Source organism: Hyla sarda, chromosome 2 (assembly GCF_029499605.1).
Source record: "Hyla sarda isolate aHylSar1 chromosome 2, aHylSar1.hap1, whole genome shotgun sequence".
NCBI classification, from domain to species: domain Eukaryota; kingdom Metazoa; phylum Chordata; class Amphibia; order Anura; family Hylidae; genus Hyla; species Hyla sarda.
Genome location: NC_079190.1, coordinates 84,865,382 through 85,153,739, shown reverse-complemented (window position 1 = coordinate 85,153,739; position 288,358 = coordinate 84,865,382). Strand labels below are relative to the sequence as shown.

The following is a 288,358-nucleotide window of genomic DNA, read 5'->3' as shown; positions in this document are numbered from 1 at the left end:
GCATAGTGGGAAAATGTCATGAAAATTTTGCATTTTTCTAACTTTGAAACTCTCTGCTTGTAAGGAAAATGGACATTCCAAATGTTATATTAATTCACATATACAATATGTCTACTTTATTGGCATCACAAAGTTGACATGTTTTTACTTTTGGAAGAAATTAGAGGGCTTCAATGTATAGCAGCAATTTTCTACATTTTCACAAAAATTTCAAAATTTGAATTTTTCAGGGACCAGTTAAGTTTGAAGTGGATTTGAGGGGCCTTTCTGTGAGAAATACCCCATAAATGACCGCATTATAGAAACTACACCCCTCAAAATATTCAAAATGACATTCAAAAAGTTTAACGCTTTAGGTGTTTCACAAGAATAGCGGCAAAGTGGAGAAGAAAAATCTAAATGGGCATTTTTTACACTAACCTGTTCTTGTAGCCCCATTTTTTTTTTCATTTTTAAAAGTGGTGTAAGGAGAAAAAGCTCCCCAAAATTTGTAGCCCAATTTCTCTCTAGTATGGAAATACCCCATATGTTGACATAAAGTGCTCTGCGAGCTCACAACATGACTCAAGAGGGAAAGAGAAACAGGGATTTTTGAAATTATTATTTTTTTTTGCTGTCATGGTTTTTGGGGGCCATGTTGCATTTAGGAAGCCCCCATGGTGCCAGAACAGCAAAATTACCCCCACGTGGCATACTATTTTGGAAGCTACACCCCTCAAGGAATGTAACAAGGGGTATAGTGAGCCTTAAAGGGGTATTCCAGGCAAAAACATCTTATCCCCTATCGAAAGGATAGGGGATAAGATGTCTGATTGCAGGGGGCCCGCCGCTGGGACCCCCCGCGATCTCCCTGCAGCAGCCCGCATTCTATGCGTAGCTGCTTCTGCAGTTTCGGAAACCGCCGGGCTTCCGAGATGGGAACGTGACGTGACGTCATGCCACGCCCCCTCCATTCATGTTTATTCATGTCTACAATGGACATCTGTCATCAGGAAACCATATATTGGCTGAATGACACAGCCTGGAGGTGGCTGAATCATGAGACCCTATAGTGGCTGAATAGCACAGCCTAGAGGTGGCTGAAGCATGAGGAGACCATATAGTGGCAGAATGGCACAGCCTGGAGGTGGCTGAAGCATAAGGAGACCATATAGTGGCAGAATGACAGCCTGGAGGTGGCTGAATAATGAGGAGACCATATAGTGGCTGAATGACACAGTGTGGAGGTGTTGGCAGCATGAGGAGACGATATAGTGGCTGAATGACACAGCCTTGAGGTGGCTGAACCATAAGGAGACCATATAGTGGCTGAATGACACAGTGTGGAAGTGTTGGCAACATGAGGAGACCATATAGTGGCTAAATGACACAGTGCAAAGGTGTTGGCAGTATGAGAAGACCATATAGTGAAATTCAAATTGAAGATTTATGGTAGCTAGTGCTACCATAAAAATGTTTAGGCCCATGCCCAGCAACATCAGTAAACCATATATTGGCTGAATGACACAGCCTGGAGGTGGCTGAATCATGAGGAGACCCTATAGTGGCTGAATGGTACAGCCTAGAGGTGGCTGAAGCACGAGGAGACCCTATAGTGGCTGAATTATGAGGAAACTCTATAGTGGCTGAAGGGCACAGCCTGGAGGTGGCTGAAGCATGAGTATGCTTCAGCCACCTCCAGGCTGTGTCATTCAGCCACATCCAAGCTGTGTCATTCCGCCACTATATGGTCTCCTCATGCTTCAGTCACCTCCAAGCTGTGTCATTCAGCCACTATATGGTCTCCTCATGCTGCCAACACCTCCACGCTGTGTCATTCAGCTACTATATGGTCTCCTCATGCTGCCAACACCTCCATGCTGTGTCATTCAGCCACTATATGGTCTCCTCATGCTGCCAAAACCTCCAGGCTTTGTCATTGCATGTCATACTGTAATCTGCATGTCATACTGAATAGCAGTATTATCTCACTACCCCAGCACAGTCCATATGCATGTTAGAACAAAGCAAAGTGTTCTACAACCCTATTGAGGCTCTCTGTAGGCCAGAAATAGCCATTTTTTATATAGATTTGCCGCAAATAAATTCGACCCAAACCAAATTTTATCTGAAAATTCGGCGAATCAGACGAATTGAATTTTTCAAAAGTTTGCTCATCTCTACTAATTTCATCTCATCCCAGGGATTACCTCAAATCTCTGTCCCAAGCATGTAAATGGAATTGAGAGACTACACCCTCTCCCTCCTGTAGCAACTAATGAGACGTGAAGGGGAGATTGTTTGGAAACAAATAGATTCAAATCATGTTAGGACTCTATAATAGGACAGGGCACCTAATTTAGGCACCGAGACAGCCTAAATGTGTTTGAGGTGATTGGACAAGTAATGTGGCATACCCAAAAGATGATGTACAGTACATCCACTGCTACAGGGAAACCAGATTATTAAATAAAGGTGTCCCAAAAACTGAACATTTGGTAAGTGACATACAGGAAATTGATTTTGGCCTGTATCATGGAGATATAGGTGAGGCTGTGGTGCACCCATTGCTTGGAATCTTATGATATATAAGGGTCTGTAATTTCCCCAGATATTGGGAAAGCCAATGGTCGAAGGAAAAGATCTGCCACTCATTGGCAAGATTGCTAATTTATATGAGGAATTTCTATTCTTTTCTCCCCATATTGATTCTTTGTCTCTCAATGCCCCAACAGAACTTTTTGACAGACAAGTTTCTACAATGTACAATTGGCTGCAATTGGTGCTTTAAGCAAAAGAACAAACCAAATGATGGCCGACAATCAGGTTCAGGAAATAAATATTAAATTACCAGCTACTATACATAGCCAGTGACTCTTGTAGACATTACACTTTGTTAGATCAGCCGCCTCAACATTTTCTTCTTCAACATCCATATTTTACCTATTTGTGATTCGATGAACTGTGCAAAGTTGCTTTATGGTTTGTGGCACATTTTCAGCTGACAATCACATGCTTGTTATATAAAGCACATCTACTGTGGATAATATTGCCCTAAGACACAGAAGCTGGTATTGCTGCAAACATTTCACACTACCACAATACACAAGCAAATATGCCATAGTGTCTTCATCTTGTGAATCACAGCAAAATATTGGCTGGCATGTTTCTGATGTTGGCATTTTTATTTTTGCCTAGTGAAATCTTGTGGGTTAATCACATTGCTACCAGAAGGATGTGGGCACTGTTTGAGGAAGACTGGTTATTTGTCATATATTTAGCAATTTTACAAAATGGGTAATTGTTGTGCCTTCTTAGGTTATTAAATATATACAGTGCTCAAAAAAATAAAGGGAAAACTAAGATAACACATCCTAGATCTGAATGAATTAACTAATCATATTTTTATTTATTTATATAGCGCCTACAGATTCCGCAGCGCTTACAATTATGGGGTACAAACAAAGACAAGTATCAGACATAAAATTACACAATAACTATTCAAATAAGAGGTGTGGGGATATATTGAGGATATGTTGGGGATATGTTGAGGCCAATTAGAGACTGTTATAGGCCTGTCTGAAGAGAAGTGTTTTTAGGCCACGTTTGAAACTATGGATGTTGTTGTTGAGTCTGAGGTATTGAGGGATAGCATTCCAGAGAACCGGTGCAGCACGAGTGAAGTCTTGGAGACGGGAGTGAGAAGTTCGGATTATAGAAGATGTTAGTGTGAGGTCATTAGCAGATCGGAGAGAACGTGTAGGATGGTAGACAGAGATGAGAGAGGAGATGTAGGGAGGTGCAGCATTGTGGAGAGCTTTGTGTGTGAGACTGAGGATTTTGTACTGTATTCTGGACTGAATTGGTAACCAGTGTAGTGACTGGCACAGTGAGGATGAAATACTTTCGTCTTTACACAGTTGAATGTCAATAGAGAGAAGGCAAGTGGCACCGATACCTTAGCTAGGCAGCTCCCAGAGATGAACAACACAAAGGCACTGCAGATAACCAGGTAACTCCAGCCGTGGTGGTGCTAGGACAATACGGTAATAGATATCAATACTGGTACAACTAAGATCTAGACAGGCATCCTACACTCACCGTATAGATACTGGTCACTCGGCTCCCATCTCGGGCTGCTCCTCCTGGTCGGCTGACAAAGTAATGTGCTGACAACAAAATCACACAAAAATTATCAATGAAGATTAAATTTATCAATCCAAGGAGGTCTGGATATGGAGTCACACACAAAATCAAAGTGGAAAACCACACTACAGGCTGATCCAACTTTGATGTAATGTCCTTAAAACAAGTTAAAATGAGGCTCAGTAGTGTGTGTGGCCTCCACGTGCCTGTATGACCTCCCTACAATGCCTGGGCATGCTCCTGATGAGGTGGTGGATGGTCTCCTGAGGGATGTCCCCCCAGACCTTGACTAAAGCAACTCCTGGACAGTCTGTGGTGCAACGTGGCGTTGGTGGATGGAGCGACACATGATGCCCCAGATGTGCTCAATCGGATTCAGGTCTGAGAAACGGGTGGGCCAGTCCATAGCATCAATACCTTCCTTTTGCAGGAACTGCTGACACACACCAGCCACATGAGGTCTAGCAATATCTTGCATTAGGAGGAACCCAGGGCCAACCACACCAGCATATGGTCTCACAAGGGGTCTGAGGATCTCATCTCGGTACCTAATGGCAGTCAGGCTACCTCTGGCATAGAGGGCTGTGCGGCCCCCCAAATAAATGCCACCCCATACCATTACTGACCCACTGCCAAACCGGTAATGCTGGGGGATGTTGCAGGCAGCAGAATGTTCTCCATGGCATCTCCAGACTCTGTCATGTCTGTCACGTGTGCTCAGTGTGAACCTGCTTTCATCTGTGAAGAGCACGGACGCCAGTTTTTGACCGTTTGAGTGGACACATGCACATTTGTAGCCTGCTGGAGGTCATTTTGCAAGGCTCTGGCAGTGCTCCTCCTGCTTCTCCTTGCACAAAGGCTGAGGTAGCGGTCCTGCTGCTGGGTTGTTGCCCTCCTACAGCTTCCTCCACGTCTCCTGATGTACTGGCCTCTCTCCTGGTAGCGCCTCCATGCATTGGACACTACACTGACAGACACAGCTAACCTTCTTGCCACAGGTTACAGTGATGTGCCATTCTGGATGAGCTGTACTACCTGAGCCACTTGTGTGGGTAGTAGACTCCGTCTCATGCTACCACTTGAGTGAAAGCACCGCCAGCATTCAAAAGTGATCAAAACATCAGCCAGGAAGCATAGGAACTGAGAAGTGGTCTGTGGTCACCACCTGCAGAACCACTCCTTTATTGGGGGTGTCTTGCTAATTGCCTATAATTTCCACCTGTTTTCTGTTCCATTTGCACAACAGCATGTGAAATTGATTGTCAATCAGTGTTGCTTCCTGAGTGGACAGTGTGATTTCACAGAAGTGTGATTTGCCTAGAGTTACATTGTGTTAAGTGTTCCCTTCATTTTTTTGAGCAGTGTACTTAAAAGGACACTCAAATATTTTTTGATGACTGGAATATTTTTATTTTCCATGTTTGCAAGGAGGCAAGAAGATTCTACTACCTTGTGTCTTAAACTGTAAATGTAAGAATGGATCAAAGGAACCAATGTTTGTATCATTTTTATGCACCTTGCAATATCTCACACAAAATGAGGACAGCTGTGGTGCTTGTCACAAAACTGATACAAGCAGGTGGTAGGGTTATCATTATTTGTCTACACTAGATCGAAAATAATGATAAAAAATCCCTCTTACACCACCCAAACAAAAGCGTACCTATCATAGTGAAGAAAACAAAAGTGATATGTTACGCAGTACCTAATCCTGATCATGTACATATCATTTTCATGTGTCTATAGCATTTATATGTCGCTCACTTGCTTTGTGTTCTTGCCTTCTGGAGGGGGCGTGTCAGTCTCTCTCCCTCACTGTGATGACTCATCTGCTCTGAGTCTGGGAGCAGCCTGGCAGTCTGCAAATCACTGCACAGTAGTTTTTATGCATACATTTTCTAACTGTTCCTTGTAAAGCTGGATGCTAATCAACATAGTTGTCACTATGTGTGTCATTCAGCTTTCACAGACTCTTGAATGTCTGATCAGTTCTTTGTCAATCAGGAGTCTGAGAAAGCTTTGGCTGTTCAAGCATGCTGGGAGTTGTAGTTTTGCATTGCAACAACTGGAGATGCAGTGTTTTTAAAGCACTGTGTTAGAGCACTGTTGCCTTTAGCTGTTGCAAAACTACAACTCTCATCATGGGAGTTGTAGTTTAGGAACAGCTGAAGGCTATAGTGGTGCAATGGTGATCTTCTATACTGAGTAGTCTGTCTGCATAAAGACATGACCCCCAGTGGTGGCTATTTTTATTTTGGATTTTTAAGTAAAATTTCATTTTTTTAAAATTTTTTATCAGTAGAACTAGGAAATATAATACGTTTTTCATAATGACAGTGCCTCTTTAAAGATATTTGCTGCCACAACCTGTCGATTTTAAGCTGACCATAAGATACCAATCCAATCTGGATAGGCTACAATTCCAAAATATAATCTACTATCCCCAGTAGTTTACTAAACAGGAAAAAGATTCATCCAAATCTATCATATAGCTGAACAGGTATGTAAATTTCTGACTATAACTCAGCTCTCTTTAAGGACAATATAAGTTAGTTTTACCAGACTAAGGCAGAACCTAATAAATGAATGATTTATTATGAAAGTAAAATATTCACTGTACATATAAAAAATGATTATATTTGTGAGTTTCACCACACAGAAAAAAAATTAATGGAATACTTAATTACAAAAGTTATATTCTATGAGGTCTGGTAGAAAATGGCGTCTGGCATCCAAAATGAGATCTTCTTCCCCATGCAAGCGCACCCTAGCCCCCCTAGAGACTGGAGTTTTGTACCTACTGTGAAGGTGACACCTCTAGATTAAGCCCCTGGGCTGGAATAGAACCTCCCCTTTCCTAGTCATACATTTATGCACAAGAAATAGATAAATACATCTATCTTCCATCATGGGCCAGGCACCAACATATTTTTCTGATATTTGGGTTCTCCATCAAATCCTCTTTCTAGGGGTTCCTGATATGACCCCCTCTTTGTGTAAGATTTACCCAGCGGGTACAGTTCGGGCAGGGATCCATACACAAGGGTCATGTGAGGACTCATTTTAAAGGTATTATGATGAAGAATCCAACCGTATAAGATATGGGCTGCAGACATACCACCCTGACCCCATATTTAATAATTGGAAGATATGGCATTTTTCAAGTGGGCCACTTCTATACACCTCTTTCATCTATTGACACCCAAGCCGGTGCCTTGTTGGCTGGAAATGGACATCTATGCACTAGTCGGTAGATGTGTGGTCTGCACAGTCTTCTTGATCAAAAGGGAATGAACTCTCTTGGGATGCTAAACTCACACAGATAAGGGTAACATAATTACAAGTTGTGCATGCAGATGAACATTTATATAGGACATTTATTTTATACTTCATGACATACAATCACAATGCAACATGGATGGATATTGGAGCCATTGTTTGTGACAGTGCTGTTTTTGGAAGAACCCTAATCCTCGAAAATTCATTTAAATGATAAAGAAGCCAAATACAAGATGTACTAGAAAAAAGTTAACAAGAACAAGATATACTTCAAGAATCAAGAATACAGCTGTCCAGGGGAAGCCCTATTGTTGGATACCCCCCCCCCCCCCCCAAAAAAAAAAAACAGGATTTGAGGGTAGCTTCAAATTATGAACATATGTAGCTTCAAGTTATGCATAACTGGGCACCACCTGTGCTTACATGTACTGGGCTTCAAGGGAAGCAATCAGCAGATTTTAGCATATATAACGCTTGGCAATGCGTTATGCAGTGGGGCAAAAAAGTATTTAGTCAGCCACCAATTGTGCAAGTTCTCCCACTTAAAAAGAAGAGAGGCCTGTAATTTTCATCATAGGTATACCTCAACTATGAGAGACTTAATGAGAAAAAAATTATCAATAAAATCACATTGTCTGATTTTTAAAGAACTGTTTTGCAAATTATAGTGGAAAATAAGTATTTCACCTAAGTAAAATAAGTAGGTAACCTACAAATAAGCAACATTTCTGGCTCTCACAGACCGGTAACTTCTTCTTTAAGAGTCTCCTCTGTCCTCCACTTGTTACCTGTATTAATGGCACCTGTTTGAACTTGTTATCAATATAAAAGCCACCTGTCCACAACCTCAAACAGTCACACTCCAAACTCCACTATGGCCAAGACCAAAGAGCTGTCAAAGGACACCAGAAACAAAATTGTAGACCTGCACCAGGCTGGGAAGACTGAATCTGCAATAGGCAAGCAGTTTGTTGTGAAGAAATCAACTGTGGGAGCAATAATTAGAGAATGGAAGACATACAAGACCACTGATAATCTCCCTCGATCTGGGGCTCCACCCAAGATCTCACCCCGTGGTGTCAAATGTCAAAATGATCACATGTATGGTGAGCAAAAATTCCAGAACCACACAGGGGGACCTAGTGAATGACCTGCAGAGGGGTATTGCAGGATTTTATGTTTTGACTATACTACAGTGGCTGTAAAGTTAGTGAAGTTCCTAATATAGTGTATGTACCTGTGTTTCATGGTGGTCTTGCAATTCTTTGATTTTTGCCCTTACATTTATTTTTAACAGCATACAAAATGATTGTCGTCTCAGGTTTTCCCAGGTTGCAGTGGAGCCAAGATATTACATCACTGATGAGGTGTTCAGAGGAAGCCTGTCTTTACTTCAATGAGTAGAGTAACTGCTGGGTGGGAGGGAGATCATTCTGAAAGAATTTGCAACAGCTGAAGGCACCCTGTTCAGAAAACACTGGCCTATTGCATTGAAGGCAGCCCAGGTGTGTTTCAGTGGGTGAGGTGACTGATGTGTGGGAGTAAGAAAAGTGACCTCACACTTACAAACAAGGAACTATAGGATTTGTAGTTTGAGAGAACAAACTCCAACAGGAAATAGCCAGTTCACAAAAAGCTAGCCACAGTGTTATGGTGATCTCACAACACACTATTTAGCCCCAAGACAAGCACGGATCGTTCCTAAGCATGTCCATTACTGTCTGGCAGGGATTTACTAAAATCACCTTATGGTGGATAACCCCTTTAAATCAAATAAGAAGTATTTATTTCAGTGGAGGTTTTCTTTACCTTTTTATTTTTCTAAGAAACCAATTTGTCTAATAATGCATTTACCGTTACCTTGTTTTTCCATTCATTTGTTTTTCCATTTTACAGTGTTGGAAATCATATAAACATAAAACAGTAGGGGACATTTCTAGTGCACAATATTTTATACATAGATAATATTTCATAGTTTTAACTTTTCAGTCTAATTGTATCTACTAAAATACTAAGGGCTAGATCTAGAGATATGTCCATTAGATAAGGCTGCGTCAGTGTGTATATAGTTTTGGGCATTGTCTGCATTCATGGATAAATTTGGCTTTATAGTGATGACACATTAGACAATACTTTAGACACTTGGGCTTGCCTCTTACCCTCAAATTACATGATTGTACTCTAATAACAATAAACCAATGAAAGGAACATTAAAAACTTGATCTTTTATAATTAAATAGACTAAGGGTAAAACATATGATGTCGGCAAAACATTTGTTAAGCCATAAACTATGGGGGAGATTTATCACACCCTGTCCAGAGGAAAAGTTGACCAGTTGCCAATCAACAGATCGCTTCTTTCATTTTTGAAAAGGCCTCTGAAAAATGAAAGAAGTGATCTGATTGGTTGCTATGGGCAACTCAGCAACTTTTCCTCTGCACAGATATTTATAAATCTCCCTCTATATCTTCTGTACTTCCCATATACAGGGTGGGCCATTTATATGGATACACCTTAATAAAATGGGAATGGTTGGTGATATTAACTTCCCGTTTGTGGCACATTAGTATATGTGAGGGGGGAAACTTTTCAAGACGGGTGGTGACCATGGTGGCCATTTTGAAGTCGGCCATTTTCCCATCATGCAAGGTATATTCTCCCATCATGCACAGCTCCTGGGACGTGACATCATCATTGAGCAGTTAGACAGAAAACTTCAGAAGCTAATAACTATTGGAAGGATTAAGATTTTTTAATAGAAGTAATTTACAAATCTGTTTAACTTTCAGGAGCCAGTTGATATATATAAAAAAGTTTTTGCCTGGAATACCCCTTTATTGTAACTTTATTCTTTCATGAGTTATTTACAAGTTTCTGACCACTTATAAAATGTGTTCAATGTGCTGCCCATTGTGTTGGATTGTCAATGCAACCCTCTTCTCCCACTCTTCACACACTGATAGCAACACCGCAGGAGAAATGCTAGCACAGGCTTCCAGTATCCGTAGTTTCAGGTGCTGCACATCTCGTATCTTCACAGCATAGACAATTGCCTTCAGATGACCCCAAAGATAAAAGTCTAAGGGGGTCAGATCGGGAGACCTTGGGGGCCATTCAACTGGTCCACGATGACCAATCCACTTTCCAGGAAACTGTTCATCTAGGAATGCTCGGACCTGACACCCATAATGTGGTGGTGCACCATCTTGCTGGAAAAACTCAGGGAACATGCCAGCTTCAGTGCATAAAGAGGGAAACACATCATCATGTAGCAATTTCGCATATCCAGTGCCCTTGAGGTTTCCATTGATGAAGAATGGCCCCACTATCTTTGTACCCCATATACCACACCATACCATCAATTTTTGTGTTCCAACAGTCTTGGAGGGATCTATCCAATGTGGGTTAGTGTCAGACCAATAGTGGTGGTTTTGTTTGTTAACTTCACCATTCACATAAAAGTTTGCCTCATCACTGAACAAAATCTTCTGTGTAAACTGAGGGTCCTGTTCCAATTTTTGTTTTGCCCATTCTGCATGACCTGAAACTACGGATACTGGAAGCCTGTGCTAGCATTTCTCCTGTGGTGTTGCTATCAGTGTGTGAAGAGTGGGAGAAGAGGGTTGCATTGACAATCCAACACAATGGGCAGCACATTGAACACATTTTATAAGTGGTCAGAAACTTGTAAATAACTCATGAAAGAATAAAGTTACTTTAAAACCAAGCACATCATTGTTTTTCTTGTGAAATTCCCAATAAGTTTGATGTGTCACATGACCCTCTTCCTATTGAAAAAACAAAAGTTGAATTTAAAATGGCTGACTTCAAAATGGCCGCCATGGTCACTACCCATCTTGAAAAGTTTCCCCCCTCACATATACTAATGTGCCACAAACGGGAAGTTAATATCACCAACCATTCCCATTTTATTAAGGTGTATCCATATAAATGGCCCACCCTGTACATGAATGCATAGCTTGGTAAAGGTGTGGGGGAAAATTGCTACCAAACTTTTGTCTTTTTTAATACTTAAAAATAATATAAAATCTGTGTTAATAGGAGACATCATGAAAACATACAAAAAATGGTTTAAGTCTAAATCTAGAACAATAAAAATTTGCCTCTTCAGAAGGGAAATGCTCATTATTCCTAATTAGAGACTTTTCTGATGAAACATGCCCTCTTTTCAATAACTACATTTTCTTCAATGTTTTGCACAGATGGGCCAGTTGAACCATACACTGCGAAACGGTACCGTAGCCCCGAACAACATCCCCCCGAGTCTATTGTCCACCCGTGTCCTGCACTGTTTGTATTCCTCGTGTGTTCTTGAATAAAGAAGTTTTGAAGAAGAAGCAGATGGTGAGTTGCCCTGATTACTTTCTACTCTGGTTGTAATTGCACATCGGACTATTTGCTATACAGAGAGCACCACCTGGCATAGGTCAGCTAGCAGAGGTACTGATTCGTTGACGCTATACAGAGGCAGCAGGGCCGAGTGTTTTGTAATCTCTATTGGAGGAAACATTATGTACTGTAGATTTACATGTCTTAGTCTCCTCTAAATTTCTATAAACTGGTTCCTTTTCTTTTGTATGGTATAAGAATATAACAGTAATTTCAGTAATATAGACCTTGGAGTCATTCCTTATGGAAGAGCTCTCTTCAGGAAGTCTAGACTATATGTCTCTTGAATGGCAAACTATTTCGAAAGGTTGTCTTCCCCAAAATTTTCAGTGATCTATTTTGTAAAGGTCACATAAAGGGTTTGAACTTTCTACTCCTTCTATGAAACCTACACATCTTAAATATTGCCGTCCATCTTAATGATCCTCCATCTCCTGTATTTGTATCCTTTACCGGTATTGTTGAAGGGGCCTTTCCCTCCTCCACTTATTATGGAATCGGAAACTATATGGTACATTTTAAAAACAGAGCTTGTAGGAGAAAATATTTTCCAATGGGGCATGCTGCTATTATTTTTTTATCTAGAATTCACAAAAAAATCTGCATACCATTCAATGGTAACAGAGAGGTAAGCATGGTCCCAATAAAATGTATTATAATCACTATCAGGATCCCAAATTTAATTTAATATTCTCCTCTGCCACACTAAGGATGCCATAGTAGGTTTATAAAAGTCTAAATGATCAACTTGTTACTGAATACCTTTGTATGTTATACCTGCCTAACAGAGGCCGAAAGGTCATTTGACATCTATTTAATAAATGTGGGCATATGATTACATCTGACATCAGGAGCGTGGAGGGCTCTAACACAGGAGGTCGGGATAGGATGACGGGATAGGAGGTCAGGATAGGGGGTCGGGATAGGAGGACGGGATAGGAGGTCAGGATAGGAGGTCAGGTTAGGAGGACGGGATAGGAGGACGGTATAGGAGGACGGGATGTGAGATCGAGATGTGAGGATGGCATATGAGGTCGAGATATGATGACGGGATGTGAAGTCAAAAGCTTACTCCTTTGTTTATTTTCCTCCCCAACAAGGATTAGAAAGGAAAAACCGGGCAACGCCGGGTACTCAGCTTGTTGTAGATAAAATATGGATTACATTACATTCATGCTTTAAATGTGTAAATTTACTTCTTGAAGCCAAACTTAATTTACGGAAAATTAAATAACCTTATGTGCTCTTTCCTAACAAGATAGGACATTCAGTGCAGGACATATATTTACATATCTCCTATCCTGCTATGGCCTATGTTATCTCCTGTATGTAGACACTTAGATCAGCAGGACAGAGATCCAGATGTTACGTAAAAAACAGCTCTCTTCCAGGAAGTTTATTCATGTTTGGTGCAGTGAGTAACCATAGAGAACTAATGACAAACACAGAGTACGTCAGGACATGAAGCAGATTCTGATGTCTAATCCTGTGAAACATCATCCCCATATATAAGGCACATTGCACAATACAATAGACTCATATTGTGGTCGGCTTACAAGCATATGTAAGAAATAAAATTCTGCATGTACTATGGGTTTTGATTTGCAAAATATAGCATACGCATCATGTAACAGGAATTAAACATTAGTGCAAACGTTATCCTAAGCACTGAAACTTGGTCAATCTACTGTTTCTCGGCCATCAGACCATGAAAGGAACAGAGAATCAACGCTCCAGTCTATGCATGTAGGAATGATCACAGCCATAACCATGTAAGGGTGGAATAAATTACAGATAAAAAGGCCAAGTATTTTTAACATCAAAATAGTAAAATACATCAAAGATGAAACAGCTGGCTATTACTCTGTAAGTTACCGTATTTTTCGCCCTATAGGACGCTCCGGCATATAAGACGCACCCAATTTTAAATGAGGAAAATCTAGAATACAATGTTAAGTATAGGTCACAGTGATCTTCAACCAGCGGACCTCCAGATGTTGCAAAACTACAACTCCCAGCATGCCCGGACAGCCATTGGCATGCCAGGAGTTGTAGTTTTGCAACATCTGGAGGTCTGCAGGTTGAAGACCACTGGTATAGGAAGTTGTACTCACCTGTCCCCACCACTCCGGACCCATCACCACTCGTCACCGCTCCCCTGGATGTCGCCCTCCACCGCTGTCGCCGCATCCCGGGGGTGTCCCCGTCGCTCCGGAACGTCTCTGCTGCCAGATATCCTCGCTCTCCATCGCTGCCATCACGTCGCTACGCACGCCGCTTCTATTGGATGACGGGGCAGCGTGCGCGATGACGTGATGATGACGAAGGAGAGCGCCGGCCATGCAGGGGATCCTGGCATGGAGCAGACACAGAGGAGGCAGGTAAGGTCCCTCCCGAAGCAGCCGGGTTAGGGTCACTTTCGCTTCAGACGCGGCACGTCTGAAGGGTTAATACAGGGCATCACCGCGATTGGTGATGTCCTGTATTAGCCGCGGGTCCCGGCCGTTGATGGCCGCAGGGACTGCGGTGATAGGTGTGTATTCGCCGTATAAGACGCACCAACTTTCCCCCCAGTTTTGGGGAAGAAAAAGTGCGTCTTACACGGCGAAAAATACGGTATATGGGAGACATTTGTACAATAGATTGTAACTTCCTTCAGCTGTTATTCAGCTAGACCGGCAGCGATCAGCTGATTATTGGGCCAGATTCAAGAAGAAAAATGCCTTTCTTCTGGACAGACAGTTTTGTGGTATAAAAGAAATATATATATTTTTTTTTACTTCATAGCAAATACACAACATATGACACAAAACATTTCATAACAAATACACAACACATGACACAAATCAATTTTTAAAAGCTGAACATTCTGGCTTTTTTAAATATCCCTTAATCAAATTGAATTATTTTAATTAATTACATATTTTTATCCAGATCAAGCAGTGGGAAAAATATCTGTGGAATCTGTCAGTATTAAGAAAAAAGAAATGAATCCAGACACAAGTCTAATATGAATCTGCAGTTAAAATGAAATGCTCATAGATTTTACTCTGCTGTTGACTTGGCTAATTGAAATAAAATGAACAACAAAAGAGCTGCCAATTAAAACAATGGAAAGGATATGGCAATGGTGTTATTTGTTTTCAGTAATCTGTATGCAAAATTTCATGTAATTGTTAACAAAATGGGAAAGTTGTAAAAAAAAAATTAAACATACTGGTAGACCAAGGAAGACATCAAGGCATATCCATTTAAATTAAAAATTGTGGTGATTAACCAATCTGCATTGGCCAAGGAGATGATGCTGAAACTTTTGTTTCAATGAAATATATATATATATAGATGACTGCCCTCCCATTACTGAGGACACTCAGCTCGCTGCTATAAATTTATTTGTGAAGTTTGGGCAGACCGATCCCTGCAATGAGCTTTTCGTATAATTGGGCGGCATTATCAGGCGACAGATACTACGCCAACTGTCAAAAAGTGCTAAAAGTTTGTCGTCTTTCATTCGGCCCATGGTTAAATAGAGCTAGAGGCCTCTGGGCAAAACATTTCATTTTTGGTAAACAATGTTGAAAAATTTTAAGTTTAATTGTATTGGCAAAAAACATACAGTGTTTTACACTGAAACACTGCTGTTATGTGGGATGTTGCTATGAAACAGCCCCCAGTAATTGTGTATTCATGTTGTTATAATAATAATAATTTTTAAAACAAATGTAATCCTTGGTTGGACTTTTGTTCCTCCAAAAGTTATCAGACAGTATTGTAATCTCTCTGTGTACTGGGCAGATGTTGATATTTGTCGTTCTCAGCCTCCCCCCCCCCCCCCCCCCCCCCCCCCATTTGCTACCATTTCGGGGACTTGCCTCCCAATACCAACTTTTGTTCTTTTTTCTTTACCGACTGTGACTTTCTTCTCTATTGTCTCTCTACTCTGTCTGCTTTTTCTTCTTGCTTTCTCCCCCTAGCCTATGCTCATTTTCTCAATCTTCTTCCCTTTTTTATTCAAATTTTTTCTTGTTTTTCTTGGTTCACGTACCGTATTTTTCGCCGTATAAGACGCACTTTTTCTTCCCCAAAACTGGGGGGGAAAAGTTGGTGCATCTTATACGGCGAATACTGACACCTATTGCGGCAGTCCCTGTGGCCATCAACGGCCGGTATTAACCCTTCAGACGCGGCGATCAAAGCTGACCGCCGCGTCTGAAGGGAAAGTGACACTAACCCAGCTGCTCAGTCGGTCTGTTCGGGACCGCCGCGGTGAAATCGCGGCGTCCCGAACAGCTTACAGGACACCGGAAGGGACCTTACTTGCCTCCTCGGTGTCTGCTCCGTACCGGGATCCCCATCATGGTCGGCGCTCTCCTTCGACGTCATCACGTCGTCGCGCACGCCGTCCCGTCATCCAATAGAAGTGGCGTTCGTAGCAACGTGATGATGGCGACGTGATGACGGCGACGGAGAGCGTGGATCCTGGGGAAGAAGACGTCCAAAGCGTCGGGGACACCACGGGGACGCGGCAACAGCGATGGAGCGACATCCAGGGCAGCGGTGACGGGTCCGGAGCGGCGGGGACACGTGAGTACTACCTCCTATACCAGTGGTCTTCAACCTGCAGACCTCCAGATGTTGCAAAACTACAACTCCCAGCATGCCCGGACAGCAAACGGCGAAGGAGCGACAAGGGGATTTTGGAGAGTACGTTTTTCTGAAATGGTTCTTGGGGGGCATGTTGCATTTAGGAAGCCCCTATGGTGCCAGAACAGCAAAACCCCCCACATGGCATACCATTTTGGAAACTCAGTGAGCCTTACTACCCCACAGGGGTTTCATGACTTTTGCATATGTAAAAAAAAAATTTTTGTTCACTAAAATGTGTGTTTCCCCCCAAATTTCATATTTTTGCAAGGGTTAATAGCAGAAAATACCCCCCAAAATTTGTAACCCCATCTCTTCTGAGTAGGGAGGTACCTCATAAGTTGACCTGAAGTGCACTACGGGCTAACTACAATGCTCAGAAGAGAAGGAGTCATATTTGGCTTTTTGAGAGCAAATTTTGCTCGGGGGCATGTCGCATTTAGGAAGCCCCTATGGTGCCAGAACAGCAAAAAAACACATGGCATACCATTTTGGAAACTGGACCCCTTGAGGAATGTAACAAGGAATAAAGTGAGCCTTAATACCCCACAGGGGTTTCACGACTTTTGCATATGTAAAAAATATATTTTTTTTCACAAAAATGTGTGTTTCCCCCCAAATTTCACATTTTTGCAAGGGTTAATAGCAGAAAATACCCCCCAAAATTTGTAACCCTCTCTTCTGAGTATGGCGGTACCCCATAAGTTGACCTGAAGTGCACTATGGGCAAACTACAATGCTCAGAAGAGAAGGAGTCATATTTGGCTTTTTGAGAGCAAATTTTGCTCGGGGGGCATGTCACATTTAGGAAGCCCCTATGGTGCCAGAACAGCAAAAAAAAAAACACATGGCATACCATTTTGGAAACTGGACCCCTTGAGGAATGTAACAAGGAATAAAGTGAGCCTTAATACCCCACAGGGGTTTCACGACTTTTGCATATGTAAAAAATATATTTTTTTTCACAAAAATGTGTGTTTCCCCCCAAATTTCACATTTTTGCAAGGGTTAATAGCAGAAAATACCCCCCAAAATTTGTAACCCCATCTCTTCTAAGTATGGAAGTACCCCATAAGTGGACGTCAAATGCACTACGGGAGCGCTACAATGCTCAGAAGAGAAGGAGTCACATTTGCAAATTTTGCTGAAATGGGGGGGACATGTCGCATTTAGGAAGCCCCTATGGTGCCAGGACAGCAAAAAAAAAAAAGCACTGAGTCCTAAAATAGGGGAACACTATGGGGGACAATGGGCCGTAACTGGGGTATACAGGTGGGATACAGAGGCCCGTAATATGGGGTACAGTGGGCCAGAAAATTATAAATTATAATAAAAAAGGATATATTCCCAGAATGATGACCCAGAGCATAGCCAAAACTAAAAAAAATATGCCCACCCCAAACCCTATCCTCTGAGTCATCATTCTGGGAATGTGATGTGTGTGGCCGTCCCTAACCTGTTGCCTCAAATGCCCACCCGCTCAGGTGGAGAGAGAGCGCTGCGCATTTGAGGCAACATAAAAAAGTCCCCGATGATAGTGACTCAGTGACCCCCAGAGGTCTTATCAGTTTTGTTTTAATTTTTTTCAGTTTTTTTGGGGCAATTTAGTGGTTTTAGGAGGTTAACAATTCGGAATGTACTCTGGACTTGGTACATTGGTCAAATTATGGAAAAATTAAGCTGAAAAGGGAAAATTTAGGCTCCATGGAAGTGTGATACTCCCTGAAGCAGCCTATGCAGAGGCCCTGATTATCTGGGCAAGTGTCGCACTGATACGTGGTGTCCTTCCGTATCCCCCTCCTGCTACATTCTCTGCATCTTTTCTGGGTTCGTCCCTTCTTTCCACTGTGGGGGATCACACCTGGAAAGTGTTGGCCTGGGACGATCCTGGCACCTATAACTCCAGACCCTTGGGAAGTCCGGCCTGATCTTTCCCGGTCGCCAAAGATCAGGAACCTTAGGACTTCTTCTTGGTACTGGAGGAATGTCCCTGTGTTGCCAGCGTACTGGGATAGTACAAAAACGTTGTACATGGCAACCTGTTCCATGTAGTCTGCAACTTTTTTGTACCATGCCGTGTTTTCTGCATGGCGTTATATGGCTTAAGGACTGAGAGATCAACTCCCCCCATATACTGATTGTAATCCAGAATACAATCGGGCTTGAGGACCGGTCCCACGGTACCTCGCACAGGGACAGGGGTGCTGCCGTGAATAGTGGTGAGTATAAGGACATCCCTCTTATCCTTATACCTGACCAACAACAGGTTATCATGGGTAAGGGCATGGGACTCACCCTTGGGGATAGGCGTCTGGACCAAATTTAGAGGGAGGCCTCTCTGGTTCTTCCGCACGGTCCCACAAGCGGACGTGGATCTGGCAGAAAGGGATTTGAACAGAGGGATGCTGGTATAAAAGTTATCCACGTATACGTGGAAACTCTTATCCAGCAATGGGTGCATAAGATCCCAAACGATTTTCCCGCTAACACCCAGAGTGGGGGGACATTCTGGGGGTTCAATACGGGAATCTCGTCCCTCATATACTCTAAACTTGCAAGTGTACCCGGAGGTACTCTTGCAAAGTTTATAGAGCTTCACGCCATATCGCAACTGCTTCAAGGGAATATGCTGGCGGAAGATGAGTCTCCCCTTAAAATTGATGAGAGACTCATCTACAGAGAGGTCCCTGAGCGGTACGTAGGCCTCCAAAAATTTGGCCCCAAAGTAATCGATGACCGGCCTCACTTTGTAAAGCCGGTCATGGGCGGCATCACCTTGGGGCGGACATGCCGCATTATCTGCATAATGCAGGCATTTCCGAATGGCCTCGAACCACCTCCGTGTCGTCGCCATACTGTAAAGCGGGGTCTGATAGAGGACGTCCCCGCTCCAGTAATGACGAGCACTTGTCCAGGCCCATATGCAGCGTGAGGCCCCAAAATGTCCTCATTTCCACTGCATCAATGGCGCGCCATTCATTGGACCTGGCCAAAAGCGAATCGGGGTGGTGGGCAATGAACTGCTGGGCATACAAGTTTGTTTGCTCCACCATGTGATTGACCAGGCTGTCACTGAAAAAAAACTAAAAAAAAGTCCAGATCAGTGAAGCCAGCCGTGTCAATCCGGATTCCTGAGTCGCCAACAAACTCAGGAATCCGTGGCTGATATCCCTCTGGGGGGCTCCACACAGGGTCACCGGAAGGGGGCTCCGGTGCACTTGTCTGGGGGGCCGGACTCCTATTACGAGCGGCATTGCCACTCGTACTAGTGTCGGCCACTGGGTCACTTTCATGGGGGGTGCGTGGCCTCGCCTGGCGGCGTCTCCGCCGCCGTACAGGGGACTCATCATCACTACTAGATGATGAGGAGGATGAGGAAGAACACAAAAATGTAGGATCTTCCTCGTCCTCACTGGCAGATTCGGAGTCTGAGGCTAAAAAAGCGTAAGCCTCCGCTGCCGAAAATTCCCGGCGGGCCATCTCCTTTTTTCTACGGTAGCGGGGGGGAGGGGGTGTGTGCGGGGGGGGGGGAGTATGTAGTGTGTGGTGCTTGGTGCTTGGTGCTTGTAAAAAGTGTACAACAGTAATAGAAAAAGCTGCGGCCCAAAAAAAAAAAAAAGGGGTGGCACGCGCAGCTCCCTGAACCCCTAATAGGACCCGGGGTAAGGGATCAGACCCTAATAGGACCCTGGGGGACCTATTAGGGGGTCAGGGGGGATTTTTTTTATTAAAAGAAAAAGAAACGGATGGCGCACGTAGCTCCCTGAACCCCTAATAGGACCCGGGGTCAGGGATCAGACCCTAATAGGACCCTTGTGGACCTATCAGGGGGTCGGCGGGGGGGGGGGAACTTTTTCTTACTTTTTTTTTTTACTTTATTAACTCCTACCTGTCTCTGCAATCCGCTGTCCCTATTCCCCTATTCTAAGGCTGGTGAGGGGGCTCCGGAGCTCCGGAGCTCCGAGGGGGGATCCACGGTCTTCTCCTTACTGCTGCACCCACTGACTGAACACAGAGAGCGGATGCAGCAGCGGGAAGGGACCGTTAACCCCTCCTCTGCCACGCTACTATTGGCCAGACGATCGCCAGCCAATAGTAGCGTTGCTGGGGAGGTGACAGTATTGTCACCTCTGCCCAGCAACGGCAGGTGATTGGCAGTGTATCGTACACCGCCGATCACCATCTAGTTCCAGGTCATCGGGTCACCACTGACCCGAATGACCGGAATCACCACAGATCGCCCACGCGATTTCGGGGGGGGGGGGGGGGGTTCCGGGACCCCCCTTGGCGTTTGCCTCGGACGCCTGCTGAACGATTTTAGCAGGCATCCGGTTTCGCAACCGGCCCGGCATGCATCGAGATGCAAAATTCCCACGAACGTACTCATACGTGCCTGGTCCTTAAGACCCAGGGCGCAGGGACGTACTCATACGTGCCTGGTCCCTAAGAGGTTAAAATTGGGTGCGTCTTATATGCCGGTGCATCCTATAGGGCGAAAAATAGGGTATATTGGTTACCTTCATCCACCATTTTCTTGCATGATAATTGCTTATTTGATCTTATGTAGCTTACAAGCGATTTATTGCCTGTTTACTAGATTATGGTGCACTTTATGGGCCAGCCAGGTCGTTGTGTACCTTTATTTGCCATCATTTCAATTGTTATTGAACAACTTCTGTCTATAGTTTCTTTAATAAAAACTTTTGAATTTGAAAAAAAAATCTATAATAATTATTATATAAGTTCTGTCCATTGTTTCTTTAATAAAAAAAAACTTTTGAATTTGAAGAAAAAATCTATAATTTATAAATATATATATATATATATATATATATATATATATATATTAATGAGATTATTTATTAAGTTATATGGCAAAGAAGGCAACACTATTAAGATTCTATTTTCTATGTTTAAGTGCATGTGAGGGAGTGAATTATAATACAGAAAAAGAAAATGAACTGAAACTTTTTTTTTTTTTTTTTTATTGGGCTGTGTAATACTAACATATGGTAAACATGCCACTTAAATGCTCTGGGGACTGGCATTGTATTTGGTTTCCAGTACAGGCAAAACAGTTGACTTCAATGGAAAGTGGATACATCTTGGTATGATTTCCTAAAGGTCCCTTTGTGTGGATCTGGCTTGGCTTGGAAACCTTTTGTTCACAATGAACTGTGCTAGCGTTGTACAAGTTCAGGACCTGAAACTTTGTTTCCAGCTTTAGAGAACTGGGCTTGTTACAAAATACCTTTATATATAACACTGTGTTCCAGGAATTGATGCTTTTTTTAGGCTGTGTTCAGACTTCTGTCACAGGCTCCATCCAAAGCATCTATCTATAGTTTCATCAGATTTGATAACTAGAACAGCACTTCATGGTGAATTATTTCCCCTGTGTAAATGATGGACACTACAACCCATTGAACCCAATTTAAATCCATGAAGTCTGTAAACCACCTCTAGTATCTGTGTTATCTATTATAACACAAGCTATGATGGTGGTGCAAACAGGGCCTTACAGCCGGATTCCTTGCAGTCCTTTGCATTCTTAGCACAGGCCATAAATATCAGATCTTGGGGTTGAATCACAAATTTGGCATGACCGTCTTGTGCAGCAATGATTACATCTAAACCTTTCTGGTAGTTGTTGATTAGTCCTGTACATCCGCATAGAGAACTTTTAGCTCATTCTTTTGTACAGCTTCAACTCTGTTATGTTGGTGCTCTCTTTACGTTCTTTTGCAACATTTCTATTGGATTAAAGGGGTACTCCGCCCCTAGACATCTTATCCCCTATACACAGGATAGGGGATAAGATGTCTCACTGCTGGGGATCCCCATGATCTCCCTGCAGCACCCAGCATTCGTTTAGAGTGTCAGCTGCGCCAGAAGCTTGTGACATCACGGTCACGCCTCGCTCATCACATCACCACCACGCCCCCTCAATGCAAGTCTATGGGATGGGGTGTGATGGCCGGGACGTCAAGAGCCTCCAGCCCGTATCGCCATTCATCTGGCACGGATGTCTGGGGTGCCACAGCCGAGATCGCAGGGGTCCTTTGGATAAGGGATGAGATGTCTAGGGGTGGAGTACCTCTTTAAGATCAGGACTTTGACTTGGCCATTCCATTTATTCTTCTTTAACCATTCTGTGGTTGAAAGACTTGTGTGCTTAGGGTCATTGTGCATAACGCACATTGCTGCATAACCCACATTTTCTTCAGATTCAGTTCACAGGCAGCCATCATAACATTTTCCGTCAGATTTGATTGAATAGAATTCATTGCTCCATCAATAAAGGCAAGCCGTCATGACCCAAATGCAGCAAAACAGACCCAGGCCATGATACTACCACCACCATTATTCACAGACGGTATAAGGGTTTTATGCTGGAATGTTATGTTTCCTTTTCCCCAAACATAACATTTGTCATTTAAACCAAAAAGGTCTATTTTGGTCTCATCTATTCTCAAAGTATTGTTACCATAGCCTTCTAGCCTGTCCAGGTAATCCTTAACAAACTGCAAACAGACATCAATGGTATTTTTGGAGAGCAGAGACTTTCTCTTTGCAAGCCTACTGAGCCCACCATTGTTGTTCAGTGTCTTTCTGATAGTGGAGTCATCGGGGGAGATTTATGAAGACATGTGTAGAGGAGAAGTTGACCAGTTGCCCATAGTAACCAATCAGATTGCTTGTTTTGTTTTTAAAGAGGCCCGTGAAAAATGAAAGAAGCGATCTGGTTGGTTGTTATGGGCAACTGGTCCACTTTTCTCTGCACAGGTTTTGATAAATCTCCCCCATGGACATTAGCATTAGCTAATGTGAGAAAGACATTTAGTTTCTTAGAGGATACTTGGATTCCTTTGCAACCTTGCAGACTATTATACCCCTTGTGTTTGGCGTGATAATTTTTGGTCGACCACTCCTAGGGAGGGTAATAATGTTCTTGACTTTCTTCCATTTGTATACAATCTGTCTGTCTGTGGATTGGTGGAGTTTAAACTCTTTAGAGATTGTTTTGTAACATTTTCCAGCCTCATAAGAATGAAGAACTGTTCTTCTGAGGTCCTCGGGAATCTCCTTTGTTCATACTATTATACACTTCCACAAAGTGTTGTGAGGATCAGACATGTATAGATTCCGGTTATTATGAATGTACCTGTTGTTAACAAAAATTGTTTAAATAATGTACATTATACCATTATATGTATATTTGTAATATACATTGGTTCAAAAATTTGTAGTAAATTTGAGTAGCCACATTAGTCCAGTGATGCAGATGCAAATCAAAAGCAGTTGTTCCAGTGGTGTTTGAAGGGCAGAGTGTATTTTCCTATTGATTGTCCTTGGTTTGTATCCTTTTTGTTTGAATTTCTCAGACAGTGTTTGTAGGTGCATGTCTCTGTCATCAGGGTTGGAGCAGATGCGATGATACCTGGTAGCTTGGCTGTATATGATGCCTTTCTTTGTGTGTGAAGGATGGAAACTGGATTTATGTAGATAGCTGGATCGGTCTGTGGGTTTTCTGTATACAGATGTTTGTAGTGTGTTCCTGTTTATTGTGGCAGTAGTGTCCAGGATGTTCACACTTTCTGTAGAGAAGTCCATTTTGAGTTTGATAGATGGATTGAATGTGTTAAAGGCATCATGAAACTTTCTGAGTTTTTCTTTTCCTTCTGTCCAAATGATGAAAATATTATCAATGTAACGGTAGTATCTGTAGGGTTTGTGAAGTTGTGTGTCTACAAATCGTTGTTCAAGGTCAGCCATGAATAGGTTGGCGTATTGTGGTGCCATCCTGGTCCTCATTGCAGTGCCCATCATTTGTAGATATATGTCACTGTTGAAGCTGAAGTAGTTGTGTGTTAGGATGAATTCTGTGAGTTTAGTGATGACTCCAGGGCTGTATTTCCGGTTGTGGGTTTGGGATGAGAGGAACAGGGAGCAGGCATCAATTCCATCTCTGTGTGGGATGTTGCTGTACAGGGATTCTACATCCATTTTTACTAATTTGGACCTGTCCGGCAAGTTTGTAATCTAACTGAGTTTGTTAAGAAAGTCAGTGGTGTCCTGTATGAAGCTGCTGGTGTTTTTGACAAAGGGCTTTAATAGGTTTTCTACTAAGCCAGTGATCTGTTCTGTTAATGTATCCATACCTGTTATTATTTGTCTGCCCGGGTTTCCAGTTTTGTGGATTTTTGGAAGCATGTCGAATTTCCCTGTTATGGGATTTGTGGGTATGAGTATCTCTTATCCTTTCTGTGACTCTTTTGGGAAGAGTCACATTATCAAAATTTAATTATCAAAATTTCTTATAACCTGTGCTATACTGGATTCTCTTTTGCATCTCACTTTGTCCTGCTTAATTATAGTCTCTCCCTTTCTCCCTTCTCCCTCCTCCCTCCTCTCCCTTTTTCCTCATCCTTATCTATTTAGTCTGTGTTCCTATAGCAGGAAAATTTATGGCCCATCTTAGTGTGAATTCTCCACATCTATTGTCTTAACCCCTGCATATTGTGAGATGTAACCTGTGTCTTCTACTTGTGAGCTTAGATTTGCTTTGGACTTGATAAAGGGAGGAATCCCGAAAGCTTGTCTCTACAAAATTCTGTTAGTCCAATAAAAAAAAGTATTGCAAGATGCTGCAACATTTTTTGATTTGCATCTTTAAAAAATTCTATATTTTTCTCCCTACAGCTGTTGTCTGTGTCTCTGTAAAGAGACCGAATACAGGGGTCTGTACACTGAGGACAAGCAGCTCTCTGTACACTGAGGACAAGCAGGGCTCTGTACACTGAGGACAAGCAGGGCTCTGTGCACTGAGGACAAGCAGGGCTCTGTGCACTGAGGACAAGCAGGGCTCTGTGTACTGAGGACAAGCAGGGCTCTGTGCACGGAGGACAAGTAGAGCTCTGTACACTGAGGACAAGCAGAGCTCTGTACACTGAGGACAAGCAGAGCTCTGTACACTGAGGACAAGCAGTGCTCTGTACACTGAGGACAAGCAGAGCTCTGTACACTGAGGACAAGCAGGGCTCTTTACACTGAGGACAAGCGGGGCTCTGTACACTGAGGACAAGCGGGGCTCTGTACACTGAGGACAAGCTGGGCTCTGTACACTGAGGACAAGCTGGGCTCTGTACACTGAGGACAAGCAGGGCTCTGTACACTGTGGACAAGCTGGGCTCTGTACACTGAGGACATGCAGGGCTCTGTACAGTGAGGACAAGGGGGGCTCTGTACATTGAGGACAAGCAGGGCTCTGTACATTGAGGGCAAGCGGGGCTCTGTACACTGAGGACAAGCAGGGCTCTGTGCACTGAGGCTCTGTGACATGCTCCTGGCTCACACAGCAGGATCACTGACAAGCCAGGAGCCTGCAGAGAGCCCTGCTTGTCCTGACCTCACTTCCTGTATTTGGTCTCCTCACAAAGATACACAGACAATAGCTGCAGGAACAGCATTTTTTTCGGCCAAAAATATACACAATTTTTAACCAATGTATATTACAAATATACATATAATGTTATTATCTACATTATATCAAAAGTTTTTGTTACCGACAGGTACACTTTAAAACAGGTTACCCACTCCCACCTTAATGCTGTCCCATTGATAGAAAACACCTGACTGATATCACCTTCAAATTATGCTAATATGTTTTGTGTATGTCATATGTATTTTAACCCCTTATCATATGTACAGCCCTCTGGAACCATGGGCACTATATAAAAAATGCATAATCATAATAATAGGATATTGGGTCATTTTTCACAATAAATACAGGACCAAGTCTAATATTTTTTGTTTTGCTATATCTACTCTAAGGATTTGTGGGAACATCTAATGTAGTTTTTGGACACAATAAAGCAGAATTATAGAACATTTTAAGGGTTTTCAAACTTTCAAACACTGTATATGTACTCCTTTTGTACAATCGCTCAGGACCAAGATCCAATACCCCCCCACCACCACCACCACCAGTATTTGTGAGCCATTAGCATTAGTTCAGTACATTACAGAAGTCTAATAAACAGCCCTCTTCTCTACTGGGCTCCTGTATGACTGCACAATGTACATATATAGTATGTCGCCTCTGTCAACATCGGTGTTGTAATATTAGTAAAAATTATTATTAGTTTTTCCACCAACTATGTTTTTCCCATTACTGTGACAAAAAAATGCAGGAAGTTCAGGAACTTGGTTCGTGTTAGTAATTTCTTATTAAGAAATTTAGTGCATCTGACTAAATGTGCTTCTCCATCACAGTAATACGGATGTCCATTAAAAGAAACCGGTCATCAGTTTTTACCCTATATAGCTGATAAAAGCCACAAAAATAGAGACAGAAAGACTCATTGCCAAAGAGAGTAAAACTAACCCCAAAATGTTTTTTAACTATATAAATAGCAAACAGGTCAAAAATGAAAGTATAGGCCCTTTAAAAAATTATGAAGAAGAAATTATAAACAGGGATCAGGAAAAAGCAAATATATTAAACAAATTCTTCTCCACTGTATTCACCGAGGAAAATGAAATGGCAGGTGAAATACAGCGAGATAAGGTAAACTCCCCAGTACAGGTCACCTGTCTAACCCAGGAAGAAGTACAGTGCCATCTACAAAAAATCAAAATAGAAAAATCGCCAGGTCCAGATGGCATACACCCCTGTGTTCTAAAGGAATTAAGTAATGTAATAGACAGACCTCTATTTTTAATATTAACCCCTTAAGGACTCAGCCCATTTTGGCCTCAAGGACTCAGACAATTTAATTTTTACGTTTTCATTTTTTCCTCCTCGCCTTCTAAAAATCATAACTCTTTTATATTTTCATCCACAGACTAGTATGAGGGCTTGTTTTTTGCGCGACCAGTTGTCCTTTGTAATGACATCACTCATTATATCATAAAATGTATGGCACAACAAAAAAACACTATTTTTGTGGGGAAATTAAAATGAAAAACGCAATTTTGCTAATTTTGGAAGGTTTCGTTTTCACGCCGTACAATTTATGGTAATAATGACATGTGTTCTTTATTCTGAGGGTCAATACGATTAAAATGATACCCATTATTACATACTTTTATATTATTGTTGCGCTTAAAAAAAATCACAAACTTTTTAACCAAATTAGTACGTTTATAATCCCTTTATTTTGATGACCTCTAACTTTTTAATTTTTCCGTATAAGCGGCGGTATGGGGGCTCATTTTTTGCGCCATGATCTGTACTTTTATTTGATACCACATTTGCATATAAAAACTTTTAATTAATTTTTTATAATTTTTTTTTAAATAAAATGTATTAAAAAAGTAGGAATTTTGGACTTTTTTTTTTTCGTTCACGCCGTTCACCGTACGGGATCATTAACATTTTATTTTAATAGTTCGGACATTTACGCACGCAGCGATACCAAATATGTTTATAAAAAAAAAAATTACGCTTTTTGGGGGTAAAATAGGAAAAAACTGACGTTTTACTTTTTTATTGGGGGAGGGGATTTTTCACTTTTTTTTACTTTTACATTTTTTTACTTTTTTTTTTTTACACTTGAATAGTCCTCATAGGGGACTATTCATAGCAATACCATGATTGCTAATACTGATCTGTTCTATGTATAGGACATAGAACAGATCAGTGTTATCGGTCATCTCCTGCTCTGGTCTGCTCGATCACAGACCAGAGCAGGAGACGCCGGGAGCCGGACGGAGGAAGGAGAGGGGACCTCCGTGCGGCGTTATGAATGATCGGATCCCCGCAGCAGCGCTGCGGGCGATCCGATCATTAATTCAAATCTCAAATCTCTGTCCATTTCTCTGTCCAAATCTCTGTCCATTTTAGCAACCGTGCATAGCAGATGTATGCTAAGGGCAGCATGGTGGCTCAGTGGTTAGCACTGCTGCCTTGCAGTGCTGGGGATTTGGGTTCAATTCCCACTAAGGACAACAATAAATAATGCGTTATTATTATTATAATAACGTCAGCAGAGAGAACTGTGCTCATGATGTCATCAGAGAGCATTCCAAAAAGAAAAGAATTCCCTCTGTAGTATTCAGCAGCTAATAAGTACAGGAAGAATTAAGATTTTTTAATAGAAGTAATTTACAAATATGTTTAACTTTCTGCCACCAGTTGATTTAAAAGAAAAAAGGTTTTCACCGGAGTACCCCTTTAATGGACTCTATAGTAACAGGGACTGTCCCCCAGGACTGGCGCATGGCAAATGTGGTGCCAATATTTTATAAGGTGACCGCGGAAATTATAGGCCTGTTAGTTTAACCTCTGTTGTATGTAAATTGTTTGAGGGTTTTCTAAGGGATGCTATTTTGGAGTATCTTGATACAAATAAATGAATGACTCCATATCAGCATGGGTTTATGAGGGATCGGTCCTGTCAAACTAACCTGATCAGCTTTTATGAGGAGGTGAGCTCAAGACTGGACCAAGGGCAATCGCTGGATGTCGTATATCTGGATTTTTCCAAAGCATTTGATATGGTGCCACATAAACAGTTGGTGCATAAAATGAGAAGGATTGGGCTGGGGAGAATGTGTGTAAGTGGGTAAGTAACTGGCTCAGTGATAGGAAACAGAGGGTGGTTATTACTGGTACTTATTCTGATTGGGTGACTGTTACTAGTGGGGTACCACAGGGGTCAGTATTGGGTCCTGTCCTATTTAATATATTCATTAATGACCTTGTAGAGGGGTTGAATAGTAAAGTAGCAATCTTTGCAGATGATACTAAACTCTGTAAAGTGGTAAACACAATAGAGGACAGGGCACTGTTACAAATGGATCTGGATAGGTTGGAGGCGTAGGCTGGGAAGTGGCAGATGAGGTTCAACACTGATAAATGTAAGGTAATGCACATGGGGAGGAAAAATCCGGGCTGGGATTATGTATTAAATGGGAGCACACTTGGGACGACTGACGTGGAAAAGGACTTGGGAGTTTTAGTTAACAGTAAATTTAGCTGTAGTGACCAGTGTCGAGTAACTGCTGCCAAGGCAGATAAAATCATGGGGTGCATCAATAGGGGCACAGATGCCCACGACAAGGAAATAATTATACCGCTGTACAAATCACTAGTCAGACCACACATAGAATACTGTGTACAGTACTGGGCACCAGTGTACAAGAAAGATATAGTGGAGCTGGAGAGGGTTCAAAGACGGGCAACCAGGGTAATACGGGGAATGGGAGGACTACAGTACCCAGAAAGATTATCAGAATTAGGGTTATTTAGTCTAGAAAAAAGAAGGCTTAGGGGAGACCTAATAACTATGTATAAATATATCAGGGGACAGTACAGAGATCTTTCCCATGATCTATTTATACCCAGGACTGTATCTATAACAAGCGGGCATCTTCTACGTTTAGAAGAAAGAAGGTTTCTACACCAGCACAGAAGGGGGTTCTTTACTGTAAGAGCAGTGAGACTGTGGAATTCTCTCCAGGAGGAGGTGGTCATGGTGAACTCTGTAAAAGAATTTAAAAGGGGTCTGGATGCATTTTTGGAGAGTAAGAACATTGCTGGTTATGTATATTATATTTTTAGGGACAGAACATGAATCCAGGGATTTATTCTGATGCCATATTTGGAGTCAGGAAGGAATTTTTACCTCTAGTATGAGGGTTTTTTGCCTTCCTCTGGATCAACTCAGTAGGGACTCATTAGGGATATAGGTTGAACTTGATGGACTCTGGTCTTTTTTCAACCTTATGAACTATGTTACTATGTTGGCAAGACATTATATAAGGTATAACCGGCACTCTTACCAAGTCCAGTTGACCTCCAGGCTGTCAATGATAATTGCTTATAAAATGGTCCTGTGCTGTATGGTATAAGCAGTCCCAGGGGCGTGTGGTATATTCATGTAGTCACCGGTGCTCAGTCTGTAACCATGCCTATTAGGTGTGTTTGGCAGCAAGGGCATGGCCTGCATCACCAATCTGTTTCTTGAGCAGAGAAGCATTGTTGGTAGTGCCCATGACCATTTGAAAAGTGATTATCTTGAGTATCTTTAATGGCCTGGGGGACAACGTACGCGGTAAGAATGCCTTATATATTTTACTTTATATATAACGTATTGCCACCAGTTATGTAAGGTAAAATTTGATCACCGGTCCATTTAAATGGACATCAATAATATTGTGATTGTGAGACAGTGTTGCCACAAGATGTAAATTACCTAAAATTATTAATACAAAGATTAATATTAATGATGCAACTGGACATCATTTTTCAAACTGTATTCGGTTTTTAACCGTATAAGGAATAAAATTTGTACACACATTTTAATACAGTTTAGTCAGGTTTTGAGGAATCCGTTTTTTTAAATCAAAAACCTGATACGGGAACTGTATTGCAAAAACCTGGTGTGACCCCAGCCTTGGAAAATCAGATTTACAATCCATGTGTTGTTATAGTGGGCCTTGGGCTTTAGAGTTGTTAGAGAAAACATGACTCCAGTTGAGGCAGAGTATGCTATAAAGAGTGCATATAGCGTTCCCTGCCACACAGAAGAACACACAGAGCAAAGCTTTAATTTACATTCTTGTTAGGTTTATCTTTCTCTATCTAAAGCTGTCATTTTGGTTTATACTTGGTCTTCAGTTTCATATCTTAAAAGAGATGGATTAAGATCAATGGAGGCCTCTGACAGTGAATATAGCTGCACCACCCACAAACATCCATAGCTGCAATATTGATATTATAGGCTTATGGCACTAAAGCCATTTTCTAGATGCAAATATTTTACAACACATCAGCGGCACAGGAAAAGGACAACAACAACATTTACGAACGCGGCAGTACCACATATTATTTATAATTATGGCAGATAATTTTACTGAAGAAAGCAAAGTGGAATATGCATATAATGTCCAAGGTGAGCTCAAGATTTATGTAGACATTCAAGTCATGCTGGGTCTCCTGTCTACCCAATTAAGTATTACATATGCCCGTATTATGTCTTCCAGGATCATCTCAGACTCCTTAAAGGGGTATTCCAGGCCAAAACTTTTTTTTATATATATATCAACTGGCTCCGGAAAGTTAAACAGATTTGTAAATTACTTCTATTAAAAAATCTTAATCCTTCCAATAGTTATTAGCTTCTGAAGTTGAGTTGTTTTTTTCTGTCTAACTGCTCTCTGATGACTCACGTCCCGGGAGCTGTGCAGTTCCTATGGGGATATTCTCCCATCATGCACAGCTCCCGGGACATGACATCATCATTGAGCAGTTAGACAGAAAACTTCAGAAGCTAATAACTATTGGAAGGGATAAGATTTTTTAATAGAAGTAATTTACAAATCTGTTTAACTTTCCGGAGCCAGTTGATATATATAAAAAAAGGTTTTGCCTGGAATACCCCTTTAAAGGAAACCTGTCATCACAAATGAATTGATAAAACTAGCCACACATAATGAGTAGTTAGCCAATAATTACTACCTTGGTCTTGTTACTGCCCATAATCCTTATATCTGTAGAAGGGTTAGGTGTAAGTTAGGTGCAACTAGTCATTGAGGTGGACACCCACCAAAAACTTTTCATCTTGTCATGCCGGTAATCACATCTATTGAGGCGTCATCGATCAGCTGGAATGCCTACATCATCCTTTCCTCTCCCAATGGCGGCATTTCCATTACGCCAAGCCTGTCAAGGCCCCTTCAAAGTCTTTTGCGCATGCGCAGTGTAATGGAGATGCCACCGCTGGGAGAAAGAAGGATGAATTGTCAATCATGCAACTATAGGCATCATTACAGCCATAGCTACATGACTAGTGGATGGCAGGGGCTTGGCCCGATTGCCACTTCCACTCTACTTTACAGTGCAGCTGATTAAAATTGAGTCCAGTTTTAGCATAATATTCATGTTGACAAGTTCTATTTAAAGCATAACTGTCAAATGGAAAAACTTTTGACGTTGTCCAGACGTCAAAAGTTTACAAGTTACACATCAGTGTATAGAGCGTAGGTATGGAAAAAAAGTCCGCACTCACCAGCATATGCAGAATAACAAGGGATTTATTAATCCAAGTAGCCTGCAGGATTAATAATTTGCGATCACAGTGGGTCTCAGGACTAAGTAGAAGTAAGTGGTCGGCACTATAGCGCATGGTGCGCGAGGATCAAAGGAATCCAGATGTAGGTGATAGAAATCCCGGCACTCAAAGTTTCTTCAGAAGCTGTAGGTTTATTCAGACATAAACTGCATACATTATAAACAGCACGCGTTTCAGCTCGTAATGGCCTTTGTCAACTGTTGACAAAGTTGACAAAGGCCATTAAGAGCCGGAACGCGTGATATTTACAATGTATGCAGTTTATGTCTGAATAAACCTACAGCTTCTGAAGAAACTTTGAGTGCCGGGATTTCTATTACCTACATCTGGTCTCAGGACTAAGACCCAATGCAGTCTAAACTTTTGACATGGTGGCTCTTGACATCTGCTGTGGTTTACCTGATGCTGATGCAGGAAAGCTAGTAAATATTGTTGGAAAATCTGCAAATATTGGGCCTCATATACGAAAACTGTGTAAAAAAATAAATGGCTCCTGATATCCAATCAGAGCTCAGCTTTCATTTCATAAACAGTTCTGGAAAAACAAAGCTGCATGGTGACCATCCTACCTCTTCCAAAAGCCAGAACTTTTTTTTTTTTTGCTGACATAACACTATGACAGCTTGTTTTATATGGGACAAGTTGTATTTTTTTAAACTTTTAAATTTGTCTAAGGCACAAGAAGAACGCCATTCAGTTCTCAAGGGAAGCTCAAGCAACATATTCGTTTTTTTTATCTTACTATTTCACGTATTTCTTTGCTATGGGCATTGCCCTTTTAATTTGGATAAACTTTAAAAGCAAAATAGTTTAAACTATCTGGGCCCTTCTCAAGCCAAGAATGTATTTAAATGATTTATAATGCATTGGCAAGCTGAACGCTATCAAATATGAGATTACATAAAGTTTGTTAATATTTTTATAGAAGTCATTGCCCTGTATTTAAATAGAACTCACCAAGTAATGATTGTGTTCTCGGAGGTTTGTCTAAATGTCATAGTTCACAATGACCTCATCAAAAATATGGGTTCTGTAACCAAAGCAATACTTGAAGATAAAGTAACCTAGAAAAAAAATTCAGGATTGGACAAACAAGTTTAAAAAAAACTAAAAAAAAACAACAAAAAAAAACCCTTGGTATACTGTTCCAACACGAACTGGGCCCCATTGGAAAACAAAATGGGGGAGCTTTATCAAAACCTGTCCAAAGAAAAAGTAGCTGAGTTGTCCATAGCAACCAATCAGATCGCTACTTTCATTTTTGAAAAGGCCTCTGGAAAATGAAAGAAGTGATCTGATTGGTTGCTATGGGCAACTCAGCAACTTTTCCTCAGGACAGGTTTTGATAAATCTCCCCCAATATCTATTTCACTAACAACAAAGGGTAAATTGATGACATAGTTTGTTTTGAAATCAAAATACATATTTCTAATGACCCCCTTGAAGTCATTTTGTTGCTTAATAGGTAATATGCTGGTGTATTTCCGAATATATCTTCATAGTGGATGTTAAAGGGGTTATCCAGGAAAAAACTTTTTTTTTTAATGTATCAACTGGCTCCAGAAAGTTAAACAGATTTTTAAATTACTTCTATTAAAAAATCTTAATCCTTTAAGTACTTATGAGCTTCTGAAGTTTAGGTTGTTCTTTTCTGTCTAAGTGCTCTCTGATGACACCTGTCTCGGGAAACGCCCAGTTTAGAAGAGGTTTGCTATGGGGATTTGCTTCTAAACTGGACGGTTCCCGAGACACGTGTCATCAGAGAGCACTTAGACAGAAAAGAACAACCTTAACTTCAGAAGCTCATAAGTACTGAAAGGATTAAGATTTTTTAATAGAAGTAATTTACAAATCTGTTTAACTTTCTGGAATCAGTTGATATTTAAAAAAAAAAAAGTTTTTTCCTGGATAACCCCTTTAAAGTCTATTTTTCTTTTAAACAGAGCACCAAACCCCTTGCACAGATCTATTGGCTGCTGACAGCTGCAGACGCCATTCCTAGAGCTGATGGTGGTTGCTAAACGTATCCAATTTAGGGTAGGGTCACATGTAGCATATACGCTGCGTATTCACGTGACTGTGACGTGCTGGGCCTGACCCCATACACCACTGCGCACCCAGGACTGCTGCCGGGTAGCCTTGTGTGTTTGCTCAAAGGAGAATAAGCAGTGCGAAATGCGCTGCGTATGCGCTATGTGTAACCCTACCCTTAGTGGGCATTGTCCATAGCATGTAGAGCAGTGGTCTCAAACTGTGGCCCTCCAGATGTTGCAAAACTTCAATTCCCAGCATGCCCGGACAGCCAACGGCTGTCCGGGCATGCTGGGAGTTGAAGTTTTGCTACATCTGAAGGGCCACCGGTTGAGACCACTGATGTAGAGAATGTATCCAGCAATCAATTAAGGATTAAAACCATTCAATTATCAAGGAGTGTCGGGGTGTGGCACAAAATGTGTTGCCCGCAGGCATGTCATGGCTCCATAAGCCCAGCTGTTTTTCAAAGTTTTAGATGTATTAAAGGGGTATTCCAGGAAAAAACTTTTATATATATATATATATATATATATATATATATATATATCAACTGGCTCCAGCTGCTGAAGTTGAGTTGTTGTTTTCTGTCTGGTAAAAGTGCTCTCTGCTGACATCTCTGTTTGTCTCGGGAACTGCACAGAGTAGAAGAGGTTTGCTATGGGGATTTGCTTCTAAACTGGGCGGTTCCCGAGACACGTGTCATCAGAGAGCACTTAGACAGAAAAGAACAACTCAACTTCAGCAGCTCATAAGTACTGAAAGGATTAATATTTTTTTTAATAGAAGTAATTTACAAATCTGTTTAACTTTCTGGAGCCAGTTGATATATATAAAAAAAGATTTTTTCCTGGATAACCCCTTTAAGATAGTTGGTTGATTCTATTGCTTTTAGGGTAGGGTCACATGTGCCATATTTTTCTGTGTATTTTCTGCAGCTTATTTTCCTACCAATTGAGGTCAATGGGAAGCAAAATACACAGTTGATTTTGCTTGCCATTGACTTCAATGAGTAGAAAAATATGCAGTAGCAAAAACACATCAAAATACGGCACATGTGACCCTACCCAGGGGTATTCTGGTGAAAAACAACTTTTATCATATCAACTGGTTCCAGAAAGTTAAACAGATTTGTAAATTACTTCTATTAAAAAATCTTATTCCTTCCAGTACTTATCAGCTGCTGAAGTTGAGCTGTTCTTTTCTGTCTTATAACAGTCTCAGGAACTGTCCAGAGTAGGAGCAAATCCCCATAGCAAACCTCTCCTGCTCTGGACAGTTTCTGAGACAGAGGTGTCTGGCAGCAGAGAGCACTGCTGTCAGACAGAAAAGAACAACTCAACTTCAGCAGCTGATAAGTACTGGTAGGATTTAGATTTTTTAATAGAAGTAATTTACAGATCTGTTTAACTTTCTGGAGCCAAGTGATATGAAAAAAAAATAGTTTTTCACCGCAATACCCCTTTAACCCCTATAAGCAGAATAAAGCAGACACAGACTGTATTGCAAGGCACTGCAATATATTAGGATTCACTCTGAAATTCTGCAGTGTTTCAGAGAAATAATAATTTTGAAACTGGCCAGGAAAGAAGTTGTCAGGACAGCCCCAGGCAGCTTCTCCCAGCCCTACCCAGTTTGACAGAGAGGTGGGGAAAGGCCTGCTGAGGCCAACCCAGGGACTCACATTCTTGTTCCAGGATGGGGTTAAAAGTATGATTGCTGAACACTAAATAAATCATAGCTTATTGGAATGAGTGAGCCTTTCCCTGGTTAATGCTTTCCCTGAATTGGGCAACAGGAAATTCTTAAAAGGTGCCCTGTCAATTAGCAAACTTTTTTTTCCCAAAAGGTCCTGCTTCAGTCCTAATGGCAATCTTAGCAGTTTTAGGATCTTTATGCTTCTGTTTTGCTTGCTCACAATCCGGGCCATCTTCTCAATAGGAAAGGGCATTCCCCTGGGCAATCGTTATCTTGCCCTAACACTGCACGCCTGCACTCGGTAGCACACAGCTCCCTCTACCAATGAACGCAGGCACACGCTATTGCCTACCCCTCTGTATACTAAGGCACATGCTAGTCCTGTCTGCACTTTCTGAAATTTGTCTCCACCGCAGGCCGAGACAATCAGCATAGTACAAGTCAGCATCGAACAGGAAAGGAGGACACCTAGTGGCCGTAATTATGAGATTACATTTCTTGTATAAAAGGATCAACCTTCTGTCCGTATAGATCTAATATCCATAACTTGTAATGTTATTCCTCTCCAGAAACACGCCCAGGCCTCTTTTGAACTCTTTTACTGAGTTCACCATGACCACCTCCTCAGGGAGAGAATTCCACAGTCTCACTGCTCTTACAGTAAAGAACCCCGTCTGTCGTACGTCTTCTAGACGTAGAGGATGCCGCCTTGTTATAGATACAGTCCTGGGTATGAATCTCTGTATGATCTCTGTACTGTCCCCTGATATATTTATACATAGTTATTAAGTCTCCCCTAAGTCATCTTTTTTTCGAAACTAAATAACCCTAATTCTGAAAATCTTTCTGGGTACTGTAGTCTTTCCATTGCCCGTATTAGGGTACGTTCACACTGCGGAATCTCTGCTTGCAGAATTCCGCAAGTGGAGATTCCGTCTGGTGGCCACCGCCGAAGCGGTACTGCGCTGTCACCTTTGGCGGCTATGCAGTGCTCACGGAATTCTGCACAAAGAATGAACATGTTCATTCTCTGTGCGGAACAATTTCAGCGGCAGAATTGTCCACCGCTAAAATTCCTCAGTGTGAATGGGTCTCGCGGAAGACCCATTCACACTGATGGTTATGTTCACTGTGCGGAATTCCACTCTTCCACATTACTTAATTCCTTTAGAACAGGGGGGTGAATGCCATCTGGACCTGGTGATTTGTCTATTTAGATTTTTTGTATGCGGCACTGTACTTCTTCCTGGGTTAGACAGGTGACCTGTACTGGGGAATTTACCTTATCTCGCTGTATTTTACCTGACATTTTATTTTCCTCTGTGAAGACAGTGGAGAAGAAAGTATTTAATATATTTGCTTTTTCCATATCCCCGTCTATAATTTCTTACTCATCATTTTTTAAAGGGTCAACGCTTTCATTTTTAACCTTTTTACTATTAATATAGCTAAATAACATTTGGGGGTTAGCTTTACTCTCTTTGGAGTCTTTCTGACTTCCATTTTGCTGCTTTTATCTGATTTTTACATATTTTATTTTTTTCTCCCTTTTTAGTGCTCCTTCACTGCCGTCCTGTTTTAGTGACGTAAATGCTTTTTTTTGTCATTTATTGCCCCCTATACATTTTTATTCATCCATATTGGTTTTTTGTTGTTCCTGACATTTTTATTCCCACATGGTATGTACCTTTCAAAATGAGAATTTAGAATATTTTTCTCCCCCAATTTAGTGTCTCCACTCTTGTTTTTGAGGATATTTTCCCAATTTACAGCTTTAAAGGACATATGCAGAAAAAGACAACTTATCCCCTATCCACAGGATAAGGGATAAGTGTCTGATTGTGGGGAGGTCCAACTGCTGGGATCCCCCATGATCTCCTGCATGGGCCCCCGCAGTGTCGCTCTATGTGAGTGGCTAATGCGCGTAGCGCCCCCTCCACGCCCCCTCCCCATACAGTTCTATGAGAGAGGCGGGAAGGCAAGAATGCTGCCTCTCCCCGCCTCTCCATAGAGATACATGAAGGAGACGTGTAGGCCAGGACGTCATGCTGTGGCTGGCAAGCCTCCTGCACGGGAGATTGCGCAGGGTGCCAGCGGTAAGACCCCCCCCCCCCCCCCCACGATCAAACACTTATCCCATATCCTGGGGATAGGGGATAAGATGTCTTTTGCTGCAGATTTTGCTGCAGAGGGCCTCCTTATTGTTTTTGCCCTAGCTGTACATCTGCCCATTTAAGAAACTTTAATTTTCAATTATACTTATATTTGTTATACGCATGCACTATATGGTTGGGTTTGCATAGGGCATTTTTATGTTCTGTTTTTCACTGCAACAAAAAACACATTTCTGAAACAAATATGGAAAAAAACATCCATCCATCCCAAATACCGTATTTTTCGCCGTATAAGACGCACTTTTTCTTCCCCAAAACTGGGGGGAAAAAGTCGGTGCGTCTTATACGGCGAATACACCCCTATCGCGGCGGTCCCTGCGGCCATCAACGGCCGGGACCCGCGGCTAATACAGGACATCACCGATCGCGGTGATGCCCTGTATTAACCCTTCAGACGTGGCGATCAAAGCTGACCGCCGCGTCTGAAGGGAAAGTGACACTAACCCGGCTGCTCAGTCGGGCTGTTCGGGACCGCCGCGATTTCACCACAGTGGTCCCGAACAGCCCGACTGAATAGCCGGGTTAGTGCTTACAGGACACCGGGGGGGACCTTACCTGCCTCCTCGGTGTCTTCTCCGTTCAGGGATCCCCTGTATGGCCAGCGCTCTCCTTCCTCGTCATCACATCGTCACGTATGTGCGTCGGCGTGCGTAACGACGTGATGGCGGCGACGGAGAGCGAGGATACCCGGCCGGCAGCAGAGACGTTCCAGAGCGACGGGGACACGGCGACAGCGATGGAGCGACATCCAGGGCAGCGGTGACGGGTCCGGAGCGGCGGGGACACGTGAGTATTACCTCCTATGCAGTGGTCTTCAATCTGCGGACCTCCAGATGTTGCAAAACTACAACTCCCAGCATGCCCGGACAGCCAACGGCTGTCCGGGCATGCTGGGAGTTGTAGTTTTGCAACATTTGGAGGTCTGCAGGTTGAAGACCACTATTGGGTTCAAAATCTTAATTTTTTTAGATTAAATTGGGTGCGTCTTATACGCCGGTGCGTCGTATAGGACGAAAACTACGGTACATGGTAATAATGATGAGTATGGGGGGTCATGCACATAATGCATATGCCTGCAAACCCAATCTGTATACTTTTTAAATTGAAGGCTTTAGTGTAATGACAATTATAGCTTTTTTTTACTGGCTTATTCTTTCCCAAATAATTTAAAAGGGGTTGTACACCACTATAAAAACTGTAAAGGGCTCAGACAGAGTTTAAATAATATAAGTGATAGCTACTCAGATTCCTAATACAATGCTGCTGTCATCCTAAAGGTGCCTGTCATTGCAAAGTGATACTTATATACACAGTAAGTACTGAGAAGCACGGATCAGGCACCCTTTAAGCCTGAGACGTTTAAAATTGTAATGTAAACACTATTAGTAATAACCCTACTAGCAAAAGCTATATGACTGCTGCTGAAATGAAAATTTTTCCCCAAATCAAATTTCTGCTTCAAATTAAGGAAATAAAGTTTCTTTGGAAAAGTCAGAGACATGGTAACCTTGAGGAGAATGCAGCGCTACAGTGTTTCCCATGCTAAATATCTGCTTTTCTCATGCTCCATTACCAAAACCGCAGAGTGTTGACCTACTACAACAGCACTTCTTGTAACAAGTAAGTGAGATAAGGAACTGGGTAAATAGAGTGGAAAGGACATCTGTTTACTAAATTATGATAAGTTTAGTATCAAAATGAATATAAAATGTGGATGTTTATCCTTAGACCTTGAAACTTATCCTTCAGCGGCAAATAGACAGTCCCTTATTATAACTTTCACACTACGCAATTCCCCCGGAATTACGCGGACGGAATTACGCACGGTGAACTTTTACATCAGTGTGAATGGGTTTCTGCGAGACCCATTCACACTGAGCAATTTCAGTGGTGGAAAATTCCGCCACTGAAATTGTTCCGCACCCAGAATGAACATGTTCATTCTTTGTGCGGAATTCCGTGAGCACTGCATAGCCGTCAATGGTGACGGCGCAGTTCCGCGGGGTCCTAACCCCGACTTCTGCCAGGCTGAATCTCGCTCGCTGAATTCCGTGAGGAAAGATTCAGCATTCATTCTAACAATATCAAACATTCCTTTCTTAGTGTTGATAGGTTTGCTACAACTTATAAAATGTTGATTATCTCTAGAGATGAGCGAACTTACAGTAAATTCAATTCGTCACGAACTTCTCGGCTCGGCAGTTGATAACTTTTCCTGCATAAATTAGTTCAGCCTTCAGGTGCTCCGGTGGGCTGGAAAAGGGGGATATAGTCCTAGGAGACTCTTTCCTAGGACTGTATCCACCTTTTCCAGCCCACCGGAGCACCTGAAGGCTGAACTAATTTACGCAGGATAAGTCATCAACTGCCGAGCCGAGAAGTTCGTGACGAATCGAATTTACTGTAAGTTCGCTCATCTCTAATATCTCCCCAGGCTCAAGTGGCAAGGAGGCAGTGCCAAGCTGCTTAAAAGTCACAGTAAAGTGAAGGATTTAAAGACAAGGCTCAGCACCCTGTATGTCAATTAACCAGGGCAGGGCCTCAGACTCAGAAGGCTAGTGATGTTGCAGCACCTAGGCAGCTTAGCCCTGCCTTCTTGACACTTAGTCTGTGGAGAAAATCATTTATAAGGTGTTGCAAACTCAACATTTTTAAAGGGGTACTCCACTGGAAAACATTTTTTTTTACATCAACTGGTGTTAGAAAGTTAAACAGATTTGTAAATTACTTCTATTAAAAATCTTAATCCTTCCAGTACTTATCAGCTGCTGTATGAAACACAGGAAGTTATTTTCTTTTTGAATCTCCTCTCTGACCCCAGTGCTCTCTGCTGACACCTCTGTCCATGTCAGCAACTGTCCAGAGCAGGATAGGTTTGCTGTGGGGATTTTCTTCTACTCTGGACAATTCCTGACATGGACAGAGGTGTCAACAGAGAGCACTATGGTCAGACAGAAAGGAAATTCAAAAAGAAAATAACTTTCTCTGTAGTATACAGCAGCAGATAAGTACTGGAAGGATTAAGATTTTTTTTTTTTTACTAGAAGTAATTTACAAATATGGTTAACTTTCTGGCACCAGTTGATAAAAAAAAAATGTTTTCCAGTGGAGTACCCCTTTAATATTGTCATCCTTTCACCTATTGGATAGTATCTACAGCTCATACATAAGCCGACAGATTCCCTTTTAGTGCCATGTGACATTGCATATGGGGATTTTAGGCTTGTAAGCAGATTAGTACATAATAATAAGAATGGGATCTTTCTGCATTACCCTTCACTGTCTGAAAGCCATAGTTATAAGAAGTAAGCATTCATTCAATATACTAGCAGGAAGATCTAAGCAAAAATGCCCAAGGTTTTAGAGAACTAGAAATGGAAATAAGCGTGAACATTCTAGACAGGTTTTTTTTCCCTAAAAATTTGCTATGGAAGGATTTTGAGATTAGAAAATGGCTAGAGTGTATTACTGTAGTGTATTGTGTTTAAGTGGTGTTATTTGGTCCATTCCAAAGTATCTAGGCATGAACTTGATTATAGTGCCATTACTCATGAAATAGGAAGTGACTGATGCTTAGATGCACCACAATCTCCTGTTTGGAAAAAGTCACACTACTACAATCTAAGTCATTAGCAAATCTGCATATACAGGTGGTGGAAAGATTTACTGAGTATAACATTTTATAGCAAAATGATTTACTTAACGAGAATATGTCAGATTCATATCATACCCAGAGCTTAAGTGTAAATGAGGCTCTGCTGAGCCTCTTCCTTCCCCAACCCCTCCCTGCCTTGTCTGATTGAGGTACAGGTCTCAGTGCTGAAAGCCAAGCCCTGTACATCCATCATTCAGGGCAGGGAGGGGGGGAGGAGGGAGGAAGAGTGCATGCTGCAGCTCAGCACAGCCTCCTTGTTGCTTTAGCGATGAACATGATATGAAACTGACAGATTCCTTTTAAAAAGTGTGAAGACAAAGGAAGTAAATGTAAGTACAATGGTAAAAGCCATTCTAGGCATAAGGGAGATGATCTATGTTGTTGTTTAATGTCATTTCTTATAGAAAGTTAGATCGAAATGATCATTATTTTATCCTACCTACCATATGGTTGCAACTTTTTCTTAATAAGGGTTAAAAAAAAAAAAAAAAAAAAAAACACCATCAGGTTGCATAACAGTTTGTACCTTGATTTATGTTTTTTTCCATGGAAATAATGAAAGAATTTTATTGCAGAACTCGCTATGCAAATGCAATGCAGCCGGATTGGTAGTTTTCATCCTAAGATTTAAAATCAGCTCAAATAAAGCTCAAGTCTAGAGATCTGGGCTAAAATTACAATCCAGATATGTGTCAAGAGTCTACAATAAAAAGCTAATGTTGAGAAGGATGACAAATACTACATATAGTTTCTGTATATACTGTTAGGATATTTTTCACTGGAGGTAAACTGGAATATCACTGTCAATTGAGCCTAAGAGTCTTAAATAAAATAATAGAAATCAAATTCAGTTGATAAAATTTTGCAGTCTGTCTCATTTTTCAAAGAAGTGAAAGAAATTGCAAATTAGCTGAAAAAAACATAGTACAACTACTGAATATATTGCTTTGCAATTTTTCCTGGGATTTTTGACAGAATTTGCAATGGAGACACCTAATGCAGATGGGAACCCAGCCTTAGTTCACTCAGGCGGTTTACCCGCAACTTTCCAGCAGTGGGTTTGAGCTGTGGCAGGTGTTCTGCGTCAGAATTTCCACAGTAGGATTTCCACAGCAGATTACATTGACCACAATGGGGTCTGCTGCAGATTTTCTTCTGCAGAAAACCCTCAGTAGGAAACTCACACATTACCCGTTCGTGTGAACATACCCTAAGAAGTGTACAGGGTAGATGAATGAGAACTGATACAATATTTTAATAGAGGCCTAGGAACATCAACCTCTGAATACAAAGTTGGAATGTTAAAGGGGTTATCCAGGAAAAAAACTTATATATATATATATATATATATATATATATATATATATATATATATCTCAACTGGCTCTAGAAAGTAAAACAGATTTGTATATTACTTCTATTAAAAAATCTTAATCCTTTCAGTACTTATGAGCTGATGAAGTTGAGTTGTTCTTTTCTGTCTAAGTGCTCTCTGATGACACGTGTCTCGGGAACCGCCCAGTTTAGAAGCAAATCCCCATAGCAAACCTCTTCTACTCTGTGCAGTTCCCGAGACAAGCAGAGATGTCAGCAGAGAGCACTGTTGCCAGACAGAAAACAACTCAACTTCAGCAGCTGATAATTATTGAAAGGATTAAGATTTTCTAATAGAAGTAATTTACAAATCTGTTTAACTTTCTGGAGCTAGTTGATATAAAATAAAAAGTTTTTTCCTGGAATACCCCTTTAAATGGAGTTATCCAGGATTTGAAAAAGCAGGTGATTTTTACAAAAACAGCACCACACCTGTCCTCAGGTTGTATGTGTTTTACAGCTCAGTTCCTTTAAAGAGAATGAAGCCAAGTTGTATCACACATAACACCTTTAAATTAGGAAGAGAAGGAGCATTGAGAACTTGACTTGTTATTGCTCCATCTTTTGGTATGGGACAATTACTGAAGTTTGGGATTAAATATTCTGACTTAGGGTACATTCACACGTACAGGAGCTGCTGAATATTTTTGCTGAATATTTTGTTCATCTGATATCATATGTTCATATAAATTTAATTGGTTATTAATCAACCAATAAGCAATAGTACCTTTAAAAGTTTATTGGCTACAAAGCCAGCTTTGATAGGGTTGTTTACTGCTAGACCTTTAGGGTCAGTGCCGGCAAAGTTGAATGTAACATGCAACCATAAGTCCAACATTGTTGTATTTTTTTACATTATCATATTGCAGTTACATCATGTTGCATGTAACATGGCGACCACATTGACAATCTTTAGATACAATGTCAAAATGCAACATTATGATCATGTCAAGTGAGCAGGGCTGTACACTGAGGACAAGCAGGGATCTTTGAACTGAGGACAAGCAGGGCTCTGTGCAGTGAGGACATGCAGAGCTCTGTGCAGTGAGGACAAGCAGGGCTTTGTGTACTGAGGGCAAGCAGGGCTCTGTATACTGAGGACAAGCAGGGCTCTGTGCACTGAGGACAAGCAGGGCTCTGTGCACTGAGAACAAGCAGGGCTCTGTGCACTGAGGACAAGCAGGGCTCTGTACACTGAGGGCAAGCAGGACTCTGTGCACTGAGGACAAGCAGGGCTCTGTACACTGAGGGCAAGCAAGGTTCTGTACACTAAGGACAAGCAGGGCTCCATGCACTGAGGAAAAGCAGGGCTCGGTACACTGAGGAGAAGCAGGGCTCTGTACACTGAGGCCAAGCAGGGCTCTGTGAACTGAGGACAAGCAGGGCTCTGTGCGCCGAGGACAAGCAATGTTTTGTACACAGAGGACAAGCAAGGTTTTGTACACAGAGGACATGCAGGGCTCTGTGCAGTGAGAACAAGCAGGGCTCTGTGTGCTGAGGACAAGCAGGGCTCTGTACACTGAGAACAAGCAGGGCTCTGTGCACTGATGACAAGCAGGGCTCTGTGCACTGAGAACAAGCAGGGCTCTGTGCACTGAGGACAAGCAGGGCTCTGTACACTGAGGACAAACAGGACTCTGTGCACTGAGGACAAGCAGGGCTTTGTACACTGAGGGCAAGCAAGGTTCTGTACACTGAGGACAAACAGGATTCTGTAAACTGAGGACAAGCAGGACTCTATGAACTGAGGGCAAACAGGGCTTTGTGAACTGAGGACAAGCAGGGCTCTGTGCAGTGAGGACCAGCAAGGTTTTGTATACAGAGGACAAGCAGGGCTCCATGCACTGAGGGAAAGCAGGGCTCTGTACACTGAGGAGAAGCAGGGCTCTGTGAACTGAGGGCAAGCAGGGCTCTGTGAACTGAGGGCAAGCAGGGCTCTGTACACTGAGGACAAGCAGGGCTCTTTGCTCTGAGGACAAGCAGGGCTCTGTATACTGAGGACAAGCAGGGATCTGTGCACTGAGGACAAGCAAGGTTTTGTACACAGTGGACAAGCAAGGTTTTGTACACAGAGGACATGCAGGGCTCTGTGCAGTGAGGACAAGCAGGGCTCTGTGCAGTGAGGACAAGCAGGGCTCTGTGCAGCGAGGACAAACAGGGCTCTGTACACTGAGGACAAGCAGGGCTCTATGTGCTGAGGACAAGCAGGGCTCTGTGCACTGATGACAAGCAGGGCTCTGTACACTGAGGACAAGCAGGGCTCTATGAACTGAGGGCAAGCAGGGCTCTGTACACTGAGGGCAAGCAGGATTCTGTAAACTGAGGACAAGCAGGGCTCTGTGTGCTGAGGACAAGCAGGGCTCTGTTCACTGAGGACAAGCAGGGCTCTGTACACTGAGGACAAGCAGGATTCCGTACACTGAGGGCAAGCAGGGCTCTATGAACTGAGGGCAAGCAGGGCTGTGTGAACTGAGGACAAGCAGGGCTCTGTGCAGTGAGGACATGCAGGGCTCTGTGCAGTGAGGACAAGCAGGGCTCTGTATACTGAGGGCAAGCAGGGCTCTGTGCACTGAGGACAAGCAGAGCTCTGTGCACTGATGATAAGCAGGGCTCTGTACACTGAGGACAAGCAGGGCTCTATGAACTGAGGGCAAGCAGGGCTCTATGAACTGAGGGCAAGCAGGGCTCTATGAACTGAGGGCAAGCAGGGCTCTGTACCCTGAGGGCAAGCAGGGCTCTGTAAACTGAGGACAAGCAGGGCTCTGTGTGCTGAGGACAAGCAGGGCTCTGTGCACTGAGGGCAAGCAAGGTTCTGTACACTGAGGACAAGCAGGATTCTGTAAACTTAGGACAAGCAGGGCTCTGTGTGCTGAGGACAAGCAGGGCTCCGTGCACTGAGGACAAGCAGGGCTCTGTACACTGAGGACAAGCAGGATTCCGTACACTGAGGGCAAGCAGTGCTCTGTACACTGAGGAAAAGCAGGGCTCTATGAACTGAGGGCAAGCAGGGCTCTGTGCAGTGAGGACAAGCAGGGCTCTGTATACTGAGGGAAAGCAGGGCTCTGTGCAGTGATGACATGCAGGGCTCTGTGCAGTGAGGACCAGAAAGGTTTTGTACACAGAGGACAATCAGGGCTCCATGCACTGAGGGAAAGCAGGGCTCTGTGAACTGAGGGCAAGCAGGGCTCTGTGAACTGAGGGCAAGCAGGGCTCTGTTTACTGAGGGCAAGCAGGGCTCTGTGCACTGAGGACAAGCAGGGCTCTGTGCAGGGAGGACAAGCAGGTCTCTGTATACTGAGGGCAAGCAGGCTCTGTACACTGAGGGCAAGCAGGGCTCTGTGCACTGAGGACGAGCAGGGCTCTGTGCACTGAGGGCAAGCAGGGCTCTATGAACAGAGGGCAAGCATGGCTCTGTGAACTGAGGGCAAGCAGGGCTCTGTGAACTGAGGGCAAGCAGGGCTCTGTGAACTGAGGACAAGCAAGGTTTTGTACACATAGGACATGCAGGGCTCTGTGCAGTGAGGACAAACAGGGCTCTGTGCAGTGAGGACATGCAGGGCTCTGTGCAGTGAGGACAAGCAGGGCTCTGTATACTGAGGGCAAGCAGGGATCTGTGCACTGAGGACAAGCAGGGCTCTGTGCGCCTAGGACAAGCAATGTTTTGTACACAGTGGACAAGCAAGGTTTTGTACACAGAGGATATGCAGGGCTCTGTGCAGTGAGGACAAGCAGGGCTCTGTGCAGTGAGGACAAGCAGGGCTCTGTGCAGCAAGGACAAACAGGGCTCTGTACACTGAGGACAAGCAAGGCTCTGTGCACTGAGGATAAGCAGGGCTCTGTACACTGAGGGCTAGCAAGGTTCTGTACACTGAGGACAAACAGGATTCTGTAAACTGAGGACAAGCAGGGCTCTATGTGCTGAGGACAAGCAGGGCTCTGTACACTGAGGGCAAGCAGGGCTCTATGAACTGAGGGCAAGCAGGGCTCTATGAACTGAGGGCAAGCAGGGCTCTGTACACTGAGGGCAAGCAGGATTCTGTAAACTGAGGACAAGCAGGGCTCTGTGTGCTGGGGACAAGCAGTGCTCTGTGCACTGAGGGCAAGCAAGGTTCTGTACACTGAGGACAAGCAGGATTCTGTAAACTTAGGACAAGCAGGGCTCTGTATGCTGAGGACAAGCAAGGCTCTGTGCACTGAGGACAAGCAGGGCTCTAAACACTGAGGACAAGCAGGGCTCTGTACACCGAGGACAAACAGGGCTCTGTACACTGAGGCTCAGTGACATTTTATTATCTACATTATATAAAAGGTTTTTGCAAATGAGTGGTACACAGAGGACATGCAGGGCTCTGTGCAGTGAGGACAAACAGGGCTCTGTACACTGAGGACAAGCAGGGCTCTGTACACTGAGGACAAGCAGGGCTCTCTACACTGAGAACAAGCAGGGCTTTGTGCACTGAGGACAAGCAGGGCTCTGTGCACTGAGGACAAGCAGGGCTCTGTGCACTGAGGACAAGCAGGGTTCTGTGCACTGAGGACAAGCAGGGCTCTGTGCACTGAGGACAAGCAGGGCTCTGTGCACTGAGGACAAGCAGGGATCTGTACACTGAGGACAAGCAGGGCTCTGTACACTGAGGACAAGCAGGGCTCTGTGCACTGAGGGCAAGCAGGGCTCTGTGAACTGAGGGCAAGCAGGGCTCTGTGAACTCAGGGCAAGCAGGGCTCTGTGAACTGAGGGCAAGCAGGGCTCTGTGCACTGAGGACAAGCAGGGCTCTGTACACTGAGGACAAGCAGGGCTTTGTGCACTGAGGACAAGCAGGGCTCTGTACACTGAGGACAAGCAGGGCTCTGTGCACTGAGGGCAAGCAGGGCTCTGTGAACTGAGGGCAAGCAGGGCTCTGTGAACTCAGGGCAAGCAGGGCTCTGTACACTGAGGACAAGCAGGGCTCTGTACACTGAGGACAAGCAGGGCTCTGTGCACTGAGGACAAGCAGGGCTGTGTGCACTGAGGACAAGCAGGGCTCTGTGCACTGAGGACAAGCAGGGCTCTGTACACTGAGGACAAGCAGGGCTCTGTGCACTGAGGGCAAGCAGGGCTCTGTGAACTGAGGGCAAGCAGGGCTCTATGAACTCAGGGCAAGCAGGGCTCTGTGAACTGAGGACAAGCAGGGCTCTGTGCAATGAGGACATGCAGGGCTCTGTGTGCTGAGGACAAGCAGGGCTCTGTATGCTGAGGACAAGCAGGGCTCTGTACACTGAGGACAAGCAGGGCTCTGTGCGCTGAGGACCAGCAAGGTTTTGTACACAGAGGACAATCAGGGCTCCGTGCACTGAGGGAAAGCAGGGCTCTGTACACTGAGGAGAAGCAGGGATCTGTAAACTGAGGGCAAGCAGGGCTCTGTGAACTGAGGGCAAGCAGGGCTCTGTGCACTGAGGACAAGCAGGGCTCTGTGCACTGAGGCAAGCAGGGCTCTGTATACTGAGGAAAAGCAGGGATTTGTGCACTGAGGACAAGCAGGGCTCTGTGCAGCGAGGACAAGCAGGGCTCTGTACACTGAGGACAAGCAAGGTTCTGTACTCTGAGGACAGACAGGATTCTGTAAACTGAGAACAAGCAGGACTCTATGTGCTGAGGACAAGCAGGGCTCTGTGCTGAGGACAAGCAGGGCTCTGTGCACTGAGGACAAGCAGGGCTCTGTGTACTGAGGACAAGCAGGGCTCTGTACACTGAGGACAAGCAGGACTCCGTGCACTGAGGGCAAGCAGTGCTCTGTACACTGAGGACAAGCAGGGCTCTATGAACTGAGGACAAGCAGGGCTCTGTACAAGCAGGATTCTGTAAACTGAGGACAAGCAGGACTCTGTGTACTGAGGAAAAGCAGGGCTCTGTGAACTGAGGACAAGCAGGGCTCTGTGCAGTGAGGACATGCAGGGCTCTGTGCAGTGAGGACAAGCAGGGCTCTGCACACTGAGGACAAGCAAGGTTCTGTACACTGAGGACAAATAGGATTCTGTAAACTGAGGACAAGCAGGACTCTATGCACTGAGGACAAGCAGGGCTCTGTACACTGAGGACAAGCAGGACTCCGTGCACTGTGCACTGAGGGTGAGCAGGGCTCTGTGCACTGAGGGCGAGCAGGGCTCTGTGCACTGAGGGCAAGCAGGGCTCTATGAACAGAGGGCAAGCAGGGCTCTATGAACAGAGGGCAAGCAGGGCTCTGTGAACTGAGGGCAAGCAGGGCTCTGTACACTGAGGACAAGCAGGGCTCTGTGCACTGAGGGCAAGCAGGGCTCTGTGCAATGAGGTTAAGCAGGGCTCTGTGCACTGAGGACAAGCAAGGTTTTGTACACAGAGGACATGCAGGGCTCTGTGCAGTGAGCACTAACAGGGCTCTGTACACTGAGAACAAGCAGGACTCTGTGCAGTGAGGACAAGCAGGGCTCTGTACACTGAGAACAAGCAGGGCTCTGTACACTGAGGACAAGCAGGGCTCTGTACACTGAGGACAAGCAGGGCTCTGTACACTGAGGACAAGCAGGGCTCTGTACACTGAGGGCAAGCAGGGCTCTGTGAACTGAGGGCAAGCAGGGCTCTGTGAACTCAGGGCAAGCAGGGCTCTGTGAACTGAGGGCAAGCAGGGCTCTGTACACTGAGGACAAGCAGGGCTTTGTGCACTGAGGACAAGCAGGGCTCTGTACACTGAGGACAAGCAGGGCTCTGTGCACTGAGGGCAAGCAGGGCTCTGTGAACTGAGGGCAAGCAGGGCTCTGTGAACTCAGGGCAAGCAGGGCTCTGTGAACTGAGGGCAAGCAGGGCTCTGTGCACTGAGGACAAGCAGGGCTCTGTACACTGAGGACAAGCAGGGCTCTGTACACTGAGGACAAGCAGGGCTCTGTGCACTGAGGACAAGCAGGGCTGTGTGCACTGAGGACAAGCAGGGCTCTGTGCACTGAGGACAAGCAGGGCTCTGTACACTGAGGACAAGCAGGGCTCTGTGCACTGAGGGCAAGCAGGGCTCTGTGAACTGAGGGCAAGCAGGGCTCTATGAACTCAGGGCAAGCAGGGCTCTGTGAACTGAGGACATGCAGGGCTCTGTGCAATGAGGACATGCAGGGCTCTGTGTGCTGAGGACAAGCAGGGCTCTGTATGCTGAGGACAAGCAGGGCTCTGTGCACTGAGGACAAGCAGGGCTCTGTGCGCTGAGGACCAGCAAGGTTTTGTACACAGAGGACAATCAGGGCTCCGTGCACTGAGGGAAAGCAGGGCTCTGTACACTGAGGAGAAGCAGGGATCTGTAAACTGAGGGCAAGCAGGGCTCTGTGAACTGAGGGCAAGCAGGGCTCTGTGCACTGAGGACAAGCAGGGCTCTGTGCACTGAGGCAAGCAGGGCTCTGTATACTGAGGAAAAGCAGGGATTTGTGCACTGAGGACAAGCAGGGCTCTGTGCGCCTAGGACAAGCAAGGTTTTGTACACAGAGGAGAAGCAAGGTTTTGTACACAGAGGACATGCAGGGCTCTGTGCAGTGAGGACAAGCAGGGCTCTGTGCAGTGAGGACAAGCAGGGCTCTGTGCAGCGAGGACAAGCAGGGCTCTGTGCAGCGAGGACAAGCAGGGCTCTGTACACTGAGGACAAGCAAGGTTCTGTACTCTGAGGACAGACAGGATTCTGTAAACTGAGAACAAGCAGGACTCTATGTGCTGAGGACAAGCAGGACTCTGTGCACTGAGGACAAGCAGGGCTCTGTGTACTGAGGACAAGCAGGGCTCTGTACACTGAGGACAAGCAGGACTCCGTGCACTGAGGGCAAGCAGTGCTCTGTACACTGAGGACAAGCAGGGCTCTATGAACTGAGGGCAAGCAGGGCTCTGTACAAGCAGGATTCTGTAAACTGAGGACAAGCAGGACTCTGTGTACTGAGGAAAAGCAGGGCTCTATGAACTGAGGACAAGCAGGGCTCTGTGCAGTGAGGACATGCAGGGCTCTGTGCAGTGAGGACAAGCAGGGCTCTGCACACTGAGGACAAGCAAGGTTCTGTACACTGAGGACAAATAGGATTCTGTAAACTGAGGACAAGCAGGACTCTATGCACTGAGGACAAGCAGGGCTCTGTACACTGAGGACAAGCAGGACTCCGTGCACTGTGCACTGAGGGTGAGCAGGGCTCTGTGCACTGAGGGCGAGCAGGGCTCTGTGCACTGAGGGCAAGCAGGGCTCTATGAACAGAGGGCAAGCAGGGCTCTATGAACAGAGGGCAAGCAGGGCTCTGTGAACTGAGGGCAAGCAGGGCTCTGTACACTGAGGACAAGCAGGGCTCTGTGCACTGAGGGCAAGCAGGGCTCTGTGCAATGAGGTTAAGCAGGGCTCTGTGCACTGAGGACAAGCAAGGTTTTGTACACAGAGGACATGCAGGGCTCTGTGCAGTGAGCACTAACAGGGCTCTGTACACTGAGAACAAGCAGGACTCTGTGCAGTGAGGACAAGCAGGGCTCTGTACACTGAGAACAAGCAGGGCTCTGTACACTGAGGACAAACAGGGCTCTGTACACTGAGGACAAGCAGGGCTCTGTACACTGAGGACAAGCAGGGCTCTGTACACTGAGGACAAGCAGGTCTCTGTACACTGAGGACAAGAAGGGCTCTGTACACTGAGGACAAGCAGGACTCTGTACACTGAGGCTCAGTGACATTTTATTATCTACATTATATAAAAGGTTTTTTGCAAATGACTGGTACACAGTTTTATATCTGTGTACTTGTAAAATTATGTAAGAACCTCAATCTTTGTAACAGTATAATTTAACCCCAAAAGTCCAAAATACAAACAGTCCAGAAGATAAGCTCTAGAATATGGTGCCATCTGTCATACCTGGATCAGAGATCCCCACAATACAAAAAAGAACAAATCACAGCACCTCAATATGGATATAAAGGTAAAAAGTGATTTATTCACAAGCGATGTGGCATCCTAGAATCACTGTGCATATTTATTTCATGAGTTTATGGATAATAGTTTACTAAACAGATGCGCATCTTGGGCAGTGACTCATTGGAAGTGTTTCGCTTATACCTGTCAACAAGTAATGTCCTGATAAATGAAGGCTTGGAAATGACTACAAACTGAGTTTTTTAGTGTCTTTTGCGTAAAAATTATTCATGCTGAGCCTGCGAGAGAGGGTTAATTCTGCATTCCATGGACATTTCTCAAGGAGGAAGATGCAAGTGGGAGGTTTGGGAGGAGGAAGGAGTAAAGAGTGTGTGTGAGTCATTCTGGCAGGACTCTTAAAGGCTTGCAGAGGGAACCAAGAGCAAAGGAGCAGAGACTAAGTCCCTAGGACTTCTACAAAGAGAACAACTTCAGGATGCTGCTGCTACCTTTGCTGGGGACTTTGGTGTCCTGTGCTTATGCCGCCACACTGATAGACCCCGCCGCTGAAGAAGAAGCCTTGGTAAGTCTACTGACATATCTTCCATTACTGCAAACAGAAGTTCAATTTGCTAAAATTCTGCAAACGCCTTTGATGTCACTGAATAGGGGAATAGTAATTTTGATCTATACATTAAACATACACTGGCATTTGTATTATGGAAATGTAGTACTATTTAATTGTGGCATATGCCACTTTATTGTATATACTAACTATGTGACTGGCATCTCAGAAGCTTGTAAAACGTAAAATATAGCGAATAATTCTCTCTGTCAGGAAATCACAATATAGGAGAGTTGGAATGATCCCAGTATTCCTGACTGGATTATTGTCTGCAGACATTTACAGGGATTTTCTATTGCTTTATCAGCAAGTCAGAGCGCAAAGTGGGTACAAGGAGCATCTCTCTCTCTGTAGTACCCAGAACATGAGTCCATTACACAGATAACCCAATGATTACAATAGACACCTGTAATACTTCATTTCTCCTGTGGTGGTGCTGCAGGTAACACTTGCTTCCGGGTTCTTGATCAGGTCACAGCTAATTGATGGTGGGACAAACTGTATCCAGCCTATTTTCAGAGGACCCTTTTAAAAAGCAGACTAGAAGATGTGAAATGACGCACTGCCATATGCAATCATTTCCTAAATGAATTCTAATTTGTTGAAAAGGAAAACATAAATGATTGCATTGAGATAAGTACTCAGACCCTCAGTACTTAATTGAAGTATCTTTCTTCAGATCTGTGCAGAGGTCTTTAAGCTGTACAGGCAGCTTTTTCCTCCTCATTGCTTGATATTTTCTCTGATATGCATTGTCAGCTGTGTATCCTTATATAGACAGAGCTGTGTCTTTCCAGATCCTGTCCAATCATCTGAATTTACCAATTGACTCCAATCAAGGTGCATGAGCATCTCAGATGTTATCAGGAGAAATGGGAGGAGCCTAAATTTCTAATGCCATAGCAAAGGGTCTGAATACTTATGTCCATGCTAAATGTGTTTACTTTTTAATTTATAGGGTATTGAGTGCAATAATATGGGGGGAACAGATGCACTGTATATACCTACAAATGGTTGCATAAATGTTATTAAATGCAATCTCCAACATCTACTGTAGGTCCACTTGTTTAAGAAGGTATCCCCTGAGAGTAGTCAGGATAGACTGTTCCATTTTATTGTCCTTTCTGTTTTCTATTACTCAGCACTGCTTTAAAATAGAGTCAAAAGTGCTGTCATTTTTTACCTGGGTTAGGTTACTGTGAGACAAACTGGTAAAAGAAATGTATTGTACTGTATATCTATTTCTTAAAGAGGTTGTCCATATTCAAAGGGGTACTCCCATGGAAAACTTTTTTTTTTAAATCAATTGGTGCCAGAAAGTTAAACAGATTTGTAAATCACTTCTATAAAAAAAATCTTAATCCTTCCAGTACTTTTTAGGGGCTGTATATTAAAGAGAAATCCAAAAAAGAAATGCATTTCCTCTGATGTCATGACCACAGTGCTCTCTGCTGACCTCTGCTGTCCATTTTAAGAACTGTCCCCATAGCAAACATATGCTGCTCTGGACAGTTCCTAAAATGGACAGCAGAGGTCAGCAGAGAGCACTGTGGTCATGACATCAGAGGAAATGTATTTATTTTTTGGATTTATCTTGAGTATACAGACCCCTAAAAAGTACGGGAAGGATTAAGATATTTTAATAGAAGTAATTTACAAATCTGTTTAACTTTCTGGCACCAGTTGATTTAAAAAAAAAAAAAGTTTTCAACGAGAGTACCCCTTTAAGAAAGAATCTTTTTTAGAAAGGACCTCAGGTTCTGCAAAAAATATAAAAATAAAACATACCCACTTGCCTCAATCACCCCCCTCACTGCCCTTCTTGTGTTCCAAGTCCGTGGTGCTTCTTTCTGCCTTTGATGACATGCCAACCGCTCAACCAGTCACTGGCAATGATTAGGAATAGGAAGGATGGACTTCAATGAAGATAACCGGCTCACACAGCGCTGACCGACCAGGACACAAAATGGAGGATAAAAGTGGACTTTAATAACCAAGATGCAACGCGTTTCGCTGCGCATGCGCAGCGAAACGCGTTTCATCTAGGTTATTAAAGTTCAATTTTATCCTCCATTTCGTGCCCTGGTCGGTCAGCGCCTTGTGAGCCGGTTATCTTCATTGAAGCCCATCCTTCCTATTCCTTGCCATTATTTCACCGGAGGGCAGCAGACAACCTACCATCTTACCATCCTACCTACCTTCATCATTGTCGCATGCACAGCGTAACGCGTTCCATCTTGGTTATTAAAGTTCGATTTTATCCTCCATTTCGTGTCCTGGTCGGTCAGCGCCGTGTGAGCCGGTCATCTTCATTGAAGCCCATCCTTCCTATTCCTTGCCATTATTTCACCGGAGGGCAGCAGAAGACCTACCATCTTACCATCCTACCTACCTTTATCATTGCTGTGTACTCCCGGGGTACTCCCGTGGAAAACTTTTTTTTTTAAATCAGCTGGTGCCAGAAAGTTAAACAGATTTGTAAATTACTTCTATAAAAAAAATCTTCATCCTTCCAATACGTTTTATGGGCTGTATACTACAGAGGAAATGCTTTTCTTTTTAGATTTCTCTGATGTCATGACCACAGTGCTCTCTGCTGACCTCTGCTGTCCATTTTAGGAACTGTACAGAGCAGCATGTTTGCTATGTGGATTTTCTCCTGCTCTGGACAGTTCCTAAAATAGACAGCAGAGGTCAGCAGAGAGCACTGTGGTCGTGACATCAGAGAAATCCAAAAAGAAAAGCATTTCTTCTGTAGAATATAGCCCCTAAAAAGTACTGGAAGGATTAAGATTTTTTAATAGAAATAATTCATAAATCTGTTTAACTTTCTGACACCAGTTGATTTAAAAAAAAAAGTTTTCCACGGGAGTACCCCTTTAAGGTCAGCAATTATGTCTGAGTGTTTTCTGTGACTCAGCGGAAGTTACATTTGCTTGAGGCTTTTTGAGATGAAACTCAAGTTTATGTGAAGTTTAGTGAAAGTAGCAGAGAAAAAAAAACTATTACAGGGTAATTTCACACCTAACTAAATACAGTAATAATTATATATAATATTTTTTTTTATGACATCTGTTCTAGCATCTTTTTTTTTTTTTTTTTACCAAAAAACTAAACACTGTGGCAAGCTGTTTGCTGAAATGTAGACCTAAAACACACAACAATTATGTTTTTGTTAATGATGTTCTCCTTTATGTTTGGTATATTGTCTTGGGTCCATGCCATTTTTTTCTTCAAATGCAGCATGTTTATTTCTTGTGCTGTTTCAGTCATTTACCCATAGGCTTCTCTACAGGACATAAAAAAAACTGTGTGAAGGAAACCTAAAAGAAGCAGCCTGGGATTATTTAATTTACTTATTTATTTTTTATTTTTTGCTTATAGCGGAACATAGGCTATTATTAGATAATAATGTAGAGGTTCTTGTGTATACCTTGTGCTTACCTGTTTTAGCTGATGTAGCAGGCACAAGATTGGCTCTATGTCGGTTTGCATTTTCACACTGAAGTGGTTCTGTATTGCTGCCTACATTTCCCATAAATCCTGTAGCTTTGAGTGTGGTGTTTGATCACTACACCTGGTCATTAATTAGGCTGCTGGTGCGGGAGTTTACCCAGGTAAACTCAATAGACTCATATGTGGGTTGGGTTCACATAGTATGCAATTTTGATGTGTTTTTTTATTTTTTATTTGAAATACATTTTCATCTAACAGAAACATTACTGTAAGATGAAAGTGATTTGATCTATAATCACAATTGAGGTGTTTTATGAAGATTTGAAGTCTTTTTTCACACGCTGAAAGTGAAAAAGTGCAATGTGTAATTGGGTCATCAAAACTTAGCAGGCTTGTATCTCACAAATAATACATTTTCATAAATGCTTGTACATTATAGGGGAGATTTATCAAAACCTGTGTAGAGGAAGAGTAGTGCAGTTGCCAATGACAAGCAATCAGATAACTTCTTTCATTTTTCACAGGTTTCTTTAAAAATTAAAAAAGCAAGCTGATTGGTTGCTATGGGCAACTGCACACTTCTTCCTCTGCACAGGTTTTGATAAATCTCCCCCTATATGTTTCATTTTGCACAACACATCCATTGCATTACACTGATTTAGCTTTATGAGACAACCCCTTTAAGCTAAGTGACTTTGGGTGAGTCAGGCGGGTGATCACATGACCAAGTTACAGTGCTAAAACACATAAATGCAGCTGCAAAAGAAGAAATTGTCTGGCACCAGAGGAGTCCAACAGAAAGCACTTTCTATATTAGAGAAATCCTTATAAAACAGCTAGCGTGGAATGGAGCACAGGAAACACTGACATGTTTTGCGCTATAGCATTTAACCTGCACCTAAACATGGTTGCAGCAGTGCTGGAATATAACAACAAAACACTGCTGCTTCAAAGTAGTTTTGTATGTTCTGGATAATCACTTTTTATTCCATATGTCACAGTGACAAATCTGAAAAGATTTGAGAAATCTCGTCCATTAATTTAATCAGAAATGTTCTGCTTTCTTTACAGGAATACCTAAAGCAGTTTGGATACCTGCAGAAGCCACTTGAGAGTGACAGTGAGGATTTCAGTCCTGAGGAAATTGAGGAAGCTATACGGTAAGATGCCTTATGTAATAGGAAAAACCTGGCTACCTTCTTTTAAAAATAGCCTTACTTTTTTCAAGCGCTGTGTTTAGTATTGTAGCTCAGCTTCTTCCGAGAGGTCTTCTATTTTCCAGGATCCACAATGAATGAAATGAATTAGTTTTGTCCACAATATTATGAGATACACTTTGTTTGAGGTATTCAGTGTAAACAGAGCCTTAGATGGTCACTATTTCTTCAAGAAATATTCCAAAAAGTAATAGTACAAACACATATAAGAAACTTTGTAATCCTTGTTCAGTTATTAGATTTTTTTCCTGCGACTTCGTGCTTCTAGAGATTCACCCTAGTGCTTTTTTAAAACTTTGCAGTACTGCTCTATAATGTCCTCCACACTTCTGCTGCTTCTGAGGGAGTACTGTAGGGGGGGGGGGCAGGATCTCCTCTTCTGCGTGTGCAGTGTATAAAGGACATCATAGAGGTTAGGCTCCTCCTACTACCTAAGCCTGTAAAGTAGAAGTCCAGTAAAAATTCCATATAAAAATGATATGCAAAAAATAGTGGTAGTCCTTATGTATACATGATGGCAAATACTAAAAAGCTTCCTAAAAGAACAAGTACGCTTTAAAGAGGCCAACCAAAACTTCAACTCAAATGCTATGCGTTATCTTGTTTCATTTTGTAAATAATTGTATAGAGTACATATACAGTACAGCATATTTCCTGCTGCCAATACAATGTCACAGGTAGAGAACTGTCATTGTCATATTTTTGGCCAGTCAGGTGTGTGTGTGGGGGGTTACCCTCTTGTTCTGTAACAACCTGTACATGACATATACAGTGGAATTCTTCAATGGCGGCAGAAAAGATTATGAAGCTCTTGTTGCTCTTCTTATCGTGTCCATAATTCACTTTCTCATACAGAATTTACCAGCTGGCTTCTCAGCTACCTGGAACAGGGGTCCTGGACAATGATACACTGGAGAAGATGAAGCAGCCACGGTGTGGATTAGAAGACCCATTTAACCAGAAGACTCTGCGATATCTTCTGTTAGGTACTCTCTTCAGGGGATGTTGGAAGGATGATACATCAGTGATTTACACAGTTTATATCTTATAACACATAACATGAATGAATGTAATGGTTAAAAAATATAGATAATCTATTTCTGATCTTAAGATATTTTAATTTCTTTGGGTGTTGTCTAAAGTTTGGGCTCTTCTGGTCCATAATATGGACTCTAAAATGTGTCCTTATTTCAATTGTGTGAAACCGGCAGTAGCCTATTTATTTAGGAATCAAGAATCAAAACTTGACTTAGCCTAGATCATTGGTTGACTGGTTAAGTTTGAGATTAATATAGGGGGCAATTGAGCCTTTACAATTAATTCCTTATATACACTATCCAAAATTTTTCTTCAAGGGTTGAGTGTCTCATATCCTGGACTATTTACATACACTATCATACGCTATATGGACAAAAGTATTGGGCCCCATTGGCATATAAAAAATCATTGAATTCGGGTGTTTAAAGGGGTACTCCGCTGGTCAGCGTTTGGAACAAAATGTTCCGAACGTTTAGAGCTGGCACCGGGAGCTCGTTATATGATAGCCCCACCCACTAATGATGTCACACCCCGCCCCCTCAATGCAAGTCTATGGGAGGGGGCGTGACAGCTGTCATGCCCCCTCCCATAGACTTGCATTGAGGGGGTGAGCGTGACATCATGAGGGGGCAGGGCTATGACATCATGAGCTCCCACTGCCGGCTCTGAGCATTAGTAGTACCTATTAGCATAGTACCCCTTTAAGTCACTCCCATTGTCACTGATGTATAAAATCCAGCCCCTACTAATGCAGTCTGCCTCACTAAATCCCATCAAAGTACTCTAATAAGACCACCACTGCAACAGGTCAGTTTGTGAAATGTTTTCCCTTCTAGATCTTACACCATTAATTGTGAATGATATTACCGAAAAGTAAAAGTGTTTAGGAACCACTGCAACTCAGCATGAAGTTCATGTAAACTTATAAAGCACAGTCTACAAGTGCTAAGGAGCATATTGCATAAAAGTCAATAACTGCAGAGTCCAAACCTAATCTGGCATTAAAATCAGCATAAAAACTGTGGGCCTAGAGCGTTATGGCATGGATGGCATTGCTGAGCAGCTGCATGAAGCCTTACATCAGCAAGCACAGTGCCAAGCATTGAGTGGCGAGACGAATCACACTTCTCTATCTGGCAGCCTGATGTATGGGTCTGGGTTTGGTGAATGCTAGGAGAACATCACCTGTCTGACTTCTCTTTGCCAGCTGTAAAGTTTGGTGGAACATGGATAATGCTATGGTGTTTTCATGGGGTTGGTCTTTAGTACTAGTAAAGGAAAATCCTAATGCTTCAGCATACCAATGTGGTGTCCCTGTACCGTATTGCATACCGTACCTTGTATGGTGGTCCCCAAAGTCAGAGTAACTACGCTCAGGTAGGGTCCCTCAGGTGGGACAGCCCCTAGTCGCCTCTCTTCTACTCTAATTTCATAATGTTTATATGTACATATATAATAATGTATATTTAATATAATGTATAGTACTTACCTTGGTGGCGTCGCAGGACCTTCGGTCATGTGACTATGTTAATTCCTCTATGGTTTGTTAGAGGACCTTTGGAGGTTCTTGGGTCACATGCTACCCATAATTCTGTGTAAAGGTGATTGACAGCAGTATTGGACCAATTAGCTCTAGTCCAGCCCCTGCCCATATAAGGGAGCTGTAGCCAATTTTCGCTCTCTTGGGTTGCTGCTCTCGTGGATGCCGGACTAGCAGGACGGATCTGCGCAACTTTCAAAGACACGCTAGGCCAGAAAACCTACCGGCCTCAGCCTAAACTAAACCGTGAGTTCTAAACTAATCCCTGCTAAAGCTAGCGTGACTACTGGACCGAAACTAAACCCCCTAAATCCAGTGGAACAGCGCATATCAGTCTAAGGACTCAAAATTGCTTAAGGTCCCAACCTTTGTCAATCTCCAAGAGAATTTGCATTTGTAGAGACTGTTCTTGTTATGAAGCTTGCATAAAATCTTCAGTAAAAGTTCCAACTGTTTTCAGCAAACTCTCCGGTTGTGGACATTCAATTATTCTATACCTCGCTATCACTCTTAGGAAGGGTGGCGGTAGGACAAGCATTACAGAGGAGTCCTCACCCTGGCGTCACAAATAGAAAGGGTTAACCAGACACCCTTTAGTCACCGCACAGCTGCACTCCCTACACCCAACTCCCCCAGCTATCACACCAAGACATATGGAAAAATTGTATGCTTTCAACATTGTAGGAACAGTTTGGGTTTAGCACTTTTCTGTAATGGCGTAGTTGTGCCCCTGTGCACGAAGTAAGGTCTATAAAGACATAGGGGGAGATTTATCAAAACCTGTCCAAAGGAAAAGTTGCTGAGTTGCTCATAGCAACCAATCAGATTGTTCCTTTTAATTTTGAAAGGCCTCTACAAAATGAAAGAAGCGATCTGATCTGGTTGCTATGGGCAACTCAGTAACTTTTCCTATTGAAAGGTTTTGGTAAATCTCCCCCATAATTGGGTAAGTTTGGTGTGAAATAAATTGGACTGGCCAACACAGAACCCTGACCTCAACCCTATTTATTACCTTTGGGATGAACTAGAACAGAGACTGTAAGCCGGACCCTCTCCTCCATCATCAAATGTACGTCATGATAAAGGGTCAAAGGGGGAGATTTATCAAAACCCGTGCAAAGTAAAAGTTTAGCAGAGGCCTTGCTAAAAATGAAAGAAGCGATCTGATTGGTTGCTATGGGCAACTTCTACTCTGAACAGGTTTTGATGCCTATAGATTTAGAATTTGATGTCCTAAAAGCTCCTGTAGGTGTAATGCGGAGTTGTCCCAATACTTTTGTTAATATGGTGTAATATCCTTTACTATGATAGTCTGTAAATAATTTTTTAAGGATTCAAAGTTCATGCAATCATTATTTAAATGGATAAAAAAAAAACATCAACTTGTTTTATATGTCTCTTGTCATTGACACTAAAATGCCTTTCACAACTAACAGGTCGATGGAGAAAAAGGAACTTGACATATCGCATATATAATTATACACCCGACATGGAAAAAAATGAGGTGAGGACTGCTATCAAATCTGCTTTTAAATACTGGAGTGATGTCACCCCCCTGAAATTCAAGGAGGCCTCATTTGGAAGAGCAGACATAAGAATTTCATTCCACAAGAAAGGAGAGAGCTGCTCGCGTCCATTCGATGGCCCTGGTATGCATTACTGTAAAAATCTGTACTCTCAGATTGGTACCTTTAAAGGGGTACTCTGGTGAAAACCTTTTTTCTTTTAAATCAACTGGTGGCAGAAAGTTAAACATATTTGTAAATTACTTCTATTAAAAAATCTTAATCCTTCCAGTACTTATTAGCTGCTGAATGCTACAGAGGAAATTCCTTTCTTTTTGGAACACTGATGACATCACGGACACAGTGCTCTCTGCTGACATCTCTGTCCATTTTAGCAACCATGCATAGCAGATGCATGCTAAGGGCAGCATGGTGGCTCAGTGGTTTGCACTGCTGCCTTGCAGTGCTGGGGCCTTGGGTTCAAATCCCACTAAGGACAACAATAAATAAAGCATTATTATTATTATTATTATTATAATAACGTCAGCAGAGAGAACTGTGGTCGTGATGTCATCAGAGAGCATTCCAAAAAGAAAAGAATTTCCTCTGTAGTATTCAGCAGCTAATGAGTACAGGAAGGATTAAGATTTTTTAATAGAAGTAATTTACAAATATGTTTAACTTTCTGCCACCAGTTGATTTAAAAGAAAAAAGGTTTTCACCAGAGTACCCCTTTAAGCAGTGTTATTGTCTTTAACAGTCAGGAATAAATCTTTTGTGTATATTCAGTGTACTATGGTGCTAGACATGATGTAGTTAGAAGTTGATATTCCTCTTTATAAAGTTAATGCCACCAGTACAGTGGTCCCTCAACATACGATGGTAATCTGTTCCAAACGGACCATCGTTTGTTGAAACCATCGAATGTTGAGGGATCCGTGCAATGTAAAGTATAGGACAGTGGTCTACTACCTGCGGACCTCCAGATGTTGCAAAACTACAACACCCAGCATCTGGAGGTCCACAGGTTGAAGACCACTGGTAGAGGAAGTTGTACTCACCTGTCCCTGCCGCTCCGGACCATCTCCACTCATCACCGCTGCCCTGGATGTCGCCTTCCATCAATGTCACCGCGTCCCCGACGCTCCGGCAAGGCCTCTGCTTCCCCGGCATCCTCGCTCTCCGTCGCCGCCATCACGTCGCTACGCACGCCGCTCCTATTGGATGACGGGATGGCGTGCGCAGCGATGTGATGATGACAATGGAGGGGGCGACGATGCAGGGGATCCCGCAGAGGACGCTCCGGAGCCCCGAGGACAGGTAAGTGATCGTCAGCGGACCACACGGGGCACCGTAAACGGCTATCCGGTGGCAGCTGAAGAAGTCTGCGCTGCCGGATAGCCGTTTATGCGATGGCCGCCATCGTAGGTCAGGGGGTCACTGTAGTATCTAGTATCTTTTACTTTGCAGCATGGAAAACAAGCAAATGAGGGGAAGGCAATTCTTCTTGTTCTGTATGGGTTACAAAATCTGCAGGATATATGCCAGCACTCTCACATGGAGACATACAAAGGTTTTCATATGAAAGTTGTTGCATGCTCCATCCAAGACTGTCTTCAATTATCATTGGACCCAGTGCAATCATCTTCAGGGCCCCCATAGTCCATCTCAACAATACCCCTGACCCCCCGGAGGGGAAAAAAGAAAACTTTAATAAAAATTATTTATAAAGAATTAGGAGAAAAAATGGAAGATAGATTAACATAAATCAGACATTATACATACAGAATTCATTTTGCAGTCAGTTATCTGCTGTAGAAATGAGCCTGGGTGCAGATGGTGGGCGGGGATTCCAAATGCTGCTGTCTGGACTCTGTCTCTGGTGGGCACCAGGTGGCCTGTGGCCAATGTGGCTGTCAGGGTGGAGGTCACACTGGTCTGCTCCTTGTGTCCCGAGCGGCGTGTGATGCATGAGGCAAAAGTTTACGGCAGCAAGTGGGCCACAAGCATATGCATATTATGTGGGCAGGCTGCCAGGGGAGGAGCAGTGAAGGCACAGAGATACAGTCAGCTCCTCCTTCTGACCCTTACCCTGCAGGGGCAGGGTATGCCAGGGAGAAGCAGGCATGTCATTTATGTTATTGTTAACAACTGAAGTTCTGGGTGGGAGAGACTGGGCCCAGGGCAGCTGCCCCTCTTGCCCTACTTTAAAGATGTCCCTGGCTCAATCAGATGGATTATTTGGAGTTATTGGTGGAGATTTATCATTGCTTTTAGAGCATTTTTTTTGTCTATGTTTAGGCGCAGTTCAGGCGCAAGCAGCATATTTTGCGACTTTTATGCGCCTTTTGATATAGACAGTTTTACTCTTTTTGCCTACCCGTAGAACTTTTTCTTTTTGACCATGCAGTGGTCACATATTTATCATTTGCTACTTTTGTCAAAAGTTGCTATTTTGTGTGCAAAGGTACTTTTTTAGGCGCAAAGCTACATCACCAACCAGTAGGCGTGAGAATAATTTCTACCTTCCACAATTCAACCTTTAACCTCTTGTGGACGACAGCGTCCCACTCCCCTTCTATGACACACGCTCAGGAGCTGAGCGCAGGTTATAACTGGGTGGTCCTGGCCTCTATCTGCCACCAGGACCCATCTCTAATACCAGACATCACTGATCACGGTGATGCCCGGCTTTAACCCCTTAGACACCGCAATCAAATTTGATTGTAGCATCTAAAATGCAAGTAAAAATGTCCCGGCAGCTCTGTGAAAGTAAGTAAAAAACCACCTAACCTGCCAAATTCAGGAACCGGGAAAGTGTCTACTTCCCTCCCTCACAAGTGTCTAGAAAAAGTGTATGTGGTAGAGCTTTTCCCACCACAGTAGAACTGCGCAAAATTCATCATCCTGCTGCGCCTTCTTGATAAATAAGATGCACGCTAGTCAAACCCAACACCAAAATAAATGTGGGAAAATAGCTCTACTGTAGACATTCTTTGATAAATCTGGGCCATTGTTATTGGAAAACATTGTAATACAGGAACACACAAAGCACCATAGAAAGCGAACCCACTGGAAAATGATGCGTAGTCTTTCCTTGTCTTCCTTTCTTTCTCTTCCTTTCTCAGACACTGTGTAATTGTAGAGTCATCTGCATAAGTATTGGAAGAATACAGTGTTCCTGTCACATACCATACTGTACTGTAGCCTTTAAAAGGACAAAATCTGTTCTGCTATTGATCAGAGACCCTGAAATCTGTCTGTACACAGCGCCTTGTCTGGGGGAGAGTGCAGAGCTAACTTGTTTATTCCTTGTATACTGGCAGTGTAATGAAATGGTATGAGTGCCAATCGGTGCTTTATATTACTGGAGGTAAACCAGTACATTCTGTATAAAGGCAGCAGATGAGGTAGTGCACAGGAAGGGGATATGTGTGGGCACATACTGTATACTCTGGTGAATATTGGAGGTCACTTTCCTGGTTTTGTTTATTATTAAAGGGGTACTCCTGTGGAAAACTTTTTTTTTAATCAACTGGTGCCAGAAAGTTAAACAGATTTGTAAATTACTTCTATTAAAAAAAATCTTAATCCTTCCAGTACTTATTAGGGTCTGTATACTACAGAGGAAATTGTTTTGTTTTTATGGAACACAGAGCTCTCTGCTGACATCATGAGCACAGTGCTCTCTGCTGACATCTCTGTCCATTTTAGGAACTGTCCAGAGCAGCATATGTTTGCTATGGGGATTTTCTCTTACTCTGGACAGTTCCTAAAATGGACAGAGATGTCAGCAGAGAGCACTGTGGTCATGATGTCAGCAGAGAGCTCTGTGATCCAAAAAGAAAACAATTTCCTCTGTAGTATTCAGCAGCTGGAAGTACTGGAAGGATTAAGATTTTTTAATAGAAGTAATTTACAAATCTGTTTACCTTTCTGGCACCAGTTGATTTAAAAAAAAAAAAGTTTTCATCGGGAGTACCCCTTTAAAGGGTTTACAATTATGCTGCATATTATCACAAATAAAAGAGATTACAACGGCTGTCCGGGCATGCTGGGAGTTGTAGTTTTGCAACATCTGGCGGTCCGCAAGTTGGAGACCCCTGTCTTATAAGATGGTGATCTCCAAACTGTGGACCTCCAGATGTTGGACCTCCCAGCATGTTCAACAGCTGTTGGTTGGAGGTCCACAGTGTGAAGACCACTGTTATAAGACACACTTGGCTATTATGGCGCTGACTAGAACTACTCCCCTTTTGACGCACCAATACATTTGAGCCATGTCATAATAAAGTATCAATAAGACTTAAAGGGGGACTCCCGTGGAAAACTTTTTTTTTTATTTTTTTAAATCAACTGGTGCCAGAAAGTTAAACAGATTTGTAAATCACTTCTATTAAAAAATCTTAATTCTTCCAGTACTTTTTAGGGGCTGTATACTTAAGAGAAATACAAAAAAGAAATGCATTTCCTGTGATGTCCTGACCACAGTGCTCTCAGCTGACCTCTGCTGTCCATTTTAGGAACTGTCCAGAGCAGCATATGTTTGCTATGGGGATTTTCTCCTGTTCTGGACAGTTCCTAAAATGGACAGCAGAGGTCAGCAGAGAGCACTGTGGTCAGGACATCACAGGAAATGCATTTCTTTTTGTATTTCTCTTTAGTATACAGCCCCTAAAAAGTACTGGAAGGATTAAGATTTTAATAGAAGTAATTTACAAATCTGTTTAACTTTCTGGCACCAGTTGATAAAAAAAAAAAAAAAAAAAAAAGGTTTCCACGGGAGTACCCCTTTAAGAGAGTTGTGTCTAGAAATGGCTAAACATCTCCTTTTTAATGCTATGACTATTGTATGTTTGACTTGTAGGGAAAGTTCTGGCACATGCTGATATCCCTGAGCTTGGCACAGTACATTTTGATGAAGATGAATATTGGACTGAAGGAAGCTACCTTGGAGTCAATCTGCGCATCATTGCAGCACATGAACTAGGCCACGCCTTGGGCCTTGGTCACTCTCGGTTTGGTAGTGCACTGATGGCTCCTGTCTATGCTGGATATAGAAAAAACTTCCGTCTCCATGATGATGATATAAAAGGGATTCAGGCTTTGTATGGTAAGTACAGTCAGTGATATAATACTGTACTGTAAAAGAAGGCAACATAGACAACATACACAACCACTAAAATAAAACCCCAACAAGATAAAAGAATTCCCATTTTGGTTAGGAAAAGGTTCAAAAAATTATCTAAAAACTTAATTGACACCAAGTATGATTACATATTATAGAAAGAGGTACTGACTCCCAGATGGCATCAATGCTATTATGCTTCCTCAGTTATACTTGAGACTATTGAGATTGCAATGATCAAAGCAGCAGGAGGCAAGTGTGATGACCTTGTGGAAGTGCCCTGTCCACTTATTTAAAGGGGTACTTTGGTGGGATTTTTTTTTTTTAATCAACTGGTGCTAGAAAATTAAAATGATTTGTAAATGACTTCTATATAAAAATCTTAATCCTTCCAGTACTTATTAGTTGTTGTTAACTACAGAGAAAGTTGGGTAGTTCTTTTCAGTCTGAACACAGTGCTCCCTGCTGATACCTCTGTTCATGTCAGGAACTGTCCAGAGCAGGAGAGGTTTGCTATGGGGCTTTGCTTCTACTCTGGACAAATCCTAACACAGACTAAAAAAGAATGACGCAACTTCCTATGGAGCATACAGGAGCTGATAAGTACTGGAAGGGTTAAGATTTATAAATAGAAGTCATTTACAAATCTGTTTAACTTTCTGGCACCAGTTGATTTGAAAATATTTGTTTTCCACCGGAGTGCCCCTTTAAGAATACTAGACAAGACACCAGACAGACACTATAAATGTAAGATGGGGATAAATGAAAACTAAAAGACACAGTAGAAGTATTGACCTCAAGCTGTATTAAGGCAGTGCCTGAAAGGCAACCCCCCTGGCACCAAAGTACTTTTTACAGATTTGCAGTCCAGTCACTAGTAATGCAACTGTAATGCTTTTGTAACCTAAACATATTTCACCTTTAGATGAATGCAAATTGAAGGGGTACTCCATTAGAAAACTTTTTTTTAAATGAACTGGTGCCAGAAAGTTAAACAGATTTGTAAATTACTTAGATAAAAAAAAATGTTAATCCTTCCAGTACTAATCAGCGGCTGTATGCTCCACAGGGATTTCTTTTCTGTCTGACCACAGTACTCTCTGCTGACACCTCTGTCCATGTCAGTAACTGTCCAGAGCATGATAGGTTCGCTATGGGGATTTGTTCCTGCTCTGGATAGTTCCTGACATGGACAGAGGTGTCAGCAGAGAGCACTGTGGTCAGGCTGAAAATAAATTAAAAAGGAAAAGAGCTTTCTCTGGAGCATACAGCAGCTGATGAGTACTGGAAGGATTAAGATTTTTAAATAGATGTAATTTACAAATCTGTAATACTTTCTGCCACTAGTTCATTTAAAAAAATGTTTTTCAACGGAGTACCCCTTTAAATGCAACTTTTTTTTTTTAAATGTAACTGATGGAGAATACCCCCATATATATGGAGTCTGAGGTAACAAGTGGTAATTTTTTTTATTCTCTTTGAAATACAATGTAAAAAGTGGATATGGAGAAACAGCAGGGGCCTCATGCACCTCTGTGGAATTCCTATTACTGCTCCATACAAATGAGTCATAATATAGCTGTGTCCATGGGCCATAATACATTGGGGGTCAAAAGTTTGGGCACCCCAGGTAAAAATTTGTATTAATGTGCATAAAGAAGCCAAGGAAAGATGGAAAAATCTCCAAAAGGCATCAAATTACAGATTAGACATTCTTATAATATGTCAACAAAAGTTAGATTTCCATCATTTACACTTTCAAAATAACAGAAAACTAAAAAATGGCGTCTGCAAAAGTTTGGCCACCCTGCAGAATTTATAGCATACACTGCCCCCTTTGCAAAGCTGAGACCTGCCAGTGTCATGGATTGTTCTCAATCATCATCTGGGAAGACCAGGTGAATTCAATCTCAAAGGTTTTAAATGCACAGACTCATCTGACCTTGCCCCAACAATCAGCACCATGGGTTCTTCTAAGCAGTTGTTCTTCTAAGTGTCTAGAAATCTGAAACTGAAAATAGTTGATGCTCACAAAGCTGGAGAAGGCTATAAGAAGATAGCAAAATGTTTTCAGATGTCAATACCCTCTGTTCAGAATGTATTTAAGACATGGCAGTCATCAGGAACAGTGGAAGTTAAAGCAAGATCTGGAAGACCAGGAAAAATATCAGACAGAACAGCTTGCAGGATTGTGAGAAAAACTATTCAAAACCCACGTTTGACTGCACAATCCCTCCAGAAAGATCTGGCAGACACTGGAGTTGTGGTACACTATTCCACTATAAAGAGATACTTGTTCAAATATGGTCTTCATGGAAGAGTCATCAGAAGAAAACCTCTTCTACGTCCTCATCACAAAAATCAGCATTTGAACTTTGCAAATGAACATATAGACAAGCCTAATGCATTTTGGAAACAAGTTCTGTGGACCGATGAGGTTAAAATTGAACTTTTTAGCCGGAATGAGTAAAGGTATGTTTGGAGAAGAAGGGGAACAGAATTTAATGAAAAGAACCTCTGTCCAATTGTTAAGCATGGGGGTGGATCAATCATGCTTTGGGGTTGTATTGCAGCCAGTGGCACAGGGAACATCTCAGGAGTAGAAGGAAAAATGGATTCAATAAAATTTCAGCAAATTTTGGATGCTAACTTGATGCCATCTGTGAAAAAGCTGAAGTTAAAGAGAGGATGGCTTCTACAAATGGATAATGATCCTAAACACACCTCGAAATCCACAGGGGATTACATCAAGAGGTGTAAACTGAAGGTTTTGCCATGGCCTTCACAATCTCCCGACCTCAACATAATTGAAAATCTATGGATAGACCTTAAAAGAGCAGTGCGTGACAGACAGCCCAAAAATCTCAAAGAACCGGAAGACGACTTGTAAGGAAGAATGGGCAAAGATACCTCAAACAAGAATTGAAAGACTCTTGGCTGGCTACAAAATGTGTTTACAAGCTGTGATACTTGCCAAAGGGGGCAGTACAACATATTACCGTATTTATCGGCGTATAACACGCACTTTTTAGGCTAAAATTTTTAGCCTAAAGTCTATGTGCGTGTTATACGCCGATACCGCCCCAGGAAAGGCAGAGGGAGAGAGGCCGTCGCTGCCCGCTTCTCTCCCCCTGCCTTTCCTGGGGTCTAGAGCCCTGCTGCCGGCCCTTCTCACCCCCTGGCTATCGGCGTCGCTGCCCGTTCTGTCCCCCTGACTATCGGTACCGGCGCCGGCACCGATAGTCAGGGGGACAGAACGGGCAGCGGTGCCGATAGCCAGGGGGAGAGAAGGGCCGCAGCAGGGCTCTAGACCCCAGGAAAGGCAGGGGGAGAGAAGCGGGCAGCGACGGCCTCTCTCCCCCTGCCTTTCCTGGGGATGTATCGGGGTATACACGTGCACACACGCACCCTCATTTTACCATGGATATTTGGGTAAAAAACTTTTTTTACCCAAATATCCTTGGTAAAATGAGGGTGCGTGTAATAGGCCGGTGCGTGGTATACCCCGATAAATACGGTAACTCTGCAGGGTGCCCAAACTTTTGCAGACGCAATTTTTTTGTTTTCTGTTATTTTGAAAGTGTAAATGATGGAAATAAAATCAAACTTTTGTTGAAATATTGTTTGTTGACATATTGTTGATGCCTTTTGGAGATTTTTCCATCTTTCCTTGGCTTCTTTATGCACATTAATACAAATTTTTCCTGGGGTACCCAAACTTTTGATCCCCACTGTATGTGTTGACCTATTTCATTTTAAAATGATAATTTAATGAACAAGAATGACATGATAAATAGGTCACCTACACAGCGCTAACATTGTCATTTTTCAGGGCCTTTTCCTTCACAAAGCCCCAAACTTCTAGAGTAAATCTTTCTAAGAACTAGCTGTATCCGGATGTTCATAATGAATCCCAGCCTTGTCTACATTCAGTCTGATCATGAAAGAAACTGCAGCTTTAGCATAGAGTTACAGCGAGGAAACACTTAACTCTACCGCTGCCTTAAAAATAGTAGCAACACAGTACATTTCCTGTATGTTTCCTGTTCCGAATCTTAAACAGACAATGAAAGGAAGAGATTACTCCCTAAATTGAAATGAAATAGGAACTACATTTGAAAAAATATTAAAATTATTAAATATAAAATAGACTTTTTATCTTGAACTGTAAATCAGAAAATTGTTTAATTGTAAAAAAATAAAAAAAAGTAAATATATAAATATATATATATGTGTATCCTAATGTAAGCATGTCTAAATGTATTCAAAAGGTAAAAACAGTAAAAATAAAGATGACAAAGAAGAACGTGTTACAACAACAGTTGCACCTACTGTCTCTCCGACTCCTACCAGTCCAATTCCTGACCCATGCCAGGACAACCTAGATGCCATGATTCTGGGTGAGTGCCCATCATACTCTATATTGTACTCTTGATTGCGCCCAATTTTTTCAGCATGAGCATACAGCAATAAAATTGGCTGTTCGGTTGCAGCAACAGACAATAATACTTCTTGCCTTCCTCGTAGGGCCTTTTAAAAAAACGTATGCCTTTAAAGGAGACTATGTATGGACAGTCACTGACTATGGCACCGGCCCTCTCATGAAAATCCAATCCCTATGGAAAGAGCTACCAGGAAACTTAGATGCTGCTGTACAATCGCAACGCACCAAGCGAACATATTTCTTCAAAGGTGAGATACCTCCATTTCCTGAACTTAGATAACAGTAATAATAGCAATAAGGCTGGGTTCACACCACGATTTTGCTCTACAGTTTCCAAATACGGTTTTATGTACAAAACCGGATTACCCAAAAACGGATCCAACCATATATAACCGGATGCTTCAAAAGTCAACCGTATACGTTTTCAAACCGTTTACGGTGGGAATTTTTTAATCTGGTTACATACGGTTTTCTTCAATAAAACTTTTTTTTTTAAATTTTAATAAAGTTACAGGTGTTCTGTTGAAATTCCAACAGAAGTAGGAGGGGTTTGTCATGTGGCTTTGCTTAATGACCCAATGACATGACTTCACTTGATGACTGCAGAAAAATGAGCTCTCTGGGCTTGAGGAAGAAGGGCGGGGTGTTTCATAGCATGTTCCAGAAGGTAGTTGCAGCTTTTGGCTCGATCTGCACATGTGCAAAAGTCAAAACTGGATTCAGAAAACCGTACTGAACCGTACACATGTACGGTTCTCATAGACTGCTATGTTTTAAAAAACTGTATCCGGTTAGAATACGGTTTTGGACCCGGATACAAAACCGTGGTTGACCACGGTTTTGAGCACGGTAAAAAATACGCAAAAAAACGGATGCATTTCAGAACGGATGTAACCGTATACATAATGCGGTATACCGTTTTTAATGTTAAGTCAATGGACACGGTTTTCGTTACGGTTGAATATGGTTTTGAAAACAAAACCGTATTCCGGAACTGTAGAGTAAAATCCTGGTGTGAACGCACCCTAACTATGTTTCTGTGGATTTAAACTGATACAATATGGCTAGGTTCACACTACGGAATTTCTGCCTGCAATTTTGCTTTGAAATGGCAGGCAGAAATTTCGCTTACTAAAATGTACTGTATAGTGAATGGGTTTCCGTTCACAAATTCACACTTCAGAATTTGTGAAGCGGAATTTGTGAATGGAAAATCTGCGTGAAAATTTCTGCCTGAAGAATGAGCAACGCGGAACACATTGCAGTCTATTGGAGACTGCAGTGTCTGCGCGGTCCTAGCGCCGACTGAATCAGTCGGCGCTAGGACCGCGCGGACACTGCAGTCTCCAATAGACTGCAATGTGTTCAGCGTAGCTCATTCTTCAGGCGAAATTTTCACGCAGATTTTCCATTCACAAATTCCGCTTCACAAATTCCGAAGTGTGAATCAGAATCTCCGGGTGGAAATTTTCTGCCCCGAGATTCCGCAGTGTGAACATAGCCTATCAGTACTACCTGCATTAGTAAGTTTTGGCCATGTTACAGTAAAGTATTTTACAGATGACATAAAAAACAAACATCAGCGTGCACTTGTATACATAACATATATGTATCTGTAGTTGTGTGGGATGTGCTGACCAACTATTGTTTTTTTATGTTACATATGTGGGAGCACTCTACCCATTCCCCTGGGGGGGGGGGGGGGGTTAGTCATGGAGTTACTGGATCTTACATGCCCAGAAATTGTAGGATCTGCCCAGAATTGTTTGCATTTATACTTTACAGGTGGATATAGGTGTAAGAAAAATATTTTTACATAATCCAGTATTAATAGTCATTAATAGTCTTTTTCCTTTGTAGGAGACAAATTGTGGAGGTACACTGATTTTAAATTGCACTATGGATACCCTAAAGTTATAACTAGGGTCCCCCCGAACATTGAAGCAGCCTTATACTGGGAAGGAAACCAGAAGATATTCCTGTTTAAGGTAAACTCCACCTAATAATACATTAAGATATTACACCAACAGCCATGTAATGCTGGCCATCACCAGACTCATACATTAAGGGCCCTATTATATAGGATGATTATCAGTCAAATAGGTCAATATTGCCTTGTGTTATACACCCAGTGATATGCTGTTGATGTAATGTCTCGAGCTGCACTGCAACCTGGGAAAACTTGAGATGACAGTAATTTGGCGTGCTTTTGTAACCCTATTTCTCTTGAGTAAAGAAATACCTCATATGTGGATGTGCTCTGTGGGTGCACTAGAGGGCTCAGAAGGGAAGGAGTGACAATGGGATTTTGGAGAGCGAATTTTGCTGAAATGGTTTTTGGGGGGCATGTCTCATTTAGGAAGCCCCATGGTGCCAGGAGAGCAAAAAAAAATTAAAACAAATTACTAAAAATAAAAAAAATGGCATACTATTTGGAAAACTACACCCCTCAGGGAACATAACAAGGGGTACAGTGAGCCTTAACACCCCCAATTAAATTTTTTTCACTAAAATGCTGGCGTTGCCCCAAATTTTAAAGGGGTAATAGGAGAAAAAGCCCCCCAAAATTTGTAACACCATATCTTCTGAGAATGGAATACCCCATATGTGGATGTAATGTACTCTGCTGGCGAACTACAATGCTCAGAAGAGAAGGAGTGCCATTGGGCTTTTGGAGAGAGAATTTGGCTGGAATCGAAGGCCTTGTGCGTTTACAAAGCCCCCAAGCTGCCAGAACAGTGGACCCCCCAACATGTGACCCCATTTTGGAAACTACACCCCTCATGGAATGTAATAAGGGGTGCAGTGAACATTTACACCCCAAAGATTGTTTGAATAGTGGTCCGTGAAAATGAAAAATTTAATTTTTCATTTGCACAGCCCACTCTTCCAAAGATCTGTCAAACGCCAGTGGGGTGTAAATGTTCACTGCACCCCTTATTAAATTCTGTGAGGGTTGTAGTTTGTGTAAATGCTCACTGCGGCTTTGTAAACACACGTGGCCTTCAATTCCAGCCAAATTCTCTTTCCAAAAGCCCAATGGCGCTCCTTCTCTTTTGAGTCCTGTAGTGCGCCCGCAGAGTACGTTACATCCACATATGGGGTATTTCCATACTCAGAAGACATGGGGTTACAAATATTGGGTGGCTTTTTCTCCTATTTCCTCGTGTGAAAATAAAAAATTTGGGGTAACACCAGCATTTAGTGAAAAAAATCAGATTTTTCATTTTGACGTCCAACTTTAACAAAAAATTGTCAAACACCTGTGGGGTGTTAAGGCTCACTGTACACCTTGTTACGTTCCGTGAGGGGTGTAGTTTCCAAAATGGGGTCACATGTGGGTGATTTTAGTTTTGCGTTTATGTCAGAACCGCTTTAACTATCAGCCACCCCTGTGCAAATCACCAGTTTAGGCGTCAAATGTACATAGTGCGCTCTCACTCCTGAGCCTTGTTGTGCATCCGCAGAGCATTTTACGTCCACATATGGGGTATTTCCGTACTCAGGAGAAACTATGTTACAAATTTTGGGGGGCTTTTTTTCCTTTTATCTCTTATAAAAATGAAAAGTATGGGGCAACACCAGCATGTTAATGTAAAAAATGTTTACACTAACATGCTGGTGTAGACCCCAACTTTACCTTTTCATAAAGGGTAAAATGAAATCTCTGAATACGGAAATACCCCATATGTGGCCCTAAACTGTTCCCTTGAAATATGACAGGGCTCTGAAGTAAGAGTGCACCATGCGCATTTGAGGCATAAATTAGGGATTTGCATAGAGGTGGACCCAGATGAAAGCATAGTGCTTGCCTCCGCCACCAAAATACCCTAAGGCAGTGTTCTCCAAACAGGGTACCTCCAGCTGTTGCAAAACTTCCAGCCTGCCTGGACAGTCAATGGCTGTCCGGCAATACTGGGAGTTATTTTGCAATAGCTGGAGGCTTCGTTTTGGAAACAGTGCCATATGAGACGTTTTAAATTTTTATTGGGGAAGTCGAGCGCTAACCTTCAACTGTTGCAAAACTACAACTCCCAGCATACACTGACAGACCGTGCATGCTGGGAGTTGTAGTTATGCAACAGCTGGAGGCACACTGGTTAGGAAACACTAAGTTAGGTAACAGACTACCGCAGTGTTTCCCAACCAGTGTGCCTCCAGCTGTTGCAAAACTACAACTCCCAGCATGCATGGTCTGTCAGTGCATGATGGGAGTTGTAGTTTTGCAACAGCTGGAGGCACACGGGTTGGGAAACACTGAGGTAGGAAACAGACAGTTTTTCCCAACCAGTGTGCCTCCAGCTGTTGCAAAACTACAACTCCCATCATGCCCGGACAGTTGAAGAGCATGCTGGGAGTTGTAGTTTTGCAACATCTGGAAGTGCACAGTTTGGAGACCGCTATACAGGGGTCTCCAAACTGTAGCCCTCCAGATGTTGCAAAACTACAACTCCCAGCATGCCCAGACAGCCATCGGCTGTCTGGGCATGCTGGGAGTTGTAGTTGCGAAACTACAAGGCAGCAGTGAAGATCAATTACCAGATCTTCACTGCTGCCTCTGTCTCCGTCGCTGGTCCTTGCCGCTGGTTCTCCCCGCCGCCTGCCGCCGGTCTCCCTTCTTCAACGGCCCGCAGCCTTCGCTATCTTCCCCCACTCTGCCCGGACTTCCAGGGGTGGGCAGAGTGGGGGATCCCACGTTTAACCCCCCCCCTGCCCATGGATAGGAAGAGGTGGCACCCCTGCTACCTTGCTCCTATCCTTTAGGATGATCGGGGCTGTCCCAATTATCCCTATTTTCCGGGCGATTGGGTCACCAAAGACCCAATCAGCCTGGAAAAGCCGTGATTCACTGGTCAGAATTGACCGGCGAACCACGGTGATCGCCGACAAGAGTGGGTCTCAGGAACCCCCCCCCCCGGGCGACATGCCGGGATAGCTGCTGATAAATATCAGCAGTCATCCTGTTCTGATCACCGTGTCCGGAGACGCAGTGATCAAGGAACGCAGCGCCGTAAATGTACATTTATGGCGCTCGTCCTTAAGGGGTTAACCCCTTCCCTAATAAAAGTTAGAATCACTCCGTCCCCCCCCCCCCCCCCCTTTTGCTAATTTTCAAATAAAATAATGTAAACAAAAATAAACATATTTGGTTTTTCTGAGACTGAGCAGAAAATATAGAGCAATTTCAAGGTGGAAAACTAAAAAAATAATAAAAATAAAGGCCGCGGGGGGGGGGGGGGGGGGGGGGTTATGTTGGGGGCAGTGAACTGCGAGGATTATAAAATGTAACAAGATCACGAGAGGTACTCTTTAAAGGGGTAGTCCAGTGGTGAAAAACGTATCCCCTATCCTAAGGATAGGGGATAAGTTTTAGATCGCGGGGGTCCGACCGCTGGGGCCCCCTGCGATCTCTCTGTACGGGGGCCAGGCTCTCCGGCCAGATAGCGGGTGTCGACCCCCGCACGAAGCGGCGGCCGACACGCCCCCTCAATACATCTCAATGGCAGAGCCGGAGATTGCCGTAGGTAGCGCTTCGGCTCTGCCATAGAGTTGTATTGAGGGGGCGTGTCGGCCGCCGCTTCGTGCGGAGGTCGACACTCCCCCTTCCCGCGGGCTGTCGGGGCTCCGTACAGGAGATCGCGGGGGACCCCAGCAGTCGGACCCCCCGCGATCTGCAACTTATCCCCTATCCTTAGGATAGGGGATAAGTTGTTCATCACTGAGTCACCACTGGACTACTCCTTTAAGGATACAGACATTTTTTTATATAAAACTTGGCTCATTTTTTATTCCTTTTAGTGCATAGTTACCTTCATCTAAAATAATGCCGTACTATGTATCTGTATAATCTATAAGCTTTGTTCTCTGCAGGGTGATCAGTATTGGCAGTGGGACGAGTTGGCCTGGAGTAACCTGTATCCCAAAAAAATCTCTAGTCTGTTCACGGGTGTTCCTGGTAAGTTGGATGCAGCTCTGACCTGGAAGAATGGAAACATTTACTTCTTTAAAGGAGACAAGTATTGGCGAGTGAACAAGCAGCTGCGTGTGGATCGTGGATACCCCCTGAGCAAGTCTGAGCGGTGGATGCAATGCTTCAACATGGATTAATGGCAGAAATAAACGACATTATTCATTTACAGCCGTCACCACATGGAAATCGGACTATAGACTGATACATTTTCCGCTCTACAAGCTCAACGAGAAAGTAGCAGTTCAGTAATCTCGAGACAAGTGATGGCAAAAGAGACATTTGTGAAGTATTGTTAAACCTACAGTGTTATAAGTAATCATTTCTTTTAAGACAATGTAAGGATAAGGACACTTCCTATACCTATCCAGCAGGTCTCGTTCCCGGGAGGTTATGCTACTGTAACGGATCGGTCAGCTCTTGGGCCAAGAGAATGTGACAATTACAATACTGCCATCTATGGACAAACATCAATAGTGCAACATATGGCAACGTTTGAAACTAAAGGTTGAGACTTCTGCAAATTCAGTTTGTAAATATTCAGCCAATATACATATATTTATATAAAGCATTGGTCTTCAACCTGCGGACCTCCAGATGTTGCAAAACTACAACCCCCAGCATGCCCGGACAGCCAACGGCTGTCCGGGCATGCTGGGGGTTGTAGTTTTGCAACATCTGGAGGTCCGCAGGTTGGAGACCACTGATATAAAGTATTGCGTAGTCATTAGAGATGAGCGAACTTACAATAAATTCGATTCGTCCCGAACTTCTCGGCTGGGCAGTTGATGACTTTTCCTGCATAAATTAGTTCAGCTTTCCGGTGCTCCGGTGGGCTGGAAAAGGTGGATACAGTCCTAGGAGACTCTTTCCTAGGAATGTATCCACCTTTTCCAGCCCACCGAAGCACCTGAAGGCTGAACTAATTTACGCAGGAAAAGTCATCAACTGCCGAGCCGAGAAGTTTGTGACTAATCGAATTTACTGTAAGTTCGCTCATCTCTAGTAGTCATCAAACTTGGGGGGGGGGGGGGTTCACACACAGGTTTTTGTGGCCGTTTATCATCCAGGTTTTTTTTTTTCTCTAGACTGGCCCTTTAAAGGGGTACTACATCTTATCCCGTCACGCCCCCTCCCATAGACTCGAGGGGGCGGGACATGACATCACATGGAGGCGGAGTCGTGATGTCACGCTACACACTCTGAGCCTCCAGCGCTGCGGAGAGCTCACAGTGCTGAATGACAGATTGCGGGGGTCCCCAGCGATGTATTAAGGCCGGAGTACTCCTTTAAAGGCCATGTTTACATGGCGGAATTTCCAAGCAGAAAATTCCACTCAGACCTTCCTTTGCAGCAATGGGATTGTTTTCAATGGGATTCTCCAGCACCGTGCACAAATCTGCATTTATGCAGCAGAAACATTTGCTGTGGAAATCCCGATTCCAAACTCCACAAAAATTCTGTGAAATATCCGGAAATGCATTCCAGTCTATAGAAACGCCGCACCTCTGGGCGGTCCCGCTGATTGCAAAATGTTTGCCGGAAATTTGCCAGGTGGACAGTCCACAAAAATTCCACCATGTGAACATAGCCTAAGGTGGAATGTTGGCATCTATACCATTTAGTTAAAGGGGTATTCCAGGAAAAAACTTTTTTTTTTTTTTTTTATATCAACTGGCTCCAGAAAGTTAAACAGATTTGTAAATTTCTTCTATTTAAAAAATCTTAATCCTTTCAATAATTATCAGCTGCTGAAGTTGAGTTGTTGTTTTCTGTCTGGTAACAGTGCTCTCTGCTGACATCTCTGCTTGTCTCGGGAACTGCACAGAGTAGAAGAGGTTTGCTATGGGGATTTGCTTCTAAACTGGGCGGTTCCCGAGACAGGTGTCATCAGAGAGGACTTAGACAGAAAAGAACAACTCAACTTCAGCAGCTCATAAGTACTGAAAGGATTAAGATTTTTTTTAATAGAAGTAATTTACAAATCTGTTTAACTTTCTGGAGCCAGTTGATATATATATATATATATATAAAAAAGTTTTTTTCCTGGATAACCCCTTTAATGTTACCGGATAATCGTAACTAAATGGTTCTCATCCTAATTGTTTGCTCTTCATTTAGATAATATGTCTGCTTTTGTATTCACTTGTATTGTTGCAGCACATGTACATCTACATGATCTCTGCTTGTACAATATTGTGCTGAGCATTGGAAAATATTTCCCTTCGGATCAAATGCAGAAGTCTGCAGTGCCTCCTGCTGGCAGGTGACATGATTTACATTCAGATAATAAATTAAATCTGGCAACATTCTTTTCTCTGTGAAGTTATTATTCAATGTTTCCAAATACAAATAGAGGCTTACAGCAATCCTATGTGCTCGATTGAGAAAATGCATAGTATGGTATTAGGATGAATGAAAATATGGTATAGTATTGGGCTTTCCTAATCTAATACAACCATTTTAAACTGGAATTCCAGAGCAAAAAAATGTTTCAAAGCAACTGGTGCCAAAAAGTTATACAGATTTATAAATTATTTCAATACGAAATGCCCAGGGGGAAGTCATGTACAGTGACCCCCCTCGACCTACGATGGCCCCGACATACCATAATTTCAACATGTGACGGCCTCTCAGAGGCCATCGCATGTTGAAGGCAGCATCAACATATGATGCTTTTGTATGTCGGGGCCATCGCATAAACGGCTATCCGGCAGCGCAGACTGCTTCAGCTGCCATTGGATAGCCGTTTACGGTGCCCCGTGTGGTCCGGTGATGTCTCTTACCTGTCCTCGGGGCTCCGGCGCATCCTCTTTGGGATCCCCTGCATTGTCGGCGCTCTCCATCAACGTCATCACGTCGCTGCACACCCCACCCCGTCATCCAATAGGAGCGGCGTGCGTAGCGACGTCATGGCGGCGATGGAGGGCGCGGATGCCGGGGAAGCAGAGGCCTTGCGGGAGCGGCGGGGATACCTCAGGGACGCAGCGACAGCGATGGACGGCGACATCCCGGGCAGCGGTGACGGTCTGGAGCGGCGGGGACAGGTGAGCACAACTTCCTCTAACAGTGGTCTACAACCTGCGGACCTCCAGATGTTGCAAAACTACAACACCCAGCATGCCCGGACAGCCGTTGGCTGTCCGGGCATGCTGGGTGTTGTAGTTTTGCAACATCTGGCGGTCCGCAGGTTGTAGACCACTGTCCTATACTTTACATTGCACGGATCCCTCAACATGCGATGGTTTCAACAAACGATGGTCCGTTTGGAACGGATTACCATCGTATGTTGAGGGACAACTGTAGTTATTTCCACACAGTGCTATTTCTAACACAGTGCTCTCTGCTACCACCTCTGTCTGTCAGAACTGTCTAGGGCAGGAAAACCAAAAAAGTTTTCTTCTGCTCTGGACAGTTCCCATCACAGATAGAGATGGCAGCAGGGAGCACTGTGTGCGACTGGAAAGAACTACATGACTTCCTCCGAGGCATACAGCAGTCGATAAGTACTGGAAGGATTGAATTTGTTTTAAATATTTTGAATATAATTTACAAATCTGTATAACCTTCTTGCATCAGTTAACTTAAAAATACTTTTTTCTCAGTAGTACCCCTTTAAAAAGGGTCTCCGGGGAATTAAACCCATAGCCCATCCTTTCCCTCTCATCAACCTATTTAACTGTCTAACTATAATTCATTAGCTATATAGAGCAGTTTCCCCTCTTTGGTTGTCACTTCCATTCATGAAGTGATGGAATGACATCATCCAGCCTTCCACTCTGTCTCTGTCCAATTCCCTCTCTGAAAGCAGCCCCCGCTATACTAAGAGACACAGATCATGTGGATTCTACACTGCACTGATGAGTTATGCTCCTTTTAGTGCTGAGAACTTGGAGGTGTGTGCAGCCTCAACCAATTAGACACTGAATATCTGCTGCTCAGAGCAGGAGGGTGGGGGCTGCTCTCAGATAGTGGGCTGGCTGTCAGAGCAGAGCTTCAATGATTGCTGGGAGATGTAGGCAAGGGGAGGGAAGTTTCTTGGAGCAACCTTTTAAGGATTAAGCAATTGTACTTAATCATCTAACAGCTGCCCACATTTTCATTATTTAATCATCATCAAATCTGTTTTGGATTTTCATTTGGGATCCCACAAGATCTTGTAATTCTTGCTGTGGGTGATAAAACCATATCTCAGCTTCATACATGACAAAGACATCTACTTACATGGACCAATCTCTTCAGTAATAGAGATCTAGACTGTATCGTGTAAGGAAGGAATCCAGAATTTTACCCCAAACACAAACATTAGCTTATGACTTTGTAGAGAATTCCACTGTAAATACCCTACGGACTGAAAAATTCCCTCCTAGCTGATGGTGATTTACCCAAAGTACTTCCTTTCTATAAAGGAGGCACGTGGCACTCCAGGGCTGTACCTCTAGTTCAGTGTTTCCCAACCAGTGTACCAGTTGTAGTTTTGCAACAGCTGGAGGCACACTGGTTGGGAAACACTGACCTAGGTTAACTATGGAAATCATAGACCGGATTCAGAAGGCCATAATATGGCAGCATTTTAGCTTATTTCCTGGTGTAACACCCAAAGACACGCTACGGAATTTCACAGCAAAATTGAGCATGGAAATTCTGATGCAGCAGGGCCTCATTCCTGGCAGTGGGATTCTGGTGCACAGTGCACACTGCAAAGTTTTCAAGGTGGACTTTCCGCCCAGAAAATCTCCTCGGAAAATTTCACCAGAACATTGAACTTGTTCAATGTTCTGGTGGATCTCTGCTCCACCGTCTATAGGGGCGGCAATGTCTGCCCGGTCCTAGTCCACACTCTGAATCTCCATAGTGTGAAGCTGGACAAACCCTCCACAGTCGGACTGAATTATACACACATCATAAATTTCAATTGTGATCTAAGGTTGGTTCAGTAGCCATGGACCCCCCTGTCTAGGACCTAAAACTAACCATAGACCAGACACACAGACATCACTTTATAAAGTGCATCTGTCACATTTTGATCATACTGCCTTTCTCTAATAACATTCATGTCTCCCCCCCCCATTTATTTTTATACAATGCATTCCAATGCCTCATTCAAACTGTACAATCACACTTTTAGCGATGGCCCTTTAAATGCACGTCAGTTTTATCGGCTTTTGGGGCAGCTGCCTGGCGCTGAGTATTTGATAACTGTTTCGGAGGTTAAAAGTTTGTGCTCTCTCTGCTACACTCCAGTACTTGTATTAGAAATTGGTAAAATATCCAGGGTGTGTACATCTGGTCTGGATGAGGTCATTCCTGAAAGCAAAAACAGCTGTGTGTGTTTTAAGCCAAGTCCCTGTTCTTACAGTAGACTGTTCCAGAAAACATTTTAAAGAGGTGAATGATACCTGCAGAGTCAAAGAACCAAAAGACAGAGGTTTCGTATTCATCTGTGTGACTGAAACATCAGGTCAATATATCTGAACCGAAGGGGAGAGTTATCAAAACCTGTGCGAAGTAAAAGTGGTGCAGTTGCTCATAGCAACCAATCAGATTGCTTCTTTAAATTTAAAAAAAGGCCTCTGTAAAAAAAAAAGAAGCAATCTGACTGGTTGCTATGAGCAACTGCACTTTTACTCCGCACAGGTTTTAATAAGTTTCCCTCATAGTTCTATCTGTAGCATGTGCATGGATCCCTGCAACTTCCATTCAAATGAACTGGACAGTTGCAGAAATTCTTCTTTGTTGTTATTAAAGGGGTATTCCGGCCAAAGACATCTTATCCCCTATCCAAAGGACAGGGGAAAAGATATCTGATCGCAGGGGCCCGCCGCCCTGACGTCATGCCTCCAGTTCCGGAAACACAGAGGTTTCTGGGACTCGTGCAGCAGCCCGGCTTAGAATGCGGGTACTGCATAGAGATCGTGGGGCCCCAGTGATGGGCCCCCCCACGATCAGACATCTTATCCCCTATCCTTTGAATAGGGGATAAGATGTCTTTGGCCAGAATACCCCTTTAACAAATTTTATGCATGTGCATGAACCCTGTGTTTCTTAGGGGATATTTAGAGTTTTGAGTTTCCTGTATTTTTTTTTTTTCCCTTTATTGGTAAAGCGTATCTATATTTCCAAATTTCTTTGTGGAGGCTACTGTGTTTCAGTGCAGCAGAATTTTTTTTGTGCCCTTCAGATCACTGCTCCCATCCAAACCTGAGCTGTATAGGCAGTTTTTTTCCGCCTTGTGGCATGGTATTTGCTCTTATATACAGGGTGGGCCATTTACATGGATACACCTTAATAAAATGGGAATGGTTGGTGATATTAAAGGACAACTGTAGTGGTCAAAAATCCCTGCCCAAATGTTCCCCAAACAAAAGTTATACAATTCAGTCAATTAGTCCTATTTACCTATATGCAGCCGTTTCTGAGATATTAGAGTTGCCAGCATAGCCCAGTAGTCCTGCGTCCGTCCCCTATTCATTACATTGCAGCCGCCATCTTGGGGACGGAGATCTCTTCCTCCCAGCAGTGTTAATGCTCCCCCTAGCCTCTGTCAGGTCCTCCCTGCTTATGCATATGCATGAGCGGGTGCTTTCTGAGGCAGCCATAGGCTCATCCTCAGAAACGCCCCTATCTGTAAGATTCAAGCAGGGGGAGAATGAGGACGTCCACAGCTCCTCCCCCCTCCCCTGCTCTGTCTACATAGGACCTCACTTATCACCGGGAGGATTCAAGTTTTCATGGGGGAAAACACAGAGCAAACCACAGTGCAGAGACAGTTTGGAACAATGTGGCCTCAAAACGGCTTACCAATGGACACAAGGACTTGTCGTGGATGGCCGTCATGGGAGGTCTCTCTCTCAGGTCATTCATGCATGCCCGCAACCTGTGCAAGACCCGGTACTGCCCCCGTTGCCCCTACGTGGAGGAAACATCTTTCCACGTGTTTTGGCAGTGCCCCTTTGCACAGGGTCTGTTGGACGCCCTAGAACATGAACTCAGAGACTCAGTGCCCAGGAGCTGCCTATCGTACCATTCGGTGCTTTACGGCCTGTTCCCTGGGACCCACGACGTGGAGGCCATCCAGGAGGCCTGGCGCCTTATGAACTGTTTTAAGGACGCAGTGTGGCTTGCCAGGAACCGCCTCGTGATCAACAGGGAAAACATGTCCGTCCGGGACTGCCGCAGGTTCATCAAGAACCTGCTTAGAGACTATTCCATCTTGGACAGCTCGGCCGTTGATGAGGAAGAAGAGGAGTGAAGACCCCTCTCCTTCTCCCATGTCTCCCTGAAGATACAGCCCAACAGTTTGGCCCTGTGATCCGCCCCCTCCCTACCCCCACATAGTCGCCCACACCCCTACCCCGATCACAGATTGTATTATTTGGTTTTTGTTTGATCTCTTGTGCCTTTCTATTGCAGGATTGAGCTGAATGTTAGAGTAGCATGGTGTGCGATGTATAGCTTAGGGAACCTTTGCTGTGTATTGTACTATCATGCTTTGTGTGACTGTAATTTATTGTACGACTTGTAATGACTGAACGGAAAATAAAGCTCTTTCAATAAAAAAAAAAACACAGAGCAGGGAGGGGAGGACGTGTGTGTGAAGGAGACATATTACACTGCAGGGGCTGGTGGTGTATACAGGGAATAAATATCATACTGGGGGGGGACTACTGAATGACACATGCTGGGAGTTGTAGTCCCTGTTATGTGTGTGTGTATGCCAGTGTTTCCCAACCAGGGAATGCTGGGAGTAGTAGTTTTGCAACATCTGGAGGCACCCTGGTTGGGAAACACTGGTGTTTGAACTACAACTCCCAGGAGATTACAGAGATACAATAGAGGTGTTGGTGAACTACAACCCCCAGGAAACTACAGAGATACAATACAGGTGTTGGTGAACTACAACTCCCAGGAGACTACAGAGATACAATACAGGTATTGGTGAACTACAACTCCCAGGAGACTACAGAGATACAATATAGGTGTTGGTGAACTACAACTCCCAGGAGACTACAGAGATACAATAGAGGTGTTGGTGAACTACAACCCCCAGGAGACTACAGAGATACAATAGAGGTGTTGGTGAACTACAACTCCCAGGAGACTACAGAGATACAATAGAGGTGTTGGTGAACTACAACCCCCAGGAGACTACAGAGATACAATAGAGGTGTTGGTGAACTACAACTCCCAGGAGACTACAGAGATACAATAGAGGTGTTGGTGAACTACAACACCCAGGAGACTACAGAGATACAATATAGGTGTTGGTGAACTACAACCCCCAGGAGACTACAGAGATACAATAGAGGTGTTGGTGAACTACAACTCCCAGGAGTCTCCTGATACAGTAGAGGTGTTTGTGAACTACAACTCCCAGGAGTCTCCTGATACAGTAGAGGTGTTGGTGAACTACAACTCCCAGGAGTCTCCTGATACAGTAGAGGTGTTGGTGAACTACAACTCCTTTATACACTCAAACAGCAGAAAGCTGACACGGCATGCTTGGATGTATAGTCTTACAACAGCTGGAGTCACCTCTGCAACTCCAAGCATGCACATACAGCAGAAAGCTGACAGGGCATGCTGGGATTTGTAGTTTTGCAACAGCTGGAGGCACCACTGGAATTCCCAGCATGCCCGAACAGCATATAAAATAACTGGGCATGCTTGGAGTTGTAGTTGTGAAAAAGATGGAGGGACCCCTATCAGGACAGTTTTATAGACAAACAATTATGTTTTTTTACCATTTTTCCTTTCACTCTCCACTCTCCAGTGCCCACACTACAGTGAGCACGGAGGCAGCTGCTTCATCACTGGACAGGAGCCAGCATGGGGAGGGTGTATGCATAGGGAAGGGAGATGTGGGCGTTACAATATAATAATTTGTTCGGGGGGATAGAACAGGGGGAGGGCAGCAGCTTTCAGGAAGTAAGCACAAGGCATGATGGGAGATGTAGTTTTATTTTCACTTCTCCTCCGTAATTCGTGTGCTGATAACGGGAGAAAGACTGGGCCAATTTTGATGGGGGAGACATCGTTGGAAAGGTCTTTCAAAGACCTATTAAATGAGGTAAAAAAAAGTTTTTTTGCCCAGCACTGCAGATGTCCTTTAACTTCCTGTTTGTGGCAAATTAGTATACGTGAGGGGGTGGGGGGGGGGGACTTTTAAGATGGGTGGTGACCATGGCGGCCATTTTGAAGTTGGACATTTTTAATCCAAATTTTGTTTTTTCAATATGAAGAGGGTCATGTGACACATCAAACTTATTGGGAATTTCACAAGAAAAACAATGATGTGCTTGGTTTTAACATAACTTTATTCTTTCATGAGTTATTTACAAGTTTCTGACCACTTATAAAATGTGTTCAATGTGCTGTCCATTGTGTTGAATTGTCAATGCAACCCTCTTCTCCCACTCTTCACACACTGATAGCAACACCGCAGGAGAAATGCTAGCACAGGCTTCCAGTATCCGTATACACTGCTATATACTACTATATACACCACAGGAGAAATGCTAGCACAGGCTTCCAGTATCCGTAGTTTCAGGTGCTGCAGAATGGGCAAAACAAAAATTGGAACAGGACCCTCAGTTTACGCAGAAGATTTTGTTCAGTGATGAGGCAAACTTTTATGTGAAGGGTGAAGTTAACAAACAAAACCACCGCTATTGGTCTGACACTAACCCACATTGGATTGATCCCTCCAAGACTGTTGGAACACAAAAATTGATGGCATGGTGTGGTATATGGGGTACAAAGATAGTGGGGCCATTCTTCATCAATGGAAACCTCAAGGCCACTGGATATGCAAAATTGCTACATGATGATGTGTTTCCCTCTTTATGCACTGAAGCTGGCACGTTCCCTGAGTTTTTCCAGCAAGATGGTGACCACCACATTATGGGTGTCAGGTCCGAGCATTCCTAGATGAACAGTTTCCTGGAAAGTGGATTGGTCATCGTGGGCCAATTGAATGGCCCCCAAGGTCTCCCGATCTGACCCCCTTAGACTTTTATCTTTGGGGTCATCTGAAGGCAATTGTCTATGATGTGAAGATACAAAATGTGCAGCACCTGAAAATACGGATACTGGAAGCCTGTGCTAGCATTTCTACTGCGGTGTTGCTATCAGTGTGTGAAGAGTGGAAGAAGAGGGTTGAATTGACAATCCAACACAATGGGCAGCACATTGAACACATTTTATAAGTGGTCAGAAACTTGTAAATAACTCATGAAAGAATAAAGTTATGTTAAAACCAAGCACATCATTGTTTTTCTTGTGAAATTCCCAATAAGTTTGATGTGTCACATGACCCTCTTGCTATTGAAAAAACAAAAGTTGGATTCAAAATGTCCGACTTCAAATTGGCCACCATGGTCACCACCCATCTTGATAAGTTTCCCCCCTCACATATACTAATGTGCCACAAACAGGAGGTTAATATCACCAACCATTCCCATTTTATTAAGGTGTATCCATATAAATGGCCCACCCTGTAGATTGTCACCTGTGAGACCTTATATAGACAGGGCTGTGTCTTTCCAAATCCTGTCCAATCACCTACATTGACCTCAGGTGACTCCATTCAAGATGTAGAAACATCTCAGAGATGATCAAGAGAAATGGGAGACCCCAGAGCTAAATTTATGTGTCATATCAAAGAATATGAATAGTTATCCAAGATTTTAGTTTTAACTTTAATACATTTTGAGAAATTTCCCCAAATCTGTTTTAATTTTCTCATCATAGGGTACTGTGTGTACAATGATGGGGGAAACTTTTTTCTTAAAAATTTAATAAATTGTGAGAGTGGAGTACAAGGCTCTTTTCACACTGTATTTGCAGCGTCTGTGGGGAATTTCCCATCATATACCTCTTTTATATAGCTATGATGGAGGAGTCTTCATGGCATTTGCTGGACATTGACTTTAGCTTCCTTACAAATTGCTGAAGACATGACTAATGGAGGACAACAGAGTCTTCTGTCAGATCCACATTACACAATCATAAAGGAGAGCTATGTTCTCCACCGTCCTAGTCCATGCTGCTGTTCATTCCCATAAATAACAGGCAGCATCTTAATGGGACATGAAACATTTACATTGATAACATCACATCCATGATCAAAAGTGCTCGGGAAATTACAGTAAAACAAGGTCCTTGCAGGGTAATCTGATCGATAGAAGCCTCTGAACATGTCCCACTCATAATACACAGCCCCTTTTAAAAGGGCAGAGAAAATAATTCAGTAATTTATCTTTGCATTTGGCACAATATCATCGTACAGCCTTTCAAGAGGACTCGATGGAGCAACTGATGTCAAAACACAACCCTACAATGGCTACAATCAAGTGAAGTCACTGGGCACTGAAGATCTAAAAGAAAACTCAGTTCCTTCCATATGTATGTGAATACAGTGACCCCCCGACCTACGATAGCCCAGAAATACGATAATTTCAACATGCAATGCGAAGGCAGCATTAACATACAATGCTTTTGTATGTCGGGGCCATCATATAAACGGCTATCCGACAGCGCAGACTGCTTCAGCTGGTGCCGGATAGCCGTTTACGGTGCCCCGTGTGGTCCGGTGATGGTCTCCTACCTGTCCTCGGGGCTCCGGAGCGTCCTCTTCCGGATCTCCTCCATCACCGGCGCTCTCCTTCGTCGTCATCATGTCGCGCGCGCACGCCGTCCCGTCATCCAATAGGAGCTGCGTGCGTAGTGACGTGATGACGGCGACGGAGAGTGGAGAGCTAGGATCCTGGGGAAGCAGAGACGTCCGGAGCGTCGGGGACACCACGGGGATGCGGCGACAGCGATGGAGGGCGACATCCAGGGCAGTGGTGATGGGTCCGGAGCGGCAGGGACAGGTGAGTACAGCTTCCTATACTTTACATTGCACGGATCCCTCAAGATACGAGGGTTTCAACAAACGATGGTTCATTTGGAACAGATTACCATCGTATGTTGAGGGACCACTGTAATGGAGTCTTCTTCATATTTATAAAGTATACACAATGTATGCAAGTCTGATCTTTTCCTGGGTGGCTCCCGTTACACCATACTTTACATTGCAGCTTTATTTATACAAATTGACATTTCTTAGAAGAGAATAATTTAGATTTAAATAGTAACTACCACACATACTGGGGAAAATAAAAATTATGAGTGAACGTACCATTTTGAGAAATATATGCTTGTGAATTACTAATTACTATTCTTGTGAACTGTTTCTACCGTAAGTTATCTTGGTTTTACAGATGTGCTATTTCCAAAAGACAACAAACACTAATGACCAACATTATTACACTGTTCATAGGTTTCCATTCTGCGTTCTACATCTTAATTTGTTAAGGGAATCTGACAGATGGTTTCACATAGTATAATAAATTTTATATATATATATACACACACACACAAATACACACACACACACTCAAAAAAATAAAGGGAACACAAACAACACAATGTAACGCCAAGTCAACAATATTTGTAGAGTAGTGGAAATAGAGCGTGCACTCCCTGGCGGTGTATTTCACTTCTTATAATGTTCAGAGGTGCATATATACACCTAATGGCTTGGTAAGGGTTAATGCAGTGGCCCTCAGAGAAATCACGCTGACACCTGCGGGGTGCATACACTAGAGTGAGGCATCATAGTATTCACAACAAAGGAGAAATAAGTGTGCACTCACCGCAGGGAACGTCAGACAGTACCGGAGTCCGGGTCTCAAGCAGCAGGTTACCGAGGACACATCACGGGGAGCGCTCAGAGGAAATCACACTTCTGTGAAATCACTGTCCACTCAGGAAGCAACACTGATTGACAATCAATTTCACATGATGTTGTGCAAATGGAACTGACAACAGGTGGAAATTATAGGCAATTAGCAAGACACCCCCAATAAAGGGGTAGTTCTGCAGGTGGTGACCACAGACCCCTTCTCAGTTCCTATGCTTCCTGGCTGATGTTTTGGTCACTTTCAAATGCTGGCGGTGCTTTCACTCTAGTGGTAGTATGAGATGGAGTCTACAACCCACACAAGTGGCTCAGGTAGTGCAGCTCATCCAGGATGGCACATCAATTCGAGCTGTGGCAAGAAGGTTTGCTGTGTCTGTCAGCGTATTGTCCAGAGCATGGAGGCGCTACCAGAAGACAGGCCACTAAATGAGGAGATGTGGAGGAGGCCATAGGAGGGCAACAACCCAGAAGCCTCTACCTTTGTGCAAGGAGGAGCAGGAGGAGCACTGCCAGAGCCCTGCAAAATGACCTCCAGCAGACCACAAATGTGCATGTGTCCACTGAAATGGTCAGAAACAGACTCGATGAGGATGGTATGAGGGCCCAACATCCACAGGTGGGTTGTGCTTACAGCCCAACACCGTGCAGGAAGTTTGGCATTTGCCAGAGAACACCAAGATTGGCAAATTCACCACTGGCGCCCTGTGCTCTTCACAGAAGAAAGCAGGTTCACACTGAGCACATGTGACAGAGTCTTGAGACGCCGTGGAGAACGTTCTAATGCCTGCAACATCCTCCAGCATGACCAGTTTGGCGGTGGGTCAGTAATGGTGTGGCATATCTTTGGGGGGCCGCACAGCCCTCCATGTGATTGCCAGAGGTAGCCTGACTGCCATTAGGTACTGAGATGAGATCCTCAGACCCCTTGTGAGACCATATGCTGGTGCGGTTGGCCCTGGGTTCCTCCTAATGCAAGACAATGCTAGACCTCATGTGGCTGGAGTGTGTCCACAGTTACTGCAAGAGGAAGGCACTGATGCTAGGGACTGGCCCGCCCGTTCCCCAGACCCGAATCCGATTGAGCACATCTGGGACATCATGTCTCGCCCCATCCACCAACGCCTCGTTTCACTACAGACTGTCCAGGAGTTGGCAGATGCTTTAGTCCAGGTCTGGGAGGACATCCCTCACGAGACCATCCACCACCTCATCAGGAGCCCAGGCATTGTTGGGAGGTCATACGGGCACCTGGAGGCCACACACACTACTGAGCCTCATTTTGACTTTTTTTAAGGACATTACATAAAGTTGGATCAGCCTGTAGTGTTTTTCACTTTGATTTTGAGTGTGACTCCATATCCAGACCTCCATGGATTGATAAATTTGATTTCCATTGATAATTTGTGCGATTTTGTTGTCAGCACATTCAACTATGTAAAGACGAAAGTATTTCATACGATTCGTACATTCAATCAGATTTAGGATGTGTTATCTTAGTGTACCCTTTTTATTTTTTTGAGCAGTGTATTAACCCCTACCCCAGTGTTTCCCAACCAGGCTGCCTCCAGCTGTTGCAAAACTACAACTCCAGGCATGCTGGGAGTTGTAGTTTTGCAACAGCTGGAGGCACCCTGGTTGGGAAACACTGCCCTACCCATTGCTGAGACGAGTTACACTAGTGGACAAACCTCTGACATGTCACAGTGACATGCCAGAAGTTTGTATCAGTGGTAGTCCAAGTGCTGAGACCAATCGCTAGAATAAAGACCCCCACCAATCACTAGACTAAAATGGGAGGAAAGGTGCTGCTGCACATGCTGAGCCCATTCATCTCCACTCTAAACAGCAGTATACAGAATTATAATGGAAGTCTATGGGACTTCTGGCAATTCTGTATAACCATGTCCCATGTACAGTACTTTCTTTGCAACAGTATACCGCTCAGTGGTGGGGGCTCTCAAATAATAGGAACACAAAATAATTTTCAGTTTTGCTTTAAAGGGGTACTCCGGCCGTAATACATCTTATCCCCTATCCAAAGGATAAGGGGATAAGATGTATGATCGCGGGGGTCTTCAGCGTCAGGCTGGTGACCCCGCGATCATACATCTTATCCCCTTATCCTTTGGATAGGGGATAAGATGTATTAGGGCAGGAGTAGCCCTTTAAGGCAGATAAAGCAGCTTACTTGTTGGTAGCACAACAGTACCTGTCATGTCCCACCCCAAAAAAGGGGTTGCATGTTAGTAAGTACCACAGAGCCCTGCTTGTACTGCCCTCGCTTCCTACTGACTAGACAAACAGCAAAGACATCATATTCATAAGGACACCTAACGACAGAAAGAATAGGGTAATATTTATTTTATAAACACACTGTGGGGGAGATTTATCAAAACCTGTCCAGAGGAAAAGTTGCTGAGTTGCCCATAGCAACCAATCAGATCGCCTCTTTCATTTTTGAAAAGGCCTCTGGAAAACGAAAGAAGCGGTCTGATTGGTTGCTATGGGCAACTCAGCAGTTTTCTCTCTGGCCAGGTTTTGATAAATCTCCCCCACAGTTTTGATAAGATAAATACATTACAAAAGGTCATATCTTTTCATGTCCTGTCACATATGAAAAGTTTTCCCAAATGACAGCAACTTACTATCTACAAAAAAACAAACAAAAAAAAAAAAAACATTAAGTCACCGCCACTACGAGCAGACACTGTGTTCCGCGTGTCGCTGCATACAGTGTACTTGCACACATTGCGGCTGCTCTCGGCCTAGCTCAGGGAGTGGCTGCGAGTACACTGCGCATGCGCACAGCGACTTGCAGATTGCTGTGTGTCTGCTCGTAGTGACTATGAGCAGACACACTGTAGGATCCCTCATCGGTGGATCCACAGCGTAAAAGATGCTGGGGATCCATTTCATGTGACCCTACCCTAAAGGTTTCTATACTGTGTTCTTGGCCATAATGGTGAGCCTGTAACCCACTAGGGAAGGCGCTCTATTGCATATTTCTACATATTCATGTCTGGCCAACATTACACAGAAAACAAAATCAAAGCAGAAACAAACCTTAATGTTCTTATGTACAGTTTATTTCATCAATGTAGACATAAAGGCACATCTACATTTGAGAGATAGGACATTATAAAAGATGCCATTATTAAAAAAAAAAAATGAATATCCTCAATAAAATACAGCATATTACAAATACATGCTGTTAAGTGGTCCATACCAACATAAGTGTTTAAACCCAGGCTGACATTTCTTAAAAGGGGCTATCCAAGAATAGAAAAACAAAGCTAATTTCTTCCAAAACCAGAACCACACCTGTCCTCAGGTTGCAGTACTACAACTTGACTTTACTGACTTCAATGGAAACAAGCTGCGATACCATACAAAACCAGAAGACCGGAGTGTTTGTTTTTTAAAAATAATAAATCAGAACTTTTTTTCTAATCCTGAATAAAACCTGTGAGGGGGTACTCTGGTACTTCACAACTTATCCCCCCCGTATCCACAGGAGGGGATAAGTGTTTAATCGCAGGGGTTATAAATGCTGGAACAGCTTGCAGCGGTGGTGGGGTAAGCTTTTCCCAGCGGTTGGACCCCTACCCCCCGATCAGACACTTCTCCCCTATCCTGTGGACTAGAGTACTCCTTTAAATGAATAACAAGAACAGCTAGATGAAAATAATGCACCTATTCTTCTTTCAACACGACTTTGTATGTAAAATCACTAGACAAAATACTGTACTGAAATCTTCAACTCCGTGTCTGTGTATAGTTTACTTTGTTTTATATTACTGTACAGTGTAGTAGTACACTGCTAAATAAGATCTCAAGGAAACAGTTTGGAGTACGTCTGTCAGCTGCTGCAATAACCAGCAGAACTGTGAATGCAGCTCTGGGGTTTATAAAGGCTCATTCACGTGGATCCAAAGCGTATTTTACCCTACAGTGTTGCCTCCATCTGTGCCTGCTCATAGCAGCAATCCGCCACTATGAGCAGACACGCTGCGATGTGCGAGTCACCGTGCGCATGCCCAGTATACTCGCACACATCGCAGCCGCTCCCCCTGCTCAGAGCTAGGCTGAGAGCAGACTCGCACATCGCAGCGTATCTGCTCGTAGCAGCAGATTGCCACTACGAGTAGGCACATATAAAGGCAACACTATAGGGTCCATCGGCAGCGGAACCGCATCGTAAAATACGCTGCGGATCCGTCTGTGTGAACGAGTTCTAAGGCTGGAATTTCACTAGCAGCTTTTCATGCTTGTTTTTAGCCAAAGCAAAGAGTGGATCATAAAGTAAAAAAATAAATAAATAAATAAATATATATATATTAAAAAGCGACTACACCGCTTTATTTACATCCACTGCTGGTAACTTTGGCCATACTCAAAAATACAGTGGTCCCTAGAGTTACAATATTAATTGGTTCCAGGACGACCATTGTACGTTGAAACCATTGTATGTTGAGACCATAACTCTATGAAAACTTGGTAATTGGTTCTGAAGCCTCCAAAATGTCATCCAAAAATAAGAAAGCAAGGATTAAATAAAAATAAGTAGATAACTAATACAGATAAAGCAAATCCTTACATATAAAAGTAAGAAAGATCTGCTGGGAGCTGTAATCACTGTCTATGTAGAGGACAGAATGTCCTAAAAAAGTAACATGGAGCTGCCCTCACTTGGAGGGACATTTATCAATGTTTGCTTATGTATTCTTTTTTTTAGTAATTTTTTCCTTACTTTCTTTTTTGCTTATGTGTGACTTTCAGCCTGTTGATAATTTTCTTTCAAGTAAGCAATTTTTCCTTTTTTACTTTGGTAGTAGCTTTTTCTGCTCCATGTTTGAGCTGGAGTAAATTTAATCAATTTTTAACCCTGTTGCAACTTTTTTTTTGCGCAGTTGCGACTGCCGCAGTTAATAAATACCTGACTACCCGTAGTCCATTTTAAAATTATTACTACGTAGTTAATTTTTGGAAAACTTGCTTCTCTCGCATTTCAGTCAAAATGTCGCACGGAAAATCGTGTAGTCGCAGTTGCGACAATTATAGTAAAGAAAACCTTACTAAACCTATTGATAAATGTCTAAGAGAGCAGCTAACTGTGGCACAGGTAGAGTAGTACAGGACATGTAATACCTCCCTGTACTGTAGGGGGCGCTACCAGACAGCCAGTCAGTGCACGCACTTCAGTAATACAGGTGATTTACCAGTGAATGCCCATTCTAATTGGTCGGTTCTTTCAGCCATTGACATGTTTCACAGATCTGGACTGTCTGTACCATTGTATGTAGAGTCTGGTTTCAAGTTACAATGGTCCAGAAAAGACCATTATATGTTGAAACTATTGTGTTGAGGCCATTGTAAGTTGAAGGATCACTATATGTGAAAATTGTATTCATAGGTTAACATATGCTTTAGGCCAGTATTTTCCAAATAGTGTGTCTCCAGCTGTTCCAAAACTACAACTCCCAGCATGCCCGGACAGCCAAAGGCTGTCCGGGCATGCTGGAAGTTGTAGTTTTGCAACAGCTGGAGACACACTGTTTGGAAAACACGCCTTTATGCAAATATATATTTGTGGTGGTAAAGAGTCAAGCTTTCAAGATTTAGGCATCCCTAGCATCATATACTGTATTGGTTAAGCCCAGGGTAACAGTAAAAATTGCTAAATTCCATAATGATCACAAGGGGGAGACAAAGTAGCTGGTGACAGACTGGACATCTGGTAAGTATTAACCATATAGCCTTAGAAAACAATGGAAAAATAATTACATGATATAGTCACTGTGTATCACTATTTGTTCCTGAAGAGTTTCCAATACATTAGTAATCTACAGAATACTTTAGGAGCAATTTAGGGGTTTTGTCCAAGAGACTCAACTACAGAGCGTACAGATATTACAGTGCAGAGGCCTTTATTATTTTAAAAGCCCATTTGGAAATGATCAGACATCAAGGGGACTAGCGGATCAGGCGATTAGATCACAGAAACAGAAGACCGTCTGAGGCTACCCTCACACCGATGAATGAACGGATCATTGTGTCAGCGTCATACTTTGTGTGTCACCATTAAGCAATGGATCCCATAAGAGAAAAACAATGGAATGGACAAATCTATAAGATACCCAAAAAGATGAATGAGCAAATAGTAAACCATCTTGTTAAGGAGCAAGAACCGGGAACCCAGCAGCAGTGGGATGAGAGTGGCAGCAGTTGGCCCGCCACAATATGATCACCAGCAGAATAGTAAAACTGGACCAATTCTTTAAAGGGGTACTCCGGTGGAATTTTTTATTTGTTTATTTATTTTTTTAAATCAACTTGTGTTAGAAAGTTAAACAGATTTGTAAATTACTTTTATGAAAAATTCTTAATTCTTCCGGTACTTATTAGCAGCTGTATACTACAAAGGAAATTCTTTTCTTTTTGGATTTCTTTTCCGTCTGACCACAGTGCTCTCTGCTGACACCTCTGTCAATTTTAGGAACTGTCCAGAGCAGGATAGGTTTTCTATGGGGATTTGCTCCTGCTCTAGACAGTTTAACTTTCTGGCACCAGTTGAGATATATATATATATATACACACACACACAACAACTTTAAAGTACCCCTTTAAAACAGTTTGTGTTCAGCTGTTATAAAACTACAACTCCCAGGGCATACTGGGAGTTAAAGTTTTGCAACAGCTGGAGACACACTTTTTAAAAAACACTGCTAAAGGGTGTATGGACACACAGTATCCTGCGCATATTTGATGTCGTGTTCAGTCAATTAGTTTACATTGAACTTTGCAGCAAAAAATCTGCTACTTCAAATCCTGCGCATCAGGTTACTGTACATAAAAATACACCCTTAAGGTAGGGTCACCCAGCGTATTTGACAGTGAGAAATCTGCCAGGCAGCTGTAAACACGCTGCGTATGCGCTAGGAGCAGACACACAGGGCTTTTCCCACCACAGCCCTGTGTGCGGTGAGGTGTGTGTGTCTGCTCCTAGCACATTCGCTTATTTCCAGCTTCCCGGCAGATTTCTTGCAGCGTCACATATCCAGAGAGTATCTCTCGTTTGAAGCCGATTCTTTTCTAGAAACAGCGCTACCAATGATCATGGGCTGTGTCTAGTACTATAGCTCAACACGGACACAGCCCATGGCCAAGAGCAACCCTATTTTTTTTTTTTTATATTAAACATTTATTATTATTATTAAAATACAAAAAAAAAAAAAAAGGACAAACCTGACAGCAAAGACATAATCCTGTAGGATACAAATATTCTCCTGATCTCTTCTGAGATGTTATAGTCCTAAACTGTAAGGGAAAGCCATTTCTACATTTCAGATCATTCTCTACTTTGTCATCAATAAATCAGAATAATGTGCTTGTATAATAGTAACATAATATACTATAAAGCATCGCAGCAGCTCCAAGGGGTTACATCCTGGCCAAGTTATAACCTGTGTCATTATACATTCTCATAAAACTAAGTTTCATATACAGTAAATCTAGGCATATATTGTAACTTCACCTCACGAATGCTTTAGCCCCTTAAGGACTCAGCCCATTTGGGCCTTAAGGACTCAGACAATTTAATTTTTACATTTTCGTTTTTTCCTCCTCGCCTTCAAAAAACCATAACTTTTATATTTTCATCCACAGACTCGTATGAGGGCTTGTTTTTTGCGCGACCAGTTGTCCGTTGTAATGCCATCACTCACTTTACCATAAAATGTATGGCGCAACCAAAAAAATACTATTTGTGTGGGGAAATTAAAAAGAAAACCGCAATTTTGCAAATTTTGGAAGGTTTCGTTTTCACATCGTACAATTTATGGTAAAAATGAAGTGTTCTTTATTCTTTGGGTCAATACGATTAAGGTGATACCCGTGATTATACTTTTCTATTACTGTTGTGCTTAAAAAAAAATAAAAAAATCGCAAACTGTTTAACCAAATTAGTACGTTTAAAAAAACCCTATTTTGAAGACCTATAACTTTCATTTTTCCGTATAAGCGGCGGTATGAGGGCTAGTTTTTTGCGCCATGATATGTACTTTTTATTGATACCATATTTGCCTATATAAAACTTAATACTTTTTTTTATTTGGGGAATAAAATGTTATAAAAAAAGAAGCTATATTGGATTTTTTTTTACATTCACGCCGTTCACCGTACGGTATCATTAACATTTTATTTTAATAGTTGGGATATTTACGCACGAGGCGATACAAAATATGTATATAAAATATTTTTTTTTTACACTTTTTGGGGGTGAAATAGGGAAAATGGGACAATTTACGTTTTTATTGGGGCAGTTTTTTTTTTTTTTACACTTTAATAATCCCCATAGGGAACTATTTATAGCAATCATTCGATTGCTAATACTGTTCAGTGCTATGTATAGGACATGCTCGATCGCAGACTAGAGTAGAAGACCCCGGGAGACGGCCGGAGCAAGGTGAGGTGACCTCCGGCCGCCATACTGGATGACCGATCACCGCGTCAGTACTGCGGGCGATCCGATCATCCATTTAAAGTACTGCGATGCTGCAGATGCCGTGATCTGTATTGATCATGGCCTCTGAGGGGTTAATGGCAGACATCCACGCGTTCGCAGGTGTCCGCCATTACGGGCGGGGCCCTGGCTGCTATCAGCAGCCGGGACCTGCCTCACATGACTGTGACGATGCTCGCGGTTATGCATAGGACGTAAATGTACGTCCTGGTGCATTAAGTACCAGCTCACCAGGAAATACATTTACGTCCTGCGTCGTTAAGGGGTTAAAGGGGTACTACCGCGGAAAGTTCAACCTATTTGGTAAATTACTTCTATTAAAAAATCTTAATCCTTCCAGTACTTATTAGCTGCTGAATACTACAGAGGAAATAGTTTTCTTTTTGGAACACCGAGCTCTGCTGACATCATGACCACAGTGCTCTCTGTTGACATCTCTCTCCATTTTAGGAACTGTCCAGAGCAGCATATGTTTGCTATGGGGATTTTCTCCTACTCTGGACAGTTCTTAAAATGGACACAGATGTAAGCAGAGAGCACTGTGGTCATAATGTCAGCAGAGAGCTCTGTGTTCCAAAAAGAAAACCATTTCCTCTGTAGTATACAGACCCTAATAAGTACTGGAAGTATTATGATTTTTTTAATAGAAGTAATTTACAAATCTGTTTAACTTTCTGGCACCAGTTGATTTAAAAAAAAAATAAATAAAAAAAAAAAAAAAAAAAAAAGTTTTCCATGAGAGTACCCCTTTAAGAGCACGAGAACCTATATAATCCAAATGCTGACCGGAGGCAAATTATACATAGAATGCACGAAATAGCACTTCTTTAGCAACAATAATTATTGCAGATACTGAAAGGCACTGGGTGGCCTAGCAGAGTCCTCCTGTTCCTTGAGATCTGATATGACAACTGCTGTACTTAATTCATGCTCCGAGCACTGGAGAGAAGACGACCACTGGTCCCCAGGACATGAGTCTGGAGTTTCTGTTATCTGTTCTAATATGGCAGCGGTTACTGGCAGGGGCATCAAGTCATGCTGCCAAATGTCTGTTCTAATAAGCACAATGTCAATGATCGCTAAATGCTGTTGTACCATGTGGAAAAGATAAAGAAAACCTGGAACAGACTGCAGATGGACACTGCATGTAACAGATTTAGCACTAGATGACAAGCACGTGAAATGGAAGTAGTGTTCTGTGTTCACTGCAGTCTGTCACCAAGAGCTGACGGAGCTCAGTACGTGCTCTAGTGTGTCTATGTGACCCCCAGCTAATATAAGTAGTCAGTCATTCTGGAGCTAGTAGCTTAGAAATAGCACTGATGCCTAGACACTGAATGTGGTGTAGTCTTTGAATTTCTAAGCATAGATATGGTCACTGACCGATGTGGTCTATTAATCTAGGTCCCTATGTTTAATGCTGTTGATTTTTGATGAGAATTTTCACATGTAAATCTGCATAGGATTACAGTAACAGGGAAGTGGGTCGGATTTGATAAAAAAAATAAAATAAAAAAAAAACTGCATTTTTTTTTTAGATCTACATAAACCATTTCTGTTGCAGAGACACATTCTATCAGGAAGAAAGAGCCCATTCTGGACTTAAGGGGTCATATTTATTAAATGAAGAAAACAAATTCAACACAAAAGTTATATGTTAAACTACTTAATAGAATTGTGTACTGTTGCAAAATATAATTTTTTGGAGCCATTTGACCCATTAGAACAAGGTCTACTAAGTATTGACCTATCCTTGGTTTTTACCTGACCTGGTGAAGTACCACTCGCACATGAAATACACTGCTCAAAAAAATAAAGGGAACACTAAGATAACACATCCTAGATTTGAATTAACTAATCGTATGAAATACTTTCGTCTTTACATAGTTGAATGTGCAGACAACAAAATCCATGGAGGTCTGGATATGGAGTCACACTCAAAATCATAGTGGAAAACCACACTACAGGCTGATCCAACTTTGATGTAATGTCCTTAAAACAAGTCAAAATGAGGCTCAGTAGTGTGTGTGGCCTCCACGTGCCCATATGACCTTCCTACAAAATCTCCCTACAACTCCTGGGCATGTTCCTGATGAGGTGACCAGGACTAAAGCATACGCCAACTCCTGGACAGTCTGTGGTGCAATGTGGCGTTGGTGGATAAAGCAAGACATGATGTCCCAGATGTGCTCAATCGGATTCAGGTCTGGGGAACGGGCGGGCCAGTCCATAGCATCAACGCCTTCCTCTTGCAGGAACTGCTGACACACTCCAGCCACATGAGGTCTAGCATTGTCATGCATTAGGAGGAACCCAGGGCCAACTGCACCAGCATATGGTCTCACAAGGGGTCTGAGGATCTCATCTCGGTAACTAAAGGCAGTCAGGCTACCTCTGACAAGCACATGGAGGGCTGTGCGCCCCCCCCCCCCCCCCAAAGAATTGCCATCCCACACCATTACTGACCCACAGCCAAACTGGTCATGCTGGAGGAGGTTGCATGCAGCAGTACGTTCTCCACGTCGTCTCCAGACTGTCACTTCTGTCAAATGTGCTCAGTTTGAACCTGCTTTCATCTGTGAAGAGCACAGGGAGCCAGTGGCGAATTTGCCAATCTTGGTGTTCTCTGGCACATGCGTCCTGCATGGTGTTTGGCTGTAAGCACAACCCCCACCTGTGGACATCGGGCCCTCATACCACCATCATGGAGTCAGTTTCTGACAGTTTGAGTGGACACATGCATTTGTGGCCTGCTGGAGGTCATTTTACAGGGCTCTGGCAGTGCTTCTCCTTGCAATACGGCAGAGGTAGTGGTCCTACTGCTGGGTTGTTGCTGTTCTATGGCCACCTCCAAGTCTCCTGTTGTACTGGCCTGACTCCTGATGGCGCCTCCATGCTCTGGACACTACGCTGAGACACAGTAAACCTTCTTGCCACAGCTCACATTCATGTGCCCTCCTGGATGAGCTGCACTACCTGAGCCACTTGTGTGGGTTGTAAACTCCGTCTCATGCTACCACTAGAGTGAAAGCACCACCAGCATTCAAAAGTGACCAAAACATAAGCCAGGAAGCATAGGAACTGAGAAGTGGTCTGTGGTCCCCACCTGCAGAACCACTCCTTTAATGGAGATGTCTTGCTAATTGCCTATAATTTCCACCAGTTGTCTGTTCCATTTGCACAATAGCATGTGAAATTGATTGTCAATCAGTGTTGCTTCCTGAGTGGACAGTGTGATTTCACAGAAATGTGATTGACTTGGAGTTACATTATGTTGTTTAGGTGTTCCCTTTATTTTTTGAGCAGTGTATTTACACATACAGCAGGTTCCATTTGAGGTGGATACTCTGGAAATGATAAAGTCTTCATACTGCTGAGATGTAGAACTGGTCATGTATTCAATGAATACAGAAATAAATAAAAAAAAACAGAGCTTATTACTTCCCAAAAAACAGCAAGAGAGCCAAGGTGTAATACCACACATGAAGACTACCTGTCTTCTTCATGTGTGGTATTACACCTTGGCTCTATGCATTTTGATGAAACTGAGCTGTAATACCACACAGGACCTGATGACAAAGGTGGTGCTTTTTTTCAGCTATGTTTTTCTAACTCTAAATAACCTCTGTAGGGTACGTTCAGACGAGCGGATTTACAGCGTATTTTACGCTGCAGATCCTCTGCTGAAGAACCTCTGTATGGTGCCTTTACACGTGCCTGCTCGGAGCGGCAATAGTCCATTACGTGCAGACACACTGAAACGATGTGCGAGCCGCTGCACATGCGCAGTGTACTCGCACATATCGTGTCCGCACCCCCCCCCGCCTGCTCAATGAGCTAGGCCAAGAGCTGCCGTGATGTGAGAGTATACTGCACATGCGCGCGGTGACTCGCCCATCGCAGTGTGTCTGCTCATAGCGGCATATTGCCGCTCCGAGCAGGCACGTGTAAAGGCAGCATACAGAGGTCCTTCAGCGGCAGATCCGCAGCGAAATATGCACGGAAAATCCGCTCGTCTGAATGTACCCTTAAATTGTTAAATCCAGAATACACAAAGAACACTGGTTACACCCTTAAATTGGAAACTGTCCACAAAGAGGAGAATGTACGGATATAGGCAGGCAAAATGTGCACAACTGCAGACCAAAAAAAAAAAAATTATCTATTTTGCATAACAAGATATCCATATGTTATTGTAGGTAATCTCTGCAGAGTCATGCACTTTTGCCACCAGCACTGACACTACAGTAGCCTAAAAGGGAACATCATGTGGCTATCCAGGGTGTTTTGTAGTCAATTTTCATAATGGCTGTAGTAGAGATTGGCACATAACCGTGTTTTAAGAGCAGCTGGCATTCTGAGCTACAACGGGTGTGGGTACATACAGATGTAGGAGGCAATGGTTTCTTTTATCATTTCATTGTTTGGATAGTAGTACGCAGGATTAAAAGAACTCACCTTTATAAATGCAGCCCTATACAAACAACGACTTCAGAGATTTCTGCATGTAGAATTGTTTTTGTCCTTTTTTATTCTCAAAGCACTATACTTAAATTTACTAGGACAGCAATAATATAGTGGTCAACTTGTTTAGAACGCATACATACAGTTAAAGGCATTGCGGATATAGTAAGTTCAATATGTTACATACATACATTTGTACAGAGCCCTTCATATATTAAAGTGCTATAAAACAGTGTAATACATTGTAGTGGTTTCATTTCTTTGCACTCTAAAAATATGTTTATTTCAATTTCACATAAATGTATATGAACTACCCTATATTACAGCTGTTATCATAGGAGTCAACCTGACCCCTTAAATGTATGATACAATAGACGTTATTCAAAAGGAACACCAAGCTTTAAGTAGAAAGCATATATACAAAACAAAAATCAGAAAAGGTTTTCGGGACTGGAAATTTGCAAGTTAAAGTAGTGGTCATAGGGGAAGGCCATTGTCTGGGCCACTGTGATGACTTGTAAAGTAGACAACAGATCCCTGCCTCACATAGTCACTGACAAGTACAATAGACTATATTGACATGTGCAGCAAACAGTTAAGATTTCCTATTATTTCTACACACCTAAGAATTGCAATGAAAAACTGAAGCAGTGAGCCATCCCCATAAGAAGATGGCGCTAGCAATGTGATTGGTGACCATAGCCAACTGCTCCAGTTTTCATTCACACTAGAGTTTATCAATGTCTCTAATCTTTTGTGGGATAGATGGCCATCTACTGGATCAAAAAACAGCATGTACCTTAAAGGGGTACTCCGCTGCTCGGCAATTGGAACAAACTGTTCCGAACGCTGGAACAGACTTGCATTGAGGGGGCGGGGCGTGATGTCATGAGGGGGTGGGGCTATGACATCACGAGCTCCCGGCTCCAGCGTTCGGAAAAGTTTGTTCCAAATGCTGAGCAGCGGAGTACACCTTTAAACAATAAATAGGGCAGACCTAATTTTATTTTTCCCTATAAAAAAAAAAATGAAGAGAGACACAAATTCAGCACTATCATTTAAAGACTACTGTTTTGTTCTGTGAAGGTTTCTATATACAGCAGTGTATTCTTCTCTTCGGTTTGCACCAATACTTTACAGCTACTAAATGCCCTGGTAGATCCTGAAGACACTCCCAATTGCTCATCCATGGGGCAGAATTACATCTAGTATGAGACATTCATCCAGAACGTGTCTAACAAACCGGTAAAACTATCCAAACTGCCAACAACTTTTCTGTTCATGGGTCCACACAATCATGGGAGATGGGAATAGTAGCCCGGGCAGATGAGTATGAGATGTACCAGAAGACAGAACATAAGGCACAACAATTTGGCCTATCAACTTGAACCAAATGCAGCTTCATAGCCAGCATGAGGAGGCTGGGGGACACATCAGACCCGAATCACAGGAGTAGTGGCAGTAAGGGGCACAGTAGAGCCGCATTCATAGTCCAGGTCCACAATTGTCTGCATGTTGGCATTTAGGCTGCTCATGGATGTGCCTGTGCCAGTCTGACGCTCTCGTAAGCTCTGCAAGTAACTCTGCAAAAGAAACCATAAAAGAATAATGAAAACTGAAAGCATAATCTGAAGGCCTACAATGTCTATTCATCTATAAATGGACCAGTCATGCACTATTGTAATAACAATTTAAAGGGAAGTGTTTGGAAAGGAAACATTTACATTCCACATTATTAATATACACTGCTCAAAAAACTAAAGGGAACACAAACCACACAATGTAACTCCAAGTCAATGACACTTCTGTGAAATCACACTGTCCACTCAGGAAGCAACACTGATTGACAATCAATTTCACATGCTGTTGTGCAAATGGAACAAACAACAGGTGAAAATGATAGGCAATTAGCAAGACACCCCCAATAAAAGGAGTGGTTCTGCAGGTGGTGACCACAGACCACTTCTCAATTCCTATGCTTCCTGGCTGAGGTTTTGGTCACTTTTTAAGGCTGGCGGTGCTTTCACTCTAGTGGTAGCGTGAGACGGAGTCTACAACCCACACAAGTGGCTCAGGTAGTGCAGCTCATCCAGGATAGCACATCAATGCGAGCTGTGGCAAGAAGGTTTGCTGTGTCTGTCAGCGTAGTGTCCAGAGCAGGGAGGCACTACCAGGAGACAGGCCAGTGCATCAGGAGACGTGGAGGAGGCCAACAACCCAGCAGCAGGACCACTACCTCTGCCTTTGTGCAAGAAGGAGCACTGCCAGAGCCAGAGTCAGAAACTGACTCCTTGAGGGTGGTAAGAGTGCCCAACGTCCACAGGTGGGGGTTTGTGCTTACAGCTCAACAACATGCAGGACGTTTGGCATTTGCCAGAGAACACCAAGACTGGCAAATTCGCCACTGGCGCCCTGTGCGCTTCACAGATGAAAGCAGGTTCACACTGAGCACATGTGACAGAGTCTTGAGACGCTATGGAGAACATTCTGCTGGCTGCAAAATCCTCCAGCATGACCGGTTTGGTGGTGGGTCAGTAATGGTGTAGGGTGGCATATTTATTTTTTTTTTTGGGGGGGGGGGGGGGGGGGGCGCACAGCCCTCCATGTGCTTGCTAGAGGTAGCCTGACTGCCATTAGGTACAGAGATGAGCTCCTCAGACCCCTGGTGAGACCATATGCTGGTGCGATTGGCCCTGGATTCCACCTAATGCAAGACAATGCTAGACCTCATGTGGCTGGAGTGTGTCAGCAGTTCCTGCTAGAGGAAGGCATTGATGCTATGGACTGGCCTGCCCGCTCCCCAGACCTGAATCTGATTGAGCATATCTGGGACATCACGTCTCGCTCCATTCACCAACGTCACGTTGCACCACAGACTGTCCAGGAGTTGGCGGATGCACCTCATCAGGAGCATGCCCAGGCATTGTAGGGAGGTTATACGGGCACATTGAGGCCACACACACTACTGAGCCTCATTTTGACTCGTTTTAAGGACATTACATCAAAGGTGGATCAGCCTGCAGTGTGGTTTTCCACTTTGATTTTGAGTGTGACTCCATATCCAGACCTCCATGGGTTGATAAACTTGATTTCCATTGATAGTTGAATGTGATAACAAAAACTATTTAAAGGGTACCTCTCATCAAAAAAAACTTTTGATATATTATAGATTAATGTATGCAGAATAACTTCACAATTGCATGTTAATAAAAAATATGCTTCTTTCTATTTAATTTTCCACTTTGAAGAAATGACCACTAGGGGTCTCCCTACCAGTCCTGGCAGCAAGCATTTCAGACTCATGCTGGAGTCCTAAACACTACGAGCTGCCAGTCTGCTTTGGCAGCTCTGAGTGTTCTCCTTTGTGAACAGCCTGCTTTGTTCACAGCCTGTTTGGCTGTGAACAAAGCAGGCTGGCAGCTCTGAGTGTTTAGGACTCCAGCATGAGTCAGAAATGCTTGCTGACAGGACTGATCAGGAAAAATACAATAGAAAGAAGCATATTTTTCATTAACATGCTATTGGAAAGTTATTCAACATTCATTAATCTAAAATATATCAAAAGTTTATTATTTGATGAGAGGTACCCTTTAAAGACGAAAGTATTTCATACGATTAGTTCATTCATTCAGATGTAGGATGTGTTATCTAAGTGTTCCCTTTATTTTTTTGAGCAGTGTAGTAGTGGTTCCCAACCGCGGCAGTCCAGTAGTGAAGATGGTGACAGGACGCACTAGGATCCCTGTAGTGTATCACCACTACAGGGGTCCTAGCACATCCTAGCTGTTAAGGTCTCCAGGGGCTTCTGACCTCTAGAGACACTGCCTGTGGCCACTAGAGGTAGAAACGTCACTTCTGCAGAAAGAAGAGTAGGAGCCATCTACAGGGGGCAAGCTAACTACAGGGTAGCCCTATATACAGGCATAAAGTTACTTACAGGGAACAAAAGGGGAAGATTTAGCAAAACCTTTCCAGAAGAAAAGTTGCCGAGTTGCCCAATCAGATTGCTTCTTTCAAGACTGTCTGTCTCAAGACAATGTCCATTATGTTATGAGAAACAGCAGGAGCAAAGACAGATTTCAATTTGGCAAATCTGCTACATCTTCTATCAATTGTTAAATATTTAGGAATTAACACATTAATAAACATTGTTTTAAGGCTCCTTATTGTCAATCACCAAGCACATTTAATTTCTATAGTCTATGACAAGTCTTGTATGCAAAAATCTAAGAAGAGAGCTCTAAAGCTGTCCCACCTGGTAAAGTTTACAGTGCCTTGCAAAAGTATTGTACGTAAATATACGTCATGGTGCAGTGGTACTTAACCCACCACGACGTACACTTACGCTCCGCCATGACCATGAGCACCAGACCGGTGCTCACGTCATGTGCAGCAGGTCCCGGCTGCTGTCCGCCATTAACCCCTCAGATGGCGTGATCAATACAGATCATGGCATCTGCGGCAGTGCAGTACTTTAAAATGGATGATAGGATCGCCCGCAGCGCTGCCGAGGGGATTCGATCATCCATAATGGCGGACCGAGGTCCTCTCGGCTGCTTCCGTCCGTCTCCTGGGGTCTTCTGCTCTGGTCTGAGATCGAGCAGACCAGAGCAGAAGATAGCCGATAACCCTGATCAGTGCTATGCCCTATGCATAGCACTGAACAGTATTAGCAGTTAAAGGATTGCTATAAATCCCTATTAAAGTGTAATAAAAAAAAAGTAAAAACATTTGAAAAAATCATCAGTTTTTTGCATTTTACCCCTCCAAAAAGCGTTAAAAAAAATAAATTCATAAACATATTTGGTATCGCCGCATGCATCAAAATATTTTGTTAATTATCCCGTATGGTGAATGGCGTAAAAAGAAAAAAAAAAAAATAATCCAAAATTGCTGCTTTGTCAATTTTTTTTCCAAAATACAAAAATAATAATAATAAAAAGTAAAATATAAGCAAAAGTGGTACCGATAAAAACTACAGATAACGGCACAAAAAATTTGCCCTCATACCTCCCTGTATACGGAAACATTTGAAAGTTACAGGTGGTCAAAATATGGCAATTTCAAACATACTAATTTAGTAAAAATAGTTTGAGATTTTTTTTTTTAAGTGGTACAATTACCGTATTTATCGGGGTATACCACGCACCGGCCTATAACACGCACCCTCATTTTACCAGGGATATTTGGGTAAAAAAAGTTTTTTACCCAAATATCCATGGTAAAATGAGGGTGCGTGTGTGCGTGTGTATAACCCAATACACCCCCAGGAAAGGCAGGGGGAGAGAGGCCGTCGCTGCCCACTTCTCTCCCCCTGCCTTTCCTGGGGTCTAGAGCCCTGCTGCCGGCCCTTCTCTCCCCCTGGCTATCGGCGCTGCTGCCCGTTCTGTCCCCCTGACTATCGATGCCGATAGCCAGGGGGAGAGAAGCGGCGCCGACAGCCAGGGGGAGAGAAGGGGCAGCGGCACCCATTGCCGGCGCCGCTGCCCCGTTGCCTCCCCCCATCCCCGATGGCATAATTACCTGGGTCGGGTCCACGCTGCTGCAGGCCTCCGGAGCGCGTCCCCTGCGTCGTTGCTATGCGCGGCGCACTGAAGTCATGCGCCGCGCAGCGCATAGCAACGACGCCGTGGACGCACGCCGGAGGCCTGCAGCAGCGCGGACCCGACCCAGGTAATTATGCCACCGGGGATGGGGGGAGGCAACGGGGCAGCGGCGCCGGTAATGGGTGCCGCTGCCCTTTCTCTCCCCGTGGCTGTCGCCGCCGCTTCTCTCCCTCTGGCTATAGGCACCGGCAATGGGGCGCCGGCACCGATTGTCAGGGGGACAGAACGGGCAGCGGCGCCGATAGCCAGGGGGAGAGAAGGGCTGGCAGCAGCGCTCTAGACCCCAGGAAAGGCAGGGGGAGAGAAGCGGGCAGCGACGGCCTCTCTCCCCCTGCCTTTCCTGGGGTGTATCGGCGTATAACACGCACATAGACTTTAGGCTAAAAATTTTAGCCTAAAAAGTGCGTGTTATACGCCGATAAATACGGTATAAAAGGCACATAACATGGGAATAAATTTTGATCGTATTGACCCACAGAATAAAGAAAACATGTCATTTACCGTAAAGTCTACAGCGTGAAAACAAAAGCTTCCAAAATTTGCTAAATTGCTTTTCTTTTCAATTTTCCCACATAAATAATATTTTTTTGGTTGCACCATACATTCTATGGTAAAATAAGTGATTTCATTAAAGTAAAATTGGTGACACAAAAAACAAGCCCTCATATAAAAAGAGTTATGATTTTAAGATGGCGGAGGAGGAAAAAAAGGAAAATGCAAAAATAAAATTGTCCTGGTCCTTAACCCCTTAAGAACCAGTTTTTGCACTTTCGTTTTTTCCTCCTTACCTTTTAAAAATCATAACCCTTTCAATTTTCCACCTAAAAATCCATATTATGGCTTATTTTTTGCGTCACCAATTCTACTTTGCAGGGACATTAGTCATTTTACCCCAAAATTCACAGCGAAACGGAATAAAAAAAAATTAATTGTGTGACAAAATCGAAGAAAAAAACGCCATTTTGTAACTTTTGGGGGCTTCCGTTTCTACGCAGTGCATATTTCAGTAAAATTTACACCTTATTATTCTGTAGGTCCATACAGTTAAAATGATACCCTACTTATATAGGTTGGATATTGTCGTACTTCTGGAAAAAAATCATAACTACATGCAGGAAAATGTATACGTTTAAAAATTTCCTATTCTGACCCCTATAACTTTTTATTTTTCCACATACAGGGCGGTATGAGGGCTCATTCTTTGCGCCGTGATCTGAAGTTTACCATTTTTGTTTTGATCTGACTTTTTGATCACTTTTTAAATGGTATAAAAAGTGACCAAAATACGCTTTTTTGGACTTTGGAATTTTTTTTGCGCGTACGCCATTGACCGTGCAATTTAATTAACGATATATTTTTATAGTTTGGACATTTACGCATGTGGCAATACCACATATGTTTATTTTTAATTTACACTGCTTTATTTTTTTTATGGGAAAAGGGGGGTGATTCAAACTTTTATTAGGGAAGGGGTTAAATGACCTTTAACAACACTTTTTTCTTTGCAGTGTTATAGGTCCCATAGGGACCTATAACACTGCACACACTGATCTTTTATGCTGCTGATCACAGGTGTGTATTAACACGCCTGTGATCAGTGTTATCGGCGCTTGACTGCTCCTGCCTGGATCTCAGGCATGGAGCAGTCATTCGTCGATCGGACACCGAGGAGGCAGGTAAGGGCCCTCCCGGTGTCCTGTAAGCGATTTCTCCACGGCGATCCCGAACAGCCTAACTGAGCAGCCGGGTCACTTTCACTTCAGACGCGGCGGTCAGCTTTGATCGCCGCGGCTGAAGAGTTAATACAGGGAATCACCGCAATCGGTTAGGTCCTGTATTAGCCGCGGGTCCCGGCCGTTAATAGCCGCCGGGACACCGCGTGACCCCGCGGCATATCGCGGGAGCCGGCAGACCTTCGTCGTTAAAGGGTTAAGGCCAAAATGGGCCTGGTCCTTATGGGCTTAAGTTCAATGTTTTGTTAATCTGAATTTTATGTGATGGCTCAAAACACAATAGTCTAAGTTGGTGAAATGAAATGAGAAAAATATATAAATAAAACTATTGTTTAGAAATAGAAAACAGAAAATTGCCATGTGCATTTGTATTCACCCCCTTTGTTAGGAAGGCCATAAAAAGCTCTGGTGCAACCAATTACCTTCAGAAGTCACATAATTAGTGAAATGATGTCCACCTGTGTGCAATCTAAGTGTCACATGATCTGTCATTACATATACACACCTATTTTTAAATGGCCCCAGAGGCTGCAATACCTAAGCAAGAGGCATCAGTAACCAAACACTGCCATTAAGACCAAGGAACTCTCCAAAAAAGTAAGGGACAATGTTGAGTACAAGTCAGGGTTAGGTTATAAAACAAAAAAATATATATATATCTATCCAAATTGATAATTGATAATCCGCAGGAGCACCATCAAATCTATCATAACCAAAAGGAAAGAACATGGCAACAGCAAACCTGGCAAGATACGGCCGTCCACCAAAACTCACGGACCGGGAAGGGAGGGCATTAATCAGAGAAGCAGCACAGAGACCTAAGGTAACCCTGGAGGAGCTGCAGAGTTCCACAGCAGAGACTGGAGTATCTGTACATAGGACGACAATAAGCTGTACGCTCCATAGAGTTGGGCTTTATGGCAGAGTGGCCAGAAGAAAGCCATTACTTTCAGCTAAAAACAAAAAGGCACGTTGTGAGTTTGCGAAAAGGCATGTGGGAGACTCCCAAAATGTATGGAGGAAGGTGCTCTGGCCTGATGAGACTAAAATTGAACATTTCAGCCATCAAAGAAAATGCTATGTCTGGCACAAACCCAACACATCACCCAAAGAACACCATCAGCAGCCGGGACTGGGAAACTGGTCAGAGTTGAGCGAAAGATGGATAGTGCTAAATACAGGTTTTTCTCAAGAATATCCCTGTACCACTCTGTGCATGATTTGAGGCTAGGACGGAGGTTCACCTTCCAGCAGGACAATGACCCCAAACACACTGCTAAAGAAACACTTCAGTGGTTGAAGGGGAAACATGTAAATGTGTTGGAATGGCCTAGTAAAAGCCCAGATCTCAATCCAATCGAAAATCTGTGGTCAGACTTAAAGATTGCTGTTCACAAGCGCGAACCATCCAACTTGAAGGTGCGGGAGCAGTTTTGCAAGGAGGAATGGGCAAAAATCCCAGTGGTAAGATGTGGCAAGCTCATAGAGACTTATCCAAAGCGACTTGGAGCTGTGAATGCCGCAAAAGAGGGCTCTACAAAGTATTGACTTTAGGGGGGTGAATAGTTATGCACATTGACTTTTTCTGTTATTTTGTCCTATTTGTTGTTTGCGTCACAATAATTAACATCTTCAAAGTTGTGGGTATGTTCTGTAAATTAAATTATCTAAATCCGTAACCTCTTAAGGACCCGGGGTTTTTCCATTTTTGCACTTTCGCTTTTTCCTCTTTAGCTTTAAAAAATCATAACTCTTTCAATTTTGCACCTAAAAATCCATGTGATGGCTTATTTTTTGCGCCACCAATTCTACTTTGTAATGACAGTAATTTTACCCAAAAATCTACGGCGAAACGAAAAAAAAATAATCATTGTGTGCCAAAATTGAAGAAAAAGCGCAATTTTGGAGCTTTTGGGGCTTTCGTTTCTACACAGTACATTTTTTGGTAGAAATGACACGTTATCTTTGTTCTGTAGGTCCATACGATTAAAATGATACCCTACTTATTATATAGGTTGGATTTTGCCGTTCTGAAAAAAAATATACATGCAGGAAAATGTATATGTTGTCATCTTCTGACCCCTATAATTTTTTTATTTTTCTGCGTATGGGGCAGTATGAGGGCTAATTTTTGTGCCGTGATCTGAAGTTTTTAGCAGTACCATTTTTGTATCGGACTTATTGATCGCTTTTTATTCATTTTTTCATGATCTAAAAAGTGACCAAAAATACGCTATTTTGGACTTTGGAATTTTTTTCCGGGTACGCCATTGACCGTGCGGTTAAATTAATGATATTTTTATAATTCGGACATTTCCGCACGAGGCTATACCACATGTTTATTTTTATTTACACACTTTTTTTTTTTTATGGGAAAAGGGGGTGATTCTGATTTTTATTAGGGGTTAAATCACATTTATTAACTTTTTTTTTGTACGCATTGTTATAGCCCCCTCTAGGGGCTGTAACATTGCATACACTGATTGCAGGCACTGTTCAATGCATTGCTATAGGAATGCATTGATCAGTGCTTTCTGCGCTTGATTGCTCAAGCCTGGATTTCAGGCTGGGAGCAATCAAACGCCAATTGGACAGCTGGGAAGAAGGTAAGGCAACTCCGGCTGTCCTCTCAGCTGTGCTGAGCTAGCTGGTATGAATTTTTTCCAATTTAGATGCCGCAATCAACTTTGATTGTGGCATCTAAAGGATTGATACCGGACATCAGCCCGATCAGCGATGTCCGGTATTAGCCGCGGGTCCCGGTTGCTGCTAGCAACCGGGACCCCGCAGATACGAAGCGCGCTCAGCTTCGGTGCGCACTTCACAGATCGGCAGCTGGCCACGGACGTAAATATACGTATTTACGTAAATATACGTAAATATCCATTAAGGGGTTAGACAATCCACGTTAATTCCAGGTTGTGAGGCACCAAAATACGGAATACAGTGCCTTGTAAAAGTGAATACTTTTACAAGGCACTATATGTCCTAAAGATTTCTACTCATACTTTATGTACGTATTTTATTTGTATATTGAGAACTGTTTGGATATGTTAGCCCTACAACCCACAGGACTCCTATAGATGAATTGGACATAATACAGACTCTTACCGGTGCAAGGATGTCCCCAGTATATCTTTTTATAGGGTTGGCCTTCCGCCGATAAGTTCCTTCTTGAGAAGTCACACTCTGACGTTTTTTGGCCTCTTTCTGGCGGATTCTGAGAAGCTGGAGGCGCTTTTGACGTCTGCTTATGATCACTGTCAAATTAAGTAAGAATCACATACAGAGTAAGCTTCGAAGGGTGAAACATAACAGACAAGGTAGAAAATATGGCAACATCTGACAATAAGATGAGAAAAGGACTTCAGAATACGTCTTGTGTTGGCATAGGTTAAAAAAACTTTAATTCATGTGCCAAGGAATACTGAGGTTTATTGGTGCAGGACCAGCATTAGAGTGTCAGACCGGTATACCATTACAGGGTGAATTACCTGGAGGCCTGAGCATATGGAGGTTCCACCGCTGATCCCACATTTGGGGCCAGAGTGAAAAGAGACTACTACATAACATACAGCCATATATAATTGTTAATTTATAGGTTAGGGATACTTTTTAGACAACTGTAGTACCTTACAGAAATGCTTCATGAGGGGGTAATACATTGTTCCATGCTAAGTTTATTTCTACACTGCATGATTGAATATTTGGTTTGGTCCACAGTTCACCATAAGGAGGGCAACAATAGAACAAAACTGGCCAGGGTACCATCTAACCTGCATGGTAAATGTCAAACAGCCCTGTATATTTTTCTTTGTGGAGAAGATCTGATATGTAGCATGACTATGTATCCTTAGAGTGCTGCTAAAGTACTTTTCCTGTTAAGGAGGGGGGGGGGGGGGCATTTCTGACCATTTGTTGTGTGGTTTAACTAGGTTATGTGATCTAGGTTTTTTTTTTATTATATAAAAGAAATAAAAAAATAAAATAAAAAGATACAGATACAAAAAATGTTTATATGAAAACACACACACACAGTTTTCCCATGTACAATCCTCCAAGTAACAGATGCGTTTTGTTCACAGCAGGAATTGCTGCAGACACAGAACTTGTGAGGTCTTCAGCCCACGGTAACCTTAGTGCAGGAAGTCACAACATATTTTCAACCTTTTCCATTAACCTCCAACCCTTGTTAACCTCAATACACAGTCCTAAGCGTCACACAGATGGTAGTGGTCCAGTAAATAGGCTCTGAAACTGACTACAATATTGTCCTACACATTACCCTATGAAATGCTCTATTCCATACATATTCTCTTTGAGACCCATATTATAGAGACTTATTTCGTTTTATAATGCCTTAGACATAATATTGAACAATTTTTTTTATTGACTTTAAAGAACTATAAAGAACTGCAGTGTGATAACCTACTCTCTCTCTTTATTAATCTTATTCAGGCCTCAGACATATGTCTCTACAGGAGATTGTATTACAGAATATGCATTTCCCTGGGGCTTTGTGCTATTGAGTTCCAAAGTATTCATGTACAGAAGTACTATGCTCCATCAGATCGCTTCTAGGGGAGAATACCGGTGCAAAACTGCAGTTACTATCACAGTAAAACCCCATAAACATCTGTAATGCCATATTACAGCTATCTACAAAACAGAGCTGACCTAGGGCCATGTGCATGCAGCATTAGGAACTGAAGTTATAATAATGGGGGGGGGGGCAAGTTTTTTTTTCTTAATATATACACAATAAAGCCAAGTTAAACTTTATCCCACAAAATGAAATAAAGAAAGCCATGGGGAAATACACATCACTATTCTAACACTATCCATGAAAAAACAGCTGCTCTTCAGTCTCCAGTGCCTTTACTTGACCAGCTTGCTGTATTTGCAGAAGTGAATTGTAGTCTGGTCCTTAAAAGGGGTACTCCGCCCCTAGACATCTTATCCCCCATCAAAAGGAGCGGGAACCCCGCCATCTCTCCCCAGCAGCAGGACCCCCGCGATCAGACATATTATCTCCTATCCTTGGATAGGGGATAAGATGTCTAGGGGCAGAGTGCCTCTTTTAATAACTGCCTAGTTACCAAAGTTCAGTTTCTTGTCTTCCTCCACTGACCGAAATAGAAAAGTAGTTCCTCTGGAGATCTCACTACTAAATAATACTTGGAATCTTATTTTCCTTGATACACATTTCTACACAGGTATCAATGTACCTGGTCAGATGGCTAGAAAAAGAACTTGCGAGCCCACTACTGGGGGAGGGGGGGGGGGGGAATAGAGGGGGATTTGCCTCCAAACTAATGAAAAAATTGACTTTTTGACAAGTATATATAAATTATCGATTAATCGAACCCAAGTTTTATGAGCCAAAAATACTCCTCAAGCAACTAGGATGGTTATGGTTAAGATTACTACATGTTCCAAGATTGATAGTTTTTTTTCCCCAAAAACAGATTTTGTATTATTGTATTGTTTAAAAGGGGTATTCCAGGAATTGTTTTTTTTATTTGACTATGCTACAGGGGCTGTAAAGTTAGTGTAGTTCCTAATAGTGTCTGTAGCTGTGCGTTACGGTTTTCTCACAATTCTTCTGTGAATTTCACCCCAATATTTATTTTTACCAGCATACAAAATGACTGTTTCCCAGGTTGCAATGCGGCTGAGACCTGACTCACTAGTCAGCTGATGACAGGGAGCCTGTCTGCTTCAATGGGTGGAGCGATCGCTCGGTGGGAGAGAGATCAATCTGCAACTAATGCAACAGCTGTAGGCACCCTGATTGATAACCACAGGTCTTTTGAATGGATGCAGCTCATTTATGTTTCAATGGGTGGGGTGGCTGATGTGTGGGAGGAAGGAAAATGGAACTATGGGATTTGTAGGCAAAGAAGAAAACTCAAGAGTCAACACTCACCATCAGTATGCGAGAAGCCTTCGGCTGTCAGTTTCCACTGGACTACAATTCCCAGAATGCTCAACACTGGCCAGATGCCTAGGACCACCCAACTGAACCAGCAGAGGGGATGAGACACTTCAAGGCGGAGACGGTCATAGACATACTGCACCAGCAGCATCATTTCAATGAAATAATCTGTGCACACAGTCAATATTGCAGCTCCAAATGTTGCAGTGGAGATAACAGTGAAAATCTTTTGCCACTGCAGAGTCAATACAGCAAATAGCATAGCAGAGCCCATCATCACTCCAATAGGAATCCAGGCTGTGGGTGGATGGTAGAACTGCTCCAAGCCCACAAGGCAAGCTGTGGCCACCAGAAGTCCAAGAATCAGGCCTGTCATAAATAGGCCCACACTGTGCACAAGCATGGTGACCAGTCCACAGAGCAGGCCAATCCCCAAGGCAATGCCCGCACTTAGCTCCAGGCTCAGTTGAGTTTCCAGGATACGCTCTTTGTGACAAAGTAAAAAAATGACTGCTGAACCAGCCAGCAAGCCTGACAGAAACATAATGGCTTTGAAGCACCTGTAACCTGCAGAGAAAGATGACAAACTCTGGTTAAAAAATTATACACAAAAGGCCTACAGTCTATAGAACCAAGCTTCCTTTTTTTCTGGTATTAAGACACTATTACTATAGCATGCTGGTGTTGCATTCTAATTTTATTGAAATACAAGACGCTCCTATTATGCTTTTAGAACCTCTTACTTCTCAGCAGCAAAAGGATATATGTGAATAAATCAGAAAACTTGAAAAAAAGTAAGCATGGTATAGCCAAACATGCTATCCTGCTGTGTAACCAATCACAATACAGCACATGACATACAGTTGACATTTTTTATAATATTGTCCTTCTTTTGCTGCTCAGCAGTGGAACCAGATGAGTATTTTGTCTCCTAATTTAATTTACTTATATTTCATATTTTATACAATTATACCTAAATTTATCACATTTCCTCTATAATAAAAAATTTCCATTACTCTTTTATCTTTTTCTATATTTATTATTACTAGATTATCCTTTATATATATATATATATATATTTTTTTTTTTCTCCCCTCTTTAATTCTAATCTCATTGGTGATTCAATGGTCATTTATTCCTTGTATCACTGATGATATAATCATTGGTGATTCATTGGTGACTTACATACAGGCTGATATCCCCTTTATTCACTCCTATATACAGTGGGGATCAAAAGTTTGGGCACCCCAGGTAAAAATTTGTATTAATGTGCATAAAGAAGACAAGGAAAGATGGAAAAATCTCCAAAATACATCAAATTACAGATTAGACATTCTTATAATATGTTAACAAAAGTTAGATTTTATTTCCATCATTTACACTTTCAAAATAACAGAAAACTAAAAAATAGTGTCTGCAAATGTTTGGGCACCCTGCAGAATTTATAGCATGCACTGCCCCCTTTGCAAAGCTGAGACCTGCCAGTGTCATGGATTGTTCTCAATCATCATCTGGGAAGACCAGGTGATGTCAATCTCAAAGGTTTTAAATGCCCAGACTCATCTGACCTTGCCCCAACAATCAGCACCATAGGTTCTTCTAAGCAGTTGTCTAGAAATCTGAAACTGAAAATAGTGGACGCTCACAAATCTGGAGAAGGCTATAAGAAGATAGCAAAACATTTTAAGATTTCAGTATCTTCTGTTCGGAATGTAATTAAGAAATGGCAGTCATCAGGAACAGTGGAAGTTAAAGCAAGATCTGGAAGACCAAGAAAAATATCAGACAGAACAGCTTGCAGGATTTTGAGAAAAACTATTCAAAACCCACGATTGACTGCACAATCCCTCCAGAAAGATCTGACAGACACTGGAGTTGTGGTACACTATTCCACTATAAAGAGATACTTGTACAAATATGGTCTTCATGGAAGAGTCATCAGAAGAAAACCTCTTCTACGTCCCCACCACAAAAATCAGCGTTTGAACTTTGCAAATGAACATATAGACAAGCCTGATGCATCTTGGAAACAAGTTCTGTGGACCGATGAGGTCAAAATTTAACTTTTTGACCGGAATAAGCAAAGGTACATTTGGAGAAGAAGGGGAACAGAATTTAATTAAAAGAATCTCTGTCCAACTGTTAAGCATGAGGGTGGATCAATCATGCTTTGGGGTTGTATTGCAGCCAGTGGCACAGGGAACATCTCATGAGTAGAAGGAAAAATGGATTCAATAAAATTTCAGCAAATTTCGGATGCTAACTTGATGCCATCTGTGAAAAAGCTGAAGTTAAAGAGAGGATAGCTTCTACAAATGGATAATTATCCTAAACACACCTCGAAATCCACGGGGATTACATCAAGAGGCGTAAACTGAAGGTTTTGCCATGGCCTTCACAATCTCCTGACCCAAACATAATTGAAAATCTATGGCTAGACTTTAAAAGAGCAGTGCGTGACAGACAGCCCAGAAATCTCAAAGAACTGGAAGACTTTTGTAAGGAAGAATGGGCAAAGATACCTCAAACAAGAATTGAAAGACTCTTGGCTGGCTACAAAGTGTTTACAAGCTGTGATACTTGCCAAAGGGGGCAGTACAAGATATTAACTCTGCAAGGTGCCCAAACTTGTGCAGATGCATTTTTTTTGTTTTCTGTTATTTTGAAAGTGTAAATGATGGAAATAAAATCTAACTTTTGTTGACATATAAGAATGTCTAATCTGTAATTTGATGCCTTTTGGAGATTTTCCATCTTTCTTTGGCTTCTTTATGCACATTAATACAAATTTTTACCTGGGGTGCCCAAACTTTTTTGATGCCCACTGTACAGGTTCTTCTAAAAAAAAAAAAAAAAAAAAATGAACTTTAGCACAATATGCAAATTTTTTTATTTTCCATAATGTAATGATAAAAATTTTACTTTCATATATTTTAGATTCATTGCACACCAACTGAAATATTTCAGGTCTTTTATTGTTTTAATACTGATGATTTTGGCATACAGCTCAAAAAAATTAGCATATTTCATCCGACCAATAAAAGAAAAGTGTTTTTAATACAAAAAAAAAGTCAACCTTCAAATAATTATGTTCAGTTATGCACTCAATACTTGGTCGGGAATCCTTTTGCAGAAATTACTGCTTCAATGCGGCGTGGCATAGAGGCAATAAGCCTGTGGCACTGCTGAGGTGTTCTGGAGGCCCAGGATGCTTCGATAGTGGCCTTAAGCTCATCCAGAGTGTTGGATCTTGCGTCTCTCAACTTTCTCTTCACAAGATCCCTCCTATTTTGATCCGTCACCCTAGATCAGTGGAATGGCTCCCCAACCCAACTGTGGCCAAATTCTTATCAATTCGTATGAATAAAAGTCTAGATAAATCCACCTGCAATAAATTAAAAAGCGGAGTGTCCCAGGCTTACCCTTCCCCATAGCACATCCCTAACCCCGGATCTTGACCCTATACTCAACAAATTCCTCATGAAAACGGGCAAGAACACCAAAAAGGGGATTGACAGAAGTTTTAGAGCCTGTCAAGACAATTTGTTGGATGTCTTAGGCCCCCTATCCAAAATTCTAGATTTAGTTGAGGATTCTTCTAACTTCTTAAAACCCATTGATACAGAAATACTAAAAAGGTTGGGCTCAACGTGCCGCCTGCTTCCTTGGCAATGTCAATACAGCCTTGTACTGAGCGCAAATGCGCTATCCTTATGAAAATAGACCCCCAACTCACAAACCTTGCCTCCAATGACCCCACGAAGGCATGTTTGGGGAGGATGTTATTCACGAAATGGGGAAGTATGTCTGGTTCTTCTCCTCCATTAATAAGGCCCAAAACTCCTTTTAAAAAAAAAAAAAAAAAAAAAAAGTACTCAAACCGTGTTTTTGGTAGGGCCAGAAAAGGGAGGAGCTGCTTCTCCGGCCGTTATGTCCCCAGACAACAATCATGAGGCTCCTACCAACATTACCAGCAATATCAACAGCCAACTTACACAGTACCAACCCAGAAACCCAGACCATTCTTTCCTTACAGAGCCAGAATCTGGCGTCCTAGAAGTAAACGCGGAGTCCCATGGGCAAAATATTCTTCAGGTAAGTCTAACACTTTTTTCTCACAATCTTCCATTGGGCGGAAGACTCATACATTTTTAGAAAAATTGGACTAGGATTACGTCAGACTCTTTGATTCTGAATACTGTATCAGGTTTCCAAATAGAATTTGTATACCCGCCCATCCAATTCTCAATAACAGATCGAAATCTCATCAAATCAGAAATAGACGATCTTATAGCAAAGGCAGCCATCATACCTGTCCCTCAAAATGCCCCGGGCTTCATCGGCAATTAATTCCTTGTAAAAAAGAAAGACTGAGGTCACAGACCCGTTATCAATCTCAGACTACTCAACAATTTTGCTGTGTACAGGCATTCAGCTCCTAAGAGATATATTACCAAAAGACGATTAGTTAATCAAGATAGACCTAAAGGATGCCTAACTATTCTGATTCATTCTTTGTCTCAAACATTTCTTCAATTCATTTGGAACAATCAGAAATGGCAATTCACCTGCCTTCCCTTTGGCCCATCATCAGCCCCATGGTGTTTCAGCAAACTTCTGAAACCAATTGTTGCACTCCTCAGAAGTCGAGGAGTACGTTTCATTATATACCTTGACGATATTCTCATCATGGCCCAATCAGAGACTCTTCTTCTCTCCCACAGAGATTGGACCTCGTCTCCTCTTTCCAACCTAGGTTTCCTTATCAACCACAAAAAGTCCATTCTACTTCCATCTCAAGAAGTAGAATTCCTAGGCTCTCTAATGAACGCTCGATCTACCACCCCGAGCCTTCCTACCAGGAAACTAAAGACTATTCGAAAGGAAATTCATCAGATTCTTCTCAAGGATCTTATTTCTCTGAGAGCTATAGCTCGAATAGTAGGTCTCCTATCGGCTTCCATTCAAGCAATTTTTCCAGCTCCCCTCCATTATCGAGCCCTACAATGACTAAAAACCAGACATTTGAGAGAAGGTCTAGGTTATTCAGACGAAGTTCATCTCTCTTTGGACAACAAAGAAGACCTTCTTTGGTGGCTCTCTCATATCCAAATTTGGAATGGGAAAACCATATTTAATCCAAATCCAGACATCATTATAGAATCGGATGCGAGCCTTTCAGGATGGGGAGCGGGCTGCGGTTCCCTATCTACTGGAAGGAAATGGTCTCCTTCCGAATCCCATTTACACATCAACTGCTTAGAACTTTAGGCTGGGTCCTTCGCTCTCAAGAGCTTTGCGAAGAATTCTTCACATTGCTGTGTTTTACTTTGCATGGACAATATCTCCGCAGTCCAATATATAAATCACCTTGGTGGAACCACTTCAAAAGCCCTTGCCGACATTGCCAAGGAATTTTGGCATTTTTGTCTAGACAGACACATAACATTAAAAGCGGAATACCTTCCAGATGTTTCGAATTCAATCGCGGACTGGAACTCGCGCTTCCTTACAGACTTCAGTGACTGGAAACTCCATCCTTCAATATTCCATCAAAATCAATTAATTATGGGGTCCTCTACGTTTAGACATGTTCACTTCTCGTCTGAACTGTCAAACCCCTCGTTTCTTCAGCTGGAGACCAGATCCTTTGGGAATAGACACCTTCCTCCAATTCTGGCCTCAGGAAACTATATGCATTTCCTCCTTTCAACCTAATCCCTCAGGTTCTTCTCCAAACTTCAATATGGAAATCAACTATGGTCATTCCTTGGTGGCCAACTCAACCATGGTTTCCTCAATTACTTCATCTTCTATTAGATTATCCTCACATTCTCCCTTTCATTCCGGATCTCCTCCAGGACCTTCTTGGCAACTCTCACCAGTTGGTTCTATTAGACCAACTAGTTCTAATCGCATGCTTAATTTTAGGCATCCCGAATGGACATCTCCATTTTCTATCACAACTAGAGAACTCCTCACAGACGCCTGGGCTCCAGGTACCAGATCTGCTTACAGATCAGCCTGGAAAACTTGGCTTCATTGGTGCTCTCAACGGGATTTGGATCCCTTACAAACATCTATTTCCAACATTTTAACCCCTTAACGACGCAGGACGTATATTTACGTCCTGCGCCGGCTCCCGCGATATGAAGCGGGATCGCGCCGCGATCCCGCATCATATCGCGTTGGTCCCGGCGCTAATCAACGGCCGGGACCCGCGGCTAATACCGCACATCGCCGATCGCGGCGATGTGCGGTATTAACCCTTTAGAAGCGGCGGTCAAAGCTGACCGCCGCTTCTAAAGTGAAAGTGAAAGTGACCCGGCTGCTCAGTCGGGCTGTTCGGGACCGCCGCGGTGAAATCGCGGCGTCCCGAACAGCTGATCGGACACCGGGAGGGCTCTTACCTGCCTCCCCGGTGTCCGATCGACGAATGACTGCTCCGTGCCTGAGATCCAGGCAGGAGCAGTCAAGCGCCGATAATGCTGATCACAGGCGTGTTAATGCACGCCAGTGATCAGCATTAGAGATCAGTGTGTGCAGTGTTATAGGTCCCTATGGGACCTATAACACTGCAAAAAAAATGTAAAAAAAAAGTGTTAATAAAGGTCATTTAACCCCTTCCCTAATAAAAGTTTGAATCACCCCCCTTTTCCCATAAAAAAAATAAAACAGTGTAAAAAAAATAAATAAAAAATAAACATATGTGGTATCGCCGCGTGCGTAAATGTCCGAACTATAAAAATATATCATTAATTAAGCCGTACGGTCAATGGCGTATGCGCAAAAAAATTCCAAAGTCCAAAAAAGCGTATTTTGGTCACTTTTTATATCATTAAAAAATGAATAAAAAGTGATCAAAAAGTCAGATCAAAACAAAAATCATACCGATAAAAACTTCAGATCACGGCGCAAAAAATGAGTCCTCATACCACCCCATACGTGGAAAAATAAAAAAGTTATAGGGGTCAGAAGATGACATTTTTAAACGTATAAATTTTCCTGCATGTAGTTATGATTTTTTCCAGAAGTGCGACAAAATCAAACCTATATAAGTAGGGTATCATTTTAACCGTATAGACCTACAGAATAATGATAAGGTGTAATTTTTACCGAAATATGCACTGTGTAGAAACGAAAGCCCCCAAAAGTTACAAAATGGCGTTTTTTTTTCGATTTTGTCTCGCTGTGCATTTTTGGGTAAAATGACTAATGTCACTGCAAAGTAGAATTGGCAACGCAAAAAATAAGCCATAATATGGATTTTTAGGTGGAAAATTGAAAGGGTTATGATTTTTAAAAGGTAAGGAGGAAAAAACGAAAGTGCAAAAACGGAAAAACCCTGAGTCCTTAAGGGGTTAAATTTTCTTTCAGCATTATTTGCCGCAGGTAAAGCTTATAGAATGATTAACTTATATCGTTCCGCTATTTCTACTGGACATTCTCTTATTGATTCCATTCCCATTGGTAGACATCCTCTTGTATGCAAACTTTTAAAAGGCATACATTTAGGTGTCCCCCCTTTACCCAAATATAATTCTACATGGGATGTGAATATTATTTTAAATCTTTTCCCTTCTTGGGAAGACAACGACTCCCTATCTTTAAAATTACTCTCCTTCAAACTTACAGTCCTATGTCTAGTTTCCATTAAACGGATATCTGATGTTAGAGCTCTTGACATAAGACAATACTCCCCTGAAGGAGTTATTTTTTCGATTTATAAATCCAAAACGGAATCTATACATCTGACTACTTTCAAAACATTCTATTTCAAACCTGATTTACATGTATCTATGGCACTTTGTAATAACATGTAATGTTTATTGTAAAAAAATTTATTAATATATATTTTTTCCTTTATATTCATGCTTAACTTTAAGCTAGCATAATAGGAGCATCTTTTATTTCAATAAAATTGAAGATTTTCCTACCCTTGGTGAAGGAAAATATAGATTTTATTAAAGACAAGATGCGAGTATTATCCCTCCCTATACACCCATCCCTATAATTCTTTATTTTGCTCTTATTTCATAGCCACCTAAGATGATAGTCTCTGAAATTATCTACATACTTCTACCAAAACTGCTTTCCTGTTGAAAAAGATCCCTATTTTTCCGGTTTCCACTTTATTGGATTGATTTTTTCCTGTTCTGAACTGTTCACCTTCAACCAAAAGGAGGAAGATGATATTATAGCTGTCAACTATATGTCATGTGCTGCATTCTGATTGGTTAAACAGCAGGATAGCATGTTTTCAAGTTTTCAGATTTATTCACATATATCCTTTTGCTGCTGAGAAGTAAGAGGTTCTAAAAGCATAATACTCGCGTCTTGTCTTTAATAAAATCTATATTTTTCTTCACCAAGGGTAGGAAAATCTTCAATTATAGTTGAAGATGGCCCACCATTAAAGGGGTACTTAGGTGGAAAACTTTTTTCTTTTTTTTTTTTAAAGAACTGGTGCAAGAAATTTAAAAACAGATTTGTAAATTCCTTCTATTAAAAAAATTGTTATCCTTCCAGTACTTATTAGCTGCTGTATGCTACAGAGGAAATTCTTTGCTTTTTGAATTTATTTTTTGTCTTATCCACAGTGCTCTCTGCTGACACCTCTGTCCGTGTCAGGAACTGTCCAAAGTAGCATAGGTTTGCTATGAGGATTTTCTCCTGCTCTGGACAGTTCCTGAAAGGGGCATCAGGTGTCAGCAGAGAGCACTGTGGACAAGACAAAAAAAATTCAAGAAGAAAAAAATTTCCTCTGTAGCAAACAGCTGCTAAAAAGTACTGGAAGGATAAAGAGTTTTTAATAGAAGTAATTTACAAATCTGTTCAACTTTCTGGAAACAGTTGATTTAAAAAAAAAAATAATAATATTGTTTTCCACCGGAGTACCCCTTTAACATAAGCTATTTGGGTGATCCTGCTGAAATGCCAGCTTAAATGGGTACTAAGGATATGGAATAAGATGTCTAATAGCAGGGGTCCCCCGCTGGTTTAGAATGCTGGGTGCAGGGGGGATTGGAGTTCGTGATGTTACGCCCCCTCCCATATACTTGCATTGAGGGGGCATGGCCGTGACGTCACAACCCCCGGCACCCGCAACCAGCGTTCAGAATAAAATGTTACGAACACCGGGGCAGCGGAGTACCCTTTTAACATTTGTAGTCATTCACATCTCATTGTAGCCAGACAGTCATGACAGAAATTCACTTGACACGTTTACAGTTCTAACAGAAAGCTAATGCCTGTCTCCACCAATGTGCTGTTTTATTGTTTGGAAACCATATTGTACCCTCACTTACCAAAAAATATATATACAAGTCCAAACAGGCAGCACAAGGAACACACCACAGTTGGAACCACGTCATAATGCCGTCCATTTTCAAGGCTACATAAGTCCTCAAAAGGATCTTCTTGCCCAGTATCAACAGTCTGGATATTGAAGTGCTGTGAAACGCCAGGCAGAACAAAAGGAGACGAGTCAAATGCCATTGTGGAGTGTTTGGCACAAGCTTAGGTGTGGGTGGCCATCAATGACCAGTCTGAAAGACAAAACAGATCGTTTTTCTTAGAATGAAGCTGGAAAGACAACTTGGTAAATACAGCCATACATATTTTATACAAACGCTATAACCTGAATAGGCAGACATACAACCACACAGGACTGTGTCATGACATACTTTATGGTTTTTTTTTTTGTTTATAATCTCTTAAACTAGATTATGTTGGGTGATACAGTATCATGTCCTAGGAGGAGTAGGCCAAATGTCTCATTGTTCATGATTCAGTCCTTTCCGAAGGTCAGCTTTTTATTGCTTGTGTTCATAATTACTCAGACTCATTCACGAGACCAAGTAGTAGGCGTACGTACCACCTAAATCCTGCTGTGTTCTTTGTATACACCTGTTCTTTTTGTTAAAATAAAGAATTAATAAAAAAATGAAACATTGGTACACATGTACTAACCAGTAGGTAGGTTCACTAAACCACTATTCATCAACAAAAGGCCCTCTTACTGAAATATAGAGAGGACATCTACACATATCTTGCATTCTTTCCATATAAAAGCATCAAATGTGAATGCATGAAATATTCCTCTTAATGGGTCACATAACAAAAGGCACATAGCAGGAATCTACATTAGCAGGAAACACACCCTGTCGAAACACAGAGCTCCATGTCTGTATTCTAGACGACTGAAACAGGAGAACAAGGTAACAGCTGGGAATCTCAACCATTTGTGAGTACGCGCCCCTGAACCCTTCCTAACCCAACATCTGGTGAGCACACAGAACTAGTGGGCTTCCCCTCAGTGTGAAATATGAAACTGCATGAAATCTTATACATGCCCTAGAGAGTAGCACTTTTATAACTCAGGGCAAGTAAATGTGTATCTCTATTTTCACCTTTTCCAGGGTTTTCTGTTTAGAAATTCTTTTGACTTGGGGGGAGAAAAAATAAATAAAAGAGGACGCCTGAGAGTTTGTCTCTGCAAATTACTAATAGTCCAATAAAAAAGGTATTCCAAGATTCTGCAACATGCTATGGTTTTGCACCCACTGTGGAAGAAAAATATGCAGATTTAAAAACTCTTCCAGAGAAAAAATATATATAAAAGAAAAATTGTCGATTACAGTAATTTTACATCCAAAATATAAATATATACAGTACTGAGTAGAAGTTTAGCCAGGTGTTGAAATAAAATGCAAAGTAAGAAAGATTTTTTCTAAATTAAACCTGAATGAAATCAATATTTGGTGTGACTATCCTTTGCCTCCAAAACAGCATCATTTCTTCTAGGTACACATGAACAATGTCAGGGATTTTGTATGGTCAGTCCGATGCATGACTAATTGATTACATCAAACTGGTGAGAACAATCCATCAAATGCAAGTTGAAACAGTTATTAACTGAAACAGAAACAGTGGTGTATGAGGCTTAACACTGGGTGAGGAACAGCCAAACTCTGCTACAAATGTAAGGTTGTGAAAGGCAGTGTCATGTAACAGGGCATATACATCATCGCAAGACTGAGCAGAGTAACAAGATTCAATGTGATTATGCGGTATCACCAAGGTCTCTCCTAGGCAAAGATTTCAAAGCAGACAGATTTTACGATTTGTTGCTCAAGCTCTTTTTAACCCTTTAACCACATAAATTTACATCCTATGTCCTGGTGCCCTGGTACTTAACGCACCAGGACATACATTTATGTCCGATACAGGACGCAAGCACCGGAACGGTGGGATAGGGACCTGCCGGTAATGGCTGACATCAGCGATCGCCCTGATGTCTGCCATTAACTCCTCAGATGCCATTAACAATACAGATTACGACATAAGTGGCAATTTAAAAAGGATGATCAGATTTCCCGTGGAACTGCCATGGGGATCCGATCATCCAAGATGGTGGACAGAAGTCCCCTCCCCTGCCTCCGTCCGTCCTACCAGTGTCTTCTTTTCTGAAGTAGATCACCGATAACACTGATCAGCGCTATGCATATGCATAGCACTGATCAGTATTTGCAAGTTAAAATGTGAAAAAGCCCCTCCCCAATAAAGACTTAAATGGCCCCTCTTTCCCATTTTACCCCAAAAAGCATAAAAAAATGTTTTAAACATACTTGGTATTGCCGATTGCGTAAAGTGTACAGATTGAAAATTAAACCAAAATTGAGGTTTTCTTTTCAATTTCCTCACACAAATAATTTTTTTTTTAGTTTTGCCGTACATTTTATGGTAAAATAAAATATGTAATTACAAAAGTACAATTGGTCATGCAAAAAAACTAAGGCCTCATATGGGTCTGTGTATGGAAATATGAAAAAATATATATGTTTAGAATGTGAGGAGAAAAAAAACAAACTCAAAAAGAAAAAATTTCCTGTGTAAAGTAGGGATCGACCGATTATCGGTTTGGCCGATATTATCGGCCGATATTCACGATTTTCTAAGTTATCGGTATCAGCAATTACCTTGCAGATAATGCTGATAATGTGGGGGCTTTAAATCAATGAACTGCAGCGGCTTTTGCGGGGCCAGGGACCGCCACCGCCCGCTTCTCTCCCCTGCCTGTCCTGGGGTCCTGAGTACAACCACCACCGCTGCCAGAGACCGCCGCCGCCACCCACTTCTCTACCCCTGCCTGTCCTGGAGTCCTGAGTCCAACCACCGCTGCTGCCAGAGACAACCGCCGATGCCCCATTGTCTCCCCCATCCCTGGTTTTATAATGACCTGTTTCCGGGGTCAGCGCTACTTCTGGCTCCGATGGCATCTTGAGCTGTCACTGTGCACCGGGCCACTGACGGTGACGTCGCATTGAGGATGTCACTAGTCATTGCGCAGCACACAGCAACAGCGCAGAACGCCGCCAGAAGTAGCGCAGACCCTGTGAACAGGTAATTATAAAACCGGGGATGGGGGGAGGCAATGGGGCACCGGCGGCGGCGGTGTTGGTTGCCCCCAGGACAGGCAGAGGGAGAGAAGCGGGTGGCGGCAGTCTCTGGCAGAGTCAGTGGTTGGACTCAGGACAGACAGGGGGAGAGAAGCGGCAGTGGTCTCTGGCCCCTCAAAAGCCGCTGCAGTTCATTGATTTAAAGCGCCCGCAGAAACATTTAATCAGGGTATACCCGCACACACCCAGGCACCCTCATTTTACCAAGGATATTTGGGGGGGGGGGTAGGGGATTAAAATGCACAGAATATCGGTATAAGTTATCGGATATCGGCCTGAAAGTTCACAGGTTATCGGTATCGGCTCTAAAAAATCTATATCGGTCAATCCCTACCTTAAAGCGTACCTATCAGATATCACACACAAAAAAACAACTTATGTTACTCAGTACCTAATCCTGATCATGTACATGTAATTTTTTTGTATCACCTATATATTTTTCCACTAGAAAATAGCATATTACAGCTGCTCAATGTATTTTCTATCTTCCCAAAAGGAGGGGGCGAGTTATTTTGCCTGCACTGTGATTACTCCTCCCCCTCCCTTACTCTGCCGACTCAATGCTCTTAGAGCCAGCCCTGTTACCCTTTTCTCTCTGGTTTTACGCTGTATACAAACACACACAATGATTATTGGAGATTGCCTGTACTCTACAACCAAAGACAATATGGTGAGTGTATAACTTGCGTCTTCCTATATTAGTGCAAAGGTTTAAAGCTAAAAGTACAGTGGTTTACTTTGTCATTCATGTGTGTCCTCCTTTGCCAGCCTGTAATGCTGGGACTTATAGTTTTAAAATAGTTGGAGGTACAGTGTATGAATATTTTTTTGCAGTTTTGTTGCCTTCAGCTGTGTGTCTACAGCTTTTGCAAAACTACAACTCCCAGCAATCCCAGACATCCATGACAAGCTCTTGCTACTGTTGGAATCACAGAAGGTATGGGGACCCCTAGTGGTGGGATTTTCAAAGGCAGTTTTCTTTAATAAATTTTTGTTAATGAATAAAAAAAAAAAAATTATATATATATATATATATATATATATATATATATATATATATATACACATATACACACACACACACACTATATATACACACACACACACATATATATAAATCTATTGTTTTACCAAGATGTACAACATATAACAGTGCCCATTTAAGGCCAAAATTGGCTGTCGACTTAAGAGGTTAAAGAAGCACAAATAAACAGGCAAAGCTTAGGACCACAGATGCAGGGGCCAGTCAAGGAAACTTGGAACATGAAACAGGGTTAGGTCACTCAACTATGGAAGAAAAACTATTGGAAGTGAGGAGTAGCAAAATGGTAGCAGGTGCTCTGAACTGATGAGCCAAAATCTTACATATTTGGCTGTAACAGAAAGCAGTTTGTTCGTTTAAAGGATGGAGAGTTGGAGGTGTTGCAGGCAACAGTAAAGCATGGTAAAGCTTCCTGGCTACTTTGGTGCTGTACTTCAGTTAATGTCATTAAGAACCCTCTTCAGCATAAAGAAGAACAAGGCATCTTAGATGTAATGGCACTGCCCCTACAAAGCCCCAAGTCTGTTTGGCATTACATCAAGAGAGAAAAAGATTTGAGAAAACCTACATTAAAGAATAATTTAGATGTTCTATTTGTGCCTTGTGGATACCTATTGTTTCCGATTTGTCTGCCATTTGTTATTTACTTCACTTAGTAGTAAATCCTTCGTTTCCCATGATGCTTCTGGCTCTGCAGAAGGGGTGGTGTTTTATCACTACACTACGTGTGTTTTGAGTCTTATCTAAGTGCATCAAGTGATAAATCAGTGACCAAATTGGCACTTCCATGACCAGAATATTCTATGCGATACAGCTTTAGAAAAAAAAAAAAGAAGAAAGAAACAGTCCTCAAGAGCCGCCAAAGTACCTAACTGAGGTCTTTCCCACAAGGTTCAGGTCTAGATATGAAAGATATAAATGTGGTAGGGTTTAAGAAATGAAGTTTAAAAAGACAAGAAGTTTTTCTGGTAAAATATGGGAAGTTTATTCAAAAATATAGATTTAAATACCCGGTCTCAACCACAGGGCCCTTGTGGTAGAACGAGGACCAAACATTTAAAAAGGGGGAGGGGGGGTTAGGATGTAAAATGCTAAAACTATCCTTGTCTAATATGCACAATCTTTCAATGTATATGTATATGTTTAACTATATATTTTTTAACACACTATATTTTACTAGTATTGCAAATGACATAGCATAATATAAGATATGAGGTCCCCTAGGAAAGGTACCTGTATGTGAAGTTGTTATCAGTACGGGCAGTGTATCGCTAATTAATTTATGTGCCCAGTATTTAAAGTATTGATTGTCCGTTTCAGTAACAATTCAGTAGCACAAGCAGCACTATGCATACCTTTCGGTTACAGGACTGTTGCAATCTCCTTTTTGATAGTCCATGTCCTGTAATTGAAAAGTAAAGCTGTAGCGTTGGTTGCGCTATAATGTCCCTGTGGGTGAAAGAGAACTTAGTAGTTGTCCGTATCCTGTGAAATAGAAAGTAAATCTGTAGCGCTGACAGCGTTATGCAAGCATCCTGTGGAAGAAAGAAAGATGTGGAGTCTCATTAGTAGCGCTGTGTAATGGGTGCCCCGTCTGTCTGAGTAATGACACTGCATGTCACAAATGTCTTGTACAATGTTCCTATGAAGTAGAAGGGATGGTACGCAGTGCCGCTTACCCCTCAAACAGTGTTGTGCACTGCGTTCGCTCCAGCCCTGGAACCGGTCACTGAGGGCGAGTGAACGGCCAGGAGGTGCATTGTTTAGGTCCTTAGCATCCTTGTGGTAACTGAGCGCGCACGCTCAGAAAAAGATACTCCTAATTGGTCCATGTATGCTGTAAGTCCTGGATCATGCTAAGGCAGTGTTAAAGAGTGGTGTACCTTGATAGGGGTACTCCGATATGGCTATACGCCATTCTGGGTGCAATCCTGACCCCTTCTTCAGTAGCTGATAAAGAGAGTGGCTGTAGTGCTTCTATAAATAGTGGGTCCCAATCAATGGATTAGGAATAGGGTTGTTCATTCAATGTAGTATGGAAAACCTGGAATGGTATATTGCCAGGAAACCTAACACTTGACAAAATCCTGCAGAGTTCCCATTAAGAATGATAATAAGGTATACTGGGAACACAACATGCAAATATTATATATATTATAAATGAGAAAAAAAATGTAGAAATATGCAGTGACAATTATATGATAAAAATTTATATGAAATAGGTAAATGTGGTGTAAATATGCAGAGGCAAAGGCATGGGAATGTCTGGTAAATGGTAGAAACAGTGGTACAAAAAATAATGCAGTTCACTCCGGATGTATAAATGAAGTCCTGGACTATATTGCAGGTTAAATGGATTGTGCACGCTTAAAGTTGTACAACGCATTCTCATCCTGAGGAGGTTGGGGTGTCTAAGTTTAAAAGTAAATTGACTGTGTTGGTGGGGTACAGAGGATGTAGGGGAATATATGGGGTGGAGTCCTTCCCGGGACCAGTCTCGACGCTGGGTATGCAGCCTACCCGATAAGGGTCATGGGTTGGGAGCCCACACCAAGATGGTTTTAAAAATCCGAACAGTTCAAAATTAGAATTGAGGCCCTTAGGTTCTAGGCTTTCGAATGCAAAGATCTTCTGGCTTTCTGCTCTGGACATCTAATAATTGACTTCCCCTCTCCAATTTTTCTTAACTGACATTAATCCTACAAAAGATAGGCTGGTGGGACCACTATTGTGGTGTAGTGCAAAGTGGGTGGATGACGGGTGTTTCATATTGCCTTTGCAGATATTGTGGATATGTTCAGAGATCCTGGTTTTGAGTGGTCTTTTGGTACGTCCAATGTACTGTTTCTGACAATTGCACTGTATAAGGTAAATAACTCCTTTGGTATTGCATGTAAGAAATTGATTGATGAGCCATTTGAAACTGTTAAGAGGTGGATGGGACTGCAGCGACGTCGCTTCCCCGGCATCCTACGTATCTTACAGCACACAGGTGAGGGGTTGGGAAGCGGGGATTTTTGATGAACGGCACAAGGGAAGAAGGGAATTGAATTGTAAGCAGGTGCAAGGACAGAAGCAGGGAGGGGGTTTGAATGAAAGCAGGGGCGGAAGCAGGAGGGGGAGGTTTGAATGAGAGCAGGGTCAGAAGCGGGGAGGGGGGGGGGGGGAAGTGTTTAAATGGAAGCAGGAGCGGTGGGTTGAATGGATGCAGGGGCAAGAGCGGTGGGGGGAGGGGGTTGTGAATGAAGCAGGATTTTTTATGAAAACGGGCACAAGGGTAGGGGTTTGAATGTGAGCGGGGGGGGTTTGAATGGAAGCAGGGGCGGGTGGTTGTGGGTGAATGGAATCAGTGGCAGGGGTGGATGGGTGGCTGCAGGGTGAATGGAAGCAGTGGATGGCTGGGTGGCTGCGGGGTGAATGGAAGCAGTGGCAGGGTGGATGGGGGAGTGAATGGAAGAAATGGCAGGGGGGAATGAAGGCAATGGCACTAGGGGGCTGGAAGCAACGTGGGTGGGTGGCTGGAGGCATTTGGGTGGGAGGCTGGAGGCAAAAGGTGTTTGTGTGAGGCTGCTGGAGGCACTGTGTGTGTGTGCGCGTGTGTGTGTGTGAGGATGCTGGAGGCACTGTGTGTGTGTGAGGCTGCTGGAGGCACTGTGTGTGTGTGTGTGTGTGTGTGAGGCTGCTGGAGGCACTGTGTGTGTGTGAGGCTGCTGGAGGCACTGTGTGTGTGTGAGGCTGCTGGAGGCACTGTGTGTGTGAGGCTGCTGGAGGCACTGTGTGTGTGAGGCTGCTGGAGGCACTGTGTGTGTGTGTGTGTGTGTGTGTGTGTGTGTGTGTGTGTGTGTGTGTGTGTGTGTGTGTGGCTGCTGGAGGCACCGTGTGTGTGTGAGACTGAAGGTATTTGTGGGAAAAAAATAGGATGATGCTGGCAAAGTACGGAGCCTAATATATATATATATTTTTTTTAAAGGTTCTGTGGTGAAGAGTTGTGACAGGAAGAAACCATCATGACAGTCTGGGCCAGATGGAAAAGAGAAGTGAACGACTGATTAGAGAAGAAATCACCTGTGAGTCCTGCATATAGCAGCACTGTAATCTACATAGATAACAGGTATATAGGTGATGTGTTTTGCTTCTTTTTAACCATTGTTTCCCGTGCGTCGAATATAGTTTGGTTTCTAATCAATACATTTTCTACGTTGGACCTACTTAGCGCTGGACATTCCACTTCTTGGAAAAATGAAAAAGTTATAGGTCTTCAAAACAGAGGGATTTTAAACGTACGAATTTGGTTCAAAAGTTTGTGATTTTTTTTTTTTTTTTAAGCGCAACAGTAATAGAAAAGTATGTAATCATGGGAATATTTTTATTGTATTGACCCAAAGAATAAAGAACACGTCATTTTTATCGTAAATTGTACGGCGTGAAAACTACGGTTTTCTTTTTAATTTCCCCACACAAACAGTATTTTTTTTGGGTTGGGCCATACATTTTATGGTAAAGTGAGTGAATGCATTACAAAGGACAACTGGTCACGCAAAGAACAAGTACTCATGCTAGTCTGTGGATGAAAATATAAAAGATTTATGATTTTTTGAAGGAGAGGAGGAAAAAACTAAAACGTAAAAATAAAATAGTACTTTAGAATGCAATATGCACACCTGGGGGGGGGGGGGGGGGGGGGTGAAATCACAAGCAAAACCGAATCAGAGTCCTAATTCAAGTACAAAATCCTGTCCATAAGAGCGTACAATCTACTGTAGATGCATTCAATTCCAAAACAAGCTTCAGCAGTTAAATGGTTTCTTAAAATAAGAAAAATCTGGATGGTGGAAAAAGTGACAAGTCTATCCAGGCTCTCTTCACATGGAAAGTATCTTGTTCTCCTCCAAAACATCTGGCACTGGATGTGCAAACAATAGCTGAAAATGCTGATGAGAAAACAGATGAGCGCTCACTAAGCCCTAGATCTGTACATCTCTAACTGGTTCTGATCCTTCAGGGCCAAGAAACCATTACCCACAAGATTGCATTTGACTACATGCAAACAAAACCAAATGATTAAATAGGGTTCACAAGATCACTAATGGCATGGTTGGACCACTGGAGGTCAAAATACTGTACATGGTCCAAATTAACAGCTTAAATTGAATTCAATCCCCAAATATCCATGCAACAGTTCTGAACGATTAAAATGCCATTTATTGATTAATAAAAATTGACTTTTCCGGCTTGAACGTTTTCTTGGTTCACAATTTTTACGGCCGACTATGAAAATGATCAATATTTGCTACCCTGGGAAATATCTTTCAGACTAAAGACCTAATTCAGCATACATGTATAGCAGCCAAATGGTTAAATTACCTTAAATGGGCACTGTCCGATATAAAAAGATTTTGTATGTTGTACATCTTGGCAAAACATTAACCTTTCTAATATACTTCATAAGAAAATGTTATTTCCTTTTTATATAAATCATGGCTTATAAAATCATGACTTCATGTTCATGCCTGTGCTTCAGCTTGGACAGAGTCCAGTAAGTGGGGGTGGGCTAGTACTCCTCTGTCTGATTGGACAGGAGAGCGCCCAGAGGAGTGCTATCAGACAGCAGAGCGCCCAGAGGAGTGCTATCAGACAGGAGAGCGCCCAGAGGAGTGCTATCAGACAGGAGAGCGCCCAGAGGAGTGCTATCAGACAGGAGAGCGCCCAGAGGAGTGCTATCAGACAGGAGAGCGCCCAGAGGAGTGCTATCAGACAGGAGAGCCCCCAGAGGAGTGCTATCAGACAGGAGAGAGCACAGAGGAGTGCTATCAGACAGGAGAGCACCCAGAGTAGTGCTATCAGACAGGAGAGAGCACAGAGGAGTGCTATCAGACAGGAGAGCGCCCAGAGGAGTGCTATCAGACAGGAGAGCGCACAGAGGAGTGCTAGCCCACCCTCACTTACTGGACTTTGTCCATGCCTGTGTGCTACAGCTTGGACAAAGCCATTATTTCTATAAAAAGGAAACAACATTTTCTTTATGAAGTATTTTTTTTTTAAAGCATTTATTTAAGTTTCAAATAATAATACAACAAGAGAAAAAAAACAGGTAAAACCAGATAGCAAGACACCAAGGCAGTACAGTCCGGCAGAGGTTTCGGGAAATACAATGTCATCCCAGGGAAATCGTCCCACAAATGAACTCACAATATCAATGAAGACATAGTAACTAGGGCTGGGCGGTATACGGTTTCATACCGAATACCGAAATCTTTGTCCTGCACGATATGAATTTTTCCCCATACCGCAATACCGGTTTGGCCCCTCCCCCTCAGGAATAAATTATCAGGCCAGCGCTCCGCTGTCGCCATATCGGGGAACTAATCATATGTCACCCTATCACCCGCAAGCGCTGCCCTCCTCGTCCTCCTGTTTGTTGCGGCCGCCGGCGCTGACACTCCATAGCTGTATCCCTATGCCCGGGCTGAAAAAGGTAAACAAAATAAACTTTAACTCACCTTCCCCGTCGGTCCGGACAGGTCCAAAGGGCCCACAACAACCACTACTCGCAACCCGACCCTAAAACTTATTTTGCAGTATGTACTATTGATACACGATAATAAAAGTTAAAGTGTATATACACGAGCCAGAATTTAAAAGCAACCTATATCATCAGTGGTGGAAAGACACCATTAGGATCACTAATGGAAGTTCACATAGTAACTGCTGAAACTGTATATGGTCCCATACACATGGGTACCTTGGAATGATGGCGTACACCACACTGTAATTAATAGATGAGGGTGGTAGCTTAAGTCTAACCACAAAAACACTATTTCTTCACCAACATATTTCATTCCAACAAGAACATCTGGTGTTGGTGAAAAATGTAAATTTTTGTACTTTCAGTAAGGACAGCTATCTGGAACTTTATGAGTGGTAGGAGATAATATGGAAGCATTGATTTACCTTTAATGTATAGTGTGGACCCTCTAGACTAGGCAGACATGTTCATATTTCAAGCATACAGTCCAAGGTCTTTCCTGCACATAACACTATATAAGTTCCGTCCCCACTACCTATGTTCCCTCATTTGCCTCTCTGCCACTAGAGACTGAATTTGAATAACAGACAGCACTTTGTAGGGGAGACACCCAGTGCCAAGACTTTAGAGCTTTCTTCAAAAGGTATAGAGTCATTTTCGGTATAGGAAATAAGCGATATACAGATATGTTAAAAATTAGTTGCTTAAAATAAGAGGGGGCCTTCGAGCACATTTCATTGTAGTAAAGTAGTTTATTACACTTTATTACATGGAGGTCTTCGATCTCTTACAAATGAGAAACCTAGAAAAATGTCAAATACTTGTGAATATAAAAACAATGGGAATGAATACCAGCACACGCATTGTTGAGGAATCTTCTGGTGCCTTAGGGTACTATTATATGTGCCTTACTTGCTGTGGATTTCAGACATGACAATCTACAGGTAATCTCATACCATGTTATCGGCAAGTGTGCATAAAATCCTCACACTATCTTAGGCTGGGTTCACACTACGTTTTGTCCCATACGGGAGCGCATACGGCAGGGGGGAGCTAAAAGCTCGCGCTCCCGTATGTGACCGTATGCGCTCCCGTATGTCATTCATTTCAATGAGCCGACCGGAGTGAAACGTTCGGTCCGGTCGGCTCATTTTTGCGCCGTATGCGCTTTTACAACCGGACCTCAAACCGTGGTTGACCACAGTTTTATGTCCGGTTGTAAAAGCGCATACGGCGCAAAAATGAGCCGACCGGACCGAACGTTTCACTCCGGTCGGCTCATTGAAATGAATGACATACGGGAGCGCATACGGTCACATACGGGAGCGCGAGCTTTTAGCTCCCCCCTGCCGTATGCGCTCCCGTATGGGACAAAACGTAGTGTGAACCCAGCCTAAAGTAGGGATCGACCGATATCGGGTTTTTAAGGCCGATACCGATAATCTGTGGAGGTTAGGGCCGATAGCCGATAATTTATACCGATATTCCGGTATAAATTATCGGCTATTTATCCCCACGCGACACCGCTGCAGATCATTGATTTAAAGCGGGCGCTTTAAATCAATGAACTGCAGCGGCTTTTGCGGTGCCATAGACCGCCGCCGGCTTCTCTCCCCCTGCCTGTCCGGGGGTCCCGAGTCCTATCACCGCCACGGCCCACCCCCCCACCGTGTCGCACCTCTTACCGCACCGGCTCTATTGCCTCCCCCATCCTGGTTTTATAATTACCTGTTCCCGGGGTCCACTCTACATCTGGCTCTAGTGACATCCTCCGCAGCTGTCACTGTGTGCACTGACGGTGACGTCACATAACGCAGGACGCAGCATAACGCAGGACGCAGCAGGAGCCAGAAGTAGCGTTGACCCCGGGCCCCGGGAACAGGTAATTATAAAATCGGGGATGGGGGGAGACAATGGGGCCGCGGCGGTGCGGTGGGGGGTGCGACGCGGGGCGGTGGTCATTATCGGATTATCGGTAAGGTAATTGCCAATACCAATAATGCCCAAAATCCTGATTATCGGCCGATAATATCGGCCAAACCGATGATCGGTCGATCCCTAATCTAAAGTGTAGTTTTCTCGAAGAAAACCTCTTTTCAGAGCATGTGATCAGCATCTGTGGATTTTCGTGTGTTAAATCCACAGCAAGTAAAGAGAGTGTGAACATACCCTAGGCACCAAAAGATGTATCAACAGGGCATGTGAATAGACGGTGTTCGTGTTAGTGACGTCACCCCCCACCCCCTCCATTCATGTTCGTAACGCCGGAGATCGAGGGGGTCCCAGCTGCCAGACCCCTCGCAATTTGACATGTTACCCCCTATCCTTTGGATAAGGAACAACATGTCTAGGGATGGAGCATCCCTTTAAAAACCACCAGGTTGGACATTCTTTTAATGAAAGTATTAGACGAAGTGGTGCAGGGTTTACAAAAAAATGAGTGCTTTTCATTTAATGTTTTAATGTATAACATAGTTTATAAGGTTGAAAAAAAGACCAGAGTCCATCAAGTTCAATCTATATCCCTAATGAGTCCCTGTATTTACACCTAAAAATATGAAATCTAAAAAATCTCCCACCTGCAAAACAAGTGCTTGTAAAAAGTGAAAACATTGTGACACGTTTCAGTTCTGCACCACATTATTGTGCTACTTAACTCCTTATGAAGCAAACAGGAGTCCAAACGATCCTGCATTGTCCTATTATGATGTCCAAAAGTACTGAATTGCAGAACTGCTTTGTTAGGTGGTAATGCATTGCATAACTAGGCATCAGGACTTTAGGAAAGTTGGCTGGGTGGGAAGGCATACATATATTAATTATTAATACTAAATATGTATCCAATGTACCGTATTTTTCGCCCTATAGGACGCACCGGCATATAAGACGCACCCAATTTTAAAGGTGCAAAATCTAGAAGAAAAAAAAAAAAAAAAAAAAAAAGATTCTGCACCCAACAGTGATCTTCAACCTGCGGACCTCCAGATGTTGCAAAACTACAACTCCCAGCATGCCCGGTCAGCCAACGCATGCCGAGAGTTGTAGTTTTGCAACATCTGGAGGTCCGCAGGTTGAAGACCACTGGATAGGAGGTAATACTCACGTGTCCCCGCCGCTCTGGGCCCGTCACCGCTGCCCTGGATGTCGCTCCATCGCTGTTGCCGCGTCCCGACGCTCCGGACGTCTTCTTCCCCGGGATCCACGCTCTCCGTTGCAGTCATCACGTCGCTACGCACACCGCTCCTATTGGATGACGGGACGGCGTGCGCGACGTCGTGATGACGTCGAAGGAGAGAGCCGCCATGCAGAGGATCAGGGCACAGAGCAGACACCAGGGAGGCAGGTAAGGGCCCTCCCGGTGTCCTGTAAGCTGTTCGGGCGGTCCCGAACAGCCCGACTGAGCAGCCGGGTTACTGTCACTTTCGCTTCAGACGCAGCGGTCAGCTTTGATCGCCGCGTCTGAAGGGTTAATACAGGGCATCACCGCGATCGGTGATGTCCTGTACTAGCCACGGGTCCCGGCCGTTGATGGCCGCAGGGACCGACCCGATAGGTGTGTATTCGCCGTATAAGACGCACCAACTTTTCCCCCCCAGTTTTGGGGAAGAAAAAGTGCGTCTTATACGGCGAAAAATACGGTAGATATGCAAAAGAATGGAGCACTCACCCGCTCTTTGCGTGTAGTAAAAACTTCTTTACAACCCACTCCACCTGTTCCTGTCCGCTCCCCCACATGGAATACTATTCACTGAATTCGTGATGCAATAAAGAAGTTTTTACTACACGCAAAGAGCGGGTGAGTGCTCCATTCTTTTGCATATGTACATTGGATACATTTTCTACCTTAAAACGTGAGCCCCGGAATGGTCTAGCAACCAGAGGATTCTAGCTATATAGTGATTTGTGCAGTAACAGTGTCGGGTACATCCATATGTGGATAGAATTAATATTAAATATATAACATAAGGGAAGAATCACCATTATCAATTGTTTTATACGTGTGAACTTTAAAAGTGAATACATGCCTAGCTATAGACTACACCACTGCCGACACCTCCTGGAGGGCAGCATGGTACAGTAAGTTGTGAGGAAATTGTTATTCAAATGAAGTGATATGGAGGAAGAATAAAAGAGGACTGTGACCAAGAATGATGTGTCAGTGCATGAGAAAAGACTGTAATGTTTATTCATAACAGCGTCACATTCACCCCTTACATTCCAAAAGAATAGAGAGAAAGCTATTGTGTGCCCCTCAGCCGCCTGTACTCCCCCTCTCTGCTGTCCACTCAGAACCCCAACTCTTCGCCTCAGTCCGCCTACAAGCCCTCAGCTCTGACCTGCTAACCCTGGCTGAATGTCAGAATTGTGCAGAGGACGCCAGCAGATCCATTAGCTATTCACATGGAGAACTCTTAGCAGGTATGACAGTTAACCCCATCATGCCATGGCTGTAACAGGAGGTTACACAGGGTTTCTTAGCTGCACACTGTGACACCTGCATCTTTTAAACTGCGCTTAGCCGAAGGCGGCATCTGTTCTCCCCAGTGTACGCGTCTCACAATCTGCTATTGTTTGTACATTTAACCGTCTCGTCTTCTCCCAATAGACCTGCTGTTAGTGTCTAGTCGCTGAACCGTTATTTTAGCTATTTCCATTGACATGTTTATCAGCACCACTTATAAAAATGATGACTAATAAAGTACAGTTTGCCAAGATGAGCTGCAAAGCAAATAAGCTAGTAAATAAAAAGTACTGCCACATATGCACATTCTTGTGTCTGTTTATATGCACTTTACCGTTCAGGAGTGTTGTACTTAACAAGGGACAACCAGGATCCTGAGATAGAAATACACTCCGCACACTTCTTTTCCAAGCTCCTTCAGGCAGATCACACCTTTACAGAGCAGGGAAGAGGCAACGTGCACAGGAGAAAATGCTTGACACATTCAGACATGTTGGGCAAAAAGTCATTTTTCTTTTAAAATTTTAAAATCACATTGCGTCCTTCTCTCCTCTAAACCAGTGTTTCCCAACCCAGTCCTCAAGGCACACCAACAGTCCAGGATTTTAATTTTTCCCTGTTCTATTCCAATGGAGTAACTGAAAAAACCCGGAATGTTGGTGTGCCTTGAGGACTGGGTTGGGAAACGCTGCTCTAAACAGACAGGAAATACCCACTCAGCCAATCACTGGCTCAGGCGCATCTCCACCAACAAGTGGCTAAAGAGGCATTTCTTATTTGACAAGAGTCCTTTTAAACATAATATTAAAAGGAATAGGGGATAAGTAATAGATCGCGGGGGTCCCAGAGGTCGAACCCCCCGCAATCAATAACTTATCCCCTATCCTTCGGATAGAGGATAAGTTATATTCCACTACGGTATTCCTTTAAAGAGTACCTTTCATCAAAAAATGCTTTATATATATTATAGCTGATTCCATATTGAACAACTTTCTAATAAGATTTAATAAAAAAAATTATAATAAATAAATAGCTTCCTTTTAGGTCTTTTTTCAGTTATAAAATGTGGCCCCTAGGGGGGGGTCTCCCTAGGAGTCTCTGGCCGCAAGCTGTTGCATAGATTTCGGACTCACGCCGGCCTGGCATGAGTCTGAAATTGCAGACCGCTGCATGAGCACGTGATGAGCTCAGCGTAGCTCCCCGTCTGTCAGACAGCGTACCACTGCAGGGCGCGCTCCTGACTTGGCCAGCCAGCCGCGTCTTCAGGCTGCGCCCCCCAACAAGGAGAACCTGCACGTGCTGGCCCCGAGTCAGTGGAGCGCTGCTCTCAAGATCGGGTCTGCCTGGCAAATCTCTAAACGTGTGATCGAAGTCTTCTCTTCATTATAAATGTAAGTCTTTCTATTTTATATTGGGATACCTAAAAGTATTTATAGAGGTTGGAGGGGCGGAAGTGAGCCCGGCCAGGCTTCATGTTAAGTCACACCTCCGGGCCACTCCCCTTTCCTCTCTCTCAGATGGACGGCACAGTGAGCAGCTTTGCTCAATGAAAAAAGGTATTTTCGGGCGTAAAAAAAATAAAATAAATAAGTTTTAAAAAAATAAAAATAAAAAAAAGCAGGGATAGTGTCAGAGTCAGGGACGGCTGAAAGTTTAGTTGGTGATATGAAAGATAGAGAAATGTCCAGCACAAAAGCACGATGCAAGATGATATTTATTGTAGATTCACACAGCAAACAGCAACACGGATCATGGAGTAGAGTAGTTAGTTGGTGATAGGTACTCTTTAACTGTCTGGAATAACTCTTGAAGCTTACTAAGGATTCCAATCAGATCTGAGGGACCTGCAAACACACAAAGCAATAATGTGGTAGGCTGTACAGGCATGCTGGAAGTTGTAGTTTTGCAACAGCTGGAGGCAATCTGGTTGGGAAACACTGGTTTATATAGTACTTATATGAAGCTGAAGAACACACGTAAATTAAGTAAGCCATGTCTAAAAAGACCACCATAGATCACAATGAAAAAAATAATAAATACATTTAGAGTAGCACCAATGGCCCGCTTTTAGTCTTTATAAGACCAAAACTAGTCTTCTAGTAGCTATGTTTGGGCTGATTTCCGGTTGTATACTTTTCTTTTGCGGGACTCTTACAGGCAGTAGACTATGCTCTTCAGTCTTGCGAACAAACTGTACATGAGATGTTAAAGGGGTATTCCAGGAATTTTTTTTATTTGACTATGCTACAGGGGCTGTAAAGTTAGTGTAGTTCATAATATAGTGTCTGTACCTGTGTGTGACGGTTTTCTCAATTCTTCAGTGATTTTCACCCCACTATTTAATTTTTCCAGAATACAAAATGACTGTTGTCTCTGATTTTTCCCAGCTTGCAATGCGGCCGAGACCTGACTCACTAGTCAGCTGATGACAGGGAGCCTGTCTGCTTCAATGGGTGGAGGGATCAATCTGCAACTAATGCAACAGCTGTAGGCACCCTGATTGAAAACCACAGGTCTTTTGAATGGATGCAGCTTATTTATGTTTCAATGGGTAGGGTGGCTGATGTGTGGGAGGGAATACCAGTTGACAAAAATCTAGCCACAGTGTTATAGTAATCTCACAACATAGCCATTTAGCCCCAGGACAAGTGCAGATCCTTCCTAAGCATGTCCATTACTGTCTGCCAGGTACGTACTATAATCACCTTATGGTGGAGAACCCCTTTTAATGGGGCCTCATCTGTTGGTCATTGGAGCTTGAGAAACTCTTGCAAACTCTCAATCCAGTAAAAATCTTAAAGATATAGGGGACCTCCTATAATCTTCAGCACAAAAGGGTAAATGGAGCAGGTATCTCGTCAACTCTGCAGAAGAGCAGGGGAATAGTCTTGCAGAAGAATGCTGCTACCAGCCAGTAAAAGCCACCGAAGCCATCTCTCCTTTCCTTCTGGGAAAAAAAAAAGGATGTCCAGAGTCCCAGATAGTTGAAAATGTTTCTGAACATGCTGTTATTATAAGGTAGTCAATACCTAATATACAGAATAGATATGAGCATGGATAATTCCATATATTAGTTACCTCCACTGCACTTAGCTAATATTCTCTTTATTATGTGACCAAAATGTGGATACTGATTCAGGTTTTTATTTATTTATTTATTTATTTATTTTTCAGGTGCTTCAACCCCACCCATTGTAAACGGGGGCATGACTATCCCCTTTGATGCACAAAGCAACCTCCATTGAACACCTGGTTTTGATAAGTCTGGTTAGAGATGAATTCTAGCGGCCTGCACAGAGCCGTTACCTCTACCCCATCCAACACCATTAGATGAACTGAAGCACCAGTTTTGAGACAGACCTTTTCATCTAACATGAGTGTCTGAGTTCATGGAGCCATAAGAGAATTCGTGAGATCAAATTCCCAAAGACACTCCAGAATCTTGCATAAAGTATTCCCAGAAGTGTGGAGAATGGTTTAGCTGAATAAATGTCATCACGGCGCTCACCGGGGATTAATAATTACTAACCGTAATTCCGGACAGTTTAAAATAACAGAAATGTATTAGGACATCAGATGTGCACGGACTACGCGTTTCGAGGGGCGGGACCCCCTCTTCGTCAGGTCCAATGAAGGTCATTGGACCTGACGAAGAGGGGGTCCCGCCCCTCGAAACGCGTAGTCCGTGCACATCTGATGTCCTAATAAATTTCTGTTATTTTAAACTGTCCGGAATTACGGTTAGTAATTATTAATCCCCCAGTGAGCGCTGTGATGACATCTGCTTCCCTGTGGAGCTTTTACCTGCTTTTAATACAATTGTTTCTACCGCCGTTGGAAGGACGGAATTGATGTCACTCCGGATCTGATTGAGCCACTGCTTGCTGGCGATAAACGTGGATTGGTGTTGTGCCCAGAGCACAAAACACCCAGGTGGGCACACTCCACCATAGCTCACCAAACTTTCCTTAAAAGGATTAACGGCACATGTTTGCGCTTTTTTCTGTTTGAATTTATTTTTTTCATAAAAAAACACATCCATTTAGCTGAATAATTAGGACTCACTTTTTCATGGTTATGGAATAGCATATCACAAAAGCTCATGTTGGTGTGATAGGCGCACACATACTTTTGGCCAATATATATTCTCAATAGGCAATAATATTAAAAGGGGTCCAGATGTGGTAGATTTAATAGATTAGAATCAGCCCTGCAAAACACGTTGCTCCTACTCCACTTTCTAGTATTTTGTAACCTTTTTATGGGGTCTATATTTTATGCTTGCTCTTATACAGGTTTGGAGACTAGTGTCTGTTTCACTTATATGCAATGCATATTTCTGCCCCTGATTTGCACAGAGTGTATTAGGTTTACATGTGATAGCAGGTAGTGATGCCCTTTTGTTCCAGCAAACTGCTGTCTGGGCATGCTGAGAGTTGTAGTTTTGCAACATCTGGAGGGCTACAGTTTGAGACCACTGCATTGTGATCTACAACCTGAACCTCTCTAAATATTGCAAAACTACAAGTCCCAGCATGCCCACACAGCAAACAGCTGTCTGGGCATGCTGGGAGTTGTAGTTTTGCAACATCTGGAGGCCACGGTTTAGAGACCACTGTAAACTGTGGCCCTCCAGATGTTGCTAGGCAACAACTAGCCTAGCAGGACCCGGATGAATTGCTGCCGCCGCCGCCGCACGTGTGGCCTCCCCGCATGGAGGATCGCGCGCCGGGATCCAGGTAAGGGACCTTCGGCGCCGGACAGTTCCCCCGTTTTGCCCGGACACCGACAGGTGGGCAAAGCGGAGGAACCGAACATTAACCCCCCCCTCCCCCGGTCTGCTCGGCCGATCAATAGCAGGTATAGGAGGGATGGCACCCCTGCCACCTAACTCCTATTCAGGGGGATCAAGGGTGCCTTGGACACCCCCGATCCCTCTTATTTTCTGGGTCTCCGGGTGACCAGTGACCCGTATGACCCGGAATCGCAGGTCTGAATTGACCTGCGATTTGCGCCCATCGCGGTCATGGGGGGGGGGGGGGGGGGGGAATTCTCAGGACCCCCCTCGGTGATGTGCCGGGATGCCTGCTGTTAGATAACAGCAGTCATCCCGGCCCGATGACCGCTACGGTTGACGCGGCGCTCCCGGAACCCCGTGACGTTCATGTACGTCGCCGCGCGCCAAGTGACACGCCATACATGTACGTTTCGTCGTGAAGGGGTTAAAGGGGTACTCCCGTGGAAAACTTTTTTTTTTTGAAACAACTGGTGCCAGAAAGTAAAACAGATTTGTAAATTACTTCTATTAAAAAAATCTTAATTCTCCCAGTACTTTTTTAGGGGCTATATACTACAGAGGAAATGCTTTACTTTTTAGATTTCTCTGATGTCATGACCACAGTGCTCTCTGCTGACCTCTGCTGTCCATTTTAGGAACTGTCCAGAGCAGGAGAAAATCCCCATATCAAACATGTGCTGCTCTGGACAGTTACTAAAATGGACAGCAGAGAGCACTGTGGTCATGACATCAGAGAAATCTAAAAATTAAAGCATTTCCTCTGTAGTATATAGCCCATAAAAAAGTACTGGAAGGATTAAGATTTTTTAATAGAAGAAATTTACAAATCTGTTTAACTTTCTGGCACCAGTTGATTTAAATAAAATAAAAAAATAAAATAAAAAGTTTTCCAGGGGAGTACCCCTTTAATGGCTAACAAAAATGAATGATGGTGAGCTTTAAAGCCTACTAGGGTTCTTCTTCAGGCATCATATTCTACCAAGCATACATTTCTATAAAATCTACAAAAGCTGCACTAAAACCTGAAGGCAAACAATGGTTATGCATAAAGTATTTGAGGTCACTTTTGTAGCCAACTAATATATGACTGGAATTCTTAGAAGCCATAGTTCACATATCTATCTATGTATTCATCAATGCATTACAATATAGGCTTCAATAGGCTCAAAAGTAAAATACTGTATGTGTGGGTGGTCAAAACAGACTTACAGTAGTGAAACTGATAAGCTAAAAAAAAAAAAAAAAAAAAAAAAAAAAAAAAAGGTGCAGCAACAGACAAGGGTGGCAAGGGAGGATGAATGCCATAGCTGACATGACAATCGGGACAGGCAATGGGCTATATATCCCATCCTAGCTGCATGCACCGACAGACACAGCTCAAGTGGAGAAGGGTCAGTAGATCAGGTGACAGAAGTTACAAAGTATGGAAGCAATGCAGAAGCGGCGTCGCTACCAGTCTGTAATATGGAGTACAGACAGGGCAGAATGGACAGAGTAATGCGAGGCTTCACTATGAAATGCCAAGCCTCCTCACCAGCTGCTGCCATTCCCACGCTAACATGGGGATCTGAGGAAGCCAAAACCAAGTCTGGCATAAGTTAGTTATTTTATTGCCAAAAAGAATTACCAGCCTGACATGGGAAACACATTTGTGTGCCAGGTGGGACAGGATACCCTGTTACTGTTGGGATGCCAAAGGACTTGACCCTATTCACCAGCCACAGAACTACGGTGATTACATAATTCTAATAAAGGCTTATAATATTCCCTTATTTGTCTCCCCTTCTATCATTTTGCCCCTTTGGAGACATCTAAAGTGCCATATTCGGCTGTCTCCCCCTCCGCTCTTTGCACATCCAGAGATTAGTTGGGGACTGGTTCGCCCTCCTTTATGTAACCTCCCCTATTTATAAAATATGGCTGAGCCATTGTATCTCTGATGTGGCTGTAACATTAGTCAATGACAATATATCACACATTCCATGCTGAAGACCCTTTGTAGAAACATCACGTGTTCCACCTTGTCCTGGAGAGGAGTGCTGATGTATATAAAGGTACTAGTCATCACTTTCATGCTGCCTGAACCACAAGTCATCGGGGCAGTTCAAGTCAGCTTCTCCCTGCCCCACCAGCCTTAAAGGGGTACTCCGCCCCTAGACATCTTATCCCCTATCCAAAAGGATAGGGGATAAGATGTCAGATTGCCGGGATACTGTTGCTGGGGACTCCCGGGATCGCCGCTGCGTCACCGCGCCATCATTGCTGCACAGAGCGAATTCGCTCTGTGCGTAATGACGGGCGACACAGGGGACGGAGCAGCGTGATGTCATGGCTCCGCCTCTCGTGACATCACGCCCCGCCCCTTAAAGCAAGTCTATGGCAGGGGGCGTGACGACCGCCCCCTCCCATAGGCTTGTATTGAGGGGGCGGGCCGTGACGTCACGATTCTCCGGCCACTGTATTGCCTGTCATTACACGCAGAGCGAACTCTCTCTGTGCAGTAATGATAGCGGGGTGCCGCAGTGGAGATCCCGGGGGTCCCCAGCAGTGGGAGCTGTAGTTCTGCAACATCTGGAGGCACACTGGTTGGAAAACACTGCCATAGGCTGAATTTATTTACCTTTTCCATTATTTCTTTTAGGGATGTCCCGATACCGATACTAGTATCGGCATCAGGGCCGCTACTTGCCATTTGCATGGTGTCAGGGACTCGTTAAATGTCCCCGATACCTAATCCGACACCTGCTGCCGCTCCGCTGCCCCGTTCTCCCATCCTCATCACGGCCGCTGCTCCATTCTCCTATCTACATCATGGTGTTCCATGGAGGAGCATGTGACACACATGTCACTCCACCTCCTCCACTGCGCCCAGCAATATGCTACGGAGGAAGCAAAGTGACATATATGGCTCCTCCATAGGATGCCATGATGTGGACAGGAGAACGGGGCTGCGGAGGGGAAGCACCCAATAGAGACTGCCGCAGGTGAGCTGTCTGTAAGGGTGGGGCTGCGGTCTACAGGGGGGCTGCTACTAATGTCTACAGGGGGGCTGTTACTCCATAGGATGCCATGATGCGGACAGGAGAACGGGGCTGCGGAGGGGCAGCACCTGATAGAGGACTGCCGCAGGTGAGCTGTCTGTAAGGGTGGGGGCTTGCTGTCTGCTGTCTACAAGGGGGGGCTGCTACTAATGTCTACAGGGGGGCTGTTACACCATAGGATGCCATGAGAATGGGTCTGCGGAGGGGCAGCACCTGATAGAGGACTGCCGTAGGTGAGCTGTCTGTAAGGGTGGGGGCTGCGGTCTACAGGGGGCTGCGGAGAACGGGGACGAGGGCTTGCTGTCTGCTGTCTACAAGGGGGGGGGCTGTTACTAATGTCTACAGGGGGATAGTACCTACTATTAAAGGCAATCTTACAGCAGAGTCATCTGCACTAACTTGAATTTACAGGTAGATAGTGCAGGTGACCCGGTTTCTACGGCTGCTCACCATATGAGCATCGGTCTCACCTGTTCTGCCCAATGGAGAAGAGAAAAATCCTGGCTCATACTACAGCACCCGCCTCCATTGCACACAACAAGGACCCACATATCATCACGGTAAGCCGCGTTAGAAACTGGTTCACCCTGGTGTCAGATTCCCTTTAAAATAAAACATACTCGCAATTGGTATCGGCGAGTACTAGAATTAAAGTATCGATACTCACACTTGGTCTTAAAAAAATGGTATCGGGACATTGATAATTTTTTTCAGGGTACTAAATGCCCATTGAACAATTTATAAAGTAAAAAGATAGGGATCATTCACACAGCCATTGGGTCCATTCAGTGCGAAGAAGAAGAAAAAAAAAAAAACACCCAGAATGGGACAGAGGTTAATGGCAGTGTGATCCTAGTGTCAAACAGCAGCAGCCTACAAAGCACAGGTCTCTAATCTGCCGCTCTCAAGATACAACTCCCAGCATTAATATACTACAGGAGTGTTTTTATGTGATGTCTTCTTCCCCTTATGTTTTTTTCATTACAAGTCATGTGATTCAAGGATTTCTACTAAAGAAATGGTGGGGAATGGCATTTTATATTTCCCTACTGGCTCTAATCTGGCTTGGCTACAGAATTTTGACTTTTTTTTTTTGACATGGGAGATGGCACGGCTAGATACATTTTCTAACCCAGAGATGGCAGAATAAGGCTATATTCACAAGCCATAATTTCTACATGAATTTATAGCCAACACACTTCAATGGAATTCCGTTGTCCCATTCACATAGCAGAATTTCCGCTGCAGAAATTCCATTTTAGGGTACGTTCACACTGCGGATCTCTCATGGAATCTCCACTCGTGGAATTCAATGAGCAGAGATTCAGCCTGGCAGCCGGCGGTAGGACCGCGCCGTTACCATTGGCGGCTATACAGTGCTCACGGAATTCTGCACAAAGAATTAACACGTTCATTCTCTGTGCGGAACAATTTCAACGGCGGAATTGTCCGCCACTGAATTTCCTCACGGAAACCCATTTACACTGATGGTAATGCTCACTGCCCGGTATTCCACTCACGGAATTCCGTAATGTGAACGTACCCTAAAGGAACACTGTAGTGGAATATAACTTATTACCTATCCAAAGGGTATTCCCACCACTGGGACCCCCCCATGATTTTCTGTACTTGGCCGCAGCATTCCAGGGTGGTTCAGTCCCCACATGACGTGGAGGATGGTAAGGCCCCTCTATGTACCCCATAGAGATACATGGAGGGGGCTTGTCTGCCATGGCTTCCTGCTGGGGACAGCACGGTGCTTTCTAAGCACTGCCGCGACCCCGTACAGGATCCTTCGGATCGGGGAGAAGTTATATTCCACTACAGTACTCCTTTAAGTGAATAGGCTATAAATGCATGCAGAATTTCTAGCTGAAATTCCGCCATGTGAACATGGCTTTAGAGAGGAAAACCTTTCATGCCAAATAAACATTTGTACCAAGTGTCCCTCCTATTACAGGCAAATGTACATAGAAGGCAGCTGCTCTGCTTAAGCCAATGCAAAGTGCATTCAGATGAGCATCTTCAACATAAGCAAATATTCACACAGCATGCAGGCTATGGAGACATGCCACCATTTCAGCATATCCCGAGCTCAGTGTCTCCCAAACAGGGTGCCTCCAGCTGTTGCAAAACTACAACTTTCAGCATTCCCGGACCTGGGAGTTGTAGTTTTGCAACAGCTGGAGGCACCCTGGTTGGGAAACATTGAGCTAGCGATATGGAGACATAACATGTTCACCTACAATGGTAAATGGCTTTACTGGTCAGCAATGGACTGTTTATAATAAGGAGTCATGACCAGGACGACATGCTGCAGCGTCCATAGCTCATCACACTTACGACAAATGCACATTTTGGCCGCCATTTATCATTGTCTTTAGACAGTTTTTTTGTGCCTAGAAAAGGTGCAAAAAAGGTGCGCTTTTTTGCACCTTTTGGTTTACACATTTCTGCTGATTTTGAGTTGCAATGCACTGATTTTGGCAATACACAAGATATGGAAGGGTTTTATGAACTGAGCCTTTTTTGAGAAAAGGAGCAAAAAAGGCGCAAAGCCACTGAAAAGTCTCTAAAACGACACCAGCCCAGACTTAGCATTTTGGTGTATGTGAAGAGAGAAATTTCAGAAAATGTGACCTGCACAAAATGTATCAAATGTTCTGTGACCATTTAATAAATTTGGTGCTCCTGTACATTATCAGCACACAAAAAAGGTGTAAAAAAATGCTTCACTTACACCTACAATGATAAATGCCAACCTTTATGGGTAAATGTACACAGTACCTGTCAGGAACTGTCCAGAGCAGAATATGTTTGATATGGGGATTTTCTCCTGCTCTGGACAGTTCCTAAAATGGACAGCAGAGGTCAGCAGAGAGCACTGTGGTCATGACATCAGAGAAATCTAAAAAGAAAGCATTTTCTCTGTAGTATATAGCCCCTAAAAAGTACTGGAAGGATTAAGATTTTTTTAATAGAAGTGATTTACAAATCTGTTTAACTTTCTGGCACCAGTTGATTTACAAAAAAAAAAAAAAAAAAAAAAAAGTTTTTCATGGGAGTACCCCTTTAACTTTCTGGCACCAGTACCACCACCAGAGTACGCCTTTAAATGTGCAAATAGACAGCTATCACCGAGTAGGACCACCCACATGACTACTTAGAATGGGAATGTGTTATTCTAGAACTTTTCCTACAAAACTATGTGTTTAGCTCCTCCTGCTCTATAACATCATGCCTGCAGATTAGACTGCAATGTCAATGTGACAGCTTCCCTTTAAAAGGGCTCAGAGTTGCATGAAAGTAAAAACATGTATTTTTATCTGTTGCTGATCCAATGCTTTGACTATTGACTGGCTGAGCAAGCATTTCCTATATGTTGGGAGAAGAGTAGACTCACAGTAATGGGGAATGACACCAATGTGGGATCAGTGTAAGGGGAGTACATCTATTTTTGATCCCATCCCATGCTCTTTTACCCCATTGGTGACCCATGACAGGAGTGGGCTCCTGACTTATCTGTTCTATAATAGGCAAACCCCAGTTAAAAGAGGTACTCCGGCCCTAATACATCTTATCCCCTATCCAAAAGAATAGGGGATAAGATGTCTGATTGCGGTGGTCCCGCCGCTGGGGACCCCCGCAATGTCATTCAACTCCCACTTTTGCAAGCTCTCCGTAGCGCTGGAGGCTCCGAGTGTGCAGCGTGACGACCACGGGGCCGGAGTATCGCGACGTCATGACTCCGCCCCACGTGTGATGTTACGCTCCGCCCCCTCAATGCAAGTCTATGGGAGGGGGCGTGACATCACACGGGGCGGAGTCGTGACGTCACGATACTCCGGCCCTGTGGTCGTCACACTGCACACTTGGAGCCTCCAGCGCTAAGGAGACCTCGCAAAGGTGGGTGCTGAATGACAGATTGCAGGGGTCCCCAGCGGCAGGACCCCCCGCGATCAGACATCTTATCCCCTATCCTACGGATAGGGGATAAAATGTATTAGGGCTGGAGTACCCCTTTAATAGCTGACATGTGTCGATTGCCACTGGCAGCTATAAACATTTTAAATGCCGCTGTCAAAGAGGACAGCAGTATTTAAATGCATGTTTAAGCCATAATTGGTGGTGAAGTGGATCGGATCTCCTAGCCGCTGCACTATTGCAGTCAGGAGAGCCGTTGTCCTGGCAGCCTCAATATTGCAGTTCTTTGATCACGTTACATCCCAAAACAATTATCGCCTGCTAAAAACTCAAGACTACGGCCCAAAAACAAAAAAACATGCTCTATATGAAGTCAAACGTGTTTTCACTTTTGCAACAGTTACTGATCTATCATATGCAACTTTTTAAAAAGGCACAAAAATGACTGCAAAAGCAAAAACATTTGCCCACAATCAGTCCAGACCACACTTTGAAACTTAGCTTAGATCTGCCGCAATGAAAAAATATAAAATAAACTTTACTTATCTCCCGCTGTCCCGTCCTCTGGCTTCTTACTGCTACCCAATACATGACACTGCCGCTCAGCCTATCACCAGCGGAGGCGGGACCTCACTGTGGCCAGCGATTAGCCAAGCAGCAGTTTTATGGGTCCGACACCAGAAGCAGGAAGCAGACTGCACTGGTGGACGGGACAGCGATACCAGTTGCACCAGGGGAGCGGTGGAAGGCAAGTTACCGGTAGTTTTTTTTTGTTTGTTTGGTTTTGTTATGTTTTCTTTCCCCAATTGCGGCCACCTGGGTATGATGGGAGAATTTAAAAAATGCTGGAGTACTCCTTTAAATGATCGCTATTCATCACACAATGGAGCGGCTGAGTGGGCAGTACAACAAAGGGGCAGGAAATGCTCCCGATGCACCAAAGACACTGACTTATTTATTAGGATTTTTGGGGATCTCAGGAACATACGGGTGATCCTGCTGAATTTTTCCTCTAAATACCAAGCCTTTGCAAAAATCATAGTAAAAAAAAGAAAATATGACCGGATTGTACACAGCAGAAGATTGTCAGGACATGTTGAGAGTTGTAGTTTACAACAGCTGAAGAGCCACAGGTTGGGGAACACTTCCACAAAATATCCTGATGAGAAGCTCATAATAGATTAATCCTTTCCCACATTGGGTCACTTGTGGAATCTGTCAACAGCATCACCTGCACTAACCTGTTCAAACAGGGCGATAGTGTGGGTGATGGTGGATTTAATGCACTTTAAAGGGGTACTCCGGCCCCAAGAAATCTGATCGCTGCGGACCCCCAAAATCTGGCATGCAGCACCCACCTGTAAGCACTGCTGGAATCGCTGGAGGCTGTCAGTGTTATGCCTCCCGACCACGGGGATGGAGTATCGTGATGTCACGCCCCGCCCCCTCAATGCAAATCTATAGACTTCTATTGAGGGGGCGGGGCATGATGTCCCGATACTCCGTCCCCGTGGTCGGTAAGGATAACACAGAGTTTCCAGCAGTACTTACAGGTGGATGCTGCATGCTAGATTGCGGGGGTCCCCCTGCGATCAGACATCTTATCCCCTATCCTTTGGATAGGGGATAAGATGTCTTGGGGCCGGAGTACCCCTTTAAAAGGAGAACTCCAGCCAAAATTGACTTATCCATAGTATAGGGCAGGCATATAGGCAACCTTCGGCACTGCTGATGTTTTGGACTACACTTCCCATGATGCTTTGCAGCATTTTGGCTGTAAGAGCATCATGGGAGTGTAGTCCAAAACATTGAAGGTTGCCTATGCCTGGGATAGGGGATAAGTAGCTGATCACAGGGATCTGACCGCTGGGACCCACACATGCACTGTTCTACCCACCTGGCTGGTCACTGTCATAAATACTCATCTGCTTCCCAGCACGGTACCACTATGTGCACGTCATTGTGTATGGCCCCAAACCAGGAGCGTGCATGTGCCACTACCCCCCTTGTGCTGGAGAGAAGATAAAAACTGTGCAACTGAATAAAAAAAAAAAAAGGTAAAGTGCATTAGATTTAGCATCACCTTCACTATTACCATGTATGAACAAGTTAGTGCTGGCAGATTCCCTTTAAGGGGGGGGGGGGGGGGGGTACGTTCACACGTACAGTATTCTGCACAGATTTGATGCGCAGGATTTTCTGCTGCAGATTTCAATGTAAACTGAATGACTGAACACAGCTTCAAATTCAGCGCATCAAATCTGCGCAGAATACTGTACATGTGAATAGACCCTTAGGGCAGTGGTCTTAAATACTGCGGCTCTCTGGATGGTGCAAAACTACAACTCCCAGCATGCCCGGACAGCCGTTGGATGTCCGGGCATGCTGGGAGTTGTAGTTTTGCACCATCAAGAGAGCCGCAGTATTGAGACCACTGAAATGGAATTGGCTGTCCGGGCATGCTGGGAGTTGTAGTTTTACAACATCCAGAGAGCCGCAGTATTGAGACCACCGAAATAGGATTGGCTGTCCCGGCATGCTGGGAGTTGTAGTTTTGCAACATCTGGAGGTCCACAGGTTGAAGACCACTGCCTTAGGGGGTTACGTTCATACCTACAGGATCTGCTGCATATTTTGCTACCCGTTGACTACAATGGTGTGAAGTAGACAAAATGTAGAAATCCATAAATACGCAGATCACACTTATGGCCCTATATCAGTGGTCCCCAAACTGTGGCCCTCCAGATGTTGCAAAACTACAATTCCCAGCATGCCTGGACAGCCGTTGGCTGTCCAGGCATGCTGGGAGTTGTAGTTTTGCAACATCTGGAGGGCCACAGTCTGGGGACCACTGCCCTATATGTTCACACGTGATAATTACCCCACAAGCAGGTAAAACCTCATACACGATTAACCCCTCAGGACCTGGATTCCACCCTGTCCCAGCAGCACACACCTCAATAAACAGACAACCTGGACTATCACAACTACTACAAAAGTAAACTGTGTCAGCTGCTCACAACCACCAATCAGGTTGCAGCTTTCATTAACAAAAAAAAAATAATAATAATAATAATAATAATAATAAATAAACTGCCCAAGAGGTTAAAAAAAAAACCTGATTGGTTGCTATGAGCAACGGCTGCTCTTTTACTCTGCTTTAGCTTTTCTCAATAGTAACCCCTTCACTGCCAGAGAAGATAGAAGAGAGGATTATTTTACCAGCTATAGACAGGATAGTGGAGGTGATGGTGTCCAGGCAGAAAGTTGTCACTTCCTCCGACCCCGGAGCAGGGAGTGGGTGGGTTCGGGATAGGTTGATGATGCTGCCCGCGGTCTCTTGTAAGTTTTCAGTGGTGCAGCCTCTTCATTGTAATGGAGCTGTAGATGGCCGCAGGTTCAATCCGAGCCCCGCCGCCTCCTGTGCCGCCCTCTCACCATCCATGTCCCACCATCTGCGACCACATTCAAACTCGCTACAAGCCTTTCTCCTCAGAACAGCTGAAAGGTGACGTCACCGCTCACGACCGCACCATTCGTGTGGAGATGGGAGGGGGGGGGGGGACACCTCAGCGACTGTTAGTGGTTTTATCTACGTTTAGTGAAGAAAAAAAGCCTGCTGTGAGATCATAAGATATCAGGAGCTGACACTATTCTGTTTAGGTTCGAGTCAAATCATCTTGTTTGCTGTAAAATAATATTACCCGCTTCCCCCTTTTTTCAGTAGGTAAATGGACTGATCTATAGTTGGATGTAACGTGGTGGGAGAATGAGGTGACTGACTCCAGAGCGGAGGATGTGACTGATTGCTGTGGATATAGGACATCGTGGGAAGCGGCCATAAGCTTGTGGGGGGAGCAGTTCATACAGCAGTGGTCCCCAACCTGTGGCTCTCCAGCTGTTTCTAAACAACTCCCAACATGCTGGAAGTTGTAGTTTTGCAACAAATGAAGGCTCACAGTTTTGAGCTCACTGCCGTATGAGAAGGCCATAGGCATATAGGGGTCAGATTTATCAAAACCTGTGTAGAGGAAGAGTGGTGCAGTTACCCATAGCAACCAATCAGATCACTTATTTCAATTCTCAGAGGCCTCGTTAAAAATGAAAGAAGCGATCTGATTGGTTGCTATGGGTAACTGCACCACTTTTCCTCTACACAGGTTTTGATAAATCTCCCCAATAATACCTTTATTTATTAGTCCGGTGAAAAACATTTTTTTTTTTAAATCCACTGGTGCCAGAAAGTTAAACAGATTTGTAAATGTATTTCTATTTAAAAATCTTAATCCTTCCAGTACTTTTCAGCTGCTGTATGCTCCAGAAGAAGTTGTGTATTTTTTTTCTGTCTGACCACAGTGCTCTCTGCCGTCACCAGTGGATTTAACCCCTTAAGGACCAGGCCATTTCACACCTTAGGACCAGAGCGTTTTTTGAACATCTGACCACTGTCACTTTAAGCATTAATAACTCTGGAATGCTTTTAGTTATCAATCTGATTCCGAGAGTTTTTTCGTGACATATTCTACTTTATGTTATTGGTAAAATTTTGTCGATACTTGCATCGTTTCTTAGTGAAAAATTCCAAAATTTGATGAAAAAATTTTAAATTTTGCATTTTTCTAACTTTGAAGCTCTCTGCTTGTAAGGAAAATGGATATTCCAAATACATTTTTATTTTTTTCACATATACAATATGTCTACTTTATATTTGCATTATAAAATTGACGTGTTTTTACTTTTGGAAGACACCAGAAGGCTTCAAAGTTCAGCAGCAATTTTCCAATTTTTCACAAAATTTCCAAAATCACAATTTTTCAGGGACCAGTTCAGGTTTGAAGTGGATTTGAAGGGTCTTCTTATTAGAAATACCCCACAAAAGACCCCATTATAAAAACTGCACCCCACAAAGTATTCAAAATGACATTCAGTAAGTGTGTTAACCCTTTAGGTGTTTCACAGGAATAGCAGCAAAGTGAAGGAGAAAATTCACAATCTTCATTTTTTACACTTGCATGTTCTTGTAGACCCAATTTTAGAATTTTTACAAGGGGTAAAAGGAGAAAATGTATACTTATATTTGTAGCCCAATTTCTCTCGAGTAAGGACATACCTCATATGTCTATGTAAAGTGTTCGGCGGGCGCAGTAGAGGGCTCAGAAGGGAAGGAGCGACAAGGGGATTTTGGAGAGTACGTTTTTCTGAAATGGTTTTTGGGGGGCATGTTGCATTTAGGAAGCCCCTATGGTGCCAGAACAGGAAAAAATACCCACATGGCACACCATTTTGGAAACTAGACCCCTTGAGGAACGTAACAAGGAATAAAGTGAGCCTTAATACCCCACAGGTGTTTCATGACTTTTGCATATGTAAAAAAATGTTTAAAAAATTTCACTAAAATGTGTGTTTCCCCCCAAATTTCACATTTATGCAAGGGTTAATAGCAGAAAATACCCCCCAAAATTTGTAACCTCATCTCTTCTGAGTATGGAGGTAACCCAAAAGTTGACCTGAAGTGCACGACGGGCGAACTACAATGCTCAGAAGAGAAGGAGTGATATTTGGCTTTTTTAGAACAAATTTTGCTCAGGGGCATGTCGCATTTAGGAAGCCCCTATGGTGCCAGGACAGCAAAAAATACCCACATGGCATAAGATTTTGGAAACTAGACCCCTTGAGGAACGTAACAAGGGGTACAGTGAGCATTTACCCCCCACTGGTGTCTGTCAGATCTTTGGAACAGTGGGCTGTACAACATTTTTAATTTGCACAGCCCACTGTTCCAAAGATCTGTCAGACACCAGTGGGGGGTAAATTCTCACTGCACCCCTCATTACATTCCGTGAGGGGTGTAGTTTCCAAAATGGGGTCACATGTGGTTTTTTTTTTTTTTTTGCGTTTGTCAAAACCGCTGTAACAATCAGCCAGCCCTGTGCAAATCACCTCAAATGTACATGGTGCACTCTCCCTTCTGGGCCTTGTTGTGCGCCCCCAGAGCACTTTGCGCCCACTTATGAGGTATCTCCGTAGTCGGGAGAAATTGCATTCAAAATTTTGGGGGGCGTTTTTCCCTTTTACCTCTTGTCAAAATGAAAAGTATGGGGCAACACCAGCATGTTAGTGTAAAAAAATTTTTTTTTACACTAACATGCTGGTGTAGACCCCCAACTTCACCTTTTCATAAGGGGTGAAAGGAGAAAAAGCCCCCCAAAATTTGTTAGGCAATTTCTCCCGAGTACGGCGATACCCCATATGTGACCCTAAACTGTTGCCTTGAAATACGACAGGGCTCCAAAGTGAGAGCGCCATGCGCATTTGAGGCCTGAATTAGGGATTTGCATAGGGGTGGACATAGGGGTATTCTACGTCAGTGATTCCCAAACAGGGTGCCTCCAGCTGTTGCAAAACTCCCAGCATGCCTGGACAGTCAACGGCTGTCCGGCAATACTGGGAGTTGTTGTTTTGCAACAGCTGGAGGCTCCATTTTGGAAAGAGTGGCGTACCAGACGCTTTCATTTTTATTGGGGAGGGGAGGGGGGCTGTGTAGGGGTATGTGTATATGAAGTGTTTTTTACTTTTTATTTTATTTTGTGTTAGTGTAGTGTAGTGTTTTTAGGGTACAGTCACACGGGCGGGGGGTTACAGCGAGTTTGAGCTGCCGCGCAAAATTTGCTGCATCGCAAACTTGCAGCCTGATACTCACTGTAAGCCCCCTGCCCATGTGAATGTACCCTGTACATTCACAGGGGGGGGGACCTCCAGCTGTTGCAAAACCACTACTCCCAGCATGCACAGTCCATCAGTGCATGCTGGTAGTTATAGTTTTGCAAATAGCTGGACGCACACGGGTTGGGAAACACTGAGTTAGGAAACAGACAATGTTTTCCAACCAGTGTGTCTCCAGATGTTGCAAAACCACAACTCCCAAACATTCTCAGGCATGCTGGGAGTAGTAGTTCGGCAACATCTTTAGAGCCAGATGTTGCCAAACTACAACTCCCAGCATGCTTGGAGTTGTAGTTTTGCAACATCTAGAGGACTACAGTTTACAGACCACTAATACAGTGGTTCCCAATCTGTGCCCTTCCAGATGTTGCAAAACTACAACTCCCAGTATGCCAAAACTGTCCAGGCATGCTGGGAGTTGTAGTTCTGCAACATCTGAAGGGCCAGATGTTACAGAACTACAACTCCCAGCATGCCTGGACAGTAAGGGCATGCTGAGGATGTGTAGTTTTGCAACATCTGGAAGGGCACAGTGGTCTCCAAACTGTGGACCTCCAGATGTTGCAAAACTGCAACTCCCAGCATGCCCAGACGTCAAGGGCTGTCTGGGCATGCTGGGAGTTGTAGTTTACAGGGTCCCATTACAGCAATGCATGTCGCTTTACGGCGACGTGCATTGCTGTAAAGGGCCCGACCGCGGCTGAAGATCAACTCACCTGTCGCCGCTGCCGCCGTCTCCGTCGCCGGGATCCGGGTCTTCAGGGACGAGGTAAGTACCGGGGCCGGTCCCCAGCACTCCCCCGTCCCCCGCCGCGTCCTCCGGTCTTCCTCCCATCCTCTCCGGACTTCAAGAGGAAGTAACCGCCCCCCCTGCAATTGATCGGTTAGCTAACCAACGGATCGCAGGGGATCGGAGGAGGTGGCCGGCTTGCCACCTCGCTCCTAGGCTCCAGCATGGTCCTGGCTGTCTGTGACAGCCGGGATCATGCAAAATTACCGGGCGGTCGGGTCCCAGAGACCCGATCAGCCCGGTATCGCCGCAGATCGCAAGGGCGATTTCCCTTGCGATTTGCGGCGATCGCTGACATGGGGGGCCTACATGGCCCCCCTCAGCGTTTGCCCTGGATCCCTGCTGAAGGATTTCAGCAGGCACCCAGTTCCGATCTCTGCCCGGCGAGCGGCAGAGACTGGAAAACGCCATGACGTTGTGGAACGTCATTGGTCCTTAAGGCCCAGGGTGCCATGACGTTCCACAACGTCATTGGTCCTTAAGAGGTTAAAAAAAAAAATGTTTTTTTTTTACCGGAGTAAGCCTAGAACCGACGACAGCACTTTCTAAGAACCATAAAGGTTTTTTTTTTTTTCCCTATCAGCATAACCCATAGCTGTATAACAATGTTTGGCTGCTTTCCAAAAAAAGTTAACTTCTTTTTTTTTTTTTTTTTTATATATAAACATAAGCATTTATTTTATCAACGTAACCCTATTGTTTTTTTTTTCTTTGTTTCTGTTTTTTTTTGCACAGTTTTACTTTGCAATCTGATATCTTTCATGTTAACATAGAAAGAGAGAGAGAGAGAGAGATTCAAGAAAATGAAGTATTTCTCACAGAAAAGGATTGCAGTAACACATGCTTTGCTATACACATGTTTATTCCCTTTGTGTGTATTGGAATTAAACCAAAAAAGGGAGAAAAAAAGCAAATTGGACATAATGTCACACCAAACTCCAAAAATGGGCTGGACAAAATTATTGGCACCCTTAACTTAATATTTGGTTGCACACCCTTTGGAACTGAAATCAGTCGCTTCCTATAACCATCAATAAGCTTCTTACACCTCTCAGCCGGAATGTTGGGCCACTCTTCCTTTGCAAACTGCTCCAGGTCTCTCTTATTGGAAGGAGCCTTTTCCCAACAGCAATTTTAAGATCTCTCCACAGGTGTTCAATGGGATTTAGATCTGGACTCATTGCTGGCCACTTCAGAACTCTCCAGCGCTTTGTTGCCATCCATTTCTGGGTGATTTTTCATGTATGTTTGGGGTCATTGTCCTGCTGGAAGACCCAAGATCTCGGACCCAAACCCAGCTTTCTGACAATGGGCTGTACAATGCAACCCAAAATCCATGATAATCCTCAGATTTCATGATGCCTTGCACACATTCAAGGCGCCCAATGCCAGAGGCAGCAAGATAACCCCAAAACATAATTGAACCTCCACCATACTCAACTCAATACTCAAGTACATTTTGGCAAAATGTAGTCCTCCTTGTTCTCCTGCCATAGCGTTTCATTTCATTTAAATGTCAACGGATAGTTTGCGCTGACACTGATGCTCCCTGAGCCTGCGGGACAGCTTGAATATCTTTGGAACTTGTTTGGGGCTGCTTATCCACCATCCGGACTATCCTGCGTTGACACCTTTCATCAATTTTTTCTCTTCCATCCACGCCCAGGGAGATTAGCTACAGTGCCATGGGTTGCAAACCTCTTGATAATGTTGCGCACTGTGGACAAAGGCAAATCTAGATCTCTGGAGATGGACTTGTAATCTTGAAATTGTTGATATTTTTGCACAATTTTGGTTCTCAAGTTCTCTTCTCTTTCTGTTGTCCATGCTTAGTTTGGCGCACACACAGACACACAATACAAAGACTAAATGAACTTCTCTCCTTTTTATCTGCTTTCAGGTGTGATTTTTATATTGCCCACACCTGTTCCTTGCCCCAGGTGAGTTTAAGGCTAAGTTTCCACTTGGTTTTTTCTCTGGCAGTTTTTGGATTACTGCCACTGCAATTTTGAGCCAAAGCCAGAAGTGTATTCAAAAGGAATAGGACATATTAAGGAAGGATTTACACTTCTCCTCCCTTATGGATCCACTTCTGCACAAAAACTGCAGTGGCTGTATTCCAAAAACTGCCAGAAAAAAACCAAGTGGAAACTTAGCCTAAAGGAGCATCACATGCTTGAAACAATCTTATTTTTCAACAATTTTGAAAGGATGCCAATAATTTTGTCCAGACCATTTTTGGAGTTTGGTGTGACATTATGTCCAATTTGCTTTTTTTCCTCCTTTTTTGGTTTAGTTCCAATACACACAAAGGGAATAAACGTGTATAGCAAAACATGTGTTACTGCAATCCTTTTCTGTGAGAAATACTTAATTTTCTAGAAAAATTTCAGGAGTGCCAACATTTACGGCCATGACTGTATATACATATATATTTTGGGGGGGACAATTGAAAAATACAGCAATTTTGCAACTTTTGGAGGGTTTCGTTTTTAATCAGTACCACTTCACGGTAAAACTGATATGTTCTTTTTATCCTGTGAGCTCAATATGATTAAAAAGATACCCATGTTTACGTAGCTAAATTATTATTGCTACTTGTAAAAAATTTCTAACTTTTTAAACAAATAATTAAAAACGCCCTATTCTGACCCCTATAACCTTTTTATTTTTACATATATGGTTCTGTTTGAGGGTTTATTTTTTCACACTGTGATCTGCAGATGTTTTGATGGGACTTTTTGATCACTTCTAATTTTTTTAATGGCTTTTTCTGCTATATGATGTGACCAAAAATCTGCACAATTCTGGCATTTGTTTTGTTAAGGGATAATGAACATATTTTAATAGTTATGATATATATATATATATATATATATATATATATATATATATATATATTTGTAAAAGTGCATAAAGGGGGTAATTTAAACTTTTATTAAGGAAGAGACTTTTTATATATTTTTTAAAAACATTTTTATTATGTATTTTACAATGTTTAAGTCCCCATAGGGTTCTTTTACATGCAGTCACTAAATAGTTTTCATTATTCAGTGCTATACCATAGCATAGCATTGTATAGTGCTATCTCTTCTACAGTAGTATAGTGTGCCTAGGCAGACTGTATCAGAAGAGGACCGATTGGCTGACACGGGGGGACTACAACCGGCATTTTAACACATAAGCCCCCACTAGTTGCCACAACTAGCCTGAGCTGGATCTAGATGTACCGGGCAGCTGCCTTACTATAACTTGATTACCTTGACCAATAGAGGCAGATCAACAAAAGAGGCAGAGGTGCTGCTTCTGTTCTTTACAACAAAAGCGGAAGAATGTGTTCAGTGATGAAAAAGAAGCGATCCTGTTGCGGCGCTCGCCCGTGTGGCAGGAATGGAGTTCAAAAGCCGATGGTAAGTAAAGGCATCTTTATTCAGAATCAATTCGGACTACGCGTTACGAAGGGACACGCTCCCCTCTTCCTCAGGTCCAATCCTTAGAGGACTAGTGGGACGGGCTGTGATTTAAATACGGGAAAAAGCCAGCAAAAATCGGAAAATCATATAATCAAATGTAATATTCAGAAACACTTTCATACAGGATATAGGTCATAGATGCATGTCATACATAAAAGATTAGTAAAAAAAACTCATTAATATACTCTAATAATAGAAAATAAAAACTTCTAGCCCAATAAGTCTAGAAAGGCATACATATGATCGGGCAGGGATAATGAATGCCTATAAACACCGGCAGTCTCAATAGTGTGGGACAAGAGACAAATGGACAGCCGCAAAGCTGAGCAGCTGGACGCCAGGCCAATCCCCGGATGAGGGGCGCCAGACACAGCCGCACAAAAAGAGACCGTTGCAAAGCCCCCTTACATACATAATTTGGATATATAATCCACTAGGATGGACCGTAGACAGGTCCAATGCATTCAATTCAAGACAATATAATTATCATGATAAAGGTAATTTAGGAATACAAGTCCCCAGAGGCTGTGAGTAACAAGATTTTCAACATATCACCTCTGTCGCTTCATTAAGACCCATAGGGTTAAGTGTCTGTAAGGTATAAATCCAAAACATTTCCTTTTTATTTAATACAGCAGATCTGTTATTGGTGGTAGCCTGGATTTGTTCGATTTGTATGATGGAAATTGGATTTTGAACATCCTTATGATGAATACTGATGTGCCGAGACAGGCTGTATAGGAGAAATCCTTTTTTAATATTAGCCCTATATTGGTTGAGACGTAGATGCAGGGGCTGTGTCGTCCGATGTACTGTTTTTTGCATATACAGGTGATCAAATAGATAATATGCGAGGATTGACAATTCATATAAGATTTGAGAGGGAAGGTGGCCCCTGTCGCTGTACTAGTGACAGCTGATTGTTTATGGCAGATGATGGTACAACACAAACATCTCGGATGCCCACATTTGAAGGCACCGTTCTTCTGGGGGATGATATTCGAGATGCCTTTTTTCTGCTGTTCTAAGTTGGACACCAACTTCTTCTTCCCACGGCTGGGGGCAATCATGTTGCGCAGAGTTGGAGCTCTGCGGTATGTAAAACCCGTTTTTTCGGGGATTAGTCCTCTTAGATGGGGATCAGACCTCAGAACATTCCAATGCTTTTTTATGATTTGCTGCACCAATCTGTGGCCTCCAGAGTAAGTAGAAATAAAATTCAGGGTTGGATTCCCCTTGTTGGTTTTCTTTGTTCTTCTCTTGTTGGAGTTATTGGATGCTGCTATGGTTCCATTGTTCCCTTCATACAAGGGGTCACTGGAGGGGTTACCTGGTTCTACCGGTGTGGATGTCGGGCAATCCACCTCGGATGAGGTTATTGTTGAGTGAGAAGGTAGGCAGTCATCTTGAGTCATTTGTAGAGTTTTATGATAGGCATAAGCGGAAGAATACCCTTTTGTCTGCTCAGCAGTCTCCAATAGCCGGAAACTCAGCATTCAGCTGCCTGATCACTCTGGCAGCTTTCTTCAACATGCGCTGTAAATGTGTAATGCTGGAATTTAAAGGGGCACTGTCAAATCTAGCAACTTTTTATATGTTGTTACTGATTAAAATTAAAGACCTTTTGAATTATGATTGTTTAAAATGTTTTGAATATTTAATAAAGAAAACAGCTCCTGAAAATCCCACCACTAGGGGGCCCCATGCCTACTGGGACACTAAACAGTCCTGCAGCAGCATCAGGCTTGTCCATGAGTCATGGACAAGAGATGACTCATAAACAAGGCTACATGAGCAGACACACCAATCACCTCCCACCCCCACAAGGAGGGACATGCCCCCCTCCCCTGAGAGGATTTCTAACACTGTGAGCTAATGAAAAGAGGTATTTTTATAATACATATAGGTGATAGAGGCATAAAAATTAGATGTACATGGTCAGGATTAGGTACTGAGTAATATTATTTTTTGTGGGACCTGACAGGTACACATTAAAGGAAATCTGTCATCATCTCTATATCATGCTCGGAACTGCAGACATGGGCAAATAGGTGATATGGAGATAAAACAAATTATACCTTTCCTAGTTGATGGCTGTTTACAAACTTTACAAAATCCTATTTTCCTTCTAAGAACCCTTCCCTCTTTCCCACCCCTCCTTGCTTAGCTTCCAGCACTAAGCCCCTGTTCATCATTTATGCAGCTCAGAAAGCGGTGGAGGAGGGAGGAAGCGTGCATGCTGCAGCTTAGCCTGGCCTATATGACCCTTGATGTAACACTCACGTTTCTGAAGACAGGAACCCCAGTGGATGTGGATCCGCTGGACCTGTGTGGCAGATGACTCGGACCGTATCAGGGAGTGTAGTCTAAGATACCGTTGTTTTTCACCAGAGCCCGCCGCAAAGCAGGATGGACTTGCTGCGGCAGGCGGCACCCAGGTCGCTACCCCTGGCACGGCTCAACCACACAGGCGGCTGAGGAGATGAGAGGCACAGGAGGGATAAGGCAGCTCGTAGTCTGGATAGCAGAAGGTCAGGGCAGGCGGCACAGTAGCGTAGTCAAAGCGAAGCAGGAGTTCAGTAGGCAGGCGGCAGAGGAGCAAGGTCAAGTCACAAGAGCAAGAGATCTGATACACGGCAAGGCAATACTGAGGAACGCTTTCTGAAAGGCACAAGGCAACAAAGATCTGGCAGGGAAATGAGGAGGGTTGAGGAATTTATAAATGAGCCACAGGTGGATTACACTAATGAGCGTACTGGCCCTTTAAATCTTAAAGCTTTGGCATGCGCGTGCCCTAGGGGACGGGGACACTCATGCCGGAGCAGAGAGGCAGGAGCAACACCCAGAGAGTGACGGACTGGGGCTCAAATGCGGGTGCGTCTCGCGATGCGAGTCCCAGCCCCGTCAGCAGCAGAAGGTAAGGGGACCATGCACTCACGGCCAGCGTGTGTGGCCGAAGCGCATAATGTAACACTTGAGCTTTGAAGGCAAACATGATTTTATAACTTTGCAAACAGCCATCAACAAACAGATAGGCATAATTTGTTTTATCTCTCTTTCATCCCATGTCTGTTGCTCTGAGCATGATATAGAGCTGAAAGATTCCCTTAAAATAATAGGAATACCTGTTGTTCATATAGAGCAGGCTTAAAAGCGTCATTTAAATGATGATGTTCTTTATTCTCTCAACAGTTGGGCGTGAAGAGACACAGCTCATGTTGGTCTGTCAGGTGGCTGAGGCAACTGTACAACGCCTGTGCACATGCTCTATTTTTATTAATAGGACTCTTCCATGGAATTTGCTGGGCATCATACGGTTACATAGGCAACCTGGCCATCTAGCATGAGCTGCATTGCTCCATGTCAAACCATGGAGACCATGTGGAAAGACATCAATGGAGTGACCCTTTATGGTGACCCTTTGCAGTTGAAGCATATCTGTCATTCCAGGTAACCTTCTGTCCACTAGTTTCAATAGTTCATCATCTGTAATTTTAATGAGTCGAGACTCGTCTCTATGATGTCTCCCATACACTGTACATCCTACTCCTCTATATCTCTATAGCACACCCTCAGAAGCAGCAACATCATAGAGGACATTATAGAGCAGTGTTGAGCAGTCTAAGTTGTGAATTCATCAATAGGGTTACATCTAATACTTACTATGAGCTCAAAGTCTCTATTCAGTCTTCCTTTATGCCTCTGGCTTTCTCAAGCCACTTTTTTACTCTCCTACCTATCCCCACCTCCCTCCATTTAGGCAACTGACAGTGACCATTTAACTGTTTACTGTGCCCAGAAGCACTGCAAGGATCATAAAGCATCAGGGGTATCACCAAGCAAAGCATATGTTTTTGGTCTCTCACATATTGGGGGTTATTCACTAATGTGATCCAGTTTTTTCTCAGGTTTTGGACCCAAATGGTGTCACACACTTTGTGTTCCCACATAAAATGGGGGATTTGACCTCTAGAAAAACCAGACAGCTCAAAGCATGTGTAAAAAAATAAATAAAAAATAAGCAAAACGTAGGATCAAATTTGTAAATACCATGAAAAAATACTTGTCAGGAATCAAAAGCCACAAAGAAACCTGCACTCCTCTTTTCATTGTAAATCAGGTCCATTGGGGGAGATTTATCAAAACTTGTGCAGAGAAAAAGTTGATCAGTTGCCCATAGCAACCAATCAGATTGCTTCTTTCATTTTTCAGAGGCCTTTTTAACAATTAAAGAAGCAATCTGATTGGTCACTATGGGCAACTGGTCAACTTTTCCTCTGCACAAGTTTTAATAAATCTCCCCCCATTGTGTTTTTTCTGCTGTGGATTTTGTAAGTTTTGCAAAGTCCACCTGTGTTTATCCTAGACTTGCTAAATTTTGCAGTAGATTCACTGTGGCTAAAACCATGGCATAAAAATATGCTATGTATTAATCCACTATAATAGTGTTGCCATTAGTGCCCCATACAATAGCATAGTAGTATAGTATAATAGCCCACTTAGTGCCTCTTGCAGCCTTTAGCCTTAACTGTACAGCCTGGTAAAGGTGGGCACTATAATCCAATGCCTATATAAAAATGATAGGTAGGACAGGGAACCAGCTGCTCCTCCATAGTAACATACAACAGTTTTACTTGGCCAAACTAAAGCGGTTGTTACGCCGAGCGCTCCGGGTCCCCGCTCCTCCCCGGAGCGCTCGCTACACTCTCGCTACTGCAGCGCTCCGGTCAGATCCACTGACCCGGTGCGCTGCGATACCGCCTCCAGCCGGGATGCGATTCGCGATGCGGGTGGCGCCCGCTCGCGATGCGCACCCCGGCTCCCGTACCTGACTCGCTCTCCGTCGGTCCTGTCCCGGCGCGCGCGGCCCCGCTCCCTAGGGCGCGCGCGCGCCGGGTCTCTGCGATTTAAAGGGCCACTGCGCCGCTGATTGGCGCAAGTGGTTCTAATTAGTGTGTTCACCTGTGCACTCCCTATGTATACCTCACTTCCCCTGCACTCCCTCGCCGGATCTTGTTGCCATTGTGCCAGTGAAAGCGTTTCCTTGTGTGTTCCTAGCCTGTGTTCCAGACCTCCTGCCGTTGCCCCTGACTACGATCCTTGCTGCCTGCCCCGACCTTCTGCTACGTCCGACCTTGCTTCTGTCTACTCCCTTGTACCGCGCCTATCTTCAGCAGTCAGAGAGGTTGAGCCGTTGCTAGTGGATACGACCTGGTCACTACCGCCGCAGCAAGACCATCCCGCTTTGCGGCGGGCTCTGGTGAAAACCAGTAGTGACTTAGAACCGGTCCACTAGCACGGTCCACGCCAATCCCTCTCTGGCACAGAGGATCCACCTCCTGCCAGCCGGCATCGTGACAGTAGATCCGGCCATGGATCCCGCTGAAGTCCCTCTGCCAGTTGTCGCCGACCTCACCACGGTGGTCGCCCAGCAGTCACAACAGATAGCGCAACAAGGCCACCAGCTGTCTCAACTGACCGTGATGCTACAGCAGCTACTACCACAGCTTCAGCAATCATCTCCTCCGCCAGCTCCTGCACCTCCTCCGCAGCGAGTGGCCGCTTCAGGCCTACGACTATCCTTGCCGGATAAATTTGATGGGGACTCTAAATTTTGCCGTGGCTTTCTTTCTCAATGTTCCCTGCACTTGGAGATGATGTCGGACCAGTTTCCTACTGAAAGGTCTAAGGTGGCTTTCGTAGTCAGCCTTCTGTCTGGAAAAGCTCTGTCATGGGCCACACCGCTCTGGGACCGCAATGACCCCGTCACTGCCTCTGTACACTCCTTCTTCTCGGAAATTCGAAGTGTCTTTGAGGAACCTGCCCGAGCCTCTTCTGCTGAGACTGCCCTGTTGAACCTGGTCCAGGGTAATTCTTCCGTTGGCGAGTACGCCGTACAATTCCGTACTCTTGCTTCTGAACTATCCTGGAATAATGAGGCCCTCTGCGCGACCTTTAAAAAAGGCCTATCCAGCAACATTAAAGATGTTCTGGCCGCACGAGAAATCCCTGCTAACCTACATGAACTCATTCATCTAGCCACTCGCATTGACATGCGTTTTTCCGAAAGGCGTCAGGAGCTCCGCCAGGATATGGACTTTGTTCGCACGAGGCGTTTTTTCTCCCCGGCTCCTCTCTCCTCTGGTCCCCTGCAATCCGTTCCTGTGCCTCCCGCCGTGGAAAGGGCTATGCAGGTCGACCGGTCTCGCCTGACACCTCAAGAGAGGACACGACGCCGCATGGAGAATCTCTGCCTGTACTGTGCCGGTACCGAACACTTCCTGAAGGATTGTCCTATCCGTCCTCCCCGCCTGGAAAGACGCACGCAGACTCCGCACAAAAGTGAGACAGTCCTTGATGTCTACTCTGCTTCTCCACGTCTTACTGTGCCTGTGCGGATATCTGCATCTACCTTCTCCTTCTCTACTATGGCCTTCTTGGATTCCGGATCTGCAGGAAACTTTATTTTGGCCTCTCTCATCAACAGGTTCAACATCCCGGTGACCAGTCTCGCCAGACCCCTCTACATCAATTGTGTTAACAATGAAAGTGTTACGCCAAGCGCTCCGGGTCCCCGCTCCTCCCCGGAGCGCTCGCTACACTCTCCTCACTGCAGCGCTCCGGTCAGATCCACTGACCCGGGGCGCTGCGATACCGCCTCCAGCCGGGATGCGATTCGCGATGCGGGTAGCGCCCGCTCGCGATGCGCACCCCGGCTCCCGTACCTGACTCGCTCTCCGTCAGTCCTGTCCCGGCGCGCGCGGCCCCGCTCCCTAGGGCGCGCGCGCGCCGGGTCTTTGCGATTTAAAGGGCCACTGCGCCGCTGATTGGCGCAGTGGTTCCAATTAGTGTTATCACCTGTGCACTTCCCTATATCACCTCACTTCCCCTGCACTTCCTTGCCGGATCTTGTTGCCATCGTGCCAGTGAAAGCGTTTCCTTGTATGTTCCTAGCCTGTGTTCCAGACCTCCTGCCGTTGCCCCTGACTACGATCCTTGCTGCCTGCCCCGACCTTCTGCTACGTCCGACCTTGCTTCTGTCTACTCCCTTGTACCGCGCCTATCTTCAGCAGCCAGAGAGGTTGAGCCGTTGCTAGTGGATACGACCTGGTCACTACCGCCGCAGCAAGACCATCCCGCTTTGCGGCGGGCTCTGGTGAAAACCAGTAGTGACTTAGAACCGATCCACTAGCACGGTCCACGCCAATCCCTCTCTGGCACAGAGGATCCACTACCTGCCAGCCGGCATCGTGACAGTAGATCCGGCCATGGATCCCGCTGAAGTTCCTCTGCCAGTTGTCGCTGACCTCACCACGGTGGTCGCCCAGCAGTCGCAACAGATAGCGCAACAAGGCCAACAGCTGTCTCAACTGACCGTTATGCTTCAGCAGTTACTACCACAGCTTCAGCAATCATCTCCTCTGCCAGCTCCTGCATCTCCTCCGCAGCGAGTGGCCGCTTCTGGTCTACGACTATCCTTGCCGGATAAATTTGATGGGGACTCTAAGTTTTGCCGTGGCTTTCTTTCCCAATGTTCCCTGCACCTGGAGATGATGTCGGACCAGTTTCCCACTGAAAGGTCTAAGGTGGCTTTCGTAGTCAGCCTTCTGTCTGGAAAAGCCCTGTCTTGGGCCACACCGCTCTGGGACCGCAATGACCCCGTCACTGCCTCTGTACACTCCTTCTTCTCGGAAATTCGAAGTGTCTTTGAGGAACCTGCCCGAGCCTCTTCTGCTGAGACTGCCCTGTTGAACCTGGTCCAGGGTAATTCTTCCGTTGGCGAGTATGCCGTACAATTCCGTACTCTTGCTTCAGAATTATCCTGGAATAATGAGGCCCTCTGCGCGACCTTTAAAAAAGGCCTATCCAGCAACATTAAAGATGTTCTGGCCGCACGAGAAATCCCTGCTAATCTACATGAACTCATTCACCTAGCCACTCGCATTGACATGCGTTTTTCCGAAAGGCGTCAGGAGCTCCGCCAGGATATGGACTCTGTTCGCACGAGGCGTTTCTTCTCCCCGGCTCCTCTCTCCTCTGGTCCCCTGCAATCTGTTCCTGTGCCTCCCGCCGTGGAGGCTATGCAGGTCGACCGGTCTCGCCTGACACCTCAAGAGAGGACACGACGCCGCATGGAGAATCTCTGCCTGTACTGTGCTAGTACCGAACACTTCCTGAAGGATTGTCCTATCCGTCCTCCCCGCCTGGAAAGACGTACGCTGACTCCGCACAAAGGTGAGACAGTCCTTGATGTCTACTCTGCTTCTCCACGTCTTACTGTGCCTGTGCGGATGTCTGCATCTGCCTTCTCCTTCTCTGCTGTGGCCTTCTTGGATTCCGGATCTGCAGGAAATTTTATTTTGGCCTCTCTCGTCAACAGGTTCAACATCCCGGTGACCAGTCTCGCCAGACCCCTCTACATCAATTGTGTAAACAATGAAAGATTGGACTGTACCATACGTTTCCGCACGGAGCCCCTTCTAATGCACATCGGACCTCATCACGAGAGGATTGAACTTTTGGTCCTTCCCAATTGCACTTCTGAAATTCTCCTTGGACTTCCCTGGCTTCAACTTCACTCCCCAACCCTGGATTGGTCCACTGGGGAGATCCCAGGAGCGCTCGCTACACTCTCCTCACTGCAGCGCTCCGGTCAGATCCACTGACCCGGGGCGCTGCGATACCGCCTCCAGCCGGGATGCGATTCGCGATGCGGGTAGCGCCCGCTCGCGATGCGCACCCCGGCTCCCGTACCTGACTCGCTCTCCGTCAGTCCTGTCCCGGCGCACGCGGCCCCGCTCCCTAGGGCGCGCGCGCGCCGGGTCTTTGCGATTTAGAGGGCCACTGCGCCGCTGATTGGCGCAGTGGTTCCAATTAGTGTTATCACCTGTGCACTTCCCTATATCACCTCACTTCCCCTGCACTTCCTTGCCGGATCTTGTTGCCATCGTGCCAGTGAAAGCGTTTCCTTGTATGTTCCTAGCCTGTGTTCCAGACCTCCTGCCGTTGCCCCTGACTACGATCCTTGCTGCCTGCCCCGACCTTCTGCTACGTCCGACCTTGCTTCTGTCTACTCCCTTGTACCGCGCCTATCTTCAGCAGCCAGAGAGGTTGAGCCGTTGCTAGTTGATACGACCTGGTCACTACCGCCGCAGCAAGACCATCCCGCTTTGCGGCGGGCTCTGGTGAAAACCAGTAGTGACTTAGAACCGATCCACTAGCACGGTCCACGCCAATCCCTCTCTGGCACAGAGGATCCACTACCTGCCAGCCGGCATCGTGACAGAAAGATTGGACTGTACCATACGTTTCCGCACGGAGCCCCTCCTAATGTGCATCGGACCTCATCACGAGAAAATTGAGTTTTTGGTCCTCCCCAATTGCACTTCCGAAATTCTCCTCGGACTACCCTGGCTTCAACACCATTCCCCAACCCTGGATTGGTCCACTGGGGAGATCAAGAGTTGGGGTTCCTCTTGTTTCAAGGACTGCCTTAAACCGGTTCCCAGTTCTCCTTGCCGTGACCCTGTGGTTCCCCCTGTAACCGGTCTCCCTAAGGCCTATATGGACTTTGCGGATGTTTTTTGCAAAAAACAAGCTGAGACTCTACCTCCTCACAGGCCTTATGACTGTCCTATTGACCTCCTCCCGTGCACTACTCCACCCCGGGGCAGAATTTATCCTCTCTCTGCCCCAGAGACTCTTGCTATGTCTGAGTACATCCAGGAAAATTTAAAAAAGGGCTTTATCCGCAAATCCTCCTCTCCTGCCGGAGCCGGATTTTTCTTTGTGTCCAAAAAAGATGGCTCCCTACGTCCTTGCATTGACTACCGCGGTCTTAATAAAATCACGGTAAAGAACCGCTACCCCCTACCTCTCATCTCTGAACTCTTTGATCGCCTCCAAGGTGCCCACATCTTTACCAAACTGGACTTAAGAGGTGCTTATAATCTCATCCGCATCAGAGAGGGGGATGAATGGAAAACGGCATTTAACACTAGAGATGGACACTTTGAGTATCTGGTCATGCCCTTTGGCCTGTGCAACGCCCCTGCCGTCTTCCAAGACTTTGTTAATGAAATTTTTCGTGATCTCTTATATTCCTGTGTTGTTGTGTATCTGGACGATATCCTGATTTTTTCTGCCAACCTAGAAGAACACCGCCAGCATGTCCGCATGGTTCTTCAGAGACTTCGTGACAATCAACTTTATGCCAAAATGGAGAAATGTCTGTTTGAATGTCAATCTCTTCCTTTCCTAGGATACTTGGTCTCTGGCCAGGGACTACAAATGGATCCAGACAAACTCTCTGCCGTCTTAGATTGGCCACGCCCCTCCGGACTCCGTGCTATCCAACGTTTTTTGGGGTTCGCCAATTATTACAGACAATTTATTCCACATTTTTCTACCATTGTGGCTCCTATCGTGGCTTTAACCAAAAAGAATGCCAATCCTAAGTCATGGCCTCCTCAAGCGGAAGACGCCTTTAAACAGCTCAAGTCTGCCTTTTCTTCGGCTCCCGTGCTCTCCAGACCTGACCCATCTAAACCCTTCCTATTGGAGGTTGATGCCTCCTCAGTAGGAGCTGGAGCGGTCCTTCTACAAAAAAATTCTTCCGGGCATGCTGTTACTTGTGGTTTTTTTTCTAGGACCTTATCTCCGGCGGAGAGGAACTACTCCATCGGGGATCGAGAGCTACTAGCCATTAAATTAGCACTGGAGGAATGGAGGCATCTGCTGGAGGGATCAAGATTTCCAGTTATTATTTACACCAATCACAAGAACCTCTCCTATATCCAGTCTGCCCAACGGCTTAATCCTCGCCAGGCCAGGTGGTCTCTGTTCTTTGCCCGATTTAATTTTGAAATTCACTTTCGGCCTGCCGATAAGAACATTAGGGCCGATGCTCTCTCTCATTCCTCGGATGCCTCGGAAGTAGAGCTCTCTCCGCAACACATCATTCCTCCTGACTGCCTGATCTCCACTTCTCCAGCCTCCATCAGGCAAACTCCTCCAGGGAAGACCTTCGTCTCTCCACGCCAACGCCTCGGAATCCTCAAATGGGGTCACTCCTCCCATCTCGCAGGTCATGCGGGCATCAAGAAATCCGTGCAACTCATCTCTCGTTTCTATTGGTGGCCGACTCTGGAGACGGATGTTGTGGATTTTGTGCGAGCCTGCACTGTCTGTGCCCGGGATAAGACTCCTCGCCAGAAGCCCGCTGGTCTTCTTCATCCTCTGCCTGTCCCCGAACAGCCTTGGTCTCTGATTGGTATGGACTTTATTACAGACTTACCCCCATCCCGTGGCAACACTGTTGTTTAGGTGGTCGTTGATCGATTCTCCAAGATGGCACATTTCATCCCTCTTCCTGGTCTTCCTTCAGCGCCTCAGTTGGCAAAACAATTTTTTGTACACATTTTTCGTCTTCACGGGTTGCCCACGCAGATCGTCTCGGACAGAGGCGTCCAATTCGTGTCAAAATTCTGGAGGGCTCTCTGTAAACAACTCAAGATTAAATTAAACTTTTCTTCTGCCTATCATCCTCAATCCAATGGGCAAGTAGAAAGAATTAACCAGGTCCTGGGTGATTATTTACGGCATTTTGTTTCCTCCCGCCAGGATGACTGGGCAGATCTTCTACCATGGGCCGAATTCTCGTATAACTTCAGAGTCTCTGAATCTTCCTCCAAATCCCCATTTTTCGTGGTGTACGGCCGTCACCCTCTTCCCCCCCTCCCTACTCCCTTGCCCTCTGGTTTGCCCGCTGTGGATGAAATATCTCGTGATCTTTCCACCATATGGAAAGAGACCCAAAATTCTCTCTTACAGGCTTCATCACGCATGAAGAAGTTTGCTGATAAGAAAAGAAGAGCTCCCCCCATTTTTTCTCCTGGAGACAAGGTATGGCTCTCCGCTAAATATGTCCGCTTCCGTGTCCCTAGCTACAAATTGGGACCACGCTATCTTGGTCCTTTCAAAATTTTGTGCCAGATTAATCCTGTCTCTTACAAACTTCTTCTTCCTCCTTCTCTTCGTATTCCTAATGCCTTTCACGTTTCTCTTCTTAAACCACTCATCATCAACCGTTTCTCTCCCAAACTTGTTTCTCCCACTCCTGTTTCCGGCTCCTCGGACATCTTCTCCGTAAAGGAGATACTGGCCTCCAAGAAGGTCAGAGGGAAAACTTTTTTTTTGGTCGATTGGGAGGGTTGTGGTCCTGAAGAGAGATCCTGGGAACCTGAGGACAATATCCTAGACAAAAGTCTGCTCCTCAGGTTCTCAGGCTCTAAGAAGAGGGGGAGACCCAAGGGGGGGGGGTACTGTTACGCCGAGCGCTCCGGGTCCCCGCTCCTCCCCGGAGCGCTCGCTACACTCTCGCTACTGCAGCGCTCCGGTCAGATCCACTGACCCGGTGCGCTGCGATACCGCCTCCAGCCGGGATGCGATTCGCGATGCGGGTGGCGCCCGCTCGCGATGCGCACCCCGGCTCCCGTACCTGACTCGCTCTCCGTCGGTCCTGTCCCGGCGCGCGCGACCCCGCTCCCTAGGGCGCGCGCGCGCCGGGTCTCTGCGATTTAAAGGGCCACTGCGCCGCTGATTGGCGCAAGTGGTTCTAATTAGTGTGTTCACCTGTGCACTCCCTATGTATACCTCACTTCCCCTGCACTCCCTCGCCGGATCTTGTTGCCATTGTGCCAGTGAAAGCGTTTCCTTGTGTGTTCCTAGCCTGTGTTCCAGACCTCCTGCCGTTGCCCCTGACTACGATCCTTGCTGCCTGCCCCGACCTTCTGCTACGTCCGACCTTGCTTCTGTCTACTCCCTTGTACCGCGCCTATCTTCAGCAGTCAGAGAGGTTGAACCGTTGCTAGTGGATACGACCTGGTCACTACCGCCGCAGCAAGACCATCCCGCTTTGCGGCGGGCTCTGGTGAAAACCAGTAGTGACTTAGAACCGGTCCACTAGCACGGTCCACGCCAATCCCTCTCTGGCACAGAGGATCCACCTCCTGCCAGCCGGCATCGTGACAGCGGTTACTTGTGTCCTTACCCTTAGGCACTTACAAAGTTATCATTTAAAAAGTGTATTGCTTGTTAGTTGTGGATGGTGTGTTACTTGTGTATGGCTTATTATCTAGCATGACAAATTTATTTAGCATTTAAAGGGGTAGTCCAGTGGTGAAAAACCGATCCGCTATCCTAAGGATAGGGGATACGTTTCAGATCGCGGGGGTCCGACCACTGGGGCCCCCCCGCAATCTCTCTGTACACGCCCCCTCAATACAACTCTATGGCAGAGCCGGAGATTGCCGAAGGCAGCGCTCTGGCTCTGCCATATAGTTGTATTGAGGGGGCGTGTCAGCCGCCGCTTCGGGCGGTGGTCAACACGCCCCCTTCCCGCGGGCTGTGGGGGCCCCGTACAGGAGATTGCGGGGTGCCCCAGCGGTTAGACCCCCCGCGATCTGAAACTTATCCCCTATCCTTAGGGTAGGGGATACGTTTTTCACCACTGGATATCTCCTTTAAGTGCATCCCTTGTGTGAGAGCATGCATGAAAGCATGCGTCTGTTTTATAAGTATTCCCTTTTAGGGACAATTATCATGACACATTTTAAACAATAAATTAAAGGAGAACTGTGGCGCAACACTTTTCACTTCCCCTGTGCCTGGGCTGGCTGCAAAAAATTTAAAAAACTAACTTTAACTCACCTTCCTACGTTCCCCCGTTGCGCCGATACTGGCGTCCCGTTCCTTTTACTTTTTGGGCTCGGATCATCACACTGCAGTCAGTGGAAGCTGAGCAGCATCGGAGGAACGGGACGCCGATATTGTCGCAACGGGAGAATGTAGGAATGTTTTTTTTGTTTTGTTTTGTTTTTGCCGCTCAGGAGAAGTGAAAAGTGTTGCGCTGCAGTTCTCCTTTAATAAATATGCCCCTATATGTGTAAGGACTCCAGGGTCATGACTGTAAATATTTGTTCTTAGGCCAGAACAATGTGATCTCTCTCTCAATGTAAACAATACTTACTTTTGTGGATATGCACAAACATTGTTTATTGTGAAATCTGTAGTTACTTGTTACATTGTTTTGTGTAGTTTATCTCGCAAAAAGAAAGCTCAGCTCTATACACCAAGAGCACCATGTTTCTCATCCTGTAGTAGCCTGGGAGGTTACAAAGGGTTAACAAACAAAAGCTTTGTGACACAAGCCGGTCAAAATGGCAAAATGCTTGTTAGTGGACAGCTCTAGATATTCTTGCACACGCATGTATTTGTTGTGAATAAGAAGTGAGGACAAAGCCAAACCTCTCTAGTGGTGGTCTACAGTATCTTCCCTAAAAACAAAAGGAAAATCCACCTGCCTGAGCCATCTTTTCTATTATATCTGCCATGTAGGTCCCCATACACATTGCCGGTCAAACCAAAATCTGTGGGTTTGGCAACATTACAGGAGTTTAACCACATTGGATAGGATACACAGCAAAACACTCTATAGGTTATGCCTGATTGCTTGGAACCCCACTGATCACAATAAAGATGGCCCTGTGTCCCAATTTAAATAGAACAGCAAAACGTGGAATAGAATTCCAAGTCTATGGCCATTCATAATGGTGCCACGATAGCTGTGCCCAGTCTATTTTTTGGCAGCTCTTAACAGGAACATTAAGGACAGTGCTTGGCTGCTGCGTCAAATCAAATGTGTACAACATCACCGCAGCACTTCCACCTGGGAACACTAAAAGTTTGCAGAAGAAGAAGTGAATTGAGGGAAGTGTTAACTTTTTAAACATTTTTATTTTTTTTATTTAAGTCCGGCCGACCCACACCTGTAAACAAGCGCTGATCTAGCAGAGTGGCATTTATTTAAGGAGCCTTCGCATGGCTCAATGATCATACAGAAGGGCTGCACAGACAATCACTGTATCGTTCATGTAGCGCTTTAATGTCATCATTGTGGGCTGCACATCCTCCATCTACATACAGACATGTTGGGCTGAGTAATGATGATTTTATGCCTATCATGGCCTAACTGCCTGTTTATATGGTGAGTCTTGTAGACATTGGGCTGTATCTCTTTATTTGGATCTGGAAGCTGACAACTTACGAGAGTTCAAATGAGGAAAGGCAGCAGCTCTGTAATTGGAATGCGCTGGGCACAATACACTTCTGAAAAGTAATAGAACTAAGGATGTAGACAAGTGCCCATTGATCCATATGTGAAGTAGTCCAAAGCATTTATCTTGTCTCATTGGTTGCTTTTTATTTCAGAGTGTGAACTGTTGTTGATTAAATATCATTAGTATTATTGTGTAATGTGCTTTAGGTCATATCCAGAATACATGCCTAGCATCTCTATTATGTCAACCATTGTGATGAGCATGACAAGATATTTTTATATTTCTCTTGGGTATACATTTATAAGTGATGTCCATTCATTGGCATCATATTGATGCAGTAAACAATTGTCTGCATAATCCAGCAAGTGGAGAACAAAAGCTTCTGGCACTACTGCACGCTCAACTCAGTAAATAGCTGAACATGGATGGCACCACAGTCCCAGCCATATATGCCCACTAAGACCAACCTTGGTGTGACACCAAGAGGATCAACAGATATTCAGCATGCAATAAGCAAAAATAATGGAGCACTCACCGGATGTCTTCTGATTTCTTTATTTGCAAAACATACATGCAAACAGAGGGAGAGTCAAGCAGAGTGACAAGCAGTTCACTGGGATGACAGCTGTTTCAAGCTCTGCAGCACTTCGACATGGGCCTAAAAATATTGCCACGGCACATGAAAAAAAATTAATTGATAGCTGGCACCATAGAAAAGAATACTTTATTTCTTAACCCATTCCCTCACAGGTCTCACTTCAGCCCCTGTTTTTTCTGCCTCTGGTCATCGACTGCTCCCAATTCAACTGCTTTAGGTCCCCCGCTGCTCCTGTTGTCTGCCTGCTTCCAAGATGAGAGGAGTCATGCTCTGAGCTTGTCGGGGAAGCAGGCAGAAGACAGGAGCTGCAAAGGACCTTAAAGAGTAGCTCTCATTAACTTGATAAATTATATAATCCTCCCAGTTCACTGCCCCTTCATGATAAACCACCCCCTACCTTTATTTTTTTTAATTATTTTTTAGTTATCTACCTTGATATTGCTCTGTATTTTCTGCTCAGCCTCAGGTTCAGATTCACAGACTGGGAAGGGGCGTTACCCAGCAGACGTGACATCATCTGGAGCCATACAGGGGAGAACTTCCTCCCTTACTCTGCTACACACAGCAAACGGCAGTTAAGTGTGAGATGAGCTATGGTTGGATAAGGCTGGACACACACCCCTCAGCACCCCAGACCGCATTTCTTGTGTTTGGACTTCTGCCGGGCCAGCAGAAGTCCAAAGTCTGTTAGAAAGATGGGGAAAAAAATGTGCTCTGGGCAAGTAGGGAGACACCTAGTGGCAGCTTTTTTTAAACACAAATAAAACAGAAAACTTTTTTTTATAAAGTATATTAAAAATATTTTTTATTACCAAAAATTTTTAAACTCTTCAGGACGCAGGACGGTGAGTAGTTGCCTAGCAACATCTGGAGGGCTACAGTTTTGAGACCACTATACAGTGGTCTCAAAACTGTAGCCCTCCAGTTGTTGCAAAACTACAACTCCCAGCATGCCCCAACAGCCGTTTGGGCATGCTGGGATTTGTAGTCTTGCAAGACTTAGAGGGGTACAGTTTGGAGATCACTGTTCAGTGGTCTCTAAACTGTGGCCCTCTAGATCTTGCAAAACTACAACTCCCAGCATGCCCACACAACAGTTTGCTGTCTTGGCATGCTGGGATTTGTAGTTTTGCAACCTCTTGAGGGCCACAGTTTGGAGATCACTGTGCGGTGGTTTCTAAACCGTGGCCCTCTATATCTTGCAAAACTACAACTCCCAGCATGCACAAACAGCAAAAGGCTGTCTCACCATGCTGGGAGTTGTAGTTGCATACCTCCAGCTGTTGTATAACTACATCTCCCTGCGTGCCCTTCGGCGATCAGTACATGCTGGGGGTTGTAGTTTTGCAACAGCTGGAGTCACACTGGTTGGAAACATACTGAGTCAGGTAATAGAACCTAACTGCCCCCCAAAAACTGAAATGGGATGTCCATTTTCCTTATAAGCAGAGAGTTTCAAAGTGAAAAAAATGCAACATTTTAAATTTTTCATAAAATTTGGGAATTTTTCACCAATACATGATGCAAGTATCGACGAAAATGTACCACTAACATAAAGTAGAATATGTCACGAAAAAACAGTCTCAGAATCAGAATGAAAAGTAAAAGCATCCCAGAGTTATTAATACTTAAAGTTACAGTGGTCAGATTTGCAAAAAAGGGCTGCATCCTTAAGGTGAAAATGAGCTGCGTCCTTAAGTGGTTAATGAGAGTGCCCATTTAAGCAGTCGAAATGGGAGCTTCAGTGAGACCTGCGGGGGGACCAGGGGTAGGTAAGTACAGTTTTTTTTTTCCTTTTTCCCATTGTCCCAGGAATCTTTGTATTTTTTTTGTCAACGCTGTAATACCCCTTTAAGCCTTACTGTATGCCACTGACTTCCAAAAGTTTTCTGACACAGTAAAAGTGATAGCGAACAATGGCAAGTTTAGTGGCACTGTTCAGTAGATGAGGAGTGGTGTACATTATGACCTTAATACTACTATACTGATTTATAGTTTGTATACAGGTGTGTGTGTATATATATATATATATATATATATATTTATATATAATGTACAGTATACCCTATTGTATCTTCAGATCAGCCCATACAACAAAAGTAGAAAAAAAGGTTATACTTGCCTAATACAATTGGAATTTGGCTGAAAGAGCTCGTGGGGAGACATCACTGGTGTCAAAAAGGGCTAGAGATCCAGTGTTGTCTTCTCTGGTGGCACGGCCTGTGGTCTAGCTTTTGACACCTCCACTGAGTCCATGTCACAGCTGTGAGTGGAGAATGAGCCACAGATGCAAGGTCCCTCTCCGCTGAAAAAAAAAACAAAATTACAAAAAGTGTAGATTGATGTCTACATAATTGGGGAGTGATGTGTACCAAATCTTCATGCCATAGTTTTTACATTGTCCTCCTTACCAACTATACATATTCCTTAGTTATTGGAGAAGAAATATGTAAACAAAATCCATCCTTCTCAGCTCAAGATCAGCACAAATGGAGGTCCTGTTTCAGGCACATTTAGCTGCTATCGCCATGGTATATCTGGCCATATTAACTGGAGCTACTCTAAAAATAAACAGAAGCATTACATGTTGGCTAATAAAATTAATATGTCAATTGTTTTCTTTGGATTACAGCAGTATGTAAGAGATGGGAGCCATACTGGATGCATCATGCAGCTTTTGCTTATAGAGAAAGGTATAGAGGGGTGAAACGCGTTGGCAAGATAGGATTGCCACTAATCACTGTATTGTACTGTATTTTTGTCATGTATCCCTCTCCCTATTCCACACCTAGTAAATAGGAGATTCTCATGTGCTTAGGGACTTTAGGTTAGGGCTTCACCTGTACCCTTCATCCCCATCCCTATCAACTTATGTGTACCCTATCTGTGGTTGTTTAATCATTATTTAAGTAAAAGTTAAGTTTTATCCTCACCTGATTGGTGTTTTTCTAGTTGGTACTTTATAGAGAAAGGTCTAACAAAGCAAATTAGAAGTTAGATTCAAAAGTATAGAGCTAAGAATGGAACAGATATGGATTATGTAGTGTATTGGATTGTTGAGGATAATACAAATGGCCCAAATGTTTCTGTTATATGATAAAGTATGCAGCACAATGTACTCTGTGATGTTTAGACAACCTTTAGAATGGAATGGTTCCTGACAAGGACAATAGCCCTGATTTATTAAAAGTGGAGTGTAGGTTTTGTTGCGTTTTTTGCTGTTCCGACCTTTTTTCATGGTATTTACTTATTTACTTCGCTTTCAGAAACTTTATACATGCATTAAAGTGTAGGGTTTTCTTCCCTGAAAATTCACATTCTGTGTGACAGAATTTAGGCTCAAAACCTGACAAAAAGAGTAGGAATCCTGTTAGTAAATAAGGGCCAATGACTTTCACGTAAGTTGGCTTCTCCTACATGCTTTCAAGCAGTTATTTAGGGAGTGCTATGTCCTCAGGTCTAGGAACTCCTGAGATTCTTTCCCTCCCAGTTATAGAAGGGAGACAGGAGACATTACTATGTTAAGACACTGTCTGAGCCCCTCTGTGCTATTCAGAGAATATGTGGGTTGTGGATGGTAGCAGCTCTGTTATATACATACTCATGGTATCACATAGTATTGGGTGCCTGATTCAGGAATATTATAGTATTTCTGGTGTATATCTCAAAATTAAGACAAATGTATTATAATAAATGACAAAATCAATACAGTTGCCTAATTATACCACTATACAAATAGCAAATATTAACCCCACACTTACTGAACAAAACCCAGAATATCAAGACCAATATAACTAGAATACTATTATACAAGGTTTAAACAATACTATCACACAATGATCATCACATAATAACTAAATAATACCGCTATACTGTTACTTAATAAAATCTTCTATACAAACATCAATATTTGCACCATACAGGGACCATATAGTAGTAGTTCTCAATCCTACAAAGGCATTCTGCAGACCATACCTGACTACTGCACAGTACAGATTAAAGTGTACAGTGTTTTGCTTATCTGTGTTTGCTATATAAATAAAGAGTTATAGTGGGCTGACAGGTCTAAATTTTTTTTATAAAGGTCACGTATATCAGGTATTATGTATTATAACAGAATATAAACAGTAAACAGAGAGAGAAATTGTGCATAATAGTGTTACCATCAGAATGTATTTCTATAGAGCCACAATGATAAAATTCCTAAGTCAAAGTACCAAACTTAGAAAAGGAGGAGGGAACCTGTAAGGCGTGAGTGTTATCATAGTGTTAATCGATAAATTGAGATATGACAGTATTACTGTGACTATATTCAGGTGAATAGTAGGTGAACTCCAGAGTCCTAGTGTTGTGTTAGGAAGGGTTTAGAAGAACCTCTAAGTAAGGTCACATAGAGGTGGTGTTTTTCTCTTTACGGCAGGTGAACCAGGGTTCCCACAACTTTGTCATGTTCCCAGCTCAGCAGTTCTTCTATTCTACAAATGGAATCTAGCCTGGATAACCACATTGAGATAGCTTAGGGGGTTGTCCATTCTCCATTTTGTATGGATCAGCAGCCTAGCACTGTGCTCATATATTGGTGAGGTTGTTTCTTTCTGGGCAATCTTCCTATTAAATGTTTTTTTTTATTAAAGAGTAGACTTCCATCCAGAATGTGCCAGTCTTTACCTGTACTTCCAAACCTGTCCTAGACCACCATAAACATTTCTTCAAGCCAGGACTATGTTTCTCTAAACATTTGCTGGACAAACATCTTGGGCTCCTCACTGTTCCAACATCCTTTTCACCTATTGCACCCTAAATGTTAATAATCACTACCTTGATGCCCTACACTGTCATAGTACTTTACCCCAAACAGTTACAGTGCACCCATGACATCTTACACAGTAACACTGCTTCTTATGGCACTTCACAAATTATGAATGCTCCCTTTTCTACACAGTAGTTATGCCCCCCTTGTGCTCCTACACAGTAGTTATGCCCCCCTTGTGCTCCTACACAGTAGTTATGCCCCCCTTGTGCTCCTACACAGTAGTTATGCCCCCCTTCTGCTCCTACACAATAGTTATGCCCCCCTTGTGCTCCTACACAGTTGTTAGCCCCCACCCCCCTTTGTGCCCTTACACAGTAGTTAGCTCCTACCCCCCTTTGTGCTCTAACACTGGTGTTTCCCAACCAGGGTGCCTCCAGCTGTTGCAAAACTATAACTCCCAGCATGCCTTCGGCTGTCCAGGCATGCTTGGGGTTGTAGTTTTGCAACAGTAGTTAACCCCTTTTTTTGTTGCAACCACACTGTAGTTAGGCTGCCACCTCTTTCTCTCCCTGCTATGTGCCTATGTTACATCAAGTCCATCAAGTTCAACCAGGAAATTGAAGGGTAGGGGTGTGGCGCGATATTGGGGAAGGGATGGGATTTTATGTTTCTTACATATGTTATTTTGTTCCAGGAATGTATCTAACCCTGTTTTAAAGCTTTTAATTTTTTCCTGCTGTGACCAGTTCCTGAGGTAGCCTGTTCCATAAATTCACAGTTCTCATGGTAAAGAAGGCGTGTCGCCCCTTGAGACTAAACCTTTTCTTCTCCAGACGGAGGGAGTGCCCCCTCGTCCTTTGGGGGGGGGGGTTTGACATGGAACAGTTTTTCTCCATATTTTTTGTATGGGCCATTTATATTCTTATATACGTTTATCATATCTCCCCTTAAACGTCTCTTCTCAAGACTAAACAATTGTAACTCCTTTAATCGCTCTTCATAGCTAAGATGTTCCATGCCCCATATTGTTTAGTCGCGCGTCTCTGCACCCTTTCCAGCTCCACAGTGTCCCTTTTATGGACTGGTGCCCAAAACTGAACAGCATTTTCCAGGTGAGGCCGTACCAATGCTTTATAAAGGGGGAGTATTATGTCCCTGTCCCTTGAGTCCATGCCTCTTTTTATACATGACAATATCCTGCCGGCTTTGGAAGCAGCAGCCTGACATTGCATGCTATTTTGTAGTCTGTGATCTACAAGTACACCCAGATCCTTCTCTACCAGTGACTCTAACAGTTTAATCCCCCCTAAGACATACGATGCATGCATGTTATTTGTACCCAGATGCATAACTTTACATTTATCCACATTGAACCTCATTTGCCAAGTGGATGCCCAGACACTTAGTCTATCCAAGTCATCTTGTAACTTATGCACATCCTCTATAGACTGTACCGTGCTACAAAGCTTGGTGTCATCTGCAAAGATAGAAACAGAGCTGTTAATACCATCCTCTATATCATTGATAAATAAATTAAACAACAGCGGGCCCAGTACTGAACCTTGGGGCACACCACTAATAACCGTGGACCAATCAGAGTATGAATTGTTGACCACTACTCTCTGGGTACGATCCATGAGCCAGTGTTCAATCCAGTTACAAACTAAAGTTTCCAAACCCAAAGAACTTAACTTACCTGTCAGACGTCTATGAGGGACAGTATCAAACGCTTAAGCAAAATCCAGAAACACTATGAGGGGCATTTACTAATCTTTTACTATGTAGTCTGGTTTTTACCCTGTTTTTTTCTACTTCATTTTTGACTATGTGCGACAAATTTACTAAATTGTTGCACAGCGTTAATAAATTTGGCACACATAGGCAAAAGTGGGAAATTTACTTCATGTAGTAGAAAAAATAGTCTGTTCCTTTTTCCTGCTGTCTGAATAGGTTTGGCTGCTAGGTTTCCTTCTGGATCTTTTGTTTTTGAGTATTTTTTTAGCTTTTTCACCACATCTAAATAATTCAATAACTAAATTGTAGTCATGGCTCAGAATAGTGGTAAACGGCGTTTACTGTGTGTGTGTGTGTTTATTACATTTTTGTAACACTGTTTTTTCTCCCTAAATGTACTTACACTTTTTTTTTTTGTTACTTCTTCTACAGATCCGTGTATCCTGTGGACTCGCATTCGGTGGACTACTTCGACGACCAGCATTTTTCTTTGCTTGATGTTAATAAAATGGTTAACGAGGGCTTGTGGGGGAGTGTTTTTTTGTAATAATTTTTTTTTTTAAACCTGTTGTGTTTTTTTTTTTTTTTTACTTTACTGGACAGGCTTAGTAGTGGAAGCTGTCTTAAAGACTGAGTCCATTACTAAGCCGGGCTTAGCGTTAGCCACAAAAACAGCTAGCGCTAACCCCATATTATTACCCCGGTACTAGTGGTCCTCGCCCACCCTGGTAACGTCAGGCTTTTACTGTTTGGTTGGTATTTGGCTGAGAATAAAAATAGGGGGGACCCTATGTGTTGTTTTTTTTATATTTAATTATTTATTTAAAAAAAAACTCATAGGGTCCCCCCTATTTTTATTCTCATCCAAATACCAACCAAACAGCAACATCCTGACGTTACCAGGGTGGGCTAGGACCATTGGTACTAGCCCTCCCCAGCTTAAATAACACCAGCCTGTTACCGTCTAGGCCCAGGAGCGCCATTTTTGAGGCTCCGGGCCTCTTGGTACCGGCTCTTCCCGGCACCCCTGTGGCATTGGGTACCGGGGTAATAATTGGGGGTTAGCGCTAGCTGTTTCTGTGGCTAACGCTAAGCCCAGCTTAGTAATGGACCCCGTCTATAAGACAGCTTCCACTACTAAACCTGTCAAGTAAAGTAAGGAAAAAACACAACAGGTTTTTAAAAAGTTTTATTACAAAAAACACTCCCCCACAAGCCCTTAACCATTTTATTAAAATCAAACAAAGAAAAATGCTGGTCATCGAAGTAGTCCACCGAATCCGAGTCCACGGGATACACGGATCTGAAATGAGAAGAAAAAAAAAACGGGTTAGTACATTTATTATCACCTGCTCACACATCTCCCGCCCCGCACGACTACAACTGCCAGCATGCCCTTACAGTAAGGACATGCTGGGAGTTGTAGTTGTGTGGTGCAGGAGATGTGTGGGCAAGTGACAAGCTTGTCCCCTGCCCCCAGCTGCAGGACTACAACTCCCAGCATGCCCTTACAGTAAGGTGGGGTGGAGGCCGGGCACAGTGTTTCCCAACCTGGGAGTTGTAGTTTGACATTACAGTGCAGCCTCCCGGGCTCCTCATACTGCCTCCCCGCTACCCTCACTTATAGGGACACTGATATCCCCCCCCCCCTTGTCTCCCGCCCACGCCGTTCAGCTCCCGCTGCTACAAGACTACAACTCCCAGCGTGTCCTCACTGTAAGGGCATGCTGGGACTTGTAGTCTTGCAACAGTTAGCAGACAGATGGGAGTTGTGTGGCGCTGGCAGGTGAGAGGGGGGATGTAAATCACTGCAGTGTCCCTGTAGCGAAGTGAGGGTAGCGGGGAGAAAGTATTACGCTGCAAATCCGCTGGTGAAGGCCCGCTCTATGCTGTCTTTACATGTGCCTGCTCTTAGAGGCAATACGCCGCTACGAGCAGACACACTGCGATGTGTGAGTTGAAGTATACTCGCACATCGTGGGAATACTCTGCCTAGCTCAGAGCAGGGAGAGTGGCCGCGATGTACGAGTACGCCGCGCACATCGCTACAGTGTGTCTTCTCGTCATGGCGTATTGTCGCTACGAGCAGGCACATGTAAAGACAGCATAGAGCGGGCCTTCACCAGTGGATCCGCAGCGTAAAATATGCTGTAAATCCGCTCGTGTGAACGTACCCTTAAAATGTCATTCAAATTTCTTGGAAAACTGATGTTTTTAGATGCGTTTTGAAACACAAAACAGAAAAGTGTGTTCACAGAAGAACTATCTTTCTCCTTTAGAAACCCTTTCAAGTGGTTTTCTAAATAAAGCATTTATGCAGTTACCATATGCAGTCACTTAGTGTGATGACACTTCATTCTGAGTACTGAGCATGGAGTTACTGTCAATGATCATATGCAGACATAATCTTACAGTAACACTAATAGCTTCTTTCAGAGACAAAGATAAACTGAGTCATCTGATCACAAGGAGAAGAATGAATAGATGTTTAGGATTATTTTTCCTTACAACAAACCAACTCCAGGATCTCGCTCTGCGTTTTCCTGTTTTGTAAGAACAGATTCTTTCTTTCCAGGATGTGAGACCTTGGTTAAATATGATACATTTCACTGCAGGGTCATTTTTTGTTTTAACTTCATTCACTAACAATAGAAATCATTTATCTTTTTAAAGATTAAATATTTTAAAATGAATTTGTCAAAATAGAATGCCACCCACGGTAAAGGCAGAGTAATATCTAAAGTGTGAAAAAAAAAAATGTCACCTTTATATGTTATTATTTTATTTTAAGGTGCTATTCATTTCAAGGCTCTGTAAGTAAAATGGAGTTTAAGGAGTTATCCAAATATTTTAATATGAAACATGTTTAGGGTGGTAACAAAATAAAAAATGCATACTCCCCTGCAACTGATCTACCACCAGTGCCATCCCTACTGCTCAGAGCTTCCTATTCTTGGCACATAAGAAATTGCTAAATTACTGCTGTGCCCAGTGATTGGCTTAGGCTGCATTCATATATCGTTTTTACATTATGGGTGCCGGATCCGGCTGGGGTACGGGAGAGCCCGGTTTGACGCATGCGCTGAACTCCATTTACTTTAATGAGCCGACCAGAGTCAAATGGTGACTCCGGTCGGCTCATTTTTGACTCGCATGCAGTTTCCTGATCGGACCTAAAACCGTGGTATACTACGGTTTTAGGTCCGGTTACAAAACCGCATACGGGTCAGAAATGAGCCGAACAGAGTCACCGTTTTACTCCGGTCGGCTCATTTAAGTAAATGGAGTTCAGCGCTGGTCCGGCTGAGGTACGGGAGAGCCTGGTTTGCCTCTCCGCCAGCCAGATCCGGCACCCGTAATGTAAAAACGAAGTGTGAATGCAGCCTTAGTGGGCATCTCTAGTGTGTACGGATGGTAAACGGGAAGCTCCAAGCAGCTGACTTTCCATCATCTATAGGTGGAGAGTCAGGAGGCCGCAATATACCTAAAACAGCTGGCCGAAGCTGCACAGCAGGTTTATGCACAAGAGTAGTCTTGGAGACAACAGTGTAGGGGATCGGACATATGGAGAGCACAAAAGGAGGTCTTGTGGGGGATCGATGAAAGTGAAATCAGAGATGAGTAAAGAGGACATTTTTAGTAATGATTCTTTACGATCTAAATCTAGAACAAAGAGATTTGGTTAAAACCCTACTACTATTGCTCAGATAAAGTTAGGAGCAGCTACTGCACATATTTGGGGAGATATATCAAAACCTTTGCAAAAGAAAAGTTGCACTGTAGCCCATAGAAACCAATCAAATTGCTTCTTTCATTTTGCAGAGGCCTTGTTAAAAATGAAAGAAACAAGCTGATTGGTTGCTATGGGCAACTGGGCAACTTTTCCTCTGGACAGGTTTTGATAAATCTCCCCCATTGTACATCAACTTCACTTGAACAATAATAGTGGAGTCAGGTTAAAGGGGTACTCCGCTGCTTAGACATCTTATCCCCTATCCAAAGGATAGGGGATAAGATGCCTGATCGCGGGAGTCCCGCCGCAGGGGACCCCCGTAATCTTGCACGCAGCACCCCAGTTAAAATCAGTCCCCGGAACATGTTTGCTCTGGGTCTGATTACCGGCGACCATGGGGCAGGCGGCATGTGACGTCACGCTCCGCCCCTCAATGCAAGTCTATGGGATGGGGCATGACAGCCATTTTGTTCCAAACACTAAGCAGCGGAGTACCCCTTTAAGGTTTTTAACTACAGTATATGTGTTTGGTATAGGGGATTTCTATTAAGAAGCACTCTGCTTGCCCCCCCCCCCCCCCGCGCCCAGCGGTTAGGTTGTGTAATAAATCTTGTGGGCTTGTTCCCAATTCTGATGCCAATCCGGTTTCGCTGATACCCATGTGACATCATCTCTGACTCTTTGCGGTCTACAGCTAGTTTGTGCAGACTGGGAGTCAGTGTCTTTAAAGGGGTACTCCGGCGCTTAGACATCTTATCCCCTTTCTTATCCCCTATCCAGTCACACAGGGCGGAGCCTTGACGTCACAATGCTCCGGTCCCGTGATCGACAGTAATCAGACCCGGAGCGAACACGCTCCGAGGACTGATTTTAATGGGATGCGGCGTGCAAGATAACGGGGGTCCCCAGCGGCGGGACTCCCGCGATCAGGCATCTTATCCCCTATCCTTTCGATATTCGTGTGATCTGCATATGGCACAATACAGAAGATAAAAAATTTTAAGCCTTCTTTACTTGTTCATACTCTGAACTTACTCCTCTACCATAAACAGTGGGATGAGGTAATAGAAATAGCCAAAAACAAGATAGAAAAGGAAAGGAAAACAGCGCAGGAAGTGAGAACACTTAACATAGTCCTTCCCAGGGGAATCCATATCCTGCTCTCTATGGTTTCATGTGTTTTGTTGCTTGGTATGGAGAGGTAAAGCATGACAGCTATTCCTATACATAGTCACACATCAAACACATCTACTTCCGTCACACTGCTGGAGATATACAGGAACCATAACACAAAGCAGACACGTTGTATCTACTCACAAAGGACCCACTGCCATGTGCACGGGTGAAATATATAGCCCTCATAGCAGACGGCTGGCAGAGTACACACAAACCATTTCACGTGAAAACTTGAAATGATTATTTTATGGCAATCTTTAATACTGACATTTAAGGGCTATTCCTGCTTGCAAAGTCAATATGCAGCAAATCTGCAGCAAAAATACGCACATGTGAACTGACTTTCAGTCTGACATAGTAGCCCCTGTAGACTTACAACATTGGCTGAGCTGACAACGTATAGTACTCAGCCTATCTGGCAAAATTTATGATGAAGAAAGGATCTGGTATAGAGGGTATAAACCAAGTGTTACGCCGAGCGCTCCGGGTCCCCGCTCCTCCCCGGAGCGCTCGCTACACTCTCCCCACTGCAGCGCTCCGGTCAGATCCACTGACCCGGGGCGCTGCGATTCCGCTTCCAGCCGGGATGCGATTCGCGATGCGGGTAGCGCCCGCTCGCGATGCGCACCCCGGCTCCCGTACCTGACTCGCTCTCCCTCGGTCCTGTCCCGGCGCGCGCGGCCCCGCTCCCTAGGGCGCGCGCGCGCCGGGTCTTTGCGATTTAAAGGGCCACTGCGCCGCTGATTGGCGCAGTGATTCCAATTAGTGTGTTCACCTGTGCACTTCCCTATATCACCTCACTTCCCCTGCACTCCCTTGCCGGATCTTGTTGCCATCGTGCCAGTGAAAGCGTTTCCTTGTGTGTTCCTAGCCTGTGTTCCAGACCTCCTGCCGTTGCCCCTGACTACGATCCTTGCTGCCTGCCCCGACCTTCTGCTACGTCCGACCTTGCTTCTGTCTACTCCCTTGTACCGCGCCTATCTTCAGCAGCCAGAGAGGTGAGCCGTTGCTAGTGGATACGACCTGGTCACTACCGCCGCAGCAAACCATCCCGCTTTGCGGCGGGCTCTGGTGAAAACCAGTAGCGACTTAGAACCGATCCACTAGCACGGTCCACGCCAATCCCTCTCTGGCACAGAGGATCCACTACCTGCCAGCCGGCATCGTGACACCAAGTCCAACTTTTCCAGAGTTATGAAGATAGGGGTACCCCAGACAACAGATGTGCGGCAGACATTTACACGCATTTGCAAAAGAGTTCAGTAAAAACTTGAAACATGTTGAATGTGCTAATATTTTTACTATTACATTACTTTTTAAATTAATCTGTTAGAGAAGTGTCAAATCTGGATCAAAGTTTTTTTCATCTTGTTCAAATCAACATATTTAATTGCCGAAACCCCAGAGATTGGGCTGTTCCAGGGCTGCTGACCGAGGATGCTGTTGTGATAAGCCAATAGAGATGTTGTTCTCTGAGTACAATGCAATCTGGTAAGTGCAACCGATTATTACTAAGTCTTCCTTTACGTTTGGGTAATGCACTAGGAGTGTGCTTTGGTTTTTTTCCCCCATTGTTTTCTCTGTAGATGTGTTGTTGCCAGCCAGTGATTCTTTGGAGGACCATGACCTGGGATCTCATTGGCTAAATCCAAATCTCCTTGCAGGGGTCCTGTAGAAGATTAGGAGGACCCCTTCCCAGCAGCCAAACAACTGTGACACGAGGTTCCACTGCTCTAAGGCACGCCAGCCTAACAATGAGACTAGAAAAACACGGCAGCTTTTTTCATAAACCATGGTCCATTAGTTGTGTCTTTTTTAAAAAGATTCTAAACAAATTTTCCTGATAATATAGGGATGCTTCTACCAGTGTCTTTTGAACCATGTTCACCATACACTTACGTACACTGTTTCTATATAGATGTTGAAGGGGTTAGAATTGGAGTATCTCAGTGATGCTTTGGGGGTCTATGACGGTACATTGTTGCAAAGTCTACATGGACTGTAGTACGTATTACGCTTTAGAAAAAATAAACCTACCTATCCTTTGTGCCTATTGGCTGCGCTTGTTTTATCACCATGTTTACTATAACAAAAACAGTGAGGTAATTGACATATACATTGCACGAGACACATCAATAATCCATTCTGTATAACAACAGGGATTATTGAGCGGTTTTACAAAAGATGACGCAGGAGAACCTGTAGTTATCAGAGCTAAGCAATTGCTTTTATGGCTTTTCCATTCTCTAAACAAAAGGTACATTAGATAGATGGAAGTGAATCACTAGACTTGCTATTATTATCCTGCAACACATTTATTTTTAATAGGTTTCCAAGCATGAGCTTAGTTCACAATCTCTTGTATAAACAATACTCAGCAATTACAAGAAATTAAAGGGGCTGTCCAAAAGTTTAAGAAACTAATGTAGAAAATGTAATAAAATTAAAAATACTAACATTACTTACCTGTTAAATCCCCATTCCACTGTTCCAGCGCTGATGCCCTAATGGTCCCCTTTTAACTTTGTTTATTTTTCCAGAGTGATGACGTGCCATACATCTATGTGACCACTGTAGCCACTGACCAGGTCATTGGTTGCAGTGGTCATATGGATCTTTTTTTTTTTTTTATAACATTTCCTGCAGCTTGGTTAATTTCTAAAAGAAGCACTCCAGCATTTTTGTGAAATTCCCAGCTATATTCTAGTTATATATATATATATTTTTTTTTTATCCCAGTTTAGTTGCATCTGTATATTGTTAACCATTTCATTATGGCCAGCTATGTCATGTGATCCAAGTCTACCAGTCCAGGGCTTGCTCTACAATTTAGGTAGGATTCCAGTCTCTCCTGGGTCTAAGACATGAAATCAGTATCTTTCAAATCCCTCTTGACAGTTGTCAGACCCCTCCCGACCCCCCTCTACCCTCCTTGTTCCACTGTTTGTACACCCATACAGATAGTGCTACTAAAGATATAATTTCTGCCCTAAGAGAGCAGGAGTGCAGAAAAAGAGTCAATGCAATGATTAGTTGCAGAGTTATAAAACTCCTATGACTCTTGCTGCCTGCCTTTGCTGTGTACAGAATCTCCAGCGTATCCTAGAAGATACATTGCTGTTCCATGACTTCTGTGTGTAAGAGCTGAAAAGGAGAAATCAAGATGAGGAAACTGCATCACTTAGAAATTCCCTGTGGTTATCCAAGAATCCAAAATAGTTATTACCTTTTCTTACTCCCTGGTTGTCAGGGTTTTCACACCTCCTCTGTTCCACGACCTTGCTTGTCTCAATTGATACCGTTATTGTTTGTCATTTCTTATTATTTGTATGATCATCTCCATCTGAATTTTTTTTGTTCCTAACACTGATGCACCAATTTCAACTTAGCACCTTGGTTTCATCTTGGTAGGTTATGGGGGTTCTGTATTTAGATCATTACATGTGGGCAAAACCATGTCCACATGTGTTGGCCAATAACTGTAAGATGCCACAACATTGTGCAACCATTGGCCACTGCATGTTGGTGTGATTTAGTCCACATGTTATAATCGTGATAGAGTACCCGCCCCCAGTGTATCAAGGGCAAGCTAAGACAATATTGCATTTATGGTCTCGCTCTGTATTGATGATTGATATACACTCTTCTGAAAGCTCTGTAATGGTGTACAATACGGCATGCCATGACTTCATACAGAGGTAAAGCTGTATTATCAGTGTAACTTATTTACCAAATATGCAGCATGTGGATATTTAGCATCAGTAGCTTTATTAAAATGCCATAAGGGTAAGACATTGTTACAGAGCCCTGTACTGCTGTCTTAGAGCGAGTTCATACTATGGAAAAATCAAAGCAGAATTTGTGCAGATTGTCTGCATTAAATTCTTCATGGATTCTGCCTTAAATCAGACTCCCATTGACTTCAATGGGTTTTCTGCTCCTTTGTGCACAAATATTTCTGCATGGGAATTCTTGAGGCAGGTCCGAATTCTAGAGGAACAATTACTGCCCTAAGTTCAGCTGCACATTTAGTGGAAAAAAAACCACCAATTACACATAATTTCTGCGAAGGAATTTCCCGTGCCGAATTCCCTTTAGGCTGGGTTCATATGGCAGAATTTCCTCACTTGATTTCTTCTTTTTTTGTTTTTATCAGAAACCCCCCCCCCCCCCCTCCCCCCCTTGAATCCCATGTCATACCCTACAGAAAGATGGAGAGAAAACTGCAAAATCGAAAAAAAGTGCAATACAAGGCATGGTCTGTTCAAACACTGCATAGATATTGTACAACCATGACATACTAAACAAAACTTGATTTCTTCTACTTTTCCATGCAAAAACGATGGCAGAAATTCTGCTCGGAATCTTTGTGGAATCAAATCTCGATTGATGTCAATAAAAGTTCCTGATGAGGATTATTTTCAGTGAGGAAATTCTGTGAGGAAATTCTAAAGTGTAAACCCACCCTTAGACCATGTTCATATGGCAGAATATTTGCGGAATGTCTGCTCGGAAAACACTATTTCATAAATAGCGGAGACAGAGCTATAGGACATGAACATGCTTTGATCTAAACCATTATATTGTAGCTCTGGCTATATGTTTAGAGTTTTTGTCCTGCTGAAAATGTAACCTCTGTCCCAGTCTCGAGTCTTTTGCAGACTGCATCAGATTTTCTTTAAGGATTCTGAGCAGTTTTCTAGTTACCTACTGAAAAGAAGCATCCCCACAGCATGGTGCTGCCACCATGTTACACTGTGGTGATGGTGTGCTCAGGGTGATGGGCAGTGTTGGGTTTCCGCCACACAGTGTTTTTCAAAAGTTAAATTTTGGTCTCATCTGGCTAGAGCACTGTTACGCCGAGCGCTCCGGGTTCCCACTCCTCCCCGGAGCGCTCGCTACACTCTCGCTCCCGCAGCGCCCCGGTCAGATCCACTGACCGGGTGCGCTGCGATACCGCCTCCAGCCGGGATGCGATTCGCGATGCGGGTGGCGCCCGCTCGCGATGCGCACCCCGGCTCCCGTACCTGACTCGCTCTCCATCGGTCCTGTTCCGGCGCGCGCGGCCCAGCTCCCTAGGGCGCGCGCGCGCCGGGTCTCTGCGATTTAAAGGGCCACTGCGCCGCTGATTGGCGCAGTGGTTCTAATCAGTGTGTTCACCTGTGCACTCCCTATGTATACCTCACTTCCCCTGCACTCCCTCGCCGGATCTTGTTGCCATTGTGCCAGTGAAAGCGTTCCCTTGTGTGTTCCTAGCCTGTGTTCCAGACCTCCTGCCGTTGCCCCTGACTACGATCCTTGCTGCCTGCCCCGACCTTCTGCTACGTCCGACCTTGCTTCTGTCTACTCCCTTGTACCGCGCCTATCTTCAGCAGTCAGAGAGGTTGAGCCGTTGCTAGTGGATACGACCTGGTCACTACCGCCGCAGCAAGACCATCCCGCATTGCGGCGGGCTCTGGTGAATACCAGTAGTGACTTAGAACCGGTCCACTAGCACGGTCCACGCCAATCCCTCTCTGGCACAGAGGATCCACCTCCTGCCAGCCGGCATCGTGACAGTAGATCCGGCCATGGATCCCGCTGAAGTTCCTCTGCCAGTTGTCGCCGACCTCACCACGGTGGTCGCCCAGCAGTCACAACAGATAGCGCAACAAGGCCACCAGCTGTCTCAACTGACCGTGATGCTACAGCAGCTACTACCACAGCTTCAGCAATCATCTCCTCCGCCAGCTCCTGCACCTCCTCCGCAGCGAGTGGCCGCCTCAGGCCTACGACTATCCTTGCCGGATAAATTTGATGGGGACTCTAAGTTTTGCCGTGGCTTTCTTTCACAATGTTCCCTGCACTTGGAGATGATGTCGGACCAGTTTCCTACTGAAAGGTCTAAGGTGGCTTTCGTAGTCAGCCTTCTGTCTGGAAAAGCTCTGTCATGGGCCACACCGCTCTGGGACCGCAATGACCCCGTCACTGCCTCTGTACACTCCTTCTTCTCGGAAATTCGAAGTGTCTTTGAGGAACCTGCCCGAGCCTCTTCTGCTGAGACTGCCCTGCTGAACCTGGTCCAGGGTAATTCTTCCGTTGGCGAGTACGCCGTGCAATTCCGTACTCTTGCTTCAGAACTTTCCTGGAATAATGAGGCCCTCTGCGCGACCTTTAAAAAAGGCCTATCCAGCAACATTAAAGATGTTCTGGCCGCACGAGAAATTCCTGCTAATCTACATGAACTCATTCATCTAGCCACTCGCATTGACATGCGTTTTTCCGAAAGGCGTCAGGAGCTCCGCCAGGATATGGACTTTGTTCGCACGAGGCGTTTTTTCTCCCCGGCTCCTCTCTCCTCTGGTCCTCTGCAATCCGTTCCTGTGCCTTCCGCCGTGGAGGCTATGCAAGTTGACCGGTCTCGCCTGACACCTCAAGAGAGGACACGACGCCGCATGGAGAATCTCTGCCTGTACTGTGCCGGTACCGAACACTTCCTGAAGGATTGTCCTATCCGTCCTCCCCGCCTGGAAAAACGTACGCTGACTCCGCACAAAGGTGAAACAGTCCTTGATGTCAACTCTGCTTCTCCACGTCTTACTGTGCCTGTGCGGATATCTGCCTCTACCTTCTCCTTCTCCACTAAGGCCTTCTTGGACTCCGGATCTGCAGGAAACTTTATTTTGGCCTCTCTCATCAACAGGTTCAACATCCCAGTGACCAGTCTCGCCAGACCTCTCTACATCAATTGCGTTAACAATGAAAGATTGGACTGTGCCGTGCGTTACCGCACGGAACCCCTCCTAATGTGCATCGGACCTCACCACGAAAAAATTGAGTTTTTGGTCCTCTCCAATTGCACTTCCGAAATTCTCCTTGGACTACCCTGGCTTCAACACCATTCCCCAACCCTGGATTGGTCCACAGGGGAGATCAAGAGTTGAGGTCCCTCTTGTTTCAAGGACTGCCTTAAACCGGTTACCAGTACTCCTTGCCGTGACCCTGTGGTTCCCCCTGTAACCGGTCTCCCTAAGGCCTATATGGACTTTGCGGATGTTTTTTGCAAAAAACAAGCTGAGACTCTACCTCCTCACAGGCCTTATGACTGTCCTATTGACCTCCTCCCGGGCACTACTCCACCCCGGGGCAGAATTTATCCTCTCTCTGCCCCAGAGACTCTTGCTATGTCTGAGTACATCCAGGAAAATTTAAAAAAGGGCTTTATCCGCAAATCCTCCTCTCCTGCCGGAGCCGGATTTTTCTTTGTGTCCAAAAAAGATGGCTCCCTACGTCCTTGCATTGACTACCGCGGTCTTAATAAAATCACGGTAAAGAACCGCTACCCTCTACCTCTCATCTCTGAACTCTTTGATCGCCTCCAAGGTGCCCACATCTTTACCAAACTGGACTTAAGAGGTGCTTATAATCTCATCCGCATCAGAGAGGGGGATGAATGGAAAACGGCATTTAACACTAGAGATGGACACTTTGAGTATCTGGTCATGCCCTTTGGCCTGTGCAACGCCCCTGCCGTCTTCCAAGACTTTGTTAATGAAATTTTTCGTGATCTCTTATATTCCTGTGTTGTTGTGTATCTGGACGATATCCTGATTTTTTCTGCCAACCTAGAAGAACACCGCCAGCATGTCCGCATGGTTCTTCAGAGACTTCGTGACAATCAACTTTATGCCAAAATGGAGAAATGTCTGTTTGAATGTCAATCTCTTCCTTTCCTAGGATACTTGGTCTCTGGCCAGGGACTACAAATGGATCCAGACAAACTCTCTGCCGTCTTAGATTGGCCACGCCCCTCCGGACTCCGTGCTATCCAACGTTTTTTGGGGTTCGCCAATTATTACAGGCAATTTATTCCACATTTTTCCACCATTGTGGCTCCTATCGTGGCTTTAACCAAAAAGAATGCCAATCCTAAGTCATGGCCTCCTCAAGCGGAAGACGCCTTTAAACAGCTCAAGTCTGCCTTTTCTTCAGCTCCCGTGCTCTCCAGACCTGACCCATCTAAACCCTTCCTATTGGAGGTTGATGCCTCCTCAGTAGGAGCTGGAGCGGTCCTTCTACAAAAAAATTCTTCCGGGCATGCTGTTACTTGTGTTTTTTTTTCTAAGACCTTCTCTCCGGCGGAGAGGAACTACTCCATCGGGGATCGAGAGCTACTAGCCATTAAATTAGCACTTGAGGAATGGAGGCATCTGCTGGAGGGATCAAGATTTCCAGTTATTATTTACACCGATCACAAGAACCTCTCCTATCTCCAGTCTGCCCAACGGCTGAATCCTCGCCAGGCCAGGTGGTCTCTGTTCTTTGCCCGATTTAATTTTGAAATTCACTTTCGGCCTGCCGATAAGAACATTAGGGCCGATGCTCTCTCTCGTTCCTCGGATGCCTCGGAAGTAGAGCTCTCTCCGCAACACATCATTCCTCCTGACTGCCTGATCTCCACTTCTCCAGCCTCCATTAGGCAAACTCCTCCAGGGAAGACCTTCGTCTCCCCACGCCAACGCCTCGGAATCCTCAAATGGGGTCACTCCTCCCATCTCGCAGGTCATGCGGGCATCAAGAAATCCGTGCAACTCATCTCTCGTTTCTATTGGTGGCCGACTCTGGAGACGGATGTTGTGGATTTTGTGCGAGCCTGCACTGTCTGTGCCCGGGATAAGACTCCTCGCCAGAAGCCCGCTGGTCTTCTTCATCCTCTGCCTGTTCCCGAACAGCCTTGGTCTCTGATTGGTATGGACTTTATTACAGACTTACCCTCATCCCGTGGCAACACTGTTGTTTGGGTGGTCATTGATCGATTCTCCAAGATGGCACATTTCATCCCTCTTCCTGGTCTTCCTTCTGCGCCTCAGTTGGCAAAACAATTTTTTGTACACATTTTTCGTCTTCACGGGTTGCCCACGCAGATCGTCTCGGATAGAGGCGTCCAATTCGTGTCTAAATTCTGGAGGGCTCTCTGTAAACAACTCAAGATTAAATTAAACTTTTCTTCTGCTTATCATCCTCAATCCAATGGGCAAGTAGAAAGAGTTAACCAGGTCCTGGGTGATTATTTACGGCATTTTGTTTCCTCCCGCCAGGATGACTGGGCAGATCTTCTACCATGGGCCGAATTCTCGTATAACTTCAGAGTTTCTGAATCTTCTTCCAAATCCCCATTTTTCGTGGTGTACGGCCGTCACCCTCTTCCCCCCCTCCCTACTCCCTTGCCCTCTGGTGTACCCGCTGTGGATGAAATATCTCGTGATCTTTCCACCATATGGAAAGAGACCCAAAATTCTCTCTTACAGGCTTCATCACGCATGAAGAAGTTTGCTGATAAGAAAAGAAGAGCTCCCCCCATTTTTTCTCCCGGAGACAAGGTATGGCTCTCCGCTAAATATGTCCGCTTCCGTGTTCCCAGCTACAAATTGGGACCACGCTATCTTGGTCCTTTCAAAATTTTGTGCCAGATTAATCCTGTCTCTTATAAACTTCTTCTCCCTCCTTCTCTTCGTATTCCTAATGCCTTTCACGTTTCTCTTCTTAAACCACTCATCATCAACCGTTTCTCTCCTAAACTTATCTCTCCCACTCCTGTCTCCGGTTCTTCAGACATCTTTCCCGTAAAGGAGATACTGGCCTCCAAAAAGGTCAGAGGAAAAACCTTCTTTTTGGTTGACTGGGAGGGCTGTGGTCCTGAAGAGAGATCCTGGGAACCTGAGGACAATATCCTAGATAAAAATCTGGTCCTCAGGTTCTCAGGCTCCAAGAAGAGGGGAAGACCCAAGGGGGGGGGTACTGTTACGCCGTGCGCTCCGGGTTCCCGCTCCTCCCCGGAGCGCTCGCTACACTCTCGCTCCCGCAGCGCCCCGGTCAGATCCACTGACCGGGTGCGCTGCGATACCGCCTCCAGCCGGGATGCGATTCGCGATGCGGGTGGCGCCCGCTCGCGATGCGCACCCCGGCTCCCGTACCTGACTCGCTCTCCGTCGGTCCTGTCCCGGCGCGCGCGGCCCCGCTCCCTAGGGCGCGCGCGCGCCGGGTCTCTGCGATTTAAAGGGCCACTGCGCCGCTGATTGGCGCAGTGGTTCTAATCAGTGTGTTCACCTGTGCACTCCCTATGTATACCTCACTTCCCCTGCACTCCCTCGCCGGATCTTGTTGCCATTGTGCCAGTGAAAGCGTTCCCTTGTGTGTTCTTAGCCTGTGTTCCAGACCTCCTGCCGTTGCCCCTGACTACGATCCTTGCTGCCTGCCCCGACCTTCTGCTACGTCCGACCTTGCTTCTGTCTACTCCCTTGTACCGCGCCTATCTTCAGCAGTCAGAGAGGTTGAGCCGTTGCTAGTGGATACGACCTGGTCACTACCGCCGCAGCAAGACCATCCCGCTTTGCGGCGGGCTCTGGTGAATACCAGTAGTGACTTAGAACCGGTCCACTAGCACGGTCCACGCCAATCCCTCTCTGGCACAGAGGATCCACCTCCTGCCAGCCGGCATCGTGACAAGCACCTTATTCCACATTTGCTGCGTCTCCCACATGGCTTGTGGCAAACTTGAAATAGGATTTCTTGTGGCTCACTTTCAACAATGGCTTTATTTTTGTCACTCTTCCATAAAGCCAGATTTATGGAGTACATGACTAATAGTTGTCCTGTGGACAGATTCTCCCACCTCAGCTGTTGATCTTTGCCGCTCCTCAAGAGTCTCTTGGTTCCTTCTATGATTCATTCTGTTCTTGCCCTGCTTGTCAGTTTGTGTGGATGTCCCTATCTTAATAGTTTTGTGCTTGTGCCATATTCTTTCCATTTTGTGATTATGGATTTTATGGTGCTCCATGGATTTTATGCTACTATCTGTGGAAATACCATAACAAAAGGTAGAAAAGGTGGTGAATACTTATGCACGGCACTGTACACAAAACCGTGTGTCACGATTCGGCTGGCTGGAGGTGGATCCTCTGTGCCAGAGAGGGATTGGCATGGACCGTGTTGGTGGACCGGTTCTAAGTTGCTACTGGTATTCACCAGAGCCCGCCGCAAAGCGGGATGGACTTGCAGCGGCGGTAGCAACCAGGTCGTATCCACCAGCAACGGCTCAACCTCTCTGACTGCTGAAGATAGGCGTGGTACAAGGGAGTAGACAAGAGCAAGGTCGGACGTAGCAGAAGGTCAGGGCAGGCAACAAGGATCGTAGTCAGGGCAACGGCAGGAGGTCAGGAACACAGGCTAGGAACACACTAGGAAACGCTTTCACTGGCACAATGGCAACAAGATCCGGCGAGGGAGTGCAGAGAAAGTGAGGTATAAGTAGGGAGTGCACAGGTGAACTCACTGATTAAGCCTGCTGCGCCAATCAGTGGCGCAGTGGCCCTTTAAATTGCAGAGACCCGGCGCGCGCGCGCCCTAAGGAGCGGGGCCGCGCGCGCCGGGACAAGACAGACGGGGAACGAGTCAGGTACGGGAGCCGGGATGCGCATCGCGAGCGGGCGCCTCCCGCATCGCGAATCGCATCCCGGCTGAGAGAGATATTGCAGCGCACCCGGTCAGCAGGTCTGACCGGGGCGCTGCAATTGCGAGGATGCTGCGAGCGCTCCGGGGAGGAGCGGGGACCCGGAGCGCTCGACGTAACAGTACCCCCCCCCCCCCTTGGGTCTCCCCCTCTTCTTGGAGCCTGAGAACCTGAGGATAAGACTTTTGTCTAGGATGTTGTCCTCAGGTTCCCAGGATCTCTCTTCTGGGCCACAGCCTTCCCAATCCACCCAAAAAAAATTTTTATCCTCTGACCGTCTTGGAGGCCAGAATCTCCTTCACGGAGAAGACGTCAGAAGAACCGGAAACAGGAGTGGGAGAAACAAGTTTGGGAGAGAAGCGGTTAATGATGAGTGGTTTAAGGAGAGAGACATGGAAGGCATTGGGAATACGAAGAGGAGGAGGAAGAAGGAGTTTGTAAGAGACAGGGTTCATCTGGCACAAGACTTTGAAAGGACCAAGATAGCGTGGTCCCAGTTTGTAACTGGGGACACGAAAGCGGACATATTTAGAGGAGAGCCATACCTTGTCTCCGGGAGCAAAAATGGGGGGGAGTTCTTCTTTTCTTATCGGCAAATCTTTTCATCCGGGATGAAGCCTGTAAAAGAGAATTTTGGGTCTCTTTCCATATGGTGGAAAGATCACGAGTCACTTCATCCACAGCGGGCAAACCAGAGGGCAAGGGAGTAGGGAGGGGGGGAAGAGGGTGGCGGCCGTACACCACGAAAAATGGGGACTTAGCAGAAGATTCGGAGACTCTGAAGTTGTATGAGAATTCGGCCCATGGTAGAAGATCTGCCCAGTCATCCTGGCGGGAGGAAACAAAATGCCGTAAATAGTCACCCAGGACCTGATTAATTCTTTCTACTTGCCCATTGGATTGGGGATGATAAGAAGAAGAGAAGTTTAATTTGATCTTGAGCTGTTTACAGAGGGCCCTCCAGAATTTAGACACGAATTGGACGCCTCTATCAGAGACGATATGCGTGGGCAAACCGTGAAGGTGAAAAATGTGTACAAAAAATTGCTTTGCCAACTGAGGCGCTGAAGGAAGACCAGGAAGAGGAATAAAATGTGCCATCTTGGAAAATCGATCAACGACCACCCAAACAACTGTGTTGCCACGGGATGAGGGCAAGTCTGTAATAAAGTCCATACCAATCTGTGACCAAGGCTGTTCGGGGACAGGCAGAGGATGAAGGAGGCCAGCAGGCTTCTGGCGAGGAGTCTTATCCCGGGCACAGACAGTACAGGCCCGTACAAAATCAACAACATCCGTCTCCAGAGTCGGCCACCAATAAAAACGAGAGATGAGTTGCAAGGATTTTTTGATGCCCGCATGGCCTGCGAGGTGGGAGGAGTGTCCCCACTTGAGAATCCCGAGACGCTGGCGTGGAGAAACGAAGGTCTTCCCTGGAGGAGTTTGCCTGATGGAGGCTGGAGAAGTGGAGATCAGACAGTCAGGAGGAATGATGTGTTGCGGAGAGACCTCTACTTCAGAGGCATCAGAAGAACGAGAGAGGGCATCGGCCCTAATGTTCTTGTCAGCAGGGCGAAAATGAATTTCAAAGTTAAAACGGGCAAAGAACAACGACCACTTGGCCTGGCGAGGGTTCAGTCGTTGGGCAGACTGGAGATAGGAGAGATTCTTGTGATCAGTGTATATGATAACTGGAAATTTTGATCCCTCCAGCAGGTGCCTCCATTCCTCAAGCGCCAATTTAATGGCCAGTAGTTCTCGATCCCCGATGGAGTAGTTTCTCTCCGCCGGAGAGAAGGTCCTAGAAAAAAACCCACAAGTAACAGCATGCCCGGAAGAATTTTTTTGTAGAAGGACAGCTCCAGCTCCCACTGAGGAGGCATCTACCTCCAATAGGAAGGGTTTAGATGGGTCAGGTCTGGAGAGCACGGGAGCAGAAGAAAAGGCAGACTTGAGATGTTTAAATGGGTCTTCCGCTTGGGGAGACCAGGACATGGGATTGGCATTTTTCTTGGTTAAAGCCACGATAGGAGCCACAATAGTGGAAAAGTGTGGAATAAATTGTCTGTAATAATTGGCAAACCCCAAAAAACTTTGGATAGCACGGAGTCCGGAGGGGCGTGGCCAATCTATGACGGTAGAGAGTTTATCTGGGTCCATTTGTGTCACGATGCCGGCTGGCAGGAGGTGGATCCTCTGTGCCAAAGAGGGATTGGCGTGGACCGTGCTAGTGGACCGGTTCTAAGTCACTACTGGTTTTCACCAGAGCCCGCCGCAAAGCGGGATGGTCTTGCTGCGGCGGTAGTGACCAGGTCGTATCCACTAGCAACGGCTCAACCTCTCTGGCTGCTGAAGATAGGCGCGGTACAAGGGAGTAGACAGAAGCAAGGTCGGACGTAGCAGAAGGTCGGGGCAGGCAGCAAGGATCGTAGTCAGGGGCAACGGCAGGAGGTCTGGAACACAGGCTAGGAACACACAAGGAAACGCTTTCACTGGCACAATGGCAACAAGATCCGGCGAGGGAGTGAAGGGGAAGTGAGGTATAAATAGGGAGTGCACAGGTGAACACACTAATTGGAACCACTGCGCCAATCAGCGGCGCAGTGGCCCTTTAAATCGCAGAGACCCGGCGCGCGCGCGCCCTAGGGAGCGGGGCCGCGCGCGCCGGGACAGGACAGACGGAGAGCGAGTCAGGTACGGGAGCCGGGATGCGCATCGCATCCCGGCTGGAGACGGTATCGCAGCGCACCGGGTCAGTGGAGCTGCCCGGAGCGCTGCGGTAGCGAGAGTGAAGCGAGCGCTCCGGGGAGGAGCGGGGACCCGGAGCGCTCGGCGTAACAGTACCCCCCCCTTGGGTCTCCCCCTCTTCTTAGAGCCTGGGAACCTGAGGAGCAGACTTTTGTCTAGGATGTTGTCCTCAGGTTCCCAGGATCTCTCTTCAGGTCCACAGCCCTCCCAATCCACCAAAAAGAACCTTTTTCCTCTGACCGTCTTGGAGGCCAGTATCTCTTTCACTGAGAAGACGTCAGAAGAACCGGAGACAGGAGTAGGAGAAACTAACTTGGGAGAGAAACGGTTGATGATGAGTGGTTTAAGAAGAGAGACATGAAAGGCATTAGGAATACGAAGAGAAGGAGGAAGAAGAAGTTTGTAAGAGACAGGATTAATTTGGCACAAGACTTTGAAAGGACCAAGATAGCGTGGTCCCAGTTTGTAACTGGGGACACGAAAGCGGACATATTTAGCGGAGAGCCATACCTTGTCTCCGGGAGCAAAAATGGGGGGAGCTCTTCTTTTCTTATCAGCAAACTTCTTCATGCGTGATGAAGCCTGTAAGAGAGAATTTTGGGTCTCTTTCCATATGGTGGAAAGATCACGAGTCACTTCATCTACAGCGGGCAAACCAGAGGGCAAGGGAGTAGGGAGGGGGGAAGAGGGTGACGGCCGTACACCACGAAAAATGGGGATTTGGAGGAAGATTCAGAGACTCTGAAGTTATACGAGAATTCGGCCCATGGTAGAAGATCTGCCCAGTCATCCTGGCGGGAGGAAACAAAATGGCGTAAATAATCACCCAGGACCTGGTTAATTCTTTCCACTTGCCCATTGGATTGAGGGTGATATGCAGAGGAAAAGTTTAATTTAATCTTGAGTTGTTTACAGAGAGCCCTCCAGAATTTTGACACGAATTGGACGCCTCTATCCGAGACGATCTGCGTGGGCAAGCCGTGAAGACGAAAAATGTGTACAAAAAATTGTTTTGCCAACTGAGGCGCTGAAGGAAGACCAGGAAGAGGAATGAAATGTGCCATCTTGGAGAATCGATTAACGACCACCCAAACAACAGTGTTGCCACGGGATGGAGGTAAGTCAGTAATAAAGTCCATACCAATCAGAGACCAAGGCTGTTCGGGGACAGGCAGAGGATGAAGAAGGCCAGCGGGCTTCTGGCGAGGAGTCTTATCCCGGGCACAGACAGTGCAGGCTCGCACAAAATCCACAACATCCGTCTCCAGAGTCGGCCACCAATAGAAACGAGAGATGAGTTGCACGGATTTCTTGATACCCGCATGACCTGCGAGATGGGAGGAGTGACCCCATTTGAGGATTCCGAGGCGTTGGCGTGGAGAAACGAAGGTCTTCCCTGGAGGAGTTTGCCTGATGGAGGCTGGAGAAGTGGAGATCAGGCAGTCAGGGGGAATGATGTGTTGCGGAGAGAGCTCTACTTCCGAGGCATCCGAGGAACGAGAGAGAGCATCGGCCCTAATGTTCTTATCGGCAGGCCGAAAGTGAATCTCAAAATTAAATCGGGCAAAGAACAGAGACCACCTGGCCTGGCGAGGATTCAGCCGTTGGGCAGACTGGAGATAGGAGAGGTTCTTGTGATCGGTGTAAATAATAACGGGAAATCTTGATCCCTCCAACAGATGCCTCCATTCCTCAAGTGCTAATTTAATGGCTAGAAGCTCTCGGTCCCCGATGGAGTAGTTCCTCTCAGCCGGAGAGAAGGTCCTAGAAAAAAAACCACAAGTAACAGCATGCCCGGAAGAATTTTTTTGTAGAAGGACCGCTCCAGCTCCTACAGAGGAGGCATCAACCTCCAATAGGAAGGGTTTAGAAGGGTCAGGTCTGGAGAGCACGGGAGCCGAAGAAAAGGCAGACTTGAGCTGTTTAAAGGCGTCTTCCGCTTGAGGAGGCCATTGTTACGCCTAGCGCTCCGGGCCCCCGCTCCTCCCCGGAGCGCTCACGGCGTCTTTCTCCCTGCAGCTCCCCGGTCAGTGTCGCTGACCGGGAGCGCTGCTCTGTCATGGCCGTTGGGGATGCGATTCGCACAGCGGGACGCGCCCGCTCGCGAATCGCATCCCAGGTCACTTACCCGTTCCCGTCCCCTGCTGTCATGTGCTGGCGCGCGCGGCTCCGCTCTCTAGGGCGCGCGCGCGCCAGCTCCCTGAGACTTAAAGGGCCAGTGCACCAATGATTGGTGCCTGGCCCAATTAGCTTAATTGGCTTCCACCTGGTCCCTGACTATATCTAACCTCCTCCCATGCACTTCCTTGCCGGATCTTGTTGCCCTTGTGCCTAGTGAAAGCGTTTTGTGTGTTTAAAGCCTGTGTACCAGAACTTCTGCTATCTCCCCTGACTACGAACCTTGCCGCCTGCCCCCGACCTTCTGCTACGTCCGACTTTGCTTCTGCCTACTCCCTTGTACCTCGCCTATCTTCAGCAGTCAGAGAGGTGAGCCGTTGCTAGTGGATACGACCTGGTCACTACCGCCGCAGCAAGACCATCCCGCTTTGCGGCGGGCTCTGGTGAAAACCTGTAGTGGCTTAGAACCGGTCCACTAGCGCGGTCCTCGCCATCCCTCTCTGGCACAGAGGATCCACCTCCTGCCAGCCGGCATCGTGACAGTAGATCCGGCCATGGATCCCGCTGAAGTTCCCCTGCCAGTTGTCGCTGACCTCCCTACGCTGGTCGCCCAGCAAGCTCGTCAGATCGCCCAACAAGATCACCAGCTGTCGTACTTGACCACCATGACACAGCAACTCCAGTCACAACTACAGCAAGTACAGTCACAGCTACAGCAGCAACAACCATCTCCTCCGCCAGCTCCTGCACCCCTTCCGCAGCGAGTGGCCACTCCTAGCCTCCGCCTGTCCTTGCCGGACAAATTTAATGGGGACTCTAAGTTTTGCCGTGGCTTTCTTTCGCAATGTTCCCTGCACTTGGAGATGATGTCGGACCAGTTTCCTACTGAAAGGTCTAAGGTGGCTTTCGTAGTCAGCCTTCTGTCTGGAAAAGCCCTGTCATGGGCCACACCGCTCTGGGACCGCAATGACCCCGTCACTGCCTCTGTACACTCCTTCTTCTCGGAAATTCGAAGTGTCTTTGAGGAACCTGCCCGAGCCTCTTCTGCTGAGACTGCCCTGCTGAACCTGGTCCAGGGTAATTCCTCCGTTGGCGAGTACGCCATACAATTCCGTACTCTTGCTTCTGAACTATCCTGGAATAATGAGGCTCTCTGCGCGACCTTTAAAAAAGGCCTATCCAGCAACATTAAAGATGTTCTGGCCACACGAGAGACTCCTGCTAACCTGCATGAACTCATTCATCTAGCCACTCGCATTGACATGCGTTTTTCTGAGAGGCATCAAGAGCTCCGCCAGGAAAAAGACTTAGATCTCTGGACACCTCTCCCACAGTCTCCACTGCAATCTGCGCCTAGGCCTCCCGCCGAGGAGGCCATGCAAGTGGATCGGTCTCGCCTGACCCTGGAAGAGAGGAATCGCCGTAAGGAAGAGAATCTTTGTCTGTACTGTGCCAGTACTGAACATTTTTTGGTGGATTGCCCAATCCGTCCTCCACGTCTGGGAAACGCACGCTCGCACCCAGCTCTCGTGGGTGTGGCGTCTCTTGATGCTAAGTCGGCTTCTCCACGTCTCACGGTGCCTGTTCGGATTTCTACTTCAGCCAGCTCTCCCCTCTCAGCCGTGGCCTGCCTGGACTCTGGAGCTTCTGGGAATTTTATTCGGGAGTCCTTAGTGAATAAATTCCGCATTCCGGTGACCCGTCTTGTCAAGCCACTCCACATTTCCGCGGTCAACGGAGCCAGGTTGGATTGCACCGTGCGTTACCGCACGGAGCCCCTCCTAATGTGCATCGGACCTCATCACGAGGAAATTGTATTTTTTGTCCTTCCTAATTGCACTTCTGAAGTTCTCCTTGGACTACCCTGGCTTCAACACCATTCCCCAACCCTGGATTGGTCCACTGGGGAGATCAAGAGTTGGGGTCCCTCTTGTTCCAAGGACTGCCTTCAACCGGTTCCCAGTACTCCCTGCCGTGACCCTGTGGTTCCTCCTGTATCCGGTCCCCCTAAGGTCATTAAGGACTCTGCCTGCCACAGGAAATGCCTCTCCCCCCCTCCCAGTCCCATCAGGCAAGCCTCTGTGTCCCCTCATGGCCCTCGTCCTGGTGTCACACTGCCCCGTGCCAGGTCTCGCCCTCTGCCCTCTCTCCCCATTCCTACTCCTGCTGTTCTGCCTGCCGTTGAGGAATCCCTCCATCCTTTCCCGGTGTCCTCATCCCAGGGGAGGCAGTTACCGGACAAAGAGAAGGGGAGACCTAAGGGGGGGGGGTACTGTTACGCCTAGCGCTCCAGGCCCCCGCTCCTCCCCGGAGCGCTCACGGCGTCTTTCTCCCTGCAGCTCCCCGGTCAGTCCCGCTGACCAGGAGCGCTGCTCTGTCATGGCCGTTGGGGATGCGATTCGCACAGCGGGACGCGCCCGCTCGCGAATCGCATCCCAGGTCACTTACCCGTTCCCGTCCCCTGCTGTCATGTGCTGGCGCGCGCGGCTCCGCTCTCTAGGGCGCGCGCGCGCCAGCTCCCTGAGACTTAAAGGGCCAGTGCACCAATGATTGGTGCCTGGCCCAATTAGCTTAATTGGCTTCCACCTGGTCCCTGACTATATCTAACCTCCTCCCATGCACTTCCTTGCCGGATCTTGTTGCCCTTGTGCCTAGTGAAAGCGTTTTGTGTGTTTAAAGCCTGTGTACCAGAACTTCTGCTATCTCCCCTGACTACGAACCTTGCCGCCTGCCCCCGACCTTCTGCTACGTCTGACTTTGCTTCTGCCTACTCCCTTGTACCTCGCCTATCTTCAGCAGTCAGAGAGGTGAGCCGTTGCTAGTGGATACGACCTGGTCACTACCGCCGCAGCAAGACCATCCCGCTTTGCGGCGGGCTCTGGTGAAAACCTGTAGTGGCTTAGAACCGGTCCACTAGCGCGGTCCTCGCCATCCCTCTCTGGCACAGAGGATCCACCTCCTGCCAGCCGGCATCGTGACAGCCATGACTTAGGATTGGCATTCTTTTTGGTTAAAGCCACAATAGGAGCCACAATGGTGGAAAAACGTGGAATAAATTGTCTGTAATAATTGGCGAACCCCAAAAAACGTTGGATAGCACGGAGTCCGGAGGGGCGTGGCCAATCTAAGACGGCAGAGAGTTTGTCTGGATCCATTTGTAGTCCCTGGCCAGAGACCAAGTATCCTAGGAAAGGAAGAGATTGACATTCAAACAGACATTTCTCCATTTTGGCATAAAGTTGATTGTCACGAAGTCTCTGAAGAACCATGCGGACATGCTGGCGGTGTTCTTCTAAGTTGGCAGAAAAAATCAGGATATCGTCCAGATATACAACAACACAGGAATATAAGAGATCACGAAAAATTTCATTAACAAAGTCTTGGAAGACGGCAGGGGCGTTGCACAGGCCAAAGGGCATGACCAGATACTCAAAGTGTCCATCTCTAGTGTTAAATGCCGTTTTCCATTCATCCCCCTCTCTGATGCGGATGAGATTATAGGCACCTCTTAAGTCCAGTTTGGTAAAGATGTGAGCACCTTGGAGGCGATCAAAGAGTTCAGAGATGAGAGGTAGGGGGTAGCGGTTTTTTACAGTGATTTTATTAAGACCGCGGTAGTCAATGCAAGGACGTAGGGAGCCATCTTTTTTGGACACAAAGAAAAATCCGGCTCCGGCAGGAGAGGAGGATTTGCGGATAAAGCCCTTCTTTAAATTTTCCTGGATATACTCAGACATAGCAAGAGTCTCTGGGACAGAGAGAGGATAAATTCTGCCCCGGGGTGGAGTAGTGCCCGGGAGGAGGTCAATAGGACAGTCATAAGGCCTGTGAGGAGGTAAAGTCTCAGCTTGTTTTTTGCAAAAAACATCCGCAAAGTCCATATAGGCCTTAGGGAGACCGGTTACAGGGGGAACCACAGGGTCACGGCAGGGAGTACTGGGAACCGGTTTAAGGCAGTCCTTGGAACAAGAGGGACCCCAACTCTTGATCTCCCCAGTGGACCAATCCAGGGTTGGGGAATGGTGTTGAAGCCAGGGTAGTCCAAGGAGAATTTCGGAAGTGCAATTGGAGAGGACCAAAAACTAAATTTTTTCGTGGTGAGGTCCAATGCACATTAGGAGGGGTTCCGTGCGGTAACGCACGGCACAGTCCAATCTTTCATTGTTAACGCAATTGATGTAGAGAGGTCTGGCGAGACTGGTCACTGGGATGTTGAACCTGTTGATGAGAGAGGCCAAAATAAAGTTTCCTGCAGATCCGGAGTCCAAGAAGGCCTTAGTGGAGAAGGAGAAGGTAGAGGCAGATATCCGCACAGGCACAGTAAGACGTGGAGAAGCGGAGTTGACTTCAAGGACTGTTTCACCTTTGTGCGGAGTCAGCATACGTCTTTCCAGGCGGGGAGGACGGATAGGACAATCCTTCAGGAAGTGTTCGGTACTGGCACAGTACAGGCAGAGATTCTCCATGCGGCGTCGTGTCCTCTCTTGTGGTGTCAGGCGAGACCGGTCAACTTGCATAGCCTCCACAGCGGGAGGCCCAGGAACGGATTGCAGAGGACCAGAGGAAAGAAAAGCCGGGGAGAAAAAACGCCTCGTGCGAACAAAGTCCATATCCTGGCGGAGCTCCTGACGCCTTTCGGAAAAACGCATGTCAATGCGAGTGGCAAGATGAATGAGTTCATGTAGATTAGCAGGGATTTCTCGTGCGGCCAGAACATCTTTAATGTTGCTGGATAGGCCTTTTTTAAAGGTCGCGCAGAGGGCCTCATTATTCCAGGATAGTTCTGAAGCAAGAGTACGGAATTGTACGGCGTACTCGCCAACGGAAGAATTACCCTGGACCAGGTTCAACAGGGCAGTCTCAGCAGAAGAGGCTCGGGCAGGTTCCTCAAAGACACTACGAAATTCCGAGAAGAAGGAGTGTACAGAGGCAGTGACAGGGTCATTGCGGTCCCAGAGCGGTGTGGCCCATGACAGAGCTTTTCCAGACAGAAGGCTGACTACGAAAGCCACCTTAGACCTTTCAGTAGGAAACTGGTCCGACATCATCTCCAAGTGCAGGGAACATTGTGAAAGAAAGCCACGGCAACACTTAGAGTCCCCATCAAATTTATCCGGCAAGGATAGTCGTAGGCCTGAGGCGGCCACTCGCTGCGGAGGAGGTGCAGGAGCTGGCGGAGGAGATGATTGCTGAAGCTGTGGTAGTAGCTGCTGTAGCATCACGGTCAGTTGAGACAGCTCGTGGCCTTGTTGCGCTATCTGTTGTGAGTGCTGGGCGACCACCGTAGTGAGGTCAGCGACATCTGGCAGAGGTACTTCAGCGGGATCCATGGCCGGATCTACTGTCACGATGCCGGCTGGCAGGAGGTGGATCCTCTGTGCCAGAGAGGGATTGGCGTGGACCGTGCTAGTGGACCGGTTCTAAGTCACTACTGGTTTTCACCAGAGCCCGCCGCAAAGCGGGATGGTCTTGCTGCGGCGGTAGTGACCAGGTCGTATCCACTAGCAACGGCTCAACCTCTCTGGCTGCTGAAGATAGGCGCGGTACAAGGGAGTAGACAGAAGCAAGGTCGGACGTAGCAGAAGGTCGGGGCAGGCAGCAAGGATCGTAGTCAGGGGCAACGGCAGGAGGTCTGGAACACAGGCTAGGAACACACAAGGAAACGCTTTCACTGGCACAATGGCAACAAGATCCGGCGAGGGAGTGAAGGGGAAGTGAGGTATAAATAGGGAGTGCACAGGTGAACACACTAATTGGAACCACTGCGCCAATCAGCGGCGCAGTGGCCCTTTAAATCGCAGAGACCCGGCGCGCGCGCGCCCTAGGGAGCGGGGCCGCGCGCGCCGGGACAGGACAGACGGAGAGCGAGTCAGGTACGGGAGCCGGGATGCGCATCGCGAGCGGGCGCCACCCGCATCGCGAATCGCATCCCGGCTGGAGACGGTATCGCAGCGCACCGGGTCAGTGGAGCTGCCCGGAGCGCTGCGGTAGCGAGAGTGAAGCGAGCGCTCCGGGGAGGAGCGGGGACCCGGAGCGCTCGGCGTAACAATTTGTAGTCCCTGGCCAGAGACCAAGTATCCTAGGAAAGGAAGAGATTGACATTCAAAGAGACATTTCTCCATTTTGGCATAAAGTTGATTGTCCCGAAGTCTCTGAAGAACCATGCGGACATGCTGGCGGTGTTCTTCTAAAATCAGAATATCGTCCAGATAAACCACAACACAGGAATATAGGAGATCACGAAAAATTTAATTAACAAAGTCTTGGAAGACGGCAGGGGCGTTGCACAGGCCAAAGGGCATGACCAGATACTCAAAGTGTCCATCTCTGGTGTTAAATGCAGTCTTCCATTCGTCCCCCTCCCTGATGCGGATGAGATTATAAGCACCTCTTAAGTCCAGTTTGGTAAAGATGTGGGCACCTTGTAGGCGATCAAAGAGTTCCGAGATAAGAGGTAAGGGGTAGCGGTTTTTTACCGTGATTTCATTAAGTCCGCGGTAATCAATGCAAGGACGTTGGGAGCCATCTTTTTTGGACACAAAAAAAAATCCAGCTCCGGCAGGAGAGGAGGACTTGCGGATAAACCCCTTTTTTTAATTCTCCTGGATGTACTCTGACATGGCAAGAGTCTCTGGAGCAGACAGAGGATAGATTCTGCCCCGGGGTGGAGTAGTACCCGGGAGGAGGTCAATAGGACAGTCATAAGGCCTGTGAGGAGGTAAAGTCTCAGCTTGCTTTTTGCAAAAAACGTCAGCATAGTCCATATAAGCCTTAGGAAGACCGGATACAGGGGGAACCACAGGGTCACGGCAGAGAGTACTGGGAACCGGTTTAAGACAGTCCTTGTGACAAGAAGTACCCCAGTTCTTGATTTCTCCTGTGGACCAATCAAGGGTTGGGGAATGGCATTGAAGCCACGGTAATCCAAGAAGAATTTCAGAAGTGCAGTTGGAGAGGACCAAAAATTCAATTTTTTCGTGATGAGGTCCGATGCACATTAGGAGAGGTTCCGTGCGGTAACACACGGTACAGTCCAATCTTTCATTGTTAACAGAATTGATGTAGAGGGGTCTGGCGAGACTGGTCACCGGGATGTTGAACCTGTTGATGAGAGAGGCCAAAATAAAATTTCCTGCAGATCCGGAATCCAAGAAGGCCATAGCAGAGAAGGAGAAGGTAGAGGAAGATATCCGCACAGGCACAGTAAGGCGTGGAGAAGCAGAGTTGACATCAAGAGCTGTCTCATCTTTGTGCGGAGTCAGCGTACGTCTTTCCAGGCGGGGAGGACGGATAGGACAATCCTTCAAGAAGTGTTCGGTACCGGCACAGTACAGGCACAGATTCTCCATGCGGCGTCGTGTCCTCTCTTGAGGTGTCAAGCGAGACCGGTCAACTTGCATAGCCTCCACGGCGGGAGGCACAGGAACGGATTGCAGAGGACCAGAGGAGAGAGGAGCCGGGGAGAGAAACCGTCTCGTGCGAACAAAGTCCATATCCTGGCGGAGCTCCTGACGCCTTTCGGAAAAACGCATGTCAATGCGGGTGGCAAGATGAATAAGTTCATGCAAGTTAGCAGGAATTTCTCGTGCGGCCAGCACATCCTTAATGTTGCTGGATAGGCCTTTTTTAAAGGTCGCGCAGAGGGCCTCATTATTCCAGGATAATTCGGAGGCAAGAGTACGGAATTGGATGGCGTACTCGCCAACAGAAGAATTACCCTGGACCAGGTTCAGCAGGGCAGTCTCAGCAGAAGAGGCTCGGGCAGGTTCCTCAAAGACACTTCGAATCTCCGTGAAGAAGGAGTGTACAGAGGCAGTGACAGGGTCATTGCGGTCCCAGAGAGGTGTGGCCCATGACAGAGCTTTCCCAGACAGAAGGCTGACTACGAAAGCCACCTTAGACCTTTCAGTAGGAAACTGGTCCGACATCATCTCCAAGTGCAGGGAACATTGCGAAAGAAAGCCACGGCAAAACTTAGAGTCCCCATCAAATTTATCCGGCAAGGATAATCGTAGGCCGGAAGCGGCCACTCGCTGCGGAGGAGGTGCAGGAGCTGGCGGAGGAGATTGTTGCTGGAGCTGTGGTAATAACTGCTGTAGCATCACGGTCAGTTGAGACAGCTGGTGGCCTTGTTGCGCTATCTGTTGCGACTGCTGGGCGAACACCGTGGTGAGGTCGGCGACAACTGGCAGTGGGACTTCAGCGGGGTCCATGGCCGGATCTACTGTCACGATTCGGCTGGCTGGAGGTGGATCCTCTGTGCCAGAGAGGGATTGGCGTGGACCGTGTTGGTGGACTGGTTCTAAGTTGCTACTGGTATTCACCAGAGCCCGCCGCAAAGCGGGATGGACTTGCAGCGGCGGTAGCAACCAGGTCGTATCCACCAGCAACGGCTCAACCTCTCTGACTGCTGAAGATAGGCGCGGTACAAGGGAGTAGACAAGAGCAAGGTCGGACGTAGCAGAAGGTCAGGGCAGGCAGCAAGGATCGTAGTCAGGGCAAAGGCAGGAGGTCAGGAACACAGGCTAGGAACACACTAGGAAACGCTTTCACTGGCACAATGGCAACAAGATCCGGCGAGGGAGTGCAGGGGAAGTGAGGTATAAGTAGGGAGTGCACAGGTGAACACACTGATTAAGCCTGCTGCGCCAATCAGTGGCGCAGTGGCCCTTTAAATTGCAGAGACCCGGCGCGCGCGCGCCCTAAGGAGCGGCGCCGCGCGCGCCTGGACAAGACAGACGGGGAACGAGTCAGGTACGGGAGCCGGGATGCACATCGCGAGCGGGCGTCTCCCGCATCGCGAATCGCATCCCGGCTGAGAGAGATATTGCAGCGCACCCGGTCAGCAGGTCTGACCGGGGCGCTGCAATTGCGAGGATGCTGCGAGCGCTCCGGGGAGGAGCGGGGACCCGGAGCGCTCGGCGTAACACCGTGGTGTGTAACAAGACCTTAAGATGCTAAAAAGACAAAGAGAGCATCTTACTAAGGGAAAAAAATATTTATTAAAAAAAAAGTGAACTTTTGTTGCCAACACTGGCCTACGCATTTCTGCCTACTCTACCCACTGAATTTCATATATGTTTGATAGAAAATGTTGTTTTTCATATCATGTTTATCTTATAATCCTTTATACAGCATTGGTGGCCCTGCTTGTGAAAATGCATTCATTAAAAGAGTGATGTCTATGTCAGAACTGGCCTATCTAACATGCCATTCTAGTATTGTCACTGTCTGACTACTACTTATCATGTGCTTGGCTGCCTCAGCTCCGAAGGGAAAAACAAAGCACCCACTGTTCTTCTGTCCTTGACCCAATGAAGAGGGACAGAGGGTAATGATACAAACATTTGAGCCTTATTATCCTTATCACGCCCCCTCTCTATTCTTCTGCTGCACATAGACTTTTATATGCAGGGGATTATGAGGGATTGTCCTCCTTGCACTGTACTACTTTGTCAAAGGAGCAGTTAGTTACAGCCTTTAGAGCTGGGAACTGCAAGAGAAACCCAATCAGTATGTTGCTAGCTATGCATGCATTAATATTTTAGGCAGTAGCTTTCTTTTATAAAGAAAGTGTATTATTCATTAAACTGGCCATACCTAAGATACTTCAGACATTTTTTTATTAACCTATCATTTGTGATTAGATAAAACAACCAATTGACGATCGATTTCTGCTCTAAGGTTGTAGACTTTTATGTAGAAAACACAACCACAAAAATAGAGATGACTAATGGTGATTTGTACATTCATATTCTAAATGGGGACTACAGAGGTCAAACACAGTGGATTTGGGTATACTCACCCGGGGTGGGAGGTGTGTCAGATGTAGATATGTAAAATTTCTGGAAATTTTAAAGCCATGGGAAAAAAAAGTTTGTTTTAACAGAATAAATGGACATTTTCAGAAATTTTTTTTAAAAATGAAGAGTGAAGTTTGATACATTTTTAAGAATTTCAATGCTGGATGTTGGTCTCACCATTTCACTGAGAGGAGGAAAATAAAACCAATTTACTAGTCAGCCAGACTCAGACAATAGGCAAACATTATTTGTGATAGGGGAGAACATTGTCTGTGATGGAGAAGAACATTATCTGAGATAGAGGAGAACATTATCTGTGATGGGGGAGAACGTTATCAGTGATGGGAAGAGAACATTATCTTTCATGGGGAGAGAACATTATCTTTGAGGGGGAAAACATTAAACATTTAAATACCATGTTATAAACATTACCGTATTTATCATTAAAAATAACAAATTCCTTACTCCTTTTTTTTTTTTTCAGGAAAACAAACAAAAAAGAACCAAGAAAAAAGAACATTATCTGTAATGGGGGAGAACATTATCTGTGATGGGGAAACGTTATCTGTGATGGGGCAGAACATTAAGAGGAGAGAACATTATTTGCGATGGGGAGAACATTATCTGTGATTGGGAAGAACATTATCTGTGATGGGGGAGAACATTATCCGTGATGGGGAAACGTTATCTGTGATGGGGCAGAACATTAGGCGGAGAGAACATTCTTTGTGATGGGGAGAACATTATCTGTGATTGGGAAGAACATTATCTGTGATTGGGAAGAACATTATCTGTGATGGGGGAGAACAATATATGTGATGGGGAGAGAACAATATCTGTGATGGGGGAAATATTATCTATGATTGGGGAAAACGTTATCTGTAATGGGGGAGATCATTATCTGTGATGGGGGAGAACATTAATAGGAATCAGATAGATGAATGTCAATTAAGGCCGATTTGAGAAAACAGAAACAATCAACTACTGTAATACCAATGAGATAGAGCTGCATAGCCACAACCAAACTAAACTGAAATCTTTTCACTGCAGCGCCCCTAGAGACACAAATGCATATTGATTTTCTTTAAAAATTGCATTCTCAATATTTTAATTGTATTCCAGCATTTGCTTATTTGCAGGTGAGACTGATTATCAAGTGTTTCAAGGAAGGTCCATATTTTATATAGTTTAAATACCATGTTATAAATATATTATTTATCATTAAAAAGAACAAATTCCTTACTCTTTTTTTTCCAAAAAAAAAAAAAATGCCTTTCCACGCCTTTCTATCTATGGTCAGGCAAAATCCTCAAAAACATTAGTAAATGTCAGTAAAAGTTGAGCTGACTTGCTGAACATGCCGATCAGACCACTATTATTTTCAAGACGATTATGTGACTGCAGTGATAAATATAAGAAATTGTGGCCACTGCCACGTAAATAGTCACCACTATTATAGATAGCATTAGGTAAGTGGGGGTCCTCATATAGATTTTGCATTTGGACCAAGGAGCTTCAACTTACATCTCTGATTCTAGAAACTTGCTGGTTTAATACATTTTGAATTCAACAAAGATAAATTGTTTGGCTCCCTCTACTGGTGATAATGAGCACATGTAGACAAGTATGTAAATTATTATGTTCAAAAAAGGAAGTGCCTTAGAGGCACAATCTGTAGTATGGCACTGCAGAGAAGGAACCTGCATAAGGGAGTAGACCAGAAGCAGCAGCTCGAGTCATGGATTTAAAAGCGGCAACATTATGGGGGAGATTTATTGTGCTATCTTATCGTAAGATTATCTTTGTTGCTCATAGCAGCCAATTACAGTTCAGCTTTTATTTAACCAAAGCAATATGAGAGATGAAAGCTGAGCTGTGATTAGTTGCTGTGGGCAACAAAGAGAATCTTACAATAAGACAGCGCAATAATTCTCCCCTTATGTCGTTAAAGGAGTACTCGGGTACAATAAAATTGCATTAAATTAAAACATTATCAAAAGTTATAAAATACTGTGAAAGGCATCTAAAATATATTCCCAAAGCTTGCCTGTTTTTTTTTTTTTTTGTTCTTGTTTGTCACCGATTGAGCATTAAAGTACAGAGATTTCCCCTTACTGTCGACCCACGTTCATGTTTGTTCCTTGGACATCTTGTGCTCAACGCTCCATCCTGCTGTGTGATTACAGGTAGTTTGCCCTCCTCTCATGCCCAGAGTTAGGTTGTCCCCCGCCAAATGAACATTTTAAATCCATAGGTGTGCTCTGCTGGGATTGGCAGAGCACACCTGATGTCCCTGTGCACATCTACACTCTACTCACCGATCACAGAGAGCTCTGGACGCATGCGTAGGCAATACACAAAGGCAATGCTCAGCTAGCAGACCATACTCATGCACATAAGAAGAGCTCCATGTCATCGCTTCCAGTACTTTTTGTCAGCACTGACAATATTCCCTGTCTGTTACTCAGTTATACTATTCAGGGCAGTGTTTCCCAAGCACAGTCCTCAAGTATCCCCAACAGCTCATGTTTTCAGGATTCCCTTGTGTTAAAGGAGATTGAACTATGGTCGGTGCATCAGGCATCACAATTATATCACCTGTAAAGACTAAGAAAATCCTGAAAACAAGAACTGTTGGGGGACATGAAGACCATGCTTTGGTAACACTGACCTAGGGTACTCTCTCCACCTTAGTCCCCAGCCATCATCTTTAAATTTTACATACTGCTAATATTTGTTTGGAAGGGTGGCATCCACCCTCTATAGACCTAAATGAGTGATTACAGGGGGAATCTGTCAGCTGTATTTGCTACTACGAGCTGCAGACACTAATGGATAGCTGTTATGGTACTGTATAGAGGTATACAAACTGTACTTACCCTGGAGCTGATGGTGGTTGCCTAACTTATTCAACTATTTCAGTAGCTCTTAGCAGCAAACAGAGTTGACAAACTCCCTTTAAGAGTACGTTCACACGCACAGCATCTGCTGCATATTTTTGCTGCATATTTTGTGCAGCCTATTTTGCCACCCACTGAAGTTAATGGGTAGCAAAATCAGCTGCACAAAATATGCAGGAAAAATATGCAGCAGATCCTGTACATGTGACCATACTATAAGGGTATATTCACACAAACGGAGTCCACAGCAAGTTCACAGCTGCAGGACAGCCACGTCAGGTTTACAGATTACATTAAAGGAGAACTATCGTGCCAAAAATGTATCCCCTATAGGGCGACCAAAGGGACCCCCCCCCATGATCTCCTGCACAGGATCCCGGCTCTCCCTAGGAACAGAGCGCGTCGATCTCTGCACAAAGCAGCCGCTGACACGCCCTATGGGAGAGCCGAAGATAGCCGAATGTTGTATCTCCGGCCCTCCTATAGAGATATAGAGGGGGCGTGTCCTGCCCCACATTATGCAGGGGTTGACATGCTCCATTCCCGGGGAGAGAAGGGATCCCGTGTAGGAGATCACGGAGGATTTCAGCACTCGGACACCCCGCAATCTAAAACGTATCCCCTATCAATTATATATTCATTAAGATTTAAAGTGTTTGTCATTAAAGAAAAAAAAAAAACTTTTCACTTATCACATAGATATATCAAAACTTTTGATCGGTTGGGGGCTCAGCTCTGAAACCACCACTGATCAGGAGAATGAGCAAAATGAAGCATGCCATATGGCTCCCCTGGAAGGAAACAGTGTACATTATCCTAAATGCAGATTGACCAAATATTTACCTTGAATAATAATTTACTAACGGTCCACACTATGTGGGGTGTATGCAGAGCTTAGTAACTGCGTTCACTTTGTAGTGAAGATGAAAGAATCACTGTGTGAAGCCTCCTACAGGAGAAACTTGGTACTGTTCTGCTTAAACTGTTATTGAATATGAAAAGATTACAACAGTATTAAAAAGGAATAAAGTATTGCTGGAAATAGTGTTTACTCACCCAGAATGATGATGCTTAGTGGAAGGACTGGCAAGGAAAGTCATTATCAGCTATTCTCAGATATACTTTCAGTTTTAGAGTTGCCCTTGCTGCAAGCATAATATATACCATGTCAGAACTACTCCACCTTCTGCACCTCTTGATCTCCTGCCCAGCGCCCTGGGTCTCCTTATACACGGAGCGACCACCGCTATGTGCATAGAGTGGTTCTGACCATCACACAGAGCTCGTGTATATCCAGCTCTCCCATAGACAGTGCATAGAGGAGGCATGTAAACCAAATCTTCAGAACATCGGGACACTGCAAAAGATCGCGGGGGTCCCAGCCGTCAAACCCCCACAACTAGAAACATATCCCCCATCCTGTAAAACATAATAAAAATGAGATAAATTGAGTATAGTTATAATTGTACTGACAGCAGAATGAAGATAAAGGCCAGACTTACTATTGCTTTTCTCATCCCTCTAGATTTATTATTTGTCTGATTGGCGCTGAGTATATTTGACTGTTTTTTCACATGTGACTCTTTGGACCAAACTGCACCCATCACGTCACTAATGTGAAAACAGACCAATTTAACCCCTGGAGGACACAAGGTATAAATGTGCACCCTGGCTGCCTTGTACTTAGCGCACCAGGACGTACATTTACACCCTGAGTTGTTTCAGATTTATGAAGCGAGTTTAGAAGCAGCTTTATAGACCATGTGTCCCAGCTGCTATCAGAAGTCAGGGACCCGCTGCTATTGGCGGATATCAGCAATCATGCTAACGCCCGCCAATAACCCTTTAGATGTCTCCTAAGTATCTGCAGGGCTTTGTGAGATTCATTGGACCACCCGCAGCATGATTACGGGGGGCAGGGCCAGATTAAGACTGCCTGGAAGACGGAGCACTTCATTATGATGGTGGGTGTCACAGGAGTCAGGCCCCCGTTGAAATAAAATGGGCTGCATGGTCTAAAATCACTTCAGTTCAGGTCACTCTTTCCAGCTGTTGCAAAGATACAACCCCCATTATGTCTGGAGATCTTCAGGCATTATAGGAGTTATAGTTTTGTAACAGCTGGAGCCTCAAATTGGGGTACAGTGTCATCCATTATTACTGCAAAACTTAGAAGTGGGACAGTCAGGAGAATACACAGACATAAAATGACTCACAGGAGACGTCTTCTCTGTTGTCTTTCCTTTTCTTCTTCATCTGGTCCAGACGCCAGGTCTTCTTTCAGCTCCATCTTTCTCTGTTAAGTTCGACGCCTGGACATCATTGGTTCCTCACTTTGCCAGCCGATCCTCATCCTCTGTATAAAGACAACAATCATTATAACCCTTCAAGAGACTGTGCTTCCTAAATATAATACTGCCAAACCCTGTGTACCCTGTATATTATACTGCCAAACATCAGGCCCTCTAAAAATAATACTACCACACACTGTGTCTTCCGTATTGTGCACAGAGCAGCAGCATCTCATTGAAAACATACAAAATTCTGCTGGTGGAAGTTCGTAGTGTGGACGAGCCCTAATTCCCCCAGACCCCTCTGCCCCCCAGACCCCTAAGTCCTCCTCCAGACTCCTGCTCCCAGAGACCCCTAAGGCTAGGTTTCCCCCTTTTTTTTACCTGCAAAAACACAGAAAAACTGCTACTGCTTTTTCCTGTGTTATGGTAATTTTTTGGCATTTTTTTTTCTTGTGCTTTTGCCTTCTCTGGAAACTTAGTCTTAGTCCTCCCCTGGTCCTTAAAGGAGTACTCCACCCCTAGACATCTTAACACTCCTGGTCCTTCTCCTTTATTCCAATTTTCTGCACCCCCTACCCCCCCCCTCAGTCCCCTTCACACTCCTCTACCCCCTTTACCAAATTCACACTTACCTTACCTCACCCCCCCCCCCCCCCCAAACAACCTCACTTCAGTGCCCCATGCCCTCCTGGTCCTTCTCCACTACACTTTTCTTCACCAACCCCACCCCCAGTTCCCCCACAGTAGGTAGGGGGAATGACAGTATTTATCTGCGTATAACACGCACTGGCATATAACACGCACCCTCATTTTCACAGGAAAATTTGAGGGGAAAAAAATAAATGTCAAATAAATTACTTGGAAGCTCTGAACTATATGCCTCATCATCCCCCCAACTTTGATTCCCCTTGATCCTCAGTTTGCCCCCCCCCTTCCTCCCCCTTTTATCAGCCGCTGTTCCATATTTAACCCCCCCGCCTCCTTTCTCGTGTTTTGCCCTGCTCATCATTCTCCCCCCTGCTCATCATTCTCCCCCCTGCTCATCATTCTCCCCCCTGCTCATCATTCTCCCCCCTGCTCATCATTCTCCCCCCTGCTCATCATTCCCCCCCTGCTCATCATTCTCCCCCCTGCTCATCATTCTCCCCCCTGCTCATCATTCCCCCCCTGCTCATCGTTCTCCCCCCGCTCATCATTCCCCCCGCTCTTAATCCCCCCCCTCCGCTCATCATTCATCCCCCTGCTCATTATTCCCCCCATCTCATCATTCCCCCCCCCCTGCTCATCATTCTCCCCTGCTCATGATTCCCCCCTGCTCATCATTCTCCCCCCTGCTCATCATTCCCCCCCCCGCTCATCATTCTCCCCCCCCAGCTCATCATTCCCCCCTGCTCATCATTCTCCCCTGCTCATCATTCTCCCCCTGCTCATCATTCCCTCCCTGCTCATCATTCCCCCCCTCCACACTCATCATTCTCCCCCCCTGCTCATCATTCCCCCCTGCTCATCATTCTCCCCCCCTGCTCATCTTTCTCCCCTCCTGTTCATCATTCTCCCCCCAGCTCATCATTCTCCCCCCTGCTCATCATTCTCCCCCCTGCTCTTCATCCCCCCTGCTCATCATTCCCCCCCCCCCTGCTCATCCTCCCCCCCTGCTCATCATTCTCCCCCCTGCTCATCATCCCCCCCACTCATCATTCTCCCCCCTGCTCATCATTCTCCCCCCCCTGCTCATCATTACCCCCCCTGCTCATCATTCTCCCCCCTGCTCATCATTCCCCCCCCCCTCTGCTCATCATTCTCCGCCCCCCATGCTCATCATTCCCCCCCCCCTGCTCATCATTCTCCCCCCTGCTCATCATTCCCCCCCTGCTCATCATTCTCCCCCCTGCTCATCTTTCTCCCCTCCTGCTCATCATTCTCCCCCCAGCTCATCATTCTCCCCCCTGCTCATCATTCTCCCCCCCTGCTCTTCATCCCCCCTGCTCATCACTCCCCCCCCTGCTCATCATTCTCCCCCTGCTCATCATTCTCCCCCCTGCTCATCATCCCCCCCACTCATCATTCTCCCCCCCTGCTCATCATTCCCCCCTGCTCATCATTCTCCCCCCCTGCTCATCATTCTCCCCCCCTGCTCATCTTTCTACCCTCCAGCTCATCATTCTCCCCCCAGCTCATCATTCTCCCGCCCTGCTCTTCATCCCCCCTGCTCATCCTCCCCCCCTGCTCATCATTCTCCCCCCTGCTCATCATTCCCCCCCTGCTCATCATTCTCCCCCCTGCTCATCATTCTCCCCCCCCTGCTCATCATTCTCCCCCCTGCTCATCATTCCCCCCCTGCTCATCATTCTCCCCCCTGCTCATCATTCTCCCCCCTGCTCATCATTCCCCCCCTGCTCATCATTCTCCCCCCTGCTCATCATCCCCCCACTCATCATTCTCCCCCCTGCTCATCATTCTCCCCCCCTGCTCATCATTACCCCCCCCTGCTCATCATTCTCCCCCCTGCTCATCATTCCCCCCCCCCCCTCTGCTCATCATTCTCCGCCCCCCATGCTCATCATTCCCCCCCCCCTGCTCATCATTCTCCCCCCTGCTCATCATTCCCCCCCTGCTCATCATTCTCCCCCCTGCTCATCTTTCTCCCCTCCTGCTCATCATTCTCCCCCCAGCTCATCATTCTCCCCCCCTGCTCATCATTCTCCCCCCCTGCTCTTCATCCCCCCTGCTCATCATTCTCCCCCTGCTCATCATTCTCCCCCCTGCTCATCATCCCCCCCACTCATCATTCTCCCCCCCTGCTCATCATTCCCCCCTGCTCATCATTCTCCCCCCCTGCTCATCATTCTCCCCCCCTGCTCATCTTTCTACCCTCCAGCTCATCATTCTCCCCCCAGCTCATCATTCTCCCCCCCTGCTCTTCATCCCCCCTGCTCATCCTCCCCCCCTGCTCATCATTCTCCCCCCTGCTCATCATCCCCCCCCATTCATCATTCTCCCCCCTGCTCATCATCCCCCCCACTCATCATTCTCCCCCCTGCTCATCATTCTCCCCCCCTGCTCATCATTACCCCCCCTGCTCATCATTCTCCCCCCTGCTCGTCATTCTCCCCCCCCTCTGCTCATCATTCTCCGCCCCCCATGCTCATCATTACCCCCCTGCTCATTATTCTCCCCCCTGCTCATCATTCTCCCCCTATGCTCATCATTCTCCCCCCTGCTCATCATTCTCCCCCCTGCTCATCATTCTCCCCCTGCTCATCATTCTCTCCCCCTGCTCATCATTACCCCCCCTGCTCATAATTCTCCCCCTGCTCATCATTCTCCCCCCCCCCCCCCGCTCATCATTCCCCCCCCTGCTCATCATTCCCCCCCTGCTCATCATTCTCCCCCCTGCTCATCATTCTCCCCCCTGCTCATCATTCTCCCCCCTGCTCATCATTCTCCCCCTGCTCATCATTCCCCCCCTGCTCATCATTCTCCCCCCCTGCTCATTATTCTCCCCCCCTGCTCATCATTCTCCCCCCCCCACTCATTATTAGTGTTGTTCGCGAATATTCACGAATATAGCACTATACATTCGTAATTACGAATATTCTTTATTTATTTTTTTCACAGTACACATCACAGTGATCACCCCTCTCTGCTTCCAGCTTGTGTGGTGTAAAGAAGGCTTTAATACTACTGTGTGAGACTGGCGTGCGAGTTTTCTCTTATGTAAATTTTGGATATGCTAATTTTTGCATATGTTAATTTTCGCATACGCGAATTTTCGCATATGCGAAAATAAAACGAGAATATTACGAATATGCGAATTTAGCGAATATATGACGAATATTCGTCCATATATTCGTGAATATTTGCAAATTCGAATATGGCCTATGCCGCTCAACACTACTCATTATTACCCCCCTGCTCATCATTCTCCCCCCCATGCTCATCATTACCCCCCTGCTCATCATTCTCCCCCCTGCTCATCATTCTCCCACCCTGCTCATCATTCTCCCCCACTCATAATCCTCCCCTGCTCATTGCGCCCCCCTCCTCCTCCTTTTTCGATTTTTCATATTTCCTTACCTGGCCGCGCTCAGCAGGCTCAGGTGATGTGTCGGGTCATGTGGGCTGTGACGAGTGACGTCTCCTGCGGCTCCTCTGCATGGCGTCAGGGACGTCACTCATCATTTCCTGCAGCGCTGGGGTGTAATGAAGAAAACTGTGCCCTGTAGCTGCAGGAAAAGATGAGTGACGTCCCTGACGCCGTGCAGAGGAGCCACAGGAGACGTCACTCGTCACAGCCCACATGACCCGACGCATCACCTGAGCCTGCCGAGCGCGGCCAGGTAAGGAAATATAAAATATAGAAAAAGCAGGAGGAGTCCGGGCCCACAGGAGCCGCCGCTGGTCACTGTTTTAAAGTGTCCGCGGCCGGGCTATCGGGGGGCCCCGATCCGCTACTGAGCAACCCGCACGGGCCCGGAGCAGGTGCTCCATGAGCGCCAATGATGATCCGGCCCTGACGGGGGGTCCAATAAGTCAAGATGGTGGCCGGAGGTAATATTTGCTATCCACTTGTATAGTCTGCCAGAAGGCAGATCATTCAAGTACATTGCAAATATTACAGATCAGCAGGGACGTACCTAGAGCATTTGGCACCCAGGGCGGACCCTTTGTTTGGCAATACCCCCCCCCCCCCCACCACCACCACCTCCTCGGGCGGACCCTGTGTTTGCCCCCATCCCTCCCCAACCCAAGAAAGTAAGAAAACGCACAAACTTTTTTAATGTTTTCAATAATATGTATTGCACAAATGCAGGAGTTTTGCAGAAGGGGGCCAGGACAGGGATTTTGTAGAAAGGGGCTGGTGAAAAACTTCTAGAAAACCCCTGCCCTGCCCCCGTCTACAAATCCCTGGTCTTCCCCCATCTAGAAAACCCTTGCCCGTTCTTTCCCCTTATACAAAAACCCTGCACCCCAGTCCATAAAACTCAGCTCTGGCACCCCACACACATAAAAACCCTGCACCCACCCTACACATCAAATCCATACCCCCTCCCTCTTCATATAAAAACCCTGCACCGCCATCACATAAAGTTCATACACCCCTACACATAAAAACCTGCACACCCCCTTAATAAAAAAATAACACCTTGAACACCCTCATTTATTGGAATCCCCTGCACCCCCTTAATAAAATAAACTCTGCACACACCCTTAATAAAATAAAACCCATTAACCCCCCCCTTAATAAAATAAAACCCTGCACCCCCTTAATAAAATAATACCCTGCATCCCCTAATAAAATAAAACCCATGCACACCCCCTTAATAAAACCCATTAACCCCTTTTAATAAAACCCCTTAACACCCCTTAATAAAACCCCTTAACCCCCCCTTAATAAATTAAATCCCTGCACCCTTAAACACTTTTCATCTGCACCAAATAGAAACAAATCCAAATCCCCATCAATAAAATGAACAAATCCTGCACCCCCCCTTAATTACACCCCCCTCCCTTCCCCCCTCTAATTACACCCACTCCCTCCTCCTCCTTAATTACACCCCCTCCCTACCCCCCCTTAATTAGTTAGGCAGCCGTGTATGAAGGCCAGGTATGTACATAGTTAGGTAGCTGGGTATGTAGGTAGTTAGATAACCTGGTATGTAGGTAAGTAGTTAGGCATCCAGGTATAAAGTTAGGTAGCCCCCCCCTTCCCCGTAGGTATAGGCAGCAGAGTTAACCCCCTTCCCCAAAGGTATAGGCAGCAGAGTTAGCCCCCCCCCTTCCCCATAGGTATAGGCAGCAGACTTAACCCCCCTTACCAATAGGTATAGGAGCAGAGTTAACCCCCCTTTCTCCTTAGGTATAGGCAGCAGAGTCCCCCCCTTTCCCCGTAGGTATAGGCAGAGTTAAACCCCCTTTCCCCATAGGTATAGGCAGAGGTACCCCCCCTTTCCCCATAGGTATAGGCAGAGTTACCCCCCCTGTTCCCCATAGGTATAGGCAGAGTTACCCCTCCCCCCTCTTCCCCATTGGTATAGGCAGAGTAACCCCTCCCCCCTCTTCCCCATTGGTATAGGCAGAGTTATCCCCCCTTTCCCCATAGGTATAGTCACAGTTACCTCCCCCCCTTCATCCCCTTTCCCCATAGGTATAGGCAGAGTTACCCCCCATCCTCTCCCCCTTTCCCCATAAGTATAGGCAGAGTTACCCCCCCCTCTTCCCAATAGGTATAGGCAGAGTTACCCCCCCCTTCCTCTTCCCCATAGGAATAGGCACAGTTACCACCCCCCTTTCCCCATAGGTATAGGCAGAGTCCCCCCCTTTCCCCATAGGTATAGGCAGAGTACCCCCCCCCTTCCCCATAGGTATAGGCAGAGTTTCCCCCCTCCCCTCCCCCTTTCCCCATAAGTATAGGCAGAGTTGCCCACCCCCCTCTTCTCCATAGGTATAAGCAGAGTTACCCCATCTCCCCCATAGGTATAGGCAGAGTAAAAAAAAAAAAAAAAAATGCTCACTTGATGTCCCATGCAGGGGCCTGCGTCTTCTCCCCTCCAGAGTACAGGCGCCGATTATTGACGTCATCGGCGCCTGTACTGCGTGCTGCATGAGGGCGGAGGTCACGTCTCCTCTGTGTAAGCTGCAGATGCGGCTCAGACAGAGGGGACGCCTTCTCCTGTATGTACGTGTATCGCAATCCAAGTGTCCCGGATCCTCAGAAGCTGAGGCGAAAGGCCCTTAACCCGGCCGGGCCCTCGGACGGTGTCTGATCGGACCGGCCGGTTAGTCCGCCCCTGGATGAGGGGGGTGACTCCGTCATGACTCATGAATAGCTGCCACGATTCGGCAAGCTGATAGTGGATCCTCTGTGTCAGCGAGGGATTGGCGTGGACCGTGCCGGTGGACCGGTTCTAAGAAGCTACTGGTATTCACCAGAGCCCGCCGCAAAGCGGGATGGTCTTGCTGCGGCGGTAGCAACCAGGTCGTATCCACTGGCAACGGCTCAACCTCGCTGACTGCTGAGAAGGCGTGGGACAGAATGACTAGGCAGAGACAAGGTCAGACGTAGCAGAAGGTCGGGGCAGGCGGCAAGGTTCGTAGTCAATATGGAAATAGCAGGAGGTCAGGAACACAGTATGGGTAACACAGTAATAGCTTTCACAAGGCACTAAGGCAACAAGATCCGGCAAGGAAGTGCAGGGGAAGTGAGATCATATAGCCAGGGAGCAGGTGGAAACTAATTAGGGTGATTGGGCCAGGCACCATCATTGGTGCACTGGCCCTTTAAATCTCAGAGAGCTGGTGCGCGCGCGCCCTAGAGAGTGGAGCCGCGCGCGCCAGAGCATGACAGCCGGGGACTGGGACAGGTAAGTGACTTGGGATGCGATTCGCGGGCGGGCGTGTCCCGCTATGCTAATCGCATCCCCGCCGGCCATGTCAGTGCAGCGCTCCCGGTCAGCGGGTCTGACCGGGGCGCTGCAGGGAGAGAAACGCCGCGAGCGCTTCGGGGAGGAGCAGGGACCCGGAGCGCTCGGCGTAACAGTACCCCCCCCCTTAGGTCTCCCCCTCTTTTTGTCGGAATGTCGCTGCACACAGGACGAGGACATCGGGAGCGACTGTAGAGTCTCCCTCCGGGGGACAGCGAAGTCCTGGGTATGCCCATGCACGGCAGACAGTCCAGAAGGAGTGGGAATGGGGAGGGGGGGCAGAGGGTCACCAGGACGGGGGCTATGAGGAGGCACGGCACAGTCCTGATAAGCCTTTGGGAGATCAGGCACAGGAGGAGACAGTGAGGCTCCACAGGCGGGGCTGGGAGCAGAAGTGAGGCATTTCTTGAGGCAAGCAGGACCCCAATTCTTGATCTCCCCAGTGGTCCAGTCAAGGGTGGGAGAATGATGCTGGAGCCATGGCAGACCGAGGAGGACTTCAGAGGTGCAGCCGGGTAAAACCAAAAATTCAATCTTCTCGACATGTGGTCCAATGTTCATCAGCAGGGGCACTGTACGATAACGCACAGTGCAGTGCAACTTGACTCCGTTGACTGAAGAAATGTAGAACGGCTTGATGAGACGGGTCACCGGGATGCAGTACCTATCAAGCAAAGAGGCCAGAATAAAATTTCCAGAAGAACCAGAGTCCAAGACGGCCACGGCAGAGAAGGAGGAGTTGGCAGAAGGAGAAATCCGTACGGGCACAGTGAGACATGGAGAAGCAGACTCCGTACCCAGAGACGCCAGGCCCACGTGAGCAGGTTGCGTGCGTGCATTTTCCAGACGTGGAGGACGAATAGGGCAATCCACCAAGAAATGTTCGGTACTAGCGCAGTACAGACATAGATTTTTATCCCTACGGCGAGACCTCTCTTCAAGAGTCAGGCGAGACCGATCTACTTGCATAGGCTCCTCGGCGGGAGGCACAGGGGTAGGTTGCAAGGGATACCGTGAGAGAGGTGCCCAGGGATTAAGGTCTTTTTCCTGGCGGAGTTCCTGGTGTCTTTCCGAAAAACGCATGTCAATGCGGGTGGCCAAATGGATAAGTTCATGCAGGTTGGCAGGAATCTCTCGTGCGGCCAGCACATCTTTGATGTTACTGGATAGGCCTTTTTTAAAGGTCGCGCAGAGAGCCTCGTTGTTCCAAGATAATTCGGAAGCGAAAGTACGAAATCGGATGGCGTACTCGCCTACTGAAGAATTACCCTGGACCAGGTTCAGCAGGGCAGTCTCGGCAGAAGAAGCTCGGGCTGGTTCCTCGAAGACACTGCGAACCTCAGAGAAGAAGGAGTGTACAGTGGCGGTGACAGGGTCATCGCAGTCCCAGAGCAGTGTGGCCCAAGACAAAGCCTTCCCAGACAGGAGACTGACCACGAAAGCCACCTTCGACCGTTCTGTAGGAAATTGGTCCAACAACATCTCCAAATGTAGGGAACATTGTGACAGAAAACCACGGCAGAGTCTAGAGTCCCCATCAAATTTGTCCGGCAGGGACAAGCGGAGGTTAGGAGCGGCCGCTCGCTGCGGAGGAGGTGCAGGAGCCGGCGGAGGAGATGGTTGTTGCTGTTGCAGCTGCTGTAGCTGTGACTGAAGTTGCTGTAGCTGTGGCTGAAGTTGCTGTAGCTGTGACTGAAGTTGCTGTGTCATGGTGGTCAAGTACGACAGCTGGTGTTCTTGTTGGGCGATCTGTCGGGATTGCTGGGCGACCAGCGTGGATATATCAGCGTTACTAGGCAGCGGCACGTCAGCGGGATCCATGGCCGGATCTACTGTCACGATTCGGCTAGCTGATAATGATCCTCTGTGTCAGCGAGGGATTGGCGTGGACCGTGCCGGTGGACCGGTTCTAAGAAGCTACTGGTATTCACCAGAGCTCGCCGCAAAGCGGGATGGTCTTGCTGCAGCGGTAGCAACCAGGTCGTATCCACTGGCAACGGCTCAACCTCGCTGACTGCTGAGAAGGCGTGGGACAGAAGGACTAGGCAGAGACAAGGTCAGACGTAGCAGAAGGTCGGGGCAGGCGGCAAGGTTCGTAGTCAATATGGAAATAGCAGGAGGTCAGGAACACAGTATGGGTAACACAGTAATAGCTTTCACAAGGCACTAAGGCAACAAGATCCGGCAAGGAAGTGCAGGGGAAGTGAGATCATATAGCCAGGGAGCAGGTGGAAACTAATTAGGGTGATTGGGCCAGGCACCATCATTGGTGCACTGGCCCTTTAAATCTCAGAGAGCTGGCGCGCGCGCGCCCTAGAGAGCGGAGCCGCGCGCGCCAGAGCATGACAGCCGGGGACCGGGACAGGTAAGTGACTTGGGATGCGATTCGCGGGCGGGCGCGTCCCGCTATGCGAATCGCATCCCCGCCGGCCATGTCAGTGCAGCGCTCCCGGTCAGCGGGTCTGACCGGGGTGCTGCAGGGAGAGAAACGCCGCGAGCGCTTCGGGGAGGAGCAGGGACCCGGAGCGCTCGGCGTAACAATAGCCCTGAACAATAATAGAAATCAATAGATTTCTATGAATAGCCCTCTGTGGGATCCTAAAAAATGCGAGAAAAAAAAGTTTTAAAAAATGTGAATAAGCCCCTCACTTGTGTACCTGGGGCTTAGGAATTTGCCCCCATGCACCAAGCTCAACATTTGCATATATACTGAAGACTAGAGGCACGAATCGAGGAGCGGTAAGTCCGATTTTCATTAGTGCCATCCGCAGTACAGTTCTGTACCAACAAGGTTAGTGCAGGTGATACTGATGACAGATTCCCTTTACAATGAATAGCGTAAACTTAAAAAATACTAAAGTCCAAAATTGCTGTTTTTTGGTCACATCACATCCTAGAAAAATTTAATAAAGTGATCAAAAAGTCAAATATATGCAAAAGTGGTACCAATAAAAACTACAGATCACGGCGCAAAAAGTAAGCCCTGATACAGGGCCATATACAGAAAAATAAGAAAGTCATAGGGGTCAAAATAGGGAAATTTTAAACATACTTAACCCCTTCCTGCAAAATCAGGTACATGAACGTGTTGATTAGGGACGACTTCCCGCAACACCACGTACATGTACCTGATGAGAATAAACTGTCACAGCGCCGCCGGGTTGTGCTGCACAGCCGAGCCTCCCTGAAGCCGGCCAGGGACCAATTGCAGCGGTCCCAGGCCGGCGATCGCTGCTATTGGTCCGTCAGTACAGATGGACCAATAGCAGGGATCTGGTGTGGGCCTCCTCCTTCACCCTCTCCTCCGTCGCTTCACTGTGTGAAGCGATCCGTGGTGAGGAGGGCCCCATCTGAGAAGGCCACCTCAGCGCACTCAGGATCGGAGCTGCGCTCCGCTCCTGGGTTAACCCTGTAGATGCTGCGGCCACTAAGACCGCAGCGTCTATTAGGCTAGGTTCAGACTACGGAATTTTCACCTTCAATTCCGCTTTGAAATTGCAGGCGGAAATTCCGCTTTCTAAAATGTATAGTGTAGTGAATGATTTTCCGTTCACAAATTCACACTTCGGAATTTGTGAAGCGGAAAATCCGCTTTGAAAATCCGCTTAGAAATTTCCGCCTGAAGAAAGGCGGTGCTCTTTCTTCAGGCGGAAATCCGCGCGGAACACATTACAGTCTATTGGAGACTGCAGTGTCCACGCGGTCCTAGCGCCGACTGATTTAGCCGGCGCTGGCCGCACTCGGAATCTCCGGGCGGAAATTTTCTGCCTGGAGATTCTGCAGTCTGAACCTAGCCTTAGGGCAACAGAGGGTAGGACCGCCCACATGACTTCAGAATGAATGAATAGATGGTCCTGGAACTTTTCTCCCAAAACTGTATATCAATCTGCTCAACTCCTCCTATTTCCAATAGGACAGGTTCATTTTAAATATAAAATGTAATTCTCCAGACAACCCCTTTTAATAGAACAGATTTTCAATAGCAGGAAAATACTTTAGGAGACACTAGTGCAAAGTGTCAGTTTCCCACAGCAACCAATTAGATCATCCATGGGTTCCAGAGCGGAAAGCTAGAATCTGATGCATTGCTATGGGCAACACTGGCCTTTCAGGCATTGCTATGGGTAGCATTAGACTTTTAGGCATTGCTATGGGCAACACTAACCTTTCTGGCATTGCTATGCGCAATACTAGCCTTTCAGGTTTTGCTATGGGCAACACTAGCCTTTTATACATTGCTATGGACAATACTAGCATTTTAGGTATTGTTATACTAGCTTATTTTCAGGCGTTGCTATGGGAAACACTGGGCGTTGCTATGGATAATGTGAGTAGCGTCTGGTAATGCGGGGGCTGCGCACAGCACACATCTGTCACCAGCCCAAAAGCTGTCCCGCGTCTACAAGGACGTTGGGACGTGATGACGTCATTGGTCACGCTAACATTTTCTGCACGTCACTCCCGGAAGTGATGTTGGGCAGAGTGTGTCTGCCCATAGCTTAGGCTCCAAGAGACCCGGGGCAGAGGGGCCAGCTGTAACCGACCGGAGGGCAGCCAGCAGGGGAGCCGCCCTAACCCTGGAGCAGCCCGGCTGGGTAAGGCTGTGACATGCACACTGTAAGGGCGACCTACCCATCCAGTCACCATATGTCATACACACCGGCCTGACCCCAGCTCCTCTCTGTATCATACTGACCTGTAGCGGTACCGCACACAGGAGGGAGCGTGCGGCTCTGCCCCCTCACTCTCAGCGCCTATACTAGCATCCTGTAGGTCCTCAGTTATTGAGAAACTACAATTCCCAGCATGCCCTGGTGCATTATAGGAATTGTAGTTACTCAGCATCCTGGAAGCCACAAGTTCCAAAGCACATAGATCAGTGTTTTTCAACCAGTATGCCTACAGCTGTTGCAAAACTACAACTCCCAGCATGCCCGGACAGCCAACGGCTGTCCGGGCATGCTGGGAGTTGTAGTTTTGCAATTGCTGGAGGCACACTAGTTGGAAATAGAGATGAGCGAACGTACAGTAAATTCGATTCGTCACGAACTTCTCGGCTCGGCAGTTGATGATTTATCCTGCATAAATGAGTTCAGCTTTCACGTGGGCTGGAAAAGGTGGATAAAGTCCTAGGAAAGAGTCTCCTAGGACTGTATCCACCTTTTCCAGCCCACGGGAGCACCGGAAAGCTGAACTAATTTATGCAGGATAAATCATCAACTGCCGAGCCGAGAAGTTTGTGACGAATTGAATTTACTGTAAGTTCCCTCATCTCTAGTTGGAAACACCAATATACTGTAAGGGAAGCAATATCTCCATCATTCCTCATGGATCTGCCATATGTGCTACAGATCACTTCATTGGGGGGGGGGCTATAGTGTTTCCATAGCAACTGGGTTGTCTGTCGAATGGGGGTCTCGTTCCTGACAGCAACTGGTGATTTGTGACATTTGGTCATCGTGGTTTGCGTGGCCTCCGCGTCCCTTCACATGGAGCATAAAGAATATATTAGGAAGTTGTGTTTTTATGTTTTGGGGGTTGTTTCCATTTTATAGTCCTGAATGGGGTCACTTGGCGGCTCCGATCGTCCGTAGAAATCAGCGGGGTTGTGTCTTGTATCTGTCGGCATCCTGATGAAAATGGTGTGCTGACGTATACGGTTAATGGGAAAGGAGGACCTCTGTTGGTTTCTATGGCCAAACTAAGTTACCTAGTGACTCTGTTTGGGACCTTTGCGCTATTTTAATCGGACTTAAAAAATGCAGGCTGCTGTGCAATGGGGTCCGCAGCTCCTGTTAAAGGGGTACTGCAGCCAAAATAAACTTATCCCCTATCCACAGGATAGAGAATAAGTAGCTGATCGTGGGGGGGGGGGGGGGTCCAACTGCTGGGACCCCTGCGATCTCCAGAACGGGACCCTGCACGTGTTTTCTACCAATAGACGGCATGCACTCCGTTAATTTCTATGGGAGCGCCGATGAGGCCCAGGTGCTGGACTCGAGTCTCTTCGGAGCTCCCATAGAAATCAATGGATTGCATGCCGTCTACCACACACACACACCTCACTCAGAGCTGGCTCCCGTTCGGGAGATCATGGGGGGGTACGACTGCTGGGACCCCCAGTGATCTACATAACGGGACCCCCAGTGATCTACATAACGGGACCCACCTCTGAGTTAGAAGCGCGTGCGGTAGACTTCACTCAATCCATTGATTTCTATTGGAGCTCCGAAGAGACCCCAGTCCAGCAATTATTAATGGCAGGTCCACGGCTGGTACAATCTGCGTACTCTAAAGGTTAATGATGAATCCAGGTGGTTCTGTGTGGGGTCTGACAACGTTCAGGTTTAAGTATGGAGGCCTTGTGGCTTAAATACTGCCTTTCCTGTGGAGCGGCATGCAGGATGCTAATGTATACTGGTAAAGTGGTACTCTAGTCAAAATTAACTTATCCCGTATTCTGTGGATAGGAGATACGGGATAAGTTAATTTTAACTACAGTACCACTTTACCACCACCTTCCCCTCTGATCAGGCATCTTATCCCCTATCCTTTGGATAGGGGATAAGAGGTCTAGGGGTGGAGTAACCCTTTAAGTCATCCACTTTTCTTATTTCACAAAAAAAAGTAAGAAATAAAATGAACATATCAGCTGCTGTATACTACAGATATACTACAGAGACATTGGGGAAGTTCTTGTGGTCCAGTCTGACCACAGTGCTCTCTGCTGACACCTCTGTCTGTGTCAGGAACTGTCCAGAGCAGGAGAGCTTTTCTATGGGGATTTGCTTTTAATCTGGACAGTTCCTGACATGGACAGAAGTGTCAGCAGAGTACACTGTTGTCAGACTGGAAAGAAATGCACAATTTTCTCAGTACTAATCAGCAGCTGATAAGTACTGGAAGGATTCAGATTTTGAAATAGAAGTAATTTACAAATCTGGTTAACTTTCTGGCACCAGTTGATTTGAAAACATTAGTTTTCCACTTGTTTCCTCAGGAGTTCCCCTTTAAGGGGCTAAAGATGATATGGTTCCAGTTAGTAGCAATCCAGTTTTCTCAATCTCAACACCACTGCAAGCAAAGTTGGCTGTCAGGGGCAGGACAAAGTTGGATGTAATGGGCATGGAAATGGTCCAGACAGGGGTTGTGTAACGAAGGAGCCATCTGTCTCTGGATGGTCAGCGGATAAAATGTCTGGGTAGTCTGGAGCATTTTTGTCGTATGTGTGAGCCCTCAAGTAACCACTATTCCCAACATGTCCTAACTGCTTGGTCAGAACAGCCTAGATGGCAGGCAATTTAAAGGGGTTATCCAGGAAAAAACAGTTTTTTTTATATATCAACTGGCTCCAGAAAGTTAAACAGATTTGTAAATTACTTCTATTAAAAAAAAAATCTTAATCCTTTCAGTACTTATGAGCTTCTGAAGTTAAGGTTGTTCTTTTCTGTCTAAGTAATCTCTGATGACACGTGTCTCGGGAACCGCCCAGTTTAGAAGAGGTTTGCTATGGGGATTTGCTTCTTTGCTTACCCGTAATGGGGGTGGTCCGGGCCATCCTTCCTTCCTGTAGTGTCCGGTTCCATTCCGGGTGGAGGGTGCACCGGTACGGGCTGTCCTTCTCCGGGGGTCATCTTCTCCACTCCGGGCAGGCTCCGGCCTAGTACGCTGCATAGACGCCGTGACGTCAGGTGCGTCGCTACGCACGGGCGTCACTGCCCAGCGGCGTCTATGCTGCGCTACTAGGCCGGAGCCTGCCCGGAGTGGAGAAGATGACCCCCGGAGCAGGACAGCCCGGAACGGTGCACCCTCCACCCGGAATGCCGCCGGACACTACAGGAACGATGGATGGCCCGGACCACCCTGACAGGTAGGGGGAGAGAAGCGGCCTATGGCACCGCAAAAGCCACTGCCGTGCATTGATTTAAAGCGCCCGCTTTAAATCAATGACCTGCAGCGGTGTCGAGGGGGGGATAAATAGCCGATAACTTATACCGAAATATCGGTATAAGTTATCGGCTATCAGTCCTAATGTCCACCGATTATCGGTATCGGCCCTAAAAAAAACGATATCGGTCGATCCCTAATATATATATATATATATATATATATATATATATATATATATATATATTTATATATATATATATATATATATATATATATGTATGTATATAATGTATATGTATGTGGAACCATCCTCCTTCTCTCTGTCAACTGTGCAAAATGTCTTTGAGAGCCAGACATATCTAGTAATCACCAAGAGGTACATTACAAAAAAGTAGCCTCTGAGAGCCTTTTAAAAGGGCTACGGGGAAGCTTTTTTTATTTATTAATTTTTTTTGGTAAATGAGTGTAATTTACCATTGCTTTTAATCCTGCTATATTTGGAGGGGTCAAATTCAAGGTAAAAATTGGCAACAGAAATTGATAAACTGTGGATAAAAAAAATCTGTAGCATGTAAATGAGATTTCAGGGAATATGTTGCATTTCAGCTACTGTAAGTGAATGGGATTCCACTTTAACTGGTAGAATAAGCGCTGCGGAATCTGTAGGCGCTATATAAATAAAAAATATACCTTCATAGAAAAATACTGAGTATGATGTATTGAATGGGACATGCTGCCCATGTGTGAAGTGACAATTGCTTACAATTCTGCTTAGTGTAGTCCCTTCTAAATAGGGCAGGGTTTCCCAAGCAATGTCTCCAGCTGTTGCAAAACTACAACTCCCAGCATGCCCGGACAGCCAAAGGCTGTCCGGGCAAGCTGGGAGTTGTAGTTTTGCAACAGCTGGAAACACACTGTTGGTTTGGAAAACACTGAAATAGGGGTTTGACAGTCTCTGCAAAGTACTGTCAGTGTGGATAACCCCGAGTGGTTGTGTAGAGATAGGTGAATGCAGCCATTGTTCTTTTATGAAGAATTTAAACGAAAACCCTGGCTGATAGCTTTTCACTAGAAAACCCCATTTTATTGCTTACATTAGGTACCTCTCATCAAATAAACTTTTGATATATTTTAGATTAATGAATGTTGAATAACTTTCCAATAGCATGTTAATGAAAAATATGCTTCTTTCTATTGTATTTTTCCCGATCAGTCCTGTCAGCAAGCATTTCTGACTCATGCTGGAGTCCTAAACACTCAGAGCTGCCAGCCTGCTTTGTTCACAGCCAAACAGGCTGTGAACAAAGCAGGCTGGCAGCTCTGAGTGTTCTCCTTTGTGAACAAAGCAGACTGGCAGCTCGTAGTGTTTAGGACTCCAGCACGAGTCTGAAATGCTTGCTGCCAGGACTGGTAGGGAGACCCCTAGTGGTTATTTCTTCAAAGTGGAAAATTAAATAGAAACAAACATATTTTTTAATAACATGCAATTGTAAAGATATTCTGCATACATTAATCGATAATATATCAAAAGTTTTTTTGATGAGAGGTACCCTTTTATCTCCATTCCCATCTTTAGGGTCCGTTCACATAGGCGTATTTAATTGCCAGATAGCAGCGTGTTTCCCGCTGCAGCAGACCCCATTGAAATCTATATAATCTGCTGTAGATTTTCCGCTGCCGAAAATCTGCTGCGGAGAGCCCACCCCGATTCAAATACGCAGAAGGAAACATGCTGCTATCTTGCAATTAAATACACCCATGTGAAAGGACCCTAAGGCTATGTTCACACGTGCGGAATGCCATGGAAGAATTCTGCTGAAATTTACTGCCCATTTACACGTTGAAAATACTGCATTCCGCAGTATTAAATTTTTCGGAATTCCACGGAGGAATCATATTGGAGTCAATGGGGCTTTAAAGGGGTACTCCTGTGGAAAACTTTTATTAATTTTTTTTTTTTTTTTAAATCAACTGGTGCCAGAAAGTTAAACAGATTTGTAAATTACTTCTATAAAAAAAAAAAATGTCAGTCCTTCCAGTACTTTTTAGGGGCTATATACTACAGAGAAAATGCTTTACTTTATAGATTTCTCTGATGTCATGAGCACAGTGCTCTCTGCTGACCTCTGCTGGCCATTTAAGAAACTGTCCAGAGCAGCATATGTTTGCTATGGGGATTTTCTCCTGGTCTGGACAGTTCCTAAAATGGACAGAAGAGGTCAGCAGAGAGCACTGTGGTCATGACATCAGAGAAATCTAAAAAAGTCAAGCATTTCTTCTGAAGTATACAGCCCCTAAAAAGTACTGGAATGATTAAGATTTTTTAATAGAAGTAATTTAGAAATCTGTTTAAATTTCTGGCACCGGTTGATTTAAAAAAAAATAAACAAATAAAAAAAGTTTTCCGCAGGAGTACCACATTAAATTTCAGCTGAATTCTGTGTTTTGAGAATGTATTAATTCTGCCAGAATTCCACAATTCCATTTGCAGTTATTCCGCTGTCCTGTGTATCATAAGGATTTTGCCACTGACTGACTGCTAATTTTTTTTTTTTTTTTATAAAGTAAAGGTTCATCAAGGTTTTGCAAATAATAATACAAAAGAGATGTAAAAAAAAAATAATGGGTACAAGCACATAACAGTAAATAAACAGGGCCCTATCTTAAACAGGGCCCTATCATGACTGCTAACTTCATCCCTGCTACATAGACAGAGGTGGGGAAATCCACGACTGATTGAGCGTGTCACAGAATTAGAAATCCACAGAATGAGGATGAGATTAGCAAAATCTCCTTCACGTGCCTGATACTGTAATCCTCAATGGATTTTTCCCGCACAAACTGCAAAAATAATCCACATTTATACCACCCGTGTGAATTCACCCTAAATAATGAATCAAGGCTACGATGTAGTCTCCATTGGCCGATATGGGTGGGATACTGCATAGGGGAGTTTTAAGAGCCCGTCTTATTATTAGTTCTTAGCAAAGTTGATCTCTTTACTATAGACAGAGAGGACTGGAGGGTTAATTGGAATTACCCACAGTGCCCTGCACTGGAGGCTTTATTTCTGGTCATCGTAGTGAACTGCATCTTGTATCATCTGAGTCCAGGGTAAAAACATAGAACTCCAGTGCAACTGTGGAATCTGTAGGTGCTATATAAATAAATAAATACATACATACATACAGTGATCCCTCAACTTACAATGGCCTCAACATACAATAGTTTCAACATACAATGGTCTTTTCTGGACCATTGTAACTTGAAACCAGACTCAACATACAATGTACGGACAGTGTCACAACTGGAGGAACTGACCAATCAGAATTGGCATTTTACTGGTAAATCGCCTCTATCACTGAAGTACAAGCACTGAATGGCTGTCTGGTGGCGCCCCCTACAGTACAGGGAGGTATTACATGTTCTGTACTAGGTGCCAGGGTTAGCTGCTCCTTTGGACACCAAGTAAGGGCGGCTCCATTTGGGACACTGGGTGTACTGTATAGGACCCTGAAGAAGCTCCTGTCCTCTACATAAACCATTGTTTCCCAACCAGGGTGCCTCCAGCTGTTGCAAAACTACAACTCCCAGCATGCCCGGACAGCCGTTGGCTGTCCGGGCATGCTGGGAGTTGTAGCTTTGCAACAGCTGGAGGCACCCTGGTTGGGAAACACTGACATAGACCGTGATTACAGCTCCCAGCAGATCTTTCTTACTTTTATATGTAAGGATTTGCTTTTTCTATATTAGTTATCTACTTTATTTTTCTTTATTCCTCACTTTTTCCTATTTTTGGATGCCATTTTGGTGGCTTCAGAACCAATTACCAGGTTTCCATAGAGTTCTGGTCTCAACATACAATGGTTTCAACATACAATGATCGTCCTGGAACCAATTAATATTGTAACTGAGGGACCACTGTATTACTATTATAGGATCTCTAGCCTATGGCTCTCCGAGAATAGTCGTCTTACAGTTATATCTTTTGTTAGCAATTAAAAGCTATTATAACTACAAGACTCCTATTATGTCTCTGAGAGCAATAAACTTTATTTTTTCTGGCTAACATGGTACCAAACCCGTGTTTTATGATCGCTAACACATAGCAGAGGGGTGGTATGAGGACTAAGACGTATTTGTCTTTCCCTGTGAAGGATATATACATTTTTTTAATAGTAAACAATAATGTATTTATCAACCACAATGGACATAGAGATTAAAGCTCACAAATTCTACACACGCGTGACATATAAAAAATGCACAAGAAAAAGAAAAATTCTACATTCCCCTTCTTTAAAAAAAAGTTAATAAATTAACCCAAAATAGTGCTTATGAATATATTTCTATACTACATGCTCGTAGGGAGATCATGTTTTGGCGCTGATCTGTTAGGAGAAACTCAAAACTGGCTCGGATCAGCAAGGACCCCATTCAGTCCACAGACTTGAACAGAGTCACTTAGTGACTCCTTTTTGGGTAATTTTCTGACCATATCAGACTTTCCACTCTGACTGAAAAACGTGTTCAGGACGCCAGGTGCTGCTAGGAGCAGCGGAGTACCCCTTTAACCCCTTATGGACAATGGATGTATATTTAAATCCATTGCCCGCTCCCGTTATATGAAACGCGTTATCAGCAACCAGGACCTGCGGCTAATGCCGGACATCGCTGATCGGGCTGATGTTCAGTATTACCCTTTAGAAGCCACGACCAAAGTTGATTGTGGTGTCTAAAACGGGAGTAAAGCCATCCCGGCTAGCTCAGCGGGCTGTTTGGGACTGCCGCGGTGAAATTGTGGTGTCCTGAACAGCTGAGAGGATGGCGGGAGGGCCCTTACCTGCTTTAACCCCTTCCCTTATAAAAAAAAAAGTAAACATTTATAAACATAAACATGTGGTATCGCCGCGTGCTTAAATGTCCGATCTCTAAAAATATAACATTAATTAAACCGCACGGTCAATGGCGTACATGTAAAAAAAAAAAAAAATAAAGTCCAGAGTTGCGTATTTTTGATCACTTTACATACCATAAAAAAAATGGAATAAAAAGCGATCAAAAAGTCTGACCAAAACAAAAATGGTACCGATTAAAACTTCAGATCACGGTGCAAAAATTTAGTCCTCATACCACCCCGTACGCGGAGAAATAAAAAAGTTATGGGGGTCTGAAGAGGACAATTTTAAACGTATACATTTTCCTGCATGTAGTTATGATTTTTTCCAAAAGTACGACAAAATCAAACCTATATAAGTAGGATATCCTTTTAATCGTATGGACCTACAGAATAAAGAGAAGGTGTCATTTTTACTGAAAAATGTACGGCGTAGAAACGGAAGCCCCCAAAATTTACAAAATTGTGTATTTTCTTCAATTTTGTCGCACAATGATTTTTTTTTTTCATTTCGCCGTAGATTTTTTAGTAAAATGACTGATGTCATTACAAAGTAGAATTGGTGGCGCAAAAAATAAGCCCTAATATTGATTTTTAGGCGCAAAATTGAAAGGGTTATGGTTTTTAAAAGGTAAGGAGGAAAAAACTAAAGTACAAAAATGGAAAAACGCTTAGTCCTTAAAGGGTTGAAAGGGTACTCCACCCCTAGACATCTTATCCCCTATCCAAAGGATAGGGGATAAGATGTCTGATGTCGCACTGTGCGTAATGACGGGCAATACAGGGGCCAGAGCATTGTGACTTCACGGCTCCGTCCCTCGTAACGTCACGGCCTGCCCCCTTAATGCAAGTCTATGGGAGGGGGCGTAACGGCCACCACGCCCCCTCCCATAGATTTGTATTGAGGGGGCGGGCCATGACGTCAAGTTGCTCCGGCCCCTGTATTGCCAATCATTACACACTGCTCTGTGCAGTAATGACAGGTGGGTGCTGCAGCCGAGATCCCTGGGGTCCCCAGCGGCGGGACCCCCACGATCAGACAACTTATCCCCTATCCTTTCTCCCCTTTAAGGACACAGCCAATTTAATTTTTGCATTTTCATTTTTTCCTTCTAAAAATCATAACTTTAATATTTTCATCCACAGACCCATATGAGGGCTTGGTTTTTTGCGTCACCAATGTGACTTTGTTATGACATCACTTATTTTACCATAAAATGTACGACGCAACCAAACAAATATTATTTATGTGGGGAAATTGAAAAGAAAACCGCAATTTAGCACATTTTGGAAGGTTTTGTTTTCACACTATACGGTAAAAATGACATGTTTTATTTATTTTGTGGGTCAATACGATTAGAATGATACCCATGATTATATGCTTTTTTATATATTGTACCACTATTTTAACAAAATTAGTATGTTTGAAATTGCCCTATTTTAACCACCTATAACTTTCTCTCTTTTACGTATATGGGACGGTATGAGGGCTCATTTCTTGCGCCGTGGTGTGTAGTTTTTATCGGTACTGTACCACTTTCGCTTATATTTTACTTTTTTATAAAAAAAAATTTGGAATAAAATGTGACAAAAAAGCAGCAATTTTTTTTTCTTTTAAACGTTTACAAGGTTCACCATACGGGATAATTAACAATATATTTTGATAGAGGGCATAGCACTGATCAGTGTTTTCGTCGATCTTCTGCTCTGGTCTGCTTGATTTCAGACCAGAGTAGAAGAGCCCTGGAGACGGCCGGAGGCAGGTGAGGAGACCTCAGGCCGCCATGCTGGATGATCTGATCCCCGCGGCTGCGATCCGATCATCCATTTTAAGTACTGCACTGCCGCAGATTCTGTGATTTGTATTGATCATCGCATCTGAGGGGTTAATGGCGGACATCAGCGCGATCGCTGATGTCCGTCATTACCGACGGGTCCCTGGCTGCTGATAGCCGGGACCTGCCGTGCATGATGCGAGCACCGCTCCGATGCTCGCGTCATGTATGGGATGTAAATGTACATCATGGTGCAACATGACATACATTTATGTCCATTGTCATTAAGGGGTTAAAAACTACAGATCACAGCACAAAAAAGAGCCCTCCCACATCACAATTTATGGGAAAATAAGTTATAGTGCTCAGAAGAGGACAATTTTAAACTTGCAAATTTTTGTACAAAAAGTTATAATTTTCTAAAAGTAAAACAAAATCAAACCTATATAATTTGGGTATCATTTTAATTGTATAGACCTACAGAATAAAGTGTCATTTTTACCAAAAAGTTAAAAAAAAAAAAAATTACAAAATGGCGTGTTTTTTTTTTTTTTTTTTTTTTCCTTTGGGTTGTTTTGTTTTACAATTTTGCCCCACAAAGATATTTTTGTTTCGCCGTAGATTTTGTGGTGAAATGATTGTCATTACAAAGTACAATTGGTGGCGCAAAAAACAAGCCCTCATATAAGTCTGTAGGTGGAAGACTGAAAGCTTTATAACACACTGCTCAAAAAAATAAAGGGAACACTGAAACACACAATGTAACTCCAAGTCAATCACACTTCTGTGAAATCACACTGTCCACTCAGGAAGAAACACTGATTGACAATCAATTTCACATGCTGTTGTGCAAATGGAACAGACAACAAGTGGAAATTATAGGCAATTAGCAAGCAACCCCCAATAAAGGAGTGATTCTGCAGGTGATGACCACAGACCACTTCGCAGTTCCTATGTTTCTTGGCTGATGTTTTGGTCACTTCTGAATGCTGGCGGTGCTTTCACTCTAGTGGTAGCATGAGACGGAGTCTACAACCCACAAGTGGCTCAGGTAGGTGCAGCTCATCCAGGATGGCACATCAATGCGAGCTGTGGCAAGAAGGTTTGCTGTGTCTGTCAGCGTAGTGTCCAGAGCATGGAGGCGCCACCAGGAGACAGTTCAGTACATCAGGAGACATGGAGGAGGCCGTAGGAGGGCAACAACCCAGCAGCAGGACCGCTACCTCTGCCTTTGTGCAAGAAGGAGCAGGAGGAGCACTGCCAGAGCCCTGCAAAATGACCTCCAGAATTTGATTTCCATTGATAATTTTTGTGTGATTTTGTTGTCTGCACATTCAACTATGTAAAGACAAAAGTATTTCATACGATTAGTTCATTCATTCAGCTCCAGGATGTGTTATCTTGGTGTTCCCTTTATTTTTTGAGCAGTGTATTTAGAAGGTGAGGTGAATAAAACTTAAGTGCAAAAATGAGAAAACCTGTGGTTATCCGGCCAAAGACAATCTTATTCCCTATCCAAAGGATAGAGGATAAGATGTGTGATCATGGGAGGCCCGCCGCTGGGACCCCCCGCGATCTCCGTGCAACACCCGTAAACAAAAAAAATAATTACTAAACATATTAGTTATCGCCGCATGTGTAAAAGTCTGAACTATCAAAATATATTTTTAATTATCCCGTATGGTGAACGGCGTAGACGTACGTACGTTTTATTCCCCCAAAAAATGTATAGAAAATGAATAAAAAGTAAAATATAAGTAAAAGTGTTACCGATAAAAACTACACATCATGGCGCAAAAAATGAGTCCTCATTCCGCCCCGTTTACGGAAATTGAGTTATAGGTGGTCAAATTAGGGCAATTTCAAAAATATGAATTTTGTTAAACTAGTTTGAGATTTTTTTTTTTTTTAAAGCGGTACAACTATAAAAAAAAAAAAAAAAAAAAAAAGCATATAAAATGGGTATCATTTTAATTGTGCAGGGCTCCGTCTCCAGCTCTTTGTTTCCGGGACTGGTCACGGGACGCCCCCTTGTGACGCCACGCCCCCTCCATGTCATGTCTATGGTAGGGGGCGTGGCATTACGTCACATCTCCAGTCCCGGAAACGAAGAGCTTTCCGAGACTAGAGACGCAGCCCTGCATAGAATGCGGGTGCTGCTCTTTGGCCGGATAACCCTTTTAAGGGGTTAATGAAAGGAACTCAGTCAGTGCCTTCACCGGTCATGTGATGTGCTGGCAGAGCGGATATATTTGTTTGCTGTATAAGAGCTTGTATTATGACAAATGATGTTTTGGGGAGGGAGGATAGCTATTAAATAATAATTCGGACCACCTAGACTTTTTAAATGACTATTTCTTTGTATAGTAACATGATGAAATTTTCTCTGTTCTTGTTTGTCATGCAGGATGAAGTAGAACAATGAATGCAGTGACCTAGAACCTAGTGTGCCCCCTTGGAGGGACTGGAGAAGATGGAGAGGCAGATAAGTACGGAGGGTCATGGACTTGCCACACCAGTACACCCTTATTGCAATAACTCACATGAAAGGAGTGGCGCACACCTTTCCAGACCAGGAAACAACTGTGGCCTTTCTGCTTGTGGAAATGTAAGACATGCAACTGAACACAATGGTGACGGATCACCAGACACAGTATCAGGGGTATTCAGAAACAATCCGTTTCTTGTGCCTAAGCAGAGTTGCTTCCATGATTCTGACCAAGATCCACAACATAGTGAAGTGGCTGGAGAGGTGTGGACTAAAGAATTTCTCTCCAGTATTATAACGGAAGAATCTAAACCACAGAAAGAATCTTCAGCTCGTGAAGGTCAAGCATCGCCATTACCTGGTAACTCTAATTGTGGGTGTATTAGTGGGAGTACTGGATCGGTTGGTGGTACATACTCTGATATTGGAGATCATAACTGCAGCCAGGACTGCCAGCATTTTTCTTGCTATCAGCGGCAGTCATTGGACGAGGAAGGAGGTGAACATGACTTTTCTGGGAGACTAGCAGAGGATGATCCTTGCAAGGGCATAGGTGGAAGAAGAGGTCGTAGAGGTAAAACCCGCAACAATTTAAGGGACGAGTCCAAAAAGGATGGTCGCCAAGCTCCATCTAGCGGCAAGCACAAAATAGGTCGCAAGAAAAATCATGGAGATGGGAGACACCAGCTGAGATCCCTTGTTCCTCAACCATTGCTTCAGTTTTCAAATTATTGTATTCAGGTGCTTATCGATCTGGTGCTGTTGATAGGGGAATGTGTGGAGTCTCTCGGCATGATGTTGTATATCAGGGTCTGGCTTCCTGCTCACGATTTAGGCAGTGTAAAAAGTCAATTATTGGCCTTTGGAATATGGGTAAAACTTCGTGCTAAGGATTTTTTGGTCCTTGTTTGCTGTTGTGGATCATGGATTTTACGTGTTCTTAAGATGTTGTGTGCTCTGCTCTTCCTGCTGCTTATGCTCTCAGTGCGCTGTGCTCGACTTTGTTGGCAGTATATTAAGAAAACAATGGACAAAGTTGGAGAAGATAGTAACTGGAGATCTCGGATATCTGCTAGGTTACGTACAATCTGGGCCATAGTAACACAAAACAGGACCTGTAAGCGTATAGTCAGTGTGCTCAGAAGATGGACAGGGAAAATATGGCCTTCCAAGTTAACTACACACAAAAAATCTACATGGGCCTCAGCAGGATCGCCTAGCGCAGGAGGCCGCTTCCAGCCCAGAGAGGAAGTAGAACGATTGCTTTCTATGGTTGATATTCCAGAGGAGGACCTAAATCCATTTCAAGTGTTGGGAGTAGAGATGGATGCTAGTGATGTAGAGCTTAAAAAAGCTTACCGGCAGCTGGCCGTATTGGTGAGTACCTCTATGTAGATTCTTCATTTCATTGGGAGAAGAACTTTTTAAATGGTTCTTTCAGCTCAAAAATAATTGGTTAAAACTTTTGCTTAAATTACAGAGATTCCCATATTCCCCTTTTAGGCAACAGCAAACACATCTAAGTCATTGAACCAAAACATTTGTGTGACTTGTTGCACAACTTTATTATAGTTGAGATTTGGCTTTAAAAAAAAAGAGAAGCGCAAGCAGGTCACAGTTGCTTGCATTGACAATGCTGTTAAAATCATATGTGGCCTTTGAGCAAATATCCATCAGATTTGGATTTTGGACGACTGTTGCATTGTACTGTGTGGTAAGTTGCAAAGGGGTGTCGAAGTACAACCTTTAGATCTTCATGTTGTGTAACCAATTCTCATGGGTCTTTAGCCTCAAACCTCCCCACTCAAAAAGGTCTTGCCAGTTTCCCATTGATATGAGTTTAGATGGGTGCAGCAATGACATACCCAATCACAGATATGTTAATATAGACCAGACATACTGGAAGTGGTGGCACTTTCCTAGGAATTTCATTGTCCCCGGAGTCCTCTTTAGAGGGGTATTCCAAGTTATAATTATTTATTATTTAGCCGAATGCTGGGAGTTGTAGTTTAGCACAGAGCTCCTCTTTAATCATAGCATTGCACACTCCATAGTAAAATCTGAAAGTGGGACAGCCCTAGTTATCTATTTGTTGTGGTCCCCTTTCTATGCTGCTAAAAGTGTTTGAGGAGCCCAAGTATTTGTGGACGGCAATTGACAAAATTTGAGACATTTTAATTCAGGCGTGAAGTATCTTCCATGTAGTTGACCTTCTACTAGGATGAAACCTCTTTTCTTGTAATTTTTCAATAGGTGTTTGTTTTATGTTGTTTTTTTTCCTGCAGGTTCACCCAGACAAGAACAATCACCCTCGCGCAGAAGCAGCTTTTAAGGTTTTACGCGCTGCCTGGGATACAGTCAGTAACCCGGACAAGAGAAAAGAGTATGAAATGTAAGTGCACAGAGATGAGAGGATCTTTAACAAGACAATAGTAATAAAATGAAAGACTTCCACTGGGAGATATCTCCTTAACATGTAATGACTTTTGTATAAATGTTTTTATCAAATCTACACTAGGTGTCCATCAATATAAAAAAAAAAAATGGTGCCAATGTGACTTACAGAAAATCGTAAACTCAACAATGGTAGAACGTTGGGTTCTTATAGATGTTTGTCAAAATAAAAGAAAACCTTTGTGTGAATACCTCTCTGGCTCCTATGTAGGATTATACTACCCTTGTATTTAGAGTTTGGCAGTTATGAACCAATGGCGAGCATAACAAAATGAATTTTCAGGTCACCTTGCCATGCAGTAAAAATAAAGCCATATTTAACCCGAATAATACATAAAAAAAACAGCCTACTCTGCAAAATCACTCTTCTACACACGTCCATTAATGGAAAAAGAAAAGCTATGATGTCAGAATATGATAATACGCAGAGAAAAAAAAGTTTATTTTTAAAATTAGTACAAGATTTTAAAAAAATTTATATTTCGCTGTAATTGTTCTGACCACTGAATAATATTAAAATATCATCCGACCAACCCCAAATTTTTTGGGGGGCCCTCGTTCTTTCCTTGGTTCTGTCCCACACTCCAAAACATAGTGATAGGTGAATTTGGAATTTAGATTGTGAGCCCCAATGGGGACATAGATCAACTTGAGTGGTGACCAGCTCTGTACAACACTGCAGAATATTCTGGCACTATATAAATATAGAAATTATAAAGGAATTCATTTTATTATTGTACTATCACTTCCTAATCGGCTGAGGCTCCGACTGCTGAGACCACCATAATGCAGCACAAGGGGTATTCCAGGCAAAAACATTTTATCCCATATCCAAAGGATAGGGGATAAGATGTCTGATCGCGGGGGGCCCGCTGCTGAGACCCCCGTGATCTCCCTGCAACACCCGCATTCTATGCGGGGACTGCATCTCTAGTTTCGGAAACCTCTGGTTTCTGGGACTGGGGATGTGACGTCATGCCACGCCCCCTTCATTCATGTCTATGGCCATCACGCCCCCTCCCATAGACATGAATGGAGGGGGCGTGACGTCACGTCCCCAGTCCCGGAAACCTGGAGATTCACCACCCGAAACTGGAGTCTCAGCAGTGGGCCCCCTGCGATCAGACACCTTATCCCTTATCCAAAGGATAGGGGATAAAATATTTTTGGCCGGAATACCTCTTTTAAGGCATTCAACGAACTACAACATGGGGCCCATTTACTTTTGTGGTAACTAATCAAATCCTGTTCAGAGGAAAAGCTGCCTACGTTGCTCGTAGCAACCAATCACATTGCCTCTTTTTTTTTTTTATTTTTTTTTTAAGGCCTCTAAAAAATAAAATAATCAATCTGCTCCTCTGCTCCACTTTTCCTATGAACAGGTTTTGATCAAACTGCCCCTTTGTGCTGTTTCGCAGTTCCCTGCACAGTGACGTGGTTCATGGTTTAGATCAGTGTTTTCCATCTAGTGTGCCTCCAGCTGTGGCAAAACTACAACTCCCAGCATGCCCGTACAGCCAAAGGCTGTCCGGGCATGCTGGGAGTTGTAGTTTCGCCACAGCTGGAGGCACACTGGTTGGGACACAATGGTTTAGAGCCTTACCACAACTATTACAGAGGATGTTGGTATCACAGATATTAGTCGGCTGTAATCTTTAATAGAAACCGAGCAACAAGTTCATTTTTACTGCAGCTCCATCATAGGAAAAATAGAGCATTACATGGTGCCAAATAAAATTCATTGGCTACCTGTGTAATGCATGGGGGTCCTAAGTCCTCCTAGGACACCCTTTGTGACCACTCAAGTAAGTAAAGAAGGGCTATTTTACTATGTTCCGAAAACAAAAAATAAGTGTCAGAAAGATTTTCATTCGCACTAAATCTGATACCTGGCTATGAAACAGTTTATCTATGTCTCTTCATCTGTTTATGTTTCTTTCAAGGAAGCGAATGTCTGAAACTGAGCTGGCCAAGTCTATGAATGAATTTCTTACCAAGCTTCAAGATGATTTAAAAGAGGCAATGAACAGCATGATGTGCAGCAAATGTCAGGGAAAGCACAGGTACAAAGCAGTCAAAGTACAAGTATCAAAGAATTTATACCTGGAAATTGACAACACAGGAAATTGATTTACTCACACTTAAAGCGTACCTGTCAGATCCAGCAAAAAAAATATATCACTCAGTACCTAATCCTGACATGTACATCTAATTTTTATGTGTCTAGCACCTTTTATTTTTTTTTACACTTTAAATTTAGCTCACTAGTCTGAATTCCTCTCAAAGGGAGGGGGCGTGGCCTCACTGTGCAGGTCTCCGCCCCCTCCCTCAGTATGCTGTCTGCTCACATCTCCCCTAGCATTAGCAAAACTACAACTCCCAGCTTGTCCTCACTGACAGTACCGGGACACAAGCTGACAGTGGGAGGATTTTTCCTCCAGCTATGAGCCCTGCACTCACAGCTGTCAATCAAGGAATTGTGTCCATGACATAGGTGATGATGCATGGACACAGCAGGACTAGTATGTGTCCAAGCAGGCAGGGGGGCAGTTGTTTGACTGGCTTTTTCAGAATGAAATACTGAAAATGTTCTAATGAAAGCAATTGCAAAACCTATTGGTTTTGCATGCTTTACAACATATCAAAAGTTTTTGTATCTGGCAGTGCCCATTTAAAGGAATACAGTCATATGTTCACCCACACTAAACCCAGTACACTGGGTTATAGTGTGGGGCAACAGGAGACCCATGAGGGGTTAATTGGTAAAATACATACCTGCACTCCGGAGATCTCTCCCTCATCCATCTTCAGTGAATTGCACACTGGAGGCTCAATTTGAATATTCATTGTCGCAGGTCACTTGAGCGCTCAGTCGGAGCAGTGCTCACATGACCCGTGACAATGAATATTTATATTAAGCCGACGGGCCCGCCTCCAGCGCGCAATTCACTGAAGATGGATTCCGATCTTCAGAGGGACAGATCTCTGGAGTGCAGGTATGTATTTAACCCATTAACCCCTCATCGGTCTCTTGTTCGCAGACACTTTAACCCAGTGTATTGGGTTTAGTGTGGGTGAACATATGACAGTTTTCCTTTTTAATGCTGTTTTTTATATTTTGATTAGCATTGGGAGGACTTTCCAACATATGATTCTGATGTATCCCTTTGTATAGACTTAGAGACATCTATAGTCCATAGGCTTCCATTGTGAAGAGAAATGCTTATTGGTCTGACGGATTGGGAAGGGGTGGGCATTCTTTTGACCTCTGTCAGATTAATGTGGAGCCTTCCTTGTGCGTACAGCAAATGTACATTGCAAAAGCAGTGTAAAAATAGTCTAATCTTGTAATTGCCATTCAGATGCTGTGAAGAAACGGACCCCCTCTTTCTTCCCAGAATATCAACTGAAGTTCACTGCAATCAGAAAGTAGAATCTTGTCCGTCCATGTATTTATCAAGAAAATACCTCATTTTGCCAATGATCTATATTTGAAATAATTCCTATAATTTTATCTGCTTTCTGTGTATTCTCAGTCTTGATGGGTCCGCTTCAAAGAAGACCTGTGGCGAACCCCCAAAAACAAGAATACGTAACTCAGAATGCCCTGATTACTCTCCTCCTTACAGTTTCTTGATGTGCTCTTTTGCTTGTGAAATATTCTTATCAGACAATTCAGGGAATCCTTCAGATGGGTTTGAACTTCATTTTAATAAAGCAAATGAATTTCAGGTGATGGGCGGGATTATACAGTCAGGGGGGTGTATGTTTTATGTTGAGGGGTGTGTATGCTTAATATACACCCCCTGACTGTGTAACCTCACTCAGCACCTGATGTTCAATCCCATTATGAAAACTAAAGGGGTACTCCAGTGGTAAACTATTTTTCTTAAATTAACTGGTGCCAGAAAGTTAAACAGATTTGTAAATTACTTCTATTTAAAATTCCTAATCCTTTAAGTACTTATCAGCTGCTGTATGCTCCACAAGAAGTTATTTTCTTTTTGTATTTCTTTCCAGTCTGACCACTGTTCTCTCTGCTGACACCTCTGTCCATGTCAGGAACTGTCTAGACCAGGAGAGGTTTGCTATGGGGATTTTCTCCTGCTCTGGACAATTCCTGAAATGGACAGAGGTGTCAGAGAGATAAGAAATTCAAAAAGAAAATAACTTCCTCTGTAGTAAACAGCAGTTAATAAGTACTTGAAGGATTACAATTTTTAAATAGAAGTAATTTACAAATCTGTTTTAACTTTCTGGCACCAGTTGATAAAAAAAAATTTTTTTCCACCGGAGTGCCCCTTTAAACGCAACTATCATGGATATTGTACCCCCCCCCCCAGACTAATACCATGATAGTGTAGATGATAAAACTTGTAATGCAGCTATACCTTTGGCTGCTCTTTATAACACTTTATCAGCCAGAAAATTGTTTTATCGTTTGGTCGGATAGGCGTGGCTGGGGTTCGCAATGCCCCACCTCTGCCACGCCTATCCCCTGTAAGTGAGCACTGGGACAGCTGTGTGATTGACACACAGGTCCTCAGCACAAGTGCCCTAATGTTAATGATGTGCGGGCTGTCACTCCACTGAGCATTTACATATTATGTGCACCTTTTATGATATACAGTGCCCGTTCTCCTCTTCTATCTTCTCCTGGTGCCGGAGATGCGCAGCTTCTGCTTTCACTAGAGGCAGAGAGCTTGCTCGCTCCCTGTCACTAGCACTGCACAGGGGCACGGCGCTGGTGGCAGACAACGGGAGTGAGTGCTTTCTCTCTTTGCCAGAGACGGGAGTGAGTGCTTTCTCTCTTTGCCAGAGACGGGAGTGAGTGCTTTCTCTCTTTGCCAGAGACGGGAGTGAGTGCTTTCTCTCTTTGCCAGGGACGGGAGTGAGTGCTTTCTCTCTTTGCCAGAGACGGGAGTGAGTGCTTTCTCTCTTTGCCAGAGACGGGAGTGAGTGCTTTCTCTCTTTGCCAGAGACGGGAGTGAGTGCTTTCTCTCTTTGCCAGAGACGGGAGTGAGTGCTTTCTCTCTTTGCCAGGGACGGGAGTGAGTGCTTTCGCTCTTTGCCAGAGACGGGAGTGAGTGCTTTCTCTCTTTGCCAGAGACGGGAGTGAGTGCTTTCTCTCTTTGCCAGAGACGGGAGTGAGTGCTTTCTCTCTTTGCCAGAGACGGGAGTGAGTGCTTTCTCTCTTTGCCAGAGACGGGAGTGAGTGCTTTCGCTCTTTGCCAGGGACGGGAGTGAGTGCTTTCGCTCTTTGCCAGGGACGGGAGTGAGTGCTTTCGCTCTTTGCCAGGGACGGGAGTGAGTGCTTTCGCTCTTTGCCAGGGACGGGAGTGAGTGCTTTCGCTCTTTGCCAGGGACGGGAGTGAGTGCTTTCGCTCTTTGCCAGGGACGGGAGTGAGTGCTTTCGCTCTTTGCCAGGGACGGGAGTGAGTGCTTTCGCTCTTTGCCAGGGACGGGAGTGAGTGCTTTCGCTCTTTGCCAGGGACGGGAGTGAGTGCTTTCGCTCTTTGCCAGGGACGGGAGTGAGTGCTTTCGCTCTTTGCCAGGGACGGGAGTGAGTGCTTTCGCTCTTTGCCAGGGACGGGAGTGAGTGCTTTCTCTCTTTGCCAGGGACGGGAGTGAGTGCTTTCGCTCTTTGCCAGAGACGGGAGTGAGTGCTTTCGCTCTTTGCCAGAGACGGGAGTGAGTGCTTTCGCTCTTTGCCAGAGACGGGAGTGAGTGCTTTCGCTCTTTGCCAGAGACGGGAGTCATGGCCCGCACATTAATCATGTCAATCACACAGCTGTCCCAGCGCTCATTTACAGGGGATAGGCGTGGCAGAGGTGGGGCATTGCGAACCCTGGCCACACCTATCCTACTGTTGCTGACCGCACGATAAAACTATTTTCTGGCTGATAAAGTGTTATGAAGAGCAGCCAAAGGTATCGCTGCATTACAAGTTTTGTCATCTATACTATCGTGGTATTAGTCTGGGGTACAATATCCATGACGGTTGTGCTTTAAGTTCACGGCCATCTGACTGATTCCCTGAATTGTCATAAAAACCATAAACCCACATATCTCAATAAAGGGATGGACATATTAAGAAATTGCAAAAAGGTGTGTGATCAGGGCATGCCAAGATATTTAATGATAATGGACTCATTTTTTGCGTTTGCCACAGGTCCTCTTAAAGGTCCTGGTTATTACATTTTTGCTTCATGTTTGAACATGTTAATAAAAGTGACTTGTCTTTGAGAACTGAGCTGATCACACTTCTCAGATTTGACCTGAGAAATCTTTAAAATCTTGCTTGATGTTTCCTTTTGATGCAGGAGATTCGAAATGGACCGGGATCCCGCCAGTGCTCGCTATTGTGCTGAATGTAGTAAAATGCATCCAGCAGAAGAGGGAGACTTCTGGGCAGAATCAAGTATGCTGGGACTTAAGATCACCTATTTTGCAATGATGCAGGGCAAAGTGTTTGACATAACAGGTCAGTGAAATATAGTTTTCCCATCTCATGAAGGGATGGCATATCACTAGGATAATTTTATGATCACTAGCGCTGCATCTTCTTCTACATTGTTCCTTGCATATCAGTGGTCCTAATCACTAAACTGTGCAGGAAACTGCAACCAGCCCTAAAGAAATAGTGAAGTGGAACAGCATTATTTAAGGCCTTTCATTCTCAGATTTGAGATGGCATATACTGTACTATAACTTTAGGAATCACAATCAGTCAGTTTGGTTTTAGTTTTTCCCCCATCCTTTATAGCACATACAGCAATAGAAGTGAAGTAATACATTACAGCTGTTAACTTGTTAACTTCCTTTTTTTCTCCTCATTTAGAGTGGGCGGGATGCCAACGTGTTGGAATCTCACCAGACACTCACCGGGTTCCATATCACATTTCATTTGGCTCAAGAAACCCTACAAACCCAGGACGACAAAGGTTTCTTTTATTTTTTTTATTTTTTTGTTACACATAATTATATACAGTCATGGCTGTAAATGTTGGCACCCCTGAAATTTTTCTCACAGAAAAGGACATGTTTTGCTATATACATGTTTATTCCCTTAGTGTGTATTGGGACTAAACCAAATAAGGGAGGAAAAAAAGCAAATTGGACATAATGTCACATCAAACTCCAAAAATGGTCTGGACAAAATTATTGGTATCCTTCCAAAATTGTGGAAAAATAAGATTGTTTCAAGCATTTGATGCTCCTTTAAACTCACCTGGGGCAAGTAACAAGTGTGGGCAATATAAAAATCACACCTGAAAGCAGATAAAAAGGAGAGAAGTTCACTTAATCTGCATTGTGTGACTGTGTGTGCCACACTAAACATGGACAACAGAAAGAGAAGAGAACTGTCTGAGGACTTGAAAATCAAAATTGTGGAAAAATATCAACAATCTCAAGGTTACAAATCCATCTCCAGAGATCTAGATTTGCCTTTGTCCACAATGCGCAAGATTATCAAGAAGTTTGCAACCCATGGTACTGTAGCTAATCTCCCCGGGCGTGGAAGGAATAGAAAAATTATTGAAAGGTGTCAACGCAGGATAGTCCGGATGGTGGATAAGCAGCCCCAAACAAGTTCCTAAAATATTCAAGCTGTCCTGCAGGCTCAGGGAGCATCAGTGTCAGCGTGAACTGTCAACATTCAAATGAAATGAAACGCTATGGCAGGAGACCCAGGAGGACCCCACTGCTGACACAGAGACATAAAAAAGCAAAACTACATTTTGCCAAAATGAACTTGAGAAAGCCAAAATCCTTCTGGGAAAATGTCTTGTGGACAGATGAGACCAAGATAGAGCTTTTTGGTAAAGCACATCATTCTACTGTTTACCGAAAACGGAATGAGGCCTACAAAGAAAAGAACACACTACCTACAGTGAAATATGGTGGAGGTACAATGATGTTATGGTGTTATTTTGCTGCCTCTGGCACTGGGTGCCTTGAATGTGTACAAGGCATCATGAAATCTGAGGATTAACAATGGATTTTGGGTCGCACTGTACAGCCCAGTGTCAGAAAGCTGGGTTTGCGTCCGAGATCTTGGGTCTTCCAGCAGGACATACGTCAAAAAGCACCCAGAAATGGATGGCAACAAAGCGCTGGAGAGTTCTGAAGTGGCAGCAATGAGTCCAGGTCTAAATCTCGTTAAACACCTGTGGAGAGATCTTAAAATTGCTGTTGGGAAAAGGCGCCTTCCAATAAGAGAGACCGGGAGCAGTTTGCAAAGGAAGAGTGGTCCAACATTCCGGCTGAGAGGTGTAAGAAGCTTATTGATGGTTATAGGAAGCGACTGATTTCAGTAATTTTTTTCCCAAAGGGTGTGCAACCAAATATTAAGTTAAGGGAGCCAATAATTTTGTCCAGACCATTTTTGGAGCTTGGTGTGACATTATGTCCAATTTGCTTTTCTTTCCTCCCTTTTTTTTTTTGGTCTAATTCCAATACACACAAAGGGAATAAACATGTGTTACTGCAATCCTTTTCTGTAAGAAATACTTCATTTTCTTGAAAAATTTCCGGGGTGCCAACATATTTACGGCCATGACTGTATGTGTGTGTGTATATAATATTCTAATATAATATTTTATTGTTGTAGGAATGACCCTTTTGGGACAGAGGGTGTTTTGGGCTTTGATATCTAGTGCAAAATATTATCCTTTTGGAATGACAATTTTTTATTTAATCTTTTTGTTTATTTACTTCTTAGTTTACCCCCATTGTGTTGGCTGTACACAAGTTTCTTATTACTTAATATTGCAGTTGTTTAGAGAGCGTTTTCTTTATCAATTTTTATACCAATTATATATTTACGTTACATGACAAGGAAAAGAAGCACTTCAGCTCACCCCCATGGACTTGTGTAAGGCAACACAAATGCGATGAAGAAAGATATGAGGTTGTCCAGAGCAGATCTCGTGCAAAAATGGTTCTTTTATTGTTTAAAAGCCAGAGACGGGACAACTTGTAAAGCGTTTCAGGTGCGTTTACTGCACCCTTAATCGTACATCACGTACAATTAATGGTGTTGTAAATGCACCTGAAATGTGTTACAAGATGTCCCCTGTCTCTGGCTTTTAAGGAATAAAAAAAAAAAAATTAAATTAAAAAAAAAAAAAAAACATATTTGCACGAGATATGCGATGGACAACCTCATATCTTTATTCATTTATGTTACATGGTTGGGAAGGGATTAAAGGGAAATTACAGTGTGGGCAAAACATTTATAAAAAAAAAAAATTCTCTCTCTCTCTAGAGCACCATCAGAAAGCAATCCGACCAATGTTGCTGATTTACAGAATCTCTTGAACAGGATATTCCAAGGCTCTCCTGGTCAGATGCCAAATGGGAACATCTTCACACCTCCTCAGCAGCCGCAGCCACCACCACCACCACATGGAGCTCAGTCTCCTCCTGCCCCTTCTAAACCTGACACTACATCCAAGAGTGAAACAAAGTCCAAGAGAAAGAAGAAAATGAGACGCCCCGTACAGAGATGAGCATCCTCCATACATCCAAACTCTAAATGTGAAGTCTGGAATAAGGGGCAAAGATGCACAACTTTCTTCAGTCTATTAAGTGTCTAGTGGTTTCACGTCAGGCTGCAGTACACTGACCGGAACCGAGCTGTCAAGGGCTTTAAATACCATTCAAAAGAAATTGTCTTCTTTAATTTTTATTCTTCGATTTGCAGTGGGGACCAGAGTAGGTTTCATTTGCAGGTACCTTTTTAAAAGATCAGTTATTTTATTTTATTTTTAATAAAAAAGAAACCTTATCTACTCGTCATACCAAAGATACCTGGTGTAGAAATCCTTCTGGAGAGAGAAAGAGAGAGAGAGAGAGAGGGAGGAAGACATTGCTGTGCATCTAGTCTACGGGGCGGCATGGACTCCAGTAGAATGTGCAGACATGCATCTGCATAGGAATTTCTGTCTCTCCTAGGTTCATACAGAGGATCTGGGAAACTACAGTGGTTTTGCTTTGGTTGCCCTTTTGCCAGGTTAAAGAAATTGCTGTGAATTATATAATTCTCCATAAAAACAAAGCAAGTAAACACATTTTCTTTTTTTTTCTTTCTTTACATCATACATGGTAATAGACAAGTTAAAACAGGGGCAGGCATGCTGCCATTATTTTAATTTTTTTTCCTAATAGTTTTTCTGTTCTTTTTGCTAACTAGGTAACCATTGCTGTGCACCGCGTTAGAAGTCACAGTGATCTGACCATATAGGTAGAATAAGATTGAAGGTGCTTGAGAGGGTTATCTGACAAAAAGGTTTTTATTACTATTGTAATGTGGTGTTTTTAAAACGGTGTCTCCAGCTGTTGCAAAACTACAACTCCCAGCATGCCCGGACAGCCTTTGGCTGTCCGGGCATGCTGGGAGTTGTAGTTTTGCAACAGCTGGGACACACTGTTTGGGAAATACTGCTGTAATGTCAGATGGGGGGCTGCTCCTAGGATACATTCTGGTCTTGAGGACAAGGGTATTTTCCTTCTTTTTATTAGGTGCCTACTAGAGATGAGCAAAGTTAGTGATTTGATTTGTCACGAACTTCTCGGCTCGGCGGTTGCTGACTTCATCCTGCATAAATGAGTTCAGCTTTCAGGTGCTCCGGTGGGCTAGAGACTCTCTCCTAGGACTGTATCCACCTTTTCCAGCCCACCGGAGCACCTGAAAGCTGAACTAATTTATGCAGGCTAAAGTCAGCAACCGCCGATCCGAGAAGTTTGTGACGAATCGAATTACTGTAACTTTGCTCATCTCTAGTGCCTACACATCTTATTGCAATTGGTGGGAATTGCAGAAACCTATTTGTTAGCTGTCCACTGTAAAGGTAGGCCTTCCTATTAATGATTCTACTGTGATCCTAGCAGCCAGGCAATGCAACTCCTGTCAAATGGTAGTGTCTGGTATTGCAGCTTAGCTCCATTGACTTGACTTGTTATTAAGCTGCTATATCAAAATGGCCTTCTGAAGGCCGTGGAGAAAAAGCAGACCCTTTTAAAGGGCTAGTCCAGTGGTGAAAAACGTATCCCCTATCCTAAGGATAGGGGATAAGTTTGAGATCGCGGGGCGTCCAATCGCTGGGGCCTCCTGCGATCTCTCTGTACAGGGGCCAGGCTCTCCAGCCAGATAGCGGGTGTCGACCACCGCACGAAGCGGCGGCCGACACGCCCCCTCAATACATCTCTATGGCAGAGCCGGAGATTGCCGAAGGCAGCGCTTCGGCTCTGCCATAGAGTTGTATTGAGGGGGCGTCGGCCGCCGCTTCATGCGGAGGTCGACACGCCCCATTCCCGCGGGCTGTAGGGCTCCGTACAGGAGATCGCGGGGGGCCCCAGCGGTCGGACCCCCCGCGATCTGCAACTTATCCCCTATCCTTAGGATAGGGGATAAGTTGTTCACCACTGGACTACCCCTTTAAGCTCCTAAAAGGAAAGTTAATTCAAGAATACTATTGTAGCACAACATATACCATCCTTCCTGGACTTTTCTGGAGAAAATGGCAATTTGAGGTGTTTCTTATAAACCCTCAAAGGGTTAAATCAATGACAATTCTAATCTATATCTATATATCATATATATATATATATATATATATATATATATATAATATTGCTGAAAAGATAGAAAGTAACCCATACCTGCCATTCCAATGGCCCCAGCCCCCAGTGCCCTCTTCTTGCATCCTATGATATCCCATCCTGCAGGGGTCGCCCGCCTTGACCAGGGATTATCGGAGCAGGCAATTCCTGCACAAACAGGACATTATAGGAAAATGGAGAGAGCAGCGGTGACTGGGCGGGGGATCAGCGTATGGTTTATTTTTTTATTTTTGCAGCACCCTGACTTATTTAGGAAGAAAAACAAAATTTTCCCCCTCACAAAAAAACCTTAAACTGAAAATCCCTATTTTACATAATAAAAAAAGAAAAAGCATTTTATCTGCAACTTTGCCATGATTTTTCTTCCATCAGCTTTTGTTTTTACTGTCGCTTTTTTAAATTTGTTACATCGACCATCTGCTTTTTGTTCCGTTACTCAGGCAAATCACATAAGAAAGCCGTCCCCAAGCTTCTTTGTAACAGTATTTAATATTAGGGATAGAGTTTGTGGCTGCTCTGTCTTCTCATTTTCTGCCTGGAATAGCCATTTATATATTGATCCCACTGTATAGCAAATTTCTGCAGGAACGGTTTTTAGGACAATCAAATTTCCCAGGATTTGTTTTGTTGTATTTTATATTTCCTGATTGTACAAGTGTGATAACTCTCAGCCCAGAGGCTCACCCTCATACTGTAGTGACCGTGCTGGAAGGAATTTTTAATACCGAGGTATAGTCAACCTGTTGTTCACTTGCTGCTTCTGTTAAATTGTATATAGGCATTGTCTAACTCAGGATAATGTTATGTTATTGAGACAGTTACAAATACATATTTTAGAGGTATATATAACATGGTATACAGATTTGAATTTAATCTTTCTATTTTGTGAATGATCAGTTGCAGCTGGATAAAATGGAAAGATTTATTAAAACCAGTCCATATGTAAACTGGAGCAGTATATCATTATATCTGTCAGATTCCAGATCTGACTATAGAGAGGCACTTCTGAAAATGAGACTCAATTTTTTGCACTTGTTTTGATAAATCTTCCAAATGAAATCTAATACCTTTAGCCTTCCTGCCATTCCCTGTATCCTTATTCCATTTGCTTGACACTTGAGGCAAGTACAGAAATAACTCAAAATACAGAGCGCCCCACCTTTGGTTGACGCATGACATTGCCTTAAACATGTGATGGGGATTGAAACAGCCCGACTTGTGCTATGCTGTTTTCTACAAATTTACTTGCAGCACAATCTGACGATGCACCTTTGATCTGAACAGCTGGATGTCAGTATGACAGTCTGGTTTTCTAGGCATACACTGCATAACAAAATGGGTGTCCAAAAACCTTTTGACTCTTTGCTTAGGTTTTTGGCTAAGGGCCATATTGTCAGAGAGGGCAAAGTACCCTGGCAGGATTTATCTGCTGCACTAATCATTTTCTTTGCAAAATACATTTAGATGGATTACCTCTTTAAAGGAAACCTGTCACATTTGGGGTCACTGCCGTTTAGCATCTTAAAGGAGAACTCCGGAATAGGAAAATTATCGTCCATACTGCCGGCAGTAAAAAAATAAACAGGTACATACCTTCCTTCGCTCCTCCGGTAACCAGCTCCGGCGTGATCCGTCACACTGCCACTCAGCCTATCGGCGGCCGAGTCGGGACTTCGCTGCGGCCGGTGATTGGCTGAGTGCAGTATGACTCGCCGACCATTCGCGGCGGAGACCGGAGTGCGTTACCGGAGGCACCCGGGTAGCAAAGGAAGATACATACACTTTTTTTATTTTATTTTATTTTACTGCCGGTATTCTGGACGATAATTGTCCTATTCCGGTGTTCTCCTTTAAAGCTGCCTATATCAACTCCAGCCACCCCTGCATTTTTAAATTTAATAACATATTCACTTTAGTAGAGATTTATCCAGGATACATGTTCTACAGCTCTAGATGTCATGGACATGTGGTGTACTGTTCTCTGCTTCATTGGTGCAATCTACTTGGAGTCATTTGACAAATGATTTGATCTCTGCTAAAGGAAAGTTTTTTTGTTTTTTTTTAATAGTAAAAGTTTGACGTGTCTAAAGTTTTGATTGGTTAAGGTCTGGATGCCAAGATCCCTACTGATTGCTAGAACAAGCAGGGAGTGAAACACTGAGCTTAGATCTTTCTCACCCTGCTGTCTCCTTACTGCAGAAGACTGATTCTGTAGAAAGTCTATGGAGCTTGTTACATGCAGCAACAAGAGAGACGGGGGGAGAAGCGCTCAGCTCAGTGCTTTTCCCTGCTCCTTATTTGAATTGGTAGAGGTCTCTGCACCCAATCTCTGACTGATCAAAACTTTTGATATGTCGAAAGTTGTTGTATTTTTCTAATGATGGTTACCCTTTATGAATGCAGGAGCAGCTGGATTTAATAAAAGGCAGCCTTGAGAAGTTAAAGGGGTACTCCACTGCCCCAGCGTTCGGAACATTTTGTTCCGAACACTAGGTGCGGGCTGCGAGGGTCTTGACGTCACGGCCATGCCCCTCCTGATGTCACACCACACCCCTTCAATGCAAGTCTATGGGAGGGGGCGGGGCAGCCGCCCCCCTCCCATAGACTTGCATTGAGGGGGCATGGTGTGACGTCACATTGTTCTGAACGCTGGCCAGTGGAGTACCCCTTTAAATCCCTATCCACATGAGGACATGCTGGTGGTTTAGTAGCCTCAAATGTAGTGACTCATTACTTTTTAAATACTTGTAAAAATGTTATGTACAGTTTTGTATGATAAATCCATCCCTTTCCATGCAGGCTGTTTACAATGTGTTAAATTACTCCAAAACTGCAACTCCAAACTGCATTACATTGAAGGAACCGCTAAAATGCCTGTATTACAGTATGGGTTGATCTTTTGGATTGAGGGGTTAAAATGGTCTTGTATAATATTTTGTTAAATTAAAACTTTTATGCTTTGAATGATGACCTTTTTGCCTTTTGTTTATTGAATTTTCTGAAGATGCGAGCTTGAAGACAAAACTTGTAAACTCCTTTTTGTAATATATTTCTGTAAGTAGTAAGTTTTAGTCTCATAGTTAACTACTGGATGTCATGGAAAAGAGCTGTTGATGGCCATGATAATAATGTTGAACATGCTCTGCCATCCTCATGTACAGTATCCTGAGCATATTTGATGTGCAGGATTTGAAGCTGCAGATTTCAATGTAAATTAAATGACTGCATCAAATATGCACAGGATACTGTACGTGTGAATACATATTCGCCCTTCTCCCACAGCATACGAGATGGGGTCTGATTGGGGGTCCAGCTGCTGGGACCCCCGTGACCTCCTGTACGAGGCCCAGCAACTTGTCATCTGAGCGTTCCTGCCCTCACTTTGCGAGACGAGCAGGAGTGATGGCCCGCTCAGCCAAACGCCACCTGCGACTGTTTCCAGTTCAGAAGTTGCCCAGGAATTTTAAAGAGATACTGCCGCTGGAGCATCGCTGGATATCTCTGGCCTGGTTACCAAGAGTGGACAGTTTGCTTTCTACCTCTTATCTTCAAAACCTAGAAAGCAGAGGTAAAGGAATATGGGACGATGGAATTAGCCAAGGTGACAAATATTCTTCTCAGGTCAAACTGTCAAAACTCTTGACAGTGATGCCAAAGTGGGCGACAGGATTTCCAGCTTCTTTAAAGAATTGATGGAATTTTCTGTAAAATACCTAGAATTCAGAAATCTGTCCAAGAAGGATCCAAAATAGTTTTCCTTTTGTCTTTCTCGAAATTTGGGCTCACAAAGCTTTAATCCCCAGCTTAGATGAAGGCATGCTAAAGCTAGGGATGCAGGTCATCAGTCCAGTGTCTCACCTGGAAGAAGGTTGGGGGTCTTTATTTATTTTTATTGTGAAGAAGCCAAATGAATCCTACAGGACCATCATAAATTTAAAGGGAATCTGTGATCACTTTAATGGTGTCCTAATCACAAGTCCCTGGTGGCTTTTCTCCACCTCACCACTCACCTTTTCTTGTTTGGGTATAGGGACCAGTCAAGGTCTGCAGAAGCCACCAGTGAGCACCCCAATAATATTATAAAAATGTTGTCACTCAGGGTCAACTGGACAGATGGATCAGTCAATATGTAAGTGATAAATAACTATTAAAAGGGTACTCCCCTGGAAAACGTTTTTTTTTTTTTGTTTTTATCAACTGGGGCCAGAAAGCTAAACAGATTTGTAAATTTTATTTAAAAATATTAATCCTTCCATTAAATATTTGGGTATACAGGTCCCATCTGACCTATCCGCGGCTTACTCCCTCAATTTTCTCCCGCTTCTGGCCACCCTGGAGAGGGACCTCACAAAATGGTCCAACGGTATGTTCTCATGGTTTGGCATTAAGATGAACGCTCTCCCTAGACTTTATATCTTTTCCTGACAATCCTCGTGACCATCCCAACCTCCTATTTCCACAGACTCACCAAACTGTTCGGGAAATTCACCTGGGCGGGGCGGCCGCCGAGGCTCCCCAGAGATGTACTTTTTAGACCCAAACAAGCAGGTGGTTTAGCAGTCCCAAACTGCAGGGCCTACTATCTGGCAGCCACGTTAGCGAGGTTCCTGGATTTCCTCCACGGCCGCACCGCCAAGCGATGGGTGGGACTCGAACGAGCCAGCACCAACTTCGGAAATAATCACCTTCCCCTGGTTGCCATCGGGCTCCATAGCTACATCCACACTCACTGCATTACCATGGGTTTCCAGGGAACTGTACACGACCCTTCGCAAATACTTGGTGGGCACGAAGATCCTGATGCCAGATGGGCCGCTGGTACCTGTCTTGAACAACCCACTATTTCCACCCAGTGCTGGATGCTCCCCTTTTTTAGGCATACTCGACCGACCAACCCTGTCCCTGAGGGACCTTATGACAGGCTCCCTTCTCCGTCCATATGAGGATCTAGTCTCTGAGAGTCTTCGCACACGTGCAGGTACCTGCAATTTCTGCAGCTCCGACATTTTGTGACATGTGAGGGCAGATGACTAAAATTGGATAGACCCCTTCTCCCCTTCGAGTTCCTGTGCATTTCCTCCTCCCCGGTCCCCAGGGCAGTATCTCAAATATATGGCATACTCCTTGACGAGACTGAGCTATGTCCTCCAAGGTTCGTGGGGACTTGGGAGGGGGAGTTGGGCATAACCTTTGCCCGGACCGACTAGGCTACAGCCTTCCAGATGTGCCATAAACTATCCATCTCTTGTAGGGCACAGGAAACCAACTATAAGATTCTGACAAGATGGTATAGGGTTCCTGCAGGTTTCCGATCTTTGTTGGAGGTGTGGGAGAGGCAGTGGAACCATGATGGTGGTCATGTCCTTCCCTAGGTCAGTTTTGGTCTGTCGTACTGTCTCGTATACTAACTATCATGGGAATTCACTGTCCCAATGACCCAAAAGTACTGCTGTTAACTATTCTCCCTAGCTCACGTAAGGCCCCGGCCAAGGTCCTGGCACATTTTCTCCTGATAGCAGCTAGGACTGTGATACCCCGACACTGGAAAGATACATGCCCCCCCATCGATCACCGAATGGTATAAGGAAATACACTTTCTCAGCCACATGGAGGAACTTATGGCTGATTCCTCAAGCACTTCCTCTAAATACACTGCGGTTTGGCAGCCTTGGCATGCCTTCACTGAAACTCCTCTTTATCATTCTGACTAGTGAATTTTTTTAAATTTTTTTTTTTAAAGAGGTGGTTATAAATGTTAAATGTTTTTATTTTATTTTCTCTCAAGCTAAATTTTATTTATATGTTTTACTGAATTATTTTCCGAATAAGCCACAAAGGCCCATCAGCACATTTGATCTATATTTTATTTGTCCAAAATTTGTATCGCTTTTATATTGACTGATCCATGTGTCCACTAGGCCTTTGAGCGCCAATACTTTTATATCTTGCTACTTTATTGTGGCACTTGAGTATAGGTTTCAGATTGGCCGGCTGGGTCTGCAGGTGACCACCATTTAGTGAGCCTTTCCCATATTTTGTGTATTTTACGGGTTCCCCTTTAAAGGGTACTTCCTGCTCCTGTTTATTACAGATCCTTATCTAGAGATCTACAACAGAACAGTCCTTTTATAAAGTACCCTTTTTTCTGCCCGAGGTTGATATAGATTTCCATATGGCCCAGGATATTGTCCACCCTTCCTTTTGCCAAACCCCATAAAAAAAATTTTTTTTTTAAAAAGTCAGAATCAAACTCTCTTGATGTAGGCAGAACTGTTTCAAGGTTTTTAAAATTCTTTGACTCCTGGAGTAAGAATTAGAACCTCATGATTCAATGTTGAGGTATGAATAATGGGTGGTAAACATCCAAGAATACTTTGTCAAAGAAGACGACAATCCACACCCGCCACCCCAACCCAATATACACACACAACTCTATTTGGGGTTGTTCCTTACTATAAAGAAGCTAAAGGCTCATTTCATCATACACTGCTCAAAAAACTAAAGGGAACACTAAGATAACACATCCTAAATCTGCATGAATGAACTAATCGTATGAAATACTTTTCCCTTTACATAATTGAATGTGGTGACAACAAAATCACACAAAAAGTATCAATGGAAATCAAATTTATCAACCCATGGATGTCTGGATATGGAGTAAAACTCAAAACCACACTACAGGCTGATCCAACTTTTTTTTTTTTAAATACGTTTTATTGAAGATTAAACAAACATCAGACAAATCGCCTCACAGAGCAAAATGGTATAAAGCGGAGTACACAAGTAAAAAAAAGGCACTGAGAACATGTACAAGTAAGCAGAATGTAGACGACATAATATCATATAAAGATCCGGCAGTAATCAGTGCAGTGAGGGCACAATCTGAGGGAAACCAAGAACAGTCAGTTGAGAAACCTTAACACAAAAAGAGGGTGAACAAGGTGAACGAAAAAAAGGAAAAGAAAAGAAAAGGGGGATGGTATGTAATATAAAATTGACAAAATAATATTGAATAGAGGCCGTAGTGTAGAATTCAGCAGATATCGCCACATCTAGTCACGAGTGCCAAGCATAATGTTTCTAATGTTAATGCAGACCCATGCGTCCACAGAGGGGAGGGAGTACACACATCCAGCACAACATCTTAACATACATAAATCAAAGGGGTATATACAACCACATCTAGAAAGGGAAGGGCAGTCATGACCTTAAGTCCCCTCAGGGGATGCAGAGTATGAACATTGGGTCAATGGTAAGGAGCACCAGGGACCCCACACAGAAAGAAATTTACCAGGGCATTTTCTATTCTTGTAAACAAGATGGGAGAAGGGTATCCTAGCATTAACCAAAGCTTTCCACTGAGACAGGGAAGGCGGGCCGGGGTCCATCCATTTGAGGGCAATCGACTTCCTAGCAAAAAATAAGGATTCTCGCAATAAAGTGCGCACGTAATGTGGCCACACTTCCTCATCCAGAACTCCAAATAAACAAATCAGAGGGTCACACCCCGGGGGAGGTTGGATAATTGTGGCAAGAAGACCAAGGACATCCTGCCAGAAGGATCTTATATCAGGGCAAGCCCAGATAAGATGCCAGAAATCAGCTTTAGCCGCACCACATCTATGGCAGGCGTCCGAGTCAGAACGACCCATTCTATGCAAACGAACGGGGGTGATGTAACTATAATGTATAATATTTAATTGAATCAGTTTATTATTAGCAGAAGGAGACACCACCATATGTGAGGAAAGCATCTCCTCCCAATCATCTTTGGTCAAATTGGGAATATGAGATTCCCAGTGTCGGACAGCCGGCAACCGGGAACGGGAGTTCTTGGCCTGAATGAGGTGCGTATATAGGATGGACACCAGTCCCCTAGGACCCTGCGATTTTAAAATACCAATAAGAGGGAATGCCGATATGGGTGCACGTCCAGCAGTGAACTGTGTTGACAATGCATGACGGAGCTGTAGGTATTTAAAGAAGCAATGTCGGGGTAAATCATATTCTGATTGCAATTGCTCGAAGGAACACAAAACATTATCCCTATACAAATCGCCCAGAGTGAGCACACCAGCATTCATCCAAAAAACAGAGTCTAGAGTCTCACCCACATGGATGAGAAAGGGGTTGTGCCATAGAGGGGTATCAGACGGGATATCAGCATATCCATATACTGACTTAGCGGCCCGCCACACTTTTACAGCCAGCTTATGTGAAGGTAGGTAAGCACGACCCCCTAGAGTAGGGCTTTCTAAGAGCATCCAGGGAGACACTGAGGGGACGAACCTATCCAGGCATTGTTCAGAGTCAGGCATGGAGTCTCCCAGAACCCAATGTCTAATATATCTCAACTGCCCCGCCAGGTAATACAAGTAAAAACCAGGAAGGGACATACCCGCCTCCAGCTTGGGACGCTGGAGAGTGGTGAGACTAATCTTAGGTCTGCTAGGTCCCCAAATAAACGGGGACAGAAGGGAATGTACAGAATCAAAAAAGGATTTAGGGACAGGAACAGAAGCATGTTCTAGGGCATACAAGCATTTGGGGAGAACAATAAGTTTGATAAGATTAATACGTCCAGAGACGGACAGTGGCAGCTGGGCCCATATCCTAAACTTAGATTTAATGTAGGGCAGGAGGGAGAGAACATTGACCTCAAGATCCAGCATGGGATCCCTATTGATATACACCCCCAAATATTTAAATGTAGTGACAACCGGGAGACCACCCAACGTCGGGGGCCACGCTCTAGGCAGTAGAGGCATGATCGCCGATTTGGACCAATTAATGAACAGTCCCGAAAAAAATCAGAAACGATCCATCAGGTCGATCGCATAGGGGATCATTGTAGTGGGGTCAGACACAAAGAGAACCATGTCATCGGCATAAAGGCCTATGCGGTCCTCCCTACCTCCCACAGACATGCCCCGGAAACCAGGATCCTGACGTATACGCAAAGCAAGGGGCTCCACCGCCACCGCAAACAGAAGCGGGGACAGGGGGCACCCCTGACGCGTACCACGACCTAGGTGAAATAGGGGAGAACACACACCATTCACAAGGACCTGGGCCCGCGGACACCTGTAGAGGAGGGAGACCCAGGACCTAAAATTGTGACCAAAGCCAAACCTACAAAGCACTTCTAAGAGGTATCCCCACTCAATCGAGTCAAAGGCCTTAGCTGCATCAAGTGACGCCACGGCCCAGTCCCCTCCCATAACACCACCCACCTGGACGGCAGTTTGGACATGACGGATATTATCCGAAGTGGATTTGCCTGGCATAAAACCGGATTGATCATGATGCACAAGCGATAATAAAACCCGATTCAGTCTATTGGCCAGGGCTTTAGTTAGAAGTTTATAATCAAGGTTCAATAAGGAGATAGGCCTGTAGGAACCGCACTCCATAGGGTCTTTATCAGGCTTTAGGAGGACAACAATCGTCGCCTCATATAAGGAATCAGGCAGGACCCCATCAGTAAAGGCTCTGTCATACATAGCTAGCAGAAGAGGCAGGAGTACGTCACTGTACTTCAAGTAAACCTCCAAAGGGAGGCCGTCAGGGCCCGGAGACTTACCCCTGGCCATGTCTGCCAAAGCTTCTTGCAACTCCAATAAAGTGAGAGGAGCATCTAAAAAGTCCCTATCTTCAGCCGATAATTTAGGAAAATCAATGCCGTCCAGGTAGGCAGCCAACTCAGCAACACCATACTGCACCTGCGAAGTATATAAAGTAGAATAAAACGTAGAGAAACATTGTAACAGCTCATCATTACCCAACATGACGGATCCATCCGAGGCCCGGAGTTTAAGAATAGGAGCAACAAAGGAGTTCTGTCTGACTATATGAGCCAGTAACTTACTAGATTGGTTCCCGTGCTCAAAATAAAACTGTTTGGTGAAGAATAATTTCCTATTGGCCTTTTCGTGGAGGTGCAACATATATTGTCGCCCCTCCCGTAGCCACAAGATCTCATTAGCCTCCGACGGGTCCGCCACATAACGAGCTTCCAATTGTGCACAACTCTGAGCCAATTCCTCCTCCCTCCTAACTGTAGATCTCTTGATGAATGAAATAGTAGAGCGTAAGCACACCCTCAGATAGGCTTTCGTTTCCCACACCAGTGCCGGGGACCCCTCGGGGGTATTAGCCTCAACAAATACCTGAAGTTGATCAGGGATTCTATCATTAGGGCCAATCTGATCCAGCCAAAAGGGGTGGATCTTCCATCTACGCGATGTGCCAGAACCGACCATGGAGACATCAAGCAATAGGGGAGAATGGTCAGATATAGCACGCGGCTCGTAGGAGATCGCGGTGACCTGAGACATAAGCAGCGAGTTACCACACGCCAGGTCGATTCTGGACAGCGCATGACGTCCCAAAGTGTGACATGAGTACTGTCTAGTATGTGGGAACCTTTCACGGTATATGTCCACCCACCCCACCTCCCCCAGAAATGAGGAAAGGGAATCCCCGCCAGTAGCCAGGACAGTACCTCTAGCGCTATGACGGTCCAGTGTGGGATCTAACACCATATTAAAATCGCCCATAGAGGACCCGTGCTGAGGGATATGCAGCAGCAAAAGTGACAGCCTTATGCAATATTTCCATAGAGGCAGGGGGAGGATTATAGATGAAAAGAAACACATACGGGACATTGTTCAAGTATGCATGTACAAAGATGTAACGACCCTGAGGATCCCTACGGACCGTTACCGAATCCAATCTCACCAATCTACTAACCAATATTGAAACCCCTCTAGAATAGGACGAATGGAAGGAATGATGAGACCATTGGACCCAAGGCCTAGACAAAAGGTGGGCTCTATCAGGCGTTAAATGGGTCTCCTGAAGAGTTACTATATGAGGGCGGTGTCTTCTAATATGTGCAAATATCAGGGCGCGCTTGCGCGGTGTACGCACACCCCTAACATTCCATGACATCACTCTAAGACTCGCCATAGTAGAGCATTGCACGGGCATATACATACAACAGCCACACACCAGACAAGATAAGACAAGGACGCACGGGTCTGCTGACACATGACAGATAAGCAATCAATGGCCGAACACATTCACCAGATAGCATCTGAGGTAGAGTATATATACAAAGCAACATCCCCCTAACAATTATATAACCAGTTAACCAAACAGAACATAGAACAATGTATACTTGAAGCCAACCAGGCATCAGAAGAGCAACAGCTCCATCTAGTGGGGAGAACCTGCTTACATATGCAAAAATAGAGAAATTGACCTATACAATATATGCATAGATAGTAACCCAGAGGTAGGGACAGAAGAGAATGTAAGTCGAGGGCAGACCAGGAGGGAGCCCCTAGAGAAAGGAACAAGTCCGAGCATCAGGGATGAAGACAAGAGAGACGAGAGAGAGATTTAGAATGAAGAATGGCTAAGGGAGGGAGGGCAAGGGCAGCTGGGAAGGCATAAAAAAGGGGAAAGGAGAAGAGGTACCAGAGGCCATTGGGAAAAAGCAGACGAATAAAAGAGAAAGTAGCATCAAATCCCGCTCGGGGAAGGGCACAAGAATATATACAAGTCAAATTGCACATGTGCGGGGGGAGAGGGGGGGAGGGAAGGAAAGGAAGAGAAAAGGAAGGGAAAGGCGGACATGGATTGGGAAAGGGGTAGGAGAGCCTAATAAAAGTAAGGGAGGTGTGGGGAAAAGGGTAGGGAGGAGAGGAGAAAGGGGAGGGAGGAGGGGGGGGAAGGGAGGGAGGAGGGGGGGGGGGAAAGGGAGGGAGGAGAGGGGGGGAAAGGGAGGGAGGAGGGGGGGGGGAAAGGGAGGGAGGAGGGAAAGGGAGGGAGGAGGGGGGGGGAAAAAGGGGAAGGGAGGAGGGGGGGGGGAAGGGGAAGGGAGGAGGGGGGGGAAGGGGAAGGGAGGAGGGGGGGGGGGGGAAAGGGGAAGGGAGGAGGGGGGGACGGTGTAGGTGTGAGCAAATATGCCAGGGTACATCCCGACCAGCAGCTATCAGAGGGGATGTGTATATTGCGTAGGGTGGAGAGTCCAGGGAGATGAGACACAGAAAAATAAAAACAAAAACATTTCGGTACCGACATCCTGATATTATCCACAGTATGAGTTATAGAGGTAGTCCAGGATAAAATTCACTGTATGCCCCTGAGCGGATATGCCAGAGTGTCAGGGAGCTGGAACCTAGCAAAGGCGCAGTAGAGCGTCCGACATGGTGCCCAGAGCATAGTCCACGGTACAATCAGGCGGTCAGATAGTGACATAGGTCTGCCACAAGGACCAGTCCCATGGATCAGGAGGGGGGGGGGGAATATATCATCAGGGCTTGGGGGAAAAGGTGGAAGTCCAGGGGACCAGTTGGGAAGGGGGCATCCAGGTATGGGAAAGGGGCACAGTACCTGTTCCGTGGCCTAGAGGTCCTGAGCTGCAGCCATTCATGAAGAGGGAGAAGAAATAGAAGAAAAGGGCCCTCAGAGCCATCCCAGTCCGAGTGCAAGATAGCAGGTCACAAGTCCATAACGGGAGGTCCCGGATCAGCGCCGCCCGCGCAGCCAGTCGTCCGCCTCGACCGGGGAGGAGAAAAAGATGGCTCGATCTCCGTCCACCACCCGGAGGCGTGCAGGGTAAGCCATAGAATAGGGCACACCATGCTCCCTCAGCCGAGCCTTCACCGATGTGAAGGAGGCCCTCTTGTGCTGCAGGTCAGATGAGAAATCAGGGAAAATGGATACCTTAGCATTGTGCACCTTGATCTCAGGGAGTCGTCTAGCAGAACGGAGAATCATGTCTCTGTCGTTACAGTTGAGAAAGCGCGCCAACAGTGGGCGCGGGGGTGCCCCAGGAACCGGCGGCCTAGCAGGAACTCTATGTGCCCTCTCCACAGCATAGGCCGCTGAAAACTGAGCATCCGGGAAGAGTTCCTTAATCCAGGTTTCAACAAAGGCCCCGGGGTTCTGGCCCTCCGCCCGTTCAGGTAGACCAATCACCCTGATGTTATTCCGGCGCAGCCGGTTCTCTAAATCATCATTTTTCTGCCGGGCGCCCTCCAATTGCTCCTGCACCTCCCGGAGGGAGGAGGGCAATGGCTGCACAGAATCCTCCAGCGTTGAGATACGGGACTCCGTCTCCGTGACCCGCTCACGGAGAGTCTGCATGTCCTGACGCAGGAGGCCTACGTCCACCCGTACCTCCTCCAATTTGCCGGTAAGAGATGTCCGACAGTTCTGTATGGCCATGAGAAGGGTGTCACTAACCTCCCGCAGAGTCGGTTCAGGAGAGTCTGGGAGATCAGGCGGCAGGCCCTTCACCCCTACTGCTGCAGAGCGCGCTCCGGCCTGTCCAGCGCCATCTTGTTTTTCAGCACGGGCATAATCTCTGAGCTTCTCGACCGCCGTGCAGTCTTTTTGTTTAGCTTGATCCGGTTGAGGAGGCATATTACGGGTCCTCAGTCGGGTTCGTGGGGTCAAAGTCTCCAGGATTCAGTCCAGGATAATGAAATTGCAGGTCCTGAGCGGGAGCACTTACTCCATGCGACCGCTCATCTCAACCGCCAAGCCACGCCCCCAGGCTGATCCAACTTTGATGGAATGTTCTTAAAACAAGTCAAAATGAGGCTCAGTAGTGTGTGTGTGTGTGGCCTCCACGTGCCCGTATGACCTCGCTACAACACCTGGGCATGCTCCTGATGAGGTGGCGGATGGTCTCCTGAGGAATGCCCTCCCAGACCTGGACTAAAGCATCAGCCAACTCCTGGACAGTCTGTGGTGCAACGTGGCGTTGGTGGATGGAGCGAGACATGATGTCCCAGATGTGCTCTATCAGATTCAGGTCTGGGGAACAGGCGGGCCAGCCCATAGCATCAATGCCTTTCTCTTGCAGGAACTGCTGACACACTTCAGCCACATGAGGTCTAGCATTGTCTTGCATTAGGAAGAACCCAGGGCCAACCGCACCAGCATATGGTCTCACAAGGGGTCTGAGGATCTCATCTCGGTACCTAATGGCAGTCAGGCTACCTCTGGCAAGCACATGAAGAGCTGTGCGGCCCCCCAAAGAAATACCACCCCCCACCATTACTGACCCACCACCAGATCGGTCATGCTGGAAGAACGTTCTGCAGGCAGCAGAACGTTCTCCACGGCTTCTCCAGACTCTGTCACGTGCTCACTGTGAACCTGCTTTCATCTGTGAAGAGCATGGGCGCCAGTTTCTGACCGTTTGAGTGGACACATGCACATGTGTGGCCTGCTGGAGGTCATTTTGCAGGGCTTTGGCAGTGCTCCTTCTTGCACAAAGGCGGAGTTAGTGGTTCTGCTGCTGGGTTGTTGCCCTCCTACGGCCTCCTCCGTGCCTCCCTTGATGCACTGGCCTGTATCTTGGTAGCACCTCCATGCTCTGGACACTACGCTGACAGACACAGCAAACATTCTTGCCACAGCTCGCATTGATGTGCCATCCTGGATGAGCTGCACTACCTGAGCCACTTGTGTGGGTTGTAGACTCCGTCTCATGCTACCACTAGAGTGAAAGCACCGCCAGCATTCAAAAGTGACCAAAACATCAGCCAAGAAGCATAGGAACTGAGAAATGGTCTGTGGTCATCACCTTCAGAACCACTCCTTTATTGGGGGTGTCTTGCTAATTGCCTATAATTTTCACCTGTTGTCTGTTCCATTTGCACAACAGCATGTGAAATTGATTGTCAATCAGTGTTGCTTCCTGAGTGGACAGTGTGATTTCACAGAAGTGTCATTGACTTGGAGTTACATTGTATTGTTTAAGTGTTCCCTTTATATTTTTTGAGCAGTATAGTAGTATTAGGGTCTATTCACACAGCAGAATTTCTGCCTTAAATGAAAGCCCAATACACTTCTGTGGGATTATGTTTCGCAATCAGAAATTCCGAAACGTCAACGGGAGTGCGGAATCCCATAGAAGTGTATTGGGCTTTCATTTGGGGTTTCTGCAAGCAGAATTCCTCTGGTGGAAATTCTATCGTGTGAATAGACCCAAAGGGGGAGGTTTCATCAAATATGTTCAGAGGAAAAGTTGCCCATAGCAACCAATCAGCTCGCTTCTTTCATTTTTAACAAGGCCTCTTCAAAATGAAAGAAGCGATCTGATTGGTTGTTATGGGCAACTTTTCCTTTGCACAGGTTTTAATAAATCTCCCTCTAAGTCTTTCAGATCTAGAGGAAAGTGCCTTCACTGTGCTGAGAATTTCTGTTCACCTTACAACACCACAGGACAGATGACATAACATCTTCATAAAGTTGAGACATTGTAATCCAAAGCTGCATTCACATTTTCACAAGCTTCAGAGCTGAAATATTACAGCATTCCTCAATGGTGTTATTAAATAGTTTTTAATTGGGGGACTTTTTTACCACAAGGTACAGTGGTCCCTCAACATATGATGGTAATTCGTTCCAAACGACCCATCATTTGTCGAATCCATCGTATGTTGAGGGATTCGTGCAATGTAAAAAGTGCATTTAATACTCCCCTGTCCCCGCCGCTCCGGACCGTGTCCTCACCGCTCCCGATGCTGTCCCAGGGGCTCCCGATGCTGTCCCGCTGCTCTGGCGTCTTCTTCGGGATCCTCCGGCTACTTCAGCATCTTCTCCGGTGTCCGGGCCTTGCTTTCTTGTGACGTTATTACGTTGTGCGCCGTACGCAGCGACGTAATAATGACGCCGGAAAGCGAGGCCCGCACCCCCGAGAAGATGCAGAAGATGCCGGAGGATCGCGATGTGCACCCGGAGCAGCGGGGATAGGTAAGTGAACCTGTCCGGGATGTTTAAACTGCTATCCGACAGCAGCTTAAGCATTTTGCGCTGTCGGATAGCAGTTAATGCGATGGCCCCGAAATATAAAAGCATCGTATGTCGATTTGATCATATGTCGGGGCCATTGCATGTCGGGGGGTTACTGTATTGTACAGGGTGGGCCATTTATATGAATACACCTTAATAAAATGAGAATGGTTGGTGATATTAACTTCCTGTTTGTGGCACATTAGTATATGTGAGGGGGGAAACTTTTCAAGATGGGTGGTGACCATGGCGGCCATTTTGAAGTCGGACATTTTGAATCCAACTTTGGTTTTTTCAATAGGAAGAGGGTCATGTGATACATCAATCTTATTGGGAATTTCACAAGAAAAACAATGATGTGCTTGGTTTTAATGTAACTTTATTCTTTGTTGAGTTATTTACAGGTTTCTGACCACTTCTAAAATGTGTTCAATGTGCTGCCCATTGTGTTGGATTGTCAATGCAACCCTCTTCTCCCACTCTTCACACACTGATAGCAACACCGCAGGAGAAATGCTAGCACAGGCTTCCAGTATCCGTAGTTTCAGGTGCTGCACATCTCGTATCTTCACAGCATAGACAATTGCCTTAAGATGACCCCAAAGATAAAAGTCTAAGGGGGTCAAAGCGGGAGACCTTGGGGGCCATTCAATTGGCCCATGACGACCAATCCCCTTTCCAGGAAACTGTTCATCTAGGAATGCTCGGACCTGACACCCATAATGTGGTGGTCACCATCTTGCTGGAAAAACTCAGGGAACGTGCCAGCTTCAGTGCATAAAGAGGGAAACACATCATCATGTAGAAATTTCACATATCCAGTGGCCTTGAGGTTTCCATTGATGAAGAATGGCCCCACTATCTTTGTACCCCATATACCACACCATGCCATCAATGTTTGTGTTCCAACAGTCTTGGAGGGATCTATCCAATGTGGGTTAGTGTCAGACCAATAGCGGTGGTTTTGTTTGTTAACTTCACCATTCACATAAAAGTTTGCCTCATCACTGAACAAAATCTTCTGCGGGTTCTGTTCCAATTTTTTTTTGCCCATTCTGCAGCACCTGAAACTACGGATACTGGAAGCCTGTGCTAGCATTTCTCCTGCGGTGTTGCTATCAGTGTGTGAAGAGTGGGAGAAGAGGGTTGCATTGACAATCCAACACAATGGGCAGCACATTGAACACATTTTATAAGTGGTCAGAAACTTGTAAATAACTCATGAAAGAATAAAGTTACATTAAAGGGGTAGTGCGCTGCCCTGCCTTTCGGAGCTCCGCTCGCAGCGTCCGGAAGTTCATTACTCCGAACACTGTGTGCGGGCTTCCGTGTTCGCGGCTGCCCCCTCATGACGTCACGCCCGCCCTCTCAACGAAAGTCTATGGGAAGGGGGTGTGACAGTGGTCGCGCCCCCTTCTCATAGACTTTCGTTGAGGGGGCGGCGTGACGTCACGAGGGGGCGGCCGCGAACATGGAAGCCCGCACACAGCGTTCGGAGTAATAAACTTCCGGACGCTGCGAACGGAGCTCCGAAAGGCAGGGCAGCGCACAACCCCTTTAAAACCAAGCACATCATTGTTTTTCTTGTGAAATTCCCAATAAGTTTGATGTGTCGCATGACCCTCTTCCTGTTGAAAAAAACAAAGTTGGATTCAAAATGGCCACCTTCAAAATGGCCGCCATGGTCACCACCCATCTTGAAAAGTTTCCCCCCTCACATATACTAATGTGTCACAACCAGGAAGTTAATATCACCAACCATTCCCATTTTATTAAGGTGTATCCATATAAATTGCCCACCCTGTACAACAAACTAATGCATAAAAAATGGACCTTCTCAATGCATTACAGGAGCTAAGATTGGGCATGTGCGTTAACAGGCTCAACAACCAGCAACTCTGGCTGCAGATCTGAAAATATGTATAGCAATATATCTAGCTGTAGTGTTCAAAGGTAAGCGCACTGTAAGGGTTGCTGCCCCTTAAATTAGTTGCTTGGGGGGGTCCACCTCTAAGCACCCCGACCATCAGATATTGCAGGCCTATCCATCTGCTAGAAAGTAAAATGGCTGCAGTTCTGGCAGGAGAGTCAAAGACCCAACAATCTCCTCATAAGGGGGTTAGGACTCCTGACACCTTCACCAAGATATATGTAGTCTATGCTATGTGTAAGCCTCAATATAAAAGATCTAGGAAACTCCTTTAAAACTGGTCATGCACATTCTTTGGTGCTTACAAGTAAAACATAACACTTAAGTGTATATTTAATTTATTTGCATACAATGTCAGAACATTATGTCTGAAATATACATTATATACACATACAGCTCAAGCCCCAGAAGTAATGATCATTAAAATAGTAAAACCTTTGGTCTTCATGTATGACACCTACCCACCTACCCAATCTAAGGGTAACATATCGTAAGCATTTCTTGCACCCCTTGCATGCAGTTGTTCTCCGACATGCCTTGTTAGCATATATTGTGCTCTTTTGTAAAATTCTTGCAAACAATAAGATAATTCCATCACAGTAGGAAACTGTAATTTAGAAAAGACTTTCCTATTTTATGGAGATGTGTTGCGGTTTTTGGCAAGGACTGGGCTGTGATTTCAGCTATAGGCCTGTGTCACACTGCCATAAGATGCCTACAACATTACACAGTTCTACAATATAAGTTCAATAGCAGTGTGAGGACCTGCGTTTTGCAGATACCTTACAAACGTGTGAAACTGGTTATAGGAAAACTATCAGCCTGTCCACCATACTAAACCTTATACACTGGGTTATAGTGTTGGTGAACAGGAGTCCATACAGGGGTCACTTACTTAAATACACTGCTCAAATAAATAAAGGGAACACTTAAACAACACAATGTAACTCCAAGTCAATGACACTTCTGTGAAATCTCACTGTCCACTCAGGAAGCAACACTGATTGACAATCAATTTCACATGCTGTTGTGCAAATGGAATAGTCAATTAGCAAGACACCCCAATAAAGGAATGGTTCTGCCGGTGGTGACCACAGACCACTTCTCAGTTCCTATGCTTCCTGGCTGATGTTTTGGTCACTTTTGAATGCTGGCGGTGCTTTCACTCTAGTGGTAGCATGAGACGGAGTCTACAACCCACACAAGTGGCTCAGGTAGTGCAGCTCATCCAGGATGGCACATCAATGCGAGCTGTGGGATGAATGTTTGCTGTGTCTGTCAGCGTAGTGTCCAGTGTGCATGGAGGCGCTACCAGGAGACGTGAAGGAGGCCGTAGGAGGGCAACAACCCAGCAGCAGTAGGACAGCTACCTCTGCCTTTGTGCACGGAGGAGCACTGCCAGAGCCCTGTAAAATGACCTCCAGCAGGCCACAAATGTGCATGTGTCCACTCAAATGGTCATAAACAGACTCCATGAGGGTGGTATGAGGGCCCGACGTCCACAGGTGGGGGTTGTGCTTACTGCCCAACACAGTGCAGGACATTTGGCATTTGCCAGAGAACACCAAGATTGGCAAATTCACCACTGGCGCCCTGTGCTCTTCACAGATGAAAGCAGGTTCACACTGAGTACATGTGACAGAGTCTAGAGATGCCGTGGAGATCATTCTGCTGCCTGCAACATCCTCCAGCATGACCGGTTCAGCGGTGGGTCATTAATGGTGTGGGGTGGCATTTCTTTGGGGGCCCGCACAGCCCTCCATGTGCTTGCCAGAGGTAGCCTGACTGCCATTAAGTACCGAGATGAGATCCTCAGACCCCTTGTGAGACCATATGCTGGTGCAGTTGGCCCTGGGTTCTTCCTAATGCAAGACAATGCTAGACCTCATGTGGCTGGAGTGTGTCAGCAGTACTTGCAAGAGGAGAGCATTGATGCTATGGACAGGCCCGCCCATTCCCCAGACCTGAATCCTGAGCACATCTGGGACATCATGTCTTGATCCATCCTCCAATGCCACGTTGCACCACAGACTGTCCAGGAGTTGGTGGATGCTTTAGTCCAGGTCTGGGAGGAGATCCCTCAGGAGACCATCCGCCACCTCATCAGGTGCCCAGGTGTTGTAGGGAGGTCATACGGGCACGTGGAGGCCACACACACTACTGAGCCTCATTGTGACTTGTTTTAAGGACATTACATAAAGTTGGATCAGCCTGTAGTGTGGTTTTCCACTTTGATTTTGAGTGTGACTCCATATCCAGACCTTCATGGGTTGATACATTTGATTTCCATTGATAATTTTTGTGTGATTGTGTCGTCAGCACATTCAACTATGTAAAGACGAAAGTATTTAATACGATTAGTTCATTCATTCAGTTCTAGGATGTGTTATCTTAGTGTTCCCTTTATGTTTTTGAGCAGTGTATGCCCAGTAGGTCCTGAGATATGTGCCCCAGAAGATCCACTGCTGAATTAAGTGACTCGCGCAGTGGGGGCAGGACTTAGTGGCTCCACTTCACTTGGTTGTGGAGTCACAGACAATTGATATGTAAATTAAGCCGATGAAGCCCCACTGCACAACTTACTGAATTTAGCAGTGGATCTTCTGGGGACATATTTAAGTGAATGACCCCCTCGTTGGACTCCTGTTCATCCACACTATAACCCCGTGTATAAGGTTTAGTGTGGGTGAACGGCTGACAGTTTTCCTTTAAACTGATCTTGAAGAAAGGAAGGTAGAAGGCGCTCCGTGTGTAGAACCTCAAGATCAGATAGAGGGGGCGGGGGTATAGGGAACCATCCACAGCCAATTACCAGATTAGGTTTGTGGACTCACACATTACAATGGATAGCGCATAGAGACAGTAAATAAGTCATCCGCAGCCTTCCTTGGAAATAGTGAGCAATGGAGTGACTGAAGATACAGGAATGAATCCGGTGCTGGACGAGTAATTGCAGGGAACTAGCAGGTGTAAAAGCCAGGTAGGGTTATTCAACAAAGATGCAACATGTTTTGCTGCGCATGCACAGCTTCATCAGGCATCTATTAAAGCTGCGCATGCACAGCAAAATGTGTTGCATCTTTGTTGAATAAACCTACCTGGCTTTTACACCTGCTAGTTCCCTGCAATTACTCGTCCAGCGCTGGATTCATTCCTGTATTTAAACTGATCTTGACATGCTAAAAATTCTGGATTAGATGTATTTAAAAATAACACTTTCAGATATTCTCTCTTTCGTCAGCCGCTTGGAACACGTGTATGTATTCCTTTTCTAAAGAAGCTGACAAAGTCATTGAAAATATCCACAATATTGTAAATTCAATGATTCTTTCTGCATGGGCAGCTAAGTAAATGCCTAAAGCACCCATATTTATTTCCCACAATGGATATGTAATCTTCCCCCTCCCACAATAGACCAAAATACAGATCTGTGCATGCAGCCCGACAGGGGTCAAATAACCCCTAGGAGAATCTTCTAGGACTGTATCCACCTTTTCTAGCCCACCGGATAACCTGAAAGCTGAACTCATTTATGCAGGCTAAAGTCAGCAACTGCCGAGCCACGAGGTTTGTGACGAATCAAATTACTGTAACTTTTCTCATCTCTAAGGCTGCATTAACACCACGTTTTGTACATACGGGTGCCAGATCCGGTGGGGGGAGGGGCATATCGGGCACTCCCGTACCCTGGCTGGATCAGCCCGTGACTTCATTTACTTTAATGATCCAACCGGAGTTTTAGGTCCGGTCCACAACCGCATACGGGTCAAAACTGAGCCGACCGGAGTCACCGTTTGACTCCAGTCGGATCATTAAAGTAAATGGAGTCACGGGCTGATCCGGCCGGGGTACGGGAGCACCCGGTTTGCCCCTCCCCCTGCCGGATCTGGCACCCTAATCCACATGACCGCAACGGAAAGGCAGGTTTGTATCGTGTGTGCAGTGTGTTTAGCTTTCTTCTGTAATATGTACTATTATTTATAAACTGTATAGTCTACTTTTCTACACACTTGCTAGCCAAAACTGGCTAGTGAATCCTAAAAAGTATCTAACACAAATCTGGCATACAGCAGTTGTGCCATTTTTTTTTTTTTGTGCAATTGGAACTTAAAAATACTACTGCTGATAAGAAAAACTTTTGACATGTCAGAGTTTTGATAGGTGGGGGATTCTTGAAGCTGAGACCCCCACTGATCACTAGAACTAGTCAGGATAAGAAATTCTCTTCTTGCTGTAGGAGATGGGCTCCACAGAGCTTCAAAAAGAAAAAGAGAGAAGCACTAAAGGGGAGTGCTTCTCCCTATTTGTTTTAGTGATCGGTGGAGGTCTGAGTCCCCAGACCCTGTCTAGTCAAAACTTTTGACAGAAAATTTCAATTTTGACGCATTTTGTTTAGTAAATCCAAAGCCATTTGTTCTCAATTTAGTGGCGATACAGCCTTGCGTTGAAGATCTAAGTCGGTGTTTCCCAACCAGGATGCCGCCGGCTGTTGCAAAACTACAACTCCCAGCAAGCCCGGACAGCCCTTGGCTGTCCGGGCATGCTGGGAGTTGTAGTTTTGGAACAGCTGGCGGCAAACACTAATTTAAGAGGAAAAAAAAAAGTTAGGAGTCAGAGGCATATGGTCTGTGACAACTAGAGATGAGTGAACTTTCAGTAAATTTGATTCGTCACGAACTTCTCGGCTCGGTGGTTGCTGACTTTTCCTGCATAAATTAGTTCAGCTTTCCGGTGCTCCGGTGGGCTGGAAAAGGTGGACACAGTCCTAGGAAAGAGTCTCCTAGGACTGTATCCACCTTTTTCAGCCCACCGGAGCACCGGAAAGCTGAACTAATTTATGCAGGAAAAATTATCAACTGCCGAGAAGTTCGTGACGAATCGAATTTACTGTAAGTTCGCTCATCTCTAGTGACAACCTATACAAACAGTAAGAGAAAGATACTATAGACACACTTTGGGAAAAATGCACCAGATATCTGCACTCACGAGTGAAATCTGTGATTCGGAGGGCAGGCCGAGGTTTGAAAATTTGCACTATGTGAACAAGGAAACAAACCTGATCCTTGTTTTCTGTTTATATATATAAAAAAGAAAAAAAAATATTATATATAACACAACAACAAGGCCCAAATACACAAAAATCTAGAGACCTGGAAAACCTTTATAAAGACTGAAGTCATACTGAAATAGCTACTTGTGGTTCACGTTTTCTCAAGATGTATTTTTAATACTTTATGTACACAGAACACATTGCTGTATAGTGTACGTTATGTGACAATATACGATAACCACATCTAGCCCTACAAATAAGGAGAAGTGTTCACAGTAGCGGTACGGTTTCCTTTGTGAAGAACACTTAACTATCTCAACATATTAACATTAGAAGAGAAATGAAAACTGAATTAAGATATCCAATTGAAGGCAGTTTATTTACATAGATCCCTATGTATAGATTCCTTACCTAGATTCGGCAGAGATCGGGCCCCCCATATCAATAATGCCTTGTAAATAGCAAGTATGCAGTCTGTTTATAGCGAAGGCTACATGTTGCATGCAACCTGTCTGACTTGCCGTTGTGCGCCTTTATTACAGTTGCGAATTGGCTGTTTCGAGATCAATGGTGGCAAAGTTGTGTGCGAGTTGCGACCTAAAAATCTATCAACGAACTGTAACGTCAAAGTCACATTTTGTAATTTGTCACAGTGTGACAATGTAATTTTTGTCGCCGTGTAGCGTCACAGCCTTCATTTGCCATGCTGTCTTTTATAACAGATAAGGTCATGAGTAGAGATGAGCGAACTTACAGTAAATTCGATTCGTCACGAACTTCTCGGCTCGGCAGTTGATGACTTTTCCTGCATAAAGGAGTTCAGCTTTCAGGTGCTCTCGTGGGCTGGAAAAGGTGGATACAGTCCTAGGAGACTCTTTTCTAGGACTGTATCCACCTTTTCCAGCCCACTGGAGCACCTGAAAGCTGAACTAATTTATGCAGGATAAGTCATCAACTGCCGAGCCGAGAAGTTCGTGATGAATCGAATTTACTGTAAGTTCGCTCATCTCTACTCATGAGGGTCAATAAAGGGTATTGTGTATACTACGGAATATCCACCATAGTGTGGACATGCCCAGACGCAGCCGAATTATTGTGCATCATGACCGCATGGACATGCGCTGTCTCTGTATGTACGGTAATGCACTCCAGACATAATTCCGTTAAAAGAATGAACATGATAATTCCTTTAGCAGAGTCCGAAACTTTAAAGGGGTACTCCGGTGCAAAACTTTTCTTTTAAATGAACTGGTGCCAGAAAGTTAAACAGATTTGTAAATTACTTCTATTAAAAAAATCTTAATCCTTACAGTACTTATTAGCTGCTGAATACTACAGCGGAAGTTCTTTTCTTTTTGAGACACAGAGCTCTCTGCTGACATCATGAGCACAGTGCTCTCTGCTGACATCTCTGTCCATTTTTAGGAACTGTCCAGGGTAAAAGGAAATTCCCATAGCAAACATATGCTGTTCTGGACAGTTCCTAAAATGGACAGAGATGTCAGCAGAGAGCACTGCGCTCGTGATGTCAGCAGACAGCTCTGAGTTTCAAAAAGAAAAGAATTTCCGCTGTAGTATTCAGCAGCTAATAAGTACAGGAAGGATTAAGATTTTTTAATAGAAGCAGTTGATTAAAAAAAAAAGTTTTTCACCGGAGTACCCCTTTAAACTTACATGGCAGAAATTCAGCAGTGGACACAGCGCAGCAGAATTCCAATAAAGGCAATGGGAGTCTGCTGCACCAGAATTTCCACGTCTGGAAATTCCGTAGTGTGCAAAAGGGCTCTTAGATAAAATCCCATCCTGGTTATGGGAAAGTTCATATGTAATGCGCCTAGTTTTTGCTCTCTTGTTTTAATTCTGTAAACTCTCACACAGTTCAACTAACTCAGATTTGATGAAAGTTAAAAAGAGAAAACACATATTTAATACTAACAATATAAGGGATTGCTGATTTACACGTGAATTCAGAGCAATGATCAATCTTCTGCGGGCTAAGCAGCACGTTGCATTACTATGAACACCACTGTATTGGTCAGATCACAAAGCTACGCTAGGGTGCTCATACGTGTCGCGGCCAAGCTGTGGTAACCACATGTGGATTACTGCTAAATGTGTTGCACCTCTAGTTTCAAGTTGCAAGTACAGTAGCACAGCTATCAGTGGTAATCCCCATGCGGTTACCATGGCTTGGCTGTAAAATTCATGGTCACCCCTACTTAAATCCCTCCCACCAATTACGTTCAGTCATTTTTCCAGTTCTAAATTGTGTGAGATCTTGTGAGTATCCTTCCGTTCCAATCTTGAAGTATCACAGTATAAAACACCTGTAGGATGGGTAACTTCTAACACAATATTATGCAGCCAGGTATCTTCAGCTTTAAGACAATAATGTTCTCAACATATTTCAATCATGCAGAACATGAACCATGTGACAGGCAGCAGGTGGAGATTTTCGTGTTATAGCTTCAGTATTTATTAATCCCAAATATCCGTACTCCGTGGAATTGAGGGAGTTTGGGAAGAAGGACACTGAGCAGGGACAATGTGTTGATTAGAAAGTGAACGGCATCATATTTGGTGTAAAAGCTGGCGAGGAGATATCTAAGGGAAACAAAACAAAAGAAAGATTACTTTTTACTTATTTTCTACTTGAACTAATACAAAAAAAAAAACTGAAGTAAAACATTCCATGACTGGTCCTTTAGTACTGGCAATTCAAATACCGTATTTTTCGCCCTATAGGACGTACCGGCATATAAGACGCACCCAATTTTAAAGGTGCAAAATCCAAAGAAAAAAAAAAAGATTCTGAACCCAACAGTGGTCTTCAACCTGCGGACCTCCAGATGTTGCAAAACTACAACTCCCAGCATGCCCGGACAGCCACCGGGCATGCTGGGAGTTGTAGTTTTGCAACATCTGGAGGTCCGCAGGTTGAAGACCACTGGTATAGGAGGTAATACTCACGTGTCCCCGCCGCTCCGGACGTCTTCTTCCCCAGGATCCACGCTCTTAGTCTATTGGATGACGGCGGGCGCGACGACGTGATGACGTCGAAGGAGAGCGCCGGCCATGCAGGGGTTCCCGGCACAGAGCAGACACCGAGGAGGCAGGTAAGGTCCCTCCCGTTGTGCTGTAAGCTGTTCGGGACGCCGCGATTTCACCGCAGCAATCCCGAACAGCCGGGTTAGTGTCACTTTCGCTTCAGACGGGGTGGTCAGCTTTGATCGCCGCGTCTGAAGGGTTAATACAGGGCATCACCGCAATCGGTGATGTCCTGTATTAGCCGTGGGTCCCGGCCGTTGATGGCCGCAGGGACCGACCTGATAGGTGTGTATTCGCGGTATAAGACGCACCAACTGTTCCCACCCAGTTTTGGGGAAGACCTAGTGCGTCTTATACGGCACATTCAGATCTCTATATGTTCATATGTGCAGGATAAATTTACACCTACCAGGGCTTCTAGGGAGGAGAAAACATCCATCTAGTCTGCCCTTATATTATTTCCTAACTATCTTCGAATAAATACACGTTTACATTCCCTCCCTGTAGATTTGCCAACCCCATCTGCTACAAGGTTATTTCAAGCATCTACTACTCTTCTAGATCTTTCCTCAAACTATCCGCAGATTGCGCCCCCTTGCTCTTGTGTTTACTTATTAAATTCACTTCTCCTGGATCTTAGTTAACACCTATAACATATTTAAAGGTTTCGATCACATCCCTTATTCCTCCAGACCATATAAATGTAGCTCTTTTAAAGGGGTTATTCAGTGGTTGACAAAATCAAATATGGTGCAGTGGGGAGAAAAAAAAAAAAAAAAAACGGAAAGAAAACAAAAAAAACAAATAACTTAGCATCCCCCAGCTCCTACTTGGCTCTGTCCAGATCCCGATTCCTCTCTCTTTTTCCGAGACGAGGACTCATTGCCAATCACTGGTCGAGAGAGGGCATTGCTGCGGCCAGTGGTTGGCTAAGCAGACAAGTACTTGCAACATGCCCTCATCTCAAAAGAAAAGATAAGGGAACCGGGCAGAGCTGAATTGGACCTATGGGGAACCAAGGCTAGAAAAGTATGTTTGTTTTTTTTTTGGGGGGGGTTCCCCATTGTCCCTGCATCATAATGGATTTTAAAAATCACTGGGAATCTGTCAGCTGTATTTGCTGTTAAAGTTGAGTTGTTGTTTTCTGTCTGGCAACAGTGCTCTCTGCTGACATCTCTGCTTGTCTCGGGAACTGCACAGAGTAGAAGAGGTTTGCTATGGGGATTTGCTTCTAAACTGGGCGGTTCCTGAGACACGTGTCATCAGAGAGCACTTAGACAGAAAAGAACAACTCAACTTCATCAGCTCATAAGTACTGAAAGGATTAAGATTTTTTTAATAGAAGTCATTTACAAATCTGTTTAACTTTCTGGAGGCAGTTGATATATAGAAAAAGTTTTTTCCTGGAATACCCCTTTAACAGCTGCAGAAACCATTGGATAGCTGTTAGTGTTAAAAAGCTAATTGTACCTTTCCTGGAGCTCATGGTGGTTGCCAAACTTATAAAATCTATTTTTTGCTAAGAGCTGCATGCACTGTTGGATAGCTGTTATGGTAAAAAAGCTAATTCTACCTTTACTGGAGCTGATGATGGTCAACACAGCAATAATTTTTTTTCAGCCAAGTGTCAAGAAGGCCACAGCCTGGTACACATCTACGCTGTTCTTATCTTCCATTGGAACCCAATAGTATCTGCTCTTAGCAGAAAATAGAGCTGACTGATTCCCTTTAACTGTTCACCAGTTGTCTGTGATAACCCATCCAGTGCTTTTGGAGTATTAAGGGTTACATGACTATCTTCCGTTAATCTTGGGCACAAATAATTGGAGCAATTTCTTATTGGGGATATTACCAGTTTACCGCTGGCACATGTATGTGCTACATGCAGTTACAAACATGTTCTGCCACAATGATAATTACCATTGTATAACCTGTACAACCTGCTCCACCCAGGACCTGGAGCCAGACGCACAATCCTGCCACATTC

General features: G+C 44.8%; 4 protein-coding genes and 2 long non-coding RNA genes across 11 annotated transcripts in view; 2 read left to right on the top strand and 4 right to left on the bottom strand.

Annotated features, from left to right (window-relative positions):
* The window catches only part of LOC130357647 (uncharacterized), a 38,226-nt gene extending 4,478 nt beyond the window's left edge, over positions 1 to 33,748 (bottom strand). The window contains exons 1-2 of the long non-coding RNA XR_008889209.1: positions 33,496 to 33,748; positions 4,081 to 4,148 (exon numbers count right to left, since the gene is read on the bottom strand). This is a non-coding gene — a long non-coding RNA (uncharacterized LOC130357647). The remainder of the gene's footprint in view (positions 1 to 4,080; positions 4,149 to 33,495) is intronic.
* An 18,980-nt stretch (positions 33,749 to 52,728) lies between these two features.
* On the top strand, positions 52,729 to 78,074 carry MMP19 (matrix metallopeptidase 19). 2 transcript variants are annotated; one of them, XR_008889629.1, is made up of 10 exons: positions 52,729 to 52,919; positions 57,489 to 57,577; positions 58,490 to 58,620; positions 61,649 to 61,861; positions 66,585 to 66,830; positions 71,117 to 71,245; positions 71,373 to 71,537; positions 73,150 to 73,277; positions 77,161 to 77,831; positions 77,942 to 78,074. XR_008889629.1 is itself a non-coding variant. In XM_056562370.1 (9 exons), exons 1-9 carry the CDS (start codon positions 52,833 to 52,835, stop codon positions 77,395 to 77,397), a joined length of 1,425 nt encoding a protein of 474 aa, XP_056418345.1. In that variant the 5' UTR covers positions 52,729 to 52,832; the 3' UTR covers positions 77,398 to 77,879. The 2 variants fall into 2 exon arrangements, 1 of the variants encoding a protein (XP_056418345.1); XM_056562370.1 differs by lacking the exon at positions 77,942 to 78,074 and having other exon boundaries at positions 77,161 to 77,879.
* A 24,427-nt stretch (positions 78,075 to 102,501) lies between these two features.
* LOC130358714 (transmembrane protein 198) lies at positions 102,502 to 179,273 on the bottom strand. 3 transcript variants are annotated; one of them, XM_056562362.1, is made up of 6 exons: positions 155,744 to 156,001; positions 143,464 to 143,705; positions 125,576 to 125,815; positions 116,259 to 116,834; positions 113,441 to 113,589; positions 102,502 to 104,573 (listed from the first exon to the last, which is right to left on the bottom strand). In XM_056562362.1, exons 3-6 carry the CDS (start codon positions 125,763 to 125,765, stop codon positions 104,424 to 104,426), a joined length of 1,065 nt encoding a protein of 354 aa, XP_056418337.1. In that variant the 5' UTR covers positions 125,766 to 125,815; positions 143,464 to 143,705; positions 155,744 to 156,001; the 3' UTR covers positions 102,502 to 104,423. The 3 variants fall into 3 exon arrangements, with proteins under 3 accessions (XP_056418337.1, XP_056418338.1, XP_056418334.1); XM_056562363.1 differs by lacking the exons at positions 143,464 to 143,705; positions 155,744 to 156,001 and adding an exon at positions 179,162 to 179,273; XM_056562359.1 differs by lacking the exon at positions 143,464 to 143,705 and having other exon boundaries at positions 102,542 to 104,573; positions 155,744 to 155,999.
* A 2,077-nt stretch (positions 179,274 to 181,350) lies between these two features.
* LOC130358717 (uncharacterized) lies at positions 181,351 to 222,216 on the bottom strand. The gene is made up of 4 exons (XR_008889628.1): positions 221,894 to 222,216; positions 220,734 to 221,096; positions 181,636 to 181,785; positions 181,351 to 181,529 (listed from the first exon to the last, which is right to left on the bottom strand). It is a non-coding gene; the product is annotated as an uncharacterized LOC130358717 (long non-coding RNA).
* Positions 222,217 to 233,839: 11,623 nt separating this feature from the next.
* DNAJC14 (DnaJ heat shock protein family (Hsp40) member C14) lies at positions 233,840 to 260,483 on the top strand. The gene is made up of 7 exons (XM_056562358.1): positions 233,840 to 233,990; positions 246,362 to 247,819; positions 248,728 to 248,834; positions 250,840 to 250,959; positions 255,220 to 255,380; positions 255,738 to 255,840; positions 258,168 to 260,483. Exons 2-7 carry the CDS (start codon positions 246,428 to 246,430, stop codon positions 258,409 to 258,411), a joined length of 2,127 nt encoding a protein of 708 aa, XP_056418333.1. The 5' UTR covers positions 233,840 to 233,990; positions 246,362 to 246,427; the 3' UTR covers positions 258,412 to 260,483.
* A 24,420-nt stretch (positions 260,484 to 284,903) lies between these two features.
* The window catches only part of ORMDL2 (ORMDL sphingolipid biosynthesis regulator 2), a 24,618-nt gene continuing 21,163 nt past the window's right edge, over positions 284,904 to 288,358 (bottom strand). For 2 of the 3 annotated variants that reach the window (XM_056562368.1, XM_056562367.1), the window contains exon 4: positions 284,904 to 285,927. In XM_056562368.1, the coding sequence (XP_056418343.1) occupies positions 285,792 to 285,927 (136 nt within the window). In that variant the 3' untranslated portion in view covers positions 284,904 to 285,791. The remainder of the gene's footprint in view (positions 285,928 to 288,358) is intronic. The other variant, XM_056562366.1, reaches the window with a different exon arrangement.

Bases quoted from the DNA above. Each gene is read 5' to 3' on its own strand.
- DNAJC14 (XM_056562358.1), top strand. From the start codon at position 246,428: ATGGAGAGGCAGATAAGTACGGAGGGTCATGGACTTGCCACACCAGTA. The intron at 248,835-250,839 runs GTAAGTGCACAG...GTTTCTTTCAAG, and splicing joins AAGAGAAAAGAGTATGAAAT to GAAGCGAATGTCTGAAACTG. The intron at 255,381-255,737 runs GTCAGTGAAATA...CTCCTCATTTAG, and splicing joins CAAAGTGTTTGACATAACAG to AGTGGGCGGGATGCCAACGT.
- MMP19 (XM_056562370.1), top strand. From the start codon at position 52,833: ATGCTGCTGCTACCTTTGCTGGGGACTTTGGTGTCCTGTGCTTATGCC. The intron at 58,621-61,648 runs GTACTCTCTTCA...CACAACTAACAG, and splicing joins TCTGCGATATCTTCTGTTAG to GTCGATGGAGAAAAAGGAAC. The intron at 71,246-71,372 runs GTGAGTGCCCAT...CCTTCCTCGTAG, and splicing joins CCTAGATGCCATGATTCTGG to GGCCTTTTAAAAAAACGTAT.
- LOC130358714 (XM_056562363.1), bottom strand. From the start codon at position 125,765: ATGGCATTTGACTCGTCTCCTTTTGTTCTGCCTGGCGTTTCACAGCAC. The intron at 113,590-116,258 runs GTGAGTGTTGAC...TTAATTTGACAG, and splicing joins AGGCTTCTCGCATACTGATG to TGATCATAAGCAGACGTCAA. The intron at 104,574-113,440 runs GTAAGAGTCTGT...TTTCTTTTGCAG, and splicing joins CTGGGGACATCCTTGCACCG to AGTTACTTGCAGAGCTTACG.